Source organism: Mytilus californianus, unplaced genomic scaffold (genome assembly GCF_021869535.1).
Source record: "Mytilus californianus isolate M0D057914Y unplaced genomic scaffold, xbMytCali1.0.p SCAF_13, whole genome shotgun sequence".
NCBI lineage: Eukaryota > Metazoa > Mollusca > Bivalvia > Mytilida > Mytilidae > Mytilus > Mytilus californianus.
Genome location: NW_026262615.1, coordinates 892,150 through 1,143,454, shown reverse-complemented (window position 1 = coordinate 1,143,454; position 251,305 = coordinate 892,150). Strand labels below are relative to the sequence as shown.

General features: G+C 32.5%; 6 protein-coding genes and 2 long non-coding RNA genes across 13 annotated transcripts in view; 7 read left to right on the top strand and 1 right to left on the bottom strand.

The window, feature by feature from the left end:
• The first annotated feature begins 2,164 nt into the window (after positions 1–2,164).
• Positions 2,165–4,490, top strand: LOC127723831 (uncharacterized). Its single transcript, XM_052230555.1, has 2 exons — positions 2,165–2,195; positions 3,937–4,490. The coding sequence occupies exons 1-2, from the start codon at positions 2,165–2,167 to the stop codon at positions 4,488–4,490; spliced, it is 585 nt and encodes a 194-aa protein (XP_052086515.1).
• Positions 4,491–11,566: 7,076 nt separating this feature from the next.
• Positions 11,567–46,961, bottom strand: LOC127722984 (WD repeat-containing protein 35-like). The gene is made up of 32 exons (XM_052229386.1): positions 46,825–46,961; positions 44,979–45,096; positions 43,953–44,027; positions 43,140–43,232; positions 42,281–42,382; positions 41,746–41,825; positions 40,991–41,071; positions 40,094–40,259; positions 39,206–39,351; positions 38,660–38,785; positions 32,769–32,861; positions 31,935–32,027; positions 31,388–31,584; positions 30,908–30,980; positions 29,151–29,204; positions 28,592–28,701; positions 27,321–27,462; positions 26,934–27,002; positions 26,383–26,511; positions 26,057–26,145; positions 25,581–25,698; positions 23,404–23,489; positions 22,963–23,106; positions 21,827–21,959; positions 21,302–21,364; positions 20,274–20,486; positions 18,843–18,986; positions 18,400–18,532; positions 16,006–16,092; positions 14,889–15,018; positions 13,686–13,754; positions 11,567–12,210 (listed from the first exon to the last, which is right to left on the bottom strand). The coding sequence occupies exons 1-32, from the start codon at positions 46,846–46,848 to the stop codon at positions 12,045–12,047; spliced, it is 3,546 nt and encodes a 1,181-aa protein (XP_052085346.1). The 5' UTR covers positions 46,849–46,961; the 3' UTR covers positions 11,567–12,044.
• A 75-nt stretch (positions 46,962–47,036) lies between these two features.
• On the top strand, positions 47,037–53,058 carry LOC127722983 (60S ribosomal protein L30-like). The gene is made up of 5 exons (XM_052229385.1): positions 47,037–47,089; positions 48,546–48,600; positions 50,568–50,713; positions 52,192–52,322; positions 52,982–53,058. Exons 2-5 carry the CDS (start codon positions 48,580–48,582, stop codon positions 53,026–53,028), a joined length of 345 nt encoding a protein of 114 aa, XP_052085345.1. The 5' UTR covers positions 47,037–47,089; positions 48,546–48,579; the 3' UTR covers positions 53,029–53,058.
• A 6,832-nt stretch (positions 53,059–59,890) lies between these two features.
• Positions 59,891–65,475, top strand: LOC127722982 (uncharacterized). Its single transcript, XR_007991774.1, has 2 exons — positions 59,891–60,223; positions 64,606–65,475. It is a non-coding gene; the product is annotated as an uncharacterized LOC127722982 (long non-coding RNA).
• A 9,151-nt stretch (positions 65,476–74,626) lies between these two features.
• Positions 74,627–138,238, top strand: LOC127722981 (uncharacterized). 6 transcript variants are annotated; one of them, XM_052229381.1, is made up of 39 exons: positions 74,627–74,858; positions 85,724–86,087; positions 87,953–88,000; positions 93,267–93,376; positions 94,740–94,807; positions 95,463–95,635; positions 96,614–96,847; positions 97,782–97,856; positions 100,076–100,321; positions 101,516–101,740; positions 103,414–103,566; positions 106,989–107,219; positions 108,042–108,140; positions 108,480–108,710; positions 109,586–109,684; positions 110,034–110,264; positions 111,087–111,185; positions 111,806–111,916; positions 112,124–112,234; positions 112,825–112,951; positions 113,803–113,913; positions 114,597–114,646; positions 115,092–115,284; positions 115,979–116,259; positions 117,237–117,379; positions 117,850–118,006; positions 118,646–118,750; positions 119,634–119,774; positions 120,244–120,588; positions 121,600–121,716; positions 123,278–123,442; positions 124,190–124,323; positions 125,586–125,802; positions 126,898–127,008; positions 127,226–127,336; positions 128,248–128,415; positions 130,004–130,357; positions 130,794–130,856; positions 132,994–138,238. In XM_052229381.1, the coding sequence occupies exons 1-39, from the start codon at positions 74,832–74,834 to the stop codon at positions 133,113–133,115; spliced, it is 6,150 nt and encodes a 2,049-aa protein (XP_052085341.1). In that variant the 5' UTR covers positions 74,627–74,831; the 3' UTR covers positions 133,116–138,238. The 6 variants fall into 6 exon arrangements, with proteins under 6 accessions (XP_052085341.1, XP_052085339.1, XP_052085340.1 ...); XM_052229379.1 differs by lacking the exon at positions 74,627–74,858 and adding an exon at positions 79,232–79,513; XM_052229380.1 differs by lacking the exons at positions 74,627–74,858; positions 87,953–88,000 and adding an exon at positions 79,232–79,513.
• Positions 138,239–152,648: 14,410 nt separating this feature from the next.
• On the top strand, positions 152,649–183,742 carry LOC127722979 (radical S-adenosyl methionine domain-containing protein 2-like). Its single transcript, XM_052229378.1, has 7 exons — positions 152,649–153,348; positions 154,814–154,975; positions 174,076–174,212; positions 176,171–176,263; positions 178,458–178,607; positions 180,048–180,080; positions 182,006–183,742. Exons 1-7 carry the CDS (start codon positions 152,988–152,990, stop codon positions 182,168–182,170), a joined length of 1,101 nt encoding a protein of 366 aa, XP_052085338.1. The 5' UTR covers positions 152,649–152,987; the 3' UTR covers positions 182,171–183,742.
• Positions 176,370–178,451, top strand: LOC127722980 (uncharacterized). The gene is made up of 3 exons (XR_007991772.1): positions 176,370–176,411; positions 176,708–176,780; positions 177,297–178,451. It is a non-coding gene; the product is annotated as an uncharacterized LOC127722980 (long non-coding RNA).
• Positions 183,743–232,399: 48,657 nt separating the features above from the next.
• The window catches only part of LOC127723830 (collagen alpha-1(I) chain-like), a gene marked incomplete at its 3' end in the record, with an annotated part of 23,589 nt that continues 4,683 nt past the window's right edge, over positions 232,400–251,305 (top strand). The window contains exons 1-6 of the mRNA XM_052230554.1: positions 232,400–232,503; positions 237,059–237,090; positions 241,531–241,606; positions 242,873–242,893; positions 249,398–249,439; positions 250,071–251,273. Coding sequence (XP_052086514.1) covers positions 232,419–232,503; positions 237,059–237,090; positions 241,531–241,606; positions 242,873–242,893; positions 249,398–249,439; positions 250,071–251,273 — 1,459 coding nt within the window. The remainder of the gene's footprint in view (positions 232,504–237,058; positions 237,091–241,530; positions 241,607–242,872; positions 242,894–249,397; positions 249,440–250,070; positions 251,274–251,305) is intronic.

The following is a 251,305-nucleotide window of genomic DNA, read 5'->3' as shown; positions in this document are numbered from 1 at the left end:
AGCAAAAAAAAAATCCCTCATCTAACTGCAAGTTTAAGACACCCCATTGCACCGATTTGAGCGGAATTTTTTGCAAACTAATTTGGATAGAATTTTTTAAGATGTTACACCACCAATTTGGACCTGGAAAGCAGAACATATTTAAAATAAAATAGTATCCATAGCCTTTAGATTGGTACTCTTCCTATCTTTACATGGCCATTAAGTTGGTACTCTTCCTATCTTTACATGGCCATTAAGTTGATACTCTTCATATCTTTACATTAGCATTAGATAATTAGTAATACTCTACTCTACATAAGGAAATGCCTTTACAAGTCAGGAATATGACAGTTGTTTTCCATTCGTTAGATGTGTTTGAGCTTTTGATTTTGCCACTTTCCGTTTTGAATTTCCCTTAGTGTTCGGTATTTTTGTTATTTTACTTTTTTCTTTGACAGTGGCGGATCCAGAACTTTTTATAAGGGAGGCCCACTGACTGACCTAAGAGGGGACCCGATCCAGTCATGCTTCAGTGATTCCCTATATAATCAACCAAATTTTTCCCACAATTGGAGGGCCCGGCCTCCCCCTCCCCCTGGATCCGCCTATGCTATCTTAACATGCTCATTATACTGGTTCCCTTTGTGTCTTTACATGCGTACTGTGTTGGTACTCTTTGTCTCTGCACATGGTCATGTGCCCTAACAATTTGGTACTTATTGTGTTTTTACAAGGTCATGTGCCCTCACATTTTGGGGTTTTTGAGTCTTTACATGGTTTTGTGCCCTAACAAGTTGGTACTTTTTGTGTCTTTACATGGTCAATTTATTTTTGGTGATCGATACAGGCATCTGGGAGACTTTGTTTATCCTCGTCCTGAGTATTCATGAAATATTTGACACTGTATGTCAAGTAAATAGCAATCAAGCAATCCATTTTTGCTGCAAAATACGTGAGACATCATTATCATGCTTGTAAAATATATCGCATACAAATATACACCACTAGGTCATTCAGATTTTGTTTTTATAAAAATGTGTAATTCGTTTATTGATTGTTGCTTGTTTAACGTCCAGTGGCAGAAAATAGGTAAACTAATTGTTCATCTATAGACACTCGCTAAAATATTTTAAAATTAACCTTATTGATCCTGAGAAGGAAGAGGAAGTTTGATCAGTTCATTGTCTGAAGGAATTCAGTTAAAAATAAATTTCCTTCAAGATGTCACATACATAGGATTTTTTTCCAGATTACTGTTCTGTATCAGTTGTCATCATCTGTTACTTTTTTGTTTCTATAAAAAATATCTTCCTTTTAGAAAAATGAAATAAGGACTGTTTTCACCGCCAGTGATATTAATCAAGATGAAATTATTCACTATTTTGTCATGTTTGTTGGTTTGCTTGGGCTGTGTTAAATTCGTTAACACGGCAAGCCTCATACGCAAAACCATAATCGTAGACGAGGACACCGCAGATGCAATAGATGATATCGCAAATCCTCCACCGGACGTCCACCAACATCATAAAAGTAAGTTAATTTCAACATATCTACCTTGCAACATAATTACACAGTTTGGCACAATTTTTTAATTTTTAATTAATGTTTTCTGTGCACTTCAAATTCCCTTTGATTTCTTACCTCATAATGCCACTCCAAACTAAATAATTGATCTTCGGACTTTTATGAGCAAAAATTGGAGCGAGTGATCAAGCGAAATTTTCATTTTCATTTTTTTGTCAAAGTTAATATTTTAGAAAGTGATACCTGAATTTGGCCCGAGAAAGCGTTTTTTTTTTTCTAATTTCTTTCTACACTACTATTTTCAGGAACGAGAAATATTTTTTAACACCAAAAAATTGCGATTTTCTACGAATTGTTGGGGGAGCGATGGGATTTCAAAAATAGAATTGTTGATTTCATTTAAATGGAGCGGTACTATTTCTTTTAGGTTTCCAAAATTTTTGGAGGGAACGAATCCGAAGATTCAATTTGAATATAATTAAAAGAAAGGTTACTCACAGCCATTAGGTGCTAAAGCTTTTTAAAACTTTGTTGAAATCGCGGTGGTGGTCTATTATCAATTTAAATTACAAATTATCATGAAGTGGTAAAGTTCGGATACTTTTTTAAGTTTTCGTTGAAATCGAGTTAGTGGTCAACTATTAATTCAGCTTAAGGCATGAAGAGCTCAAGTTCGGATGAACCGCGAGGTTGGTTACTTGTAACAAATTATTATTCGGACAAAACCATCACGATATATCATATGCTTCTTTTATGTGTTTCCTTTTGATAATCTCCTCATCAAGATGTAAAAATGGAGAGGGTTGAGATCTAAAATTACCGATAAACCCGGAACATTTACATTTGCCTGTTCCCAGTCAGGAATCATGTCAGTAGTAGCCGTATGTCATATCCTAATGTTTTGTCGTTATTTAGCGAGAATTTGGCTTTAATGACAGATCTTTTAATAAGAATCTGTCACAGAGGTCTGACAAATTTTGTTCACTCACAGGGTCAAAACCTAAAAATGTTTAAATTCTATATCATATACTTTACATATTTTCATTGAATTAAAAATGCTAGTAAGCATTACGTGTTGCGCTTGAATGCTTTTTGATACACATTGCAAAATTTCCATGTCTTTATTAAAGGAGGGGGTATATGATAAGAGCCATTGCCTGGCCTCTGAAATAGCAAAATGCTAAAGTATTCAAACAGTTATGTTAATGAACCAATTGCTTTTAATCTGGGAACTTTATTACAAAAAGCTCACGTCTTCGAGCATCACTGAAGAGACACTAGTTGTAGAAATTCACATCTGGTGCAGTAAAATTGGGACTGTAAATGTAATTATTATCATTTGTCTATTGTATGTTGCTCTCTAAATGTTATTATTATCATTTGTCTATTGTATGTTGCTCTCTAAATGTTATTACTATCATTTGTCTATTGTATGTTGCTCTCTTAATGTTATTACTATCATTTGTCTATTGTATGTTGCTCTCTAAATGTTATTATTATCATTTGTCTATTGTATGTTGCTCTCTAAATGTTATTACTATCATTTGTCTATTGTATGTTGCTCTCTAAATGTTATTATTATCATTTGTCTATTGTATGTTGCTCTCTAAATGTTATTATTATCATTTGTCTATTGTATGTTGCTCTCTAAATGTTATTACTATCATTTGTCTATTGTATGTTGCTCTCTAAATGTTATTACTATCATTTATCTATTGTATGTTGCTCTCTAAATGTTATTCAATTATTTTTGTCATTGAGCTGCTGTCTCATAAACGTATAAAAAAGATATTTATCAATTTTGTACGTCCGATGTGCTTTTCGAGAATAACCTTCATCCGGAACGTTCAAACCCAAATATTTGAAAGCTAGGGATGAATAGGAGCTAAAACACACGAAGATATTTATTATCAATTATTCTCTGCTTTATTCAATCCTTTAAAACGCAAAACTTAGTATACCATAGCTACATAGACGTTAATGCAATTCAGTCCCAATCAATATTGCTGGATAAATAACGAGAACATAGAGAATCAAATCCATAAAAAAATCTATTACAATCTTAAACAGACCTTTACTGACTATAGGATGATAGTTTTGCTAATTGTTGAAGGCAATATAGTCCTCCTATATGTCTCCGTCTGTTGGTAGCCGGTGGATAGTTTGTTTCTTGGAAATCAGGCTACATCTGATTACTAGTATTTATTTCATACATCCATACAATATCGTCTCTAGTCTGCAAATCTTCATCTATACCAGACATTGATCTAAAAACTCAGATCTTGATATGGGAAGGGATTTAAAAGGCTAATACCAGGGCTGGTATGGACAATACTGTTATTTTCTATAAGGATATTCAATGTCAGTAATAATGAAAAGTTTTCCACTGCTTACTTTCAGACGGTGACTATAAATATGACTTTGCAAAAGGAAAACGCAAAGGTCATGACCAAGCAAAAGGCAACGGTCATGGCCATGCAGGAAAAGGAAAAGGTAAAGGTCATGGTTCTGGCGGAAAGAGTAAAGGTCATGGTTATAAAGGAAAAGGTAAAGGTTATGGTTATGAAGGCAATGGCAAGAGTTATGGCTATGTAGGATATGGTAAAGGTCATGGTTATGGAGGAAAGGCTGAAGGTCATGGTTATGGAGGAAATGGTAAAGGTTATGGTTATGGAGGGAAAGGTAAAGGTCATGGTTATGGAGGCAATGGCAAGAGTTATGGCTATGTAGGATATGGTAAAGGTCATGGTTATGGAGGAAAGGCTGGAGGTCATGGTTATGGAGGAAATGGTAAAGGTTATGGTTATGGAGGAAATGGCAAAGGTCATGGTTATGAAGGAAATGCTCAAGGTCACGGTTATGGCAGAAATGACAAAGGACATGGTGGCTATGGTTATAGAAATGCCAAAGCATATAGATACGGCAGCATGTATGAAACAGAAAAAGCCAAAAGAAGGACACAATCACAGACAATCCTAAATTAAAATAGACATATAGGAGTACTTAAAAAAAAACACATCAAGATGAGATACAATTAGATTGATGATTTATGTTGATATAATAAAGGAACTCAGTTATTGATGATATTAATAAAATAAAGTATTCCTTTATCTTCATGTCGAATTGTTTGTCCTATGATTCTATAGCGTCCATCTGCAAGCATTTACTGTTTGAGATTTTTGTAGAGATCATAGTTGTACCATACAATGTAAATGATGATGTAACTGGGGTATGTGTGATTTGGTTAGATGGCCTTCAGAACTGATGGGTCAAACTTTACTGTTATCTTAAGAACCTTTGAAATACTGAAAACCAAATCTGTCATGCAGACAGTTTTCTAATGATCAATTTACAGATTTTTATTACTTTTGATATATATATTTTCTATTCCTATAAATTGGAGGGGCCTCAGTGACTGAGTGGTCTAAGTAGTCCAACTACTGTATCACTAGCCAGTCAACACTGAGGTTGCGAGTTCGAATCCCTCACGGGGCAGGTGCACTCGACACCAATCTTAATTGACTAGGATTGTCAGTTGTCCTACCGAAGGTCGGTGGTTTTCTCCCGGCACTCTGGCTTCCTCCACCAATAAAAACTGACCGCCACGAAATAGCACAATAGTGTTGAAAGTGGCGTTAAAACACAAATCAATCAATCTATAAATTGGAAAGATTTTTGAGAGTCCTATTTGACAAAATAATTAATATGACTTTCTGTTTCTATTGGACAGTCAAAATGGCTGTGAAGAGGTTCAAGGGTTAGTCAAAACATTTACTAAATTTTATCATCGGTACAAGGACATCATTCGTAAATATAAATCAACATGCAGACATCTTATACGTTCAGGTATTTCACATCCAATATTTTATGGTAATATTCTTTACAAAGCACAAAAAATGTCGGCATTCACCTCAAAAGCTTACCAAACCTTTAAACAGACTTATTCGGAAAGGATATAGTTACGATACTGTTGTCCAGTCATTAAGGATTGTATATTTTGGTATTAATATTGATTCACTCATAGGGTCTTTGCATCGGAAAAAAAAACCACATTTATTCTAAAACCAGTTGTTGGCATGATACGGGTTATGTTCTTCTCATATATTTTATGATGGTATGATACTATACCCCTAACGGGAGGGATTGTACTTGATTTTCATATGATGAAGACATAATCTTTCAATCAGTTTAATTGAGGTCTGGAGCTGGCATGTCAGTAACTGCTAGTAGTCATTTGTTCATTTATGTATCATTGTCATTTTGCTTAGTTTCTTTTGTTACCTATTCTGACATCGGACTCGGACTTCTTTTAAATTGAGTTTTACTGTGCGTATTGCTGTGTTTCTGGCTAGAGGTATAGGGGGAGGGTTGAGATCTCACAAAACATGTTTATCCCCGCCGCATTTTTGCGCCTGTCCCAAGTCAGGAGCCTTTGGCCTTTATTAGTCTAGTATGTTTTTTAATTTTAGTTTATTCATATGTTTTGGAGTTTAGTGTGACGTCCATTTTCACTGAACTAGCACACAATTTTATTTAGGGGCCACTGAGGACCACCTCCGGGTGCGGGATTTTCTCGCTGCATTGAAGACCCATTGGTGGCCTTCGGCTGTTTTCGGCTCTATGGTCGGGTTGTTGTCTCTTTGACATATTCCCCATTTCCATTCTCAATTTTATTAGCTAGGGCTACACGAAGGTATTGATACAGATGGAAGAGGTTCTAGCTAGGGATACACGAAGGTATTGATACAGATGGAAGAGGTTCTAACTAGGGATACACGAAGGTATTGATACAGATGGAAGAGGTTCTAGCTAGGGATACACGAAGGTATTGATACAGATGAAAGAGGTTCTAGCTAGGGATACACGAAGGTATTGATACAGATGGAAGAGGTTCTAGCTAGGGATACACGAAGGTATTGATACAGATGAAAGAGGTTCTAGCTAGGGATACACGAAGGTATTGATACAGATGAAAGAGGTTCTAGCTAGGGATACACGAAGGTATTGATACAGATGAACACATCAAATCTATTGAAGTGCAGTGGATTATTTAATTTTTACAGTATAAACTGAAGATTTGAGAGCTTGAAAGACTTCAATTATTAAGCTTCTCAATTATCAAAATGGGTGTATGTCAAACTGCTATAATTTCAATGGAATTATTCCTGTAAATTGTGTGGTTCAAATTTCTGGAATTTTTATATAGTTTTGTCAACAAGTCAAAGTAAATATTTTGTCAAAATTTTATGAAAATTAAACGAGCATAAGTGTTAGGTACCACCTTATTAGAACTCATAGACACGTTAGCAGTGTATACATTTCATTTGATGTATAACCTACATTGACGAAGATAAAAAAACATTATCTCTTCTCTCCAAACAACAAAAATAAGCAGATCTGAGCTTTTAAGTAAACAGTGACAGTCAGTTAGAATAGGTTTTTATGTCAAATTAAGCAGCTAGAAGCTACATAATGAAGCCCGAATGCTTACATGTGGTGCAGGACATGCTTACCATTCCGGAGCACCTGCATGCACTCCCAGTTTTTGGTAGGGTTCAGGTAGCTCAGTAATTAGTAATTTAGGTAGGGTTTTTAGACTGTTGTTTGTCTTTGTATTTTGCTATGATTTTGTCATTCTTTATTCGACTTGATTAGTTTTTATTTTCCCTTTGGTAGGTTCTGACTCTTTTTTTCAAAGCTGTAGGGTAAACGTCCTGGATTTAGAATTTACCGATATATTCTGATGTAGTGTAAAATCTTGACCTAAGTTTGAATGTTTCTTGACGCTGGAAACCAAAAGCAGTGGCGGATCCAGAACTTTTCATAAGGGGGGCCCGCTGACTGACCTAAGGGGGTCTCATTGGGGGGTTCTGATCCCGGATCCCGCTTACTGTTTTGTCAGATTCCCGTATCCCGCTTACACTATGTACATAAGCAATTCTCATTTTTTTGTAATTTCCCGTATCCCGCTAGACTTCATTTCCCGTTTTCATGGCACAATAATTTGACTTTCACGTGTCACGCTTACAAAAAATCGGCAATCCCGCGTCACGCTTAATCCCCAATGAGACCCACACCTAAGGGGGGCCCGCTCCAGTCATGCTTCATTGATTCCCTATATAATCAACCAAATTTTTCCCACGAAAAGGGGGGGGGGGGGGGGGGACCCCCTGGATCCGCCTATGAAAAGCACAAGATTTTTAATGCTGTATACACTTACCTTTAGTATCACTTGACTAGAGGCTCTAAAGAGCCTGTGTCGCTCTCCTTAGTCTATATATGTGCATATTCAACAAAGGATGCTCTCCAACATTGTAGACGAGAATAGAATTCATGACAAAAATCTCTGTTTTGTTGATCTTGTATTGCTGATCATTTAGTCTGTTTAGTTTCTCTCTAACTTCTTTAGTTTTTGCTCAAAACACAAAAGAGGGTAAAAAATCCTCATTTATGGGTAATCACTCCTATAAAGCGTGAATCTACTAACTAAATCGGCAAAAATTTGACTTGTTAGTAGATCTCGACTTGCTGATCATTTTTGTGACTTGAATATTATAATTTTTTTATCATATATGGCAATACGAAAAAAATGGTGAAAATTGTCTTTAAAAGACAATAACTTCAATAAGGTGTCGATGGACGATTTCCTCATTTTATTTGTAGATCTTGTCTTGCTGAACATTTTTGCCTATTTAAGTTTCTAACTATCTATTATAATTTTTGAGATCTAAGGTAAATCACAAAAAATTGGTAAAAATCGTCATTCATCAAAGGGCAATAACTCTCATAAGGAGTCGACTGAAGATTTCTACCATGAGACTTGTTTGTAGAACTTGTCTTGCTGATCATTTTTGCTATATAAAGTTTCTCTCTATCTATTATAGTTTTCAAAATAATAGGCAAAAATGAAAAAATAAATGTGGATAGTGTCCACATGTGGACACAGATGATGCCCCCGCTTGCATATCATATAGTTATAAAGGGACATAACTGAAGAACGGTAAAAGTGACGCTACCCAAATTTGAACTTGATCTGAGTTTTGTGGTAATAAGCATTGTGTGTAAGTCTCATAACATTTGGTTGAGGCTAACGGAAGTAGAGAACAGAAACTAAAAATTCAGCAATTTTTCTATTTGAAAATACGCATAACTCTAGAACGGTTGTGTATAAGTTTTGTAACATTTGGTTGAGACAAACTAAAGTTGGAGAACGGAAACGAAAAATTCAGCAACTTTTATGTTTATAAAGGGACATAACTCAAGAATAGTAAAAGTGTCACTACCAAATTTTGTACTTAATCTGTATTATGTAGTAATAAGCATTGTGTATAAGTTTCATAACATTTGGTTGAGGCAAAGTAAAGTCAGAAAACTGAAACAAAAAATTAAACTGAGTTTTGTGGTAAAAAGCATTATATATACATTTCATTACATTAATTTAAGACTAACTCAAGTTAGAGAATGGAAACGAAAAATTCAGCAATTTTTTCATTTGTAAATGGGCATAACTCTAGAACAGTAATCAAAGTGCTTGTAAGCACTGAACGGTAAAGATTACTTTAATTTATCAGTAGGAAGTAAAATTGAATATTGCATTGTATAAAACATTGGTTGTAGTTGATTCAGCTACCATAACTCCAATTTTCAAAGAAGACTTTGAAAATATTTTTAGAAATGAAGGGTAAAAATTGCTTTAATTTATCAGTGGAAGGTAAAATTAAACACTGCATTGTATAAAGCATTGATTGTAGTTGATTCAACTATAATCATGGACAAAGAAAGATAACTCCAATTTTAAAAATACTTGATATTTAGAGAAAAAAAAAGAAAAATTCAGCAATTTTTCCATTTGAAAAGGGCCTAACTCTAGAACAGTAAAAGTGACGTCATATGTCAAGTGACAGTTTTGACGTATAAAGACAATTGGTAACACTCAACATTCTGAACATTTTGCCCTTGTCAGACTTTCTCTATTTATAACGGTTATCAAAACAATAGACAAAACTTGCATTTTACCCCAATGTTCTATTTTTACCTATGTCGGCCATCTTGGTTGGCAAGCGGGGTCAACGCTTAAACTAGATACCCCAATGATGATTGTGGCCAAGTTTGGTTAAATTTGGCTCAGTAGTTTCAGAGGAGATGATTTTTGTAAAAGTTAACAGACAATGGAAAATGTCATTAAAGGGCAATAACTCCAATAAGGAGTTGTCGGACAATTTCCTTCATTCGTCTTAATTGTAGATCTTGTCTTGCTGATCATTTTTGCTAATTTAAGTTTCTTTCTATCTATTATAATTTTTAAGATATAAGGTACAAACACAAAAAATTGGGGCAATAACTATAATAAGGAGTTGACTGACGATTTCGAACATGCAGACTTATTTGTAAAGCTTGTCTTGCTGATCATTTTTGCATTCTCTTTATCTATTATCGTTTTCAAGATAGTAAACAAAAACTCAAAAAAAAAAAGATAAAGTTTGTCATTTAAGGGCAATAACTCCTATAAGTCGTCTGACAGGTTTGACGGACATTTGGTAGAGCTCAACAGTCTGAACATTTTTGCCCCTGTCAGATCTTCTCTATTTATAACGGTTATCAAAACAATAGACAAAACTTGCATTTTACCACTATGTTCTATTTTTAGCAATGTCTGCCATCTTGGTTGGCAGGCGGGGTCATTGGACACATTTTTAAGCTAGATACTCCAATGATGATTTCGGCCAAGTTTGGTTAAATTTGGCCCAATAGTTTCAGAGGAGAAGACTTTTGTAAAAGTTTATGACGATAGACTACGGACGCCAAGTGATGAGAAAAGCTCACTTGACCCTTCGGGCCAGGTGAGCTAAAAAATAGAAATTTGTCGAAAAAAAACAAAAAGGTTTCTGGATGGTACCATAAGTTATTTTCCCTTGACTGGTTGGCATGAAAGATGGAAGATATGGAGAGTTGGAAGTAACCTTTTTGTCAGTCTCTATATCCTGTGTTTCCGATGTATTCACAATTTGTTCATTCAGTGTGTCCAGTAACTTCTTCTTCTGTTGTAAGTTTTCGTATGTGGCTAACAGCTCCTCTCTGTCGAGTTCTGAACTTTCTTTTGCTTCAACAAATTTTCGTAAAAATCTGGTAATGGCACTATGATTGCCCGTTCTAATCGATATAAGCTTCGAAAACTCCGAAATGGAGGATGTGTTAAATTTGATGTATGCCTTTTTGTGCTTCTTTGTTACATTTGTTTGTTTTTACAGTGATTAAGATGATAACACAATGTTGACTGCTGTACCCCTAATTTTGACATTTTTACCTATTGTGTCTGTTTTGTTCACACATCATTGTCAATATAATGGAATTTGATGTGACTGTCATACAAGTGAGAGGTTTAGCTAGCTATAAAACCAGGTTCAATCCACCATTTTCTACACAAGAAAATGCCTGTACTAAGTCAGGAATATGACAGTTGTTATCCATTCGTTTGATGTGTTTGAGCTTTTGATTTTGCCATTTGATTAGGGACTTTCCTTTTTGAATTTTCCTCGGAGTTCAGTATTTTTGTGATTTTACTTTTTTTCATTAGTCACGGCACCATTAATGTGGGGATGATTTCTTATAATTATCTGACTCTAAATAATAAACAACAGCTATACAGTTTGACGTTTACTTGTTACTATAACTAAAACTAAGGTGGTGTCGCCGATTTGATGTCAACCTTGGATACAAAGGTAATTCGCGACGTTGCTATTCTTCTCACCAATAGTAATGCAACTTCATACAAAATATCATTGATCTATCACAAGTAGTTCCTATCAAACTGACTTCAGCAGAAAACTTAACAATTATTGATGTCGCCAATGAAGCATGAAAAGCTACACCTATATATGTCTCGCTTCCTGTGACTTTCGTGGCAGGTGAGACAATAAAATCCGTTTTGCTGTCATTTTGACAGCCTCTTTTAATTTATTACTCCTGACTTAAAAGGCAGATAAACATTTGATGGAATACCCACCAATGCCATTTTCTTCAACAAAAATGCAAAGATTAACATTTTTAAATGTTAAGAAAAAAATGTTAAGAATTTTATTGTGTATAGTAAGACAGTATTTCACATGGACGGAAAACTCAGATATAAAAACAGATATTCAATAACTTGGACAATAAAAGTTTACAACAAATCATACAAAAATAACAATTTCTCTTTATCTACCTTGAAGAAAACCAAAGCTGTAATAAGTAATTAGAGTAAAATAAGCGTAAGATTTAAGTGTTCCTGACCAAATATTTGGCGTTACAAAAATATAAAATATTTCCTCTATATAGTAAAATGCCTCTATAGAAAAATAAGTTATTTTAAATCAGAATTAAATTATAACCTTCTCTTCACTTCATAAATGTCAGAAATCATTGAATTTGATACAAACTGGAGCTCAAAATTTTAGTTTAAACTCAAATAGTCTTTTTTTCTATTTAGAGTAGATTTGGAATGTTTCTTCTCAGAAGCAAATAAATAAATTGAATACATATATCTATCAACTTTCATAGAGTTAAACTTGTGTATGACATAGAGGACATGTTTGACGATTTGAAATTTCTGTTTCATATGCTCGATGTTTGCATGCGCTACACATCCAAAATTGGTATTCCATCAGTGGTCTTCCTGTTACAATGCATGTTGGGAATTTTGTATCACAATTTGGACAAACAGTACACCTAAAAAATAAAATAAATTGAAATTCAAAGGTAAATTCTTTAATAAAAACTCCTATATTCATTGGAATGGATGCATCAGTTCTATCTTCATGGCAAATATTTAAAGCTGGACAAGATGAAAAGCATGTACAAATAAATATAGATAAACCAGATTATGAACCCATCTTTCTGGGAAAAGAGTAGGGACATTATCAACTCTTTTTAATTTTATATCTCAAAACATGAGAATAAATCTTGTATGTCGTTATTTAAGAGTTAAGTACTTTTCCTACCAGATTTTTATTGTATATAAAAATAAGAAGATGTGGTATGATTGCCAATGAGACAACTATCCACCAAAGACCAAATGACCTAGAAGTTTACAATTATAGGTCACCGTATGGCTTTCAACAATGAGCAAAACCCATACTGCATTGTCAGCTATAAAAGGCTATGAAATGTCAAAAGTAAAACAATTCAACAAGAAAACTAATAGCCTGATTTATGTACAAAACAATGAACGAAAAGCATATGTGATATACAGCAACAAACAACAACAACGAAAAACAAATATGATATACAGCAACAAACAACAACCACTGAATTACAGGCTACTGACTTGGGACAGGCACATACAGAATGTGGCAGGGTTAAACTTGTTTGTTAGATGTTCTTTTATGTCTTTTTGTTAGTCCACTGATCAAGCATAAAAAGGAGCAGGTTTGAGTTCTGAAAAAACTACCCTATCACATATCCACATGATTGTCCTAAGACAGGTACCTTGTCATTGGTTGTTGTATGTCATGTGATTTTGTTATTTTAGTCCTAAGACAGGAATCTTGTCAGTGGTTGTAGTATGTCATGTCATTTAGTTATTTCAGTTCTAAGACGGGAACCTTGTCATAGGTTTTTGTATGTCATATGATTTTGTTATTTCAATCCTAAGACAGGAGCCTTGTCAGTGGTTGTTGTAAGTCATGTGATTTTGTTATTTCAGTCCTAAGACAGGAACAATGTCATTGATTGTTGTATGTCATGTGATTTTGTTATTTCAGTCCTAAGACAGGAACCTTGTCATTGGTTGTTGTATGTCATGTGATTTTGTTATTTCAGTCCTAAGACAGGAACCTTGTCATTGGTTGTTGTATGTCATGTGATTTTGTTATTGAAGTCCTAAACAGAAACCTTTTCATTGGTTGATGTATGTCATGTGATTTTGTTATTTAGAGAATTTGATGTTGATGAAAGATTTTTGATTGTTTCTGTTGAATTTATAACTTTTATAGACTGGAGATGATTAAGAGCTTGACATATTGTATACACAACTGTTGCAGTCTAGATGTCTTTCAGTTATTTTCGTTGTTGGGTTGCTATGTCATTAACCTATACTCCACATCTCAATTCATTCATAATGATTTAAACAGTGCAGAAACAAGATGACAAGTAAATGTTTTTTTCTTAACCCTTAATATATAGCTCCAATTGATTCTACTTACCAATCAGGTATACTTGTAGCACAGCTGGTACATTCTACCTTGTTTGCTCTGTTATCTTTAGGACTGTGTCTAAAAAGTATACAGACCACCATCAACATTCACTTAAAAGGCATTGTTTTAAAACAAGAACATTGTTTCTTCATAACAATTAATAATTTGTCTGTAGTTCAAAAGATTGTAGTCTAATTTCACATTTTTTTCTGTTTATTATTTAGAACTTTATGTCATATTCCTCATTTTATTTGATTCAATATGGATTGAAGTTTCCTCATAACAACTTTTTTCCAAGCCTTACATTTGACACTCTGTATGTAGTCAGGCAATGAAGGACAGTGTTTTTAATTAATTTTCACCAGTTATTTTGTGTCATTCATTACTACAAATTCCAGTTGCATACTTAGTACCCATCAAAATAGGTATGAGGCCACTATTTTGGCCCCTTAAAATCGAAAATCATAAAGTATTATAAATCGACCTAATAACATACTTCAGATATGTTTAAGACATTAGTCTGTCATACATCAGTATTTATATTTTTTAATTTTGTCTTAAGGGTTCCACACTTCTTACATCTAGTGCAAAACTGCACAAATTGCCAACAAAGCCTCAGTTTGAGATCTTGTAATTAGTATCTAAATATTAGCAAGACCTTTACCCAAAAAGATATTTGGCTACAAAATGTATTTTACAAATATCTTAATGTGTGTTAAATATCTTTTTGAGTAAAGCTCTTGCTCACATATACTTCCACCCAAAACTATGCATGAAATGGCCATTTTAAGTCAAATACATAAATTTTGACATGTTTATGACATCATAGTCACACCACGACCTTTCTGTACTAAAGCTTCCAGATCAAAGCAACTGTTTTATATACAATAAAATTAGCATAATTTTGAAAGGCTTGAGAAAATATTTACTATATTTACGATTTCAGGGGTCAAATAACAGCTCTCACCAAACCTCCACCTTTACATTATATCTATCAAACAGTTTTCCCTCTATCAAAAACTGTCTATGTCTGTTTATATAAATACCTAGTAAATATTTCTCCTTCTTTACTATACATCTATGAAACAGTTTTACCTTTCCCTATATCTATATCTATATATATAAATACCTAGTAAATATTTCTCCTTCTTTACTATACATCTATGAAACAGTTTTACCTTTCCCTATATCTATATCTATATATATAAATACCTAGTAAATATTTCCAGAGCTAATTCTTCATACGTATTTCTCTGTTCCTGTGTTAATGTTTCTAATGTTTCCAGTTTTATAAAAGCTTTAGAACACATTCCAAATGCTTTGTTCGCTGTAGCTGCCAAGGCTGGAATTAAAAAAATTAATGAAGAAAAAAATTAACAACTCACAATTAGTAATACATTAGTAGAATATTTCCAGATACATTATCTTTTAATTATCTATTAGAACAAAATCTCAGTGACACATTTCACAAATATATTGCAAGAAAGAATACTGTAAATTCAGAAATTATTGCATGGTATTCAATTATGCAACTAAGTGATTATCGCAATAATAAGAACTCTCATTCTGATATCTGATACATATATCTGTATCCAGATTTTCCTGAAATCAAAAGTTTTAATCTCACATTTTTGTCTATTCTTCAACAATCTCAACAATTTCTGAATTTAACGTACTTGTAAGTCAAGAACATTTCAGTATAACTTGCAATCAAATTTTTGTGAGAAGACCAGTTATACAACTTTACCCTGTACTCAGAGGCCTCGGTGGCCATGTTGTCTAAGTAGTCGAACTACTTTATCACTAGTCTGTCAACACTGAGTTTGTGAGTATGAATCCAGCATATGGCTGGTGTGTTAGACTCCAATCTTTATTAACTAGGATTGTCAGTTTTCCTACTGTTCTTTCCCAGCACTCTGGCTTCCTCAACCAATAAAATCTGACAAATAGTGCTGATGGTGGCATTAAATACCAATCAATCAATCAATCATTCAGTACTCACAATATTTATGCTTGAAACTCACAATCCTGTATTTTGATTGGTTGATTTCTGAGTCCGAGAACAATAATTGTACTCCAAATTTTTATGACTGTAACATCTGTTCTATAGGGAAATTCAAAAATGCAATTCCGTTTTTAAGTCTACCAGATCTTCGTATTCCCTAAGATACAGGCTAGTCACAACATTACAATTTTTATGTAAGGCTTTGGTTTTTGACATCTCAGTTAAAAACTGCTCCTAATGAAAACTACCTAACAATGAGTATGCGTCACATGGGTCTATATCTTCTTATTCTCTCAGAAACAAACCCCTCCTGATAAAACCTACCTAACAATGAGTATGCATCACATGGATCTATGATATCTTCATATTCTCTCAGATACAATGCAGTTTTCATAGCAGCATCCACATAACCTGAAAACAGATGAATATATTTTACAATAGTTATAAAACTACATTTTCTATGAGCTAGATCAAATATCTAAAATTAGACCAAATTTTCATGGATTTTTTAATAATTCTGCATACAAGCCTAGACAGAAATTTGTATTTCAATGAACATTTGACTTTGTAGTCTATACCCATAAAACTTTAGTTCTCTGACATTGAATAATAATGAATCCCCAGTATACAATTTAAGGTAGATCGGGTGTCTATTTTTAAGCATCCCTTCTCGGTATGTTGCAAAAATACTCTTTTGGTTTAGAAATATTGTACCAAGTATCATTCAGTATACAACAGAAATATCTATAACTTGAAATTCAAAAATTAAACTATCAAAATATTAAGTGTTGTTAACCCTTACCATGCGGTGACCGTCATATGACGGGATTACCAAAACTACCGTAATTTGGCTCCAATGGCTCTCCATACTTTTAGAGGTCAACTTTATGACATTAATTTCGAAGTTAATGCATGTTCCCTCAACCTGAGGCTATTTATTGTCATGTTTCGCATGTTTAAGGTGCATTTTCAGCTCAAATACGAATTTGGAAAATTGAAATCGAATAAGCTGGTTTTTTTCTGGAGGGGTGGGCTTCCTTTTGGTGTCAGACACATGCAGTGAGAGGTCTAAAACTTTAAAAATTAGTGTAAACCTGCGGGAATATAACTACTGTTCGTGTTTATTATTGAAATCCACTTAGTGAACAACTACTTCTGATTGCAGGTCCAGTTGAAGCCAAAAATCGGGCAAAATCGAGAAATTCCGGATTTTTGGTGCAAATGACCTTCTTTAGACTGCTGTACCAAGATCAGTTTGACTCCGACTTAGGCTTTGTTATAATAAGTGTTCACATGGGTCCACTCTACATGCAGACTACAGTAAGATACATCTATCAGCATCCCTCGGTCTTCCTGGTCAAGAAATAGGACGAAAAATCGTCAAAATTGAAGCTTTTTGCACCTGATGACCAACTTTGGGGCTAATTCCCGCCCACCCTTCCGAGCCTCCTCACCCCACCCCATGATCCCTATCTTAGATTTAAAGGAATCAATATGCACCAGCAGCAGGGTAAAGCTCATTTGCATGTAATTTGCATATTTTTGCAAATAAAGAAAATTAGACATTTTCTGAAAACAATTCAGCATGGTAAGTGTTAAGTGTATTTAAAATTTTCAGAAAAATATCCTTTTAAAATCAAGGGCAGATAATTATATTATATTTGATAGGACAAGTTGTGTTTTGGAGATTTTTCCAGAAAATAAGGCCTGTGACCTCTTATTTTTATTTGTTTTTTTCTAAAGTATTTATGAAATGCAATTCTCTCATTGAATTTTAACCAATTCTATGGTTAAATATTTCCTCAAAAAGGAAAAATTAAAAATATCCCCTATATAACCCATATAAAATAATTGTGATTTCCGTAATTTCAATGCATTTTAACGAAAAAAAAAAGGTCAGTGACCCCCCAGTTTATATATTGAAATTTTTAAAAGTACATTGAATAAGAAGTGGAATACAGATTTTTTTTTTCATATCCAATGAAATTTTAACAATAAAGTGAGAGGTTCAAGTTTTTTGAAATTTTTACATTTTTGACAAAGGGTCAAAGTAAATATTTTGTCAAAATTTTATGAAAATTAAAGGAGCCAAATTAATTTTAGTCAAGGTGTTTGGTACCACCTTAACAAAGCAAATTTCCTTTATCTATCATACTTTTATTTCATAAAATTACTAAAACAGGCCAGGAAGAAATGTGTCCATCTGATACAATTGGGTTCCATATAGCAGACCTGTCACCTATCCTTATTTATGGAGTTGATCCCATGAGATATATTGACATGACTCTTAAAATTCCACATTATATAAAAGGAAAAACTCAAAACAGGCTTTCAAAAGAGTTATAGAGGCATTTAAGTACATATATACCCATTCAAAATCATAGAAACACATTTCATATGTATAAGTGCTGCATTTTGTCCTCATGTGCTGAAAATCCTTTTGAGGAGTTGGCAGGTAGCCTTTATCTATTTTCTTTTGTCTTCAATATTTCAAAATTAAAGACTATATTATTTGACTAATAGCCGACTACATTTCCATAATTTAACAAAATATTACTGTTCATCACAATCTTTCTCCCAAGTGTGATGTTCTCTAAACCATTCTATGTTTTTTTTCTTTAATGCTGATGTTGTTTTGATGTTTTTAACTTTTTATCAAACACCAATATTTTTCAATCAAGACACAATGAGCAGTTTTTTGTTGAAATAACATCTAACCTTCATTTAACTGTCTCTGTGCCAGTAAGTAGAAGTGGTAAGCCTCTGCCCCTCTCCATGCATTATCTATAATACTTGTATCTGTAATGGCTGAAGCATCTTCCTCTAAGAACCCTGCTAAAGCAGATGCGGCCTGTAATACAAAGTCAAAGTAATAAATCATATCTGTCAAATACTTAGTAGTAAATACAACAAAATTCTATCTATAATAAAATAATTGGCAATTTTCTGAATCAGTTAACCCTGATGATATCGATATCCATCATGGATACCCAGGCTTTTGGTTGATGAGAAAAATAGACCATTCTATTGTAGTGGATTATAAACATATGATTAACATAAACTAATCTGGTGTTTTCACAAGTATACTTAAATAGATTATATTATTTATAGAGTAATAATAATTGTTTCAGACTTATCTTCAAGAATTCAAATAGACCTACCATTGCCCCTTTCTTATCCTTGACCTTTGCCCTTGAGGTCATTTTCATTTGTTCATGATAATGTTCGACCAGCAGACCTCCCAGAACATACATCTTCTTTATATGCAGAGGTTTTAATTTCTTCTTTGTCTGCTCATTGGCTAGCTGTTTAAGGCAAAAATAAAACAATACTATTTTGTTATTCTAAAAGAGAGAAGAAGTTGGTACATTTTATGGTAATGTAACAAGATTATTTATTATTGCTGACATTTCAAAAAGTGTTGCACTCGCATGTTCTTAGAATTTTCCTGTTATTTTAGATAATAGATGATATTTATATTTATAATCAGATCATGAAATTTACATGATTGGGAAAATTACGAAAAATTAAATAACTTTTGTGTGAAAATTTGAAACAAGTCAATTTAGTAATCACATTTTTTAACAATAGTTAGCAAAAAAATTCAGCATGTTGAATTAACAATTTAAGTATGATACAAACATTTGTGGACTTTATGTCAATGGGACAACAACACAAAAACAAATAGGAGATACTTTTTATATAAATAAGAAGATGTGGTATGAGTGCCAATGAGACAACTCTCCATCCTAGTCACAATGTATAAAAAGTTAACAATTATAGGTCGAAGTACAGCCTTCAACACAGAGCCTTGGCTCACACCGAACAGAAAGCTATAAAGGGCCCCAAAATGACAAGTGTAAAACAATTCAAACAGGAAAACCACCGGTCTAATCTATATAAAAAACGAGAAACAAGAAATACTTATTAACCACACCAACGAACGACAACCACTGAACAACAGGCTCCTGACTTAGGACATGTGCATACACATGCAGCGGGTTTAAACGTTTAAACAGGCCCTAACCTTCACCCTAACCTGCATGATACAGCCAGTTGTGCTGAAAGTGGAGTTAAATACCAAAAATCAATCAATCAGGGTCTTTACAAATCCCATTTTATTTTGCAATAGATATCAGAAAATTCAGCATGTTTGATTCTTCATCTAAAAATTAATAAAAGGAGAAATGGACTATATTAGGGTCTGGATGGGCTTCATTTCTAAAAAACTAAAGTTAGAGAACGGATACGAAAAATTCAGCAATTTTTCCATTTGTAAAGGGGCATAACTCCAGAACGGTAAAAGTGACGCCACCAATATTCAAACTTGATCTGTGTTTTGTGGTAATAGGCATTATGTATAAGTTTCATAATATTTGGTTGAGGCAAACTTAAATTAGAGAACAGAAACCAATTTTGGGACGTACAGAACGGACAAGGGTACAACTTAATGCCCCCTCCACTACAGAGGGGGCATATAAATATTTGTCCCTTATTTTCTAATCTGGTAACTTTATCTAGACCCTCCTATTTGTCAAAGAGACAGCAAGATGACAAAAATAAAAGACAATTTTTATGGATTTGTTACTTACTTTGAACAGTAATTTAGCAGCCTCCAGATAATGTCCAGCTTTCCTATACAACTCAATAGCATTGACTACTTTGTTTTTCTCCAGTAGATGTTGAGCATACTTGGCCAGGAGAGAGTCTATCTCCCGTACATTATGTGTCTTAGCCAATTCTATTGCCTGATTCCATTGGTTAAGGTGTACACAACAATCTATAGCTTTCTTTATATGGTTACACTGAAACATGAAAATAACACTTTACCAATGTTCTGTATTCAGACCACTTTTCTGGATTTACCTTTACCAGGAACACTCTAACCTAAATTTTTTTGTCATTCACCCAAACATCTTTCTTTCATAGTTTAAAAATGATAAAGGGGCATAACTCTAGAACGGTTAAAGTGACGCCAACAAAGTTTAAACTTGATCTGTGTTTTGTGGTAATAAGCATTGTGTATAAGTTTCATAACATTTGGTTGAGGCAAACTCAAGTTAGAGAACGGAAACCAATTTTGGGATGTACGTACGTACAGACGGACAAGGGTAAAACTTAATGCCCCCACCGCTACGACAGGGGCATAAAAAATGTTAGTCTGATGATTTTTACAACTGTTTAACATAAGATTGTCTGCTTTTTGTCTAAATTCATTACAGTTAACAGTTAAAGCTCTTAGGTGTTTTATGTTTCTAATATATTTGAGCATTTGTCTTCATATTTTCAATGAAGAAGTCAAGCAAAGTACCTTTAGTGTTTTATGAATAAATCAAATGAATTTTTAAAAAATCAGGCAAGTAAAAAGCAGTACTTACGAAGGGTAACAGAACATAGTACCAGTCTTATGGAAAGAAGCATTAATATTGAAAAATACTTACCCTGATATAAGCATTAACTGCTTGTTTACACATTCTGACACTTGCCCTAATATAATCATTTACTGCTTGTTCACACATTCTGACACTGACCCTGATATAAGCAATAACTGCTTGTTCACACATTCTGACACTTACCCTGATATAATCATAACTGCTTGTTCACACATTCTGACACTTACCCTGATATAAGCATTAACTGCTTGTTCACACATTCCAACAGTAACAAACATGGCTGCTATTTCCTACAGATAAAAACAATGAATGAGTATTACATTAAGATTTGTCATATCTGGTTACTTTAATAAAATCATTTTTTTGTGTGTACCAATAAGGTCATTTCAAACATGGCACAATAATAAAATTAAACTTGATAAATGGTGAAAGGATAATAAAGAGTTCTTGTTCAGATTTCCTTATTTATATTATTCTTCTAATTGGAACTATAATAAACAAATATAGAAATGGAGAGCTCACGAGCAATAGATAACTTCCATATCTACTATGTGCTAAAATTGGAATGTAATCTATATGAAAATAATTTCAATTGATATAGACCTTTACATAAGATGTGAATATCAATCATTTTGGCTAGTATAAAGGTAAGTTTATGGACAAGAAACAATATGACCTGACAAACGAACACAACAAATGATATATCTGATTCTCAAACTTAATTATTGCTTTCTGTTGTGTGTAAAACTTACAGGCAGTAGTTTATGATTTTCTGGTAATGCCATCACCATTTTCTCTAACCCCATATAGTCCTCTAACATGTAGTAACATTCTGACAGTCTCTCTTGGTTACGACCTTGAACATAGTAGGTCACAGCTTGTTGCCTGAAATAAGTACATACTGGTATCATTTACATGCATATGATTTTTAGGAACCGTAGACCATCATGTCTTTTTATTACATTAGCATCCTGTAAGTCTTTTCATAAAAAAATTTTTTGAGATTGATCATAAACTACAATAACTTGTTCCTGACTTTAGATAGAGGTAGTTTTATGTTAGCTTTTTTCATAACAGGTTTTTGTACAGGATTTTGATGAAATACAAATGTCTGGTGTTAAACAAAATAGAGTCAATTACCAATCTACTACTGAGTGATGCCTAATCACTCATTATAATATATTTAAATATATTTAAAAGGAGTAACATGACAGGTGTCACATGGGATCAGGATCTTCTAATCATTCCAGAGCACTTAAGATCATTCCAATTTTTGCTGGGATTTGTGTTGCTCAGTTATCTATGTAGTGTTTTGTGGACTTGTTACTTGTGTTATGCCAAGTTAATTTCTCTGTTATCATCTATGTCGTGTTTTGTATACTGTGATTTGTTTTCTGGTCGTTTTTCTATTTTTGCCATGGTACTGTCAGTTTGTCATAGACTTATGAGTTTGAATATTCCATTGGTATCTTCCACTCCCCCCCCTTTTTTTTCAAATAACTCTGAATACATTCCTCATGCTAGTCACTTCTCTTCATGATTTAAAATAAACTGTTGACACAGAGACATGTCTCACCTGTCGGCATAAAATACAGAAAAATACAATCTGATAGTCAGCAACATTGCTAATTAATGTAATTTTTTAGAAAGTATTGTTGTCTATTGTAAGTAGTTCCTATCATAGTAACTTAAGCAGAAAACTTTACATTGAAAATAGCTAATCAATTCAAAGTCACTGGACCATGACCTAGGGGGCAGGGCCTCAAAATAAAAACAAAACTTAGGTAAAAGAACATATAAACAAACAAATGGTCTTCCCTTGCTGTTAGAGAGGATACCAATGAGATGTATAGTTTATGAGATATTTCAGATAGTATGATTTTGTTACCATTTCTGTCTGTCTGCATAATAATCTCCTATAGCATTCCAAGCTTCCTCCAATTGTACATCATCTCCTCCGGAACCAGTCTTAAGTAACTGTACAACACGGAACCAGTCACCTAATTTCTTCCTTAAGCTCACTGCTAGATCTCTAAAACAAGAGAGGAAAAAGTAACAGTACAAGAGAATAATCAGAAATGAATTTCATGGCATGGTAAGAGCTGAAAATAAATAATCTTGCACAAAACAGGATGAAAATGAATATACTGCAACACAAAATGCAGGAGATAAAAGAATCTTTATCCAAATCAAAGCCATTTTTGAACTCATCTCAAATAAGTCTGTTATATTTCTTTTGGACGTTATGATCAACCAATCATATATAAACCAAGAAATAGTATGGGTTTTAATCTAAACTATCAACACATCTTATTATCATCATATATACCTCCTATCCATATCCAGGTACTTTCTCTCTGCCTCCTCAAATCTCCTAAAGTAAGCAGCTACCTCAGCCTGTTTCATATCTTCTCTCTGTAAATATGTGTCAAACATTAGATATTGTAAATTCAGAAATTATTGCGTGCATTTATTATTGCTTTTTGTCATTTTAGACTAAAATGTGATTTTATTTTTTGCGATATTTAGAAAAATCCTGTTTAATTCATATAAAAAATTTCAAAATGCGAGTTTAAATTATTGCGATTATAACCCTGTTGCATTTTTCGCAATAATAAAAACATCGCAATAATTTCTGAATTTACAGTAATTGACAAAAACCAAAGAAAGTACCAATCTTTTGCTGAATAACTTTAAATGCCATTTAATATAAACTTTTTGAGATCAGCTATTATCGAAGGTGGCATGTAACATTCTTATTTCGATAAAAATTAACTCAAACTTATACATTAATTGTCCTTGAACCTTATTTCATAAATTTCTTTTTTTACAATGACAATATCTAGCTATATTTCCACTTCATTATTATTCAAATCAACTTGATTTACTTTCTTTTTATCTCTTTTCAAAAAAGAAGGAATATAGTCCATTAATTCAGGACACAAAATCTGTACACACAAGACCAAGAAATTGTGGAATTTATTTTACACTCAAAATGAGACTGGTCTTTAAGATATCAAACAGGTTGTTTATATTTATTTGACAATTGGGAAATGCACATTAAATATGATATCTAAAGTTTTTTTTAAATATAATATAGAGCAGAAACTGCAAATGATTTACTAGATGATTTTTTTAAAATGAACTATTTAAATATTCGTATATAGATGTTAAAATGGCAAAAATCTAGAACATTATGGGTTTACAAACAGGAGATGTTTTTTTTCTTTCTGTACACAAACTTTCTCTAACCATTTGAACTTAAATATACACAGGAAGCACAATTATATGAAAAAAATATGTAAAATATCCAGTGACGGGCGTAGAGGGTGTACCTCCCACTTTTGATCGCCTAAATAAAATTGATATCATGTTTTTCACGATTTATACGATTTCTTAACATAAAATTGCCCATTTTATGGAATAAGACCCCATTCAAAAATCCTGGATTAGCCCCTGATGTCCTCACACCATGGCTTCCAAAACGGTCATATATTCCGGACATTTATAAATTGACCGGACATTGTCGGTCTGGGAAAAGCTTTCTTAAGAGACGGTCAATACATTTTAACATAATTTAAAAAGTTTATGCAATCTTTTTGACCCGACCTTTTGCCTTTAAACAGCCACATGTTTCCGATCATAAAAGTGACATGATCATTAAGTACTATCAAAACAAACCCTACTTTAATACCTTCTCATTTTAATCAAGTTTAATTAGTTGTCAGACAGCTGAAATTTACCTGTTCAGGCAACAGGTTTAACTATTTTGTACCAGACATTGATCGGTCTATTCAAAGTTATTTTCTTACATTTCAGCAATCTGCATCTAATTAATTTAATCAAAAATATTGAAATTATCAGAAATACGTTTATCAATATGATTTGATGAAAAATTTAAAAAGGTTTTAAACGAAAAATTGTCAGAACCACGTTCTTTGAACTAGTACACGTGTGCACATGTGGAGAATTTAATTGTGCATCCTAAATCTTCAAAAATGTTAAAATTATCATTGATACCTTTATCTAACATTCATTTCGAGTATTTTCTTGAAGAAATAGCGTGGAAAGAGCTACTTAAACTCAATCGTGCTTTGTAAACGTACACGGATTTTACATATCTGTCTCTGGTCCATGTTCTACCATCATTGTCAAGACAACATCCGGTATTAGGAAAATATGCTTTTTAAAAACGAAAGTAAAGTTTTTGACAACGTTATTTTGCACAAATAAAGAGTCTAAGGCAGATATTAGTACGCTGATGTTGCACACTTTGAATGATGCACTGTCAATTTAACAGTTGAAGTCAGAACATCAAATTTATATCAAAGTAAAGTTTAATATCGTTTTTTTAATGTGAATCACTGGTTATATGATGGCCAACTGATTACTATAATTGTCTTTTGTTACTAAGTCTTAAGGGATTAAAATTGGGATCAGACATAAAATGTCCGGCTGGCTCAAATATTTTTTGGAAGCCCTGCCTCACACATTTCTTTAACTCACCTGTAAATTACCAAGCCTTTTAACAAACTCTATTCCCTGATAATCTTTACATCTAACAAAAGCCTGCTCAGCTACTTTCAAATTCAGTTGTTCCAAAGCTGATTCAGCCAAAAGTCTCCTGGAAACAAGAAAGTTAAATTTTTTTTCTGAAAAATTCTTTACCATAAACATTAATGTAAAGCTTGAAAATAATAGGCAATAATTTACTGAATTTTTTACATGTTTTCCCTTTAGATTAAAAACATGAACACTGTAATATTATCTAAAGAATATAAATTATGTTTAATAATTTAATGTCAGAGAGCATGAATGTAGGTCATGGTAACCTATTTTCCCCTGAAGCAGCCTACTTCCTATGATACATACTTAAAAATACAAATGAAATTGCCAAAAACATCCACTTATAAGGACAAAGGTCATACTACAGAAAATTAAAAAAATATATTATTTTTCCATTTCTCAGAATAAATACAAACCAGAGTCTTGGGTGTGGATTATCCTCTATAAACTGTTGAGCATCAGCTATACCAACTTTTTCTAACAGATCTCGTGTGTCTCTTAATGACTGAAAAATAATAAATTTGTAAAATATAAAGTTTTATAAAATAAAAAATACCTGGGGTTTTTTTTTGGTGTAATTTCTGTTAAATTTTTTAATTTGGGTCCTATCTCAAATTAAAAAAAAAACAACTTTAGAATCAGAAACTTCATTGCTAACTATACATGCACAATTTTCAATAAGTACATCTTTAACCATCAAACAGAAATTCTCAAAGTTTCCTATTAATCTTGATTTACATACTTTAATCTCCATTTCTGCCATGCTTTCTTTGGTTGGGTTTTCTGGATCTTTCATAATCTCATCCAGAAGGACAGACTTGATCTGCAGATCGTTGAAGTTACAAATGTAACCGCTGCTTAAAATTGGTTCCTGAAATGTATGACCACTACATCATTTATTATCTGTCTAATATCAACATACTTTGGAAGCATCATTTGTACGTGAACAAAATATTGATAAAAGTTATTCCTTTATCAATATTTCCCATATAATTCTAAACAAATTTGAAAATTTTCCAAAAATAATACTTTGAAATCTTTTTCTGACTGATTTTCTTGAAATTTTTACAAGAAACTCAGGAATATTTGTTTTTTACATAAATTTTCATACTTTTGTTTAAATCTAAGTGTTCCAGTATTCATACGTTAAAAATAAACAGATGTTTTTGGATTCATAAGCTACTTTTTGTATATAGTAATATCTTGACATCAAAACTAAAGTTTGAAATCAATTCGTGACTATGATAATGAAAGTTTTCTTTTAAAACAATCTACAAACACAATGTAGCTTACCTCAGGATCCAGATTTCTAAAGATGTACATCCTAGTTTTCTCCATCATAGCAAACAACTCTGGATTATCCTGAAATTACATTTTACATGTTAAATTATATATACCACAGGGATATTCAATTGAAAAAATCAAACTCCCCCTCCAAATTATTTTATAGCATTTTTAGGAGGACACTACCTGTAAAAGTTTAGAACTGCTTCCATGGTTGGCTAACCTCTTTTCAGAGAGCCTTCTTGGGGTAGGGTTTTTGTTTAAATCTTTTCATCGTGAGTAAATGAGGACAAGACAATCAGAATTTATTTTATACACACTTGAATATTCACTTTAGATTGTACATAGCAAGCATGCATTCTGTAAAACAACAATCATATTTTAATTACAACTAACCTCTGCCCACTTCATATCCCAGACATCTTTACGTTCAAATTTCAAATGTTCTCCAACAATTTCTTTTCCGTCAGTATCCGTTATCCTTGTGTCAATGTCAAAGAAGGTCAACACACCACTGATGTCAATAATTGACAAACGACTACAAAATAATAAATATTCCTTTCAGAAATATTTTTGAATCAAATATTAATTGACACACTCTTTAAAATTAAAATAAATCTTTATCTTAAAATAAACCACTTATACATACAACTCTATCGAGCTATTCCATTATCTAAAAAATGGTTCTTGGTTGTATTGATATTTTGAAAGTCCCTTCCTACCCTCCCACATACATTTTAATGGAATAGCCCTTAGACTGTTCCATAATATATAGTTTTTTTTTTCATATTTCTGCAAGAAATGAAATAGCATGCTTATCAATAAATTTTAAATACCCAAAGCTTACTACAAATCTTTCGAGGAAAAAATGTTTACAGAATAAAATTTGATAATGGAAATGGGGAATGTGTCAAAGAGATAAAAACCCGTCCAAAGAGCAGAAAACAGCCGAAGGCCACCAAGGGTCTTCAACACAGTGAGAAAATCCCGCACCCACAGGCAGGCTTCAGCTGGCCCCTTAACAAATATGTGTACTAGTTCAATGAAAATGGACGTCACGCTAAACTCCAAAACATATAAATGAACTAAAATTAAAAAACATACAAGACTAACAAAGGCTACAGGAAGTTGTTTATCCCTTATATTAATGGTTCATCTTTCATGGTTGGAAGTTACACAGACAAAAAATGAATTGAGTGTGACATTGTTAATTTCATTCAAAGCGTAGTTACATTTAAAATTCAAGTTAATTCTATTTTCTTGGAATGTTAAATATTTTAAATTTCACAAGATTTTTTTAAAAATTCAATTCTTATCAATATTTTAAAAGTTGTTTGCTAGATTGCACTTGACAAATACAACTTCAACAAAACCAATAAAAGGACTTTTTGTTTGTGATATGCCACTGAAATAAAAAAAAATACATAAATTTCATGTTATGCTCAAATTTCCTTTAGGGATGTAATATTGCATACCGAATTCAGTCAGGTGTTGTCAGTGTTTTTTTACTCCAAAATTAAAATTGCAAGGAAGAGGTGCGAATTATAGAGTACCATAAGTAAGATATAGGGGATAAACATGATAATGCAATGTTTGTTTACATTCTGCCATTTTTGTTAATGAAATTGTAGAGGAAGCCTTTATTTCTTTTTTTGATTATCCTTTACCTGGAAGTTGAATTAAGGGATAGCTGGTGTGGTCTGCAGTTCAGGGCATATTTATGTGTAAGTGACAACATCGGCATAGAGTATCTGTTCAGTGTCCCTGATTCTCTCCCCTGAAATCAAATATCAAATTGACAATGTTAAATGGAACTTTCATTGGTAAAACAAAATTAACAGATAGTTATAATTACTACATTTCTATCTTTTTAAATATTTTTTATTTTGCATGGCAGCAGAGAAAAAAGAATAAAACTTTAATCACAGAATTTAAGACAATTTTCTCTTTCAATAAAATTATTACAATTGTTTTAATCTAACATAATTTCATTCCAACGGGAATGTCTAGAAAAACAAATGGAAATTTTATGCAAAGAATCAAAATTTATCATCGCATTATTTTCTTGATAATTATTTATGTATATGTGTTTTACATTTTTCTGGTAGAAGAAGAAAAAAGTATCAGTCATACATATCAATCTTTGAACATAAAAATTACTTAAAGCATTGAAGGATGTGTAATTGTCTGCAAATTATTACAGGAATTTGCTATATTCATACTCACCACAATCAATACTTTATCTGAGGAGCAGATACAACAAATAGGATCTTCTGTATTCTTAAATAAAAAACAGAAAAAAAAAATTAGTCATTAAGATATACATACAATTTGTATAGTGATTGACAATGTATGACATATGTAAAAAGGGCTGTTTCAAAATTGATATGGTGAGAGGCAATCAAATTAAATGATTGTGGGGGGTTGCGTTTTCCTTAGAATTTTTATAAGAATTATATGTAAAATGAATATATTTTATCATGGGTGGTTGGGGTCTAAAAAAAAGTGCCTCCCATGCCCTCCATGCATTTAATTCTGGAACAAATACTTTGCACATTTAATTTGATTTTTTGCTAGAACTATTAAGTGTAAATATTTGCAGGTTTTCATGTTAAATGTAATTCTATACTTATCATTCTAAATGTGTACTCGTTTTAAAAAGTTAACTTTCTTGCAGTAATAGAATCAATGAAAAACAATATTTAGTTAAAATGAACATACATGTACATGTTTAAAATCTCAAACACACTGACAAATTAACAATCATGAATACCAAATACTCATAAACATTTCTCTGTGCAAATACAACAACTGTATAAACCCACACGTATCTATCTATTGGGTGTTTTTGATATTACAATATGAGGTATAAAATATGAGAACAACATTAATTCTTATTATCTCCATCTGAAATACCTCACTTATATTTTTGGTCGTCACAGACATAAAGATTCAATGAAAGGAATTTACTTGGTGCAACATGAAGATTTGGGAACATAACTTTTTTTCTTATTTTACTGAAATGCATGCAGATAATAATTAGAACAGCATTAATTTCATTAAGTTGAGAACAATAATAATACAACAGAATACTGTTGATACCTGGGTCTTCTGACGGAAACTCTAGTGACAAAAAAAATTAAAATAATTATGTTTCACTGTCAAAAAAATTTAAACACATTTCTTATTGAGTTCTGCAATAAATCTTGCTGTAAAAATGCAACTATAAATTCACGGCTCTTTTCCCTGTTTAATAACTTAAAATGTTATCTGATTTCTTGCTTATGCATTATATAGAGCTGAATCTGTTATTGGGACTACACATTTCATATTAATATGTAAAATTTATTTCAAAGAATAATTTTAAAGGCTAGATGAAAAAACAATTTTGAGGAATTTATAGATTAAATTAAATTCCAAAGTGTAAATTCTGATAATACTTTATCAGAAAGTGTCAATAGGATGTGTATGCCCTTATGTCTGAAAGGATTGTTAACTTTTAGCAGCAAAATAATCTATTTGTTTATGGACCAAATGTTTCGAGAAACTCTGTGTTACATAACTGGTCATATTTAGTTTAAATTAGGAAAAAGCCATGAATAAAAAAAATTCTTACATTTTTTCTCTTGAATGGATACCATAGGTTATTTCATAATAATAAGTACCAATTTCTTGATTTACTTGATTTTGCGATTTTGATAAATTCTGCATACCAGCTTATACAATTTTTGTTTGATCAAACACTAGAACTGTGGTTCACCTGTATCCACGGAAATAAGAACCCCACAAATAACAAAAATTCTACATTTAGTTTCCCTAAGTCTTCAGTGAATACAAAAAAAGAATTGTAAGTACTTAGAATTGCCTCAGAGAACTACATTAAAATTACTAAGAATTGCTTTTATCTATGGATATTGATTGAATACTAAAAGTATATACACTATAAAGTAATCCATCCCAACATTCTAAATTCTTGACAATACCTGGAAAGCTTTTGAGAAATCTACTTCATCTTGAGCTGCACCTCCTGATGGTTGTTCATCTATATGGTGTAATCTGTAACAGAGGAGATAATCATTATTATTATCATTATTGTAATAGGGGAGGCAATCATTATTATCATTATTATTGTAACAGGGGAGACAACCATCATTATTGTAACAGAGGAGACAATCATTATCATTTGGTTTAGGAACACAGTTATCATCCTGTGATTTTTTTGTCCCTAGGCTGATGCATAGAAAAATGTCACATGATACGAAATATGAAATACTTTACGAAAGCTTTATTTGGATTCGGTTTAGTTTTAAACTAAAAATCATAAGCTCTACAGAGCTTTTAACTGAAACATGATACATCTTTTTCAACCTCCAAATTGAAACAACAACTTACTTAAATTAAAAAACAATTTTAATAGTCAGAAAAGGTAGAAATAATTTTTTTTTAGAGAAAACTGTTCTAACCTTTCTGTACCAGTCCTTCTCCTTCCTGCTACTTCAAGGGTAGATAACTTCTTTGGATTTTTAAACTGCCATGTGTAGAAGGCTTCTTTGGATCCTGTTATGATGTGGGTCTTCGTCATAGTCAGATAAACAGGATCAATCTCAACATACTTAGAGTCTAGAGGAGTTCCAATAGAATTACACAATACTAATACATACTGTAAAATAAAAACTTAACTTACAGTTATTTAGTTACAATTATAGAAAAATAAAATATAAATGTAGCATTTCGAGGAGGATGACCATATACATGTACAAGCTTCTAACTCAATTTGTAATTCATAAACATCTCAAATGATATCCTAAATTATAAAACAAAGTAAGCCTTAGCTTAACCAAAGTTTAATCCTAATTTATCAACAACATCTCAAATAGTAAGTTAACTCAATTACTCAATTACATTTCTACTTTTTCTGCATTTTACAGTAAGTACCATTCTACCAACATAGAGGTTCACATGCAATATCAAGCTATTAATTTCAAAATTCTATATTTAAAAAGACCAAACCTGGTTGGTTGAATCGTCTGCTTTGGTTGCTAAGCAACAGTAATCTCCACAGGCAGTTATAGCAATCAAATTTCTCACATACTTTACATATTTCTGAAATCAAAATAACAAAGTATATTGAAATATTGTTGTAAAGATTTTTCTTATCTTATAAAAAGTCATTATAATGTAAAGGAAGTTATCCATCAGTTTTTGTACACATTGTAATAATTGTCCTTTCATGTAAATTATAAGAACCTGAACCACATTGCTTCTAATGCATGAAATAGTTGACTCTTAATATTTGTTAAGGCCACAACACATCAACCTCAGGTAAAATAAATTCAGTAATACTAATTGTTATGTTACCTCTCCATTATTATCAACACCCACAATAAGAATCTTCAATTCCTCAAACTGTTCTTGTGATGACATGTTGGATTAAAAACAATCCACTTTTAAATAGTTTTATTTAATTTACAAAAGCAACACCAGTGAATGCACTGCTGCACTACATGTACATGTAGTTTTCAATTGTGTTGAACATTGTATGGCTGTTAACTACCACTGGTTAAACTTTTATAATGAATAACCCCAAATACTTTGGTTCTTATAATATTATAGACAAATAAATAGTTACTTCATTACTTGTTATGTAATAATCTGTTGTGTTCAAACTCTAAAATATTGGTGAGACATTATATTTTTGTATAAAGTTATGTTAAATCATTGGTACTAAATCATCTACAACTTTTTTAAGACACTAGATCCCTGCAAACTCTAAAATAGCTCAAAATGTACTGCTTCAAATTTTTTGTTCATGGGCACAGCCATTACAGGGGAGATAATCTTTACCTCTCCATTCTTGGTATCCCAAAATATAACACAATGCTCAACTCTCTCTGGTTTGGTGAAGGAATACACCACAGTGTTAGAACAATATCCCCACTGAAATACATAAAAGACATATTTCATCATTCCATTAAAATAAAAATTATATTAAAATTAAATTTGATGATACAACATTAAACAACCAATAAACAATCATCAATAGATGAAAAAGAATTTGAATATTGTCTGTGACAACATTTCCACATTTATATAATTTAATAAAATGCTCCGCTGGGGCGCAGCTTGATACGACCGCAGAGGTCGAACCCTGAACAGTTGGGGCAAGTAAGGACACAACATTCAAGCTTGATACAGCACTGAATTTGGATTGTAATGAAATATTTGACACAGCATAGGTTTCTGACACAGAATGAAAGTGGTCTAAGAACTTATAATTTTTTAATTTACCTATTCATACATGTGATGGACTGTGAAACTCAGATCAGGAGATTGGGAAATTTTGGTCAGGAGATTAGGACTCAGATCAGGAGGTTTTTAATTGACATAAATTTTGTCGTAAATGTAACCGTGTGCTGTAAAAATGGTCTTTTAAAGTGTGTTTTCTTCAACTTTCCATCCAATTTATTATGTTTATAGTACCCTTGTACTTATAAAGTTTCTCCATCTTTATATTCTACATGTTCAATCTAACATTTTTGTTTCAGTATGTTCTTTAAGTTATTTACTTCATATTCTATAAAACAATCATTGCAACCAGATCATTTGTTTTACTATCTGCAAATAGCTTTTGTTTGCATACTCAGAAAATCATTCTAACTGTGAAGAAGGGTCATAGTTATTATATAAATTTCAATTTAAGCCTTGAAAGGAAGTATAGAATCCTCAAATAATTTTCAAATTATTATTTTTTTATTTGTCCTAAGACATTTAAAATCATTTATTTACCATCCTTTTATGATTATTTGTTCAATTTATATTTTATTTATATTCTTTTAAAAATTTTCATTATTAAAAGGAAAGTAACTTAAAACAGGATAAATCAAGGGAAGTAACCCAATAAATACACAGTTTTTGTTACACAACGGCAGGGTTCATTCCCTCTATTCCCACTTTTTATAAATCTGGTAAGAAAAGTTAATATTTCATGTGGGAATAGGGGGAAAACTTGTGCAAACAAAGGATTATACTGTACAAACATTTTTAATCAACTGTTAATTGACCAGTGTTTTTTTTTTTTTATTAGGACAGGTAATAAGTTATTTTTGCATTTGTATGAATTCTGTTTTTTTTTAAACAAAATAAATATGAAAGAAATTAAAACAAATATAAGTAAATTATTTTATTTCTTTTATAACATAAATTCAACTGAAGATTCAAGCAAGTATAATATAACACAAATTTTACTACAGCACTAAATCAAATCACACATTGTAGCACATACATTAGACAATCACTGTATACAAGTCTATTAAAGTTTATCAATCTATTCCACGAGAAGAAGGTGGGAGGCTGCATCACCAATCTCTAACTCAGTCAATTAAAATTAATCAAATCTGATTGCTCATGCTTTGAAGTAAAGTTAACAGTTTTCACCCATTATTTTACATCTTTGATTATTGGTCCAAGTAATTATATTTTAAGAGTATACTTTTATTCCACATCTTAAGATTATACTTGGTTAATCTTATAATATTATTTATATCACGATTTAATTGTACAGCAGACAATTCTTTAAGGTTACAAATTCAAAAATTTAAAAATAAATCTTACTCCAATCTATTTATCATAATTATTCTTTATTTTCAAATATTTCTTCGATGAAAAAAGAAATAAACAAGGTATTATCCATAAATAGTGTACCAAATATGTTATGTTTTAAAAAAAATACAGGTAAATCTTAGGTGAAATTCTAATTAACCTCGATTGTTATAAAAACAAATTATTTATCAAAACACCTATTGTTATTTGCATGTGGGAAAGGTGTCTTCCTCGAATGCCAACATTTTATATGTTACCTATTCCTTGAACGCCAACAAAAATATTTCAATAGATGTTTATAGAATAACAAAAGGTGTTTTTATAACTATTTAAATGTTTTTATAAGTATTTAATTGCAACATGTTAACACTTTTTGATAAAAAAAAAATAGTAGATTTTGGGGTTAAAATTATTATGAATTTTAAAGAAATCAATAAATTAAAACATTTCTATTACTTTTTTATTAAAATAGAAAGATATTTTGGGAATGGAAATGTGTATTAACATAAGACATATTAAAGTAATTTTAGTTAGATACAATTATTTCAAACTAAAAAAAAGGAGATTAGATATTTTACAGTTGTCCCTCTACTTTTTACCAGTTATACACCCTACACAGCTTTGTGGATGGAGCTATGTACCCACTCGTCTTTGCGTTACTACCAGGAAAAGACCAGGCAACCTACATCCGTTTCTTCCAACTACTTAAAGATTACTGTCAACAACACCAACTGCAACTTCAACCAGAGACTATTGTACTTGACTACGAGACAGCAGCACACAATGCAGCCTCTACAGTGTTTCCTGGCATCACCAAGAAAGGTTGCTTTTTCCACTACACCAAGTGTATCTGGCGGAAAACTCAAGAGTGTGGCCTGCAAGTTCCATATTCGAACAACGAGGACATCCACAGACTGGTGAGAAGAGCAGCAGTTCTTCCAATGGTACCAACTGAGGAGGTAGAGGACGTCTGGTTTCAAGCTCTCCAAGACTTAGAGGATACAGATACAGACATCAACACCGCAAGATTTACTGACTACGTGACCGAGTACTGGGTAGAAGGCAACCGTCATCTGTGGAACCATTACAACACTGTAGGACCAAGAACAACCAACAACTTAGAGGGGTGGCACTCAAAGATCAAGAAAATCGTCCAAACTCCACACCCAAATATCTACAAGTTGATCGAGCTGTTACAACGCCAGGAAGCTGCTTCCAGATGTCAAATGCTGCAGTACGCCGCCGGTGGTAAACGAATCAACAGAAAAAGAAAATACAGAGAAATTGAGACCAGACTGGGTAACCTGAAACAGCGACATGCCAACAGAGAGATGACAACTGTACAGTTTGCAGACTCAGCATCGTATCTTTTACACTTGTAATAGACCGTTAAATGTGAAAAGTGCTTGTATAAACTATTCAACAATTGTTATCAGATCACATATGTAGTGCTTTTTGTCAATCTGCTAAATGTTTGCTTATGTCATATGTATTGTTTTCTGTGTGCACTGTGTACAAATAAATAATATATTATTCAAAATAGATTTATTTCTTCTTTTTATAATATGAAAAAAGTATGAAAATATCTTCCACAACTCTACAAAGATTCAAGAAAATCCATAAAATAGGGTAACAAGAATTCCGATGAGTTGCAAACATAACACCTAAACAATATATTATGAATCACTTACAATAAAAAAGGTGTAATATTATAACCAAGAAAAATATCCCGAACAACTGAACAAAATAAAACATAGTAATCTAACACGAGATACAAAGTTTCAAAAAATTCCATCAAGTAATATGGGAGGATATAACAGCACAAACAACTATAGAAAAACTATAGAAAAAAAAAACTATCAAAGTCCAAAGAGTCTATTGTAAAATTTGTGCAAACTGGAATTCCTGACAATATGCACATATGGACTTTGTGATGCAACACTTTTCAAAGTTTTATTTTAAGAGAATCCATATTTGTTCAAGCAGTAACAGCAAATATTGATTTTCAAGAACTTGACAAACATGAACTAGATTTAGCTACCTGTAATTTACCTATCTGTTTAATTAGTATGATTGTTTTGATAAGCATGCACTTTTGTTGTGATTACTACTTACACCTATTCCTCGAACGCCAACATAATTTTACAGGTAAATTGACGGTAGATCAAAGGATGTTGGCATTCAAGGAATAAACCGTGGGAAAATTGTTGATTACCAGTATGTTTGACACCCAAGCTGACAAGTGAAGCCATATAATTATGCATGTTAATTGATTTACAGGTAAAATATAACTTCAGGTAATGTCAGTTACACCAGATGCCTGAGATGATATGTTGGGCAGAAATTTTTCATTCATGAAAAATTTCATACACGGGATTATTTCCTCTTCAACAGGAGGTCTGGAGGAGACTCCTGAAAACGGGATTATTGTACTCCTGTCAAGAGGTTCACATGTATGCTATTCAAACCATATCATTATTATTTGCTTTTATATATAAATCAGAAATAACCATTTTAAATGGAAAATTTTAAAGAAAAAAAAGGAAAAAAAAATCCCCCCACCAAATTTTTTGAACCCCCTTATGATTCATCACCCCCACACTCAATCCCAGCTTTCCCTTTGTGGTATGATACCTTGCAGTACAATTTTAGAGAGATCCATTCACTTGAACACAAGTTATTGTCTGGAAACTAGAAAAATGCTTGTTTTTTGGTCCCTTTTTGGTCCCTAATTCCTAAACGTTTAGGGCAATTACCCCCAAACTCTAACCCAGCTTTCCCTTTGTGATATGGAACCTTGCAGTACAATTTCATAAAGATCCATACACTTACACACAAGTTATTGTCCTGAAACTAGAAAAATGCTTGTTTTTTTGCCCTTTTATAGCCCCTAATTACTAAAATTTTGAGGGAATTACCCCCAAAATTAATCCCAGCCTTCCCTTTGTGGTATGGTATCTTGCAGTACAATTTCAGAAAGATCCATACACTTGAACACAATTTATTGTCTGAAAACTAGAAAAATGCTTATTTTTTGCCCCTTTTTGGCCCCTTATTCCTAAACTTTTTGGGAAATTACCCCCAAACTCAATTCCAGCTTTCCCTTTGTGATATGGAACCTTGTAGTACAATTTCATAAAGATCCATACACTTACAAACAAGTTATTGTCATGAAACTAGAAAAATGCTTGTTTTTTGCCCCTTTTTGGCCCCTAATTCCCAAAATTTGGAAGAAATTACCCCCAAAAATCAATCCCAGTATTCCCTTAGTGATATGGAACCTTGTGATACAATGTCAGAGAGATCCATACACTTACACACAAGTTATTGTCATGAAACTAGAAAAATGCTTGTTTTTTGCCCCTTTTTGGCCCCTAATTCCTAAAATTTGGAGGCAATTACCTCCAAAATCAATCCCAGCATTCCCTTTGTGATATGGAACCTTGTGGTACAATGTCAGAGAGATCCATATACTTACACACAAGTTATGTCTGGAAGTTACAAAAATGCTTATTTTTGGCCCCTTTTTGGCCCCTAATTCCTTAACTGTTAGTACCATAACCCCCAAAATCAATCCCCACCTTCCTTTTGTGGTATTGAACCTTATGGTAAAATTTCATTGAGATCCATTCCCTTAAACTAAAGTTAGAGTGCGAAAACTAATGTGTCTTCGGACGACGACGCCAACATCATACCAATATACGACCACAAAAATTTTTTGGCGGTCGTATAAAAACAGTAAGAAATTTTTGTTGTTGTAAAATTTCATTCATAGGTTACTGGCAACCTCCATGACTATTATGTAATATCTTATGGCCCATATTTTTTAGTCTTTCTACAGCCTTCAGATATTGCTGTGGTAACACATGTAAATTCTTAACAAATCAAGCCTCAAGCCCACTTATGCCATGTTGTACTGTGATGTGACTGAGAATTGTCTATTTTGGTCATTTAATGTTGTTGGTTTGCTGTTTTGTTAATGTTTACTACCCCATGTCTCCTTTCAATCAAATAAAAAAAAAATAACACTATCACTATCACTATTCTTGAAATTAAAAGTGTAAACAAACAATAACTGTTCCATTTTTAGAACATAAATATCATAAAATCTTTTGAAGTTCTTAATTATAAAATACCTTATAATCTGGTCTAATATTAGCGAAGTAAATAAAGCTGTCGACAGCTAAAGCTATACGTAAACTTCCACCTTCCCATGAACATGAGGCTATCTGTTTACCAGGTACCTTCAGGGTCCTCAAATGCTGAAATAAAATATAATATGTTCTCAGAACACTTTAATATTACTAGGTTCTCCTACATATTGATTTTATAGGGTCCTACTTTCAGTTTTTCAGCTTTATACACTCAAATTATTTATCTTCGGTTCAAGTGGTCTAAATCAACACTTCACGTTAAAATTTGCACACAATGATACTATTTCCATCAAAGTGAAGCCATCACCTTTCACATCCTCACTTAATCTGCCATTGATTACACATTTATTTGTAGAAAACCAAATTCAAAGGGAACTTACTGTTACTCTAGACCCACTGATGTCCATTTTTTAGGCTGAATTTAAATACTGGATTTTATACTTAAAACTGACTCTAGTGCTAAGTGACATTTACTTCCTCAAGGCCTTCAGTGAGGAAACTACTGTACAAAATTCATACTGTATTTACCTCACCAAATGGAGCATAGAACTGAACCACATTGACCTCCTTATCTTGTCCCATTGCTCTCTGTGATCCAGCCACTGCCAACACAGATCCAGTATGGTTCCAGGCTATCTGTTGAACCTGCATACCAGTGTCTATCAGTACTGGATCTAAAATATAAAAGACATATTACCTCCCTTGTCATTGACCTTTTGATTGGATAAACAATAGTGAACAGGACAGTTTATGATAGTAGGATGCAAGGTACACATAGTTTAGGTGAAAATTTTTTACTGTAAATTCAGATTTTGTTTAGAGGTTTTAATTATTGTTAAAATTGCCACACGATAGGTTTCGCAAAAACTAAAAAGTTACATCATAAATTATGAAAGCATTATTTGTATGGAACATTTTCTGAAATTGTGATAATTAATCTTGAATTTTTGTACATTGTTTTAGGGCTGTTCCATTAAAACATACATGGTACCCAGGGAAGGCACTTTGAAAACGGAGTGACCACACACAGAAGCGATTTTAGAGTCCTGCATAATTTTTAAACCCGTTAAACACACTATTTCAAACCCACCCATAGTGGCAAATTTAAGTTGCCTTCCCTGGGTCCCATATATGTTTTTATGGAACCGCCCTTACAATCGCAATAATAATTGAATGCAAAAATTTTGGAATTTATGGTATGTTCCATGGACAATATGAAGCAAAATTAGTAAAATTTACCATACTATATATAAAAAAATTATTTTTTATTATCGTTTCTGATTTTTTAGATTTATGTTTGTATCAAAATATTCCCTTGAATAAACAATTATGCTGCAACCGTATGGCTACATTTTAATATTGGAATGGCAAATTGCCCGGATTAATGATTCTCAGTCCCATGTATTGTTGACTTACTTTCATCTAGTTCACTTCTCATGATCTGACATCTACCAGAATCAAAACAGATGGCCAGACTGGGACAGTTAGGTTCTACGTATCCATGTACACCATTGTACCATTGAAGTCCTGCAATGTGTAGGGCACCAGACACACCAGACAGGCAATACACCTGTACCTTAGACTGAAAAAAGAGAAATCAAGCTGTGAAAAGCACAGAAATTATTTACATAAGGACACTTATACATGAGCTGCGTCTGATAGAAATTGACCGTATGCAAGTGCACACATACCTGTACATGTATAAGACTTTGATTGATTTCGAAACATTCAAATACGAAATAAAAGATGAATTTTATTCTGTTTTGCAGGGTTCTTATAAAAATTCAATTTTCAAACGGTTACAGACTTTGCATAGAAATTCTTTTCAACCCGAACAGGATAACAGATGTATTAATATTTATTTTTCTATCTGACTCAGCTCATATTATGTTTTGCCAACAATAGCTGTTTTTGTGCAGTAATAATGGTAGAAGTTTCTTCAGCTTATAAAGTAGTCAAGATCGTCATGTCATTAGAAAACTTACAAACAATAATATACTATAAACTTAAGTCACATGTACTTGATTAGCTATGACCTTGGATAAGGAAACCATGAATTGTGTCTGAACCGAGTCAGTCATTAATATATACATGAATGAACAAGTCAGATTTTATTCCTGGTTAAACATAAAATGACTTTATATTTACTTGTCAGACTATAATGAAGAGTCATTGCAATACAGTAATTCTATCTAAATTCAATGTAAATTTGTAATTATTCAGCTCAGTTTTGGGCTTTGTGATAAGCAAAAAATATTAAGCTCTTTTATTCTGTGTCTAAAATATATAAAGTAAAACAAACCATATACTTACAATGAAATTTCCAGTGTTGTCATAAATATGTACCTCTCCATTTGTCATACCAAACAACAAAATCTTCCCATCAGCTGACCACTGAATTACAAGAATTTATTCAGAAATAGAAATAGCACATAAAACTCAACTTACCAACATTAGAGATTGTTCTATATGAATGTGGACTCGTAAGATAATTAATTTAACAGTATGGCCTGCAGACTGTTATACATTGTTTTGACTAATAGCTATTGACAATTTCCACTTCCCATTACATCAGGTTTGTCATATTTATAACTGGTCCCAAAGACTAAACCTTTTTTTCATTCACTGGATTGCTATCTCATTGTATACTCAACATCTCCTTTTATTCATAAAAGCTAATGTTGACCTATAGATTTGTATTGACATATGTCATTGCTGCCTCATTGACGTACATGTATAATCCATATCTTCTTTGATTCATAGTGAATACAATGAAAAATGGAAGTTTTTGCAGAGTTTAAATTGTATGACTTTAATGGCAAATCCTGACGGCGAGCTTTTATTTTCACAGTTTCCTTTCTCAATTTTTCTGTATTCCCAAATGATGAAACTTTTCTCAGTTTGATCTAAATCTGGAATTTGAAGCAAATAAACAACACAGGAAAAGTTCTAGTTTTTCACCATTCTAAATAAAGGAACAAAATTAAGATAGTTACATATGTATTATTAAATTTCTCTCCATATGAACTAAAATTGATCCCAACAATCATTTTAATTATGGTACTTACAGCAACATGAGCTAACTGTTGTCCTTTTAATTCTTTGCCCCATATCCTGTTACCATCTACTGATCCAACTATAACGGCACCTGCATATAAATTATAGCGGTGATACAACTGTAGAGAGTGGAGAAATATTAAATTGCACGAGATATGTTTGTAGAAAATCTGAAAAGTCAATCTCAACTTATCTGTTTATAACCGTGACAAAAAACATGTAACAAGAAAATAAATATGAACTGTATGAAATGTAATGACTTTCTAATTGTTGATCTTAAATTAAATATAACATTCCCTTCATGTTCTGAAGAATTCAAAATAACACTTTATTAATTTTGCCTGTCCTGAGTGCTTGTCTGATTTACCTTCATCAAGAATGCTCATACCCAAAATTTGAAAACCAATGATGCATAAAAATCTGCATACATGACGAGAAATTTGACCATATGAGACCAAAAACACATAGCTAAATCCATCTAAGGTCAACTTTGCCTGAAGGAGTTGAAACCTATGTTTATTAATAATTATAATAAAGTATACCAACCATCTTCATAAACAATACATATTTTCTGTCCATCGGCGTTCCATCCCATACTACGTACAACAGACTTATTCCTGTTGTTGATCATCTCCTCGTACCACATTCCTATAACAATACAACAACATTGATATGTACTTAATACAAACTGAATAGTTAACAGGTTCATAAGCACTGAAAACGTATATATTTTTCAAATTGGTACATTCATGATTGCAATGAATAAACTTTTTGTGCAGGGGTTAAGTTCGCTCGTTAAATAACAATTTGTTTAATGATATTTTAGCACATAAAACATAATCCCAAAATAAGGGAAAATAACCACTAAGCTAAAATTTTCACATTTACAGAATAAATTGCAAAATTTTATTTTTTCGTTTTAATATATCTTTGTATTCCATTAAGAGTACAGTTTTCTGGGGCAAGGATGATATCTTAGTGTAGATTGATACATTGTGCCATACCATGTAAAAAAAAATCTGTATTATCAAGGACAAAGCTAGCTTGAATGTTCTCATTCTTTATACTGTCGATAAAATTAAATGTTAAAAGATTCATCCATTCTTTTTACTAAAATGTAGAATATCAATATAACAGCATCTGTATAATTTGTAAATATATGTAAAAACAATAGGCAAATCCTATATAACAATTATAAGACTGATATCAAATCTGGTCATTTGTTTTCTCTTTTGAATTGTTTCACATTTTTTTCATGTCAGGATTTATAGCTTACTATAAGGTATGGGTTTTGCTTACTGTTAATGGTCGTACAGTGAAATTTAGTCTCGTCCTTGGTCTCTGGTGGATAGTTATCTTAATGACAATCATACCACATCTCTTTATTTTTTTTTATAATACTGACCTTTGTACAACATCCAAACAATAATAAGACCATGTTGGTCACTTGTGGTCAGTTTTTGGTATTGTTCATTCCATGTTACAACTTGAACAGCACCTTTAATATATATACAGAAATAATAATCCTATTCTCAATATTTTATCATTTCATCCTTAAAGAAGTACTTATTCAAATGTTTTTTCATATGGTATTAGAAAATACCCTTGATGTAACTCAAACAAAAGTGAGGACAATTTTTAAGTCTCTTGTTATACATTTTAAGAAGCATGCTTCAGTAAAACCTAATTTTGGTACACTACCTCAAAGTGTTCATGATTTAGATAAATGTTTTCATGATTTTTCATCTGAACATGTGAATTGTGATCAGAATTGATATCTCCCCACAACACAAGCTTTGAATACCAAACTGGGACCAGAACACACTACATGTTGGGTCCTGTAAGTGTTTCATTCATAGGAAGTTTATTGCATGTACATGTAGCAGAGTTTTGGATTATTTTGTATATAGTAAAAATCATCTATTTAATTACTATGTTTATAATAAAAGTTTAAATATTTTGAATATTGAATCTAACTTTAAAATTATTACTTGAAAACCTTAATTTTGTGTATAGTAATATGCACTTTATTTTTCTATGCATATTCATGGAGATTTACTTGAATCTGATTGGTGCATAAAAAAAAATTAGCAGTGAAATTAGTTCCAAATTTTTATATTACATGTACTCAGTTAAAAGAAAAAGTCCTCAAAGTTATCAATTCATTAAAAGGCTATATATATAGCTAACAGAAAAAAGTCTAACAATACTATCTTACCACTATGTCCTTCCAGTGTCTGGTTCATTGACAGGTTACTTGGAGCTGCAAGTCCTTTCACTTTAGCATCTTTTCCTGAAAGTAAAATTATACAAATGATATTTTTAAAGAATATAAACCAAATATAAGAATTGTCTTGTTTTTCCATAAAGGAAAATAGCTTTAAGCGATGTAAGGTTAATACATGTATATATATTTAGATGGACTGTGCAGACTTTTTATTGTGCTGTACAAGATAAGGTCTAGATAAGCAAAGGAAGGTGTCTGTGCACATGTAAAACTGACTTAACCTCACCACAATTTGTGTCTATACTAATTCAGTCGATATAGATCTGGACCATTTGCTGTTTACACATCTATTTTTTCAAAGAAGTCAGATGTTGCCTGTTGTATTGTTTAATATTTAGTGTAATACCAGTTATCTTTTTTATGTACTTTATGTATGACTATATGAGTTAAATAAACTAAATATAACACACATTTGATAAGTCAACATTTCCTTCCTCTCCATAATGATTACAATTTTAACAAATAATAATAATTACATTACATGTATGTTTCATTATAATACGCTATTTTGATTGGCTAACAGAAATCTGCATCATTCTGACCTTCATTTCAAAATGAAATGTAACATTCACGATGACACGAGCTTCCACAATAAAGTGCACAGGTAAAATAAAGAAAAAGTTGATAGAAATCATGTTTTCACGATCCTACATGTAGCAAAAAAATGTAATTTTAAGTATTGATTGCTACTTTTAGTAATTTTATAGGGTTATAAAAGCGTTGGCCGTGTGCACATTTTTAGAATTTTTAGAATGAAACGCTTCATACAAAATGTACTTTGGTCAACCCTTTTACACCCCAATAAATTTACAAAAAGAAGCATTCAATTCTTAATTTAAAGCCTGACCCCCAACATACATGAAACTGTTTCTAGATTAAAGAGGAATGTGAGAAGTCTTCAACGTACATGTACAAAATATACCTGTAGCTGAGGACTTAAAGAAGCCCCAAACATACCTGAAGCAGTTTCTAACTTGAGGACTTTAAGAAGTCCTTCTTCACCACCACATGCAATATATCCTTGATCTTTATTCCATGAAACATATTTCAACTTAGTGTTGTTAGGTATGGCAATCTAAAAAACAAAAACAAAGTCTGTTAGCCCAACAATATTTAAGCTATGGATCAATCTCAAAAAAATGTGTACTTCATGTATGTACAAAGTTCAGGACAGGGGTAAAACAAGAATATTGAAACATCATGCCCAACTTGCACTATCATATTTATACTTTCAATTAACTGACAAACTTGATCATGTTTATAGATTTAACTGGCACTGGCAGATTTAAAGTGTGCATGTTTTTTAACTCAAGTTCTCTTTGACTTCCGTAAGAATATTAATTTACTCGATTATATCTTTTAACTTTCAGAACCGTCAGTTCTTTGTCCTATGTTTCGACGTTTTTACTGACATAAAAGCCTGATTTTTCACTCTTCTGTAGTGATAAGTTCCATATCAAGTGTTTTTAATATTCAATAATCCAAATATTTATTCTACAATTCTCCCCTAACCTAAAACTCATATAATCACATATTATTACAACAGTTACAAAATATGTCAGTTATGAAAGTACCTAGTTACACATCGGCTAGGCAAGAAACAACCTTTACCCTAACAATCACTTGTATCTACTTTGACCTGATTACATGCCTCTTTTCTACTTAAAGTACCACCTTCTGAACTGCATATAAAATATTTATGAAATTGTGTTCCTGTTTGGAAATACATTTAATTAATGCAATTAGTTAACAATAATTATTTCTTGTTGACATTACTTTTTCGTGGGCAATCAAAGTCAGTATGAACATGTAAATTGTTACAACAGGTACGAAACGTCTGAGTTACAAATCGACCAGGTAACTCAATAACTTGCATTCGATTGATATCATTACACCTGTATGAGTGTACTTACGTGCAATTTCTTTCATCCGGTAAGTCCTTTCATTTAAGTGAACAAAAGACTTACCGGAGGAAGCAAGACAACTCGCCCCAGACCAAATTGCCCAACTTTTCCATCAACTCGCCCCACTTATGAAAAAGGGAAAAAATCCCTAGGAATTTAGTCATGCCAACTCGCCCCACTTATGAAAGATAGTTTAATCTACACAATCTCACCAACTGTACTGCTAAAATAACAATAAAAAAAACCAATAATAATACAAATGAAAATAAAAAATAATACATGATTCTGATTGAAAATCAATGCTCATGATGATGCTTTTTATAAGTGGGGCAAGTTGCTTAATTCAGTACAGCTTAATTCTTTTTTTCATTAGTGGGGCGAGTTGGCGGGCTTTTACTCTTTTATAAGTGGGGCGAGTTGTCAGGGCCAAATTCAACGGGATTTTACCCTTTTTCATCAAATGTTCATAAAAGGGGCGAGTTGGCAGGACTAAATTCAACATGAGTTTACCCTTTTTCATAAGTAGGGCGAGTTGGTGAAAAAGTGGGGTTAGTTGTCATGGATTCCTTACTGGACAAACTGAATTCAGAGATTTGTAAATGTCTAAAAATTATCAAATTTTATACTACAGCAGATTATACATCTTCATTTACTATTTAGCCTGTTGCCGGTGTTGGATAAGTTCAAATACAAAAAAATCTTATCTTATTTGATATCTATTTACATCACATTTAAAATTTTCTCTCTTAGTTCTGGGACTTTTATTGAAAAGATTGTTTTATCTTTAAACTATTTTAGTATTTATAAAAGCTTCATTGGCAACCAATAAGATTTTCCCTGACGAAATGTTTTCAGTTCTGGTAACAAACGTTTTTTCTAGGTCAATAAAAAGTATTCACCTTCTTGCTCAGATACACAAACATTGTGACAACTTAAAACTCTAAAGCTCTGCTAAATATTAAAGAAAACGTGAAGACACCAATTTTAGGCCTTCGCCGCCATCGCTGGAATGTAGACTGACTCTTCAGTCGTAATTATTGTCGTTTCCTGTTGTAACGCTGCACAAACCCGACAGTCAAGGGAGAAAACTTAAAATTTCTTCCGGAAATCGAAAATTTCACACGCATCACGGGAAACTATCCTTTTCAACCTCGTGGTCGCAAGGTAAAGACGTGTTCCGTTAGAACTGTTAAAATGGAAAATGTTGATATTATTGCACAACCTCAACAATATATAAAACAAGATGAATTATTTTTAGTAAAACTGGCATATGGAGTCATTTTTCCTGGGTTTAAAAAAATGATATTGAAATACTTAATTAAGTTAATAATAATATATTTCTTATTAAAGGACAAAAAAAAACCTTAATGGAATCATTCTCTTTTTGACGAGTTTATAGGTGACCCTTGGTGATCGTGCTCATTTTTTACGGCCTTTCATTTGTACTTTCTAGTCCATTTTTTTTTCTGACGGCTGTGACTTCCCCTTTTTTGTATGTGCCTTTTTTGCTATTTCTAGCAATAGTAGTAGTAGCATGGTAGTCCTAATAACTATGACGTCTTGAAAGACTATTTAAAATTTTTGTGCAGGTAGCCGTCTCAGCAAAAAGATGTAGAAAATATATCCACAATTAGACAACCACTACGGCACTAGGTTCATAAAGGTAGAGTGGGTGACGCATATTCGCCGCAAAATTCGTTCATTTCCACCTACATTCGAATATTTCAAACTTTATGTAGGTTTCAGCAAGTTTACTATATGAAAAAAAAATGTTTGATAAAAGAATTCTCTTCAAAACATTGGTTAAATGTTTTGAAAATGAACGCAAACTCGAGAGGAAATCAAGTTGTTCTTGTATCATGGGGGACACATTTTCGCCACTATGTATGATATGACCATTCCTTATTATCCTTGTATATTATAGAGGGGCCTGATGGGGGGGGGGGGTCTCATCACGATTCACAAGTTGATTTTTTTGTCAATCACGATTCACAGAAAATAAATTTCCATGATCACGGATCACGAAAATATAAAAAAAAAAAAATCTGTAGAAAAACGAATCACGATAGCGAAAATGCGCCGATCACAAAGAACGAAAATAACCCATCCGGCCCCTCATTATAAAAACAATTGTTTGCAATTACATGAATTAGCTTGAGAGATCATGCCTATACAATTTTTCTAACAAATATTTTATGACTGCACATGCGTTTCATATAAATCTTGCATAATTGCCAAAATCTTTCAAAAACACCTGCGTATTTCTTTATATGTGCGCAAAACATTGGAAATGGGGTCAGTGGCGGATCCAGGGGGGGGATCAATAGATCAATGCATTTGAATGGGGACATAGTTGGAACCCCCCCTTTATCCTGGGTTAGGGAACAACAATTTTGATATACAAATGGCCAAACAAATACAAAGTGAGTAATTCACAAAAGTATCAAACATAAATATAAAATAAGTAAAGTAACTCGTTTACAACTGCTGGAAATTTTGCTTACTTTTAAAAAAACATGAAAAATTAGCAATTATTTTTCAGTTTGACCGAGGTTCACAATAAAACTGTTTTTATGAGGCATGTTTTACTTTTGTTAGTAATAAATTTTCTTTTTTGTAGTGATTTTTGACAGACTTCATCCAAAGAAGAAAAAATGGCACCACAAAAGAAAACCGTAAGTTGAAATGATGATAGCAAAATCATGACAAAAAAATAAAATGAAAAAGACAACAATCTACAAAACAATACCCAAGATACTATTAAGATGGCGCTGAGCAACACAAAACCCACCACAAATTCTGACTGTAATCAGGTTCTACGGAAGGTCAGGCATATCCAGCTCCAGGTATGGGACCTGCCCTGTTGCTCAAGTGGAGGTTCATACTAATCATATCAGGTTCTACAGAAGGTCAGGCATATCCAGCTCCAGGTATGGGACCTACCGTAGAAAGGCTTGTATAGTTCGCAGTGGTACATAGTCCGCACCCCCTTCTCCCCACGAAATTTTAGGTAAAAAAACTTTTTGTAACTGTTAGAAAAGGTCTAATGAAACTCCGGTAATTTCAAATTCTGTGCGGTCGTTTGCGGTATTTTCTTGGAAAAACCTGTTTTCCATCATCAAACAGAAGCTGAAACTGCTTGTAAATGATTCTAGAACGCTTCATGATTGTTAAAATAAGTTTCATTCACTTAAAAAACAATTTAGAAATTTGTGTATGTTTAAACAGGAAGTTTAAAAAGCACGTGTAAAAGAAGAAATTAACCGGTGAGAGTCGAAATCCGTACATAACAGATATCACTATAATACGACTTTGAAAGTAAAACAGTTCGATCCTTTTGTAAAACAGTCTTTAATATATCTATCACATTAATGTTTGAAGGGTCTTAAGCTAATACAAACCATATTAGTCAGTATGAAACACCAAAACGGAACGAACAATAACCGATTACGTTTTGTAGTTTACAAATTCTAAGCTGGTTTACGGTTGTCTTTTTCACTATGTTTGTATCGTTTCAACCAAGCAGATACCAGTTTATTTCAACCAATGCATTGAAAAGAAACGAGAAATTTGTAATGAAAGGTTTAGTTTTTATATTTATCAGTATTAATTTGATATTGAATAGAAATAACTTATTAATATGGATGAGTTCAAATTATTAGTTTGAAAAATGATAAGAGCGCCCTCTACAATAGAAATAACAAAGATGGCGGAGCGTAAACAAACTTCGACCGCGAAATTGAAATTTTTCTCTTATTTCTTGCTTATTGTACTCTATAGTCCGCACCCCGTCTGGAAGGTCCAATTTTGGAGAATAAAACCGCGGACTATACAAGCCTTTCTACGGTACCCTGTTGCTCAAGTGAAGTTCATACTAATCATATCAGGTTCTACAGAAGGTCAGGCATATCCAGCTCCAGGTATGGGACCTGCCCTGTTGCTCAAGTGGAGGTTCATACTAATCATATCAGGTTCTACAGAAGGTCAGGCATATCCAGCTCCAGGTATGGGACCTGCCCTGTTGCTCAAGTGGAGGTTCATACTAATCATATCAGGTTCTACAGAAGGTCAGGCATATCCAGCTCCAGGTATGGGACCTGCCCTGTTGCTCAAGTGAAGTTCATACTAATCATATCAGGTTCTACAGAAGGTCAGGCATATCCAGCTCCAGGTATGGGACCTGCCCTGTTGCTCAAGTGGAGGTTCATACTAATCATATCAGGTTCTACAGAAGGTCAGGCATATCCAGCTCCAGGTATGGGACCTGCCCTGTTGCTCAAGTGAAGTTCATACTAATCATATCAGGTTCTACAGAAGGTCAGGCATATCCAGCTCCAGGTATGGGACCTGCCCTGTTGCTCAAGTGAAGTTCATACTAATCATATCAGGTTCTACAGAAGGTCAGGCATATCCTGCTCCAGGTATGGGACCTGTCCTGTTGCTCAAGTGGAGGTTCATACTAATCATACCTTTTATATTATTTCTAAAGTAAAAGATATTATATTTGCTGGTTGATGGTAGTTTCTAAATAAACATCATGAATACTGCTTGTCAAAAAATGGTTCAGAAGTGGGGTATATAATGGAGTGCTATATGTCCAAAACCAAAGTAGAAAATAAGAATGTAAATGTTTTCATTACAGAAAAAGAACATTGAGAACATCAATTCTCGACTTGGTCTTGTTATGAAGAGTGGTAAGTTTGTACTTGGTTACAAACAAACCCTCAAGACCCTCCGTCAAGGCAAAGCTAAACTGGTGATCATTGCTAACAACACCCCTCCATTAAGGTATGTAGTTAATGGATCATTGCACTCTATTATTATTTAGGTTTGAAGACATACTGTTTATTCATTATTCGTGGGATACAAATTTGGTGGATTTTGTAAGTAAAGCTAAACAAGGAATTTAAATGTTCAACTGAGTACACATTTTCTATATGCTGCAGATTTTTCCAAACGACAAAATCAAATTTCCACGAAATAAAGAATCCACAGTATATTTGTGTTAATATTATTACCTGTCTAAACATAATAAGGGAAACTCCCCTAGTCCTCTTTTCTATAGAAATTGATATGTGTAGGCATTCTTTTTATCTGAATTTTATGAATAAGGGGCCATTGAAGGCAGTTGTTGAAATGAAAATTTATTTTTTGGAACTTTTCAATTTTTAAAGGCCAAATGACATGCCTATTTAAAAGCTAAAGAATGGTTCCATTGATAATGTGGAACTCATCTGGTATATAAAGATCTAAGGTTTAAGAAACAATGTAAGTCGTCATGTATAGTTTCTCTTATGATTTCATTTAAAAGCAGGCCAAACCCTTGTAAGATTATATCACAAAGAAATGTGCATCACCTTGGCTTTCAGGTTTTTTTTTGTATTGAATATGACCAGAAAAATTAATATTTATGCCTACAAGAAAAGATTTCTGGTTGATTGTCTCCCTTGTACTCATTTAAATAGAATTGGATTTAATTTTTTTTAAATAATGGCACGACTCAGAAAGAACCGATCTTGAAAATCTAAGGGAAAGATACAAAGTTGTAAGGTTAAAACTCCAACAGATATATTTATATGAAAAAGGAAGGAAATTTTGCACAAGCTCAGTTTAAATAGACTTGTGTACTGATAGAGATTGAATCCGGAGCCATTATTTGAAATGGTGAAGATGGATTCATGATCTTTCAGATGTTTTCTTTTCTGTTCAAAGCTTGTTAATATGAAACAGCTGTATGACTCAGATGTCTTTACCTAGGACAAGCCAAGTGTGTAAACCTCATAATGGTAAGCAAATCAAAGGTTTAATTCAGAAAAAAATAACTGGCAGTTTTCAAATTTACTATACAGCCTTAGTTTATTTATACCTAGACTTATCTAACAAAATAGGTTTTAAGGTTTGGTTGGACAGATAGTTTTGAGGCCTAGTTGTAAATGATGTGATACAGGATTTACAATTAATATGTCCTTTTAAATAAAGATTGTTTGAAAAGTATGCAGGTAATTTGACCATGACCTTATTTTTATGGTTCAATGGTTAATAATTAGATATAATACTTTGGTCTGTTTCTCTATAAACAATATGTCAACTATATACATGAATATGCTGAACTAAGACTATCAACTTAAAATTTAATTACAAACAGAAAGTCTTAGTAGCTGTATACTTATAACAATGTATATATTTATATTGCAACTTAAATTTTTTAACCAAGAAATAAATATTATTTTTATCTTAAAACTAAATCTTTCTAATTGTGTTTACAGGAAAAGTGAGATAGAATACTATGCTATGTTGGCCAAAACAGGTGTCCATCATTACACAGGAAATAATATTGAATTGGGTACTGCCTGTGGTAAATACTTCAGAGTGTGTACTCTAGGAATCACAGATCCAGGTTAGTGATACCATTGTAACAATAAAACTGGGTACTTCCTGTGGTTAGTACTTTGGAGTATGTTCTATATAAATCAAATATCCAGGTTTATATATCTATGGCAACATTAAACTAAAAAAACAAGTTATAATTACTCCAAAAGTTGTGTCAAAGGAATTTCAAATTTAGATTTGTATTGCCATAGCAACGAAATAAAAAATGAAAACTTTATAGTTTTTCAACTCATTGTTTACGATCTGTTGTTCAGTCATTGGGTGCTGGAGTTGGGACTAGTTTTAATTTTACAAATTGTTTAGTTCAGTATCAACTTTCCTAATGAAGGGTTTAGGGGGGAGTTAAAAATAAAACAATATATTTTGTCTTATTGTTAGCCTGAATAGAACGAGATGTGTGGTATACACAGATCAATGAGACAGCAACCCAACAAGGAGACAAAAAGATAATATGGATGTTATCATACAGTATTCAGCAACAGACAAGTGTCCGTGCAATACGTTGAGGTCAAAATTGTCCGAGTTTAGATGCATTGTTAAATGTTCCAGATTTAACTTTGTTACCATAAATTATTGTTCAATTGTATATTAAATATATATAATCAAACTTGAATTGTTTTACAATTTACTGACCTACATTATACATCTCGTTATTTCTATTTGTAGGAGATTCAGATATCATCAGGAACATGCCAACAGAACAGCAACAGTAAACAAGACAATAAATATTATTCTCTGGTCAACATTTGTTTTGTATGCATTTATTGGTATCTTTTGAGTTTCAGTGGATACAATTTAGTATGAGCTTTTGCTATCACTTGGCATCTATCATCTGAACTTTTCCAAAAATCTCTGAAATCAATTTAAATGATATGCAATCATAGTAGATTCTTGGATATTTGAATTTTATTTTGGTTCTATGGTTTTGAATAGAGCATATGGGTTAGGTGCAAGAAATTGTCAAATATTTAGAAAACCTTTGTGATATATTCAGTTTATTGTGTAGGGACAGGAGGCATTAAAATAATTTTAAAAAATGGGTGGTCGACTGGTTGTATTTAGTACCTTAGAATTTTGTTAGATTTATTAGTAAAATAAAAATTTATATTTTATGGGTTGTTGGGTTTAAAAAATACAACCTCCCATGCATTTAATTCTGACACAGCCTTTAATATATACAGAGGGACAAAAATGACAACAAAGTGGAGCCAAATCTACTCTCCTAAATTACCAAAGGAAGTTGCCTTTGCACATATGTCATAATTTTCACCAATATATATACACACAAAAGTCGCAGAGGCCTACAAAAATACTTTTCTATAAACCATCGATGTACAACTTTCAAAACTCAAATGCAAGTGATTCGGGTCCATTGGTATTTACAACAGCAAAAAACTTTATATAGTTTTATATTGTAAAGCAAATTTCTTTGATGGCAAGTGTAATAGTTCGTGTAAAAAACGTTTCCTTCTTGATATTTGCAGTTGCTGCACAAATCATTCAGGAGAAATGTTCACTACAATGTTCACTACATTTCTAAACTTATATTTAAATGTGCTATTTGTTCTGAAATACAAAACAATGTTTTTAAATGTAATCGCAATACCTCAAAAATAAACTTAAACTGACAACAAAATCCAAGTAATATGTGCTGTTGAAAATCTTATCTCATGTACTTACCACCTGTCAAAAAACAGGATTTGAAGCTGCATGAGTAAAATATTTATCTTAGATCATTTTCAACGATCAAACATAAAGATTTGAATAAAATCTTCATAGATGCCAGGCTTTTTTTACGCCAGATGTGTGTTTTGTCTACAAGTGCTGTTGAAAACAACTTTGAGGGCCGTAAAATTCAAAAGGTTTTGCCCAAATACAGCTACCTGGGGTAGAAAATCCTGTCTCTAGAGAGTTTCAATTTTGACAAATTCTTGATAACCCAATCTCTGTTGGAAGTTAAGACATTAATTTTGTGTTCGTGAATACCTTTGTGGTTCTAGCTCTAATAAATTGGTAACTGCTGAGTTCCACTAGTTTTCTCCATGGGATATTTACACAATAAGATGACACAATGGTACGACATCTGGTTATGTATTTAAAGGATCGTAAATTGTCTTGTTTATACCATTATGACCAAGAGTAGTTTTCATTCCTTAAGTTGTGTGTAGTCCAGAGTTTGAAATTTGCGCCATCAGTTCCAACACCTAAAAACAAACATCATAATGACAAGTGGTTATATGTGATGCAGATAATTCATAAAAGACTGATGTCGCCCATAAAACTGCAGGTTGACCTCAAATTTACTAATGTCGAGGAAGTTTTAAAAGGAAATGCACATCTTGGAATAAATTATTAACTAGCAAATGGATGCTCCTTGAATATGTCTGCTGGAATATTGCTACTCAGAAATTGGGATATTCAAAATAGGAAAATTTAATTCATCTCGTTTATAAATTGTTGATTGATGGTTGTAATTCAAGATATCCAGTAGAAAAAAGCTGCATCTTTTCAGTTTCCTTTGGGTTGAATGTGATAATGTATACCACATAGAGGCAAACTTGTGTTGTGTATTGATTCATGTCTCCTAAAATATCAAATTGACCTTTAATTGCCGTTCTTAATTGAGAATCACAGTGAGGTGTTTAACACACAGCAAAAGAAGTAATTTTATGGAAAAAAAGTAAAGAAATTTGTTGCGTCCAAAGTGCATTCTTGATATATATTCATCAATAAGTCTTATATCTATAAAGGGTAACCCAAGGATGTATAAATTCCGAAACAGGATGCTATTGGGTGCAAAATATTAACCAAATCCATTAGGGTCAACTGTTGAGGGAGTTGAAAGTTCAAGACTCTCAAAGGCAATTAGAATCCTTTGCTAGATCTCGACACTCCATTTCCACATTGTAAGAAGAGCGACTGCATAAACCTACAACTTAATTTTTTCAGCAAGTGGATTTTGTCTCGCCTGCTAGTCACAGTATGCTTGACTTGGGGATTACTTTCAGGCGGCGGCGTAATCTTTGTATAAAGCTTTATATTTCAGAAGGTAAAAGACCTGGATGCCTTAGGCCTTGTATGCAGTTACCTTATGTTACGAAGTTTCCGTCTGTCATATGTCCATTGTCCTTGACCTCATTTTCATGGTTCAGCAACTGCTTAAAATAAAATTAAAGTTTTTATGTATCGTGAATTTCTCACTTGTTAAGGACAAGGATTTGTATAGTACTATACAAATCCAAATCCTTGTTATGAGTAATTGGATAACTATATTTGGTATATGGGTTCCTTGCAATGTCTACATGTCTGTCAGACAGGGTTCACCTGACCTCGACCTCTTTTCATGGACAAGTTGTAGGTCAACTATATGTTGTGTATAATGATGATTGATAGCGCTACATGTCAATCTGGCAGGTTTCATCTGACATTGACCTTATTTTCATGGTTCATTGGTCAATGTTAAGTTTTTGTGTTTTGGTGTGTTTTGCAAGTTCTATAAGCAATCGGTTTAAGTTTTTGTGTTTTGGTGTGTTTTGCAAGTTCTATAAGCAATCGGTTAACTATATTTGGTGTAGGGAATGATTATAAGGTGTACATGTCTGTCTTGCATATATCATCTGACCTTGACCTTGTTTTCATGGTTCAATGGTCAATGCTAAGACCTTTTTTCAAGTACTAGAAGTCATAGGTCAACTATATTTGGTGTATGGAATGATTGTCAGTGATGCATGTCGTCTGACCTTGACCTTAGTTTCTTGGTTCATTTGTCAGTGTTATGATATTGAGTTTTTGGTCTGTTTTTCAAGTAATATAAGTAATAGGTCAACTATATTTGGTATATGGAATGATTGTAAGGTGTACATGTCTGTCTGGCAGGTATCAGGTGTCCTTGACTTCAATTTCATGGTTCATTGATCAATATCAAGTTTTTTTTTTATTGTTTTTGGTCTTTATTTCAATGAAAGAACAGAGTTCCTATGTCCCACTCTTGTTTCAGTTATTATGAGTAGTAGGATCACTGTATTTAGTTTAAAAATCGTTGCAAGTTATACATGTTCGTCAGACAGTTTCATCTTGCTTGACCATGTTGACCTCATTCCATGTATCACTATCGATTACGCAGTAGGTCAACTATATTTGGTTTGTGGAATGATTGTAAGGTTAAAAATTCGTAAGGGTTCCGCGGAACCCAGTGTCTCGCCTACTTTTGCTGTTAATCGCAGGCTCAACAAAAATGTGATGAGGAAAAAATTTAATAAAATATTCCTCTCGATACATTTTTTTTATTGTAAGAAGCTTCTGTCCAAGTTTGGTAAAAATCCAGGAGAGTTTATGAATCTGAAGTTTTAAAAAATTTAACTGCAGTCTGTATGTAATGTTAACTGGAAGAAAAACTAAGTCCATTTATAAGTAAAATATGGATAAACGAGTACAAACATTTCCTTCTAGATACTAGCTTTTGATCATAAACAAACTTCTGTCCATGTTTGGTACAAATCCAGGATAGTTTAAGAAAGTTATTAAAATTTTAAAAACTTTTACCACAGAGTGAATGTAATGTTTCCTGGCAGAAAAACTAAGTCCATTGATAAATAAAATATGGAAAAACAGGATTTTTTTTTTTAGATTTACTTCTGGATACTATCTTATGATCATAAACAAGCTTCTGTCCAAGTTTGGTAGAAATCCAGGATAGTTTGAGAAAGTTATTAAAATTTTAAAAACTTTAACCACAGATTGAATATTTGTGGACGACGCCGACGCAATGTAGGATCGCTATGTCTCGCTTTTTCGACAAAAGTCGAAGGCTTGACAAAAACTGATTGGGTTCAGGTGACCTTGACCTCATTTTCATGATACATTGGTCAATGTTGAACTGTTGTGATTTTGTCAAAGTTTCTTAGATACTATAAGCAGTAGTTAAACTGTAGTCAATATGTGGAATGACTGTCAGGTGTACATGTCTGCACGGCAGGGTTCATTGGTCAATGTTGAGGTTGTGTCTGTTTTTCAGATGCTATAAGCAATATGTCAACTACATTTGTATGGAATTACCATAAGATATACATGTCTGTCTTGTGGGTTTTCATATAACCTTAACCTTCTTTTCGTGGATATTAATATTAATTTCATGTGATGAACGTAGTAAAACACTGATCTTTAAGACGATGATCACACAATTCAATCATGATCAGTTAAGCTGGCTAGACATTTCAGTGTGTCCACTCTTGCTTTATATTATTTGTTTTGGGTTTATATCAAGAACCTGAAACTACGGTATCAAAATTGTGTAAATGTAAACATGACCAGCTCAAAAAGAAGAATATACCATGAAAATAGGAGAAAGATCTTCCAACCCGTTTTTGAGTTATTGCTCCTGGTTATTGTAGTAGCTAGGTTAAATACAATTGCAAAATTGATCTGCACGCCAAGATCTATTTACCATGAAAAATTTGTTCCTCTATTAGGGAGCTACCATTTGATTTTTATGGGGGGATAGGACGAAAAATTTTGTCCTGCATTTTTTTAGTTGTAATCCCTGTCCTCCCTGTTTTTTTAAAAGTTTATCCCGACTTTTTTTTTTGCAAGTGTGTCATTCTGCCTTTTTTTTTACTCAAAACTCCTGTCCTGCCTATTTTTTTCAAATTTCATCCTAGCCCCCCCCTAAAAATCAAATGGTAGCTCCCTTATTGGGTTATTGTCTGTTTTACGTAGATGAGCTATACAGACTCCGGTAAGGTACTTGTTTTAAAACGAAAGCAGATAGATAGAAACTGTTACCATCACAACTGATCAGGACAACAAGTTTTATATAAGATGGGTGACGAAAGCAAACTCTCTTTAAAAAAAAACTGTTACTTATCCTTTTGATTTCACACAATTATCTACCCCCTTTTTATTCTTAATGATATATGACCATTTATATGTTTGTGTTTAATTTAATACCTTTTGATTTTCCAGATTTACGGCACGCCGGTGCATTATAGTCAGATTTTATACAAAATAATATTTTTCCATCATTAGAGTACGTAATATATAAACTTAAAAATTTGATAAAAGTTGAGATCCTTTTAAGGACAGGAATTATTACGAATGGTATGGGCTTTGTCTATCGTGCACTCATGGAGCAGCTGTATAAAAGACTGACAATAAGATCAGAAACATTTGTTAGGTGAGGGATGGATAGCTCCTTTTTATAATATTGACCGGATCTGAATCATTCCGGACTTATCAAAATGACTACTGTTTTCTAAACGTCCAATAACAAATAGTTCACCAATATGAAGCCTATGAAGGACTAGAAGAGTGAAGAAGATACCTTAACAAAATTGACACCATCAACAACCATGTCGAAGGTGACTGACGAGAAGATTTCAATATTTCAACTGAAAAGGCACGGATCTAGTGACGGCACTTATTATGCCTACCACAGAAAAGCAAGAAATGTATGAGCGAATAGACGAATGCTTTGTTAAAACAGATCTCCCGTGAATGCACTCATTGGAAGAATTTACTTTTGTTTATTTCTGGTGGACGTTTCGTCCCCTTGGGTATAGCTGGTGGACGTTTCGTCCCCTTGAGTATTGCTGTTTGACGTTTCGTCCCCTTGGGTATAGCTGGTGGACGTTTCGTCCCCTTGGGTATTGCTGTTTGACGTTTCGTCCCCTTGGGTATTACCAGCTCAGTAGTCAATCATTGTTGACATGAAATATCATTGCTATATGGTAATTTTCACTAAATTTGATGTTTATAATTAAACTTCAAAGTTTAAATTACTAGAAACACTAAGTTTATTTGACCCTCAGGCATAGATGGCCTTTGCCGTATTTTACAAAAGTTTTACGGAATTTTTGGCTTGCATTACTTTACAAGTTCGTGTTTGATATGGCCTTTCAATTTTTTATTCGATAGCCAATGACGAGTCTTATATGCTGTTGCATGTCTTTATATTTATATATTATAACTTATTATATTTAGGAGAGGACTATCTAAGTTGTGATAACTTGTGTCTGATCCTTTTTGTTATATGTAATGACAAATAAAATATGTTTAAATGAAATGAAATGAGTCTTATATATAGACGAAACACGTGTCTGGTGTAACATATAAGTTTGACATATTTGATGCGTTTATGTTTAACAAAAAAAAAAGAGATGAATTTTTCAAGTGTAGAAATGAAATATTGTTGATAATCTTGCACTACATCAAAAAGAGGTTAGATGCCACTTTCATTTTCAGAAATGCACTTACGGATTAATTCCCCATTTGGTTTGTTTATCTGACAGAGTTCTACAAAAGACAATATAACAAAGTGCTTTAAATCAACAAAACAATTGACTAGTGTATGCTATATAAACTGCGGTTTATACAACTCTTTGGTGACAGTAAACCATCAAAATACTACAATCAACAGTGCCTGTTATATTAACTGGGACTATCGATATATATATATATATATATATATGCTCTTAAATATATAGTTTCAAAGGCAGAAAAAAAGCTATTCATTGGGATAACATACAGCTTTGTGATTTTCAGAAATCAGGCATGGCCATGAGATGAAATTTATCGATCCCGTTTATTTCTTCTAACGAACAATGCCAAAGTTGAAGGCTACTTTTACAATATCGTATATTAAATCGTATTTTTGACTATCCAGTTGAGCTAACATTTAAAGTTATAAATGTACACTTTTTATTTACCACGCCTCGGATCACTTGTAAAAGATAATTACTTATTCATTCAATGTTGGCATTCTTTTCTTAAATGATTTCTTTACACTACGAGAATAGCATTGAAGTGCATATAAGTGTAAATAATTGAAGGACTTTATATATATAAGTATATAGATGAGATAATTTGAAGTGGACTTGCATTTTTTATGGGAAATTCAGAATCTGAACAGGAGTAAGTATATTTACATAGAAGTGTTATCATTTATCAGCAAAAAGTTCAGATTTTGGCAATTAAACCAGAAAAAGACAAGATAGTACAGCGATTCATGCTATGATACAAAAGCATTGATAATGTATAGATTTGATGACAGAAAAATAGACGCAATTAAGCTTTCATTCTTAAACCATAACTACAATTCAAAACATCCTCTGACAGTACCACTGCATCTGGAATATTTTAGATGATTACAAAAACTAATTTCGGCTTAGAATAAGAGAAAAGATGAAATATAATGTTTATTTATTACTTCTATGTAAATCAGATGTAATGCTCTCATATGATCGGGGGCTGACGCCCCTAAGATATAAGAGGTTTACACCTAATGCTTGTAGACTTGCCTCCGATTGTTTATAAAATGTTTCGTTATAATATACCTGCATGTATTTCTGATATGCCTACAAGCTGTATTGATTCTGGTTTGAATTAACTATATTTATCTCTATCAAAAAAAATTGATTAAAATTATTTTCTGCATGGCCTTCTTAAAACAGTATGCAAAGCTTAAATCACAATGCATCGAAAACGACGGAACGTCCTCAAACAAGTACGAAAAATGACAACTTTATCTAATGTTATTGCATGTAGAGTGAATAGATGTTGAAATGCAACCGACACAGCCTAGCTACAGCAAAAAAAAAAACAAACAAAAAAACAACCAAGTGGTTAGAATGAGCAGGAAATTTCATTGTTTTGTCTTTAAATTGATGACTTCATTAGTACTATATATATCCTGTCAATTTGAAGATGTACCATGCTGGTCGAAGTATGTTGGTTCAATGATTTTTATACGACCGCAAAACATTTTTGCGGTCGTATATTGGTATGACGTTGGCGTCGTCGTCGTCCGAAGACACATCGGTTTTTCTTTCGCACAATAACTTTAGTTTAAGAGAATGGATCTCTATGAAATTTTACCATAAGGTTCAATACCACAAAAGGAAGGTTTGGGGTTGATTTTGGGGGTTATGGTACCAACAGTTAAGCATTTTTGTAACTTCCAGACAATAACTTGTGTTTAAGTGTATGGATCTCTCTGAAATTATACCACAAGTTTTCATACCACAAAGGGATGGTTAGGATTGGCTTTGGAGGCTTACGGCTCAAACCGTTTAGGAGTTAGGGGCAAAAAAGGGGGAAAAACAAGGGTTTCCTGGTTAATGGACAATTTAAAAGCAGTGTAAGGGAGGTAATCCAAAAACAAAATTGTACAATGTTGGATTACCTCCCTTACACTGCTTTTGAATTATCTATTTAAGACTTTTATGGTGTATTTAAATTGGTAATTATGGTTGCAAACTCCATTGGAAATGTGAATTGTGATTATGACCATATCTTGATGGAAAGATTTTTTTTTAAAAGGGGGGGGGGGGGGGGGGGTAAAAAAAGAAATTGTGGGGGGCAATTTTTTTTTTTCATTTCAGATTTCAGAAATTAAAAAGAAAATTTCTTCAAATATTTTAAATTTTTTTTTGGGGGGGGGGGGGGGGGGGTCAATACGCAACAGCATAGTGTATTTCACAAAAACAAAAAAGTTGAATATAAATTCAAATCATATAACCAATTCTAAGTTCTTTGACTACAGTTAATCGGTGTCAGAAACCTATTATGTGTCAAATATTTAATTACAATCCAAATTCAGACCTGTATCAAGCGCGAATATTGTGTCCATTTTCGCCCCAACTGTTTAGGGTTAGACCTCTGCGGTCGTATCCAGCTGCGCTCAGCGAAGCATTTTATTTGTAGTTTTTTCCGACTCAAAGATTTTTTTTGGAAGTTTGACACACCTTTAAATGTGTTCCAAATCGGGAATAAACAAGAATATATAAGACGATTTATTGTTTTAATTTTGGGCCCTTGGTGGACAAATGAGATTCACATCATAGTTTACAAACATTACACTATGATTTTAAAGCACACTTTCACATTTAAATGAAATACTAAATGTTCATTATACCTTTATTTATTTCTCTCTCATATTAATCACGTTCGTTTGATATAAATCTTTATATATAATTGATGGAAAGAGATCAGAGGCTTTGTAAACAAATGTACTCTAAATTTGGTTTAAGATGAATAATTATATTATACGTTTTCCAGCATGCAATGATGATACAGATATAATTTTGAAAGAGATAAATAATATGTTTATTTAACAAAGCTTGTCTCTTATTTTGATATCATTTCGAATCAATGTTTCGGAGTCTCTCTTTTTTTCCAGTTAATCGATTTTCTCAGAATTCTCAGATAATTCAGGTATCTGAAAATTCTGAGAAAAACCGGGATTATCTGAAAATTTCTGAGATAATCCTGGTTTATCTGAGCTTAATGCAAAATAGTGAGATAATCCTAGTTTATCATCGATGGGCATGCACTGATTTTCATTTTGCGTATGCCGCTTCTCACCCGGAATATGACAGTGAATTCCATGAGAATCATTAAAAGATATTATACATTTTTTCTGATTTTTGCCAGGACATTTGAACAATGTTTTTTGTTATAATTGTGCATTTGTTATTCTCTATTCTTACACTAAATATTGAGACCAAAAGTTGTTTAATGCAATTTTCCTGTCTAGCTCGTGATTGTGTAAATCGATACATTATCATGTTCAGTTTTGGGTTAAGGAAGCTTACTTTGAAGTTGTTGTCACTTCAATCAGAAACTTAATACAAATGTTCATAATGAAATGAATATTTTCAAATATATGACTAATAAGGGATTAGACTAATAATCTGCTGTTCATTGAACATGAAAATATGATGGTGTGAAAAAAAAACTCACCAAAAGATACCAGGCTTTTAATTTTGTACGTCAGACGCGCGTTTCGTCTACAAAAAACTCATCAGTGACGCTAGAGAGCGGGCCATGATGTTCCATATATATATATATATATTTATATATACGAGGGACTGGATGGGGAGTCCTTAATTTCTGTATTGTTTAAGTTTTTAGGGCATTTTTCTGTGTCCTTAAAAATAACGCTTTTTTTTTGTAAAATTCTCATTAAATAAATGATTCTTGTATTAAATTTTCTGTAATTAGATGATATCTTTTTTCTGTACATCGTTTATATCTGTAATCAGTATTGTAATATCCAATTCTTTTATTTTCCACAGTTATACTTTATATTTTTGCACCCCATTATTCTCTATTCTTTATTATTTTGCTCATTTTTTCGCATTTTTCCTTTAATATTTTGCTCACTTTTTCGTTATTATTTTGCTCATTTTTGTCTTGCCTTGACGGAGTCAAAAAGTGAGACATAGGTATGCTGTTTCCGGCGTCGGCGGCGGCGGCGGCGTCAACAATGTATTAGTTTGTGATTAGGTCTAGTTCATGGTGAACCAATAGTGGTAGGTCAATGATATTTGGTATGCAGTTGTATTAGCATTGGCACATCTCATTACCATGGAGATTATTTGGCCCCGCCCCCTCAGTCAAGGTCTATTGACTTTGAAACTTTTCATAGTTTACATGTATTAGTTTGTGATTAGGTTAATTTATGGGGAACCACTAGTGGTAGGTCAATGAAATTTGGTATGCAGTTGTATAAGCATTTGCATATCTCATTTCCAAGGAGATTATTTGGCTCCGCCTCCTTGGTCATGGTCTATAGACTTTGAAAATTTTGCTAAGTTAATATGTATTATATAGTTTGTGATTAGGTCAGTTCAAGGAGAACCATTAGTGGTAGGCCAATGCTAATTGGTGTTCAGTTGTATAAGCATTAGCACATATCATTTCCATGGAGAATATTTGGCACCGCCTCTTCAGTCATGGTCTATTTACTTTGAAACTTAGTTAACATGTATTAGTTTGTGATTAGATCAGTTTCAGTTTAAGATGAACTACTAATGTTAAGTCAATGATATTTGGTATGCAAATTTATTGGCATTTGCAAGTATGGTTTCCAAGGAGATTATATAGCCCCACCCCTGATCATGGTTCATTGACTTTGAAACTTTTACATAGTTTACAAGTTAATGTTTGTGTTTAGGTTTGTTTAAAGGGAACGACTTATAATAAGTCAATGGTATTTGGTATGCAGTTGTATTAGCATTGGCACATCTCATTCCATGGAGATTGTTTAGCCATGTACCTTCAGTCATGGTTCATCGACTTTGAATATTTGCATAACTTACATGTTAAAGTATTGCTATTTTAATTTCAACATTTGCATTATCAAAATTACAAAAAGGCGAGACATATCTCTGTGATAACAGTTTATTTCTTTATTATTTATTTTTTGGCCATTATCCCCTATTCTGGAAACCCCATCAAGACCCTCATAAACATGCAGATATTCTTGTTATTTACCCAACTAAATTTTTCAGACGATATACTGAAGAAGAGGAAGTAAGGGAGACAAGAAAGAGACCAACAGGGAAACCGAGATCAACTCATGAGCCACTAATTGAAGAACACGAGGACCGCCGTGGTTCTCCCTCCGAAGAGCAAAGAAAACAAGGAGGGCCTGTGATTGAGGATGTAACCGGACCAACGCGTTCAGAAACAAGAAATGTTGACAAAGCATCAAATGTTTCGAAAAAACCACTTCCTCCGAATACAAGACTATTTGATGGACGACAAGCAAATGTTAATACGCAGAACGTAGGAACAAGCTCGATAAGCAGACATGGTCCAAGTGAAGATGATTATCAAACAAACAAACAATATCCTACCTCAGAAACACGTTCATGGCATTACAATTCATGGAGGGATTCAGGTCAGAAACCGGAGGAGAAAGGGGGCAATGTTAGAGAATATAGGTATCGTCCATCGTCGCATAAAATGAATTCACAAAAGACTGTTTTAACAAGACCTGATAAGAACAACAGTTCAAGGGAGAAACCAACAGAAAGACCAAGAAGATATGTATTGGTTAAAAAAAACACGGAAGACCATTTTGACAATTCTATTCCTATAAAATACAAAACGGACGAGGGATCAAAATCAGACAGTAAAAAAACGAAAACGAAACCTAATAATGAAAAGACACAATCAGTTGTAGAAACGACCAACAATAGCACCGATAGTTCTAGTGAAATGATAAAGGGAGTACAAATGTGGATGCCATGAATAGACGAAGTAAGACCTTTGTTGCACTTTCAGGTTTTTTCTTTTTATGTAAACATAGATACTTTATATATATTTTTTTCAATTTCATTATAAAAACAGCTTTATGACTGTTATGAAATCACTAAGCATTTGCTTTTTATTTGTAAAAAGGAAAGGATCACAGAGAGATCGCTTGTTTTGTCACGTGTGACAGTTTCCATGTTTATAGGCAATGTGAAGGTTCAGGAACCTGTCGTTCAGTTGCCCTTCACATACATATAACTGGCTTGAACTCTTTGCCAAATCTAAGGTTAAAATGCACTCTTTATTTTTCAACGTTTGACTCATAAGATCAACTTGTAGACTTGATAATTGGGGGCTATATTGCATTCACCTTATCTGATCAGATAAATATTTTCGTTATACTTTTCTCGGGTGCTGCTAGCCAGAATGAGCTAGGTGCTACGCTTGCGGGCCAATCTTTTTAACATTGCGAGCAATTACGTCCCTTTCCTCGAACCCCAAATCTGAACTTACTGTCCCAGGGCTCAGCAATGGTCATACCGTGAAAACGGATACCCTTGCTACCTACCATCACGGTATGATTGTAATGGCGATTTGTAAGATGTAACATTCAAGACAATGTCGGATTTAGGTATAAAAAAATATTTTCTGTGACTTCTGACGTTCAAGATTCATCTGATTCTGTCAGTCTCAACTTTGATTTTGTCGGACATTGAAAAAAGATGAAGGGAAAGAAAAGATAACAAAAAGGGTGGCAATTAAAAAACAAAAGCTAAAGTAAGACAACACCATGAACAAAAAGAAAATATACGAAAATACAAACAATAGGACCTACATGTCATTCTGAAAATTAACAAAGAGCTGCGCCATTAGCGCATGATACGCCCGTCGCCCTTTTGTTTTAGTTTTGACGATTTTTAAAAAAAATTAAGTTTCATAACTCTGCAATATCATATCAGAAATTCATAAAAAAACAAACAAAAGGGGCTTATTTTAATAGATATAAACAAGCCACCATAGTTTCATGAAACCTGCTCAAAGTGTTTTTGAGTTATTGTCTGAAAACTGGAAAATCCCCCTTTTTTATGAACATTTTAATAAAAATTTATAAAAATCGAAAGGGAGCTTACGTCAATAGATATAAACAATTCACCAAGGTTCATGAAATTGGTTCAAGCGTTTTTGAGTTATTGTCCGAAGTGTTGACAACGGACGGACAGCGGTATACTATATTACGTCCCGACGATCGTATAAAAAATGGGCAACATACGAAAACCGGTGATGAACAGTCTCAATATATGCGGTGGGATGTAGAAGGAATCTCGAAAAGGATCTTTGCGGAAATTTTAATCTAAAACAAATAAATAAGACCAAGTTAACATAAATCTACGATATTACTTAAAGGGGCACAAGCTACGAGATACATAAAAAATTTAAATTATGATTTTTTTGTTTGTTCAATCATTAATGAAAGTGAAAGAGTGAAATAATAATTCGCTATTAGCAGCCAGTATGGTTCAATTTTGTCAAAATAAGCTAAGAAACATCGATGATGAATTATTTACTTGCAAGTGAATAATTCTACCTCATTGAATCCGTATTCACGTGAACTTAAATTCAACCCCTTAGCTAGAGATGGATTATGCATGATTGATGCGTGTTAGGCTATTAAAAGAAAAGAATGTCAACATTGAAAGTGAAACAAAGGTAAATCATTTGATTGACTGATTCGATCCACAAAAAATCATTCTTATACAGGTAAAATCGAAAATTAACTTATTTTTTTAATCTTAAAATTGAAATCAAACAGACATAGAAAAATCCATTTGCACGAGGTACATATATCTATTTATATTTATGTTTATGTTTATATTGTGTTATGTGACCGTCGGTTGTTTTTGGGGTCATCTCGATAGTTAATTAGATGGCGTCTAGACTAAAATACACACAACACGAAGCTACATATTATCGAGCCCATGTCCTGTAAATTGTTTATTTTAGACTTTTTATTATTTGGATAAATGTTTTACATTGTTATAAATCTAATATGAGAATTTGAGTCAAATCGGTGAACATGAATTTGACAGCTAGTGCCCCTTTAATGCAAATAAATAGGTGAACTAACTACCTGTAAACACTTACATATCATAAAACTGATGTCACTTATCATAGGGAATCTAAACATTAAAATACACCTTTATGTCATTACAAACATATACCTATCTGTTGACGAAATCTACAACACGATGGTAAGTCAATTATAGCTTACAACTAATTTAAAATACTGCGGTAGGACATATATATAACAGATTCTTTTCATTTTCTTCCCTGAAAAGTACATATTAACATATTTAACGGCGATATAGTCGAAATGACTAGTTGGACTATTATATAGTACGTGTAATGTTGTCCTATTGTATTATACAGACGTTAAATAGTCTTCCTGTACTTAATGATGGATAAATTGTCACTTATATATATATATATATCTTTGTTAGGGTTACATTTCTCCGGATAGTACTAATAAACTATGCGAAAACGAGAAGCAATATCGTTCATGAAGTGTGATAAAACTGAAATAAAAATATCCGTGTTTCTGTTGTCTGTCTGTCTATGAGATCATTTGTTAGTCTCCTGAGTTTATTTTCTACGTCTATAGCAAATCTCGCTTATTTTTATTTTGCTGACAAGAATAAGATATTGTCACCCTTTGCTCAATTTTGTATATTATAATTGTTTATCTCTAAAGACACATTAAATTATTATACTTCATGTTTGAATGCAGATTAAATTGAGATGTGAGATTAAGAAAATAACAAAGTGGTCAATCAACAAATCAAACATTGGAGAAAGATAGATAACACCTTAGTGCCTCCCTCCCCCCCCCCCCCCCAAAAAAAAACAAACAAAAAACAAAAATTACAAAAACAAACAAAACAAACAAAACAACTTGAAGAAAAAACAAAAACGAAAAAGACAAACAACCCACAGACGCCATCAACACGAAAACCGGCGATGAACAAAGCTGTCGTATGTATTTAAAGATGAGCAAACTAAATTTCTACAAAGAAGTTAGCGAAACGTTTTTTTTCTTCTCTAGCTCGAATATGTTTTTACTTTCAGAACGGGAAATTCTACATAACATTCTTGTTATCAATTATGTTTGACTTATTGATTAACATGAACGTGGACTTCCGTTAGGCTATGAAAGTCAGCAAAATTAAATCAATATATATATATATATATATATATATATATAAACGCCTAAAAAGTGTACACAACAACACCAATAACAAAAAAAGGAACTATAAATGTAATTATTTATAAATATTTCGGATAACAGATATCCTTCATCAGTAAATATGATTGTGATGTTGAATGAATCATATATCAGTCTACTTAGATTAAACTATAACAATCTTGAAATTTATACAATAAAAAAGTCAAACCGAACATCAGGTAAGACGCTTGCACAATTCTAAATATGTGTTAAACACGACATAGGTTATATGACTAATTACAACAGAGAGTTCAAATATATGCTTTAAATAAAAATAATAATGTCCGATATGAACTAGCACAATTCTAAAGCTTTAACGGTGACGACAGTTATGATGTTACAAGAACGATTGCGTCAATAAGAATTCCAAATAAACAGCACTGAACGATCTAAATTTGTAAATATTTCAAATTTGACAACGGTAGAGTAGTTACAACAGAGTCTGCGTATTTAAACATCGCAAACAAACGGCCGTTAAAATATGATAATAAAATTTGACTAAGGTTAACTAGTTGAACGTGGCTTGGTACTTTTACATCCCTCAAAAAATTAAGCAATTTAAATTGGTATATTCAACAGATTTTAGAGATGAGTAAGGTAAAGAAATAGAAACAGAGACTGTAATAATAAGTAATATAACCCAAATGTGAAGCACTGCATGGAATAGAACTACATCTTTTCATTTATCCCATTTGGTGCCAAAGTTGTTAATTTTCTTATCCAAAATCTTTCCCGAGTGAGTCTATCCTCCCTAGACCAAGCAGAGTTGTGTTCAATGATTGTAATGGTCAGTCGATTGAGATCTGCCTTAGTGTGGCCAGGGGATCTCAAATGTCGACTGAGAGGGAGGTCTGGCTTGCATTGGTGGTCGCTACGATGACCGTTCATTCGTTTGCGAAACGGCTGTTCTGACTCGCCAACATACTGTTTACCACATGTACACTGTAGGAGATACACAACATTTGTAGTCTTGCAATTAACATTGCAAAATATGGTGTATTCTGTACCAGCGGAGTGACTGTTAAAAGTCTGGGTAACCAGTATTTGTTTGCAAGTCAGACATCGTTTGTTTCCGCAACCCTTGCAAGAGCCCACAGACGAAGAGCCTGCTTGAGAGGATAAATCAGCTCTCACCAGCTGGTCTTTAAGGCTTTTGGGCCTACGGAAAGCCAGTACAGGTAAAGACCTTGGATAGTTTAGGATGTTTTTCGATTTCTTTCCAATTTTCGCGGATTAGGTGAGATAAGTTGTCAAATTTTGGATGGTAAGTCAACACAAAAGGCACCCTCCTGTTGACCTTTTTGACTTTATATTGTAAAAGTTCATCTCGGCTGATGTTGTTAGGACGAGAAAAAACCTTTATCAATGTCTTTTCTTTTGTAGTCCCGATGTTTTAGGTGACCGCGAAGTTCTTGTAGTCGTTTTTTAACAATATCGTTGGTGGAGCAAATCCTTTTTATTCGTATGGCCTGGCTGTAGGGAATGCTCTTGGTGCAATGTTTAGGGTGACAACTCAATGGAGATAGATATTGATGTTTGTCTGTGGGCTTGCAATACAGATCTGTAAATATGTTTCCATCCCTCACGTGCGTTGTAGTGTCAAGAAATGTGATCTTAGAGTCAGAGATTTCATATGTGAATTTTATTGAGGGATGGGCATCGTTGGCATGTTGAATGAACAAATTTAGTTCTTGTTCAGTATTATCCCACTTCATGTCAATATCATCGATAAATCGGAACCAAGAGAGGGGTTGATAAAGAGAAGAATTGAGAATTCTCTGTTCTAATTTCCCCATAAAAATATTGGCATAAGACGGGGCCATCTTTGTTCCCATTGCTGTTCCATTAACTTGGAGAAAGTGTTCACCATTGAATGTGAAGTAATGGCATTGTAATACCAAAGTTAGAAGCTGGATGAGACATTTAGTCGGTGGATGTAAGGTGTTACGAGAGTTCCAGACTTCCCTACAGGCTTCAATACCATCGTCATGTGGGATGTTAGTATAGAGGGAGGTAACATCAAGCGAGACAAGGATCGTTTCAGGTGGGAGAGGGTTCAAAGATTCCATTTTCTTAAGATAATGTGTGGTGTCTTGTACATATGATGGTAAATTTTCCACATGTGGTCTCAGATGAAAATCAATAAATTCTGATATTTTCTCTGTAGGGTGGTCATTGGCGGAAACAATTGGTCTATCTGGATTATTGACTTTATGTATTTTGGGCAGAAGATAAAAACGCCCCGGCTTTGATTTTTTGCAGGCTCTTCGTCTGTGGGCTCTTGCAAGGGTTGCGGAAACAAACGATGTCTGACTTGCAAACAAATACTGGTTACCCAGACTTTTAACAGTCACTCCACTGGTACAGAATACACCATATTTTGCAATGTTAATTGCAAGACTACAAATGTTGTGTATCTCCTACAGTGTACATGTGGTAAACAGTATGTTGGCGAGTCAGAACACTGTCAGCCGTTTCACAAACGAATGAACGGTCATCGTAGCGACTACCAATGCAAGCCAGACCTCCCTCTCAGTCGACATTTGAGATCCCCTGGCCACACTAAGGCAGATTTCAATCGACTGACCATTACAATCATTGAACACAACTCTGCTTGGTCTAGGGAGGATAGACTCACTCGGGAAAGATTTTGGATAAGAAAATTAACAACTTTGGCACCAAATAGGATAAATGAAAAGATGTAGTTCTACTCCATGCAGTGCTTCTTATTTGGGTTATATTACTTATTATTACAGTCTCTGTTTCTATTTCTTTACCTTACTCATCTCTAAAATCTGTTGAATATACCAATTTAAATTGCTTAATTTTTTGAGGGATGTAAAAGTACCAAGCCACGTTCAACTAGTTAACCTTAGTCAAATTTTATTATCATATTTTAACGGCCGTTTGTTTGCGATGTTTAAATACGCAGACTCTGTTGTAACTACTCTACCGTTGTCAAATTTGAAATATTTACAAATTTAGATCGTTCAGTGCTGTTTATTTGGAATTCTTATTGACGCAATCGTTCTTGTAACATCATAACTGTCGTCACCGTTAAAGCTTTAGAATTGTGCTAGTTCATATCGGACATTATTATTTTTATTTAAAGCATATATTTGAATACTCTATTGTAATTAGTCATATAACCTATGTCGTGTTTAACACACATTTAGAATTGTGCAAGCGTCTTACCTGATGTTCGGTTTGACTTTTGTATTGTATAAATTTCAAGATTGTTATAGTTTAATCTAAGTAGACTGATATATGATTCATTCAACATCACAATCATATTTACTGATGAAGGATATCTGTTATCCGAAATATTTATAAATAATTACATTTATAGTTCCTTTTTTTTTGTTATTGGTGTTGTTGTGTACACTTTTTAGGCGTTTATATAATTTATTTATTGTGTACATGTATCGTTACTCGTAACGATCCAGCGCCATCGTGGGAAAAATCGTTGACTATTATTCAGACGTTTTATATATATATATATATATATATATATATATATATATATATATATATATAAATGAAATTTCATGTAGTTGTCTAATAAAAATTAAAAAAAAGCATGTCTCCCGTTTTATACTACACTATTGTACATTGTATGAATACAAAGTCATTTTAGAAGATACGTACTGAATCTAATTTTAGTAAAAGAGAGGCGAAATATACCAAAAGGACATTCAAACTCATAAGTCGAAAATCAACTGACAACGCCATGGCTAAAAAAGAAAAAGACCAACAGACAAACATTAGTACGCAAACACAACATAGCAAACTAAAGACTGAGCTATACGAATCCCACCAAAAACTGGGGGTGATCTCAGGTGCTCCGGAAGGGGAAGCAAATCATGCTCCACATGTGGCACCCATCGTGTTGCCCACTCTAGTACAAACCCGGTAACAAGTCAAATTCGGCAGGTCACACTAGGGGACAAAGGGGACGGGATTGTAGTTACGACACATGGAAGATATCCGCTATCATCAGTGAAACGAATATTCCATAACGGTCAACCAACCCGCGATGGCGTCCGTAAAAGTTATGAAGGGATGCTCGCAATATACCATATGAAACGGCAATTACATACCATTATGCATGATTAATAGAGTATCTACGACAACTGTTACCAGTTGTATGGTTATGTGTCTGTCCAACGAGAAGAGCCGCTTTATGAATAGTGTTTTTTTCTTATCATACGAATAAAAAGAGATGAGGTACATACGTCAAAGACAAAACCCAACAACACAAAAAAACAAAAAAACAAAAACACAAAAAACAATAAAAAACACACAGTCTTCAACAAAAGATATGTGTCTGAAAAATATTCTTTATATCTGGCGAGTCTAAAAGACATGTGTCTGTAAAATATTCTTTATATCTGGCGAGTCTAAAAGACATGTGTCTGTAAAATATTCTTTATATCTGGCGAGTCTAAAAGACATGTGTCTGTAAAATATTCTTTATATCGGGCGAGTCTAAAAGACATGTGTCTGTAAAATATTCTTTATATCGGGCGAGTCTGAAAATGTTATTAAATTTATTCGACTAAGATATCAAAGATCACTCAACAACACCAAATTGCCCTATTTAGACATATAACTGTAACATTTTACGTTAAATTTATATCTGGTTTCTTCAATTAAAAACAACCTACATTTCCTTCAGTTTCTTCGTAAAGATGCGAAGACTCCTAAACACTGCTGTCAGATATTAATCTAATGTGAAACATACAGTTGTAAAAATGGTGTTTAGATCCTAAACACAATTCTAAGCACATCTTTTGTGCACTTTTTTTTTTACACATTTTGGTCTAAACGTGTCTCAGTACAATGTGTTTAGGATTGTATTTAGAATCGTGTTTAGCTTAGAAGTAAGTGTTTTATTCTTAAACACTTTCATTCTAAAACACATTTAAAAGTGTTTAAATTCAAGACATGTTTACATTTTATGTGCTTACTTAGAAATTAAACACAATCCTAAACACGTTTAGAACTAACCATGTAATACAAGTGTTTAATTTATAAGCACGACTTTTAAAGTGTACTATGTTAATTATTAAAATTTCAGATCTTAATGTATAGTAATAACATTTTTACACATAAAAAGTACTTTACTTCCGAGTAAAGTTTTAAGGATGTTGTGGGTATTTTCTTTCAATTGTTTGCACTGTTTTGATCAGAGGTCATGCAATCATATCCATCCCCGAAAAAATATTGGTAAAAAGGCTTATTGTATTGCAGTTAAAGCTATTAAACAAAAACGTCATCGTTTAATCTTCGAATAACATATTCAGTTTCAAAGAAGTCCATCACAGAAGTTAAGGTTGCGAAATATATATATATATCGTGCATCCTTAATTCATAAAAACATGGCTAATATATAAAGATAAGAAGATGTGGTATGATTGCCAATGAGACAACTCTCCACAAGAGATCAAATGACATAGAAATTAACAACTATAGGTCACCGTACGGCCTTCAACAATGAGCAAAACCCATACCGCATAATTAGCTATACTTTAACTTCAACCCTAAATCATTTTTTATCTATCTTCATATGGCGGTCTTAAACTGTTGAAGGTCTGCAGTTGTAGTACACATTGATTGATGTTTGCTTAACGTCCAGTGGCAAATATTTCACTCATGTTTGAGAGGACGATATAGTGCAATGCATTATGCAATTATTGACAATGACTATGATGGGAAAAAAAAGATAAATAGTTTTTAACTTTTTTTAAATATCTTTAAGGCACAATCGATCCATAAAAGGGAATACAATCAGTGTACCGTAACAGAACGTTATAGTAAGTCAGGACGATCTTTTTACGTGTGGTTGTTAACCGCAATGGAATGTCAAAGAGCATTTTTAGAATTTTTTAAATTGAATACCCGATGATTTCGGAAAACAATTTTAGCATAATTTATAAAATTACGTAATAAAAACAGCACCCGTATACTGACTAGATTGATACATAAGTAGTGACATGCGGAATTTCCCTTTATTTATTTTATGATTTAAAGATTTATTGCTATTGCGGGTATAGAAAATCATTAACCGTAGAGAAGAATTTAAACCTTGTTGATATATTTCAAAAGGAGCGTTTTTGTGCATCTGATTCAGACTGTTTATATAAAATCAGAATGTTTGAGATTTAAAAGTTATTCCTCGTCCAGGATTTAAACAGCATGGATCTTAAACTGAACGGAAAGCGGGTATGTTTAATTTACATAGATAGTTAAAATAGATCAGTAGGTCATAGAGAGAAGCTAACCCGGCTTTTTTTTTATCATACCCCAAAAGGTGGAAAAGTGTTAAAAAGTGCACTGAGACAATAAAATTTCTGAAACTCATCACGTATAGCCCTAATTTTTTTTTGATCCACAAATACATATAATACTCATAGATATTTGAGATAAAGGTATATAGCTATATATATTGTTTATTTCAATACTGTTGTGCTGCGGTCTCATTCCACATCCCCTTTTTCGTAATCACTTCGATTATATAATAAAAGGGGGAGCTGGAAAAACACGTGACTGATGAACATCTGTAAAAATCATTTCCCTCCAATCAAGATTTAATGCATTAACGCAAGGGGAAAGACATTTATTTAAAGCCTTCTTAGAACTGTTTTACAAAGTATACGCTTCATAAGTTTGTCATAAGTAATTTTGACGCGCAAATACTATAGTTTTAAAGGCCCTATACAACTGTTTTATAAACGATAACCTACGCTTCATAAGTTTGTCATAAGTAATTTTGATGCACAAATAATAGCTGGGGTTTCTCTCTCGTTAGGGTTCCACACATCCCCTCGCCATATTTCACTCAATTTCATTTTCAGATCAGATTTCCAATTTTACAAAATTTATAAGTATCTCCCCTCAATACATAGATGGCAACAGTATAACAAGATTTAATCGCAAGTCACATAAAATGGATGAGTTCATCCTGATCGCAATAAACTGCGGTTGGTCATCTGTATATTGTCCTCATATCGATTATGATGTCACTAGAACGTGAAGATTTTGAGATTATTAAATATCATATACATTCAACAATTTTTCAGTTTTTCTTATCAAATAGAAATAAAGTGGATTGTATTTTCTTTTCATTACAAATACTCGATTAAGATTTAGTTAACTTTATTTTGGTAATTCACTCAGTGGAATTGATACATGGTGCCCAATTATGAATTAGGACTTCAGTTTTAAGTTCTACTATAAACATGTTCTACTATGAATAAAAAAAAGAAGTGGGTTTACAACCCAAACGACTTAATCTGACCAGGGACGATTTAGATCATAAATAATATAGTGTGTAAATACAGGTCTATTGTTGAAGACTGTACATTGTCCTCAATAGTAGATGTTGTTTTGTTGGGGTCTATTGTTGAAGACTGTACATTGTCCTCAATAGTAGATGTTGTTTTGTTGGGGTCTAGTGTTGAAGACTGTACATTGTCCTCAATAGTAGATGTTGTTTTGTTGGGGTCTAGAGTTGAAGATTGTACATTGTCCTCAATAGTAGATGTTGTTTTGTTGGGGTCTATTGTTGAAGACTGTACATTGTCCTCGATAGTAGATGTTGTTTTGTTGGGGTCTATTGTTGAAGACTGTACATTGTCCTCAATAGTAGATGTTGTTTTGTTGGGGTCTAGTGTTGAAGATTGTACATTGTCCTCAATAGTAGATGTTGTTTTGTTGGGGTCTATTGTTGAAGACTGTACATTGTCCTCGATAGTAGATGTTGTTTTGTTGGGGCCTATTGTTGAAGACTGTACATTGTCCTCGATAGTAGATGTTGTTTTGTTGGGGTCTAGTGTTGAAGATTGTACATTGTCCTCAATAGTAGATGTTGTTTTGTTGGGGTCTAGTGTTGAAGACTGTACATTGTCCTCAATAGTAGGTGTTGTTTTGTTGGGGTCTATTGTTGAAGACTGTACATTGTCCTCGATAGTAGATGTTGTTTTTTGAAACTGGTTTGCCTTGTAATTGATGGAAAGAAACCCCACGTTTCCTTTTCTTTATATTTAATACTTTTTAGGTGTTAGACCACCAATTCACTCCCTCCAATTTAGAACGTATGTAAAAGTAACCCTACTCTGACAAAAAATAGTGCTTTTTATGTCATTGTTTACTTAAACTAACCAACACATTGCAGAAATGAAACTTTTGGTGAAAGAGAAATATATTTAGACTATTTTGAGCCAAAATTTACTTGTCTGTGAGTTTGCATTACAAGTTGAGGATTAATGCACTCCATAGTATACTAATTTAAGATTTCCAGAAAACCATGGGTTATTTTTAGTAGTACTTGGCTTCCTAAAGGCAGTTCTTTCTTACAGGACTTTAACCATGGGTTGAAAATCGGCATATAGAAAGGTGGACATGTATAATTCAGCATATACCTGGTTTCTATGAAGTTAAACTTTAGGTAAAATATTAAGAAAGCTGTGAAAATTGCAAAATTTGTTTGAAAAGATAGGGATTTTGAATTGGTGGTCTGACACCTTTATAACGGTAAACACATTTCGTATAAGCATGTCACGTTTTATCGTTGAAAATGACTTTTTTCTCATGATATTCATAGACGACAGTCACCAATACTTATACAAGTGGACATGTGTGTTATTATCCAGTTTAAATACTTATTTTATTTTTACCTATATATTCTTTAATTTTCCTTGTGACACAGGTGGTTCAGTTCTTACACAGTTCTTATGTCACACTTTTTACTGAAAAGACTTTTTAATACGTCTGGGTTTTATGTAAAAATTTAAATTATTTCAATAAATCATATATGTTTGTGTGCTACCGTTACGTAATAACAGGAAAACAACAACTGAACGTCGTAAATAATAAGTCGGTTAGTCCTGATTGTACTCGAAATTGAATGTTTTTACTAGTACACGGGTATAAGTAAATGTCTGTGTGTTTTTTTTTTTTATTTATTCTTTGTTATTATTTTTCTGGGGGAAGGGTGGGCATTTTTTATTACAACCGTTTTCAAATTTTGATTTGAATAATATAGTTAAAAAGGAAACTTAACAAATTTATATCAAAGGTTTATATCAGCAATTTCTCTGGCAAACACGAAAATCAGTACCGATCAACTATTTTTAAAAGAGTAATGCCCCTTGGAAATATTAAGTATATGAAAAATTGCATAGTAAGCGCTTTCACAAGTACAATTCTTGCCAGATTTTTATCAAACTTTTAACAGATGTATACCTCAGCAATGTTTTTTACAAGATCGAAAATTAGTGCCGATCAACTATTTTCGAAAGAGTTATGCCCCTTTGAAATCTACCCCTACTTAGCTAACCTGTGCCTGGAACATCTTATTTCCATTTTTGAGGTTACTGACTTCAGTGTCCCATCCAAGCTAGCGATTGCCTCGAATATCTCATTTCCATTTACAATGAGGTTTGGTGACTTTAGTGCCCCTACCAAGCTAGCGTGTGCATAATTCCATTTACTGAGGTTGATGACTTCAGCATCCAATCTATAGCGTATGCCTAGAATATCGCATTTCCATTTACTGAAGTTTATGACTTTAGTGTCCCATCCAAGCTAGCGTATGTCTGGAACGTTAACATCTCATTTCCACTTATTGAGGTTGATGTTGATAAGCTGGATACCCCTCTCTAGTAGTTTTCCCTTAGACATCGTACTTGAATTACTTGGAGGTTAATTAAGAAGTACTTCTATATAAAACTGCTGTATAATATTAAATTGATTCAGGTTAAAAAAACTCGTGGTAATAATACATGAAAGGAATATATCGGGTATCACTGCTACTTTGTTTTGCTTCTCTTTGTATTTCATAGAGTACAACGAACACAGCGAAAATCAAGACAGTAATGAGGATCAATTCCCTTATTGTATTTACAGTTTATCGACTCAGGTCGTCATATTTTTAGTGATGGTTAACTACCCATGCTACTTTGTTTTACTTCTCTTTGTATTTCATAGAGTACAACGAACACAGCGAAAATCAAGACAGTAATGAGGATCAATTCCCTTATTGTATTTACAGTTTATCGACTCAGGTCGTCATATTTTTAGTGATGGTTAACTACCCATGATTACTAAGTGGTGTCATTTCACCACATTAACAACCGACCCTATTGGACCAAAATTAAAGCCTTAAAGCTCAATATAGTAACGAAACCACAAATGCAGGCAACTTCTAACATCAAACTATTTACAAACGTATTGAAATTAATATGACATATGTAAACCTAAGGTGAAACACTCACCTGGGATTGACACTAAATGATACACTACTAGTATATATTATTTCATTTTATAGGACAAATTACTCTCTTGTCTTTGTATTGTAAGAAATTAAACTGAGAGATTACTATCATTTCAATGCGATGTGTTTTTACTAGATTTTAACGCGACGTTTTTTTTCTTCTCGATTTTAACGGTTTTGGTGCAAAGGAACGTCACACTGTGTAATCTTTTATTTGTAATTCAACTATTTGTGAAAATAAACATGGATTATAAATGCTTTGTTGGTTTTCGTTAAAGGAAGGACACTAAAGTAGTCAAACGTCATAAGAAAAAGTTGTAAATAGTTAAACATAGGTAAAATGCAATGTAAATATGCATACGGGATATTTATGTCATGACCGAAGGTAAAAATTACAGGTGATTCATTTCATTGACAAACTTAGGTCGCATCAAAAATAGATGAAATAACTGGAATTTTATAATAAAGTTAGTGGTGATAAGTTAAAAGTTAAAATTCGAGTGAAAAGAAGAACCGTTATTTCAAAATGACTGATAAAACTGGTCAAGAATTTCGAACACCGAAAAAGTTGTCCTTCTCTGGTCAACAGGATGTCCGACAAAGGGTAAGTCTACAATAAAATTCAACATTTGCATTAATTAAGCCAAGATCTTACTTACCCATTGTTTTGAAGAAAAAAAATTACTAAAACAAAGGGGTCAACTTTTCAGAGTATTGGTGTCACGATTGACTGATTCATTGGTGTTTGCTTTACGTCCAGTGGCAAATAATTCATGCATGTTCAGGAAGAGTACAAATTAACAAACAATAGAGGTAGACCGGCAGTATGAATTCCACTGGTAAATAAGATACGGGCTGGAATTTAGCCTTGCTACATGCAGACAACCAAGGGACTCATCAAAAGTTTGTTGCAGGAGTTCTTTAACGTCCAGAACGCGTGGCACTCTCTCTACAAATGCCATTAGATTTTACATCCCCAATCTGAATTTCTGACCTGACGTGGCTTAGATCCGCGTAACCTTAATTTGTAAAAGATTTAAGACAACAAAGTCAAGACACCTTAACCATTGATTGATTGTATAATCTTTAAACCTTGAGTTGATAAAGCTTTCTATCGATGGACATAAGGGAGTACATGTAACTCCATTAAAGAGCTCCATACTGCATTACACACTCTTTTTTTAAGATAAGCATTTGTTGTGCTTATCCTCCTCCTTAACACGGACCACACACGTACATTCTCTGGTACATGATATAATACATTTATTCCAACTGCACTCGGAAAAAGTCATAGATTTGTTCGTTTGAAGATATTTGTGTCTCCCGAGGGCATCGCACCGGGAAACAAACCTTTAATAATTTGACTAAATCTTACAAGTATATCCGAATGGAAAGAAAATAAGCTTTCTACTCCAACTGTTGTAAGGTATTGTTTCACGTCATTGATATAGAAGTTTTAGCTATGCGGATTTTGAATCATGATACTGCAAAATGTTTTGACGATTTTTCACATGAACGTATCAGAAAAAGCATCACTTTTTCGAATAACTATTTATATTGTATGTGACATTGTATACTCACATGTCTCGACACAGAAACCAGTGTATAGAAAGCCACCTCAAAGAAGTAAATCTACGTACTTCGGAATTGAGCTTTCTTATACACAAGTTGTCCATTTTTTCGTGATTAGCTTTTCTATGGACAGTAGACATGGGGTTGTGCACTTAATAAAATATTGAACAGTTTTAAACCTAAATAAAGTTATGATTATAGACTTAAATATTTCTGGTAAATGTTTTTCGAATTCAAATTTGTCTTTGAAAAGTTTGTTTGATAAACGCTTGTAAAGAGGTTTTCGCTTCTGATTTGAAAGTTTACTGAACATGATTGATTAGATATTCTCAGTCTGTTAAATACTCGACTGTACTCGCCCATCTACTTCAAATACTTCCCCATATGCGTTAACTTTCATGTCGTTTACTGTATTGATGTTTAAATATAAATACATGTAGTAATTGTTTAATTTGCTTAATTCCGCTTCATTTGGACTTTGTTGACTAATTGTTTCATTGACAATCATATCAAATCTCTGTATTTTATATATGTAGCACAGTTTTGATTGTTTAACTACGTTGTATGTCCCATATGTGAATGAATCATAAAATATTCTTATTCTTAAAATTTCTAAATCACGGGGTCGTAAGACCTCCCTGTCCCTTTTGGCAAAATAAATTTACTATAAAAAAATTAAAGAGGACTCTTACTAACTTCTAGACGATTATTCTACAGAAGGTTTTTTTTCTACATAGAAAAGCCTATTTTTTAAAACTTGTCACTTTCAGAAGCCCCACACTCACACTTTTTGGCCTACGCCACTCTAATTAGGCGAGTGACATTTTTCAAAAAGACGCTTAGTTAACGACTTTAATTCACCCAGCTACCATACACGGCTATATTATATATCATTCGAAAACTTATTATCTGTACCTTTTTTTTGCCTGTACTTTCTGTTTTGCCCGGTCGTCAATAATTCGTACGATGCATTTTTTGTTAAATCAAGGTCAAAGGTCACGAATGGACATTCACAAATTTCACAAGAATTAAACAAAATGCCCTTTGCTAGTTCTTGTATGATATTTTTTTTTCTAAAACTCATATGGACATAATAGAACAGAATACCATAATTCCAAATCAAATGCACATTAAAATGTTAATTGCGCAATATTTGCAGAAAAATGTAATTCTTGAAAAATACTCCAAAAATGATAAAATTGCGCTAAGAGCAAAATATTCTTCAGGTATCAATATTTGTATGTCAAAAATAGAATAAATTGATCGTTTATAGGTGAAGGGATTTTTTTTTTCTTCATTTAAAACTGCAATCAATATCAAATTGGTCAGGAATCAGCATTCTAAGGAAGCTTTTGCAGTTGCCAAATACTACCATCTGCAAATAGGAATCATTTTGCTTCTCGTTGTTTAGATAACACATCGATTGTTGTCAATATCAGGAGAAAATAATTTTCCATAATTGAAAAATAATGTTGATAAAAGTGCTTATGGAATATACAAGGTATATGCAGTAAAAAAATATTTTTTCGATGTCCAAAATGGAAAACATATTAAGAAGTTTATTCTCGTTAAATATTAGAATGACTACTGTTTGCAACGCGCCTTACTATCACAAATCCGGCTATTTATTTTTGTTATCACATTATTACATAATATATTAGTTGTTTTGTCAGAAATGACAGAGAATTGATATTGTGGAAGATTGATTTGGTCATGGGGTTATATGCGTGCTTATGGGAAATGTTGGAATCATCATGTCCCTATGCCCATTTGTGTTTGTTCTTTCAATTCATATGTACTAAAAAACTTTGTAATGAGCAATACTCCTCCAGCTTCGGTTGGTAAATTTAAGTGAAGTTCGAAGTTTTGAAGCGCACATATGGAGATTGTACATGAAGAAATTTTATTCAGGATAAACACATTAAAATAGAATTAAATAGAAAGCAATTGGAATTCACCATAACAAGCCTGCTTTTAAGTTATATCATTTTAACGCTTGATGTTCTCACATTTAAACATGTCATTATGTATGGGTTTTATATCAACTAATAGTAGACACTTATTGCAGTTATGAGATCTTCACACCATTAGAAAACTAAACAGATTATAGCCTGCAAAGCTGTAAAAAATATTTAGAAAGTCTGATTATAACTATAATTGTTGCGAATTGCTAGAATGTTCAAATAAAAAGATAAACTTTAGACTGTAAGTTGATGTAAATAAACTCCTCATAGATACCAGGCTTAAAATGTTTTACACCAGACGCGCGTTTCGTCTACAAACGACTTACTAGTGACGCTCGAATCAAAAACTGTAAAAAGGCCAAATAAAGCACGAAGTTGAGGACAATTGAGGGCTCCAAATTCTGAAAGGTTTTGCCAAATACAGCTAACTTAAGGTTATCTATTCACGGGGTAGAAAATCTGTAGTATTTTGAAAATTGGATTGTTTTGCAAACAGTTAATTTATAATTATGACCATATCAGTCACAATTCATGTCAACGCAGAAGTGTTAACTTTTGGGCTAGTGATACCCTCTGGGAGGAAACCTCGGCTCCACCAGCAGTGGCATCGACAAAGTGGTTGTAAAACAACTCATAGATACCAGACTTAAATTGTGTACGCCAGACGCGCGTTTTGGCTTCAAAAGACGCAATAGTGACGCTCGAATAAAAAAGTTTAAAAGACCAAATTAAGTACGAAGTTGAGGAGCATTGAGGACCCTAAATTCCGAAAGGTTTTGCCAAATACAACATGCAACTGCATGTAACAGCAACCTGTCATTTTTACAAGAAAAATACGTATTTGGATAAGGTTTCCTACGTCGGACTGGCACACAGAACATTTTCATGGTCTAGAATATAATAGTTTTCACTTTTTTCGTCAATGCAAGATGTTGTTGAAGAAACCATGAAAAATAAATTCCACTTTTATAAGGGAAATATTTGATATTCATTTTTTCATTAATCTATTTACCTACTATGTAATTATCTATTTATGTATTTATATTTTTTTTTTGGGGGGGGGGGGGGTAGCTAATTATCTATATATAAAGTACTTTATTTCTTTTAATGATAATCACAAAATTACAAACAAAATAATAAAAAAGACAGAAGAGTTTTTAACAAGCTGGTAGTTAAACTACATATTGAAATATCAAAGTTAGCTCCCTAAATTTCCTTTAAAAGCATGAGTCCCGCATATAATTTTTGCATTTTTTTCTAAATGTGTTTCTTCAACCCAATATTGACTACATACAATTTTTTTTTAACGTAGAACAGCTTAAAACTTGTCTGTTTGCAGATAGCGGAATTTTCGGCAACTGTATTGGTTGTTATGATTGTCTGTGTAATTAGCCAGAAATGTGATTGCAGTAATTTGATGATGTAAACAACGTCCTTAGCACTAAATGAAATATGTTATTTAGTTTTATGGTGATTAACATGTTCAAGTTCAAGTTCCAAAAAGCTTTATTTATAGACGAAGTCAGTATATAGAAAACATGAGCTCTATTGAGCTTTTATATCGTCTTTTGAATCACTGACAACTATTTTGTTTTCCACTCATTTTTTATCATTTTCACTGGAATTTCTGGAAAAAGGCGCTATCTATGAAAAGTCATTAATATCTTATAGTGCGTTTGACAATTGACTAAGAGTCAAAGTTCTAAAAGTTTTTCATATTTCCACACATAATTTTATTATTTAGAAGACAGAATATGCAAAAATGCTGACGTCTTGTAAAATAAGAAATTGTCCGTCCTTGACCTTTCATGGTGATTTAACAGAAATTGCACCGTACGAATATTTGACGACCGGGCTAAAAAGAACTCACAGATGATATGCATTCGTATGGTATTTGATTTAGCCGTATGTTAGGTGGGTGCATTAAAAATTAAATTTTATGGTAAATGTTACTCGACTTAATTACAAAATATGTGTTTTAACATATTCTCTCAGCGTGACTGATCCCAAATTCAAATTAGTTTTAATAATTAATTTAGCCGTGTAAATCAATAAATAAACTTGAAGCTGAGCCGTACACTATAACATTGAATGGTTATACTTATATTTCTACTTCTAGGAAAAAAATTAATTCAAGTTAATCAATCCAAAAACGTATACTTTAGACCGTGTTTGTTTGGGTGCAGTGTCCTGGAGTGTGACTACAATATGACGTCCAAACTTAAAACAAACGAAAATAATATGTATTTTTAACAAAACTTGTGACCTTACTCTATAAACACGGAAATAGGAAAAAACATTACCAAAGCGGAAAATCGTACACTTTATACGGTCATTTGTACTATAATATTGATTATTTCTAGAGTACAAACAGATTTATAGGTAGGGAAACCTACTTCATGACCTGGCGGTAAATTTAGGAAACAAAAATCGACTATTTCCGTAATGTTTGTATCAAGCACAACACACCTGACAATTTGAAGCATTTGAACTTAGAGTTTCATGACACACACACATTGACTTGGTGATTTTTTTCAAATGTAGTTCCTGGAGGTTCGAATAGGATTTTACAAAATCCGATATATAGATATCGAACATTTTATATATACATGTACTTTTAAAAGACGTTTATCTACAAACATCCAAGACATGAAAATTTATCACAATTCTAATGGTAGCGATAAATTAAAGGATGATAGTGCATGTTCCAAGGTAAGAAGAAACAAACAAATTACTAAATAGGATTTAAATAATATAATAAAGAATAAAATATAGGAAGCAAAGGTTAAGCCTCAAAGTTGTACATCGTTCGTGTATCGTGAGCTAACGCGTGCCACATGTGGAGAAAAGATTTTGTATCAAGAGGGAATTGAAAAAAAATATTTTACTTCTATCGAAAGTTAGGAAAAAAATAAATACAACATTGAGTTTAAAAAAAAATCTTGTTCCTGATTGGCATTAAAAAAAAATTAAGTCGAAAAAAGTATGATTGTTTGTCCCGAGAAGCTAGATCCACCCATGCACCACACACAAGATAAATGGTCCGTGCCTCAAACTTTGTATCTTGTTTTCTTGATATATCTCTGATTACTATAACCAAAGATAATTTCAGGATATATGAAAAATAAGTTAAAACTTTACGCAATTATGAAATGACATTTTTGCCCCTTAATTGAGTGCTCGATGAATTATGATGGTGATCGGCGAGGAGATCGATGAAGGTTGTTTCATATACATTTGAATGAATACAAATCACACAGATTTTTCTCTCTTTTTAGAAATATAAAGTCAGTCATGATGCGACACCATCACCTACAGATTCTGAAAACGGAAATTATTATAGAAACTTGGCATTTTCAGCATCATCAAATGACAATGTACCTACAAATAGAACTTCTCCGTTGAAATTAAATTTTGATGAAGACAATAATGATGATGTGTTCGTCATATCACATGCTGACAGTGCAGTGTATTCCGAAAAATCCAAAGCTAAGCGAGTGGAAAGTGCACGGACTTCGTCTGACGAGAATACATCTAAATTGAAAATTAGGAAAATATGTTTAATAATAATATTTATTGTGATTATATTAGGACTTATAGCAGGCATAACTGTGATAGTAGTGTTTTATGTTTTAAATTTAGGTAAGTGAAATATTATCTGAAACAAAGATTTTAAAAGTACTATAAAAGATCCGAAAAATCTTGTCAATATAATCCGGATGTTTCTACCGTCTTTGGGTTGAATATTTTTACAAACCGGAAGTTACAGACGATGCAAACTTCCAAAGCTAAAAAAGTGGAAAAGTAACAGATAGAAAAGTAACAAAATAGACTGACTGCTCCCAATAATTCATTCTAATTAGTATACTTTAGTTCCCCGTTATAGCATAGTTAACCGCCATGGTGTACCCTGAAACGGAAGGGCGTATTTCTGTTGAGATTTGGGATCAGATTTGACATCATTTGTTTCTTCTCATTAAATGGCTAATATTATTCAGGTGTAACCTTTTTCAAAAGAGTACAAAGTCCGTTTTATTTTTGTGATACTTTTTGACAATCAGATGTATACAATTTTTTGGTGCAGTCTACTATTATATCAAATTCAACACATGCATTACATTAGAGTGGAAGATATATAATATATACATTTGTACTGCATGCATATACATGTAAGAAGCAACATCACACATGAAAACACTAATAAGTATCTACATGAGAATGCACAAATCCAAGTAGATGTGGAGTTAATGTCCTTAGCTTAGGACAGCAACTAAACTACCCATAAAAAACAAAGAACAACGAAGCTTTTTACATTATATTATTCTGTTCTTGTACCATTATCATGATTATTGTTAGGAAGAGGATTGTCATATATATACATACATTGTACAGACATCGAAACCAATAGACAACTTTCCAGTTCGATGCATTTCCGTCAAAAAACTCTGGTTTTAGTGAACATCATTCGTGCGTTTAGGGGCATCGTCACTTCCCATGCTTCCGTTCCAATGTTGAGCAAGTGGTTGGAAAACTATAATGCTATATTGCACAAATTATTCGGCAAATTAAATTCTCATAATCAGCCTAAAAGTGAAATTAAATTATAAATATAAAATCAGTCTTTTGTTTTGTCAGACACAGACATGACAGATCAGAAGAATATGCATATTTAATTGAGATCTCTGTTTCATAATAATTAAACTGGCTAATTGATAGATAGATAGGTAGATACTTTATTCTCTAAAAACTTAATGCTAGTTTACAGAGAAAGTACAATATAAATACAAATACAATAGTACAGCAGTCAGTGACCATGGTGACATGTTAAAAGATGTTAATTAGCGATGATCTATTGATTGATGTCATAACTCCAAGATTTTCAATATAATGTAAAAATAAGATAAATCACATTTTCATGGACATTTGCAAAAATATGCATAAAAAATGCTTTGTTATATAAAAACCTTCAATATTAAGCATGCCGCAAAGTACATATTTGACCTTCCTTGAAAGTTCTCCGAATGATGTGTATTTTAGTTTGTAATACTCATATTATTTCTTTTTAATTAATTATGTGTCAGTCAATCAAGTTTATGTTGTTCACATCTTTAACAATACAATGCAGTGTTTTTTTCGATTGTATTTTCACATTCAGCGCTTGCCTATTTTGTCCAAAAAAAAAAAACAACACGAAAAAATGTCTTTGTGTCCACAGGCTCTTCAAGCTAGGATTATGGATATTACTAATTATATATTTATTAATTGAGTAATTTGTCAGTTAATTGTTACCAGATCCAAATCAGTTTAAATTTACATTAATTATTCTGACAGTTCATATATACATGTATCAACATATTTTATGCTTTTAATTCCCGAGGAAAAATACTTATAAATGTATAAAGGACTGTAGAAATACCAGTACCACTACCTTCCCAACTCCTTATCAATATATTTATTAATAAAAGCTTTGCAGTATATGCTATACTAACCTATTCTGCTTGTTTCAGATCAATCTCCTGAGACAACTACACAAAGTACTGTCTCTACAACTCAAAGTAAGTTATACATGTACAAAGTTCTAGTCAAAGTACCATTAATCAATCAACCAAGTTTAACGTACAATGTATTAATTTTTAGTAAACATCTGTAGGACACAGGAATGCTTCATACACTGAAATTCTAAGATTGCTTCTATAGTTAATTGACCTATTTTTCCCTGGGCACCATATATCTGTATATCATGTATACGTGTCCTAAGTCAGGAATCTGATGTTCAGTAGTTGTCGTTTGTTGATGTGATTCATAACTATTTCTCATTTCTCGTTTTTTATGTAGATTAGACCGTTGGTTTTCCCGTTTGAATGGTTTTACACTAGTAATTTTTGGGGCCCTTTATAGCTTACTGTTCGGTGTGAGCCAAGGCTCCGTGTTGAAGACCGTACTGTGACCTATAATGGTTTACTTTTATAAATTTTGACTTGGATGGAGAGTTGTCTCATTGGCACTCATACCACATCTTCTTATATCTATGTATGTGTGAATGGTACAGCCCTATATAATCAGTGAAGTAAACACATGAAGTCAGTATTTTCTTGCAACATGTTTTACAAAACATTGTACATCACAGTTTTTGCAGTTGAAAAAATTATTCAGGACAGTTTGGACAAATCTGTCATTCCTTGCTCACTCTTGGTGTTTTCCATTAACCCTTTAGCGCCCAATCCCGCCTGTAGGCGTGATGGCGACAACCATTCTTTGATGGCCCGTATGACCCTCCATACCTTTTTTGAACTGCCCCAGCTGAACTGTCATGATAGCAGGGACTTCAACCAAGCAGTTCATGGTCCATAAACTCTTCTCAGATGTCTGTTCATGAAAATATGGCACTTTGAAGGCCGTTTAAGAGTTCAAAATCGGAAAAACGTGAAAAGTAGCCAAAATCAGGTGGGGGTGGGCATCTTTTGATGGCCACTACGTAACTGGTAGTGACTGTAGGTATAAACTATTATCATAAATGCATGCATAGGTGGTAAAGGAACACAACGAGGTATAATATGGCCAATAGGAATCTAGTCTGTAAAATCTAGGTCACCGTTTTGTCAAAAATCCGTAAAAACGGACATTTAGGCACACCTGACTTGACAATAATAATTCCCCAGCAAGACACTTAAGTCCAATATACTCCCAGTTAGCATGAATGGACTGCTGTAACTATAGGGTAATACTTGAATGACAAAGAAAAACAGTCTGGTCAATGTTCACCTCTCAAGGTCGTTTAAAAATCGGAAAATAGACGGAAAATTTACATTTTTCAGTGGGGGTGGGTTCAAACCCACGAGAAAATATTCCACCCCCCACCCCACCCCCCCACCCATGCCATCCGCCCCCAAATCTCAATACATAGTTTAATAGATGAGCATCAGTTACAGCATCAAGAGTCTGCTAATTTGCATATAATTTGCATATGATTGCAAATTTTCGAAAATGCCTGATTTTCCAGAAATCTCTTGGGGGCGAATGAGTTAAACTAAAAATATTTTTTTCCCGATTTTCAACCTCTAAAGAGTGTTTTGGTCAGTTTTACACCCCAAAACGACCCTCAAACCCAACAGAAGTCAAATTTAAAAATTTTGATCAAATCGTTTAAAAAGGGAAGACACTTACAAAATGTTAGATTATAGATAAGTAAAATTCTCAATTAGGTTAACTGATATGAGGAGCTTCAAATTTGAATTTCTGGCCAAAATTAGTATTTGTTTGTTTAGTCTGAGAGTTGTCTTTTAGCTTTTGACTGGATGTTTTATGCACAGTTTGTTATTGTTAATACCTGTGAAATGCATAGATATATATCATAGTTGTAGTCAAAGTGTGGTGACCAGGATATAAGATTTTATTCGGCATTTAAAAAAAAATTCTTGTTGATTATTTTCTCGTAACATGTCCTAAAGCAATGGTGAAAGTTTTCCTGTGACTATATTATAAATATATAAATTATCTGTCCAACCTAACAACTCGTAGCAGTAGTATTATTTTAACAAGGCATGTCACATTTATAAACAACAGATTTGATTACCAAGTAAAGACAAACTCCTATATATAATATAAAATGCTTTTCCAGGATGCCTTAAAAGGTTGGAGACTTTTATTAACAAACATTTTTCCTGAATGATTCAGAATTTCCTGTTGAAAAGTTGACTCAGATTGAATTTTTCAATTTTCCAAAAACGTAATTTTCTTTCCACTTATTGTAATTGTCATGACTGTTAGAGAGCTTAATCTGACTTACTTCCCTGGAAGTATTAATGTTGCATTTCAAAAGTGAGACACCATCAGTCAGTGTATGAACTGACAGGCATGACAGTAATGTTTTGGTAGTTCATCAGGAGTCCGTCAGTAGTCTGTCAGTAATCTGTCTGTAGTCTGTCAATAGTCAGTCAGGAGTCAGTTAGTAGCTTGTCTGTCAGTAATCTGTCTGTAGTCTGTCAATAGTCAGTCAGCAGTCTTAGTAGTATGTCAGTAGTCTGTCCATAGTCTCATTAATCTGTCAATAGTCAGTAGTCTGTCAGTAATTTGTCAGTAGTCAGTCAGTGGTTTGTCATAAGTCGGTCAGTATATCAATTGTTCATCAGAAGTCTGTCAGTTGTCTGTCAGAAGTCTGTCAATATTCCATCAGTAGTTTGTCAATAGTGTCATATAATAACATATTGTTTTGCTCTCAGCCAATAAAAAAAATAGTGAGATTTTCATTCAAAGCTGGATAAACTGAGATACATGTACCCTTAACTTGAAAAAATAGATTTCTCATGCACCTTTAAAAGGAAAAGTTTTTAAGCAGCGTTATATATCAATTATGATACAATTTCTAATTCATATGCAGGAATTATCGTTCATCCTTATTACAAAGTACAATCAAGAAAAACAAATTTAATAGTGTATTCATATTATCATGATAATTTTAAACGTTACCAAAAAGATATAAAATTAAACTTGATACATTTAGGATGAGTGTTAGTTTACAGGGATGACAATTAGCTTGTTTGAGTAGTTTACAGGGATGACAATTAATAGCTTGTTTGAGTTTTGTCTATTACATTGTTTAACATGTGTTAGAATGACATGATCTATTCTCATTACGATTGCAATGTTTATCTTGTCATGTTTCTGTGTGTTACTTGTGGTCTTAATAAACCATACATTTACATATAAAAACTATTTTCATTGAAATCAGATCAGTTAATGTAATGATTCATTTCCTATTTGTTAATTCTTTTATTCTCTTCTGATTTTGTTTTGTAAAATTTTTTTTTATGGAGTTTGAAGTCTGAATCACCATTTCTGAATCTACACCGAAATCTGAAACTGCACTAGTAAAATATAATTCTAAAACAATCCTATGAAAAGGATAATGTCCTTTGAATTACTTCATGTTTATTATTGTCATTAATTTTGGCTGGGACTTATTGATGACTTCATGTAGTAGTTCCAGATTTTGGACAAAACATGTCATAGAATAAATAAATACATACTATAAACAAGTCTAAATTGAAAACAACGTTCAAACCTATGATTGCGTTGGATAAAAACCGCATTTTTTTATACGTGTACATGCAAAACAAATTTCTTGGTAGAGGGGTCTAAATACAGCACAAACAACATTTTCCAAAAGACCAAAAAAGATGAAAAAGTATATTTTAACAAAATGCATTTGACTAGACTAAATACATATTATACTACACTTGTTGCTACATGTATATCAATTCATTGTAACCTCAAAACACGATTTGTTTTTTTGAAAATGACGATCCTTTAGTTAGCTAGTCTATCTTTTTGTTATTTTTGATGCAAGAACACGTACAGATTAACCTTTGATAAAAGAAAACCCAAATTTTTCCAATAAACTACATAGAAACAGGTCTTAGTGGTTTAATCTTTTGATTTTTGAAAAGTAGTAGTTCTTTATGGTTATTAATCAGATGTCCAGACCTGTTCCATCATAATTTTCACCTGTTTAACAAAAAAAGAAAATAGTCATAAACATGTTACTTTTATTATTCTTCCCTTAGTTTCTTTATTTTGTATTTACATTGTATCATAGGTCAAATTTATTTGTTCAGTGTATGTTCACTGGTGTTAATTATATATGTCCTTTGATTGAGTTAAGCTATTTCAGTTGATATTTTATAGTGTGTCTTTCTATGTTGTGATGTTACACTATTGTTTCAGAAAAAGGGTGAAGGTTTGGTACCATTAAAACGTTTAAACCCGCTGCATTTGTTTGCACCTGTCCTAAGTCAGGAATCTGATGTTCAGTAGTTGTCGTTTGTTGATGTGGTTCATAATTGTTTCTCGTTTCTTGTTTTTTTATATAGATTAGACCGTTGGTTTTCCTGTTTGAATGGTTTTACACTAGTAATTTTTGGGGACCTTTATAGCTTGCTGTTCGGTGTGAGCCAAGGCTCCGTGTTGAAGACCGTACTTTGACCTATAATGGTTTACTTTTATAAATTTTGACTTGGATGGAGAGTTGTCTCATTGGCACTCATACCACATCTTCTTATATCTATTAACCACAGATGTATTTGTTATAAATGGCAGTTGAGCTGATAGTTCATCTAGTTATACATTAACTACTGCTAATCAAAGAATTTGACCTGAGAAAAATAATTAACAAGTTACTAATAAACAAGTTAATTTGTGAATGTGCATGGTTCTTAAGTAATTTATCAATGTTGTTTGGCCAATAGTTGAATATTTTCTGATATTTTGATTTTTTGATAAGTTACTTTTTCAGTTCACCTTGAATATAAATAAGGTAGAAAAAGGAAAGAACTATACCTTTCCTGAGGAGTTCTTGTTTCATTGACAACACTTATTGTTGAAAAACATTTGAGGAATGGAAATACAGGGTTTTTTTCACAAATGAAAAATCACTTTAAATATAGACTCAGTAATCACAGTACTGTAAATTCAAAAATTATTATGTACATTTATTATTGCGATTATTGGAGATTGGACAAAAATGCGATATTAATTATTGCGATTTCAGCTAAATATGCATACAGATATATGTTTCAGATATCAGAATGCAGGTTCTTATTAATATATTATTGTTGTACTCACCCAGCCGCATTTTTAGCAATGATAAAAACCTCCCAATAATTTCTGAATTTACAGTATTTCATTTCAACAAATGACAACCTTTATGAAAGGGGGGGGGGATGTGGTAAGTACAATTTACACCATACAAACACTCTTGATTTAAATTGTGTCAGAGGTATATATATAATAGTCACTGAATGTTCTACTTCATTTTATTTCTAGGTAATATTGTTTTAGATAGTAGTGTGAAGCTGAAGAATGATTGGTCCAATCAATTATATAATTCTTCATCTGATTTTTATAAAACTTTGTCACAAAATTATACACAGGAGGTACGTATGTATATATATTTTTTCAGTTTTAAACATAAAGTTTTTTTAGGCAAAAAAAGTTTTAAAAGCAATCACTGCTAAATTGAGGTTTTAGTTTATATGTTCCATGGGTTATCTCCCTTTAAGTTAAATCAAAAATATGACTTCATTGACAAGAAGTAAATTTCTGTAAAGCTAATGATTTTTTACCAAAATCGAAATGTTGAGATACTGTAATTGTAATTGTAATACTATCAAGACATGGGGGAATGAAAAACTGTTTACAGTTCAATTTATTTAAGTGTTTTTTTTAAATTATTAGTTCGGCTACTCTTAACAAATATATTTTAAAAAGTCAATAGAATATTCAATTCACTTATGAATTTTAAATAAACAATGTAATAAATTGATATTTCATCACATTTACAATACTCATGGAAATATAATGTATAGGGGATGTATGCTAGACAACACTACCACAATACTAGGAAAATAACCAACATATCAAAGAAAAAGCCCTTTAATTATTGTTCTGTATCAATACAGTTTCTTGAAATCTGTAGAATAAAATGATTGGCCTAAAAACTTCTAAAAATTATGTTGATGATAGATTGCGGTTTAATGCCCAGTGGCAAATTAAATGCATATTCAGGACTATAATATGTTAATGTTATATGAATACAAACCCTGCTTTGTACTAGACTGGGAGGCTGAGCCTCTTTTTATAACGTGTTTGTTCACAAGTTAACAGTACACAGAAAGAAAAGTCACCCTACCTGGACACATTTTTCTGACTCCAGGCCGACCTGTCTTTGCACTTACTCCTAAATGCTGTGTTCTTTGTAGAGAATTAACAAAAAGTAATCTTTTTTTTGACCTGGAATGGTGTTGAAACCGAGACTTCGCCCAATCAAGACAAGCTCACTACCACAAAACCTCTGAAGGTTTTTTTTTTATGCCCCACCTATGATAGTAGAGGGGCATTATGTTTTTCAGTCTGTGCGTCTGTTCGTTAGTTTGTCCGTCTGTCCATCCATCTGTCTGTCCCACTTCAAGTTAAAGTTGTTGGTCAAGGTAGTTTTTGATGAAGTTGAAGTCTAATCAACTTGAAACTTAGTACACATGTTCCCTATGATATGATCTTTCTAATTTTAATGCCAAATTAGAGTTTTGACCCCAATTTCACGGTCCACTGAACATATAAAATGATAATGCGAGAGAGGCATCCGTGTACTATGGACACATTCTTGTTTTAAATATTTCTGATTTTCATTAAAAAAACTTTGATTGATTATTGTTTATAACATACTTAATTTTCGAAATAATATTTAACCTTTGCCATATGTAATCTTTAAAATATGGGAGCCTGTATTTGTCTTTTCAGATTGACAATCTCATGCAGAATAGTAATGTATCACAATTTTATCTTGGTGTCAGGGTACTGGATTTCAGGTGAGACAAACAATATGTTGTGATTCAGGTAACAATCATGAAAATTATTTAGGCTGTTGTTTAGACCATTTTTTTCAAATTGAATGACCTGGAATGGAGCCACATGAAATTAAAGGACCTGAAATTGAGCCACTTAAAATTGAGCCACTAAAAATTGAGCTCCATAGAATTGAGCCACATGATATTTGATAACCTGAAATTCAGCCACTTAAAATTGAGCCACTAAAAATTGAGCTCCATGGAATTGAGCCACATCAAATTTAATTACCTGAAACTGAGCCACTTAAAATAAAGCCACTAAAAATTGAGCCCCATGAAATTGAGCCACTTGAAATTAAGCCTCATGGAATTAAGTTACTTGAGATTAGACACGTAAAATTGAAACAGATGAACTTAAGATCTATAAATCATTTATTACACAAAAAAGAAATCAATTTCATTTATTTTACCATGGAAAAAGAAAGCAAAAGACACAACTGTTTGATCTGCAAACAGATCGAGAGCTTGTCACAGACATTTTAAAACTCTATTTAACTGTTAATCCAAATTCTATTTTTAGGAAACTTACCAATTTTTGGGAGCTAGATGTAGTATTGATATATGTATTGTCCACTAAGATCACAATATGTTTGACATGTTTTTTTTTAACTTTTAGCCCTGGCAGTATCTTTGTCCATTCCGAGATCTCATTTAGACCAGATGTGTTTTCTGAGACATTATTTTACGATGTTTTTGATTTATCCAATGGTATAGAGGATATTATACGATTAGAGTCTTCATTAGGGAAAACATCTCTACTCATAGATACAAGACAGATTTATGTTAGTGGTAAGTTGTGCAAACCTCAGCAGTCGCATTATCTAAATATTGTAAATTCAGAAAATAATATATTGTTATTATTATGAAGGTTAATACATTGTAACTGATGGAACTCATATTTCTATTTTTCTGTGTAATATTTAGATAAAACATGCACAGACTTCACATTAAATAAATTGGCGTAAATGTCAGTTGGAAAGATTCACATTGATGAATGCACACATTAGATTTAGGGTTTATAAATAAGAATTTATTATTTCATGTCATGCTATACAGTCATTTTAAAATGGGTAGACATTATATTTGTCAATATCTTTACATTGACTATTACAAAAATGGATTCAAAATAAAAAAAAAAATTTTGAAATACTGTATGTGTTTCAAGTTGGTTAGTTACTTAATGAAGGCACTAGGAAAGGCACATACATACATCATATGTTAAGCCCTAAATTATCTTTGGTCTAGATAGATGTGATTAAAATCAACAGAGACAAAAAAAATACTGTAATGTGAAATTTTCTTCATGAGATATTTATTTTCAATAATTTCCAGAAAATAATAAAAGCACAAAATGTATTCCTTCTCTTAAATATCAGTTTTATTAACATCATAATCAGGAGGAAAAAAGTATGAACATAAAGCCTCGCAATCAGTTAAGAACCTTGAAATCGCTAGAGTTAATCTCCATGTAAATAAGCCAATTTACAGTATTTAACAGAAACACCAAATCCTCAATAGGCAAATAACTTCAACAGAATTGTTGGACATTTACCGATAGCTCCAAATTTAATCAAGTGGCTGGGTAAAATGTGTTTCATATTTTTTAGAAGTTGATTTGTAAAGCAACAATAACAATAAGACTAAGAAAAAAAAAAGAACAAAATAGTTTGATCTGCACCATGAAATAAAAATTTAAATATAAATATTAGACATAAACTTGAAGATTGTGTTTTATAATGCATTTTTTGTGTACATTCTATTTTTCAGGTAAATGTGTGTCATTGGATTTTAATGTGTGTTCCTCATTTTATAATGCAACAAGTTTCCCGAACTTTTATAATCATAAATCTTATGAGGAAGCAGTGACCTACTTCCAGAATGATTTACAGCCTGTGATAGACAGTGGTTGTTCTAATCTTGCCTCATTATTTCTGTGTGGACTTAATTTTCCAAGTTGTCACAAAGCAAGACAATTACTGCCATGTAGAACTGTTTGTCAGCGTAAGTATAATTACAGATAGCTTCCATTAAAAACTTATGAGAGATGGAAGGACCGGACTTCCAAAATCCACACAAAAAACATAATTTCTTTGAGTGATTTGACATACAATTTAGAAATTATTGCATGGTTTTTGCGAATTATTGCGAAAAATGTGGCTGGGTGATTGTCGCAATAATAACTGATAATAAGAACTCACATTCTGATATCTGATACATATGCAGTCTTCACGACAAACTTTTGAATCCACAGGCCCAAAGATAAATTTTATTATAATTTTAATTGGATTCTGTTGGCCTGTAGAAATGATTTTTACAGGCCTGACAGCAATTTTACAAGCCTGGGCTAGTGGGCCTGTGGTTAAGCATGAAAACTGCATATATCTGCATGCCTATTTTCCTGAAATTGCAATAATTAATCTCGATATGTATGTCCATTCTTCAAAAATCACAATGATAAATGCAGGCAATAATTTCTGAATAAACAGTACACCAAATGGAACTGCAACCATGAAGAACCATTCCCATGTCTTAAATAAAACTTTCCTCTCTGATTTATTTTGAAGGAAGAGCCATAACTTTTTATTTATTATCAGACTCAGCATCTTGCAGTTCATGGGTAAAAGGAAAATAATAATTGTAAGTCAGCAGTCAGTTATTTTTAGGTTGCTTTGATATATAACAACAACCATTAAAACTAGGAAATCAAGTTTTCAATAAAAAATGAATGATCTTCAAGTAACTTTTGAATTTTGTCTTTAACTAGTCATAAATCAATAGATTGGTAAACCATTCTGGTTTTCATATTTCAGTGATGAGATAAACTTAGCATTGCTTGATTAGTTATATAAATATATTATTCAGATAATACATATTTAGGAAATCATTGAACTACCAATAGTAAACTCTACTATATCACAGACAATTTATGTTTCAGAATACAATACAGATTGTTCAGTCTCAATTGATTGTTCTCAGTTTGAAGATTCTACCGATCGTAACTTATGTCTCAGTAAGTTTGTATATTCTAACTTGTTAGATTTGTTCAGAAAGAATCATATGTTCAACTGTATTTTTAAAGGCATACTGAAAATGGCAGATACAAAAATAATATTAAACAATTTTTTTTAAAATATCTAAATATAGGAATAAACACCTCAATATGTTGTGACACAGTTGTAACAGCCAATCAAAATGTAAAAGGATTAAATCCTGAAGCCATGGTTAAAATAGGGTTTGTAGTATACTATAGAAACATTCATTTTCATTGAATCCTATAATTTTGTTTTGTCTCTCAATTTTGTTTCATGGGGATTACTTTTCATGGGGATTACATTTCATGGGGATTACTTTTCATGGGGAATACTTTTCATGGGGATTACTTTTCATGGGGAATACTTTTCATGGGGATTACTTTTCATGGTGACTACTCATACATGTGATGGACTGTGAAACTCAGATCAGGAGATAGGGAAATTTTGGTCAGGAGATTAGGACTCAGATCAGAAGGTTTTTAATCGACATAAATTTTGTCATAAATGTAACCGTGTGCTGTAGAAATTGTCTTTTAAAGTGTTTTTTCTTCCACTTTCCATCAGAATGTATTATGTTTATAGTAAGTACCCTTGTACTTATAAATTTTCTCTATCTTTATTCAACATGTTCAATCTAACATTCTTTTTTTTTAGTGTGTTCTTTAAATTCTTTATTTCATATCTTTTGTATCATTAATCTTTAGAACAATCACTGCAACCTAAACATTTGTTTAACCGTCTGCAAATAGATCTTTTTTGCATGTTAAGAGACACATTACAAAATAAAAACTAGGGTCATAGTTATTATATAAGTTTCAATGTAAGCCTTAAAGGAAGTATAGAACCCTCAAATAATTTTCAAATTATTATTTTTTTAGTATTTGTCTTAAGACATTTAAAATCATTTAATTACCATCCTTTTATGATTATTTGTTCAATTTATATTTTATTTATATTCTTTTAAAAATTTACATTATTTAAAGGAAAGTAACTTAAAACAGGATAAATCAAGGGAAGTAATTTCAATTATTTTTACATTATTTAAAGGAAAGTAACTTAAAACAGGATAAATCAAGGGAAGTAATTTCAATTATTTTTAAATACACAAAGTTTTTATTTCACAACGGCAGTTAGCCTGAGGTAATAATCGTTGATTACCAGTATGTTTGACACCCAAGCTGACAAGTGAAGCCCTATAATTATGTATGTTAATTGATTTACAGGTAAAATATAACTTCAGGTAATGTCAGTTACACCAGATATGTTGGGCTGAAATTTTTCATTCATGAAATATTTCATACACAGGATTTTTTTCTCTTCAACGGGAGGTCGGGAGGAGACCCCTGAAAACGGGATTATTGTACTCCCGTCAGGAGGTTCACATGTATGACTACTTTTCATGGGGAATACTTTTCATGGGGATTACTTTTCATGGGGAATACTTTTCACGTTGATTACTTTTCATGGGGATTACTTTTCATGGGGAATACTTTTCATAGGGATAATTTATGGTTTCCTTTATGTGAAAATAATCTTCATTGTTGGTTAAAATTTTGTTGAAGTTTTGATTTCTAAAGTAATATCTATCAACAGAATTAAAACCACCAACAAAAATTCTGCTTTTACAGCATTTAAAAGAAATTCATCAAAAATTATTTGAATTCACAATTGATATACATATTTTAAATTACAAAATAGCAGTAGTTATCCAGTAATAGGATAACTATATTTGGTATATAGGTCTTCATGGCTGTCAGACAGGGTTTACCTGACCTTGACCTCATATAATGAATCATTGATCAAGGTTAAGATTTCCTGATGAAGTCTGTATCTCAAATACCATACGCTATAGGTCTATATGTCCATCTTGCAGGGTTCATCTGACTTTGACCTCATTTTTCATAATTTTTTTTCAATGTTAAGTTCCCTGATAAGGTCAGTTTATCAGATGCTATGAGCATTATGTTAGCTATAGTTGGTGTATGGAATGATTGAAAGTTTGTAAATATCTCTTTGAAGGGTTCATCTCACCTTCACTCTTTTCATACATGTACAGTAAAGCAGGTGAAATTTCAGCATGTGCACTCTTTTAGTTAAAACTATGCAATAATTTGGATTATAAGAAATTTAATGACTCTCGTCCTTAGTTTTATAAGCAAAAATCAATAAAAAATTAAAACAATTTTATTTACTGTAGCAATGCCAACAACAACAACAGAATCAACCACTATCATGACAACTACCGAGGCTTCTACAATTATAGAAACAACAACCATGACAACAGAACCAACAACAACTACCATGACAACCGAAGCAACTACAACTACCATGACAACAGAACCTTCAACAACTACCATGACAACAGAAGCAACTACAACAACCATGACAACTACAGAACCAACGACAACAGTAACAACAGAACCGATATCAACAACACCTAAAGGTTTGCTTTCAATTATCAATTATTTGGTTGAAATAAATGTAAAATAATAGGTCACTAGACAGGGGAGGAGGTTGTGCAATTTCTCCACATCTCTTGAAGGTATGTCTATATAACATGCATATATAGTGAACACAATTAATGGAAGATTATGTCGTAAGTAGACAAGACATAGATTTGATATAGCAAAGCATAAACCAGGAGGGATGACAAGAGCTATTATTTGGCCCCTGAAATTGCAAAAATAGTTTGCATATTAAAAATGTTAATTTCATTGATAAATGAAAAAGTTGCTTTGATCTGGAAACTGTAGTGCAGGAAGGTTACTTGTGTTGTCACCATGATATCATAAACATGTCGAAATTTAAGCATTTGAACTAGATTGGCCCTTTCATAAAATTGAGAATGGAAATGGGGAATATGTCAAAGAGACAACCTGACCATAGAGCAGATAACAGCCGAAGGCCACCAATGGGTCTTCAACGCAGCGAGAAAACCCTGCACCTGGAGGTGGTCCTCAGCTGGCCCCTAAATAAAATTGTGTACTGGTTCAGTGAAAATGGACGTCACACAAACATGCATAGTTTTTGGTCAAAATATATATGAGCAAGGGCTTTCCCCTAAAAGATATTTTACACACATTTACATCTTTGTAAAATACATTTTGTAGCAAAATATCTTTAATAGTAAGGCCTTAGCTTATACCTAATAATATTTTGTATTAAATGTGAGAAGTTAAAAGACTAATGTAAGGATAATTCAAAAATATAAATACTGCTGTCCGACAGATTAAAGTCTTATAAATATCTGAAAGATGTTATTTGGTAGATTTTTAATGCTTTTTTATTTTTAGAATTCAAGGGGCCAAAAAAGTGGCCTTATCATAACTTCTCCTATACATCTTTAAAAAATAAAAAAGTCACAAGATACATCTGAGCAACCTAACCAATTACCAAATGTTTTTTTCTTATATGGATTTAACTTACCTAGCCAAATTAGCTTAAAAATTTACAAAAATATTTAATATGGTGCGATGTTAAATGACTCAAAACCCTTGCCAACTTAACAAAACCCAAAACAAAAGAACAGCAGTTTTCTTTCTGTTCTTCATCTAATTTAAAAGACAATCTCATAGAATACATCAGTGTCTGAAATTGTCTATCATAATGGTACAATATTGATAATTTTTAATTCCAGCACTTTGTGAAGATGTTCAGTCAGTTCAGTGTCAACAAGTTGGTATAAACCAGACCACATTTCCTAATCACTTTGGCCAGGATTCTCAGGATGTAGCGTTGCAGGTTTTTAACAATTACATCAACGACACATGTTCAGAGAATGCTACTTTGTTTTACTGTTCAGCATTATTCCCCAGGTGTGATAAAGGTGCATTGGAAAAACCTTGCAAGGATTTGTGTTTAGGTAATATTATATATTTGGAAATTTAATGTGCGTCTAATTTTCGTGGTAGACACTTTTACACAAATTTAACCCCACATACACATTTGACTATTCATTTAAATGCATTGTACAAGGGCATGAAATACAAGTTATGAACACAGCTGAGATTTAAAGGCCAAATCTAAGGCCAAAACCATGAACAAAACCTGACGCCAAATTAACAGATATGAAGTATTTTCAGTTTAATGTCTACTATTATAGGGTTTATGTAATATATATGAGATATATTAAGAGATATTAAGTATATAACTGGTATTTATCATGTAGGATGACTGTTATTGAAACAGGCACCCAAGAACACAAAAATGACATTTAAAAGTTAACATGGTCTTCAATAAAGTTCATATTCAATGTTATGATTTAATTACCCCTAGACAATGTCTTAACAACAACTTTTGCATGCTGTGTGACATCAAAGTGGTGAATTATCAGAAGTTATTTCACATTTATGTAAATATCAGTTTTTATTGGACTGAGAAATCATGATATTTCATTGCACACAAAATGTAACAAATACCAATAAACTTGTTTTGTAAGTACTCAACATTCACCATGAATGTGTTGTAAGACAGGCAGAAGACATCAAAGTAGGAATCTAAACTCATAAGTTGAAGAGAGACAAACAAAATGATTGCAAAAAATGAAAAAAAACAGCAAGAAGACAAGTCTCGCAAACACTATGTTCTTCTCATATATTTTATGATGGTATGATACTAAACCCCTAACGGGAGGGATTGTGCTTGATTTTCATATGATGAAGACATAATCTTTCAATCAATTTAATTGAGGTCTGGAGCTGGCATGTCAGTAACTGCTAGAAGTCCTTTGTTAATTTATGTATCATTGTCATTTTGCTTAGTTATTTTTGGTTACCTATTCTGACATCGGACTCAGGCTTCTTTTTAACTGAGTTTTACTGTGTGTATTGCTGTGTGCTTGTTTAATCTACATTGGCTAGAGGTATAGGGGGAGGGTTGAGATCTCACTAAACATGTTTAACCCCGCCGCATTTTTGCGCCTGTCCCAAGTCAGGAGCCTCTGGCCTTTGTTAGTCTTGTATGTTTTTTTAATTTTAGTTCATTTATATGTTTAGGAGTTTAGTATGACGTCCATTTTCACTGAACTAGTACACATTTTTTGTTTAGGTGCCAGCTGAAGTCCGCCTCTGGGTGCGGGATTTTCTCGCTGTGTTGAAGAGCCATTGGTGGCCTTTGGCTGTTTTTTACTCTTTGGTCGGGTTGTTGTCTCTTTGACACATTCCCAATTTCCATTCTCTATTTTACTACATGAAAACTAAACACCGAACAACACAAAACCCCACCAAAAATTGGGGTTAATCTCAGGTTCTCAAGAAGGGTAAGCAGACCATGTTCTACATATGGCACCTCTCTTGTTGCTCATATAAGTACAAATTTGTTGATAAACTTCATTTGGCAATGTCACAGTCAAGGAAAAGAGAACTGGATGGTACATTGGTAGTTATGTATTGGAACATATTCGTCTCTAATAAACACTGGTCCACTATATAATTCATTGAAAAATTCTTTTGAAATATCCAATAAGTATACATGTAAGAATAACTATTTATTGTTGAAGCTTATAAAGATTTCTTTAAAAACAATTTATTTTATCAGCTGCCATTAGAGAATGTGGTGACAATGCATTACAACTTTTCACAGAGAAAGACTGTAACTTGTTTAACGATCGATACTGTGTTCGTCCATTACCCCCACCTCTGACACCAACAGGTACATCAACACAGCCATCAGAAATTACCACTCCAACAGGTGAGGTCATGTCAGTTTGTAGATAGGTGTATTCATTAGGTTCAAAGCCAACAACAGAATCATTGATATTAACCAATACTTCTACAGGTTAGGCTATGTCAAGATAATGATGTGTAGTTAGATAGACACAGCCAACTACAACTACTATTTCTCCAGCTGTTTGCCTTTAATTATACCCCCGCTTTAAAAAAGTGGGGGTATATTGTTTTACCTCTGTCCGTCCGTCAGTCCGTCCGTCCGTCTGTCCCATGAGTATTTTTTGTCGCATCTTTTTCAAGAACTACATTACAAGGATTTCTGAAATTTGGTTTCAGGGTTTATATGAGTCAACTATACCGTGTTTTCAGATTCATCACTCAACAACTTCCTGTTTCCCTTCTACTTTTATTCTATAATGTAATAGATTCACTCTTTCAGTGAACAAAAGAATAAAGGGATATATGGGATATACATAAATAAGACAGCAACCCTGGCCAACAACAGAAATTATTAAAAAAAAGTCTTGTTTTCAGTTTAAAGTGTAAAGGAATAGAAATGTTTAATATTCTTTATAATACATTTACAGTAGATAGCAATTTTTCTATTCAGTTAACAGAAAGGCTGCTTTTCGGGCTATGCAAATAACAAGATCTTTTAACATTCGGTGAAAAGAAAATGAGTTTCTGTAAGAGAAAGTTATGAAAATAACCGAATTATGCAAATAAGGGTTATGTGATTAAGTGGAGTTGACTGTACTGGTTTATTGAAATCACCTTGTCAGTCTGTCTGTCTGTTTATCCACCAAATATTCCCCTCACTCTTCGATTGACCAGATTTACCATATATTTGATCAGCAGCTTGATATTGTTGAGTTGTGATGTGTGTGTTGACCTGGATGCTTCATACTTTGTATAAAAATGCCTTATGTTATGAAGTTTCTGTCTGCCATATGTCCATTGTCCTTGACCTCATTTTCATGGTTGAGTGACTACTTGAAGAAAAAATTAAGATTTTTTGTGATGTTAATTTTTCTCTTATTATGAGTAATAGGATAACTATATTTGGTATGTGTGTACCTTGCCATGTCCTATAATGCCTGTCAGACAGTTTAAAATAAATTATTGGTTAATAGTCACAAGTAAATATAACAAAAAAAATCATTAGCATGTATTCAATAACAGGTTTTCAAAAACTTTCCATACATTGTCAGTTATTTTTTAATTTTTTACAGCTATCATACAATGACACACTCTCTACATATCTTTCAGCTTTATTATAATTGCTTGCAATGAGAAATTCTTTTTAAAGCATCTAGAATTATACATATATTGTTTAATATAAAGAATAATCATGTTGTATGGGTTGTTGGGGAATATCTTGGATAAGTCTACAAAAAGAAAGTTTAATTTATTCATTGGGAGACTTATTCCACCAGAAAGGAACCAGTTATCAATATCCTGTAGAAAATTTTGTACAGTAATACAATTCTAAAATAGGTGTTCTATAGACTTGTTTTCTGTTTTACAAAATGTACATAAAGGATCATCAGTCAGTTTTATTTTAACTAAATACTGATTTGTTGCAATAATGCAATGGTTAATCCTGTATTGCAACCACTGTAAATTGTAATTTACTATTTTTAGTAACAGCAAAAGGCAGTCTGAAAATATTTTTCCAGTTCAGATTCTGTTCACCTAAAATTTTGACCCACTTTAGCTGTCCAGTAGAAATAACATTATTTCTTGTCAGTACAGAATACATATCTTTTGATCCTTTACAGTGTCTTAAAAATACTTGCAGACATGATGGTTTTTATAAATGACAAAATAATTTGTAAGATCCTTTAGAGAAAGATTTTGATGCCTCTTTCACTGTCGAAATGACACTGTTAAATTTTAGGAAATCCGTGTTAATGTTAGTTTTGCTTAAATTGGTCAAATGAAATATAAGATCCATTTTGGTCTATTAGATCATTTAGAGCAAATCTGACTGGGTGAAAATGTTTATCAGGTTGAGATCTGTCCGCCCTAAAATTTTAAGACGAATCAGACAACCCATTGTTGGGGTGCTGCCCCGGAATTGGTAATTTTAAGGATATGTTGCAGTTTTTGGTTATTATTTTGAATATTATTATAGATAGAAATAAACTGTAAACAGCAATGATGTTCAGCAAAGTAAGATCTACAAATAAGTCAAACATGACCAAAATTGTCAATTGACCCCTTAAGGAGTTATTGCCCTTTATAGTCAATTTTTCGTTGATTTTTTGTAATCTTTTACAAAAATCTTCTCCACTTAATCTGATGGACCAAATAGAATTAAACTTAGCCATAAATTTCAAAAGGGTATTTTGATTGAAAAATCTATCCGATGACCCTGTCATCCAACCAACATGGCTGCCATGGCTAAAAATAGAACATAGGGGTTTACTATAGAAGCCTAAGGGAAAATTGGAAAAAAAAAAATTTCAAATGGTCACAACTTGAAAACTAATTTAAATAGTGATAAGGGATCTTCAGTTACTATTGTACAACTACAAAGGGATGACCTGCTTATAATTTAACTACTGGGCCAAATTAAACCAACTTGGCCTCAATCATTATATATAGGGTATCAAATACTATTTATTTAGATTTTAACCTTATTTTACATGATTTCCAAAAACACAGTAGATACAGGTGAGCGACACAGGCTCTTGAGAGCCTCTAGTTTCAAGATCTACATCAAAACTTATACCTAGTAATTTAAAAGTAGTGTTTAACCCCAATCCAGATATTTTTGCAAACCAGTCTAATTTTAATAGTGATTCCTGCAGAGATTTTTCACTCTCATCCAAAATCAAAGAAGTGTCATCAGCAAATTGTTACAATTTATGTTAAACCCGTGTGACCTTGATACTCCTAATATCACTATTTCCCCTTATTTTCAATGCCAGAATCTCAACACATAAAATGAAAAGGTATGGAGACAGCAGGTTCCCTTGTCTACAACTTCTTCCAATCCTAAAAAAATCTGAAAGGTTTCCCCCCTGGATCACAGCAGAGTTGATATTATTATAAAAAAAACTTTAACCCTGTTAATGATAGAATCACCAAAATTCCTAAACAGTCATGCAAAATACTGGGGATTCATTAATTTTATGAATACCAATTTTCGTAGATGGAGGAAAATTTGTATTTTCGTGGATATTTGATTTTAATTACTGGTATTTTAAATTGGATCTGCAAAAGTTTGTAAACAAGCCTGTAGAAAGTGTATATGTCGTTGAAAATCTAAATTCCTAGTTTCCTTATACAATCAAATCAATGAAAATTTGTATCCAATGAAAAATAATTAATTGACAGTATGACTTAATTATTGTAATGCTAAGAAGTATATGATTTGGGCTTTTTCTATTTTACGCACTTTAAATGAAAAGAGCTTGATTTTTGTGTCTTTTGTAGAGTTGTGTGAAAGGGTTCAGTACAAAGAATGCCAACAGTTTAGTAACTCCACAATATTCCCTGGCATGTGGGGAAGTGAAAACCATGCCATGGCTGTCCAAGTTATGTCAGCATACCAATGGATTCTAGATTCGCAATGCTCAAATCATTCACTGAAGTATTTCTGTAGTGGAGCATTCCATCATTGTGATAAAGGTGTTAAAAAACTTCCTTGTAGAAGTTTGTGTGAAGGTAAGTGTACAGGTGGAGTCATTTTTATAATCATGTGTTATGTTTTTTAAAAACTTTCAGAAATAAAATTATTTTAAAACTTTTTACCATGATAACTGTAATGTAATGTTGATAAAGGGCAAATGTTCTTAAAATCAAGGCACATATAAAATAAGAAGAATTGGTTTAATTGCCAATGAGACAACTCTCCACCAAAGACCAAAAGACATAGAAGTTAACAACTCTAGGTCACTACATCCTTCAACAATGAGCAAAACCCATGCCCCTTATGTAATTAGGGCTATTTTTTAGAAATTACTCCTCATGTCACTTTTATAACCGGAAAAGTGTGTCTGTGATAGGAGAAATGTCTTGTAAAAAAACATCACATAAACCTCAATTTTTTCTCTCTCTAAATTATGTTTAAGTGGCAGCATATATTTGTTATCTGCTTCAGTTATACACCAGCTGGTCAAAAAATAATTCTAACTGGTCATGACCGAAAAATATGTAAGTTTTTGAAGCCTAGTTAACCACACTTGATATAAAATTCAGTTTGTAAAGAGTGAGGCTTAAACATCTCAGAAGCAGTATTTAAAACTTTCTATGTTTTACAATGGAACCCCTCTCATGTGTTCAACTCAGATCCAAATTGACTAGTATAGCTAGTTTCCCTGAATAAGGTCAGTGGTTCCTGGTACTCCAGGTTCCTTCAACAATAAAAACTGACCGCTATTATATTGCCAAGAGTGCTGAAAGTTATGTTAAACACCAACAATCAATCTTGTAAATTACTAGCTTTGAAAACCTTTATTTCTGACAAATTTTGTTTTATATTTTCAGTGGTTGTGAAGGAATGTCAACTCCCAGCAGATGTCTTTGATTGTACTAATTTGCCAGAATCTGATTGTATTCCCGTGGATACAGATAAACAGCCGCCAAGTAAGTACTTTAGTAGCATTATGAACAGTAGGTGATACAAGGTCTATGTCATGTCTATTTTAATGAGACAGCGACCTAAAAACAAAAGGTAAACACTAGGTCTTTAATAATAGACAGATATCTGTTTAATTTGTCAAGCTTTTTGTTGTACAATGTTAAAACGATTATGATGTTACCATCAAGACATGTTCTTCTTTGTGCAAATATAACTTAATTATTGTAAAGCAAAATAGCTGTCTTATATCTTCTTTTTAAAGGGAATAATACTCTTACATTATTTTGCTATTTTATGCACTTTCATATAAAATAACAAGGGTTTGGATTTTTTTTCTTTTGTAGAGGTGTGTGAAAAGGTGGAGTACAAAGAATGCCAACAGTTCAGTAACTCCACAATATTCCCTGGCATGTGGGGAATTGAAAACCATGGCATGGCTGTCCAAGTTATGTCAGCATACCAATGGATTTTAGATTCGCAATGCTCAAATCATTCACTGAAGTATTTCTGTAGTGGAGCATTCCATCATTGTGATAAAGGTGTTAAAAAACTTCCTTGTCAAAGTTTGTGTGAAGGTGAGTGTACAGGGGTTATTTATATACCATTCCATCACTGAAACAAAGGTGTTAAAAATCGCCCTTGTCGTAGTTTGTGTGAAGGTGAGTGTACAGGTGGCGCCATTTATATGTGGTACTATACTGGACGAGAACCAGTTACCGTCACCCGTCATTTTATTCAAAAATGGAATTGTTAAATAAAAACAACAGACTGCTGATATCTTCAGACAAATAACATATTGTAAAAATTCCTTTTTGTTTGATTTAACAAATATTGGGAAATGCCGAATTTTCTGTTACATGGCTTGGGAAGAGGTGTGTGTGGGGACATGATGTCATCGCTTAATGATGTTCTCGATTTTAGAAAACTGGAAAACTTTCTGTTTAAGACAAAGCAATATCTAACCTTGCTTTTGTATTTACAATTTCTTTCAAAAGAATTTAAAAGATTGAAAATTTTCAAAATTAAAAGTCTATACGTCTCTTCAATACAGTGTAAGTGGTTGATTTCAAGTGACAATAAAGCTCATGTTCATAGTAAGTAGGAGACCTTCCAAATTAAGGGTCAAAACGATGATTTGTTTGGTTCAATTGACATACCTTCTCTTGTTATATAAAAGCAAAATATGACATTGATTTCCCGGTTGAATGTAAATTCTATCATTTAGTGGCAAGATTCAAAAGTGATGGTAACTGGTCATCGTACCTATAAAATTTCCGGCAAAAATCAGCATACTAGTAACCCATTTTTTCATTTTTATGCCCCCAGATAGTAGAGGGGGCATTAAGTGATACCTTTTCCTGAAAGTAGTGTTAAACACTAACAATCAATCTTGTAAATTTCTTAGCTTTGAAAACCTTTATTTCTGACAAATTCTGTTTCATATTTTCAGTGGTTGTGAAGGAATGTCAACTCCCAGCAGAAGTCTTTGATTGTACTAATTTGCCAGAATCTGATTGTGTTCCTGTGGATACAGATAAACAGCCGCCAAGTAAGTACTTTAGTAGCATTATGAACAGGAGGTGATACAATGTCTATGTCATGTCTATTTTAATGAGACAGCAACCTAAAATCAAAAGACATCAAAAGGTAAACACTAGGTTTTTAATAATAGACAGATATCTGTTCAATTTGTCAAGCTTTTTGTTGTACAATGTTAATACGATTATGATGTTACCAACAAGACATGTTCTTCTTTGTGCAAATATAACTTAATTATTGTAAAGCAAAATAGCTGTCTTATATCTTCTTTTTAAAGGGAATAATACTCTTACATTATTTTGCTATTTTATGCACTTTCATATAAATTAACAAGGGTTTGGATTTTTTTTCTTTTGTAGAGGTGTGTGAAAAGGTGGAGTACAAAGAATGCCAACAGTTCAGTAACTCCACAATATTCCCTGGCATGTGGGGAAGTGAAAACCATGCCATGGCCGTCCAGGTTATGTCAGCCTACCAATGGGTTATTGATGCCCAATGCTCAAGTCATACACTGAAGTATTTCTGTAGTGGAGCATTCCATCACTGTGACAAAGGTGTTCAACAGCTTCCTTGTAGAAGTTTGTGTGAAGGTGAGTGTACAGGGGTCATTTATATAAGTATTGTACATGTACTCCAACTGACCTCATCTTGTGATGAAATTTTTCTGAAGTGGAGCAAAGATTTCTGGTAGAAGTTTGTAGGAAGATGACTGTAGAGGGGGTCAATCTTTTTTGTGGTGCATTGAAATTTATTTTGTTTATTGGTTACAAATATTCATGGATTTATAGGTTCCATGCAACCATCAAATACCACATTGATCCATAACCATTCAATGGTTCTTATTTTCATGGATTTTGTTGGTAGAGATGGACCAATAATTTAAGTATTCTACAGAATGCAATTTCCTACAGTGTTTCATAGAGATTTTGTCGAGACCAAGAAATACTATTTCCTTAATGCACAAAAATTGATATCAGGGAAAATAAAGGGATGCACAGTTCATATTTTACCATTTTTTACTATGAATTTAAAATTATTGATGTTTTCACAAACTGTGAAAATTGACACACATGAAGAAAAGAACTACCACACTAAATCAATCTTGAATTCAGTTTGTAAAGTATGAAGCATTCATCAATGAGGTTTTATCATCTCAGAAGCAGTATTTAAAACTTGCTATCTTAACCCTGTTCCTGGCAAGGTGAGTCAATATGGACTAGGATTGCTAGTTTTCCTACAGACAGTCTATCCTTGTAATCAGGCTTCCTCCAACAATAAGAATTGACTAACATGATATTGCAAAGAGTGATGAAAGTGGCATTAAACACCAGCAATCAATAAAACAATCTTATATGATTATTAGCTTTAGAAATTTGAATCTATCTCTGACTATTTTAATTTTTTATTTTCAGTGGTTGTGAAGGAGTGTAAACTCCCAGCAGACATCTTTAACTGTACTAATCTGCCAGAATCTGATTGTGTTCCCATGGATACAGATAAACAGCTGCCAAGTTAGTACTATAGTAGTATAATGAATAAAAGGAGATACAGGACTTTGTCAATTTCTTGTCTGTGAGACAGCAACCCAAAAAGTAAAGTCATCTAAAGGTAAACACTAGGTTTTCCATAATAAACAGATGTTTACAATAATTTAAGACTTAGAATGTGGTTTACAAATACCTGTATATAAAAATAGCTGCAACAATCATAATAATATTTTGTTATGCTGCAAACATTGAATGATATAATATCACCATTACACATTTTTTTAGTTGGTTTTGCCAACAAAAATAATTTGGTCTAGAACTGGGCTTATTGCTGTTGCTGGAACTATTGTTCACCAGAAATTTACACATAACTGAATAAACATTACTGACTGAGATGTCATATAGTTATAAGTTTGTGCTTGCATTTATTATTGTCATTGTCAAACAATGGACAAAAACAGGAGATTAATTATTGCAATTTTAGGAAATGCAGCACAAAATAATAGTGTCTTAGTTTAAAATGTGAATTTTCATATTTACATGACCTATCCCTTGGCAATTTTAAAAATTATAAAAGCATTGCAAAAATTGTTGACAGTATTATTTGCTGTAATAGCTATTGTATATCAAAGTTTTTATTTTAGATTGTACATTAACTGGACAAGAGACCTGTCCTGATGGTTCCTGCATTATGTCTGAGTGGTTGTGTGATGGCGAGGCTGATTGTTCAGACAACTGGGATGAACAAAATTGTTGTAAGTGCTTCTATTTTTTCCATTTTTTTTATTAAATTTTCAAATCAAAACATAATGGATAAGATCTTTCCTGATCACTGGCAAATTTTTCACATCATATTGCTGTATATAGATAAAGCAAATTTCCAAAATTATTTATATCTTTAGGTGATTGAGTTTGTTATAGGTATTTTTTTATGAGATGCTGACCTATTTTACCTTTTGTAGCTAAATGTTCTGCTGAGCAGTTTACCTGTCAAGATGGAAGTTGTGTACCTGGAACAGAAAGATGTAATGCATTGGCAGCATGTCCTGACAAATCAGATGAACGGGATTGTGGTGAGTTATCTCCCCTGACTAATCAGATAATGAGATTCTGGTGAGTTACCTCCCCAGAAAATCAGATGAATAAGATTATGGTGAATTATCTCCCCTAACAATTCAGATGAATATGATTTTGGTGAGTTATTTTCCCTAACAAATCAGGTAAATGAAATTGTGGCAATAAATCAGAAAAATAAAATTATGGTGAGTTACCTCCCCTTAGGAGATGTGGGGTAGAAGACAATGAGACAGCAACTCAAAAAAATGTTATACTGGAACATCTTTAGCCAATGAAAATGTCACAAGAAAATATGTTTTACTATACTTCAGTGAACCAAAGCCTGTTAAGTCTGCGGTTGTTAGAATATATATCTTAATTGGATACCATGGTTATGATGGGGGGGGGGGGGGGGGGGGGTAATAATCATTAAAATATAAAAACAACACATTTTTTTTTTTTAAAAGACTTGAATGTCCTCATGGACTGAGACATGTCAGTTAAAGAAAAAATATCTGTATTTTCTAAGAAAATTATTGTTATCATCATTAAAAAAAGACAAGTATCATTTGTACACCAGTTTAATTTTTGTTTATTTTATTTGTAGTACGTCTAAGTGAGATAGTACCTGGTGTATTGATGATGAATTACAAAGACTACCATATTCCGTTATGTTATGACAGCTGGTCAGATACATTTGGTTTTTATACATGTTCATATCTTCTCGGAAATCAGTAAGTATCAATTTACTTGTTTTTCTTATATATTATCTATTATAAAAATTTAAACTTTAAAGAAACAGTAATTTGATTGTGCCTTTAATTATGCATTATGTAGCATTCTGCATACTCAATGAATTGAACTTAGTGAAAATTTAAACCAGGGTTATGTAGGTATTAAGTAAAATGATGTTCAGTGTTAGACAATAAATATCCAGTACTTTTTGCTAAACATGCACTGAAGATGAAAAAAAATAAATATATACCTTGAACAAGGTATATGTAAAATGTAAAGGTGAGTGATTGGGGGTGGGGGTGGGGGGTGGGATATTTCAAATTTTGTGAAATTTAATTCATAGGTAGCAAATATTCGTTTATTGGTTCTACTAAAGTGTGACACAAATAAACTCAATTTGATAATCGTCCTTTAAATGTTTGGTAGAGGCAAACCTGTAAAAACAGAACTGTGTCAGGGAAAATATTTTGTTTGTATTACACAGGTCAAGATACTGAATTAGAATCACGTTTTAAGACAATATGTAAACAAATGTTTTCTACTGATCTGAAAATAATACTTGTATCTGTGTTTAACTTTTATCATTAGATATAATTCTTTTTTCATACCGTCAAAATAGCAAAGTCTGAGAAAGGGAAACTTGTTTTTATTATTGAAATTTCTACTATGGGAGAGCTGAGAGGAACCAAACTGTACTTTGATTATAAAAAAAAAAAAAGTTATGGAAAGTATCAATAAGAATAAAAGGAGATGAGTGGTACCAGTATATGTCACTGAGGCTGCAAAAATCGTAAAAGATTCAGAGAAGACATGTAACTAATGTTAAATTATTTAATATTTATTATTTCAGTAACTTTACAAAGTCTTCTGATGTAGTGTTTCCAGCCAGGACATATGCACATCTTGTACCTCAAGAAGAAGCAGGTGCATATCATTCACAGATTGGTTACTTAGTTGCAAAGTTAGTATATCTACATGTCTTAAGGTGGTACCCAACACCTTGACTAATATTAATTTGGCTCGTTTAATTTTCATAAAATTTTGACAAAATGTTTACTTTGACCCTTTGACAAAAATATAAAAATTTCAAAAAATTTGAACCAACCACTTTATCAGAAAAATTTCATTGGTTATATAGCAGTTTGACAAACACTAATTTTGATCATTGAGAAGCTTAATATTTCCTTTACAATACAACTTTATTAAAACGTTTAGCTGATTTTTACAGAGTTATCTCCCTGTAGTGTTAGCTACCTCCTTAAAGAAGAAATTTTAATCGAAAAGCATGACTTTTTTTACTCTGAATAAAATCTATTCAAGGTAATCTCTAATTGTTTATTTTGTAGAAAATCTTAACTTGTAAAATGACAAACAAGTGATACCAGTTTGATAGTAAAATAGAAGAAATATATATATATCAGCAATTAATTCTGTTAGAAATTCATTTTAACCAATTTTTACCTTGTTTTTTTCTATCTTTTTAAAGAAAACTAAATGGAAAATATCAAATGAAAATCATTTATTAGCTCTATATTAATAGTGGTAATAATATTAGACAGAACTAGCAAATATTTATGAAAAATATTTACAATCAGTCAATGATACTTAGACACAATATTGTATATTTGTTTTGTTTCATTACAGGTCAACTTGTAAAGACAATAAGGTTGTGTCATTACAGTGTGTGCCTAAAGGTGAGATTATTTTAGGTCTGTCTGTATGTCTGTCTGTCGGCACTAAGTTGTTTGTTCTTAAATATTTTTTTTTTAACTGTGTAGAATAATTGCTTCTGTACACAATATTTGTGTTGATATTTATTTTTTCTCAAGAATTATTGCTCTTTGAATTGAGAAATATTGGTTACATTATCCCGTTTGTCAATAACATATTTCTTACCGATAAATTATAACAATCAGAAGCTTATGGGCAATACATTTCTTTCATTAAGAATAAATATGGTTTGAAGTAGTCATATTTTGGTATATTTGAAGATCATGGTCTGAAATGGTAAATTTAGGTGCCTAGAAGTGGGAAAAATATTTCAATATTATGTTTGAAACAGAGTTAGATTAGAAGTAGCTGAATATTTGTATTTTACATAGATTGTGATAAATAAATGATTATTTTTATTTTATATAGGTTGTGGTCAGAAGCTTATAGGAGGAGGAATGGTTGGGTATATTGTCAATGGGTACACTGCAGCTCCAGGGGCATGGCCATGGCAGGCAGCACTAGAATTACAAGTAACAGGAACAACAAAATTCCGTAAACATTTGTGTGGTGGCGTGCTCATATCATCAAACTTTGTGTTAACAGCTACTCATTGCGTCAAGTATGTCTATGATAAGATTTAATAGCACAAGAATACAAATATAAAGGTTAAATATCAATTAATTTAAAATGCTTCCTAGTGTTAAGAATGTTTTCAACTTTTATGAAATATTTTGTTAACCCCTCTGACTTTTTCCTGGGATATGTTTTACAGAAAATATTTTTGCTTGACAAACCTTATATTTTTTCACTTATAATTGTTTTCTAATTTCTTATGTATTTTCTATTTTGTTTAACATTAATTTATATACTTGAATTTCAAAAGAATATCAAGAGATCCTGCCTGAAATCTCTATAAATAGAACTATAATTTTGCTGCATTTTATATTATTTATTTAGAAAAAAAAACACTTTATGAATAGTAATTTTCAATTTTAACTGCAAATTTTTTTAATCACTGATTTTTTTTACTGAACTTTTTTATTCAAATGTAAAATTTATGGTGAGTTGTAATGTACTTAAATGAAATAATTATATAGAATTCAAGAGCAATAGCTGGAATGCATTCTGATAGTCTTGAGATAATTTTCCCATAGACGTAGATGGAAACTATAAATTCAAGTAATTATAGTATAAACATGTTTTGTGAGAATAAAAACTGATTGTTCTTTTGAAAATTATTTTTTTATATTTGTTAAATAGATAATATGATGCAAACATTGTTAAAACCTGTACAAAAATATTATCTATTTCAGTGAATACTCTGATGTTAAACTCTACCGTGTTATTCTTGGCGCTTCCAACCGGAATAATCTTGGTGCATCATCAAAAACCTATGAAGTGGAACGTATTGACAGATTTGATGATAAATGGTATAGTTTCCAGTCAGGGGACATAACTCTACTACAGTTAAAACAGACAGTAGAGTATACACCATACATACAGCCGATATGCTTACCGTCTGAATCAGATGAGACACCAACAACAGCTATTTGTTATGGGACAGGCTGGGGGCAGTTGACTGGTGATAAAGATGGTATGGTATAAAAGATTTTAAAACTGTATAAAAAAAATGTAATGTAAATTATTGAAGGCTGTGCCGAGACACTGAGAGATGTCTTTTAGACTCTGGTAAATAGTTGCAACATAGGAATTCATACCACATCTTATTGTTTCAATGAAGTTTCTCAGGTTAGGAAATCAAACAGCTTTTGAAGTTCCAAAAAATCACCCCATGTAGTTAAGAATAGAGGCATTCCACTGGATGCAGTGGTCAAATATATAGATATAACTGACTAAGATCTATTATGACAGAAATCAGTTTTAATTAAGAATTTCAGGTGTAGATTCATGAATTTGATTAAATGGGTATTGTGGTTCTCAATTTTTGTATGTTTTAATACCCCCGCTTTAAAAAAGTGGGGGTATACTGTTTTACCTCTGTCTGTCCGTAGGTCAGTCAGTCCGTCCATCTGTCCCATGAATATTTTTCTTCGCATCTCTCAGGAACTACATTACAAGGATTTCTGAAATTTAGTTTCAGGGTTTATATGAGTCAGCTATACCGTGTGATGTGTTTTCAGATTCATCACTCAACAACTTCCTGTTTACCTTATACTTTTAGTGGACGGGGGTATCATTAGTGAGCAGTAGCTCACAGATTCACTTGTTTTTTTTTATTAAATCGGTTGTTGTATGAAGTTGTTTGGCAAATCTGCAACGGATGCTAATCCCATTTGAATTTACCCTCAAACATTTCTGTGTTGGTAAAAATCAATTCAGAAATATTTCATTTCAATCTTGCTTTGTTTAACCTTTTTTGCTTTCTTTTTTAAGGGGGAGGGGGGGTGTGTTATTGAGTGAGTGATTAAATCTTGCAAAAAGATATTTCCATTTTATGATTTCCTAAGCTTTAAAGTAAGAATCTTGATAATTTTCGTAATTTAGTTAATATAAAACGCTTGTTTTTATAAAATATTTACACTTTAACCAGATATTTTCTATAATTTTCAGGGGAATTTGCTGATGATCTTCAAGAACTGAAATTGAAACTTTGGAAGACAGAGAAATGTAATGGAAGCCAAGCTTGGAATGGTAAAATAGCTCATGGTTATGTATGCGGTGGATATGAATCTGGTATTAGATCTATGTGTTCAGTAAGTTATAAATTTTGTATTTATAAATTCACACGTTTCATCTCCTTAAAATGATTAAAAATGATTTAACTCATGTTAAATATTTTTGGAAAAATTATGTAATATTGATTGATTAATTATTGGTGTTTAACGCCACTTTCAGGGCTGTTGGCTATTTTGTAGCAGCCAGTTTTTATTGGTGGAGGAAGCCAGGGAGGGACCTCAACCTTTGGCAGGAAAACGGCAATCCTAGTCAATTAAGATTTGAGTTGAATGCACCTGACATGTGCAGAGTTCCAACTCAAAATCTCAGGGTTGACAGGAAAGTGATACAGTAGATGAATTATTTTGACTACTCAGCCACCTAGAACCCTATTATGTTAAAGTAATGATGAAACAGTATAGTAAGTTAACCAATATATTTATTTGCTCTCTCAAAGAGACAGCGAAGAATAATAGTATAATAACCTGTTTATATTTTGTTTTATTAGGGAGACAGTGGAGGCCCTATGGTATGTCAAGATAATCAGAATAACTGGTACCTTAAAGGAATAGCAAGCTATGTGGCAAACTTCTGTAACATGACAAATCGTCCAAATGTCTTCACAGATGTACAAACTTACCTCGGATGGATTAACAACAACACAAGTAAGGAACTATTTAACTCTTTAATGGTCACATTTTTATAATTTTTTCCTATACTGTAAGGGGCTTGGTGGCCAAGTGGTCTATGTTGTATTTACTGTATCACTAGCCTATTAACACTTAGGTTGTGAGTTTGATCCCTGTACGTGGCAGGTGCTTTCAATTCCAATATCAATTGACTAGGATTGCTGGTTTTCCTGTCGGAGGTAGTGTTTCTCTCCAGGCACTCCACATTCCTCCACCAACAAAAACTGGTTGCCATGATATGGCTAAGAGTGCTGAAAGGACACTAAACACCAACAATCAATCAATCAATCAATTAATCCCATGCTGCATGATGTTTTCAGCATTACATTGTGCAAATACAAACAAAGAGTACCAGATAAATTACAACAAACACAATTTCCTGATGTTAACCAGGTATCCTTTGAATCTATAAATACTTTTTCAATATCTTTTAAAGGTAATACTTTACCTAATGATTTAAACAATAACAACCTGTAAAAGAAGATGTAAGTTTGTATCAAAATCATTTAATGACTTGTCTCAGGATCAGGTCAGTAAAATTATTAATGGTATCCACATTGTGATTAAAAGTTTTACAGTAGGATAACATTGTATTTTAAAATATTTATTTTTCAGAGTGTATATTTAAATGTAAAAATGGGAAATGTATTTATGATAGTCAGTTGCTATGCAACAGGGAAGATAATTGTGGGGACAATTCTGATGAGATAGACCAATGTGGTGAGTAATCCAAAGAGTTATATATTCTGCTGCATAAACTTATTTTCATTGTTAATTATGAAGGGCAATGTGTGTGAAATTTCTTCTTTGATGATGTCACAACTACTTATAGATGAAAAATTCTTGATACTTAAGTTACTTGAAAACATTCTTGATACTAAAGTTACTTGAAAACATTCACGGTTTTCCTGTTTGAATGGTTTTACACTAGTAATTTTTTTGAGGCCCTTTATAGCTTGCTGTTCGGTGTGAGCCAAGGTTCCGTGTTGAAGACCGTACTTTGACCTATAATGATAAAATTGAGAATGAAAATGGGGAATGTGTCAAAGAGACAACAACCCGACCATGGAGCAGACAACAGCCGAAGGCCACCAATGGGTCTTCAATGCCGCGAGAAACTCCCGCACCCGGAGGCGTCCTTCAGCTGGCCCCTAAACAAATATGTATACTAGTTCAGTGATAATGGACGTCATACTAAACTCCAAATTATACACAAGAAACTAAAATTAGAAATGATACAAGACTAACAAAGGCCAGAGGCTCCTGACTTGGGACAGGCGCAAAAATGCGGCGGGGTTTAACATGTTTTTTGAGATCTCAACCCTCCCCCTGTACCTCTAGCCAATGTAGAAAAAACAAACATACAACAGTACGCACAGTAAAACTCAGTTTAAGAGTTACTTTTATAAATTTTGACTTGGATGGAGAGTTGTCTCATTGGCACTCACACCACATCTTCTTATATCTATGAAATGTTAAAGTTGCGGGAATTGTTAAATTATGTATTATTTTAAAGTTTTTAAATGATAAGAAATATAATTATTTTAAAAACTTTTTTTAAAGAAATTTATGACACATTAAGTTAAGTTTGTCTGATTTCCAGATGTTTCTGTGAACTGTACGTTTGACGACAAATTCATGTGCGGATATGATATTGAGGGATTTCAACAACAAAGACAAATTCTAAATTCTCAGGACCCAACAACTTTACCATCATTTGACCACACCTTTGGTCGTTATCCAGGTATGAATTTAAGAGCTTTTGATAATATGGACATGATTTATATCTCGGAAATTAAACATTTCACTATCACTTAAACACACATCCATAAAAACCGAAAAAAACTTATGAGCTGTGTCGGATAGAAACGACCTTATGCAAATTTATAAATACATCTGTTAACCTATTTTGGGTTGAACAAATATCTATACAAAAGTCTGTAACTGTTTGTAAATTAAGTTAGTATACACATGTCTGGAATATCTTCTTCATCTCAAGCCAGTTACAACATTTTTATTTTATTTTAAGCCTAATAAAAATTGTTTCTTCTACGGTTAGTGAGGGCAGATAAACACCATCAAAGTAATTTTTTTTTATGGAAAAATGAATCCACAAAAATACAGAAAACCATATTATTGTTTATAAGTTGAAAAGCTATTTTTCCCAGCCAATGAAATAGAACTAGCTTCACTTAAATCGTCATTATTTTCAGGATACTATATGGCGGGAAAAACCCCTTCATCTTCAGGAAGTGAAGCAAGACTGACCTCACCAAAGTTTACAATACAAGGTTCTGCATGTATCAGATTTTTCTATAATCTCCGTGGAGACCTGAATGCTGGCTTGAAGGTACGAATGTACACCTTCTCCACAGCAGGAGACAGGTTGCAAGGACAACAGGTATGGGCGTCAGGAGAAGGTATATTTAAAGACAAGTGGAGACTGGGATATATTGATCTGAGTATAGGGACATACGAGATAGTATTCATCGCCAACGACGGGATGCAGGTTGCTGTTGATGACGTATCATTACACAATGGAATGTGTTCTCAGTCAGGTAAAATTATATCGCAAAAGCTAAGGGGCTCTTATCACAAAAAATCTTAAGACAAAAATTTATTATATGTAATACTGAAATGTTCATGACTTCATAAGTATTTTTCTCGTAAGGTATTTTGTGAAATAATTTGCAAGCTCTCAAATTGCCCCTGAGACAAAAAATTTCAGATATTCCATATGTTTGCTAAATTTGACAAATTCTGATTTTTGTAAATGTAAATAAACATTTATGATATATATAAAAGTTTAACATCCTGATTTCATTATGAAACATAACATGACTGAAAACGAGAGTGCCAAATTTTATGCATTTTTTGCACCCTTATTTTAGAGAAATAAACATGAAGGGATTGGACGGCTCAACAATTATTGAAACCTTCTATTTATTGAATTTCTTAATAGCAAGCAAATCTATCAATGCGACAAATACCATGAAATCATATCCAAACTCACTAACAAAAAAGAGAATACCAATAGAGAGGAATTAAGTTCTCCTTTATTTATTGTTGTGGATAAACTATAGCTATACAATAGGTTTTCATTGTCAACTCTTTTGATCTGTTTTAATACTAAAAAATGAAATTCATTATACAGTCAAACCTATATGTAAAGGTCACATTTGCGACAAAAGAAAAGTGATCTTTGAATTAAGGTTCACAGTGTTCAGTTATTATTACAGTGGAACAAGAAGAGGATGACCTGATAGGACAGGTGTTCGCTTAAATCAAAATCAGAATAATTTATTACAGTGTCACTTACCAATATAAATTACAATGAATGCATAATTATATGATATGCAAAGTTAAATATTACAATTAAAACATTGGTACCCAGTCTCATTACTGACTTAGGAGGCACTTTAGAAATAACACATGTTATAAACAATTAAGACTTAAGCATTAAAGATATCATTACACACAACACCTTCTTCGATAGAACATGTTAGAGGAGACTTTTAAAGCAGGTTTCACTGTATATGAAAAATAAAGTTCACTGATCTATATTTTAGTTTGCCTTACAAATGAGTATAAATGTACATCTGAAGCTGGAAGTGATGCCTGTATTTCCTTTAATTCCCTGTGTGATGTTGTTAAAGATTGCCATTCAGATGAACTAAACTGCAATCGTAAGTATTCATTACCCATAATTCCCTGTGTGATGTTGTTAAAGATTGCCATTCAGATGAACTTAAATGCAATTGTAAGTATTCATTACCCATAATTCCCTGTGTGATGTTGTTAAAGATTGCCATTCAGATGAACTAAACTGCAATCGTAAGTATTCATTACCTATAATTCCCTGTGTGATGTTGTTAAAGATTGCCATTCAGATGAACTAAACTGCAATCGTAAGTATTCATTACCCATAATTCCCTGTGTGATGTTGTTAAAGATTGCCATTCAGATGAACTAAACTGCAATCGTAAGTATTCATTACCCATAATTCCCTGTGTGATGTTGTTAAAGATTGCCATTCAGATGAACTAAACTGCAATCGTAAGTATTCATTACCCATAATTCCCTGTGTGATGTTGTTAAAGATAGCCATTCAGATGAACTAAACTGCAATCGTAAGTATTCTTTACCCATAATTCCCTGTGTGATGTTGTTAAAGATTGCCATTCAGATGAACTAAACTGCAATCGTAAGTATTCATTACCCATAATTCCCTGTGTGATGTTGTTAAAGATTGCCATTCAGATGAACTAAACTGAAATCGTAAGTATTCATTACCCATAATTCCCTGTGTGATGTTGTTAAAGATTGCCATTCAGATGAACTAAACTGCAATCGTAAGTATTCATTACCCATAATTCCCTGTGTGATGTTGTTAAAGATTGCCATTCAGATGAACTAAACTGCAATCGTAAGTATTCATTACCTATAATTCCCTGTGTGATGTTGTTAAAGATTGCCATTCAGATGAACTAAACTGAAATCGTAAGTATTCATTACCCATAATTCCCTGTGTGATGTTGTTAAAGATTGCCATTCAGATGAACTAAACTGCAATCGTAAGTATTCATTACCCATAATTCCCTGTGTGATGTTGTTAAAGATAGCCATTCAGATGAACTAAACTGCAATCGTAAGTATTCTTTACCCATAATTCCCTGTGTGATGTTGTTAAAGATTGCCATTCAGATGAACTAAACTGCAATCGTAAGTATTCTTTACCAATAATTCCCTGTGTGATGTTGTTAAAGATAGCCATTCTGATGAACTAAACTGCAATAATAAGTATTCTTTACCAATAGGGAATAATAAAAATTTCTCCAAGACTTTAAAGGCAAACTGTTAGATCAGTAAAACAGTCATTTTTCCTAACTTGTATTAACAAAGTTTATTAAGACATTTTTTCAAATTTGTTAATTTTTTCTGTTTACTAACTTTTTTTTTTCTACAAATTTGGACCAATCATATTTAAATTGAGCAGAAATTTGTGTCTATCTCTAATTATCTTTTTGGGGCGCTGTCTCATTGACTTGTACCCACCTCTCATTTTATTTACCTCTTATATCCAATTATGAATGTATATGTACTGAATACTTTGCGTAATGGCTCATTGATAAATTTGACAAAATCTAACATTTTCCAGTCGAGTGAAATAAAGCAAAAGATAACCTTGACAATATTAAAAATTCTCCAGTCAAGATATATATTTAAAAAGTATTGTTTTTTTTTCAGATTCTGAGAGACACTATAGTTGTCAGTTTGAGAACAGTGTACTTTGTGATATCCAGCAGGAGACCTTTGACAATGGAGAATGGCTGATTATTAACCAGACATATACAAGATCATTTGTATTGTACAGTGAATCTTTCCCTGATCACACTACCGGGACAGATCAAGGTAAACAATTGTGATTTTGATGAAAGTATAAAGTTCTTACTGAAGAGTGGTAATTTCCTGATTGTTTTATTTTTTCTAATTTTGGAATTAAAATAAATATCCTGTCATCTAAATTTGGTAGTTGAGGAAGATCAGAACAAAAACAAGAAAATTGTGAAACAACTGTAAAACTTTTCGAACAGGTTGGACCTCGTAATCACCAAATTTTCACCTCTGCCAAAAAAAAAAACATATGTTACAGTTTTTTTTAGATATGAAAATAAGGAAAAGTCATTCCCTGAAAGCGTAGGATCACAAAATATCTTTAAAACAGGAAGAGGAATAGGGTGTTGTCAGATCCTTGTAAGAAAAGTGTCCACACAGGATCATTATTTCAATCAGATTGTAACTTGATTGTAGAAAGATATTAGTTTTGATATGAATATTATAACATAACAACATAATGAACCTTACAGTTGTTTTACTGTCTTGAAAAAATCCCTTGCAATTCAAGATTTTATTTGATGGTAGTTACGTCTATAAATGAATGCATTTATCCTCCAATAAAAGTTATATGCAATATATATGAATATTGAAAAACAAGGACCTTTTAAAATATTTTAACAATTGATATGAAGCTTTTATGTTCACAAGTTAACTTTATCGTAGAGACGACCAGACCAAAAGTTTACGAAGCTTTTATGTTCACAACAAGACTGGTGTTTTGGACAATATAAATGAATTGATATTATTAATTTCTCCTTTCAGGATATATGTTATTTTTAATGACTAACCTTTTGATGCGGTCAGAATTTGTTGCCATGACATTAGATGTATCACTTCAAGACAAAGATTTCTGTTTGACCTTCTGGTATAGGTCAAAAACAGAGGCAACTTTCAAGGTTGGTTTAATTACCTTAATGTAAACCAAATTTTTTTCACAGTTAATCTTTTTCAGCTGACTTTACAGCGATTTGTTTTTTGCTTTTTTTTTATTTTGAAAAAGTATTCACATCAGAGAAGATTCACGTTTTTTCTTCGAAATTTGCAAAATTAAATCGCTCTCTGAAATTAGTTGGTTTTCATTAACCATTTACACAGAAGACATTATTGTTTATCATATATCAGGATTTCCATCGTCTAGAATTGTCAGTTCTTATCAACCATATTTACATTGTTATAGATCTTTCAATGTGTGTTTTTTGATGGAGGATTTTTTCATTGTGTTATTTATGTTTCCATTGATGCAGTTATTAAGGTTAAGTTGAGTTCTCACAAACTACATGTAATTTATCCCAAATCACATAAATCTCTCCATGAAATCAAAACATATTTTCTGTCTATATACGTAAACTTTGTTTTGTCCATTTTGGACTTAAGTATTGATCTTGAGTCTTTATAAAAAGAAGATGATGTGGTATGATTGCCAATGAGACAGCTCTCCACTAGAGACCAAATGACATAGAAGTAAGCAACTATAGGTCACTGTACAGCCTTTAACTATGATCCAAACCCATACCTTAGTTGTCTTTTCAATACTTAGAACAACTTTTCTAGACAAGAGAAGATTTTGAGTTTGTTTTATGCTATGGAAGCTTGCCTATTATTTAAAAGTAAATGATTACTTTTATAGGTTTATTACGTTTGATTGAGTTACATTTTACTTTTTTTATGTTTACCTAATTCTATTTTTTGTAATATTGACATTTATACACATAGAGTAAAACAAGTATCCACCAGAGACCAAGTAAAGTGTATGTAAGCAACTATAGGTCACCATATGGCTTTCAACAATGAGCGAAACAAATACAGTATACTGTGAATTCAGAAATTATTGCATGCTTTTCTTATTGCTATTTTTTAAGAACGGAGGAAATGCAAAATTTATTATTGTGATTTCAGGAAAAAATGCATACAGATATATGTATTAGATATCAGGATGCAAGTTTTTATTATTATGATTCTCGTCAAGTCACATTTTTCGCATTAATTAAAAGTATAAAGTCGGCTATGAAAGGCCTTGACATGTCAAAAGATAAAATATACGACCTGATTTATGAAAAAATAATAATAAAAAAAAAAAAAAGAATGACAGATACTAACTAAGGACAATTACTGAATAAATTGTTATCTTTTTTAATAACTGTATACATTCAATCTGTAGATTGACATCCTTAACACTACATCTGTTATGACTCTAATGAGTTTCACAGACAGAACCACAAAAGATTGGACCAAAGCCCAGATGCAACTTCCACCAATGAATGATGCTGTTATTAAATTCACTGTTGTCAGGGAAACACCTGCTATCCATAGTTACTACAAACCACATCTGGCCCTAGATGATATACAGATATCCAATGGACTTTGTCCTGATTATGGTAGGTTGAAATGGACTTTGTCCTGATTATGGTAGGTTGAAATGGACTTTGTCCTGATTATGGTAGGTTGAAATGGACTTTGTCCTGATTATGGTAGGTTGAGACTGTTCCGGAATCTAAAGGACTATTTAACCAATCAAAAGGTTTTGTGTATGCTTTTGAAAAAATTACCCAGAATTCATTTGATTCTGAATTGTTGAATTTATGGATGTGTACTAAGGCTTTGTCAGGGAAACAGATTGTTTAAGCTAAGTATAAACATAAGGAGATGTGGTATGAATGCCAATGAGACAACTATCCACCAAAGTTAAAATGAAGTTGATTTAAGCAATTATAGGCAGCCGTACCAGATTTAATTTAATAGAAAAAAAACCAAAACAAAACAATTTTGCAATATCAAAGAAATATAATCTCTTTGCTCTGATTTTTTTATATTGATTTTTAAATAAAAACAGTGATTTTCATTATTTATAGTGATACAAAATAATTACTATTGATTAACATTCTAGATTTCTTTGTAGTAGAATTGAAATTATATTTTTTAATATTTACTGACAGCAGTCTATAATTTGCTGGGTGTAAATAACCGTTTACTGTTTTCACTGTGACTTAAAGCCAGTAAACTTTTGACATTTATGATAGTTTATATGAGTTGCTCAGTTGTTAGTTTTCTATGTTGTGTTTTGTGTTTTGGACTTTTTCTTTTTTAGCCATGGCGTTGTCAGTTTATTTGCAACTAATGAATTTGAGTGTCCCTTTGGTATCAATCGCCTCTCTTATATAAGTTGGTAGATTAGAACATCATTAAAAATTAGGGTTTCATTAGCTGAGATGTCTAAATAGTTCATCAACAGTGATCACTAACCTGTTAACACTGAGGTTGTAAATTCGTGGCAAGGTGCGTTTGACTGCTAACTTAATTAACTAGGATTGCTGCTTTTCCTGCTGAAGTTTGTTGGTTCTCTCTGACTTCCTCCATCAATAAAATCTGGCTGTTATGATATAGCCAAATGTACTGAGAGTGGTGTTAAACACTAACAATCAATCAATCAATTATCATTTAGAAATTACAGATGACAATATCTTGTTCTGTAGGTTGTCCAGAGAATTGGAGTAAATGCGGTAACGAGAACTATTGTTATTCCCCTGAAGAAAAATGTGACAGAAAACTACAATGTTCAGATGAATCTGATGAAATCAACTGTAGTAAGTTATTTTATTAAGTAAAATTTTGAAAATCTGGTCCCTTTTTATTTTAAATTTTTTTTAAAAAGGGATAAATTATTTATTATGATTATTATAATGATTACTTTTATTATTATTATTATTATTATTATTAATATATTACATATGTACAGTGTATCAAAACATTGACATGGTAGATTTATGTGTTGTATAAATTTACTTAATTATTCTTTAATAGATTGTACCGACGATGAGTTCCCTTGTGGTAGTGGAAGATGTATACCATTATCTCAGAAGTGTGATCGGATTGTTCAATGTTTGGACGGCTCAGATGAAGGAGATATATGTGGTAATTACTGTTCTCTAGTTCTTACCTTACTGTTCTCTAACTCTCACCTTACTGTTCTCTAATTCTCACCTTACTGTTCTCTAAATCTTACCTCACTGTTCTCTAATTCTTACCTTACTGTTCTCTAGTTTTCACCTTACTGTTCTCTAGATCTCACCTTACTGTTCTCTAATTCTCACCTTACTGTTCTCTAATTCTCACTTCAGTGTTCTTTAATTCTCACCTTACTGTTCTCTAATTCTCACCTTACTGTTCGTTAGATATAACCTTACTGTTCTCTAATTCTTACCTTACTGTTCTCTAATTCTCACCTCACTGTTCTCTAATTCTCACCTTACTGTTCTCTAATTCTCACCTTACTGTTCTCTAATTCTCACCTCACTGTTCTCTAATTCTCACCTCACTGTTCTCTAATTCTCACCTTACTGTTCTCTAATTATCACCTCACTGTTTTCTTATTCTAACCTCACTGTTCTCTAAATCTTACCTTACTGTTCTCTAATTCTTACCTTACTGTTCTCTAATTCTCTCCTTACTGTTCTCTAACTCTCACCTTACTGTTCAATATGAATGTCAAATTTCTTTGCTGTCCTCTGATTTGATATTGTGACATCACAAAAAAGACAACAATGCCTAATGATGTCACATAGAAAGGCGACCATGCCTTAAATGACGTCACATAGAAAGATGAAAAACTTTTGGCTTTTACAGCTTCTTTATTTGCTTTGAATATAACAAAAATTAATGCAAAAAAAAATGGATACTTGAAAGTTTTCAAGAATTTGCAAATTTCCAGATTTTGATATTTTTGTCCATAAATATTTCTTTACAAAATATTGTACTTATCTATTATCTGTTTTTTCGCACCTTCTAATTATTTTCACCCATGAATATACAATGATTTATTTCAGATCCTATGAATGCAGTGTCTTGTATCTTTGAAAGTCCTTATCTTTGTGGATATACAGTATTGTCTAACAGTTCACTGACAAATGAATACAGATGGTTGTGGACTTCTGGTGAAACCCCATCTTTTTATACTGGTCCCAAGAGCGACCACACCACAGGAACAACTCTAGGTATGTATGATACTGGGACCAGTCTGGTGTATCCCATTAGAGCTAGGATATCCCTTGTCAAAATATGTCCATTTTTTACACTCAAATTTAAGATGATAAGGCAATTAAATACAATTTTTTTCCTGAAGTGTGTTAAAAAACCTGTAAAATGAATTTAACTTTATAGGATATTAATATTTTCAGAAATATAAGGCCCTGAATACTTTAATAAGTCTTGGGGTTTATCCCTTAGGAAAAAAGGGAATATTGTTAAATGCTTCTAATCTTCTATTAGGTTATGGTTTCGCTGAAAAAAAACATGTCCTTTTTTTTTTTTGATCTACTCTTCACAAGAAACATTTTTCAACAAAGGAAACATCTGGTTATTGATTTGTGAAGTAAGGCGGGCGCATAGAGTCGGCTGCTAATAGTGTCTGTTCAATAAATTATGAATCATTCAACCAATGCTTTTCATATTTTATTATGTTGTTACTGATCACAAAGTTGAGGTCAAGTTCCATATTGATGATTTTCACTTTTACCTTCAGAAGTGTTTGTTCTTGATATAATGGAAAATAACACTTTATGTTGTTTCCATGCAATAACTTATGAACCATTCAACCAATGCTTTTCAAATTTTAATATAATGTTAGTGATTACAACATGAAGGTAAAGTTGAATATTGACAATTTTCTCCTTTATCATTTAGGGGGGCCTTGGTGGCTGAGTGGTCTAAGTAGTCACTACTGTAATCACTTGCCAGTCAACACTGAGGTTGTGAGTTCGAACCGATCTCGTGCGGGTGCACTCGATTCCAATCTTAATTGACTAGGATTGTCAGTTTTCCTATCGATGGGCGGTGGTTTTCTCCGGGCACTCCGGCTTCCTCCACCAATAAAAACTGGCCGCTACGAAATAGCCCAAAAGCGGTGCTTAAAAGTGGTGTTAAAACACCAAAAATCAAATTTATCATTCAGGAGTTATGGTCCTTGATATATTGGAAAATGACACCTTTATGTTGTTTCCATGCAATAACTAATGAATCATTCAACCAATGCTTTTCAAATTTTTGTATGTTGTTAGTGATTACAAAATGGAGGTTTTGACCATTAATGACGATTTTTACTTTTACGTTCAGCTGTTATGGTCCTTGATAGATTGAAAAATAGGCACAGAACGTGGCAGGTCAAAAAAGCCTAAAAGTGTCTTCAAAATATAAAAAACCAGATGGCTGTCAATTTGACAGCTCATTTCTAGTTTTAACATGATTTCAAATATTTTGTTACAATTATTTTGAAATGAAGAAGTGCCTTGTATAACACCAGGTAGGTAATTTGGGGGATTTTTTACTGTTTCTAATTATTTCTAATTTATTAAAGACCAGTGACTAATTTCACAAAATATCTTACGAGAAAAAATACTCATAAGTCATGAACGTTTCAGTACAACTTACAATCAATTTTTGTTGTACGATTTTTTGTGAAAGGAGATCCAGAGGCTGATAGGCAGTGTGAGATGTTAATTTTGTTTAATTTGTCAATTTCTAAACCTGAGGCTGTTAATTTGGAAATGTTTGTGTATTATTACTGATAAACATCTCCTTTTACAGGGCATTATATGTATGCAGAAGGCAATGATGGTAACCAGGGAGACCAAGCAAGAATGGCATCCATTTATTTCTTGACAAAAACCAATCAGAGTCTTACATTTTTCTTTCACATGTTTTTCAAACAATACACCAAGACAGGAGGTCTGCAGATAGTCACGAAAGAAGATGGATCAAATATTGAAAATGCCATCTGGTTCCATAATGAATCTTCAGGGGAACCATGGATATCAGGATGTGTGGATTTACCTGCCAATCAGAATCTGTCTATCATTTTCATATCCAATCGGCATTCTCTTTCTATACAGGATGCAGACATAGCTATAGATGATATATCATTAAAAGATGGCTTATGTGGTGAGTGTTGTTGTTTTCAGTGCCATTCTCATGGCATAAAATAGTGACTTTCTACTATATGAATAAAAGATGTGGGGTAGATATAAATGAGACAGCAACCCATTAACAAAAAGTAAACAAAATACAAATGAAATGTCAATGCATATTTGGTCCACCCGGAAACTTTGTTGGAATACATATTCTATACCCTTTATTCTGTCAGGAATATTTGTTCCAGTGGAAATAATATTACAGAATACTTCTCTCATTTGGTACTTATATTATAAAGGAACTTCTATTTCATGACAGAGACAGAAAGTAAACAAAATACTTCTAATTATTCATGATATATAACTCTACTCATACTGAATAACACTTGCGCAGTCAGTCTCTTTTTATTCAGCCTCTCACCATTGGTCACTAGTACATGTACTATGTTTGTATTTACTGTTTTCAGGAACACATAGTGAACCAGATGTTACTACTGCTGAAACACCAACAGAAACAACGCCATCTACAGGTATATACAGAAAATCATGGTGTTATAGATTATAACTTCTTATGTGATTCTTATATGTAGGTCATGAAGGTGGTAATAAAAGAAAGACCCCCCCCCCAGTCTTTTAAGAGGTTCTAATTATGGGAGGTCTTTATTTCTTTATTTAAATGTTACATGCAATTTTCACTATTCTTTGTTTTTTTACCATTATATTCTTTATATTTTAGCACACTATAATTTTATGTTCTTCATTTTTTTTACCTATTTTTCTCTTTTCTTAATTTTTTCCCCTATCTTATTCTTTATATTTTAGCAAGCCATTATTGTCTATTTCTTATTTTTTGCTCACCTGGCCCAAATGGCCAAGTGAGCCTTTTTTCATCACTTGGCGTCTGTTGTCATCTGTTGTCGTTAACTTTTACAAAAATCTTCTCCTCTAAAACTACTGGGTCAAATTTAACCAAACTTGGTCACAACCATCATTAGGGTATCTTGTTTAAAAAATGTGTCCGATGACCTGCCTGCCAACCAACATGGTTAAAATAAAACATAGGGATAAAATGCAAGCTTTGTCTATTATCTTGATAACCCCTATGAATAGAGAAAATCTGACATCGGCAGATATATTCAGAATGATGAGATCTACCATTTGTCCTTTGAAATTAAAACTGTCTGACAACTTTGTCCTTAATCTTCAAATTTTACCAAATTTTATCATTTTTGCCTATTATCTTGAAAACTATAATAGAAAAAGATAAGCTTAAAATTGCAAAAATGATCAGCCCTTTAATGACCCCGCCTGTCATCCAAGATGGCCGACATGGCTGAAAATAGAACATATGGATAAAATGCAAGTTTTTTCTATTATTTTGAAAACCATTATAAATAGAAAAAATCTGACATGGAAAAAATTGTTCTGAATGTTGAGGTCTACCAATTGTCTATATATGTCAAAACTGTCAGACGGCTTCTTTTATGAGTTATTGTCCCTAAATGACAAGTTTTACCATTTTTTAAAATTTTTGTCTATTATCTCTATACTACATAGAGAGAAATTTTAAATTGCAAAAATGATCAGCAAGACAAGTTCTACAATTAAGTGTCATGGTTGAAATTATCAGTTGACTACTTATTAGAGTTATTGCCCTTTGATGATGATTTTTACTAATTTTTTGTGTCTTTGCCTTATTTTTTGAAAAATATAATAGATAGATAGAAACTTAAATTAGAAGAGTGATCAGCAAGACAAGATCTACTATTATGACAATATAGAGAAAATCGTCCGATGACTCCTTATTGGAGTTATTGCCCTTTAATTACTATTTTTACCATTTTATTTGCGTTTTGCCTTATATGATAAAAATTATTAATAGATAAATAGACACTTTAAATCACAAAAATGATCAGCAAGGCAAGATCTGCTTAAACTTTGACGATATAATTAGTAGACTATCACTCTTTATAGGAGTGATTGCCCTTAAATGAGTTTTTTTTACCCTCTTTTGTGTTTTGAGCCAAAAAAAACTAAAGAAGATAGAGAGAAAATAAACTAAAACTAAAGAAGATAGAGAGAAACTAAACAGACTAAATGATCAGCAATTCAAAATCAACAAAACAAGAGATTTTTGTCATAAATTTTATTCTTGTCTACGATATTGGAGAGTGTTCTTTGTTGAATATGCACATAGATCAAGGTGAGCGACACAGGCTCTTTAGAGCCTCTAGTTTTTATAATAATGGTATTATTGCCAATGAGACAACTATTCACCAAAGTTCAAATAAAGTGGATGTAAGCAATTATAGACAACCATATGGCCTTCAACAATGAGAAAAACTCACAGTATAGTCGGCTATAAAAGGCCCTAACATGAAAAATATGAAACAATTCAATTGGGAAAACTAACAGCTTAATTTATAACAAAAGAATTTACGAAAAACAAATATGACAGACATGAACCAAAGACAACCACTGAACTACAGGCTCCTTATTACTTTGGACAGGCACATAAAGAATGTGGGGAGGTTAAACCTCCTTTACCTGGGACATTGGTGTAACAGTACAAGTCTAGTTTTGATGGTTCATTGATCATGTGTTGCAAGGGGGAAGGCCACACCTACTTAATTTATTCGCATCCTAATTGATATGTATTTATTTCAGGTTGTGCGTCAGACGAGTTTACATGTAACAATGGTATTTGTATACCAATATCAAGTCGTTGTGATACTTTTAGCGATTGTATCAGTGGGGAGGATGAGTTAAATTGCAATACTGGATCCTAATATCATGGACTATTTTCTCTGTGGAAGATGATTAACACTGCAATCTTGGACCATATTTCAATGTGGACTATATTTTGTAGCGAAGATGATTCAAATGTTATCATATGATGGTAATATTGGACCATATTCACTTTCTTTTTGAATATTGGTGACCATGGTAGTAAATTGTCTTACCTGTACACTGCAGACTAGGGTAGTAAATTGATCTACCTGTATACTAAGTACTAGGGTAGTGAATCGATCTACCTGTACACTGTGGACTAGGGTAGTAAATTGGTTTATTTGTTTTTTAGAACTATGGTCAGTTGACCCTAAACATAAAAACAGTGCAGATGTACTATAAACATATAAATCATATTTTGAAGCAGACACCCAGTTGCGAATATATAGATTCTACCACTAGTACTGCATCGAGTGTGATACGATATTTATCCACTCGAGACAGTTAAATTTTCAAATTTAAAACGCGAGGCTTGCCGAGCGTTTTAAATATTTAAAATTTAACTGTCGAGAGTGGATAAATATCGTATTACACGAGATTTGGTGGTGGAATCTGTTTCTCTAATGATTTTCAAACAATACGCAGGCAAATTTATTCCTTCTTTTCGAATGATCTGCAAAAAGATGTGTTCTTTCTATGTGACGTCATCAGGCATGGTCGCCTTTTTTCATGCCGTCACAATAGGAAATTCAGAGGAAAGCAAGAAAATTCGACGTCATAATCGAATTTTAACCAATGAATAACTGAGATCAAACGAACCACATTTTTTTATACAATGGGTGCAGAAAGGGATAAATTGACGAAGAATTAGAGAAACATATATATCCTACATCTCAGTTATTTCATATTTGAAAAAATATATTTTTATATACAATACTGTAGATTTATTTATTTTCATGGGTACTGATTTTCTTCACGATTGAGGAAAAATGGTATTTTTTGTGGTTTGGCAAATAGTTGTAATTACAAGTCTATAGTCAATTATTGCTTCGTTGAACATTAAAATTCATGGTCTCCCTGTACCCATGAATTCAAAGAAAATTGGTACCCAACAAATATCAATGAGTACACAGAATTGTTACCCTTGAACTGGTTGACCTGTGAATCCATGACCTAGTTTATGAAATGATTATATGTAAATAAAAATGTAAAAGTGTTGTGATTGTTTACTGCTAATGACATTCAAATTGTTCAGACCTAATCCAGAAAAAATGTAACAGGAAATAATACAAGGTATTTTATTCTCACCATTTGTGAAGATTTAGTGATTTAGCTTTCAAATCTTCAATCTAAACGACTAATCATGAATGCAGGTACATATATGAGGGTCTGGATCAGGTTACAGAATAGAGAAGAATAGAAAAAAATATTAAGAATAGAGAAATATGATTTGCTAAAATCAAAAGAATAGAGAATAATCAGCAAAAAATTAAAGAATTGAAAAAAATAGATGAAGAAAATTAAGGACCCCCTCATCCAGACCCTCATACATAGGCAGTGATTTTACAAAAAAAAATAGATCCCCATTTCAGATTTTTTCGAATATCAAACTCATCTGAGATGTTTATTTTATGTATCCCAATCTAACACACACTAAACAGCTCTTACTGGAATAGTCAGAAATTATTGTGATGTTTTCATTAATTGGGAAAAAGTGATGTGTAAGGATTGCAATGATAAAACTCACATTCATTATTTTAGTAGTGATATTTCTTTTTTATGCAACTGCATTAATTACTGTGGGCACATTTATTTTTGTGGGTACTGATTTCTGTGTATTGAACACTTGCATTTTTCGTGGATATTTGATCTCATGGTTTTGCCGAAGTCTGTATATGTAACCCTGTAGAAAATTTGCAATTCTTTGAAAATTTAAATTGGTTCACCTGTACCCATGAAATCCGCAAAAATTGGTTACCCACTAATCATGATGAATCCACAGTAGATCTGACATTTTCTCCAGCATTCAGTGATACGTAATAATAAATGCACTCAATAATTCTCAATTTACAATACATTGTTTTTTCATTTAATATACAGTGTTTGTACCTCAGTTTGAGATTTTTCAAACACACAATGACAGTTATTTATATTTTCACACATAGCTATGTGTCTATGATTGTGATTTGATCAATTTTCTGTGACATAATATTTGTTATTTTTGTATTTTTTTATATATATATACTTATCATCAATTATATCTATATATTTAAATATATACTCCAGACTACTTAAATGTAATATCATTAACATGATTGATGTAAAATTTATGTGATTTATTCATACATATCATTTATAAATATTTATTTTTCATATGGTTTAAAACCAGTGCTTTCATTATTTTTTGTAACATGTGAGAAGTACAGATATTTAAACATGATTTTTAAAACATTTTGTGACAGATAATATGTCCTTTCATAACACATTTTTATACATAATGTTGTAACATCAAATAACACCACTGCCCAATATTTTTTTCTCACTTACTCGACTTATGAGGGTCTGGATGGGGTTTACAGAAAAGTGAATAATGGGGAAAAGTGTAAAATAAAGGGGAAAAAATATAAAGAATAGAGAAAAAAATGAAAAAAAAAATAAGGACTAGAATCATGTTCTACTAAGAAAAAAAGGGGAAAAAATAATGGGGTGCTGAAATGTAAAGAATAGAGAATAAGGGAAAAAAGAAATAAAGAAAGAGGAAAATGGTCTAAAAAGTTAAAGAATAAAGTGATGAAGGACCCTAATCCAGATCCTCATTTAATCATTTTCTTCCTGAAAAGAAGAATTACATTTTAAATCAAGGCCAAACCAATTTAAGGTTTTATACTTTGTATTTCCTTGCATAAAGTTTGAACAGACAAAAGATTGATTGATTGATGTTTAACGCCACTTTCAACACTATTGTGCTATTTCATGGCGGTTACTTTTTATTGGTGGAAGAAGACGGAGTGCCTGGAGAGAACCACCTACCTTCTGTAGGAAAACTGACAATCCTAGTCTATTGACATTGGAGTCGAGTGCACCTGCCACTAGCGGGATATATTGGAACTCACAACCTCAGTGTTGACTGGCTAGTGATACAGTGGTTTGACTACTTAGACCACTTGGCCACCGAGGCCCCAACAGACAAAAGAACTGAAAGGCCAGTGTTCTTGCTTTTAATATATAAGCCATTTTAATTTTATAGGAAATTATTCTCTCCAGATTTTTCATACATTTAACATTGGCACCTTTTTTCTTTCAAAAACTATGAAAACATAACAAGGATTTTAATAATATTTTCTAAAATTAGTTTTTTAACTGTATGTGATTAAATTATGAAAAAAAAAGTTGGGGTTAGCATCACTTTTATTTATAGCACTACATGGATAAAACCAGAGGATTCCGAATATATGACAAAATGTCAAGATCAAGATCATTCTTAGTTTAAACAATATTTTATTCAAATAAATCAATACATAGTATACAATTCTGATACATGAAATAAATAGGATTCAGAAACAAGCAAAATTGCTTTTATTATTAAATCTGTCCCCTAGTATACAAATACATTTTTTATATGTCATTATTATGTAAATATGGCATATTCTGAAATAGTCTATTTGTTAGAAAGGAAAAAAAAATATGAGATATTAAGGTTTCATTAAAAAAAAGTACTGAATAAACGTGGTAATAGTGTAGAGTAGTAGTGAAGATCATCCTTAAGGGAGTTCACTTTGAAGTTGGGGTATTGACCTAGATTTCAGGGTTAACAAAAAATGAGAATGTGATGGGGTGAGCTGGGCATGTTGTAGTTTGGAATCATATTCTACTAAGAAAATATCTCACATCATTGTAAGAGTTTTTTCCAGAAAAGAGAAATTATGTTTCAACAATAGAAGAGCACCATTTGATTCATATTTTCAGAAAATAAAATAATTTAAATGTTCCTGCCTCACAAATATATTTAAAAAAACAAAATTAAAAACAATGACAATTGGTGTTGACTCTTAAAGTTGAATTATTGCAATTTTGCTACATACAAATATATGTATCAGATATCAGAATGCAAGTTCTTGTTCAAATTATAAATTATTCTAAATAATAAGGATGTTCTTGTCCCAGGCAGAAAACCCTGGCCGTGTTAAGCACAACTTTTTGGAAGTTTTGGTCCTCGGTGCTCTTCAGCTTTGTACTTGTTTTGGCATTCAAACTTTTTTCATCTGATCATCACTGGTTGGTCTTGTGTGGACGAGTCGCACATCTGGCGTATTGAATTTTAAGCCTAGTACCTTTTGTTAGCTATTATTCGTGTGTTTCTTTGTCCTATATGTTCTCCCATTTATTTGTATTGTGGTCCTGTCATGTGATGTTGTCGTTTTGGTGTTGTGTTTGACGTTGCCATAAAAGCAGGAGGTTTGACATGCCACAAAACCAGGTTCAACCCACCATTTTTTTCTTAAAATGTCATGTACCAAGTCAGGAAAATGGCCATTGTTATACTATAGTTCGTTTCTGTGTGTGTTACATTTTTAATGTTGTGTTTTTGTTGTGTCGTAGTTCTCCTCTTATATTTGATGCATTTCCCTCAGTTTTAGATGTAACCCGGATTTGTTTTTATCTCTATCGATTTATGAGTTTCGAACAGCGGTATACTACTGTTGCCTTTATTTATTATTGCAATTCACAAGGAGTCGCATTATTCAGATTAATAAAAAATTGCAATAATTTCTGAATTTACAGTACATTGTATGTCTGAAAATGAAAATTCATATCTGTATGTAGCATTTCCTAAAATTGCAATAATTCAACTCACATGTTTGCTCATTCTTAAAAAATCGCAATAATAAATGCACACAATAATTTCAGAATGTACAGTAATTAATTTTGACAGTGGTAGGTTTTATTCAAATTTTTAATTAGATTTATACTCAGGAAAACTGCGAAGATCATTTAACATTTACATGATTAAAACTCAGTTCAAATAAGGTCTGTGGAAAATCACATTTCCAAAATTTACCAAGAAATTTTATTGGGCTTAATCTTAATTGTTAAGGTGATTTTTATGCCATATACATATTGTAGAATATCATGTTTTTTATATATATTGTTAGAACCATAAAAATGTTGATTTTTTATAAAATATATTGTTCTAAACTCTAATGCCCTATAGACCATTGTCTTCCATGTTACAAGGTTGTAAACACAAGACTTGGGCCTGCTGTTTTCTGGTTTAAACACAAGACTTAGGCCTGCTGTTTTCTGGTGTAAACACAAGACTTGGGCCTGATGTTTTCTGGTGTAAGCACAAGACGTGGGGCTGCTGTTTTCTGGTGTAAACTCAAGACTTGGGCCTGCAGGCCTGCTGTTTTCTGGTGTAAACTCAAGACTTGGGTCTGCTGTTTTCTGGTGTAAACTCAAGACTGTGGCCTGCTGTTTTTTGGTGTAATAAACTCAAAACTTTGGGCTCCTGTTTTCTGGTGTAAACACAAGACTTGGGCCTGCTGTTTTCTGGTGTAATCACCAGACTTGGGCCTGTTGTTTTCTAGAGTAGAAACAAGACTTGAGACTGCTGTTTCCTGGTGTAAACATAAGACTTGAGACTTCTGTTTACTGGTGTAGGTGTAAGAGGTTTATACAGTTGTTAAAATTGTGATTAGGTTAGTTTAACACCGAGTCTACCATTAAACCATGAAAAACAGTTCACAAGGGGGTTATCATATATTGTTGTAACTTTATGTGCTAATACATCATTATAAGGACGTCCTTAAAAAACCATTTTCTCGGGATCTAATGCCTGTTAGTTAGGAGATGCTATACATGGCTGTAACCAGTTTCCACATGTTGAAGGTAGTATTTTATCATAAAAATGACCAATATTTGCACCCTGTAATTTATGAATGGTGCAAACAATGAGATAACGGTTGATTATGTATTGAAAATTTAGTTACACATCAGAACACAAATTTACAAGAAACACTTTGTGGATTATTCCTAGGGAGATAATCCAGTATAAATGAATTCCCAAAATACATAAAAAAATACTTTTTGATCATCCAGCTTTTCAATTGTGTGTAAGAGAAAGAGTTAATAATGCTTTTTATGCCCCATTTATGGACATTATGTTTTTCGGTCTGTGCATCCGTTTGTCCGTCTGTCCGTTCGTTCGTCTGTCCCGCTTCATGTTAAAGTTTTTGGTCAAGGTAGTTTTGATGAAGTTGAAGTTCAATCAACTTGAAACTTAGTACACATGTTCCCTATGATGTGATCTTTCTAATTTTAATGGCAAATTAGAGTTTTGACCCCAATTTCACGGTCCTCTGAACATAGAAAATGATAGTGCGAGTGGGGTATCCGTGTACTATGGACACATTCTTGTTATCTGATGAAATTTGTGAACTCTTGTTTAACTATGTTCTATAATTTCATTAAAAACACCCAAATTTACGATTTCTGTCAATAAATCAATGAATTTAGAATATCAATTTGTACATAATTTTGAAAATTTAAGTGTTATTTTTTTCGAAAGTATAACAATACTTAACAAGGTTACTCAAAATTAACAATGAACATAGTAGAACTACAATATTCGATGCCATGGATATTGATTTTCTAAGGTACAAAGGGAGATAATCCAATTAATGTCCTAGTTAGTTTTACACACGTTTTTGCCTTTTTGTTATACTTTAAGCAGCACTCGTTTATAAAGTCTTGCAGGTATAGATTGCATTTTATACCTGTTTGTTTATTCAGATCTTCGTTTGTATTTCCTATGATAATTTGATGGGTTTCATTGTATTTTTGGTAGAGCTCATATGATTGATCAATTATGTTTTGGTATTCTGATAGATGGTTTTTACTCCCTTTCATTGATGTTAAAAGTATGTTGGTGTTTGAGATTTTCTTGATTTCTATACACTGTATTCATTCTGACCATAGGTCTATTGGTTTTATCATGTGATTAAAATGGTTACTTCTCTGTATCCTCGAGGCATAATATTGGTTATAGCGAATCATTCATATTAACCCCCTTGCATATATAGTTTATATGTTCATTAAGTTCACCGAGTAGATGTATCTGTGTTTTGAACAACAAATGCTCCTGAATGAGGATTATATCATTAATTTGTAAGTTTATGTATTATTGGTCCATACCGTCCATGTGTTATTATGTTTTTACAGTTGAGACAAGGTTTAGTTGAGAAAACTCTGAATTTTTTACGCCTGTTTCTTATGTTACATACGGTTTAGGTTGAGGCTTTGTAGTACTAAAAATGCTGTTGTACTGAAGTTGAAAAAGTATTTCTATTGCCTCTAAGTTCTTGTTTATTTTGCGTTGCAGAGTATGATGCTGTATTTGGCCACAGGATGTTGATATTGATGGTGAGCAGTATGATAGTCTATATTTTACTTATTGCCTGCATATCTCGTTGTTTGCATCGGCGGTGGGATATTATAATGAATACCTTTCTGTTTTGGTAGTTACGGGTCTGCTGCCTATTTTGTAGCTCAGTGGTTGCCCAGTATGACTCTGGTTTAGGTTATTGAAACTATATTTTCGGTTTTGGTATGATTTATAGTGTTTTCAGCTTGCCTACTTCTGTCTGTCTTTGCTGATTGCCATCAAAGAGCATAAACTTGTCGAGCTGTCCATCCGTTTCGTCCAGTACGATGTTTAATAATTTTGTATGGAGATTTGCTAGGTTTTGATCAGGCTCTTCTTTCAGATTACAGTAGACGTCCTGACTATTAGTTGGAACTTCACGTTTGTTGGGTGAAGAAGCGGCTGTCAGACTCGATCTTTCTTTGAGTAGTTTAACAGTTTGTTCTTATTTGAAGTTCCTGGCTTCTAAATGTTGACATTTTAGCGATATTCCCTTAATCTAATATGCTCTTCTGCTTTTTAAACTTTGCCAGACAATACCAAGATACTTCTCTTGCTCTTAGTTCGCTAAATTTAGATAGTGTTGGATCGTCTAAGTTGTTTTGTTTTATATGGGTTTATGTATTGGCTTTGGATTAGCTGGTTGTGTTGACTCCTCATAGCAAAATCGAATTTTTTTGCTTTTCTCCCTAATATTCCTGTGGGGGTTACAATACCTAGATCTAGTTTTCTTTCAGCTTAAGTTCTTCTTGGAGTATGGTAGAGGGTATGCATATGTATGTTTCTTTTATTTCGGCCATACATTTGATGTGGCATTTATTATTACAATATTCGCATATGTCCCTGGCTGGATCTATAAGTATAGTGTCACATACTGCACAATTCTCCTCTGGTTGGCGGTTTGTTGGCGTTTCATCTTTGTTGTTACACACTTTCAATAATTCGGTTTCTTCTTCAATGAAAGTAGTTGCTGAGCATGGGTGTTACTCTGTGTGCACCCCTTCAAAGCCAGGAGGCTAGATTTTGCTTCACAACATAGTTTGCATTCATAGTACTCCTCGCCGTTCTATTAGTTTCTGGTATTTATACTCTTGTTCTATTAGTTTCTGGTATTTATACTCTTGTTCTATTAGTTTCTGGTATTTATAGTGTACCCAATGATTTTCAGTATCGTGTTTCTAGTTCTACACTTTTTGTTACATTTGGTACATGTTTCATTGTCGTTATCTGTATTTGGCTAAGATTGGTTTTGGGTGTATACAGTCTAAGTAGAACTGGTAGTTGATAAACTGTTGACATGGTTTGTTCTTTCCCCTTTTTACTTGTTTGCTTGCTGAGCAAAGGAGATTGTTCATTAAAAGAAGAGTTTAATTCCTGTATTTGTGTTTTTAAACTGACTTTGTTTCTTTAATTCTTGGTCCTGCTTGATTCGGTCTTCGGATGGTGACTTCTTGTTATGATTGTTCCATTTAGTTATAGAATAGTCAGGAATTTCGATAAAAGTTATATTAGAATTAGGATATGGCTGTAGCAGTAGTTTGAATTTCTTTAAATTTTCAAATAATTTTTTTTTAAGTATCTTGGTATTGTCTGGCTCAGGATATTGTGCGGTCTTTATTCTTGATTGTAAGGTCACAGGTTCCAAGGCAAATATAGAGATGAATGTTTCCTAATTGAATTATTATGCTTTCAACATTTTTCTCTAGTCAGTGTATGGAATTTTGTATACTGGTTCCTCTTTTGTTCCACCAGATAATTTGACGGTCTTCTACATGGTGGACATAGTCTTTTAGGTAGACCACTATTTTGTCGGAAAGTATGACGGGTCTCAAGAACCTTTTCCCTACTGTTGAAGATCTTAGGGTTTGCAAGTAGTCTCGGATTTTCTTTTCAGACATGTTCACAAGGATTGTTAATTACATTGGGGCTGGGGTTGGGGATGAAGGTAAATATGTGCTTTATAAATTTATAGATATATATTGCTGGTTGTGTTTATATTATTCTGGTTAAGAAATAGTTACTTGGATTTGCCTTTTTTCCAATATGGCGGCTGACCGCCTTGGTGGTCAATCCGTTGTAAATCGTTTCATACACTACTTAGAGGTTTGTGGGTGGGTTATTTTTGTGAATAGAACAATGACAGTGTTCTAGTGCTTTTAACAGCTACTTATTGGACAACAAAGTCCCATTTCACCACTAAAAACTTTGATTTTTGTCGAGTCTGCAACATTTATGTCACGAAAGCGAGACATAGCGATACTAGAATCCGTCGTCGACGTCAACATTTAGGTTCAGTCTGTGGTTAAAGTTTTTTTTATGCATCAATAACTTTGTCAAACATTCATGGAATTTTAGGAAATTTGGACAGAAGATTGTATATAACAAAAATACAGTATTCAGAGCAAATTTTGAAAATGTTTAGTTTCATTTTTCCGTATTTTACTGATAAATGTAGCACTAGCATCAGTTAATTATGTAAAATTACTGAAATCTTCACAATTTTAGCATTTGTGCTAATTTTTAGACGGTTTTTTAAAATGGAAGTGACCGCACTTCTGTTCAGTCTTAATATTTAAATAAATGTTGTATTTGATGGTACAATATCAAGAAACTGCAGCTTCTTTCCTAAATATACTTCTATCCGACAGTCTCTTGGCTGGTTTAACATTCCCGACGTGTTTTGTTTACTTTTCTTACATAATTTCCCCTCTTTCACATATTGATAAGTTTGTTTCTTATGTGTATTGCTTCTTTCCTCTATTTTTTATCACCTCAGCAAGTTTAAAGAGTACTTGCTTGTGTCGCTATGTACATCTTCCCAGTGTTAGAACGATATTGAATCCTGAAAGTACATGTTATAGAGTTCCTCTGTTTCCGCACAAGGGGTAATCGTGTTGCTGAAAGGTTTCACCTGGGCAGATTTTTAAGTGTTTGTAACACATCACATACTGCTCTTAGAAGGAACTGTGGTTGCAATTGAGAATATCGCTATATTTCTGACCATGAAAGGGATTGTTGTTCTAATTCCCATCTGGAGCAGGGATCTTGGCCTCCTTATTCTACTGTGTTTGCCTGTCTGATTCCTTCTTCTCTAGATTTCATCTCTCTTTTATTTAGACTTCGTCTCTTGAGTGTTAGCGTTTTTTTCCAGCAGCAGCTTTTCGATGTACCGAGGCTCTCTTCTTACAATGTTTATGCCTCAATCTATTCTCTGCCTCTGAAATTGTTTTGGAGGACGACCACTTTCGTCCTGTTTTCACTATCACACCTGATGTTCGTACTTTGTCTTCTCTAGATTTGTTCAATATATAAGACGAGTTTTAAATTCTTCCACTATAGATGTTAATGGTAGCTGTAACTTAATAGTCCTGTTGTACAGCCCTACAGATGTAAAACTTGGTGGATGGTTCTTTCAAGCTTCTCAATTGTTGTCAATGTAATTTCGTACAACATAAGTGGCCATGATATCCTTGGCAGGAGTCCGTGTTGGTATATCCATGCCTTTAATTTTCCTAGTAGACATGTCTTGTCAATGTTCCTCATTCCCACTGATACTTGTTGTTCGATTCTCCTGATATTGTTCTTGTCACTTAAAGATTCATCAAACCACTTTCCTAAGCACTTGATGTGATTGTCAATTATTGATGGAATGACTTCTCCTTGCACGTTTAGTTCAGCTTGGTGTGTGCTCTTCTCTTGCCTTATTATTAGAGCTATAGACTTCTTTGGCTTTAAAGCAATCCTTTCCCATGATACAGTTTCTTCCAAGTTCTTTAATACTCATCTAGCCTGGTCATTGGTATCTGTAGTGGTAGTTAAATCGTCCATGAACCCTCTATTGGGTGGTTGCCTAATGTTAGTGGAAGTTTTTTGGCCTCTAGTTTATCTCTCTCCAGATTTAATTATCATATGCATTCCTAAAACAAACAAGATAACTGAGATGGTACAACCAGTAACTATTCTTTTTTGTAATTTCTGCCATGTTGCTGTAAATGTACTAGTTGTAAACCGCAGCTCAATCCAACTTCTTATAACTCTCTTGAAGTGGTCTGGAATATGGTAATGGTCTAGTGACTCCTGTGTCAGCATTTGTGGAATTGTGCCATAGGCGTTGGACAAATCTAACCATACTACTGTAAGATATTTCTTGTTAACTTTGGCTTTTTGAATCAGTTGTGAAATGATACTTGTATGTTCAGTGCATCCTTAGAATCCTGGTACTCTGCCCATCTGTACTGAAGTGTCTACATATGTCATATATGATGTCATCCTTCTAGCCATGATATTGAAAAAGATCTTTCTTTCTACATTTAGGAGGGAGATTATCCGAAATTGTGTGATGTCTTCTGATTTTTTTTTGTTTTGGGATAAAACACACCTCTGCTTTCTACCAGATTAATTGTATCTTTCCTTTCCTCCATACCACTTGCAGTAGCCTCCACAGGTGTTTCAAAATCTTTGGACACTTTTATAGACCTTATACGGGATGCCATTTGGACCTGGTGCGGATACAGACCTAGCTTTCTTCACTACATCTGCCACTTCTTTCCATGATGGTTTCTTAATATTCATTGGTAGGTCTGGTTCTGGCATATTTTCTATATTTTCGCAGTTTTTTAGAAGTTCCCACTGCCTTTCGTCGCTTTGTGTCTGTGATAGATGTCCTTCCACTTCCTCTTTTGTGATGTATCGATCCCGCCTTTGTTCCGTCTAGTGTTGCTTTGGTAAACTTGTATGGGTTGGAAACAAATATTGATCTCTACTTCCCTCTTTCTCTCCTTGCTTTTCTGATTCTTTCTGCTTTTGTAGATTGTTTCTTCTCTCCGACATTATTGATCTTAGCTCAACCCTTCTCTTTCTTCCTCATTTGCCCTTCTATACTGCTTTGTGATATCATTTATTTTCGTTCTCAGTGTCTGTATTTATTGTTGACGTCGGTTATGTTTGGTGGTACGCTGAGTGCCTTTTCTCGTTTTGGTGTTACTAACACCAAATCAATCTTGTGTTACTGCGAACATGATTGTTGTTGTTCATTATCCAGATTATTGCAAAGAAAGGACAAAGAGATTTTGCCCATGGCATGTGTTAATGTTTTCGTAGATCACTATTCATATTACATTTTAAAGTAACATGGTATTCGTCTTCAATAGTTTTGCTATTGCACATAGTACATAACCTATTTTCTCTATCTTCATTATAATATATGTCTGTCTCTATATTGAGAAACGATATTTACATATATAAGTTATATATTTTTGATGAACAGGTCTATCTCAATTTGCAATATGTCTGTCAAATATATAAAGTATGAATTTAGATGAATTGTTAAAAAAATGCCTTAACATCAGAAATAAAGGTGTTTTAGCTCATGTATAAATATATCAACATTATTAAATATTTGTGTTAGCTACACAAGATGAAAACCATATTTACATAAAATATTTCTTATATCACTTAAGTCTTGGTAGTCTAGGCTGAAAAATATCTCCCAAGAAAGAATAAAAATTACACAAGACAAATATATAATTTGCATCTATTAGCTCACCTAGACCAAAGGGTCGTGTGAGGTATTTTCTAATCTTTTCACATTTAAATCATTTGCAAAATCTGTCTTGCCAACTGGAACCAAACTTGACAGGAATCTTTATATTTGAATGTACATGTACTCTCGATTACGAAATAAATATATAAAAAGATGTGGTATGATTGCTATTGAGACAACTCCCCACCAGAGACCAAATGATATAGAACATACATGCATAAATTACCGGGGAAAAGTTTGTCAAACAATGGAAGTATTATGTAGTACAATATGATACGTCCAAGATCAAACATGCTAACACTAATCTAACAAGTACTGTCACGTACTCGGTGTAGAGACTACTGGGTATCGTTCCAGAGTTTACCTCTGGATATTTGAAGATGCACTGTGTCTTAAATATCTATCATGTACTTGCCGCTAGCAATGTGTGGGACGTGTTCCTGACTTTGCACAGTCCGTATATGTCGTGCAGCAACCAGTACACTTTCTAACATGTGCGCTATCAGACCTTTGAATGCAATGCTTTACCTGTGCACTATCTGGTCTGTTTCGCCTGTACACTGCTAAACCAGTACACTCTCTGACTTATGCTCTACTAGTGCACTATAATCGCAAAGTCGCCTATGCGCTGTAACAACGTACCTATTACCCAGTGCGTTCGTTCAACCTATATACCAAATACTCCCAGCAACCTTATTCGGGTTCTCATAGTGATTCTTATTTAGAATATATTTAATCAATTAAATAATTACCTTTTTCCAGAATTTAAGTTGCTCTTTTGTGTACCTTACTTAAGTCAATGTGTGTGAACAGTGTGATAGGACAAAAAGTACAGTATCTACTGAACATACTTTCCCAAACTAAGGGATGAATCAGGTGAAGAAAAATATGAAATAATTTTAATAAGGTGAAATTGGCCCCCATATTTAGCTGAAATAGAGTTATCATTTGGAGTTTCTTTACATTGATAAGACTGTTAACTGACAACACTATGGCTAAAAAAGAAAAACACTATAAGACAAACTATAGTACACAAAACACTATTAGACAAACTATAGTACACAAAAGACAAACTATAGTACACAAAACACTATAAGACAAACTATAGTACACAAAACACTATTAGACAAACTATAGTACTCAAAACACTATAAGACAAACTATAGTACACAAAACACTATAAGACAAACTATAGTACACAAAACACTACAAGACAAACAATAGTACACAAAACACTATAAGACAAACTATAGTACACAAAACACTATAAGACAAACTATAGTACACAAAACACTATAAGACAAACTATAGTACAAAAAAGACAAACTATAGTACACAAAAGACAAACTTTAGTACACAAAACACTATAAGACAAACTATAGTACACAAAACACTATTAGACAAACTATAGTACACAAAAGACAAACTATAGTAAACAAAACACTATAAGACAAACTATAGTACACAAAACACTATTAGACAAACTATAGTACACAAAAGACAAACTATAGTACACAAAAGACAAACTATAGTACACAAAAGACAAACTATAGTACACAAAACACTATAAGACACACTATAGTACACAAAACACTATTAGACAAACTATAGTACACAAAACACTATAAGACAAACTATAGTACACAAAAGACAAACTATAGTACACAAAACACTATAAGACAAACTATAGTACACAAAACACTATAAGACAAACTATAGTACACAAAACACTATAAGACTACAAACTATAGTACACAAAACACTATAAGACAAACTATAGTACACAAAACATTATAAGACACACTATAGTACACAAAACACTATAAGACACACTATAGTACACAAAACACTATTAGACAAACTATAGTACACAAAACACTATAAGACAAACTATAGTACACAAAAGACAAACTATAGTACACAAAAGACAAACTATAGTACACAAAACACTATAAGACAAACTATAGTACACAAAACACTATAAGACAAACTATAGTACACAAAAGACAAACTATAGTACACAAAACACTATAAGACAAACTATAGTACACAAAACACTATAAGACAAACTATAGTACACAAAACACTATAAGACTACAAACTATAGTACACAAAACACTATAAGACAAACTATAGTACACAAAACATTATAAGACACACTATAGTACACAAAACACTATAAGACACACTATAGTACACAAAACACTATTAGACAAACTATAGTACACAAAACACTATAAGACAAACTATAGTACACAAACACTATTAGACAAACTATAGTACACAAAACACTATTAGACAAACTATAGTGCACAAAACACTATAAGACAAACTATAGTACACAAAACACTATTAGACAAACTATAGTACACACAACACTATAAGACAAACTATAGTACACAAAACACTATAAGACAAACTATAGTACACAAAACACTATAAAACAAACTATAGTACACAAAACACTATAAGACACACTATAGTACACAAAACACTATAAGACACACTATAGTACACAAAACACTATTAGACACACTATAGTACACAAAACACTAAAAGACAAACTATAGTACACAAACACTATTAGACAAACTATAGTACACAAAACACTATTAGACAAACTATAGTACACAAAACACTATAAGACAAACTATAGTACACAAAACACTATAAGACAAACTATAGTACACAAAACACTATTAGACAAACTATAGTACACAAAACACTATTAGACAAACTATAGTACACAAAACACTATAAGACAAACTATAGTACACAAAACACAACATAGAAAACTAAAGACTGAGCAACACGAACCCCTTCAAAAACTGGGGGGGATCTCACTAAAGGAACAAACTAAAACACCAAAGGAAACAATACAAAAAAACTTATTGATAGCAATACATTTACTTAAACACGATTAAAAATGTATTAAACACAAAACCTATAAAAAGGGTGCGAACAATTGTCTTGGACAAATAATGTGATTATCATTGTATGTCAGATAGATTAGATAGTTTATTTATTTTCTATGCAAATGCAATGAATTGTTTTGATTTTCTGACCCTGAAAAGCACAAAAAAGGTAAACTGATTATGAAAGGAGACATAATTTGACTTAATGCATACATGAGAAAGAGACAAACAGCCAACTTAGAGATATATTCTAGTACATGTATTGTCAAAAAGATTTTAGAACAATAGTTTACAGCTGCCATCTTAAGAATCTTGTTATGTTGCCTACATAATCTGGAAAATGCTTAAAGGAACGTAAGGCATGCTGTAAAATGTGGAACGGACTTTACTATCTTTTTTCATGATTTGGTATTTATATTGTTTCTTTCAGTCAGATTAACTAGAAATAGAGTTAGCAATCCAATAATTCCTCGTGTATCACCATTTATTTACTTCTGTGCTTATTTGAAACAGTATATATTTGGTTTTTGTTCACTCCTTAAGTAAAAGTGGTAAGATGAAAAAATAGAGAAAATCAGCCAGCTGGGGTAGGGGTATAATTTTTTTATTTTTTGGGGGTAAGAAATACTAGTAGTCTTTATTGTAATATATGTTTCCTATGAAGAAGTCTATGCATCATAAGTGTCATGACTGGTTTCAAGTTTGTTATGTCTTTGTTAAGGTATTACACTGTAGTATTTACATCCCGGAATTTAGGTTGCTCTTTTGTGTACCCTACTGAAGTCAATGTATCTGAACAGTATGATTGGACAAAAAATACAGTATCTACTGAAAATTCTTTCCCAAACTAAGGGATGAATCAGGTGTAGAAAAATACAAAATAATTTTACATACAGGTGAAAATGAATTTTTAAGATTTTTTTTTAATTTTGTATTCACTGCATGATAAAAGACATAAAAGCAATAATGGCCTTAGCTTTATAAAGATAGCAAAAAAGTAAACGGTTGTCATACATATTCAAATTAATTTTTGAATATTATATTGAAAGTACTTCAGTATAATTTTGGGCGGTGTTGGAAAGTGGTGAAAATTCTAAAAAGGCTATCATTATCCCCATGGGCCAGGAAATACTACCGTGCCACCATAAACAAACCAAAACCGAAATTAGACAAACGTTCAATATTCAAACTAAACGATTCCATTTAAGGTGGATGGGGGGTCTTAACTAAAATCCATAGAATTTTTTAATAATTTGTCAACATGTAGTTTGTATCATGCTTTTTTCCAAAATATAATAAAAAGTATGGGTCACCGGACTTTTTTTCACGCTACAGGTTGTGCAAAATTGTCAGATTTTGTACAGATTATGCATGGAAAATCCAATTTTGTGTTCTAAAAAGAAAACTACAACATAGAATTTGAAGACAAAATGTGAGAAGATAGCTCTTATAACATGCTTTCAGATAAGAAAAAGAAAAAATGGGGTCACCGGACTTGTTTTCTTGCTACATATTATAATAAGTAAATTCACATCACTTTCTATTATAAGAATTACTTTATCTGGGTTATCTCCCCTACTATCTGAGTTATCTCCCCTTATGTGTCAAAGTTGAAAAAAATGAATCAAACAAAAATATAGTATTTTTAGAGAATACAGCCGTAAATATGATAAAACACATAATTTTCTATATTAACATGAAAAGTCTTAGTACTCTCAAATCGTACTTTCTTGTTTATTTGACCTGTTGATACTAATTGTAATGCTTTTTTGTTATTTAAAGTTATTCAGGGTTATATCTGGTCTATATACCAGCTTTGATAAGTGTTTGGTATTACTATAAATGTTCACTTCGTACTATGAACATCAAAATTATTTGTTTTGTAAATAATTTCCTTTCTCTATTGGAACTGTACACGTATACCTAACAACAAAATTATTTTCATTTACTTGTGTTAAAAGTAATTGCAAATGGCTGATATTTTTGTTCGAGGATATTGTTTTGCTTAAATTGTTTAACATTTCATACCGATATAACATGTTACTTTTATTACTCTTCCCTTAGTTTATTTATTTGTATTTACATTGTATCATAGGTCAAATTTATTTGTTCAGTGTATGTTCACTGGTGTTAATATGTCCTTTGATTGAGTTAAGCTATTTCAGTTGATATTTTATAGTGTGTCTTTCTATTTTGTGATGTTACACTATTGTTTCAGAAAAAGGGTGAAGGTTTGGTACCATTAAAACGTTTAAACCCGCTGCATTTGTTTGCACCTGTCCTAAGTCAGGAATCTGATGTTCAGTAGTTGTCGTTTGTTGATGTGGTTCATAAGTGTTTCTCGTTTCTCGTTGTTTATATAGATTAGACCGTTGGTTTTCCCGTTTGAATGTTTTACACTAGTAATTTTTGGGGCCCTTTATAGCTTACTGTTCGGTGTGAGCCAAGGCTCCGTGTTGAAGACCGTACTTTGACCTATTATGGTTTACTTTTATAAATGTTGACTTGGATGGAGAGTTGTCTCATTGGCACTCATACCACATCTTATATCTATTTACACATGAATTACATACTACTCTCAAATTTGCACATTTCATAAAAGATCTAGACCAATTGTTAACACATTAACAATGATTGTAACTTGATAAAAGTAATGATAATTTAAACCCTAGTAATATGAAACAGGCAACTATTGTCATCACAGCACTATCCGCACTGATCTGTGTCAACACTTGTAATAATTTGTATAAAATTAGATACAGATTTTCCATAAATCTTCATGAATATTTACACTAATGAGTGTGGTAAAGGGTTATTTTCGTGCAACGTGATCGCCGTTTTTCTTTTCACGTTCAACGTGTTTTTACTTTTTTATTTGACGTTCAGTCGTGCAAGACAGGTGCCTCGTTCAACGTGTTCTGCTTATTTAATTTTACGTGCATCGTGATTTTTAAATGCTCTTTTGCGTGCTCGGTATTTTTCAAATAAAATTCAAATACTTGGCAGGAATCGTCCAGAAATGCTTTTTTAAAAGCCGTTAACCATTTACATCATAAATGTGTATACTAAATCGGGAGTAACAAGTAAAACAGAGATTTTATATATACAAGAAGACAGTGACTCAGTCACAAAAGGTTCTTTATTTTTCGTACTACGTTCATGACAGTAATTATTTCACGTTCTACGTGAAATTATGTCTTATTTCACGTTTTTTCCGTGCAAGCACCCCTCTCCCTCCTTTACCACCCTCACTAATATATTCCCCATAGCAATAAGTCGTTTCTTTGAGAACGTATTTTGATTTCCCATACATGATTGAAACATATTAAAAAAAATAAACGTTTGACTTAAACAGCAACATCATTCTGTACTATCTCAAGTACATTAATAAGCATTTTAATAAAAGGTAGCCTTTTCTTTATTGCATAACAACATAAACAAATAAAAAATTGAAATCAAATGTATGTCATATATTATTATACACGTTCTTAATAACAACTACAAATAGAATCGAATATATCAACCTATGGACCGAAGAAAATATTTTATAGATAAACGATTTGATTTTTGTACTCTTTAAATGCATTTATCAAGATCACCTTGACTGATTTGTCGAAAAAGACTCTTTAAACATGTTGAAAGTTGATATGATTTAGTAAATAAGAACTGATATCATTTTATTTTATAGATGTTTAACGTTACAAGTCGGAAGTACATTTTTCAGAAACTTGATAGCAATTGTACTTTCACTTTCAATTTGAATGTTACATTGAAGTTGAACTATATTAGTTCCAGATGTTACCGTATAATTTCCTCGTATAATATTCAAAATGTGCTTTTATATGTGTCGGTTTATGATCAAATAAGACTCGTCATTTAGATAATTAGTATTGCTACATGTAGTGGTTTACAACACTAACTAAAAATACTCATATCATATTGCTAAATTCACAATTTTTTGAAAATGGTTGAGAATTTCCAGGTCAAGACATAGTTTTAATGACATAAATATACATTGTTTCGTATGCCGTAAAACAGGTTTTTAAACAAAATGGAATTATTTCTTACAGTTATTGCTGCTTCTTGCTTATTTGTTTTAGTTTTCATATTAGTAGCAACTTTCGTGGTGCGGAGAATAGGGGCAAGAAAATATGCACCAAAAAGAAAGATATCTACAGTCAATATTTCGGTAGGAGAATCGGACCAACGCAAGGAGGAAAATGATGGAAAGACTAAATCAGCAGAGGAATGGATCCCGCTAAGTGAATCAAATGTAAAACCTTTAAGTGTGAACTATCATTTCACACGACAATGTAACTATAGTTGTGGATTTTGTTTCCACACAGCTAAGACATCGTTTGTTCTCCCACTGGAACAAGCTAAAAGAGGACTCGAATTACTGAAGAAAAAAGGTAAGAAAATTCAATAATTTTAAGGCAAAAAATGATGAAATTCTTACATCGCCCAACCACCTTTATCATGATTGATGAAGAAATAGTTGGAGTAGCTAACTCAGAAGAAAGGGGGAGGGTATGGGTTAGGGACCCGGGGAACTTAAAATCCTTTTTTTAGAATTATGTTTACAATCAAATAAAACTCGACGAGATTAAGACTGATCCCCTTTTTTATCCATGGCTAGACATAGTCTTACAATGTAAACGGAAATGTAATTTTTAAACCAACTTACCAGGAGGAATTAGGGACTTGAAAGAGCATGTGGTTCATAAGTGTTTCTCGTTTTTTATATAGATTAGACTGTTGGTTTTCCTGTTTGAATGGTTTTACACTAGCCATTTTTTTGGGCCCATTATAGCTTGCTGTTCGGTGTGAGCCAAGGCTCCGTGTTAAAGGCCGTACTTTGACCTATAATGGTTTACTTTTACAAATTGTGACTTGGATGGAGAGTTGTCTCATTGGCACTCATACCACATCTTCTTATATCTATGTATGGATAACTTCTACATTTATATATGTAATGTACCATTAATGTAGCTACCATACTTCAAAACAGATTGGTTCTTTGAGAACTTTAAGGAAGTTAAGAAAATGAATTACTGTTTGTCGAAAAAATTATGTAGTTTTGAACCAACGAATAACTCTTTTAAGTTTTATTAACGCGGTAAAAAAGGCATTTCAAGTTTTGGAATCAGAGTGTTACTAATCAAAGTTAAAACATATGAAAACATTTTTACATGTGTTAGGTTATTTTGTTGTTGGGTTGCTGTCTCATTTATACATACCCCACATTTCCTTATTTATAGTCATACTTGGAACATAACGAATACAGTTCATTCATTGTTAATTTCAAGGAACTTCATTTAAATGTAAAGGTTATCTGATAACTAGCCCTTGGAAAAAATATGAAGATAAGGCATGGACCATTTGACTTTCTGGGGGAGGCTGGGTTTTTATATCAAGCCATATTTTTTTATCATGCAAACCGAGCAAGAATTTTTTTTTTTGTCAATCCAAAGCAAGAATATTTTTTTTCAACATTTGTAAAGACAAAGGAATAGGACATGAAGCCAGAATATTTTTTTTAGCAACTGAATAGGCCAGATTATTTTTTTTGGTCAAAATAGAGGCCAAATTATTTTAAAAAAAAACAACCCCCCCCCTCCCCCCGAAAGTCAAATAGTCCATGCCTAAGGAGATGTCAGGCGCGGATCCAGAATTTGATGTAAAGGGGGCGCTCCTGAGAATAAGGAGTTAGAGGAACATATTTTGACTATAATTTTACATATAAATTACATTTTTGTCTGTTTTAGGGAGGGCGGGGAGGGGGTGGAGGAGGTGGGACCAAATGATATGTCAGTCTGGTGGCTAACTAAATTTCCAAGTTTGTATTTAGCATATACTTTTTTTTAAATCCTGCAGGTATGGAGAAAATGAACTTCTCTGGTGGAGAACCTTTTGTAGTTAAGCGTGGCGACTATGTTGGTGAACTCTGTAGATTTTGTAAGAAAGATTTGGCACTGCCGAGTGTGACTATTGTTAGTAATGGAAGTTTGGTTACAGAAAAATGGTTTAAAAAGTATGGTGAGTATGAATAACATTTTAATATACATGTGAGACTGGATGCGGGGTCCTTTATGTCTTTATTTGATAAAATTTTAGACTATTTGTCTCTATTCTTTGTCTGTTTTGCCAATTAATCTCCATTCTTCATATCTTAATTAACACCCCATATCATTCTCTATTTTTTTGCCTATTGTTCTCTATTTGTTTGCTCGTGGTACCGTGTCAGCCACGATTGCGGGAGGTCGTGGATTCGAAATCCGGCCGGGTCAAACCAAAGACTTTAAAATTGGTATTTGCTTTTTCTCCGCTTATTACCTGAATAAGTGAACTTTACAGCAAAAACTATCAAATTAAAAATTAAGAATTTTATCACTATGAAAGTAAACTTCAAACTTACACTGCTGTTATAATGATAGTCTAATGGTCTGTATAATTTAGGGGGAAATTTTGATTTTTTCTTCCAGACTTATTGACTTTTTTCATATATAAAGGGGGTGGAGGCAATTTTTTTTTATATTCCTTGGTCATCATTACTGTTTTATTAATACGTCTTTATAGTATAAAGATGTATCATTATGATATAGTAATCTGTCAGAATAACATAGTGAGGTGATAAGACAGTATGAAAAGGTGGCTCCATATTATATCAAGATGTTTTTGTAGTAGACGACTTTGTCGTCGTAAGATAGTAATATGAGAGAATAGTATAGTAAAATGACAAATCAGTATGAAAAGGCTCCTTGTTATATCAAGATGTCTTCATAGTATAAAAGAATATCTTCATGACAAAGTAACATGACAGAATAGTATGAAAAGGTAACTTCATGTTATATCAAAACGTCTATATAGTATATAAATTTATTTTAGTGATATAGAAAATTGACAGAGTAGTATATAGTCAAATGTCGTTATAGTATCGAAAATGTGCTTCATGTTATATGTCAACACTTAATGATATGATTATCGTTATCATAAGGCAGTTGTGGCGTTCCATACTGAACAATCAAAGAATAGCCCACACAGGAGGGTCATAATGGGGATACCTTCATGACGAATGACGGTAAAAAAATCTTGCCATATGACGTTAACGGTAATTCTTGGTGCATGACTATAAATTGTACACTTTCTTTAAGACGATAAAAAATTCGACTGATTTTGACGAATCACGTTAAATTTTTTTCAAAAATAACGGTAAAAATTATTAGTTGAGACCTCTGACGAATCACGATAAGGATATTTTGACGAATCACGGTAAAATTTTAACCAATTTGACGCTAACGGTAGCCGAAAATGACCATTTGACGCCTGACGGTAAAGGGCATTCATACCATATCATACAGTTCTATTTGAAGGAGTTTTACAAGTAATTGTATGTTACACAGTACACGTTTTACATTGAAGGACTAAAAATAAATTCAAAATATTGATTTTAGTTAATTAATTCAAATATAGTATTTAGTCTATCGATGCATGTGTAAGAAGTTATGATTAATACACAAATTTATCAAGCGAATATGAACAGAAAAACGAAATCAATAGTTTTGTTTGAAAATACATGTATAGTAAAAGTTAAGGAAACACAATATCCTTTGATTTGATGACTGATCGAAGGAAATAGTTAAACATCAGCATCCTTTGTTTAGATGACTGAATAGATAACATATAACGAATCGAGATGAATTTCCGCTGAATTTATTTCACAACAGTTATATAATTTTAAAAGGCTTTCATGCATCTTCATGATCTTTGGTAACAGTTATAACATAACAATTTCATACGTGCAATTTCATGCTCTAACAATATTATGGCATTTTTAATAAAAAAAAAAAAAGGCATTTACAATTTATGATCATATAACCAACTCATGAATGCCAAAGTTGGTTATAAACTGCTGTTTTTTTGGTACATTAAGAAAAGTTTTGAAAAATTATCGGATAAGATGAGAAGGATAATCTGTACTTTTTTCAAAACTCTGTTGGAAGTAAAGCTTTGTTTATTCATGTTTGTTGCGGATGCCGCATCCAAAAAAGCATTATTACTTTGCAACGGTGTATTAAATCTGTCTTCATTAATAATGTTTACCACTTTTATGGATAAATTATTGTGAAGTATTAAATGTGATGTATACTAGACTCATTAATATTCCAGTACAACTTTCAGATGTTGACTTTTCATGGAAATTGGTCATTAATCATTGTAGCACCATCCTCGCTATCCAAGGGTTACGATCCAGTCCCCCACAGGAGGGAACTGGATCGTAACTTTTGGCTAGCGAAAATGTTGTAACACAGATTCAATATACTCTTCTCGTCCTAAACATGCATGAAATATTGCCACTGGACATTAACCAAACCCCAATCAATCAAATATTTAGGCAAATGTACAATTATGTTTTTTCGACTAATAGATATCTAAGTTGACCTTGACATATACGATAGACACTTATCTGTTGGGCGACTTGGGGCTTGACAAATGGAAAAGACACTAATCTGTTGGGCGACTTAGGGCTTGACATATAGTAAAGTCACTTGTGTTTTGGACGAGTTAGAGTTTGACCGATTTAGAAATGACACTTATCTGTTGGTTGACTTAGACCTTGACATGTAGTATAGACACTTATATACTGCACTCGTTCTATTTGAGCAGTCAACATGCGTTGACTGTATATTTCTATATCATATACAGTTACTGACCCGATATCACTTTTCCTCATGAATATTTAAATAGTAGAGCCGGAACTATAATTAATTATTCATGACGACCTCTTCAACCTGTCCTTGTGTCCAATGTATACAACGAAGCGTGGAACGACTCAAACTTATTTCTTTTACAATTGTTGGAAAAAAGTGTTTCACTTGTTAATATTTTTTGTTTAAACCCTATAAATCATTATTTTTTATGGTTATTGTTGATATTTTAGTCCATACTCAAACGAATTCGTTCACCATCGATTGGTTTCAACAGGTAATGTACATTTCATTGTGTTGTATATTTCTCCGCCAGATATGAGGCCTTTTTAAAGGGGGATTTTTCCCAATATTTAAATCAAATAAATAACAATAGCACAATAAACATCAATTGAAAATGTTTTTTTTTCTAGATTGCAGTATAAAGACAATGATAGTGTATTGACTTGACATATCAACGATATAAGGATTCGGCCCGAAACGGGAAAAAAAGCTCGGCAAAGCCTCCAATTTCCCCGTTTCTAAGCCTCATCCTTATATCGTTGATATGTCAAGTCAATACACTATTATTGTCTATATTCATGACGACCGCTTCAACCTGTAGCGTGGAACGACTCAAACTTATTTCTTTTACAATTGTTGGAAAAACATATTTCGATCACTTGTTAATATCTTTTGTTTAAAACCTATAAATCATCATGTTTTATGCTTATTGTTGATATTTTAGTCCATACTCAAACGAATTCTTTCATCACCGATTGGTTTCAACAGGTAATGTACATTTCATTGTGTTGTATATTTCTCCGCCAGATGTGAGGCCTTTTTAAAGGGGGATTTTTCCCAATATTTAAATCAAATAAATAACAATAACACAATAAACAACAATTGAAAATGTTTTTTTTTCTAGATTGCAGTATAGAGACAATGATAGTGTATTGACTTGACATATCAACGATATAAGGATTCGGCCCGAAACGGGGAAAAAGCTCGGCAGAGCCTCGCATTTCCCCGTTTCTAAGCCTCATCCTTATATCGTTGATATGTCAAGTCAGTACACTATTATTGTCTATTTATTTGTTAAGTGACTTAGATCTTGACGTATATTATAGACACTTATCTGTTGGGCGACTTGGGGCTTGACATATAGTATAGACATTTATCTGTTAAGTGACTTAGATCTTGACGTATATTACAGACACTTATCTGTTGGGCGACCTAGGGATTGAGATTTAGTATAGACTCTTAAATATACATGTTGAGCGACTTTGGGCTTAGCATATAATATAGACACTTATCTTTTGGGCGAGTAAGAGCTTGATATATAGTCCAAACACGTATCTTTTGGGTAAATTAGTGCATGATATATAGTAAAGTATATCAGTTCGTTGACTTAGATCTTGACATATAGTCCAGACACTTATCTGTTAAGTGACTTAGAGCTTGACATATATTGCAGACACTTATATGTTGGGCGACTTGGGGCTTGACAAATAATAGAGACACTTATCAGTTGGTTGACTTATATCTTGATATATAGTCCAGACACTTATCTGTTGGGAGACATAGTGCTTGATATGTAGTACAGACACATACCGGTTGGGTAACGTAGCGCTTGACATACAGTAAAGACACTTTTCTGTCGAATGACTTTGACCTTGACATTTAGTGTAGACACTTATTTGTTGTTGAATTTATGGTGACCGCAGAGCTCCAGATAAGCTGCGTATGTGTGTGATCACGCAATAAAAATAATGGAAAACCCAATGCTTGCAAGTGCCCATTGCAGCGTTCTAAAACCCAATTCATGCAAAGGAAAACCCAATAATTTGTCAAAACCATGAGTTCTTAACGCTTTTAGTCGCTATCGTGTGCGCTATTTACCCTTATCTATTACATAGTCGTCGCGTAAATCTATTTTTGTAATATTGAAAATCGGAAATGTCCTTTCGTTCTAAAAATAGAGCGTTGAAAGGGTCCCTGTTGAAATTTTCCGTTGCTTAAAGGTACACGTGGTGATGAAAACATTTCGATCTTCTCTGTCTTTATCCAATTCTTCTTCTTTCCTCTATATCTTCCTCCAATAGTTGGAGTACACCAACCTTACTGAATTAAGGTTGGTTAATCCTTATAAAAAATTATTAAGTGAATACCTAACTATTTAAAAATAACATTATGTACAGTTAAATCCCTGCAAAGATACTAATAATAACTTTTATGTACATTAAAAATGGGTCACAGTTTAAAAGTTATTAATAAAATTTTTAAAAATAAAAAAGTTTTGAATATTATTTACAGGGCATGCATTATAGTAAAAAATCTTTACATTCACTAAACAATGTTACTTAAAGGTAAAAAAATAACGAGTTTTCAGCTTCCTGCCTGCTACATGCTGGAGTTACTACATCTGTCTATGAGCACTACTAGGCGATATAAAATCAATAAAATCATGCATATAAGCTTATATGTCCTAAGCGATCTAATTATGCATAGCCATTATCTATCTGTTATATATATATATATATGTGAAGCTACTGGGTATTAAAGCTAACGGTAAACATGTATATTTATTCCAACTATAGATATAGCGCGGCACAACCACACTGACCAGTTATTCTAAAATTTCATGGATTTTCTCAGCATTTAATTTTACGTAAAGGATTGATAGGTTTAGCGCGGAACACCCACACTGACCTAGTTGCTCTGCCCAAAAACCTTTATGATGACTTTAGATTAAAGATAAACGTTGTTTCAGTTGTTTCATTTTACGGAGTTAAAGAAAGCAATTGAAGGTATAGCGCGGAACAGCCATATTAACCTAAATTAAATGAAGATTTAAACATTTAGATTTTTGCAGCATTTAATTCTGTGTAAAAGATTGATGTTAGGTTTAGCGCGGAACACCCACACTGACCTAGTTGTACTGTCGAAGAAGCATAAATGATTATTCCTTAGATTGGAGAAAAAAGCCATATTTTATTTTATGAAGTTGAAGATAGTTGTTTAAGGTATAGCGCGGTACAACCACACTGACCTTATGACAACTAGACATTAAGAGAAGACACTCTTTTTAGATGGAGTCTATAACATAAGTTCCTGCTTAATTCTTCTATTGAATTAAGAAAAAGGTCATCATGAGGGAGAATATTGTTTAGAGCCAGTTGCTGACAATCCAAAATTAGTTGGGCAATACAAGTTCTCTCGTGAAAGTTGGAATTCCAGTTTCCTAGTCCAATTTTACTGATGGTAATTCTTTTGATAACACTTAGAGATTCTCTGCGTATGCCTTCCAGAACGGGACAGCGAGTGAGAAAATGGATGATACCTTCTTCTTCCAGTTGACAAATTTGGCAAGTTGCATCAAGGTTAATATTTGAGAAACGAGCTTTCTGTGATTGAAATATATATGTCCCTGTGCATAGCCTTGCTTTTATTGTTGCTTTCCTGTGTTCGCCAATATTTGGTGGTAGACTATTCCAGATAGTATGAGGTTTTCCAATGTCTAAATTAGGGATACAGAGAAATTTTAGTGTTGTTTTGCTATTGGCGTCCCTTTGAAGATTCACTTTCCAGTAGTTGTTTATTGCTTCTCTTGCCTTGCATTTCCATGATAACTTTGATGGCAATTGATCTTTCAGATAAGTCCATGGAGGAAGATTATACATGTATAAAAGATCTGCTACTCTGTTAAGGAAAGTTAGTTCATGTGTTTGCAGGACATATTGCCTCTCTAGAGCCTTTTTTAGATTCTCGTTGTTAGATGAAAAGATGGAGTGGAACAGGCTAAGAACTCTTTTGTGAATTTCTGCCTCTATGGGGAGCGCACCCAAGAGTAAGTATACTGCTGAAATTGCTGTCCGTGAGGGAAGAGCTTGTATTTGTCTCAAAAAATTCACGTGGAAATCTCTTAGCAACTTAATGTCCCCATTATTTAGTGACAGAACTTCCAGGCTGTAAAGTAGCCTTGGTAGAACGTATACTCTGTATATCATATAAGAAGTTTTAGGGTTTAATCCGTTTGTACCATGTACTCCAACGTTAATAAGAGAATAGGCTGTCCTTCTGGCTAAGCTAATTCTGTCCTGGATGTTTGTTTTATTTTGGTCTTTAATTGCTCTTATGATACCCAGATGTGTACCTTGATTAGCTGATGGCATGTTTTTATCATCGAGTTTGAATTGAACTTCACTCTTCGTTGTTTTTGAGTTACTATATTTATTAATTATAACGCTTTTGGTTGGATGGATCTTGTATCTATGTTTGTCTGAGTATCTTTTAGATGTATCTAGCATAGATTGCATTTCTTCTTCAGTTGATGACAAAAGTATAATATCATCTGCACAGGTTGGACATCCCGTAAAGTTTGTGCCGATGTACTGGCCCATACCATTCTCTTCAAGTTCTGTAAGTAGGTCGTTAATGTACAGTTTGTACAAATGGGTGGATAGAATTCCTCCTTGGCGGACTCCTTGCCGTACAGGGAAGCTGTTACTAAATCCGTTTTTCCATTTAACTTTAGAGGTGAGGTTGTTGTACATATCAAAAATGATTTCCCAAATATCTGGATCAATATTTTGGTCAAATAACTTGTCGAGAAGAATATCATGATGAACAACATCAAATGCCTTTTGTGAGTCCAGAAGTCCAAAAATTAATTTAGATTTTTGATTTTTTGATATAAGTTCCGATTCAGAGACTAGTAGTGCTGCCATTGCTGGTGAGAGGCCACTTGTGAAGCCAAATTGTAATTCTGATTGTTTATCTAATTTCAGAAGTATTCTATTAAGGATAACATGTTCAAAATTTTTTCCAATAATTGACGAGACGGTGATGCCTCTGTAGTTATCAAGTATTTTGTCATCTTTATTTTTCTTGCATACTGCATTAAGAATACCGGTTTTGAATTGGATTGGTACTTTTTTCTCAGCCAAAATTTGATTAAATAGAGAAACAAGATACGGAACAAAAACCTCTTCAGCAGATTTGAAGTGTTCAGCAGAAAGCCCATATTCATCGCATGCCTTTCCATTGTTCAGATTTGATATTGCCTCTGAAATTTCGGCGGGGTTGAATTTGTCTGAACTGAAATCAGATAAGCTACAGATTTCTTTTATAATTTCACAGCGGAATTGGCAGTTCTTTAGGAAATTTTCATCAAAGTCAGGATTGTCCTTAGGTGTTGCTAAATTTTGAAAATATTTTGCCATTGCCTCCCTTTGTTCTTCTGGATCGGTGAGTTCATGATCATCATATAGTATGGTTGTAGCAAGTTCTTTAGTGCTGTTTGTATTTCTGCATATTAATCTGTAGAAATTTTTAGAGTTGGGTTCACTTTCCAGTTTTTTATAAAATTCTTTACATTCAGCTGCTCTCTCTTGCCGTAATCTTTTTCTAACATTTCTTTTTGCTTCCTTCAGTTCCAAAAAACAAGTGTCCTCACCTCTCTTTCTTCCATGTAGGTCCCATATCCTGTGTTTCTGCTTACTAATCGTTAGCAACTTTTTTGCATGTTTTTCCCTACATTTTATTACTGAGTTTGTATTTAAAGTTGGTAGGTATGAGTTGATAATACAAACTTGTCGATCCTTGGTCTGAATAGAGATGGCAATAACTCTTTCGTTGCCTTCTGGCAATTTTCTAATTAAATCGTTCCACTTTTTAGGCCATAAGATAGCAATACCCGCTTGTCCCCTTGGTGCTTGGAAATTTACAATAGGATCGAATGTATCATGACATCTTATGTAATTATTAAAATTTGGAAATAATTCATCCAGTTTTCCTTTCTCATAGTCCCAAAGCCAATGTTCTTGAGCACACAGAATTGTATCCTGTGCTTTAAGTAGGTTTAAAATATAGTTTTGATTGGTTTTGACCCCTTCATTGAAAGTGGTTACTTTTAATCTCTCGTGGTTTGGCTGTAAGAAAGAAACGTGTATTTGTTGTCTGGTGGTTGTTTCCTTAGGCCGGGAAGTTCTAAAAAATTCTGTGATGTGCTATCGACACTACATGAGGCTCCTATATCTTTTGTTGTTTGCTCTATTTCACAGGATGGTGATTGGTGGATATTGGTTGAAGTAGTCGTAGTCACAGAATTGTCAGTCAATGCAATTATATTTCTCTTTTCCTTACCAGATTTTTTTTACACTTTGAAACTTTGGACTTTTCCCCTCATCTGTATTAGTTGCCAGTTCAATGTCCATTTGCAACTTTGGACTTTTCGCCTCATCTGTATTTGTTGCCAGTTCAGTGTCCATACTTTGTGCTAGTAGTATTGAGTTGGTGTTGTACTCAGCTCTTTCTTTTTGATTGATTTTGGAACTCATTTGATCAGATTTGTATTGAGTTTTCGCTTTGTTCAATTCTTTTTGAACAGGTTTTTCTTGATAGTGCGAATCATCTGATAGATTTTTCGGTATTTGATCGTTTTGCCTGTGGTAGGTTGGATGAGTTTTCGTTGATGAAGCTGCATAGTGACTACGATCATTTCTTTGAAAATTTGAGTTGTTAAGTATGTTAGCCTGAGGGAGCTGATGCATGGCATTGAAATGAGGAGGAAACGGCTGTCTTGTATGTTGAATAATTGGTGGAGGATGTGTAAGTTGGTAAGGTAAGCTGGAGGTTGGGGAAACAGATGGACATTTGGATGTTGTTGAAACGAGTGTGGACCTGGATTGTTAAAGTTTGGATGTTGGGTCCATGTTGGTTGAGGATTGAGAAATTGATTTTGTTGTTGAAACAAGTGTGGACCTTGATTGTTAAAGTTGGTATGTTGGGTCCATGTTGGTTGGTGGTTGGCAAATTGATTTTGTTGGTTTAGTTGCCTAATTTGATGGTTCATTGTGGCCATACTCTGTTGTATCTGTAAGGCCATTTGCGTAGTTAGCGCAGAGCAGATGGATAAATTTTGGGTTGATTGAACTTCAATTGCTCTAATTCGAGATTCTAAGGCCTGTATTTCCATATGGTGCATCCTTTCATATATGTTAAAAGGATCTATTCTATGGCAATTCTGGTTAATTTGTTGATTTTGGTTGTTGGGATCCATGCTGTTGTGGATATGCCCTTCTGCATCGTAACTGCTATTTTGTGTTTTGTTGGTCAAAGATTCTTTCTTTTGAAGAAGTTTTATTGTTTTCTCTTGGTCCTTTAGCTTTTGTTCTAATTCTGTTACGTAACCATGTAGCTCCATATCCCGGTTATTTGTACCGGTTTTTGGTCTTGAAGTGGTTTTAGGTTTTGTTGAAGTTGACAAGTTAGAAGTTTTTGCTATTTTATTTATAGTTATACTATTGTTGCTGTTCAGAGTATTATTGGTTTCCTTCATAGAAGTTACTTTAGACTGAATATTGGTGGTTTCTTCGAAAGGAATTTGGTCAATCGGAATATTGATTGTTTCTTTTGCAACAGAGTGGTCAACAGGAGTGTTGATGTACATGCAATTCTCAAGTGCAGTTTGGTCACTCTTGCTCTTGCTATACTCTTTGGTTGACATTTGGTCATTAACACTTTCAGCTTGGTTTGAGTGGTTCGACAAGATTGGATTACTTTTTCTCATAGTGGATGAATTTGGTTTGGTAACTTCGGTGGTTGATGTTTTAATTAATGAGCCTGAAGGTTGGTTTTCATGGGCTTTTGCTAGTGAAGGTAATATGCCAAGATTTAGATGCGACGTACGGTCATCATTATAAAGTTCGTTCTCATTACAACCATTGCATATGTAAGGTACGTTTGACATCTTGTTTACCTTGCCTTTTGTTAAGCCAACACAGCTAAAGTGGAACCAGTGATCACAACTTTCACATTCTATGGTGTCTTTATCTGCTTTACCATTGCATACTGGACATAAATATTCTTGTTCCTGATCTAGATCAGATTTCGATGTTATAGGGTGACACGGGGAGTCAATAAATGAAGCTCCCTTTGTGTGTGTTTGGTCACTGTCATGATCATGAGTTTGATTTCTGACAACATTGCTGTGACTTATCACTTGAGTAATTTTGTTGTTCATATCACAAATAGTGTCTTCATTTTGTGACAGAAATTTTTCAATTTGCGGGAGGATAGTTTCCATAAATAAGTCTGCCTTGGGTCCATTAACTAGTGCAGATGACTGTGAGTGGTATAAATTTATGGTATATTTCTGGTATGCCTTAGCATGATCATGCTTTTGGGCAGATACTTTAAGCCTTATCTCTATTTCATGGCCTTTTTTATCTTTTACTCTCTCTTTTAAGACTGAAAAGTGTTCTAAAAAGCCACCCCCCTCTAGTATATCAAAAAGCTTTTGTTTAAAGATTAGATATGATGATGTGTTAAGTTGAATACAAAGATTTTTCTTTTGTTTCATTTCATATCTGATCATAGAATCTGAGCAACCTGATAGTTTCTTGCTGATAGCCTTATTAACATTGAGTTGATAGTCTTTCTGAAAAGTAGGTATTTTATTATCAACATGATTTGGTGTTGGATCCGATCTCCTTAGATTTGTATTAGATCTTTGACTGCGACGCAGTGATAGAGACTGACTATTGCCCACCTCATTACTAGTGCTACTGTTTGCCATTTTATGCTAGTGCTGTTTTTAATCAAAAAAGTTTTTATAGAGGGTTTAGCGCGGAACAACCACACTTACCCAGGATAAATTGTGCGTGTTTGCTCTTTAGATAGATTTCAGCCCAAGATTTTGTTATTTTCCTTCTATGATAAGTTATAGCACAGATCAACCGCCCTTACAACAGGTGAGATTTAACAAGTTAATTTTGTTTGCTATTTAGATAATATATGAAAGAGATGCTTTGTCCACCAAGATTTTGCTACTCCACTATTTAAATGATGCGGTATAGCGCGGTACAGCCACACTTACCCACGACCAAGAAAACTGAGATATGCTTTGCAAACCCAGGTTTTGCTATAACACAACTTTGATAAGGTATAGCGCGGCACAACCACACTTACCAGGGGAAATTTGTTTGTTTGGTCTTACTTTGTGAAGAAATACTGGAGTATGCTTTGTCAGCCAAGATTTCCTTATCCTCTACTTAAATGACAAGGTATAGCGCGGTACAACCACACTTACCAGGGATCAGGAAGATAAAGTGGAAATATACTTTATTAACCAATGTGTGCAGTTATGCTACTATAGTTATGATTACTGGGTATAGCGCGGTACAACCACACTTACCAGATGATATAAAATGTAAACTTGTTAGCTCAGCATTTATTGTTTAAACGAACTACTTTTAAACATAAGTATATCTACAGACTCATACAGTTTTTGTTATAACATGGATTAATCTTGTAGGATAGTTGATGGCTGGTTATATCTGATTTGATGATGATAGGTATAGCGCGGCACAACCACACTGACCTAGTAGATAAATGTCGTATTTTCTTTTGTAGACTTACAAGTAAATAATTTAGATGCTAGGTATAGCGCGGAACAACCACACTTACCGAGAGTCTACGATTTTAGTTTAGATCCAGCAGTCTCTTATAATTCTCAGCGTGAATTTCTTTAACCAGACTTTTGCCAAAAGAGGAGTTGGGTGGATGCCGTCCCTGTATAGATTTGTGTTTAAATATTTCCTGGTTTTGTGTAGCCCTTTTTCTTTATCCGTATGTGTACTGTATCTTGAAGTCCTGTATAAATCGTACGAGAAGTCTGGCGAAAAATTGTTGAGAGTAGTATTTAAGAGTTTGATACTAGAATTTAGAGCTGAGACTTGGGTATCAAGAATTTTGTCCTGTTCCAGAAATTCAATTGGGTTCATATGAGCATGAGAATAATTCCACTTTCTTATGGAATATATTGGTATTTCAAGGAATGTTACTTTACACTGAGGATATGCGGATATGATTTGGACTATTAACTGAAAATTTGTTGTGATTTGCTCTACGATCTCAGACGTGTCTTCGGAAGTTAAGTTTATGAGGAATATAGAGCGGTCCAAAGTTGTTATGTCACAAGTACCTATCCAAATGTATAGCCAGATTCTATTGTATTTAAGTACTAAAGATTTGATGTTCTTTTCGAGCCACTTTACTGAATCACGAGATTTTGAGCCTTTGAAACACTTCCATACAATATTTTCTTGGAGTGGATGGAAAATGTTCTCTCTCAGGTATGTGCCTTTGCTGTCTGAATAGATAATTGGTGTATAGGTTTTCACACCTTAAGGTTCAATGATAGGTTTGTTACTGAACTTTTCAAGTTTTATCTCGGACATAAATGCAGGAAAATAAAGCACACAGAAATAATATAATAATGATGCTGCAGGTTATATGAATATATATAAAGCTATCTAGCAAATGTTATTGATGGTTATAATAAGCCAGCAAGCATGAAACTTTTTCGTTTGTTTACAAAAGTTTGGTGTTTTTTTTTCGTTTTTTTTTTGTACGGGATTTTCAATGGCGGGAAAAAGTGTCACAGGTGAAAATCCTTTCTTTTGTGTAAAATGTAAAAAAGTTTTCTATAGGGTCACTCATGGATAAATACAATGTTCAAAACAATATAAATCTGTAAATCTGTGAAGAGATGCAGTAAACAATAAACAAATTGGTGAATTTTTCCTCTCTTTCGAATTCTACACACATCCGTCAACATCGATCATTCGGAACATTCATCAATTAGCGTTAGTCATGTCGTCATAACTCTTTTCGTATTGCTCGGGATTTAACATTACACTTAGCAATGAATTAAAACGAAAGTAGATTTCCGGTAAAAATATTGAATAGAAGCATGCTTCTTTTTTGAGAGCTGAGGAATTCTGATGAAAACAAGACCCAGCTAGTGTTATTACAATGGCGTGTTTTCGTGCCTTAACGAGAACAGGGTTAGAACTCGTCAGAACTAAATCAGTTGGAACATGAAAGGACTTTTTTTCTCCAAGAAAAGTCTTACTAAAGTTATTTGTATCCTTTGTAAAATTTATTTAAATCAATGTAAGTTGGGTAAAGGTGTTCCATTATCTATTACATTCATTGCAACATAAAAGTTAGGACCAACCAACATCAATCAACAACGAAATCCTGAGTTAGAAAGCGGTTACCTATGTAAACAAAGAACAAAATGGCGGCAAATACGAAATAGAAATCTGACAGCTCGACAGTCAAGTGGAAGTTAAGAAAGGTGTGTAGGTGGGTTCATCTTATCACCACCTTCTTACACAGCCCAAAGATGTCACAACTAATTATATTTCTATTTTTATTGTCATTTGGATACCAACTATGTCTAGCCAAAATAACAGACCAACAAAATATTTTGACAAAATCAAAACAAGGGGAGCATATGTTTACCATTATTAACAACTACAACCCAGAGTATATAAACCATTTTACCATCATTGACAACATTAGAACTGAAATACTTAGTATGAATGAGAGAAGATTAATATATCGTAAAATGATAAACCATCTCACCTATCTTTCAATGATACTAATTCTTATATCAAACGATGTAAATCTTAACCCTGGACCTGAATGTTCAAACACCAGTGGAACTGTATATCCATGTGGCACATGCGACCAACCAGTTACATGGCAAGAACGAGGTATAGTATGCGATACATGCAACCAATGGTACCACATCAGTTGCCAGGCTATGCTTACTAAGTCCTACCTAGAACATGTGAATGACTCCGCCATTGCATGGGATTGCATTATGTGTAATTGTCCAAATTACTCCACCTTCTGCTATTCTTTGGTATTCAGCACTTCAAATCATTTCAGCATACTATCAAATATATCCATCAGCAGTCCAACATCTAGCATCATAAAACCATTACATACTTCAACACCAGAACGGAAAACACAAAAGAAAAAGGAGCAAGAAGATTCAAATCCTAAGACTATTCGAGTATTAAATGTCAACTTCCAGTCAATAAGAAACAAACAAGGCGAACTTATAAATCTTATTGAAAGCACAAAACCAGATATAATTTTTGGAACTGAAACCTGGCTTGATTCATCAATAAAAGACTCGCAATATTTTCCAGATGGGTACAATATTTACAGAAATGACAGAAACTTAAGTGGAGGGGGAGTACTCATTGCCGTCAAAGACACATACATCACTTCATCAGTACCAGAACTTCAAACTGATTGTGAAATTGCTTGGTGCAAGATGGAAATTGTCGGGCATAAAACTGTCTATCTATCTAGTTACTACAACCCCAAAACATCAAACGAAAAGGGATATAATGAATATGGAATAAGCATTGAAAGAGCCAGTAAAATACGAAATGCATTCATTATATCAGCTGGTGATTTCAACCTACCAGGCTGGGATTGGACTAACAAAGAGATCAAGATGCACACCCAATGTGCAACAAATCATGAAAAATTTGCTGATATATTGGATGATAATGGGATGGCACAGCTTGTAAATAAACCAACCAGAGGACCCAATACTCTTGATCTTGTTGTAACAAATCATCCTGAAAGCTTCATGAGAGTTGAAACCTTACCTGGGCTCTCCGACCATGAAATCGTTTTCACAGAAGTTAATCTAAACCCCCGGAAATCTATTCAAAAACCAAGGATTATACCGTTATATAGAAAAGCAAATTGGGAGATTATGAAAATAGATATGAATAATTTACACCATGATATCACCCTAATGAATGAACAAAAGGCAGGAGTAAATACATTATGGACACACTTCCAAACCAAACTTGAAGAGAGCATAGAAAAAAATGTACCGAAAAAGACCGCTAGGAAAAAGGATGGTAGTCCCTGGATCACATCTGACATCAAGCGTCTCATACGAAAAAGAGACAGATGGTTCAAAAGAATGAAAAAATCGGGTAATGGAGGAGATAGAGACAAATTTAAAGAACTTAAGCGTCGTACACAGAGAGAAATTAGGAAAGCTTACTGGAATTACATCGACAGTATAGTTTCACCACCAGACCTAATTAAACCTCAAGAAAGACCAAACTGTATGAAAAGGTTCTGGACCTTTATAAAACACAAAAGGTCAGATGGGAGTAAAATACCACCTCTAAAATCAAATGGAACTTTACATTCAGAGCCAACAGAAAAAGCAGACATACTCAATGGCCAATTTCAGAAAGCCTTTTCAGTCAAAACCACCATAACAGAAAAAGAATCTCAAGAACAGTGTAACATGTCCGGAAACTTTGAACAAATCTTGGACATCAATATAACAGAAAATGGTGTGTACAAACTACTAAATAACCTTAATCCAAATAAGGCAGCTGGGCCAGACAATATAACACCAAGAGTCTTAAAGGAACTTGCATTACATATAGCACCAATACTGACAACATTATTCCGCTGCTCATATCAGACAAGCGAAGTACCTTGTATTTGGAAATCTGCAAACGTCTGTCCAGTGTATAAGAAAGGGAAGAAATACGATCCGATAAATTATAGGCCTGTCTCTCTCACTTGCATAGCATGTAAACTAATGGAGCACATCATAACTAGCCATATCATGTCTCATGCAGATACTCACAACATCATGTATCCACTTCAACATGGGTTTCAAAGGGGATTATCATGCGAATCACAACTGATTGAATTTATTGATGATGTAACTAAAAACTTAGATCAGGGGAAACAAACAGATTGTCTCATAATGGACTTCTCCAAGGCATTTGATAAGGTTAGTCATAGCCTTCTCATCCACAAACTGAAGCATTATGGGATAACCGGTAAAACAAATGAGTGGATAAACAACTTCCTCAGTGATAGAATACAGTCAGTAGTTGTAGAGGGTGAAACATCGACCTCCATACCTGTAGAGTCCGGCGTACCACAAGGATCCGTCCTGGGACCTAGCCTATTTTTGTTTTATATAAACGATATGCCCCAGGGGATTCAATCAACTGTACGACTGTTTGCTGATGACACTATTGCTTATCTCACCATCTCATCCAATGCAGATGCCGCAAACTTACAAAAGGACCTTGACCAACTGGCTGTATGGGAAACAACATGGCTTATGAAGTTCCATCCAGACAAATGTAATGTACTCACCATCTCCAAGAAGCGAACTCCATCAAAGTACAATTACACACTACATGGCCATAACCTCGAACATGTAACATCAGCTAAATACCTGGGATGCACTATTTCATCAGATCTTAAATGGGGGAAACACATAAGCTCCATCTGCTCCAAAGCCAACAACACCATTAGCTTCTTAAAAAGGAATGTTAACATCTCAAACAAGTCAATTAAAGAAAAAGCATACATGTCCCTCGTCAGGCCTACTTTAGAATATGCTAGTGCAGTATGGGATCCATACCAACAAAACGACATCCACAGATTGGACATGGTGCAAAGACGGGCAGCAAGGTATGTTACTAACAGATATCACAACACCTCATCTGTTAGTAGCATGCTTGAACATCTTGAATGGTCTACCCTACAAGAACGAAGGAAACATAGCCGCTTAATAATGATGTATAAGCTACAAAACAACTTTGTCAAAATCGATACATCCAGTAAGCTAATACCGAATGAACGCCCTTCCAGAAATAATAACGAAAAGGCACTTAGAATACCATCGTGTAAAACAACTGTACGGAAGGAGTCGTTCTATCCCAGAACAATCAGAGAGTGGAACACCTTGCCCAACTCTACTGTCTCCGCCCTGAGTCCTGAATCCTTCAAGGCTCAGCTCCGTCATTAGATTAAATGCCATGTTTTTAATTGCACCTGTATATATATTAAATTGCACCCATTCTCTTTTTGTTTAATAAATTTCAAAAATATTTCATGCGCTCACTCCAAAATGTGGCAGAATAGTCAACCAGTTGACGGTGGCCGCTTACCGGAAGAAGAAGAAGAGGCCAAATCACTTATATGAAGTCAGCATCGGAAACCAAAAGTTCTAATAAGGGACAAGTAAACCCAGATTTATGTAAATAAAATTAAACGAAACAATTGCTTATTTTTAGTTTAAGTGTATATATAATATACATTTCATTTTAGTTGATGAGTGAACACACATATTAGTTTTAATGTAAATGTAGCTTGCCACTTTCTTTGTTTTTGGTCTATTGTTCTGTATGCCTAAGATACATGTAGTTGTCTTATTGGCAAGTGCAGTACACCATTGTCATTTATTTATTTGATGTTGCGGGATTATTTGTAAATTGAATGTGGTCTCAGCCATTAAACCACCCTATAAACCTGGTCAAGGGTCTTAAATCTGGGAGCTACTTATTTTTTTTAAGTAGGTCTGGAAAACAGGTGATAGGGACTGGCAACACTTTCTTACATCACTTAATGTTCACAAATATTACATAAAAATCTGAAAACTATTAGCCACACCTACCCTAAATAAACTGAATGGTGATCATATGTGCTCTAGAACGGTAATCTAAGGTACTGTCCTATTAGTGCCACCAGTAAATATAAGTTATGGAAAATACAAAACTCTGTGTTGAAACCGGACACAGATTAAACATACAATTGCTCGTCAGTGTATAAACCAAATAAAATAGCTATCACATTTAAAAGAAACATATTTTATTAACAAGATGGATGAACATCTCTGTTTGATAGAATGTAATTATAACATGACTAAATTCAATATTGTGTTGATGAAAAAACCCAATACGTTGATGAGCTTGGTGGTGAAAAACCCAATTTGATATTTGCTTGAGGGGTGAATTGGAATTAATAATGCAATTGAAAAACAATTTCACTCAATTAAATAAAAAATGGTGGGTAAAAACCCCAATTTGTGAACTCTTATCTGGAGCTCTGGTGACCTTTAGATATATTTTTATGTTGATGTCGTTGGGGTGCTGTCTGATTGCCATAAACTCCGAATCTCCTTGTATTTATATCAATATATTACCTTTTATTAATAGTTTTATCTTGAAAGTGCGACTAATCTAACATTGAAAAATTGTCGATCAAAGGTAGATTTGGTACTATAGAACTTTGATTTACTCACAACTTATCTTAAAGAAAGTGTCCTCGCCAGGTATGAAATACGACATTTATATTCCATCATTTAATATGTTTAGTGTTTAAATTTTAATGTTTGATATCATACCTTCTCCATCCTATCGGTCACATGATTTCTTCAATAGAAAATGTATATATAGCATTAAAAGAAGTAAATAATTGGAAAGCAGTGAAACGTTTGGAAAAGCAACGTCTATTCAAGCTAGTTTTTATTTTTTTTGTTCATCGTGAAATGAGCATTTCATCTCGAGTTTGTCCTTGTCGTGCACATACAACCCTGAACTATCCTCTAAACTGTATACAAAATATTAATAAAGTATTTCAAAGTATTTTTTTTTAAATGTTAAGAGGCATAGGTGTTGCTTTGCTAACACCTGTTCATGCATAGCCAAATAAAAAGGCGACCAAAAATGGTTACACAATATTTAAAAATATTGATAAAATCTATTAATTTGTCAAAATTTAATTATAACGTCTTTGCAGGTAAATACCTGGATATTTTAGCGGTGTCTTGTGATAGCTTTAATCCTGATGTTAATGAAACAATTGGTCGACAACAAGGAAACAAAAATCATCTGCAGTCTCTGAGACAAGTTAGAGAATGGTGTTATCAGTATAAGGTAATTTGACATTAAATCCAAAATGGCGTCAGAACGCATACAATATATATAGTGGTTTTTTCCATTTCTTAAAACACTGGGTTGATACCGCTATTGGTGAGTTGTTAGTCCCGACGGCATTATCAGCCCAGTAGTTAGTGCTTCGTTACTGACATGATTCATAACATACATCTCTCAAATTGTACTTTGATAAACTTAGAAATTATTGAGAAACTAAAATGTAGGAACTATTATTATGCAGGAACAACATATATGACATGACATGATATTGCCAATCTAGTCCCAAGTTTCGATTTGAAAAGCTCACTAGTAGAGCTTGTGTTTATGAGGTTTATTGAATATTGACTTTAAATAAAACTTTGAATTGAAAAGTTTAGTAAGTTAAGTAAGTCGGAGACAGCATCAGATAATTGAATGTTGGAAAACATTCTGTTCTTCGTGATCTTTAAATGTGTCAGTTTATTTTTAAGTCTCTCTATTTCTGGTTTCGTAAAGCACCTTTTCCACTTGTATCATACTAAAGTTGTCGACATCAGGAAAGTTTTTCTTACAGCTGATTACTCCGGTCGAGTCAAACCAAAGACTTTAAAATTGTCATTTGCTGCTTCTCTGTTAAGCACGCTGCATTAACAGAGTAACAGCAAAAACTGGTCGGCTCGGAGTCGGGATAATGTGTCCGGCTAGGGTACGTGACATGTCTTCCTGTAGACTTTTATCTTGTGAACTACATTAACATATTCTTGCCCTGAATATGCATTTAATTTGCCACTGGACATTTAACATACAGCTGAATTAGCTCAATGTCCTCAATTAGACGGATAAGACAACTATGTTCAGCTTTTACGTATTTCTTTAACTTGGAATGCATTCCTCTTAGATTGTCACAATACCACTGTCCTGTATAGTGTATTTACAAATTTTGTTTACCTTTTAACAAATACTCAGAAGCATAGTCACTCAATTTGCCTTTTGTCAATGTTTGGGGTGGTGTTTGCCATGACTTATGACTGCATGACCAAACGGTTCAGTTATAGAATTAGGCTTAGAACCTTTATTTGTCAGATTTTTAGGAGTTTGAGAGAGAAGATATTGTTTATGTCTTTTAAAAAAAACCCATTGCATTTTATCCTGCTTATTTCAAAATAAACGTTATTCTTAAGCATATCAAGAAATAAAATATAAAAATTAAAAGTTACAAGAAGATTTATTATATAAGGGATTTTCTAAGCATGAGCGGTTACATATTTTGTGATGAAAAGAAATCTCAAAATATCTACCCACTCATAGTCTATTTGAACATCCATTGCCTTTGTTTTTTAACCCATACGATTTCTTCTATTAATTTGTTTTCATTTTCATTTCAGTAAACAATGTTCATTTAAAGCTTAAAGTACATATCTTGATATACCATGTACTTGATTTATCATCTTCCGACACAGAGTTTATATCCGTTCCATACATGTTAGCGCAATACTTTACTTAATATGACATATATAGAGTGTAGTATTACGTAGTATAGAACGTAACGGATATGGTCTCTGTGCCGGAAGTTGTTCATTTATATATTTCCTCTAGAAAACTACAACATTAACGATACAACTTAATAGTTTAATCAGTTTTGTTTATAAACTTTTTAATTGAGAAACCTATTTCTCGATTTTGTAGCAATATACCATATATCTGAAAAAGAAAACACATCAAAACATAACAGAGAAGGCCACAGAATAATAAGAGAAGATAAAGCATGCACTAATAGACCCCCCTTTTCCTCCCATAATAAAAAGAATAAAAGGAAAAAAAGAAATAAAGATAAATAAAAATCCATAAAAAAAAACAAAAACAAAAACAAAAAACCCACTAAAACCTAGGAGCATAGAAACAAATGAACAGTTTATTCTGAACACGAATTCATATATTCCTGTTAACTTCTTAATAACAAAATGTAAACATTTTAACAGATTGCTTTCAAGATTAATACAGTTGTCAATACCTACAACCTAGAGGAAGATATGACAGAACCCATACAAGAGTTGAATCCTTGTCGCTGGAAGGTAAGATAGGGGAGGCAAGGGTGAAGTAAAACTTGACAGAACCCATACAAGAGTTGAATCCTTGTCGCTGGAAGGTAAGATAGGGGGGACAAGGGTGAAATAAAACATGACAGAACCCATACAAGAGTTGAATCCTTGTCGCTGGAAGGTAAGATAGGGGAGACAAGGGTGAAATAAAACATGACAGAACCCATACAAGAGTTGAATCCTTGTCGCTGGAAGGTAAGATAGGGGAGGCAAGTGTGAAGTAAAACATGACAGAACCCATACAAGAGTTGAATCCCTGTTGCTGGAAGGTTAGATAGGGGAGGCAAGGGTGAGGTAAAACATGACAGAACCCATACAAGAGTTGAATCCTTGTCGCTGGAAGGTAAGATAGGGGAGGCAAGTGTGAAGTAAAACATGACAGAACCCATACACGAGTTGAATCCTTGTCGCTGGAAGGTAAGATAGGAAAGGCATGGGTGAAATAAACATGACAGAACCCATACACGAGTTGAATCCTTGTCGCTGGAAGGTAAGACAGGAAAGGCATGGGTGAAATAAACATGACAGAACCCATACACGAGTTGAATCCTTGTTACTGGAAGGTAAGATAGGGGAGGCAAGGGTGAAGTAAAACATGACAGAACCCATACAAGAGTTGAATCCCTGTCGCTGGAAGGTAAGATAGGGGAGGCAAGGGTGAAATAAAACATGACAGAACCCAAACACGAGTTGAATCCTTGTCGCTGGAAGGTAAGATAGGAAAGGCATGGGTGAAATAAACATGACAGAACCCATACACGAGTTGAATCCTTGTTACTGGAATGTAAGATAGGGGAGGCAAGGGTGAAGTAAAACATGACAGAACCCACACAAGAGTTGAATCCTTGTTGCTGGAAGGTGAGATAGGGGAGGCAAGGGTGAAATAAAACATGACAGAACCCATACAAGAGTTGAATCCCTGTCGCTGGAAGGTAAGATAGGGGAGGCAAGGGTGAAATAAAACATGACAGAACCCAAACACGAGTTGAATCCTTGTCGCTGGAAGGTACGATAGGGAAGGCAAGGGTGAAATAAACATGACAGAACCCATACACGAGTTGAATCCTTGTCGCCGGAAGGTAAGATAGGAAATGCATGGGTGACGTAGAACATGATTGAAAAAAGTCGGCTATTATATTTTGAACAATTTGAAATATCTTGAACTTTAATAATAAAATTGAGAATGGAAATGGGGCCGGAATATGTCAAAGAGACAACAACCCGACCAAAGAGACCCGATTACAGATTCTTTACTATTAATATAAACTAAATTGAATGAACATAGTCGTTGATTTCAGTGTCATTTGGTCTCTTGTGGAGAGTTGTCTTATTTGCAATCATACCACATCTTCTTATTTCTATATAGACCCAAAACCTTTATTCAGTGCTTTAGTGTTTATAACATCATTTATTTCGATTTATGATAGCGATTCCGATTTTAATTTCAAGTGCTTCTGACGTATTCCTTAACATGTTTGATCATGTTTGCTCAATACCGAATGTTTTGAAGAGCAAATCATTCATTACTTTTGTTCCGTATCCCGTGTCCGTTTCACCGTGTCACATTTCATTTTACACACAAACGTCATGTGATTACGTCAGCAATCAATGCAGTGTTTGATCAATTCAACATCGTCTGCTTGAAAACATCAACAGATGGGTTATGTCACCTTTCGGTAGGTTTTCATCAGAGTGAGGGGTCAAACTAGAACAGCCTGGTCGACTTTTTTTTAGGTGTAAATAACATTGCTTAATTCGCTTGTGTAAAGAAAAATGTCACGTGGTACCACTTTTTCAATCTCCACATTGAAACAATAACTATCCCAACCATCATATGTCAAATTTGATAAAGTTAACATCATATTCCAGTTGTTACGATTAAATTATACGTACTATTTTGATTACGCGCCATTTTGGGAGTCTAGTGTAGAAAATATGCGCGTCCAGCTTACTAAAATTATAAGCCTTTTAAGTATCAACCTGCTTTACCGAAAATTAGATTATATTAAAATAAAAGATGTATAAAAATAAAATATAGTGAGGTAATATAACAAATGGAAAATAAATAATTGCCCATGAAATGTTTACATGTAAACGTTCATGAGATATCAACCATGATCCGTATGAGAATTTACTACGACATATTTCGTTTTAAAATTTATTTCAGGTGTTTCAGTGTCTTTTGATTGGAGGAGAGAATGCCGGAAGTGATGCCCTCAGGCATGCAGAGTCTTTTGTTGTGTCAGACGACGATTTTAGAAAATTCCTGACCAGACATAATCCCGTGTCTTGTTTAGTGCCAGAATCTAACGATTTTGTAAGTTTTTTTAGTTGGTATTCCTATGTTAAATAATTCTGTCCAACTTATCTTTGATTTGTTACATCACCTTGCGATCCGGCCGACAAAACAACACGGGAAAGATATGTTAAAAGATACAAATAATATTTAAATAAAATTTTCTCTAAGGTTTATCAGGAATTATCCCAAAAAAAAACCAATGAAATTCTTCACCTAAACTATCACACCTTTTATCAGATGATTAAAGTTTCAATATCTAACTTAGTGAATGTGTCCGCAAAATATCCTTGTAGTAAATGAATAAATAATTAATGCTTAATGAATTTGGTGCGTTCGAAACGACTTTCTGGATTTACCTTCATCCGGAATATCAAACTGTCCAACCGAAGTTTACCACAGCTATTTTTTCCATGTAATGCCTTTATTTTGTTTGGTTCAAGAAGCCGGCGTAATGGTATATATGCTAATAAACAAATCCTCCGTTTTCTTGTCATGATGCAATCTCCAAAATTGTCAACTTTCAAACATTATAAAAAGAGGAATGACAGGAGACGGTATTAATCCTTCCATCACTGTACTGGATTACCCGGATTACTTATAAGTGTCTTTATATCGCTTGATCTGCAAAAGGCACACGAAATATCTTACCATATCATAAATACCTATTTTTTTCAGGAATGAAAATCCGGCTTTAGGGTTACTTTGAAACTCCTACTCTAGGAATGGTATGAAAATTGTACATACTAAAACATGAAACGTTCCGTAAAAGTACTGGCAATGAAAGTCCCTCTCATTAGGCAATAATGCAAAAAACGATTGACTTCTCTAACCTTGACACTGTTTTTTTAAAAACATATCGCGTTCGTTCATCTATGTCTCATAAAATAGGATGCCCAATGTATATACATATATCTTGTTTTAGGAATGGACAAAACATACTTTGTAAAAATATTCTGATGCGACCCAATCAATCTGTGAATCTGACATCATCAAAATACTATATTTTTTTTATTGACAACTTATTAGTTACCTGTGGAAGACGTGGGTTTAAACTGACAGTAATGTCATTCCCACGAGAACCAACTGCACCTTTCTACTTGTCGACTTGAGAATGAAAAAAAGCTTGCATTATTCTTAAAATGTCCATTACGCTATATTGAAGATGTCCTTTCACTGAGAAATTCGAAATTTGGAGAATACACCAAATAGCGCTAGGCTGTAGTACGGTGACTTTTAGCAGCTAACTTTTTCGTAATTTGGTCTATATTGAATCTTTGTCTCATTGACAATCGTACCACATCGTCTTATTATTTTTTATATTAAATCCAAAAAAAGTCGGTCGAGAACTAAGTTTTACAACAAAAGGGATGTTTTTAATTTGCCCAATGTAAGACAGGAACTACTTAACCATTTATAAGTATATAAATGACTCTATGTATAGTGAATTTTATATTTCAGATGAGGAATTCCTACCTTATCCTGGACGAATATGTAAGTTTTCTGGTTATACAAATTAATATATGCTATATACTATATGCTAGTATTTAATAAAAGGAGTTTGAAGGATGTTCTGGGGGTTTCATTACCATTATTTATGTTAATGTATACAATGTTAAATATTTAATATTTCTGTATGGTTATTGAGGTAAGTAGTTTAGTGTGGGACAAATTATTTCATCTAGGATTCCTTGGGTACGTTTGTGGCATCATTGGCGTCATTATTTGAACCCAATTGGCAGGAAATGATAATTTTTTACACCCGTTCTTCGAATGACCATGTTTCATACCATTTTGCCATGTACTATCAAATATAATTAGTGTGTTGAACTGCATTCTTAATTGACTAGGATTGCTAGTTTTCCTGTCAGTGGTTCTGTCCGGGCTTTCATCCACCAGTAGAAACATACCGATCAGTATCAACCATTGCCTCTGGTTTTCACGTTTTACATTCAGTCTGGGCAAAACGAAACATATATTTTTCCAATATTTCTTCACATGAAATTGGCGAAATAGTTTCAGAAAAGAATTTGAAATAAAAAAGTCATCAATCGGACAGCGATATATATTTATATATGTATTACGTAATATAGATACAATGAATAAGCGTTGATTCTTGAAAAAGAAACCATGAGCTCGGAGGGCGAATGGTTTGTTTTTCATGAATCAACGCTTATCCATTGTATCTATGATTTAAACTTTTGTGTTAATGTCTTTTCAAAATTAAAGCCTTTTCTTAATTAGAAGGTATTGTAAGTGAGTTTAGATAACCATGGTATCTTGCTCAACAATGCATTACTAAATATAAGATCACAACTAATTGGTTAGAAAAATACAAATATAACACAACACGTCTGCCTTTAAATTATCAGACATCTGAGTATTATCTGTGTTTACAAAATAAGACATTTTCGAACTTATTTCTAATAAAATTGAGAATGGGAATGGGGAATGTGTCAAAGAGACAACAACTGACCAAAGAGCATATATAAAGTATATATAATAAGTATGTTACCGAAATTTCTAGCAAGAAGCCTACTTCTAGGCACATCACGATTTACTCGCATATGAATTTGCGAATAAACATTTGTAAAATTATGTAGTCTTACTATATTTATAAAACAAAAATGGACAAATTGAATGTTATCATTTTCGTTTCAAATATGTGAAATAACCAATAATAATCCAAAAATAAACGGTAAAAATCGCTATTATTACAAAAATATCCACAATTACATACAAAATAAGAAAAAAAAACCCAGAAAAAGCTAAAGAATAGGGACAACAAAGAGAGTACAGGGAATCTAACCTAAACCGACAAGTCCCTACCTTTAACTTGACTCTTTAACTCTTTGATCTTCACCATGCTAACCTCGCGGCTATTAACTTATATACTATACGATTGCCTATTATGTATATATTAAGGTACAAGCCCTGTGTGTCCGTTGTACCGATGTATATCATATGTTCATTTATATATATAAAATGCACGTGGCAGTTGTGTTAAACTCCATTCTTAATTCACTAGGATCGCCAATTTTCCTGCCGAAGGTCGGTGGTTCTGTCCGGGCACTCCGGTTTCCTCCACTAGTAAAAACTGACAGCCTCGAAATAGAAAATAGTGCCGAAAGTGGCGTTAAACCCCCAAAAATAAGTCAATCAACCTAATGGTCAAGTCAGTGAGATTTAATGCACTATTCTGTGATAATATCGTTTTTATTTACATTATTCTTCATTTACTCCGAGACTATTATAAACACATTGTCACAGATTTATACAAACAAATATCATTCGATTCTTTAAGATAAAAGAAAGTTTAAACGCATGTATATAACCATGACTTAATGTTAATTAGCAGCATCGATGCAAAGCAAAGAGTAAAGGAAAAACTATATATTCAGTTGTCTTTGTTATTGCAGATGCGTTTTCTAGACTGCACTAAAGGCAACAAAGATCCCTCTAAATCCATACTGGATGTAGGCGTGGACAATGCTTTGTTATTCAGTGGCTTTGATGAGAAAATGTTCTTTAAACGCGGAGGAAAATACGTGTGGAGTAAAGCAGACTTAAGTTTGGAATGGTGACCATTCAAATTGATGTGGCCATTTGAGATTAATATTTTAAACATTTCAGGCAGCATAGCATATTGAAAATTATTTGTACATTCATTGATATTGAACACTTTTTAAGGGTTTTAATTTAATAATATTTGCCTTCCAAACTGTTATTCTCGACGTTCTATACAAAAACATATTTCACAAATGCTTTTGTTGAATACTACATTATATATTGAAAAAGAAAGTATTTTTGCAAATGTATATATTTTTAATTTTTTTTGCATTAAACATCAGTTAAGGTTGATCTAAAATAGTTTGTGATCTAAAATGAGTTTCCGTAAATTAGATAAATTTGATGCAGAAATGGAATTTATTTGAAAATAACCGTTTTTTTTATTACCTAATCATACTGTTATATTCATTTAAAAAAAACCCAGAAAATTGTATCATTGATTAATATTTATGAAAATTTTGTAATATCAGGGGAAATATCTCAGATAATTCAGTTTTAAAGAGGAATAAACTGTAAATATACTTATTTTGATATGCAGCAAGAAAATGAGTATGGTGACCCTAATATTTCGTTTTATTTTCTGAAAGCATATCATAAGAGCTTTGTTCTTATTATTTTGTTGTTTTTGTTTTATATTCTTTCATTGAGTTTTCTTTGTATTTACACAGAAGTGTTTTTTTTCAAGTATTATCACTAGCAAACATTTTAGCACAACCTGTAGCTTAACATTATCTGGGTGACCCATTATAAACGATATAAACGAATTTTTGGCAAAGTACGAACGGATTTTATTCTATTTTAATCTAGACATTTATCTACCCTAATCAAGCAAAAAAAAAGCAACAACAGATATATATTATATACTACATGAAATATGTGTCAAATACAATTTCATGTTGTCAAATTAACATTAAATTATATCCTAATTCTATAAAGCTTAATCTAACTGCTGATAGAAATTTATACAAAAATAAACGTATTTTAAAGATAGTAGTAGTATGTCAAGGTGATTATTTGGCTTAAATTTATATGCAGACTCATATGTAAAGATATAGACCAAATCAGGTCCCTATTAGCTTTATAATTTTAGAATATTACTATTTTTAAGTTTATGACGGCCGACATTACACATTAATTAACCTTGTGAAATATATAAATGCACGAACATACACTTATAGATATAAAAGAACATCTATTTATTCTGCTTTCTATGTAAAATTCACCAATTTGTCTTCAGTTTATATAAATTGACATCAGAAACAGACAACATATGCACTTCTATTTCAATCTCATATTACCTTTTTATTATTAAAAATAAACATTCAACTAGGGTTCAACAGTAATCACAGGTCATATAGCCTTCATTTCATACCAAAATTATCAAAATATTTTACATATTATAAAAGTAACTTTATTAGTAGAAACTATTTTGTGTGAAATATGTATTACTTTCCCGAATTAGTGATTCTATACCAGAAGTATATATATATATATTATTCTGAATCATATTACCTCACTGTACATACATTAAGCGTTTATTTAAATTTGTTATTTGTTCATTTATATAAAAGAATTATCATACCTTGTTATCATCTTTTTTTGCTTCCCCCTCCAAAAAAAACCCTCAAAAACCTGTAAACACTGGATACTCCTAACCTGGATTGAAACGCAATAAGAACATCAACTTGATGAGCTGTAACATTATTGCAAAGGTGAGTCTGATCATGCGCAAATACGTGCATATCATGCATGCATTTCATAATCAAATACGTATATATCATGCTCCAATACGTGTTTATCATGCTCAAGTACGTATATATCATGCTCCAATACGTGCCCAAATACATTAATATTAGGCATAAATACGTGCATATCATGCTCAGATACGAGTATATCATGCATAAAAACGTGCTCAAATACATGTATATCATGCTCAAATACGTGTTTATCATGCTCAAATACGTGTATATCATGCTCAAATACGTGCACATCGTGCTAAAATACGTGCATACCATGATCAAATACGTGTATATCATGCTCAAATAGTGTTTATAATGCTCAAAGACTTGTATATCATGCTCAATGACGTGTATATCATGCTCAAAAACGTGTAATTCCTCATTACTTACCCATGGCCAGTGGAATATATATACGGTATGGGTTTTTATTATTATTGAAGGCCGTACGGTGACCTGTGAGCGACAGTTTCTTTAATCCTCTTCATTTGGACATAATTATGTTGCACTCTGTTGGATGGTTATCGCATTGGCAATCATACCACATCTCCTCATTTTATAGGCATTCGTGTCCGATATTTGACTTGGCTGTAAAACTTGTTTTTTCTCACCACTTTTATTCGAAAGAGCGTTCACCAAGCTAGGATTATGATTGTCGATCACCAGGGTCGTTTGAATAAACTCATCAGAGATACCAGACTTATAATGCTGTACGCCAGACTCGTGTCTACACAAGACTCATCAGTGACGCTCGAATCAAAAACGTTAAAAGGCCAAATAAAGTACGAATCCCATCTAAGGTAATCTATTTCTTGGAAAGAAAATCCTTAGTATTTAGAACAATTAAAAGTTTTGTAGGCACTTGATTTATAAATATAACAATATCAATGATATTTCATAGCAACACAGAAGTGCTGACTACTGGGCCGTTGATACCCTCGGAAATCATTGAACCGATTACCTAAAACAGTCTAGGGGACAATGATTAGAAAAATATACTTTGAATTTAGTGCCCCCAAATGCCCCCCTTCCCCCCCCCCCCCCGACTATTTCAAAGCTCGACTGTTTAAACACTTATAACAGTTACCGTGTAATATCCTCAAAATCTTGACACATGATGGAAAAGGTACGTTTCACAATCCTTTTACAAAACTAGAGTCATTTGAGTCCCGCATAAGAGATTGGTTGATGGGCCGTTTCAAACCACATCTAGGAAAAAAAGGACAAGCCCATACAATTCTGCGAATTCCAAGATGAAAATATTCCAGATATTAAGGGTCGTTATTAATTTATTCCACATTAATACACCGTATCAAAGACATTCAATGAATGCAAAAAGCAAAGTCACTTACTACAGTTAGAGGCAACAGTAGTGTACCAATGTTCAACATTCGTAAATTCGTTTTTAATATACAAATCAAGATAAAAGAAAAAAACTGAGGAAGTCGCGTAAACTCTAAATGAACTAGTCCAGGTACATCAAGAAGATAAGAGTCTCCTGCTATTAATGCATCAATCATCATGTGAATCCAAACACAGTTAATAGTATATAACATGAATAGAACTGGTTAGTACCTGATAATAATTTAAATTCCGAAATATACGTTACTTCATTATCATATATCCATCGGAGAAAGGTGAACAAGAGAAAAAAAATAATGATAAATAAAAAACAACAAAAACATATATTAAAATATAATAAATATAACATATATGTAGGACTCATATCGACGACCGGTCCATAATACACGTTATATCGGAGGTCATGATAGAGTAAGATTCCAAATCGACGTCCGGTCTAAAATCGAAGTCTTTTTCGGTTCTCACATTGATGTTCAGTTCTTGGCTGAGACCTCACGACTTATTCAATTTAATAATGTATTTGTAACAAATAAATAAAAAGGTATTACTCAACTTGAACACAAGTTTGATTACATAATTTTATCATCCAGGTAACCCAGTAATGTTGACAAACTAGTTTTATCTCTGATCATTTACCTTGACACATTGTAAGTTTAATGTTGTAATATAATCAGGGGATTTCAGTTATTTTTACTTGCTAATCTATTTCCCTGTCCCAAGTTTTGAAAATTATGAACCTAGTCAGTCCTATCTGAATATGTTTCGTTATCTGAACTTTTATTAGGTTCACCTTACTGCTTTATTTATGACTTTTGATTAAGAATTCGACATGTTGTATAAACAACTTCCATTACTGAAGACTGTAAGCTGCCGACCTTAGCTATCTTTCGATTATCTTTATTGTTGTGTTGCTGTCTCATTGATGTGTACCCGCATCTCCTTTTATCCGAATGAATATGAAAGAAATAACACAAAGTAAATCGAGATATAAATCTAAATATAAGAATATGTAGTATGATTGCCAATTAGAAAACTTTCCACCAGAGAAGTAAGCACCTATAGGGTCACCGTATGTCACCATACGGCCTTCAACAATGATCAAAACCCATACCAGATAGCAAGCTGTAAATGAACCATACATGACAAATGTAAGACAATTTAAACGAGGAACACAACATTAAACGAAAAAAAAAACCACAGATATATACATTAACAAACGACAAACACTCAATTCTCATATTTTTTCTGGTCATATTTCTTCTGTTAAGATGCTTTCTTCTAAATTTTGAATTTCTTCTGATAACATTTTTGCTCTTTATCTCTTTCCTGCCTCTTCTAAAATAAGCATATGACATAGTTTTTCCTTTTATTTCAGTAATAATACATAAAAAAAGAGTTATTAATTGATGAAAAATTCATACAAAAATAATTTATCTGAAAAAAGTTGTTAAATTTTCATTATCCTATTCAAAGAATAAAATCATTCATTCTCAAATGTAATATTAATGTGGAATGATTAGAACTATAACTATTGCAATTTCGAAATCATATACATTTTGATTAAGGTCTTAAAATCTAATCTTGCTTGTTTAATGGGAATAATCTTTTCTCTATGTAGATCGTTTTAAACCTCGCAAACTTTCGTTAAAGGGGTCTGTTAAATTATATATTTCTATTAAGTTTATAGAACTTTCTCTTTATGTTTTGGGTTATTAACATTTTGATAGTTATCTGAATAAAGACTTTGGTTTTTGACTAAAGGGAGGGATTGTGCTTGATTTTCATATGATGAAGACATAATCCTTTGATCAGTTTAATTGAGGTCCGAAGCTGGTATGTCAGTAACTGCTAGTAGTCCTTTGTTAATTTGTGTTGATCATTATAATTTTGCTTAGCTTCTTCTGTTACCTATTCTAACATTGGAGTCGGTCTTGGGCTGTTTTTCTCGTTTTGGTAGGGTTTATAAAAACTGGTTGGTTGTTTGAGATTTCTATCTATCCACTTAACTTTGTATACCAATCTGATGAATCTTTGTTTTGACCATATAATAGAATTAAGAATGGAAACGGGGAATGTGTCAAAGAAACAACAACCCTACCAAAATGTTAAAATCATATACGTTGTTAAAACAAGAGCGAATCGAACAAGTTGAGATACGTAAACACCATAAGACGGTGCCAAGGGAACGTCACCGTCTGAAAATTAATAATTAACAATAAGAAAGAAAAACTTCTCTTTGGTCGTAAATTTTAGTGTTAAGCTTCGCGTTAAAGGTATAGATATCAAGATCCAGGAAAGGGCAGTGTTTATTGTTAGTATTAGCTTTCTTTTAAATACGTTCAATAGGATAGACCTTTTTAGTGTACATACTGAAGTCGTCATTATTGAGAGCCAATATATCATTCAAATATCGAAAATAGTTACTAAATTTTTGTGTCGGATGATGTTTCGATGAGTCTTTGCTGATTTTAGTCATCGATTGTAACCCGTAACAATGCAGAAACAGGTCTAAAATAAGAGGTGCACAGTTAGTCCAAATTGGAATTCCGATAACTTGACAACATACGGAACCCCCATGGAGAACACAAATGCTATCTAGTAAAAATGCAGGTACATTCATCATATCAAAGCAAGTCAAATTAATATAGTTCTTTTGTTGGTTGTTACTTATAAAAAAACAAAACAAACTAAAAGAGTCTGAACATAATGTATTCGCATTCTAGACAGTTTAGTAATGGAACAACGGCTTGAAGACGAATTAATTATATACTTGTTTAGATGTTTTGTGCAGTTTCGGAAGATAGTACATAGTTTGAAGGTTCATTTTATTTGGTTCTGTTTCTAAAGGAGTAGCTAAAAGTTTATGGTTGTAAAAATTCCGAAAATTAGGTCAGTTGGAATGTTGGTGAATTCGTGATTTCTTTTTGCAGAGCCCCAATACAAAATTTACGTCAAACAATAACGGTGTTATTGGCAACCTTATCTACTTGGTTGTATATATAAGCTATATATAATACTATTTTTCGTTTAAAAAAGGCGAAAACATATCTCCGCTTCTCTGTTGAATTAAAACCTTTACACGGGGAAATCTCACTCACATCAAATTCACGTGAATTTAAATTCATGTGAATCTCACGTGAAATTCACTTGAATTTCACCTCAAACGAGCTTATACGTGAAACACACGTGAAATCAGTTTTTATGAGTTTCACGTGAATCTCATGTGAAAGTCACGTGAATTTGACGTGAAAATTTTCATGTGAAATTATTGTGAATTTTTCAAATAACGTAATTCAAATAACATCTAAATTTTCAAATTTAATCAAAGCCATGAAAAATACCAATTTTTGTTTTTGTAAAGTTCACGTGAAATTCATGTGAAAAATTTCACTTGAGATTCGTGAGATTCATATGAAAATTTTCACGTGAGTTTCATGTATAAGCTCGTTTGAAGTGAATCCCACGTGAAATTCATGTGAGCAAATTTTGCCTGTGTACGGTTGTGAAACATTATTTTAGTACTATAATTACTCATTTCCAAATAATATAACTGTTTATACTTGATGTACTAATTGTGCACCATGACTGGCTGATTTGTTTTGGTACTTTTATGAAGCAGAATTAATACAGAGCCTTCTCACGGACAAAAGAGAGAAAGAAAAAAAAACATCTGGCAAAGTTGTTTAATTTCCCTTTCAGATATATTGATGATGTTCTGTCACTCAATAACTCACATTTCAAAGAGTGCTTACATCTCATATATTCCAGTGAACTTAATAGTAATGATACTACCGAAAGTAGAAGGTCTTGATCTTTTCCTCGATATTGACACAGATGGACGACTTCAAACTCGAATCTTTTACAAACGTGATTATTCCAACTTTCCAATTGCCAACTTCCCATTTCTCAGCTGAAACAAACCCCCTTCTCTGTTGTAAGATAGTGACAAGTTAATACGTTTCGCTCGTGGAAGCTCTCACATCATTCACATGGATATGCACCTTGCACAAGAAAATTGCTCCAACAGATCTATTTGTTAAAACGATTGAAATAGATACTACATAAGTTTTACGGTCAAATCACAAATTATTTGAACGAAGCAATATGTCGATATCTGAAGTTGCTACCGGCATGTTTTCTCTGTCTTTGATCATTAGTTTCTAGTCTGATCTGTAATAAACCGGTTATATTCTATTCCAGATTGTGAAAATTCGACTATGTTGATTCGCATGATGGATGATGCGTGAATAGTAGAAGACGCTTACCCTATCGACAATCCGAGCATGATGGATGATGCATGAATAGTAGAAGACGCTTACCCTATCGACAATCCGAGCAAGATGGATGATGCGTGAATAGTAGGAGACGCTTACCCTATCGACAATCCGAGCATGATAGATGATGCATGAATAGTAGGAGACGTTTACTCTATCGACAATCCGAGCAAGATGGATGATTCATGAATAGTAGAAGACGTTTACCCTGTCGACAATCCGAGCATGATGGATGATGCATGCCTGAATAGTAGGAGACGCTTACCCTATCGATAATCCGAGCATGATGGATGATGCATGAAGAGTAGGAGACGCTTACCCTATCGACAATCCGAGCATGATGGATGATGCATGAAGAGTAGGAGACGCTTACCCTATCGACAATCCGAGCATGATGGATGATGCATGAATAGTAGAAGACGCTTACCCTATCGACAATCCGAGCCTGATGGATGATACGTGAAGAGTAGGAGACGCTTTCCCTATCGACAAGCCGAGCATGATGGATGATGCATGAATAGTAGGAGACGCTTACTCTATCGACAATCCGAGCATGATGGATGATGCATGAAGAGTAGGAGACGCTTACCCTATCGACAAGCCGAGCATGATGGATAATGCATGAATAGTGGGAGACGTTTACTCTATCGACAATCCGAGCCTGATGGATGATGCGTGAATAGTAGGAGACGCTTACCCTATCGACAATCCGAGCATGATGGATGATGCATGAACAGTAGGAGACGCTTACTCTATCGACAATCCGAGCCTGATAGATGATGCATGAATAGTAAGAGACGCTTATCCTATCGACAATCCGAGCATGGTGCATAAGTAGTAGGAGACGCTTACTCTATCGACAAGCCGATAGCACTCATTTAGAGTGTTCCTGTTATTCCATCAGGTTTTCTATGTTATCTTGTATTTTTTCTTCTAAATCGATTTACGAGATTTTAACATCATTAAACTGCTGTTTCCTCAAATTATTACAGAACAATACTCTGAGATTTTCGAAAATGTACCAAAAACCAATTATAGCAAGTTTTCCCTGAGATTTCTGGCCTTGCCATGTTTTTATGAAATTCTAATTGTAACCCAAAAAATAAAAAGAAAAAGAAAGATGGTGTATGATAAAAAAATACTGTGACGATAGGCAAAACAGACATATGGTATAAAAATAAGAAAAGGAAGGAAAGATGAGACTATAGTGTAAACAAAAAGGCAGAACAAACAATATCATAATTAACAAACAATGTTGTCCTAAAGACTTATATATTGAATAATTCATAGATATTCTTTTTTTTTTGTTATAGAGAAACATTGACAAATTCATCGAATGAGTTACAATGCATGATGGACTGTTTACAATTTGCCAAGAACACGTGTTTTTAATAAAATGCAACTCATTTTTACACAGATTGCAGGAAAACGATTTCATCTTACCTTTTCGTCTGATGTGATTATATTTACAGACCATCATATAAAGTATTAATTATATGGCTTTTTCAATATCACACACCGCATCAACCCTCAACCAATATAATCCCTCGAGCAGAGCTCTTTGGATTATATTGGTGTCTCGGGTTGATACAGATGTGATATTGAAAAAGCCATATCATATACACTTTATTATATACCCAAAGTGGATGTTTTTTAGACGTGACATGACGTAATATAGATTAGGGGTTTGAAAAAGCCTTTGCAACCGTGACTGATATCGATGACGTGACGTCATACAACTTAGGGGTGTGATAAAACTTTTGCAACCGTGACTGATATCGATATCATCACGGATGGCTGATAGAGCACGGTTGTCATTGATTGTATTACACATACAATTTACCTGTATTTACTACTAAGTATATAATAAAAAAAGTATTTATTATATGCTCAGATTAACGAATAATTGTTGCTATTGTTAGAAAATAGTGTTTGAAATACTCGAACTATAACCACTAATATAATGGATAAATATCATTTGAATTTAGTCAATCGTTAACGAGACAGCAAACAAAGGACCGTGACCAATCCGATAAGTAGTCGTACTTGCATTCAAATTTCAAAAACGGGAAGAACTTTTCAATTATATCGTTAACATGATAAGGAAAGCGATGGTCAAATATCCGTAAATGCACTTACAAATCTTTCTTATGGCACAGAATATATTTTGCCGGTTTTTTTCCTACTTCTGTCATTGCAAGGGTCATTGTCAATAAATACTCAAGCTAAATACTGCAGACCCACGGAGGTAGTGACAAAATATTTTTTTTAGTGTTACCACATACATTATTCATAGCACTATCATTTTTTTTAATGTAAATACGTATTGTCTCTGTAATTGTGTTAATTCGTTTATGAGAATACAATTTCATTCATTCATCCTTATTTTTTTGTTTTTCTAGTCTTACATTCACACCTTGTTAAATCAAAAGCCTTATTTTGAGACGAATAACACAAACAAAAGTGAAATTTCTTTTCTTTTCTTTCTTTTTACTGGATATTGGACAATTTTATTTTATTTCCATATTTCCACGTGAAATGAATTCACAAGAACAGTGCATAACAATAGAACAAAAGTCTAATGCTGAAACCGGAGAGCACAATTTTTAAAATCTGAGCAATCAAATTCAAGATTATGATATATTAATTACATTTATGACATTCGATGAAGAAATAAAAATATACGTGAGATTCCGTGATTCAATATGAAAAGCCCGCAATGCATTGTAGTTAATTGAGTCGATTAGTCAGTTTCTCATGGGTATGTTTATATTTTACATTTAGGATTTATGCCCGCATTTTTGCGCCTATCCCAACTCAGGAGCCTCTGGCCTTTGTTAGTCTCGTATGTTTTTTTAAATTTAGTTCATTTATATGTTTCGGAGTTTAGTGTTACGTCCATTTTCACTGAACTATATATAGTATACATTTTTGTTTAGGAGTCAGCTGAAGCCCGCCTCCAAAAGGTGTTTGGGCGTAGTTGTATAAATTTATTTGATTTTTATTAATTTCCAATCAACAACAGGTTTTTTTAAAATATTGGTGCTCAATCGTCTTCCTCTTTGATGAACCGAATGAACGTTTTCCAACAAAATCCGGCATGATCCATGTTTTCGGATACCAATTTACAGTAAATCATATGTTAAAGTTTAGTTTTCAGTAAGTTAAGATATGAATGGTTATATGCCCTTCTCCGGTCGTAAAACAATGGTCCCTTTTAAGGTCATTTTGAAAACATTTTATTATACCAAGAAAGTAAATTTCGAGAAAAATATGAATTCAATGCATGAGTCAAAACTCGAACTTCTGGAAGTCAATATATTTCGATTAATTCTTAACTTGGTCATGTTTTGCGAAAAAGTCTCGAAGTCATTCCTGAAGGTTTGTCGCTATATAATAGCGAAACATAAAACGATCAGCTAGCTTCCACAGAAAACCTTAAATCCTAGAAATAAACTATGTGGTAGTTTTCTATGTCCTGTTTGTCCTGTCACAAATTGTTGATATCCCGTGTGTCATAAATTGATTTAAAAATGAATATTCATGCTGATGCTTTTAATTATTTAAAAGTTTCCATTTAGTATTATTGTCTGTTAAAATATACATTCAGTATGTTTTATGCATGCAAGAACTAAAATAATTATCGACGAATAATTCATTAGATCTCTCATTTATGGTATAAATTTTTATTTAAATTTCAACTAATTTAATTTGTACCGATATCATAATAGTACTTTAAATGTTCTAATTATCCAAAACACTTTGTTTTGTTATAAATACACACCATTTTTGCAGTTATTGCATGCTGATAAATATTAAAGGTTGCACGCATCTCAAGTAGAAAAAAAACACAAAAACACATATAGATCATGTTATATGATAATCTGATATAGAACTATCTATTGTATAACAATAATTAAAATCAATAAATAAACTGAATGCTGATACAAAATGTGACTAAATACCTGGACTAAAAACTAGAACTGCGCTTAAGGATGTTCGCTACTCTGTTTCAAAATAACAAGCTTTTTATTAGGTTGTTATAAATTGACACTATATAAATAATGGAACAAAAAAAGCAGAAAAAAATGAAGGGTCCGTGACCTTGTTTTCGAGATATAAGACTTTGGAAAATTGGCGGGAAATGATTCTCTCTAGACTTTTCATATATTTAACATTATCAACGTTTTTCTTTCAAAAACTATGAAAAAATAACAAGGATTTTACAAGATTTTCAGATATGGCTCTTTAAACTATATGTAATCAAATTACAAAAAGAAAAGTAGAGATTAGCGGGCAAAATATTTATTGGTACTGCATGGATAAAACCAAAGGATTCCGAACATCTGACAAAAAGTCAAGAACAAGAGGAGCAAACATCCTTAATTAACACAATAGATATAATCATATCAATACACAAATTAAAATATGACAAGAAAGGTGAGATGAAAATGGCGAAAAGTTATAACTAAGCTTTCAATCAAAATAAAGATAAGCAAGTCTATAAAGATAATAAGATGTATACGTTCAGGAATAATTACATCTGGCAGACACTTAAAAAAGATGTGAGAGTACAATGTTTTTTAACAATAATGTAACTCGAATAATTACAGCGCCCCCTTATGGTCATTGTCCGTAGTGATCGTAGTGAGTGAAATATAACGACTGGATTAACAAAAATGGGACATTAGTTAGATTCTGCATATCAAAGAACCCCAGAAATGGATTTTTGTTTAATTCAAATTATTCACGTAAACGTATTCATCCAGACGTGATATATTTCTCTTTCTATTATCAAAAGCTGCAATATTTTTTTCCATCCATTTAAATTGAAAAAAGTGTGTTGAAAATACGTAAAAACAGTGCATTCTATAACTAAGTAAGGCCCAGTCCAACCAAGGCCTAGTTTGAGCTTTGCTGTTGGGGGATACCAGCGCCACACCCAATCTCCGATATCAAACTCTCGTTCTTTTAAACGATTATCGTAATTTCTCTTTTGCACTTTAGCAGCAGTTTTGAGGTTTTCACGCGTGAATTCGAATGCACAACTCATTGCTTCCTTTACCCATTCAACATATTGAATTGGACACGCAACGTTTGCTCTGTCTGGTGGGGGACCTGCCATTAAATCTATTGGACACCAGATCTCTCTGCCTAACATTAAGAGGTTTGGGGTACATTTCGTACTACTCTGTTCGGTAGCTCGGTATGCCATCAAAACATAAGGTAAGTGATCATCCCAGTCGGTCGGATTTTCATGACTAAACATTATCAATAACTGTTTTAACGTTCGGTTAAATCTCTCTATTAACCCGTCTGATTGTGGCCGGTACGGAGTAGTTCGGGATTTGTCTATACCTAATTTATAGCAGATAGCTTCAAACAATTCCGATTCGAACTCTCGTCATTGGTCGCTATGAATTTGAATGGGGCAACCGAATCGACAGAAAAATTCTGTTACTATTTTATCCGCAACTACCAATGCAGTATGATTTTGTACGGCGTAGGCTTCCTTCCACTTAGTAAAATAGTCTCCGATGACTATGATGTATTCATTCGAGTCCCGCGTGACAGGAAACGGTCCACAAATGCCTATCACTACACATTCTAATGGCATCGTTATTTCAAACTGGCGCAAAGCAGCTCTCCCAAGACCTGGTCCAGGTTTAACGCGTGCACATAAGTCACAACTGGCACACCATCGTTTAACTGCATCCGACATACCAGGCCAATAAAATCTCCGCCGTATACTCGATAATGTACGGTCCCGTCCGAAATGACCTGCGATTCTATTTTCATGTAACTCTTTAAAAATTCTGTCACGAATGACTTTTGGAGCAACCAACTGTAGGATGTTTTGACCTATCTTATTTTCTATTTGCCGATAAAGTAGTCCATCGACAATTTCTAACGACGGCCATTGGGTCCACAAAATTTTGGCGTCACCATCTAAATGTTGGATTTGCCGTTTTGGGGGTTTTTCATCAAATTCTAGTCTTAACTGTCGGATCACTTTGGTACCTATATAATGGTCTTCATACATATAATGTGAACTATGCGGAGGCATAGCATGTTTTATGAACTCTGAATTATCGTGTGTTTGTGCCATTGTATTACGATTTGTTTCATTCTTTATTGTATGTTTTGGTCTCGCACCAGCTGTCAAGCTACTTTCTAAATAATTCATAGGCTTTTGAATTGACTGTGTCTTTTTGTATTGACTCGAAGCCGGATATATGCTCTCTTTTTCTGTGATCTCACTTAATTCAGGCCTAGGAAGTTTATTCAACCTTGTTTGTCTTCCATAACGAGGTTCACATTCGGATTCAGATTCACTAGTAATGTAAGCACATGTAGGTCGAGCTTTTGAATATTCTAATTGTATTCCAGATCCACTGGACCATGCGTTTTTTCTAGCTCTACCAAATAATTCTTCCCTATATGGAGTAGATGTGTGTTTACTATCTGGGATAACTGAATGATCACTATCATATAAGTAACACTTACTTTGTGTCTCTTGCACTTGTTGTACTTTACCATCTTTTTCATCAGATCCATAGTCTTCCTGACTGAATGCACCATGCAAGGGGTTAGATCGATCCATTTTATCTGATATCAAAATTTAATTCTCAATACAAATCAAAATACTAATTTGTTGCCTTGTGTATTTGCAAAAACCTTATCCGCCTCGCGGGACCAAAATGTAATAGGAGGGGTTCGATTGGATAAGGTTTGCAAGGTTCTTATGATACGGCCTCAATGTATGATGCATTTAAGCTTGACGAATGCCCAGTGATAGCTCAACTCACTAAACTCAAACCGGTATGCTGTTGATAACTTGTATTCTATATATTTACTCTGTATTTTTAAAGGTGTTCTCTATTCAGACTTCTATTTTTATCCTGTATGTTTATTTGTACTCTATCTGGAGCTAAAAGAGACTTAATGCTGTTTCAACAATAAACTTTTATTAACAAAATACAACAAGGCAAGCAAATTCAACAAGTGTAAAGTAGTATCAAAAAATGTAGACGAAAATGTATCAACAGTAAACGGGGAGTATAATTTAGCAATGTAAACTAATATCAAAATAGAGAGGTATCAAGGAGCAATTTAGACTACTTAAATTTACTCTAAATAAACATGGATCAATCTATAAATTGAGCGTTTAGAACAGACCAGGTTAACTTACCAGCAGAGTGGAAAGCTTCACCATTTCAGATAGGAAACCCGTCTGTAGACAAATTTAAAAATAACCCGGCAATCGTAATATATATATGTGAAAGTTTATAAATTAAGGTATGATAAGAAATTTGGAAGTACAACAACTTATTAATAAATTATAACAACTTACTCCTGAATAACTAAAAGATTTCAATTATAGACAATCTTATTATAAATTAAATACCAAAGATAAAACTGAACATAGGATTAAGTAATTAGTGAAAAGTTAATTAAACATTTGTCATGGAACATAACTCCGTTTTCCTACATAGTTATAAAATGTATCAAATATACAGTGCATCCTTTATAGTTATAAAATGTATCAAATATACAGTGCATCCTATATAATTATAAAATGTATCAAAAATACAGTGCATCCTTTATAGTTATAAAATGTATCAAATATACAGTGCATCCTATATAGTTATAAAATGTATCAAATATACAGTGCATCCTACACTGTAAAAGTCGTGCTTAGAAATTAAACACTTGTATTACATGTTTAGATCTAAACGTGTTTAGGATTGTGTTTAATTTCTAAACACATTTCCCAGTAAGCACATAATATCTAAACATGTCTTGAATTTTAACACTTTTAATGTGTTTAAAAATGAAAGTGTTTAGAAATTAAACACTTTTTTCTAAGCTAAACACGATTCTAAACACAATCCTAAACACATTGTACTGAGACACGTTTAGATCTAAACATGTAAAAAAAAGTGCACAAAATATGTGCTTAGAAATGTGTTTAGGATCTAAACACCATTTTTACAGTGTATATAGTTATAAAATGTATCAAATATACAGTGCATCCTATATAGTTATAAATAAAGGCAACAGTAGTATACCGCTGTTCGAAATTCATAAATCGATTGAGAAAAAAACAAATCCGGGTTACAAACTAAAACTGAGGGAAACACATCAAATATAAGAACTACGACACAATAGAAACACAACATTAAAATGTAACACACACAGAAACGAACTATAATATAACAATGGCCATTTTCCTGACTTGGTACAGGACATTTTAAGAAAAAAAAAAATGGTGGGTTGAACCTAGTTTTGAGGCTAGCCAAACCTCCCGCTTTTATGGCAAATATGACATTAAAATGACAACATTACATGACAGGACTACAATATAAATAAATGGGAGAACATATAGGACAGAGAAACATACGAATAATAGCTAACAAAAGGTACCTGGTTTAAAACCCAACTCGCAAGACGCGCGCCTAGTCCACACAAGACTAACCAGCGACGCTCAGATAAAAAAAGTACGAAATCCAAAACAAGCACAAAGTCGAAGAGCACCGAGGACCAAAAGTTCCAAAAAGTTGTGCCAAACATGGCCAAGGTTATATGTCTGGGACAAGAAAATCCCTAGTATCCAGAATAATTCATACTTTTGCAAACAGTAAATTTATAAAAACGACTATACAATAGATATACATGACAACACCGAAGTGGTGACTAACTACAGAATAAAAACGGATACATAAAACAACATAAACCAGCACATAAAAATTCACAGCCGAGTTAGCCAAAGAGATCAACGCAAAAAAAAAAGGTGACGACGTCGCATATGAATTTCTGAAATTTCCCCAAAATAGGATAGAATTAGGATAGAATTCAAGATTTGGTTTATAATACTCATATAACATATATCAATAACAATGAATATTACAATACTAATTAATATAAAATGTGGTAGTAATAAGATAATTAATAGTATTATCTAGCTATGTCGGTGTTTCTTCTTAATCAAACTGTAAACCAAATATATCGTATAAATTTAGTTGACCCAAACTAAAATGTAATTAACGAACTGGGTGATTAATAATCTTTACCATAACACACGAATACAACAGAAAAAAATAAGATTTACAACTACAAACGATAAGACATTTGACAAAATCCGATGCGAATGACAAATATAACATCAAAACTAAATACATGAATTTTGGATAGAAAGGTACCGTGACACGTCTTATAGCAATGCGAGTTCACACCCTTCAAAACAGTCACAATCGGGAATAAGTCACGTTCGGTAATTAAAAGATCAGACGACGTAATGTCAAACCACAATCTAACACGTGGTAAAAATGTCCTTAGTTAGTTTGGACAAAGACACATCGTATGGATCGACCAATTCGTGATGGTGTCCGTAAAATTTACGGAGTGTCATTTTTAATCTGTCCTCCTCATAACTTTGTTGGAGCAGTTTCTGCGTTAGGAGCACACTCCTGTATATATATGAAGTCCGTATAGTGTGAACATGCACGAGCATAACGTATCAACTGAGATATGTAAACACCATACGAAGGGGCAGAGGGTATGTTACTGCTGAGAAATGGGAAATTGATAATTGGGAAGTTGAAATCGTCCCGTTTATCATAGATTTTCGTGTGAAGTCGTCCATCTGTGTCAATATTGAGGAAAAGATCAAGGTATGAAGCAATCCTTCTAGTATCAGTAGTATCCCTAATTTCAAGTTCACTGGGATATATGAGATGTAAGTATTGGCTGAAATATGGGTTATTCAATGATAGGACATCATCAATATATCGGAAAGTAAAATTAAAGAATTTTGCAAGGTGCTTTTTCTTTTTGTCTTTTAGAAGGTTCTGAATGAATTCTGCTTCATACGAGTACAAAAACAAATCGGCCAGTAGGGGTGCACAATTAGTACCCATTGGAATACCGACTGTCTGTTGAAATATAAATCCTCCAAACTAAACAAATATATTGTCGATCAAAAAGTCCAACATCTTGATAATATCATCTTCAGTATATTTTCTGGTAGATTCAGCGTGGTTCTTCACAAAATATGATTATTGTAACCCAAAACAAGAAAACTGTATCTACGATTCCCATTATTATTATAGAAAAAGCTCTGTTTAATGAGATATGGTGAAGTCGATCTTTCAACCGTTTGAGCATGGGGAATAGAAGTGTAAAGCGTAGAAAAATCAAAAGTCTTTATGTTGCTGCAAAATTGCAAAGATTGTGATCGAAGATTAAACATGTATCAAATATACAGTGCATCCTATATAGTTATAAAATGTATCAAATATACAGTGCATCCTATATAGTTATAAAAATGTATCAAATATACAGTGCATCCTATATAGTTATAAAAATGAATCAAATATACAGTGCATCCTATATAGTTATAAAATGTATCAAATATACAGTGCATCCTATATAGTTATAAAATGTATCAAATATACATTGCATCCTATATAGTTATAAAAATGTATCAAATATACAGTGCATCCTATATAGTTATAAAACTGTATCAAATATACAGTGCATCCTATATAGTTATAAAAATGTATCAAATATACAGTGCATCCTATATAGTTATAAAATGTATCAAATATACATTGCATCCTATATAGTTATAAAAATGTATCAAATATACAGTGCATCCTATATAGTTATAAAAATGTATCAAATATACAGTGCATCCTATATAGTTATAAAAATGTATCAAATATACAGTGCATCCTATATAGTTATAAAAATGTATCAAATATACAGTGCATCCTATATAGTTATAAAATGTATCAAATATACAGTGCATCCTATATAGTTATAAAATGTATCAAATATACAGTGCATCCTATATAGTTTTAAAAATGTATCAAATATACAGTGCATCCTATATAGTTATAAAAATGTATCAAATATACAGTGCATCCTATATAGTTATAAAAATGTATCAAATATACAGTGCATCCTATATAGTTATAAAAATGTATCAAATATACAGTGCATCCTTTATAGTTATAAAAAATGTATCAAATATACAGTGCATCCTATATAGTTATAAAAATGTATCAAATATACATTGCATCCTATATAGTTATAAAAATGTATCAAATATACAGTGCATCCTATATAGTTATAAAATGCATCCTATATAGTTATAAAAATGTATCAAATATACAGTGCATCCTATATAGTTATAAAAATGTATCAAATATACAGTGCATCCTATATAGTTATAAAATGTATCAAATATACAGTGCATCCTATATAGTTATAAAATGTATCAAATATACAGTGCATCCTATATAGTTATAAAATGTATCAAATATACAGTGCATCCTATATAGTTATAAAATGTATCAAATATACAGTGCATCCTATATAGTTATAAAAATGTATCAAATATACAGTGCATCCTATATAGTTATAAAATGTATAGTGCATCCTATATAGTTATAAAATGTATCAAATATACAGTGCATCCTATATAGTTATAAACTGTATCAAATATACAGTGCATCCTATATAGTTATAAAATGTATCACATATACAGTGCATCCTATATAGTTATAAAAATGTATCAAATATACAGTGCATCCTATATAGTTATAAAATGTATAGTGCATCCTATATAGTTATAAAATGTATCACATATACAGTGCATCCTATATAGTTATAAAATGTATCACATATACAGTGCATCCTATATAGTTATAACATGTATCAAATATACAGTGCATCCTATATAGTTATAACATGTATCAAATATACAGTGCATCCTATATAGTTATAAACTGTATCAAATATACAGTGCATCCTATATAGTTATAAAATGTATCACATATACAGTGCATCCTATATAGTTATAAAATGTATCACATATACAGTGCATCCTATATAGTTATAAAATGTATCACATATACAGTGCATCCTATATAGTTATAAAATGTATCACATATACAGTGCATCCTATATAGTTATAAAATGTATCACATATACAGTGCATCCTATATAGTTATAAAATGTATCACATATACAGTGCATCCTATATAGTTATAAAATGTATCACATATACAGTGCATCCTATATAGTTATAACATGTATCAAATATACAGTGCATCCTATATAGTTATAAAATGTATCAAATATACAGTGCATCCTATATAGTTATAAAATGTATCACATATACAGTGCATCCTATATAGTTATAAAATGTATCAAATATACAGTGCATCCTATATAGTTATAAAATGTATCAAATATACAGTGCATCCTATATAGTTATAAAATGTATAGTGCATCCTATATAGTTATAAAATGTATCACATATACAGTGCATCCTATATAGTTATAAAATGTATCACATATACAGTGCATCCTATATAGTTATAACATGTATCAAATATACAGTGCATCCTATATAGTTATAACATGTATCAAATATACAGTGCATCCTATATAGTTATAAACTGTATCAAATATACAGTGCATCCTATATAGTTATAAAATGTATCACATATACAGTGCATCCTATATAGTTATAAAATGTATCACATATACAGTGCATCCTATATAGTTATAAAATGTATCACATATACAGTGCATCCTATATAGTTATAAAATGTATCAAATATACAGTGCATCCTATATAGTTATAAAATGTATCAAATATACAGTGCATCCTATATAGTTATAAAATGTATAGTGCATCCTATATAGTTATAAAATGTATCACATATACAGTGCATCCTATATAGTTATAAAATGTATCACATATACAGTGCATCCTATATAGTTATAACATGTATCAAATATACAGTGCATCCTATATAGTTATAACATGTATCAAATATACAGTGCATCCTATATAGTTATAAACTGTATCAAATATACAGTGCATCCTATATAGTTATAAAATGTATCACATATACAGTGCATCCTATATAGTTATAAAATGTATCACATATACAGTGCATCCTATATAGTTATAAAATGTATCACATATACAGTGCATCCTATATAGTTATAAAATGTATCACATATACAGTGCATCCTATATAGTTATAAAATGTATCACATATACAGTGCATCCTATATAGTTATAAAATGTATCACATATACAGTGCATCCTATATAGTTATAAAATGTATCACATATACAGTGCATCCTATATAGTTATAAAATGTATCACATATACAGTGCATCCTATATAGTTATAAAATGTATCACATATACAGTGCATCCTATATAGTTATAAAATGTATCAAATATACAGTGCATCCTATATAGTTATAAAATATATCAAATATACAGTGCATCCTATATAGTTATAAAATGTATCAAATATACAGTGCATCCTATATAGTTATAAAATGTATCAAATATACAGTGCATCCTATATAGTTATAAAATGTATCAAATATACAGTGCATCCTATATAGTTATAAAATATATCAAATATACAGTGCATCCTATATAGTTATAAAATGTATCACATATACAGTGCATCCTATATAGTTATAAAATGTATCACATATACAGTGCATCCTATATAGTTATAAAATGTATCAAATATACAGTGCACTCTATATAGTTATAAAAATGTATCAAATATACAGTGCATCCTATATAGTTATAAAATGTATCAAATATACAGTGCACTCTATATAGTTATAAAAATGTATCAAATATACAGTGCATCCTATATAGTTATAAAATGTATCACATATACAGTGCATCCTATATAGTTATAAAATGTATCACATATACAGTGCATCCTATATAGTTATAAAATATATCAAATATACAGTGCATCCTTTATAGTTATAACATGTATCACATATACAGTGCATCCTATATAGTTATAAAATGTATCAAATATACAGTGCATCCTATATAGTTATAAAATGTATCACATATACAGTGCATCCTATATAGTTATAAAATATATCAAATATACAGTGCATCCTATATAGTTATAAAATATATCAAATATACAGTGCATCCTATATAGTTATAAAAATGTATCAAATATACAGTGCATCCTATATAGTTATAAAATGTATCAAATATACAGTGCATCCTATATAGTTATAAAAATGTATCAAATATACAGTGCATCCTATATAGTTATAAAAATGTATCAAATATACAGTGCATCCTATATAGTTATAAAAATGTATCAAATATACAGTGCATCCTATATAGTTATAAAAATGTATCAAATATACAGTGGATCCTATATAGTTATAAAATGTATCAAATATACAGTGCATCCTATATAGTTATAAAAGTATCAAATATACAGTGCATCCTATATAGTTATAAAATGTATCAAATATACAGTGCATCCTATATAGTTATAAAATGTATCAAATATACAGTGCATCCTATATAGTTATAAAATGTATCAAATATACAGTGCATCCTATATAGTTATAAAAATGTATCAAATATACAGTGCATCCTATATAGTTATAAAAATGTATCAAATGTACAGTGCATCCTATATAGTTATAAAATATATCAAATATACAGTGCATCCTATATAGTTATAAAATATATCAAATATACAGTGCATCCTATATAGTTATAAAAATGTATCAAATATACAGTGCATCCTATATAGTTATAAAATGTATCAAATATACAGTGCATCCTATATAGTTATAAAATGTATCAAATATACAGTGCATCCTATATAGTTATAAAAATGTATCAAATATACAGTGCATCCTATATAGTTATAAAAATGTATCAAATATACAGTGCATCCTATATAGTTATAAAATATATCAAATATACAGTGCATCCTATATAGTTATAAAATGTATCAAATATACAGTGCATCCTATATAGTTATAAAATATATCAAATATACAGTGCATCCTATATAGTTATAAAAATGTATCAAATATACAGTGCATCCTATATAGTTATATACAGTGCATCCTATATAGTTATAAAAATGTATCAAATATACAGTGCATCCTATATAGTTATAAAATGTATCAAATATACAGTGCATCCTATATAGTTATAAAATATATCAAATATACAGTGCATCCTATATAGTTATAAAATGTATCAAATATACAGTGCATCCTATATAGTTATAAAAATGTATCAAATATACAGTGCATCCTATATAGTTATAAAAATGTATCAAATATACAGTGCATCCTATATAGTTATAAAAATGTATCAAATATACAGTACATCCTATATAGTTATAAAATATATCAAAGATACAGTGCATCCTATATAGTTATAAAATGTATCAAATATACAGTGCATCCTATATAGTTATAAAAATGTATCAAATATACAGTGCATCCTATATAGTTATAAAAATGTATCAAATATACAGTGCATCCTATATAGTTATAAAATGTATCAAATATACAGTGCATCCTATATAGTTATAAAAATGTATCAAATATACAGTGCATCCTATATAGTTATAAAAATGTATCAAATATACAGTGCATCCTATATAGTTATAAAATGTATCAAATATACAGTGCATCCTATATAGTTATAAAATGTATCAAATATACAGTGCATCCTATATAAATATAAAAATGTATCAAATATACAGTGCATCCTATATAGTTATAAAAATGTATCAAATATACAGTGCATCCTATATAGTTATAAAAATGTATCAAATATACAGTGCATCCTATATAGTTATAAAATGTATCAAATATACAGTGCATCCTATATAGTTATAAAATGTATCAAATATACAGTGCATCCTATATAGTTATAAAATGTATCAAATATACAGTGCATCCTATATAGTTATAAAAATGTATCAAATATACAGTGCATCCTATATAGTTATAAAAATGTATCAAATATACAGTGCATCCTATATAGTTATAAAATGTATCAAATATACAGTGCATCCTATATAGTTATAAAATGTATCAAATATACAGTGCATCCTATATAGTTATAAAAATGTATCAAATATACAGTGCATCCTATATAGTTATAAAAATGTATCAAATATACAGTGCATCCTATATAGTTATAAAAATGTATCAAATATACAGTGCATCCTATATAGTTATAAAAATGTATCAAATATACAGTGCATCCTATATAGTTATAAAATGTATCAAATATACAGTGCATCCTATATAGTTATAAAATGTATCAAATATACAGTGCATCCTATATAGTTATAAAAATGTATCAAATATACAGTGCATCCTATATAGTTATAAAAATGTATCAAATATACATTGCATCCTATATAGTTATAAAAATGTATCAAATATACAGTGCATCCTATATAGTTATAAAATATATCAAATATACAGTGCATCCTATATAGTTATAAAATGTATCAAATATACAGTGCATCCTATATAGTTATAAAATGTATCAAATATACAGTGCATCCTATATAGTTATAAAAATGTATCAAATATACAGTGCATCCTATATAGTTATAAAATGTATCAAATATACAGTGCATCCTATATAGTTATAAAATATATCAAATATACAGTGCATCCTTTATAGTTATAACATGTATCACATATACAGTGCATCCTATATAGTTATAAAATGTATCAAATATACAGTGCATCCTATATAGTTATAAAATGTATCAAATATACAGTGCATCCTATATAGTTATAAAATATATCAAATATACAGTGCATCCTATATAGTTATAAAATGTATCAAATATACAGTGCATCCTATATAGTTATAACATGTATCACATATACAGTGCATCCTATATAGTTATAAAATATATCAAATATACAGTGCATCCTATATAGTTATAAAATGTATCAAATATACAGTGCATCCTATATAGTTATAAAATGTATCACATATACAGTGCATCCTATATAGTTATAAAATGTATCACATATACAGTGCATCCTATATAGTTATAAAATATATCAAATATACAGTGCATCCTTTATAGTTATAACATGTATCACATATACAGTGCATCCTATATAGTTATAAAATGTATCAAATATACAGTGCATCCTATATAGTTATAAAATGTATCACATATACAGTGCATCCTATATAGTTATAAAATATATCAAATATACAGTGCATCCTATATAGTTATAAAATATATCAAATATACAGTGCATCCTATATAGTTATAAAAATGTATCAAATATACAGTGCATCCTATATAGTTATAAAATGTATCAAATATACAGTGCATCCTATATAGTTATAAAAATGTATCAAATATACAGTGCATCCTATATAGTTATAAAAATGTATCAAATATACAGTGCATCCTATATAGTTATAAAAATGTATCAAATATACAGTGCATCCTATATAGTTATAAAAATGTATCAAATATACAGTGGATCCTATATAGTTATAAAATGTATCAAATATACAGTGGATCCTATATAGTTATAAAATGTATCAAATATACAGTGCATCCTATATAGTTATAAAATGTATCAAATATACAGTGCATCCTATATAGTTATAAAATGTATCAAATATACAGTGCATCCTATATAGTTATAAAATGTATCAAATATACAGTGCATCCTATATAGTTATAAAAATGTATCAAATATACAGTGCATCCTATATAGTTATAAAAATGTATCAAATGTACAGTGCATCCTATATAGTTATAAAATATATCAAATATACAGTGCATCCTATATAGTTATAAAATATATCAAATATACAGTGCATCCTATATAGTTATAAAAATGTATCAAATATACAGTGCATCCTATATAGTTATAAAATGTATCAAATATACAGTGCATCCTATATAGTTATAAAATGTATCAAATATACAGTGCATCCTATATAGTTATAAAAATGTATCAAATATACAGTGCATCCTATATAGTTATAAAAATGTATCAAATATACAGTGCATCCTATATAGTTATAAAATATATCAAATATACAGTGCATCCTATATAGTTATAAAATGTATCAAATATACAGTGCATCCTATATAGTTATAAAATATATCAAATATACAGTGCATCCTATATAGTTATAAAAATGTATCAAATATACAGTGCATCCTATATAGTTATATACAGTGCATCCTATATAGTTATAAAAATGTATCAAATATACAGTGCATCCTATATAGTTATAAAATGTATCAAATATACAGTGCATCCTATATAGTTATAAAATATATCAAATATACAGTGCATCCTATATAGTTATAAAATGTATCAAATATACAGTGCATCCTATATAGTTATAAAAATGTATCAAATATACAGTGCATCCTATATAGTTATAAAAATGTATCAAATATACAGTGCATCCTATATAGTTATAAAAATGTATCAAATATACAGTACATCCTATATAGTTATAAAATATATCAAAGATACAGTGCATCCTATATAGTTATAAAATGTATCAAATATACAGTGCATCCTATATAGTTATAAAAATGTATCAAATATACAGTGCATCCTATATAGTTATAAAAATGTATCAAATATACAGTGCATCCTATATAGTTATAAAATGTATCAAATATACAGTGCATCCTATATAGTTATAAAAATGTATCAAATATACAGTGCATCCTATATAGTTATAAAAATGTATCAAATATACAGTGCATCCTATATAGTTATAAAATGTATCAAATATACAGTGCATCCTATATAGTTATAAAATGTATCAAATATACAGTGCATCCTATATAAATATAAAAATGTATCAAATATACAGTGCATCCTATATAGTTATAAAAATGTATCAAATATACAGTGCATCCTATATAGTTATAAAAATGTATCAAATATACAGTGCATCCTATATAGTTATAAAATGTATCAAATATACAGTGCATCCTATATAGTTATAAAATGTATCAAATATACAGTGCATCCTATATAGTTATAAAATGTATCAAATATACAGTGCATCCTATATAGTTATAAAAATGTATCAAATATACAGTGCATCCTATATAGTTATAAAAATGTATCAAATATACAGTGCATCCTATATAGTTATAAAATGTATCAAATATACAGTGCATCCTATATAGTTATAAAATGTATCAAATATACAGTGCATCCTATATAGTTATAAAAATGTATCAAATATACAGTGCATCCTATATAGTTATAAAAATGTATCAAATATACAGTGCATCCTATATAGTTATAAAAATGTATCAAATATACAGTGCATCCTATATAGTTATAAAAATGTATCAAATATACAGTGCATCCTATATAGTTATAAAATGTATCAAATATACAGTGCATCCTATATAGTTATAAAATGTATCAAATATACAGTGCATCCTATATAGTTATAAAAATGTATCAAATATACAGTGCATCCTATATAGTTATAAAAATGTATCAAATATACATTGCATCCTATATAGTTATAAAAATGTATCAAATATACAGTGCATCCTATATAGTTATAAAATATATCAAATATACAGTGCATCCTATATAGTTATAAAATGTATCAAATATACAGTGCATCCTATATAGTTATAAAATGTATCAAATATACAGTGCATCCTATATAGTTATAAAAATATATCAAATATACAGTGCATCCTATATAGTTATAAAATGTATCAAATATACAGTGCATCCTATATAGTTATAAAATATATCAAATATACAGTGCATCCTTTATAGTTATAACATGTATCACATATACAGTGCATCCTATATAGTTATAAAATGTATCAAATATACAGTGCATCCTATATAGTTATAAAATGTATCAAATATACAGTGCATCCTATATAGTTATAAAATATATCAAATATACAGTGCATCCTATATAGTTATAAAATGTATCAAATATACAGTGCATCCTATATAGTTATAACATGTATCACATATACAGTGCATCCTATATAGTTATAAAATATATCAAATATACAGTGCATCCTATATAGTTATAAAATGTATCAAATATACAGTGCATCCTATATAGTTATAAAATGTATCAAATATACAGTGCATCCTATATAGTTATAAAATGTATCAAATATACAGTGCATCCTATATAGTTATAAAATGTATCAAATATACAGTGCATCCTATATAGTTATAAAATGTATCAAATATACAGTGCATCCTATATAGTTATAAAATGTATCAAATATACAGTGCATCCTATATAGTTATAAAAATGTATCAAATATACAGTGCATCCTATATAGTTATAAAAATGTATCAAATATACATTGCATCCTATATAGTTATAAAAATGTATCAAATATACAGTGCATCCTATATAGTTATAAAATATATCAAATATAGAGTGCATCCTATATAGTTATAAAATGTATCAAATATACAGTGCATCCTATATAGTTATAAAATGTATCAAATATACAGTGCATCCTATATAGTTATAAAAATGTATCAAATATACAGTGCATCCTATATAGTTATAAAATGTATCAAATATACAGTGCATCCTATATAGTTATAAAATATATCAAATATACAGTGCATCCTTTATAGTTATAACATGTATCACATATACAGTGCATCCTATATAGTTATAAAATGTATCAAATATACAGTGCATCCTATATAGTTATAAAATGTATCAAATATACAGTGCATCCTATATAGTTATAAAATATATCAAATATACAGTGCATCCTATATAGTTATAAAATGTATCAAATATACAGTGCATCCTATATAGTTATAACATGTATCACATATACAGTGCATCCTATATAGTTATAAAATGTATCAAATATACAGTGCATCCTATATAGTTATAAAATGTATCAAATATACAGTGCATCCTATATAGTTATAAAATATATCAAATATACAGTGCATCCTATATAGTTATAAAATGTATCAAATATACAGTGCATCCTATATAGTTATAAAATGTATCAAATATACAGTGCATCCTATATAGTTATAAAATGTATCAAATATACAGTGCATCCTATATAGTTATAAAATATATCAAATATACAGTGCATCCTATATAGTTATAAAATGTATCAAATATACAGTGCATCCTATATAGTTATAAAATGTATCAAATATACAGTGCATCCTATATAGTTATAAAATGTATCAAATATACAGTGCATCCTATATAGTTATAAAATGTATCAAATATACAGTGCATCCTATATAGTTATAAACATGTATCAAATATACAGTGCATCCTATATAGTTATAAAATGTATCAAATATACAGTGCATCCTATATAGTTATAAAAATGTATCAAATATACAGTGCATCCTATATAGTTATAAAAATGTATCAAATATACAGTGCATCCTATATAGTTATAAAAATGTATCAAATATACAGTGCATCCTATATAGTTATAAAATGTATCAAATATACAGTGCATCCTATATAGTTATAAAATGTATCAAATATACAGTGCATCCTATATAGTTATAAAATGTATCAAATATACAGTGCATCCTATATAGTTATAAAATGTATCAAATATACAGTGCATCCTATATAGTTATAAAATGTATCAAATATACAGTGCATCCTATATAGTTATAAAATGTATCAAATATACAGTGCATTCTATATAGTTATAAAATGTATCAAATATACAGTGCATCCTATATAGTTATAAAATGTATCAAATATACAGTGCATCCTATATAGTTATAAAAATGTATCAAATATACAGTGCATCCTATATAGTTATAAAATGTATCAAATATACAGTGCATCCTATATAGTTATAAAATATATCAAATATACAGTGCATCCTTTATAGTTATAACATGTATCACATATACAGTGCATCCTATATAGTTATAAAATGTATCAAATATACAGTGCATCCTATATAGTTATAAAATGTATCAAATATACAGTGCATCCTATATAGTTATAAAATATATCAAATATACAGTGCATCCTATATAGTTATAACATGTATCAAATATACAGTGCATCCTATATAGTTATAAAATGTATCAAATATACAGTGCATCCTATATAGTTATAAAATGTATCAAATATACAGTGCATCCTATATAGTTATAAAATATATCAAATATACAGTGCATCCTATATAGTTATAAAATGTATCAAATATACAGTGCATCCTATATAGTTATAAAATGTATCAAATATACAGTGCATCCTATATAGTTATAAAATGTATCAAATATACAGTGCATCCTATATAGTTATAAAATGTATCAAATATACAGTGCATCCTATATAGTTATAAAATGTATCAAATATACAGTGCATTCTATATAGTTATAAAATATATCAAATATACAGTGCATCCTATATAGTTATAAAATGTATCAAATATACAGTGCATCCTATATAGTTATAAAATGTATCAAATATACAGTGCATTCTATATAGTTATAAAATATATCAAATATACAGTGCATCCTATATAGTTATAAAATGTATCAAATATACAGTGCATTCTATATAGTTATAAAATATATCAAATATACAGTGCATCCTATATAGTTATAAAATGTATCAAATATACAGTGCATCCTATATAGTTATAAAATATATCAAATATACAGTGCATCCTATATAGTTATAAAATGTATCAAATATACAGTGCATCCTATATAGTTATAAAATGTATAGTGCATCCTATATAGTTATAAAATATATCAAATATACAGTGCATCCTATATAGTTATAAAATGTATCAAATATACAGTGCATCCTATATAGTTATAAAATGTATCAAATATACAGTGCATCCTATATAGTTATAAAATGTATCAAATATACAGTGCATCCTATATAGTTATAAAATATATCAAATATACAGTGCATCCTATATAGTTATAAAATGTATCAAATATACAGTGCATCCTATATAGTTATAAAATGTATCAAATATACAGTGCATCCTATATAGTTATAAAATGTATCAAATATACAGTGCATCCTATATAGTTATAAAATGTATCAAATATACAGTGCATCCTATATAGTTATAAACATGTATCAAATATACAGTGCATCCTATATAGTTATAAAATGTATCAAATATACAGTGCATCCTATATAGTTATAAAAATGTATCAAATATACAGTGCATCCTATATAGTTATAAAATGTATCAAATATACAGTGCATCCTATATAGTTATAAAAATGTATCAAATATACAGTGCATCCTATATAGTTATAAAATGTATCAAATATACAGTGCATCCTATATAGTTATAAAATGTATCAAATATACAGTGCATCCTATATAGTTATAAAATGTATCAAATATACAGTGCATCCTATATAGTTATAAAATGTATCAAATATACAGTGCATCCTATATAGTTATAAAATGTATCAAATATACAGTGCATCCTATATAGTTATAAAATGTATCAAATATACAGTGCATTCTATATAGTTATAAAATATATCAAATATACAGTGCATCCTATATAGTTATAAAATGTATCAAATATACAGTGCATCCTATATAGTTATAAAATGTATCAAATATACAGTGCATCCTATATAGTTATAAAATGTATCAAATATACAGTGCATCCTATATAGTTATAAAATGTATCAAATATACAGTGCATTCTATATAGTTATAAAATATATCAAATATACAGTGCATCCTATATAGTTATAAAATGTATCAAATATACAGTGCATTCTATATAGTTATAAAATATATCAAATATACAGTGCATCCTATATAGTTATAAAATGTATCAAATATACAGTGCATCCTATATAGTTATAAAATATATCAAATATACAGTGCATCCTATATAGTTATAAAATGTATCAAATATACAGTGCATCCTATATAGTTATAAAATGTATAGTGCATCCTATATAGTTATAAAATATATCAAATATACAGTGCATCCTATATAGTTATAAAATGTATCAAATATACAGTGCATCCTATATAGTTATAAAATGTATCAAATATACAGTGCATCCTATATAGTTATAAAATGTATCAAATATACAGTGCATCCTATATAGTTATAAAATGTATCAAATATACAGTGCATCCTATATAGTTATAAAATGTATCAAATATACAGTGCATTCTATATAGTTATAAAATATATCAAATATACAGTGCATCCTATATAGTTATAAAATGTATCAAATATACAGTGCATTCTATATAGTTATAAAATATATCAAATATACAGTGCATCCTATATAGTTATAAAATGTATCAAATATACAGTGCATCCTATATAGTTATAAAATATATCAAATATACAGTGCATCCTATATAGTTATAAACATGTATCAAATATACAGTGCATCCTATATAGTTATAAAATGTATCAAATATACAGTGCATCCTATATAGTTATAAAATGTATCAAATATACAGTGCATCCTATATAGTTATAAACATGTATCAAATATAGTTCGAGTTTTGAAATGTTTTCTATATGATGAAATTTGAGTCTATTTTTTTGATATTTTATAATATGGGAAAGGCTAAACTATTGAAATAAATCAGCCTTCGACGTTTGACAAAAATCATCAGGGTTGTGGCGGTCAAAAATAAAAAAGGAGTGAACAAAAAATGCCAGGTGTGACCCTTACTTTCACATAAAAAGATCTCTAATGATTCCTCCTTCAAAAAAATATACTTTCTCAAACTAATTAAAGGTTCCAAGATTCAACCAATGCCACCACAAGTCAATTAAATGCTTCCTCCTATATTTATTTTAGTTGTACATGACCATAAACGGCTGCAATAATTTTTGTCACTATGATATTTTATTATCCCGTGATATATCTGTGTATAAAACGTACACATTTATTTCTTTTTATTGAATTAATTAGCATTTTATTCTTTAATGTACAGACCCCACGGTACCTTTCGGAACCCGGAACGCACGCATCTTGACCCCGAATCCCTACTTCTAGTCTTTGAGCCCGGAGTCCAACATCATTGCCTGAAGAAGCTCGGGGCCTTAAATGTGGAGCCTGGGGCCCAACGAAAGAATTACAATATAGCCCGATTCACAAGAGTCAGCGTGATCCCACAAGAATTAAACAGAGTTTATAACTAGTTGATTATCCACTCACTTTTTTAGATTTACAACACACTATATAAGACACTCTTAAACCGTGGCCATGTGTTATGGATTATCATGTATATTTTCAAGATAAACATTGTCAATTGATTCAGATCATATAAAAATACATTAAATTTAAAGATTTAGGTGAAATATTTTCGTCAAGTCAATAGCTTCATTCAGTATAGTATTGGCCCTTTTTGCTAGTTTTAGACTTACATCTAGAAATTGACAATGAGGGTCGGTTGAAAACAAAACTTTACGACAGAAGAGATGATTTCATCTTCCCAATTGTGAACTTTCCATTTCTATGTAGCAACATTCCAGCAGCGCCTGCATACGGAGTATATATCTCCCAATTGATACGATATTCCCGGGCTTGTGTTTCCTATCATGATTTCCTTGATAGAGGATTCCTGCTCACAAGGAAGCTACTAAACCAAGAGGTCCAAATGGTGAAGTTGAAGTCATCCCTTCGTAAATTTTACGGACGCCATCACGAGTTGGTTGACCGTTATGGAATAACCGTTTCACAGATGATATCGGATATGTTCCTTATGTCGTAACTACAATACCCTTCCCTTTTCACGAATGTGACTTACCGAATTAGACTATTTACCGGATTTGTAATAACATAAGCAACACGACGGGTGCCACATGTGGAGCAGGATCTGCTTACCCTTCCGGAGCACCTGAGATCACCCCCAGTTTTTGGTGGGGTTCGTGTTGCTTAGTCTTTAGTTTTCTATGTTGTGTCATCTGTACTATTATTTGTCTGTTTGTCTTTTTATTTTTGGGCATGACGTTGTCAGTTTGTTTTCGATCTATGAGTTTGACTGTCCCTCTGGTATCTTTCGTCCCTCTTTTAGACCAATTTTCTTCTTTTTATGCTTGAATATAGATCATATATGATTTGGATGGTAGTTTGTATACTATTATTCATTATTTAGATTCACAATATTTTACTTCACAGGAGTGACCTGTTGGCTAACAACATTGATATAAAATATACGTAGCTCATCTTGTATTTGTAGGGGCCTCGGTAGCCGAGTGGTCTAAGTAGTTACTACTGTAATCACTAGCCAGTCAACACTGAGGTTGTGAGTTCGAACCTCGCTCGTGCGGGTGCACTCGACTCCAATTGACTAGGATTGTCAGTTTTCCTATCGAAGGTCGGTGGTTTTTTCCGGGCACTCCGACTCCGATAAAAACTGGCCGCCACGAAATAGCCCAAAAGCGGTGCTTAAAAGTGGCGTTAAAACACCAAAAATCAAATCAAATCAAATCTTGTATTTGTAAATTAGAATATTTCTGTTGGTTTGGGAATCGTATTGTTTTCAAATTATATTGTATTCTCAGTTAAAAAATTGGAACATCTCACCCCTTTTGAGAACCCATAAGTTTTCATATTTGTTTTTTCGTTAATTGTATTGTGTACTTTGGGCCGTTATTTTTCTCGTTTGAATCGTTTTACATTTTTCATATCGAGGCCTTTAATAGCTGACTATACGGTATGTTTTTTTTTTATTATGGTTGAAGTCCGTACGGTGACATGTAATTGATTTTATCTTCGTCATTTGAGCTGGTGGCTAGCATTCATACCACATCTTCTTGTAAATTGTATTAAGAATTAAGAGGGGAATGAATAGACACATTAGTTTTAATATTTAGAGATGTAGGAGACCAGAAATACCAAACAAAGAGGATGCTTTGGTCCTAACACTTATGTATTTTGTATTTAAGAGTTAATGTTAATCCTCCTGTATTTGATGCACTATCGAAAAAGTAATAATTGTGGGCCGGGTCATACGACAATAAGTCAGCAACCTGACGACACAAATAACAAAAAAAAACATCTATATATATATAAGTAAAGTCGGTTGTAATAGCTCTTCAGAGATTATTTTGTAGTTGTCTTGCATATACCGACTTTAAATAAAGCTGTATGTCTTATTATATCTTATATCTTATCAACAGACAGGAGAGAATTTTGAATGCCATGCATTTCAAAATATTGATTATTTCGCTATCAAAAATATTAAAATGAATCAAACATTTATTGGGACAGACATGTTCACTTTGAAAGAAGTTTATCCAAAAGTCCAGTGCAGTGCAGTTTAAATAAAATGAGATAACTATACGCCAAGGATTAAAGAAAAGTATCTGAGTAACCATAGTTCGAAAGATCAAAAATTTGTGTGCCCTCAATGGGAAATCCATAGACAAACAATCATTACCTTTGCAAACACGGACAAATGGAACCATTCAATGTTATTACGCTATCATTATGACCTTCATGTGACCATGACTTTTGACCTCAAGGTTCAAATATTTTTTTTATACATTTTTCCGTCAGAAACATAACTTTTTTTGCTCTGACGTAGGCTTATGGTATTTGGCTTATTGTTGCAGCATCTCAAGGCGATGTGTCACGCAATGTGGAAGATGACCCCTGCCTTTGACCTTCAAGATCAAATAATCTAATATAATATATCCACCCCAAACCATATATTTCTTGTTAGCCATGGCAAGGCCTTTTCCTTGCAACTAAGGGTTTGACCCAGGAAATCATGCCCTGTCCCATCATATAATAAAATGTTGAATATGACAGAAATTGTTTCGATTCTTAACCAATATAAACTTATTTGCCTTAATAAGACCTTTCTATTCCACCGTATGTTTTATTTCCCGGGAATTTATTCCGACCTTGCATATAATTATTGTTAGATTTCTTGAAAACTGTTGATATCCCTACCGTAAAACCATAGATAACCTTTGTTGAAGGCCGTACGGTGACCTATAGTTGCTATATAAAGCCATGGTAAAAAACGATAGACGGCGAAAATACAAATGAGTTCCCAAAACACTACATAGAAAAAGAAAGACTGAGCATCACGAACTTCACCAAATACCGGGGATGATCTCAGGGTATCGGAAGGGTAAGCAGATCCTGCTCCAATTGTGGCAACCGTCCTGTTACCAATGATGAGTGCAATTTCGGTGATGTCCCAACGAAAAAAAAAGTACGTAGTGTAGCAGTACAACATTAGAGCAAACTGTAAAAATAAGCCGAAAAGATTTTAGACCAATGTGATCAGTGTGTACATATTTTTGTGAATTTATGGTTATGGGGTTATTATTCGAAAACATTGTATTTTTCTGTACTTATTTCAGTCTTTATTTAGTTACAATGACCTTGCCCGCTGGCATTGTACTTTCAAAATGGAAAGGGAATTGTCCTCTTATATTTGAAAATTTGGTTTTAAACACCGTGTTATGTTCCAGAGAAATAGATCGTAACTCCTTCTTGCATTACATTCGATTTTTTTAAATTGATATGACCTCAGACGTCGTCCTCTCATTTGTGATCATATATCCAAGGAAGATTGCAATACGATATTGAAGTATTTGATTTAGTATCCGGAAACCAAGGTGACTTACTGACGTCCTAATGGACAGACAGACGGACAAATAAAGAACTATTTACCACTACTTCTTAGCTTGGTGTATAAAACAACGTAGTATTCTACTATTATTTTACGTTCATATGTACGAAAAACACGAAGCGTAAATTTGCATATATGTGCAATTACAATTTTGAACCAAGGGGTACGATCATGCACGTTAAGTCAATGCATAATTTGCATGCGTGTGTATTGCGTTCATACTCAAGTTTTACACTTGTGTATGTCTACATACATGTGTATCTAAGCATGGATGTGCAAATGTGTGCATATTCACGAACGCCTCGTACTAGCCTCGGACGTCTGACAGGAGATACAGATCAGATTCCTTCATTTTCGTAGTATATAACACAAATTTAAAAGGGAGTTGGAAAGACATGATTTAAAGAAATAAATGATTTAAATCAAAATACTGAAGTTTTTTTTCTGACATTTTGATGTGTATTCCATACCTTTGTACTTTTATTTTCCGAATATTTAATGTTTTATATCTCGAAAAGAATAAAATTTCTATATATTATTTTCTGAATGCAGATACCATATTTAACAATAGTATTTCCACCCATATTTAGTGAAGCGTCCCGCATATGATCGCATATGACTTTTTCCTGATAACCCTTTCTGCACTTGTCTGATTTATACGGCCTCCGTATATATTATATATAAAAGAAAGGAGGATATATCATTTACTTGAATCTTTGTTGGCTTTATTCATTTTCACATACTGATCCGATTTATCAAAAACAAAAGGAGATTAATTAGCAGTTATCTGTTTTCTGATAATATTTTACCCATGAGTCCATAGTTATAAAACTAGATTTAGTAGAACAACCTATGACGCTTTCCATTGATTTTGGGGACATCGTGATCGCATTACTATAAAGCACAGCTTGCACACTTCCTCTAGTAATGGGCTTCTGTTATACCTTGTATACATATACAATTAAGATTCTCGAAATGTGGCGGTCCGAAGGTCTAGTCCATCGATATTTTGCAAGGACCGGCACAATTTTGATATTTTGCAATAGAAATAATAGTTAGGACCAGCAAATTTTCTTCAAGGACCACCAGTAAAAAAAGGTTTTGAGAACTCTACGATATCTTTTATATACAAAAATAATCCAGTTTGGTTACTTTAAAAACAATTTGATAGACAAGATGTCTCTTTCGATCATATACCAGACAAACATTAACAAATTCTTGTACAGTTTAAGATTATTCCTGAAAATTGAATGGTCGGAGCTTTAAGCCGGATTTCTTTCGCTAAATTAAGTTAGGAAAGCATAAAGAAAAACACCAAGAGCACAGCTATTTCTCCCAACCAATTTTTGTTGTTTCTACACTTATTATAAAATCACAGCAATGCCAAAACAGAGAACACTATAACAGTCATGTCTACCGAATGAACTGACGTAACTAAATTTTCTAATAAAAATCATCGTAAATTTCATTTATGTCATCCAACATAAAAAATTCTGCTATATTCGACGGCAAATTGAATTTTTGTTTTATTGCTTTTTCTACAGAATATCTCCAGAAGAGGTCCTGCGACTCTTTTCACAAAAAATCTTACGATTAAAATTGATCGTAAGTTATATTGAAATGTGTATGACTTACGAGTATTTTTACTCTTAAGATTTTTTTGTGAAAAGAGCCGCTGATTTATTTTTTTTCTCTTCACAAGACGAAATTCTGGTAAGGTTCAAACACCCTTTTCCTGCGATAGGCTTGTGCATTGTCGTCGGATACAGGTTTACACTAAAAAAATTGGGTTATAAAAAAAGTGTATTTGTTATGATATTATATCCGGCATCCATCAAATACGGCGGACTGTCGGCAGATTTATATTTGCGTTTGTGTTGTTTATTTATAGGCATGTGAAGTATAGATATACACATCTTGATCTTTTAACTGTTTGTTGTACTCATTATATTGTACTGATTAGTTACCGTTTTATTTCTTTTTTGTTTTTGCTCTGATAGCCTCATTTGTTCTTTTATTTTGTCATGTCTTCACATCGTCTGGGTTTTATTTCATAAATTAGCGTGATTAGAACAACCCTGTAAGAAATAAATATCTACTCCCCTTTTATGAAATTGGTTGATTCGAAAGCTAAGCGCCCTAGCCAGGAACATCGATTCATTTACATATAAGTAAAAAATATAACACCAATGCAGGAGATAACACTCAAGATCTTTGTTTATTGTGTTATAATATCAGGGTATTCATAATTATAAACAAACAACCTAATCTGAAAAAGTTTATGTAAGTGCATGGTCGTAAAATTTTCAAATAGTTAAATTGAGAATGGAAATGGGGAATGTGTCAAAGAGACAACAACCCGACCAAAGAGCAGAAAATGGACCAAGGCCACTAATGGTCTTCAACACAGCAAGAAAATCCCGCACCCGGAGGCGGCCTTCAAAAATGTGTACTTGTTCAGTGAAAATGGACGTCACACTAAACTCCGAAACATATAAATGAACTATAATTAAAAAACATACAAGACTAACAAAGGTCAGAGGCTCCTGACTTTGGACAGGCGCAAAAAAATGCGGCGGGGTTAAACATGTTTTGTGTTTTCAACCCTCCCCCTGTACCTCTAACCAATGTAGAATAAACAAACACACAGCAATACGCACAGTTTAAAAGAAGTCCGAATCCGATGTCAGAATAGGTAACAGAAGAAACTAAGCGAAATGACAATGATAATAAATTAACAAAGGACTACTAGCAGTTACTGACATGCCAGCTCCAGACCTCAATTAAACTGATTGAAAAATTATGTCTTCATCATATGAAAATCAAGCACAATCCCTCCCGTAAGGGGTTAAGTATCATACCATCATAAAATATATGAGTAGAACATAACCCGTATCATGCCAACAACTTGTTTTAGAATAAATGTGTTTATTTCCGATGCAAAGACCCTATGAGTGAATTAATATTAATTCCAAAATATGCCATCTTTAATGACCTGACAACAGTATCGTAACTATATCCCTTTTGAATATGTCTAGATCTATTTAAAGGTTTGGTTAGCTTTTGAGGTGAATGACGACATTTTTGTGCTTTGTATAGAATATTACCATAAAAGATTGGATGCGAAATGCCTGAACGTATAAGATGTCTGCATGTTGATTTATATTTATTTTATGAATGGTGTCCTTGTACCGATTATAAAATTTAGTGAATGTTTTGACTAGTTTGTGATATCGAAAAACCCTGATGCAATAATTTTTCAGTAATACAGATATTTCTTTCGTTAAAACAAATACGTTCTTACATACACGAGCAAATCGAACAAGTTGAGATATATAAACACCATAAGATGGTGACAAGGGAACGTCACCATCTAAAAATGGATAGTTAACAATAGGAAATGAAAAATCATCTCTTTTATCGTAAATTTTGGTATTAAGCTTCCCGTTAAAGATATAGACATCAAGATCTAGGGAAGGGCAGTGTTCATTGTTAGTATTAGCTTTATTTAAAGTCAGTTCAACAGGATAAATCTCTTTAGTGTATATACTGAAGTCGTCAATATTGAGAGCCAAAATGTCATCCAAATATCAAAAAGTGTTATTAAATTTTTGTATCAGATGTTGTTTCGATGGGTCTTTGCTGATTTTAGTCATAAATTGTAACTCATAACAATACAGAAACAGGTCCGCAATAAGTGGTGCACAGTTGGTCCCCATTGGAATTCCAATAACTTGACGATAAACGGAATCTCAATAGCGAACAAAAATGTTTTCTAGTAAAAATTCAAGTGCAGTTATCGTATCAAAGCAGGTCTAATTAACATAGTTCTTTTTTTGTTGTTACTGAAAAATGACTTAAAAAAGTTTGAACATATATATTTGCATTCTGACTTTTTAAATGCCCATTTACTTAGATGTGTGAATTATTCTTAATGAGGCAAAGTGGTATATAGGGTAGAAAAATCAAAACTTTGAACAGATTCGAAATCACCAATCAAAGCATGCAATTTATCAAGTACTTCAAACGATTTTTTGACACTCCAAAAGTAATTAATTCCACTATTTTCAAAGGCCTTATTTGAACAATTTATTACTAGGTTTTTAATTGTGCCAAGTGTACTAGTAAATAGAATAGACATTTTAGTAGTGGAACAATGGCTTGAAGACGAAATAAATCTATGTTTGTATTGTGTTTTATGCAGCTTCGGAAGCCAGTACATAATTGGATTATATTGAATGTTTACGGAATATATATAAACAAATTGTCGTATATTAACAGGTAAGTTAATTATAATCTTATTCATTTTTGTAGCAAAAGCTTAAGTTTGCACTAAAAATGTCTTGCTGCTTTTTAGACTTTGAGGTATTAGAACTTCTTGTATAGTTCTGTTAAAGTATACAAAATACGCAGGTAGACATGATTATACATACATCCAAATATACAACACAAAGTTAAAAGAAAATAAAAATAAGTATATGAATATAATACCATAACTCTTTTATAAACATGTGTCTGGTGTGGAAAGGTACATATATATCTAAGTCACCTGACATGCTCGAGTCATGTGACATACTCGTTGTTTAGGTAATACATAAATCTATTTCAGTATATATTTTAAGTTAAAACTTTCATGATTGTTTTATGTAGTTGAGGGTTTTTGTACTTAATTTTCAATTTTTTCTTTTAATAACATTATAAACTTCAACAATTTTTAAAATATCTATCTTTTTCCTTTTTGATTCAGAGATATAATATGATTTGTAGATGGAAAAAAAAATACTGTTAAAAGGTAGTTAATTAAGTGGGCGTTTGTTTTTGTTGCAGTTCAGTTTTTCTGTTGTTCCGTTGTTTTCCTCTTATAATTGATGTGTTTCCCTCGGTTTTGGTTTGTGACCCGGATTTATTTTCGCTTAATCGATTTATGACTATTGAACAGCGGTATACTACTGTTGTCGTTATTATTCATGGTATGCTTCGTCATTTATTTTATATCAAACTATATTATTTTCCATATTTAGAATGCTTTTACTTAAACCTAAGAAATTAAGTAGGTCTAATATTTTTTATGTAAAATCAGTATTGTAGCTGCAAGATAGAAAAAAAGTGTCTATAGTATTTTCTTTTATACTACAATGATTACATCTATTATCTGACAGTATTTCCATTTTGCTAGTAAGTCATTGCATGGTAGAATGAAGTGAATTAATTTCCGCGTAAATATTTTCAGTTTGCTTTCAGGTAGGTAGTTAAAAATAAAGTGAAAACAATTTTCTAGTTTAAAATTTGATTTTTTGGCAAACAATTGTTCCCGAATTATAACTCCTATTGGTTTATCTGGTTTGTTGTCATTTATAATAATATTATAAATTTGTTTTGAACTTATTTTAGAATCGATTTCTTTGTTGAGCATGATTTTTAGACTATTTATAGTTTTATGAATATCAACATTGGTTTTAATTGAATTATCTTTGACTTATTGTATTACGCCAATGTTTTGGTATTGCTTTTTTGTGCAAAATATCTGCCTGGTCCAATCCTGTTTATTTTTCAGTTTAGAAAGTATAAATTTCTCTGCGATTTGACCTCTTTCTCTATGATATCATTTAGAAAAAAAACAGGTTGCTTTTTACCCATTCGTCAACGAATAGACATTTTCCATTTAGTTTGATAAAAATATTTCCCAATATAAACTGTTTTCTTATTTGCAGAAAGTCTTGTGGATATGTTGATGCTCCTCCTTTACAACTAATCAAAGTTTTAATTAAATCTTTGTAAAATTCTTGTAAACTTTTAAAATTGTTTTATCTAGATCATTTATATTTTTCAGATTCATTTTAAAAAATTATTAAATTATTTGCCATTCTATTTAATTAAAATCTTGGGATCACTGTCCAATTGTCCTTTCTATTATCAAATAGTTTTATTATCCAACCTATATGTATGGAGTTAATAAACATTTCAATGTCTATTTTTCTCAGTCCCCTTTTTTGTGTTGATCTTTTAATTTTATCTCTTTTTTCACCATTTCATATGAAATTGTATGATGGTTTTGAACCTTTGTAGAAAATCTTTTGGTATGACAGTGTTTGATACTATATATGTTAAGTTTGGTAGAATTAAAGATTTAGTTACTACTTTTCTTTATAAACTTAGTTTTCTTTTCCTCCAGTTTGCTATTATTTTTTCACATTTTAGTATTTGTTTTTCGATATTAAGTCTTTGACACTCAAATTTATTATGCCCAAGGTAAATTCCCAAACTTTTGATTGGACTATTACACCAGTTAATATTTTCAAATTTTTCTTTACAGTGTTTTAATTTGCTTAGCTATATTCGTTCAGTTTTAGTTCTGTTGAGTTTTAGACCAGAAAAGTTGCCAAATATTTCAATTAAATTTAAAGCTACTGTGATGTCTGGTTTAGAATGTAAGAACAGAGTGGAATCAACTGCTAGTTGACATATATTTAGGGTATGAGTGCTGGTATCTAGCTTTATTTCTAATCCCTTTATATCTTTATTTTCTCTAATTTTGATTGCCATTATTTCTACAGCAACAAAGAAGAGTAACGAAGATAATGGACAGCCTTGTTTTAATCCACAAAATGCTTTAAAACGAATAGAAACCCGTCCATTATTAGTTATACATCCTTAAATGTCTGAATACATAAGTTGAATCCATTTAAGGAAACTTTCCTTAAAACCAATTTTTTTTTATTGTTTCTAACATAAAATTCCACTCAAGAGAGTCAAAAGCTTTGATAAAGTCTAAAAATAAAACAGCTCCATCTATTTCAAAATTTTCTGAGTAGTCAATAACATCTTGCATCTGTCTCATATTGAAGCCAATTTACCTGTTCTTTATATATCCTTTTTGATCAGTGTGTAAAATATAAACAAGAAGATGTGGTATGAGTGCCAATTAGACAACTCTCCATCTAAGTCACAATGTATAAAAAGTTAGCAATTTAATTAAGTAAAGGTTTAAGTCTTTGTGCCAGAGCATATGCCAGTAGTTTTACATCATAATTCAAAAGTGTTATAGGACGATAGTTGTCAAGTGACAAAGGGTCATGTTTTATATAAATTAAGGATATAACACCTATTGTTTGTGTGTTTGATAATTGTCCTCTAGTGTAGCAATAATTAAATGTATACACTATCAAAGTTTTTAATTCCTACCTAAATTTTATGTAAAATTCTACATTTAGCCCATCTGATCCTGACGCACGGTTTAGTTTCATTTTGATCTCTAGTTATTTCCCCTTTTCATCATATAATTGTGTTATAGTTTTTTTGCTTTGCCTAGATTTCTCAAGTCCTAGAAAATAACTGAGTTGTTTTCACCCTCTTCCACCCGTTTTGCTCTAGATCTAAATCGGTTACCCTTTATTTTTTCGAAGTAAATCTTTCATAATTCTTCTTCTGGGTTTTTCTATTGTTTTTAATAATGTTAGTTTAGTTATATCATTATTTATAGTGTTAGCTAGGATATTCAGTCTTTGTAAGTCTTTTTCTAAAATATCTATTTTATCTCTTTTCTCTCTAGCTTTAGATTTGCAATAGTAAATTGAAAAATCTCTTACCTCGGTTTTAAAATGATCCCATTGTATGTCATGATCAAGAAAGTTTGTACTTTATAATCGGTTATCAAATTAGAAATTCTTTTCACATAGTCCTCATTTTCTAGTATACTACTGTTCAATTTCCAGTACCCTCTTCCTTTAAAACCTCTATTAATATTTATTTTTAATGAAACACAATTATGATCGGTATATTGTAGAACTATTGGCCCTATGTCACAGGAAGTACAGTTTTTGTAAACTGCGGGTCCTTTAAGAAAATAGTCCATTCTTGTTGCTTTAGATTTATCTTTTCTACACCAAGAGAGCTTCAAATATCATAATCTCTTATGCAGCAAAAATCCTGCAATTTGATTGGTTAATTACCATGATGTAAATAAACACCCCACCCTTGTTCACCCGGGGATAAATAAAATTTTGCCAAAAATTCCAAAAAATAAAAATTTTGCCAAAATCAAGAAGAAAAAAAAAAATAAAAATATTTTTTTCCCCAAATTAAAAATACACAAAAATTTCCAATTTTCCCGAAAATAAAGAAAAATAAAAAAAAAATATTTGACAATGCGCAGCAACATCCGTGTTGAAAAAATGTTGCACTGGGAATTCTTCATGAGCATTTTTCAATTTTACATCCCGGTTTAAAATGAGTAAAAGAAATAAATTCGTTATCTTGGTGTAATCAGGGGTGTACGGAATTTTACACCGGTGTGGAAAATGCATACAACCTTCAGCTGCGCCTCAGGGTGTATGAATTTTCCACACCGGTGTAAAATTCAGTACACCCCTGATTACACCAAGATAACTAAGATTATCTCTGTATCAAACTTTGAAGCAAGAAAGTTTTCGCTAATAAAATGCATATTTTTACATACTTCTGTAAAGATATTTAGCAAATATTAATATCTCTGTAATAAACTTTGATGCAAGAAAGTTTTCGTAATTAAAACGCACAACTTTACATACTTGAACTACACAGACAAAGGATTGCAAATATAACACAAATACTTGACAGCATTTACCCTGGTTATCAATGTCGTGTAAACTGCGGTCTCTCTATACTATACATACCACTGTAAATATATTTAGAAAATATTAATATCTCTGAAACACACTTGAATGCAAGAAAGTTTTCGCAAATAAAATGCTTACCTTTACATACATGAAATACATAGCCAAAGGATTGCAAATTCTACACAAATATTTATCTATATTTACTGTACCTGCAAATTTTTCATAAACCGCGGTCTCTCAAAACTGCCAACACCAGTATAAAGAAGTTTTGTAAATTTGTATCTTTGATTACCTTTTATACCCTGGATAGTAAATGCAAATATGAGGCTTATCTTTACATATCTTTAGAATATGTGAAAAGCTATGGAAAAAAAATTGCTCTATTTAACATATCTTTGAAGACCAGTTAAATAATATTAAAGGTATGATACATTTATCAGTACATATGTAAGTCCGTAAATATATCTGGCAGAAAAGTACTTAGCTTTAACAAACATTTGCATACTTGCCAAAATTGATGTAAATGCATGTTTTCATGCAGTGTATACATAAAGGTACAAGCCCTGTAGGTCCGATGTACCGATGTGTATCAAATGTTCATATAAATATATAAAAATGCGTTTTGTTAAAATATACTTTTTCACTCATCTTGGTCGTTTGGAAAATGCTGTTTGTGGTGTATTTAGACCCCTCTACCAAGAAATTTGTTTTGCATGCACACGTATAAAAATTGCGGTTTTTATCCAACGATATCATAGGTTTGAACGTTGTTTTCAGTTTAGACTTGTTTATATTTTTTCGTTTGGGCTTGTATTATATTTGCCTTCGGGTTTATATGATCCGTTCATCCAATTTTGACTCTTTCAAAATTCAAGAGTCTGTCCTAAATTGAGGTAAATTATATGGCCTTCCAAATACCGTTTCGATTCCTAACATCACTGAAGAGACATTAATTGTCGAAATCCGGATATGGTGTACAAATTTTTGCACCTCGTGTTTGCGGTATACCATCTTTTCCGCAAGTTTATTGTTTTCTGTTTGGTAATAAATAATTAAAAGATCTATTTTGTTACATCTTGTGATCCGTTCATTTGGCAATCGCCAATGGTAGTCAGCAGGGTTTAAGAACATCAGTTGTTCGACCTGCTAGTCAAATGCGTTTTGTTAAAATATACTTTTTCACTCATTTGGTCTTTTGGAAAATGTTGTTTGTGCTGTATTTATACCCCTCTACCAAGAAATTTGTTTTGCATGCACACGTATAAAAATTGCGGTTTTTATCCAACGCAATCATAGGGTTGAACGTTGTTTTCAATTTAGACTTGTAAAAATATATATATATATAGACATTTAAATTAAAACCCATTTGTAGCCGAGAGGTGTCGTCGAAGCGTTTATGCCAGTCTCACATATCAGATTTCAGGGAGGTTCAATTTCCAGTGATGGCATATACAAATTACAAAAATTAAGAGTAAGTTTTTAAATTAATTCTATTAGTGAACAGAAATCAGTAAATTAGCCAATTCAAACTTAATGAAATAAGGCACACAAAGGAAACAATTGAATATACTTTGGTGAGTCCATTTAAGTGACAGATTTAAGAAGCGTTATTTTAAGAAAAAAGAATCCACGGTAAATGAATAGGCTGACGGACGACAAAGGTTTAAATATAAAAAAAGGCGAAAAAAGCAAGAGAGAGAATCGAAATCGACAATGACGAAAAGACAAACAATAGTATACAAAACTCCAAATAACAATTGAATGATATAAATAAAAGTTAGATATAGACAAAGGTTATAACTTAACGATCATCTTTTCGTTAGATCTAGCATCAGTCTGAAGAGCAACAGCAAATGAACAAGTCCTGTGAAGCAATACCATAGACACATATCATGCATATATATCGACAACTTTCAATGTGATTGCACCTGAGGCAGGATTCTTAAAAACGATCAGTTTGAATACGCCTTGTTAGCAATAACATTATATTGAAAAGCATTTATCCTTTTGAAAAATAAGAATTCATATATTTTACACAACATGTTTGTCTTTGCTTATTCATTAAAACACATTTTCTTAACTTAATGTTCAACTTAAAATATTAAATATATTATTCAAGGCATATAAACACATTAAATTAATAACCGTGAAAAATATAACCAAGTAAACAAAAATAAGTTCAAATAAAAAAATTAGAAAATCAAGCATCAAAGTGAAAGGCAGTCTGTTTAATAGAAATGATAGGTATATTCGTTGTTGGTGTTACTTCGAATTTTTAGATTTTGTAGTGCGGAAAAAAAAAGTATTCATTTTCTCCAATATAACCATTCAAACTGAAGTTGGATCCTCAATTTATAGCTGGTCCTTCATTTATCATAAGTTGATACAGATAATTATTTATTCACTTGATTTGATTAATAGGAGAGTCTATCATTCACATTTCTACAAAACCAAAATCACATTGCCCAATATTACCTCTGAAGAGTTGAATTGTTACCCTACTCTATAATAGCGGAATAGAGGGTCATTGTTAAAATAGTATTTCGTTTACAATCCGGTTTTTTCCGCACCTTTTTTCTAAACACTAGAAAGATACAAGGCTTATAATTTGGTACACCAGACACGCATTTCGCCTAAATTAACTTAATATATATCAAAATTTTTCTTGCTTTCAGAATTATTTTCTTAAAATCTGTTTCATGATTTAAAGACAAAATACTTGCTCATAAATATATTATAAACATAAATAGAAAATGTCAAAAAATGTCATTAATTCCTCTGTACAAATGCTGTATGCTCATAGTTCTTGATCATTGTGATATGCCGATGGTGCACATGTAATCTCAATTAACATCATTGAACATAGTTGTTTCACATTGTACAAGCCGTACTTCAAGTTGTATTTCTTGACTAGATACTTTTTTTTAGTTTAAATAACCATTATTGATATCGGTCTTATTGATATCTTCAAGATAGTTTATTCTTCATAGATAATAGCTGTTGTTTTAGATATTGGACATCTGTAATGTTGCTTGATTTTTTTCTGCGGTTTTATTTCAACCATCTTATGGTCTTGGCTCTTGGGGGAGGCTTGAAGCATTTTCATATATGTAAAAAGTAAAATCACAAAAATACTGAACTCCGAAGAAAGTTAAATCGGAAAGTCCCTAATCACATGGCAAAATCAAATGACAAAACACATCAAACGAATGGACAACAACTGTCGTTTGGTACAGGCATTTTCAAATGTAGAAAATGGTGGATTGAACCTGGTTTTATAGCGCCAAACCTCTCACTTGTACGACAGTCGCATCAAATTTAATAATATTGATAATGATGCGTGAACAAACAGACACAATTGGTAAAAATGTCACAAATAAAGGTAAAACGTCTAATTCGATAGGTCACATTCGTAAAAAGGGAACGGGATTGTAGTTACCACATAAGGAACATATCCGATATCATTTATATAACAGATATTCCATAACGGTCAACCAACTCGTGATGGCGTCCGTAAAGTTTACGAATTGATGATTTCAGCTTCCCAATGCTTCACTATTGGGAAGCTGAAATCATCTCTTTTGTCGTAAAGTTTTGTTTTCAACCGACCCTCATAGTCAATTTATAGATATAAATCCTAATCAAGTGGCAAAATCAAGAGCTCAAACACATCAAACGAAGGGATAACAACTGTCGTATTCCTGACTTGGTACAGGCATTTCCTATGTAGAAAATGGTGGATTGAACCTGGTTTTATAGCGCTAAACCTCTCACTTGTACGACAGTCTCATCAAATCCCGTTATATTTACAACGATGCGTGAACAAAACAGACATAATAAATAAAATAATCAAAATATGGGTACAGCAGTCATCACTGTGTTACAATATCAAAACAAACAATCATTTACAAAAAAGCACAAAAGCATCTATCAAATTAAAAACCACATTCATTGCTTCGCGTGTCTGACGTCAGAAAATGTAAACGTCACGTAAAACATATATAGTAATCATTCATGTTCTTTACTTGTGCTACTATCTTTTTTTCTCTGTGAGCATGCATGATCTGTCGGTCGATCTGTATGACTGTGTGTCTTTCTGCCTGTGTGTATGTCGGTAACAAGATGCAGAACAGAAAAAACAAATACAACCAATCTTATTTGAAACCGAAACTATTCACCTTATAATTAATTATGCACCAAAATACCAGCAATTTTAGAGATAACTGTATTGAAATTGAAGCTTTGCGGACGTCCATCGGTAGTTTTACTGTTGCAAATTTAGTTTACCTGGCGACGCGGAGCGGAGACAGGTAAACGGAAATTTGCGACAATAAAACTACCGATGGACGTCCGCAAAGCATCAAATACAGTTATCTCTATTCTAATGCAAAAAAAAACAAATCATTCAATTTTAGTCATTATTTCAGTGCAAAATTTTCATTAAACGAAAATTCCGCGAAATGATGTTATCTTCTTTGACGTCATAGGTATGCTTCCGGCATCAAACGTAAACACTGGGCGTTTTCTGGCTTCTTGTCAGCTTCAAAATGTAATAAAATATGATAAAAAGAAGATTTCTAGGTGCAAAATGTGAGTTTTTTTTTGTTTATTATTGAAAAAATTACATGTCAATACATTCAGGAATTCAAAATGTCGGCTTCCTTAGTTACAGACAGGGTGATAGGGAATTTTACGCTTATTGTCATCCAATCAGAACCATTGATACAAAATAATTGCATTAGAATTCTTATTTCATGTAATTATAGTGCCATTTTAAGGTGATTTGTTTTTAGCAATTTGGTAAGAGATACAAATGTTGACGATGTTTTCATCACAATACAAAATGCACAATAGAATAGATAGAAATAGACCAATTTTTAATCTGCTATGGAGTTCATAATATTTTGTTAAAAAATACATTTGTACGTTAAAAAAACACTGAATCATCAACATAAAATGTTTTGCACTAAGTTGTTATATGCTTTCAAGTAAAATGTTTGTTATACATTTAGTGAATGATTTAGGCGCAATGCGCGTCTGGTGTACTACATTATACGTCTGGTATATTTTTAATTTGTTTTTTGAGAATTTGGGGAAACAACAGCTGACGGTAAACGAAATTTCATTTTAACAATCACTCTCCACTCCGCTCTTATGTGGTTTGGTAGCAATTCCTATCCTTACCGATATTATTGGATAATGTAATTTTCAGGAAATTTGAATGATGAATTCTCCGAGTAAGTGAAAAATATTAAAAGAAAAATAAATGAATACATGAATGTCTGCACCCACTAATGTAAAGTGTAGGACAAGCAATAAATCAAATATCAAACTTCAGTTTGAATACTTATATTGTAACAAATGAACCCTCTTGACCAAATCAAAAGTAACAACAATAAAGCATTTACACTTATCAGACTGCCTTCGTTTCTCTTTGATGCTTTAATTTTTAATGTTGTACCTTTTGATTTTTTTTTTGTTTACTTTGATGCTTTAATTTTTAATGTTGTACCTTTTGATTTGCTTGTTTACTTTGTTATAATGGTCGCGGCAATGCATTTTATATGTTTAAATGCTGTGTATAATTCATTTAATATTATTAAACGAAAATCAAATTGAGAAAAATGTGTTCTTATTAAATAATCAAAGAGAAACATGTTGCTTAAAATATAAAAATTCTTTTATTTGAAAAGGATAAATGTTTTACAAAAGAATCTTATTAATAAATTGCAGCATTCAAACTGATCATTTAGAAGTATTCTGCATTGAACGAAGTCACGTTGAAAGATGTTAATATATATGGGCCTATGGTATTGGCTAGTAGCGCTAGTTGTTCTTCAATCTGATGCTAGATATACGGAAAAGATACTCGGTAAGTTCTAACCTTTCTATATATATCAAACTTTCATGTCATATCATCAAATATTTAAGTCGAGTTTCTGAGATTTACTCGGTCTTTCTCAGCCTTTAGTTTTTTATGTAGTGTTAAGTAGACTATTGTTTGACTTTTTGTCGTTTGTCGCTTTTTGACATGATTTTGTCTTATGTGTTTTGATTCTACCTTTGATATTTTTCACTTCTTATATATATATATATATAAAAACAAGGCCTTTTATCTGTATCAATGAAAAAGATAGGCGAAAGATACTAAAAGGAAATTCAAACTCATCAGTCGAAAATAAATTGACATCGCCATGGGAAATAAAATAAAAACAAAACGACAAACAACAGTATACAAAACACAACATAGTAAACTAAAGACAGAGCAACTCGAACCCTACCAAAAACCAGGGGCGATCTCAGGTGTTGAGGAAGGGTAATTATATCCTATTCCACATGTAGCACCCGTTAAGCATTGTTACTCCGAGGCGGGTGAGGAGCAAGAAGGTGAACTGTGGTTTATTTTTATCTTTTGTACCGCTTAAGTCGACGCTAAGGGCTGTCTTGACCTTGTTGTAGGGTATGAATGATTCGTTCATTGTTGAAGACCCTACATCAACTGTCAAGATGAAGAACAGGAATAAAAGCCCTGTTCATTGATAATTTTCTATGTTTTCTATGTATTGTGTGCGATTTTGTCCCATGTACATTTACTCCATATCCTTTCATTTTCTATTGATTCTACAGTTTTTCTCTAGTGCTGTGTGGAGGCAGTAGAACGTTTCCCCGTGCTTGAGGTGTATGCTCTTATAATATTTACAGTTATGGTGTGCTTGTTCATGTGAGAATTTCTCAAATTAATACACCGTCAAAATTTCATGTTTGGTTAAATTTCTTCAAAATACTGGTCTGGTCATCTGTTTTGTATATTGCCCTTTCATACTATTTTAAACTGCTAGGTTTTCTTACATATATTTCGATGTGCCCGTGCTGTCTATCATTTGTTTTTTAGTTTTATATGTATTGTCTATCATTTGTTGTTTCGAAATTATTGGTCTTTTGTTGGGCAACGTATGACAAATATATGTTGAAAAACCTCGCCCGTAATTATAAATTATGTAATTCATTGACCGCACCCGAGATGTGTTACTTCAAGGCATATTTTAGCGGCGATCGATGTCTTTCACAATTACTACACTTTTCTTGTATCCCTAGAGCTTTCGACTGGAGAACCGTCGTACACAAGCATCGCACAAGTTTGCGTTCCGAGACGGGTGGGAGAAAGAAGGTGAACTGTGATTTATTTTTATCAATAGTACCGCTTAAGTCGACGCTAGGGGCCGTCTTGACCTTGTTGTAGGGTATGAATGATTCGTTCATTGTTGAAGACCCTACATCAACTGTCAAGATGAAGAACAGGAATAAAAGCCCTGTTCATTGATAATTTTCTATGTTTTCTATGTATTTTGTGCGATTTTGTCCCATGTACATTTACTCCATATCCTTTCATTTTCTATTACTTTCTATTTATTTGTATTACTAAACCCTGTCATTATAAAATTTGATGAAACATTAAACAATTTAAACATTAATGAGTTTCAATAACGACAAATCCTATATCTTTTTTTTAATTCATTAACGTACATGCAAAAGTTTTAAAACTTAATCTCAATGTTAATATAAGATTGTGAGGAAGATTCTTTTTATACAAACTAAGGAGATGTGGCATGATTGCCATTGAGACAACAATAAAATACAAACGACGTGTATTTTAGCAACAACTTTATATCACCATACGGCCTTCAACAATGACAAAAGACCATATTGTACAGTTAGCTATAAACGGCCCCGATATGACAAAATATTGTTTTTCAAATTAATTGAATGACACAAACATATGAAACAAATATTTTATTTGCTTAATATCTACTTATTTTGGGTTTATAAAAAACAAAGAACTTTGTATTTGATTTTTTAATTCACAATTCGAATGAAACATATATAAGTTTATATAAAAAAAAAAATCAAATGAATTTTTTAGTTGAATAGTTTTAAATGGTGTTACACTCAACTCAAGACAAGTTTAGATTTGAGTATGAATATTAATAGAGACAATAATAACGTTCGATTATGTAGTTAGGCAAATATCACAATCAAAAGTTTGCTGTCTAATCATAAATCAATGTTTCGAACCGGGGAAACGGCAAAAAATTGAATTTACATTCATGTCTGATAATTATTTTTTAGATTCTTTCGATGAATAATATCTTTATTGAAAATTGCATACACGCAGGTCCAAAATTAAATTATGACCATTTTTGTGACTTGTATATATATCTCTTTATTTTTACTTTTATCTTTGCAAATATGTACATGTATACATTTATCCTTTTAACGTTAACCTTTTAAACAGGAATATCGTCAATATAATGAAACCATAAACAAGTTTAATTCATTTGAATAATTTGAAAAAAGATTTGTTTCTCCAAGTTAAAACTCTCTATTCAAACTGTGAATTCAATAATGATTGAATGCTGTTATTTACAACTGTTGTACAATGGACAAACACGCGAGATAAATCATTTTAATTTTCGGAAACGCTGCATACACAAAATTTAATACAAGTATGCGAGTTTTGATTTTTGGGATGTCTTTCACGTTGAAATATTCGTGATTGTAAAGCATCGCAAACAATTATTAATTATGAATTTATCAATTTCAATATTTTCATATATTTAATATAAAGTAAATATTGTCATAAATTTATATACGTAGGGGAGACTGACGATACGCTTTATCAAATATTTCTTTTAAATTCATTCGTAGAAAAAAATCGCATTCTGTCGCACAACATATTAATTCAACTGATCACTCCGTTTTTGGTGGGGTTCGTGTTGCTTAGTCTTTTGTTTTCTATGTTGTGTCATCTGTACTATTATTTGTCTGATTGTCTTTTTATTTTTGGCCATGACGTTGTCAGTTTGTTTTCGATCTATGAGTTTGACTGTCCCTCTGGTATCTTTCGTCCCTCTTTCATTGCTTCGCGTGTCTGACGTCAGAAAATGTAAACGTCACATAAGAAGAAATTTTGTCATTCAATGATTATTCAAAACAATTTTATAATTTCACATGTGCAATGTTGGTATACAGGGTTAAAAAATCAAAAGTTATGTTAGAATTAATTTCAGAAATAGACCGAGATTTAAAATTGTCCAGAAGTTCTTTAGAATTTTTAAGAATCCACATATGGTTAATACCACTACAGGAGTAAAATAAATTTGTCGTTTGTCGTTCAAAGTATTTTCAAATTTTCAATAGAACAATAATACAATGACATATAATAGAACAATAACATAATGACGGGATCTTTTAAAGTACAGAGTCACGTTATAAGAACTACAGAAACACAAAAAGTCGCATATACAAAACACACCAGCAAAAATGAAAGATAATACAAACACATTGACGGAATGTATAAGTACCTAGCCACGTCAAATGGATATCACAGAAAACAAACCAAACAGTAAAAGTAATATTAATAATAGAACAAAGACAAATGAAAGAACAATATTACACGTTGTTAAGATGATAAACAACGTCAGTATGCAGAATCTATACTTCAAGACCATCATGTATTATTTGTGAAGTTGATACGGAATATTTATCAACAAGGTCTTGGTTCCTTCCGATGAACCTTTTTTAGAAAAAGGACGAGACGTTCTTTGACATACCCCTGGTGCATCAACTTTCTGCTCAGACGCTGGTGACGTTTTACAAAGATTATGCAATAGTTGTTCTTGAAAATTTATACATACATTTTTACAATACATACCGAGATACCATTGAGGATATTTGGAATAACAATTGTTCTGCTGTAGGTCTAACAGTCAGCGAGGGTACCTTCTGATTAAGCGATATATGTTATTGGTAAATTTCCGTTTTCATAATATTTATAAAATTGTGCTGCAACTTAAATCCAAACGTCCTCAGGTAAAGTTGACCTTAAACTGTGTTGGTTTTTCAATTTGGATCATTTCTGTAATGTTGTTTATCGTGTTAAAACATGCTAGCTCTTTTATCTTTTGGTCACTGCTTACCTGATCTCGGTTATTCCAAAAAGACGTGTAGTGTACATGCTTACAAATAATTAAGCTTTGAGCTGTTTTCTGCTCTTTGTCGAGTTGTTGTCTCTTTGACACATTCTCCGTTTCAATTTTCTATTCTATAACAAATAATAAACAGATTGACGCATCGTTGTAAATATAACGGAATTTGATAAGACTGTCGTACAAGTGAGAGGTTTAGCGCTATAAAACCAGGTTCAATCCACCATTTTCTACATTTGAAAATGCCTGTACCAAGTCAGGAATATGACAGTTGTTGTCCATTCGTTTGATGTGTTTTGTCATTTGATTTTGCCATGCGATTAGGGACTTTCCGATTGAATTTTCCTCAGAGTTCGGTATTTTTGTGATTTTACCTTTTTTTTTATATTTATTTTATATTTAGGGTTTTAATTTATATCATGTCATCTTTTATTTTTACAGGCAAACTTTCCGGACAACAAGTTGCAAATGAGGTTTGGTCTTTTCGTAGTTAATCGTGTTTTTTTCTTAAACATATACATTTGTCTTTTCTGTTGTCAAGCGATACCAACTCGTTTTGGTCCTGAACGCTTGAATACGATTTCACTCGAGAGAAACTGAATCTGATATGTAATGAAAGCAATACAATTGATACATAAATACATACATTCTGCATTTAACGGTTTTACTAAACAATCAACAAAGATACTAGGCTTATAACTTTTAACACCAGTCACACGTTTCGTCTACAAATGACTAACCAGTAACGTTCAAATAAAAAAGTTTAAAGCCTACAAAAGTACAAAGTTGAACAGCATGAATGGCATAGGATTCCGAAAGGTTTTGCCAAATACAGCTAATGTATTTTATGTCCTGAGTAGAAAATAAAAGATGCACACAAATATAAATAAAGCATGCCGATGAGAGCGGACAAGAAAGTTTTTGCAGAGAATCCTTTAACATCATTGAAAGTGTTTCGTCAAAATGGTTTCATGGATAATTGTATTATCCTTACATCGCATATTTTAAGTTTTAGATTATTATTGTTTTTTTTGAGGAAAGTTTCTGCAGATCTTTTCAGGTTCGTTTGAGACATGTGGTCAGATGGCATTAGTAGTTTCTCTGTGGGAAACTATCAGACCAATCTATTTGATGTCTGATTGATTTAGCTGTTCCCCTTATTGATCGGTAGTTTCTTTCCGAGATCCTGTATCGAAGGATTATCGGCTTTCCTCTACAAATAATACAGCTGGGCATTTAGCGGTATGGGTTTGGAATTCAAGTATGTCCTTACCGGTTTCCCGGCATTTGGGCGGCATCCGGGGTGACCATATTTCTCATTTTGTACATATTTTGCACGTTTTATATTGTGAGGATGAGAAAATCAGGCGAGTGGGTGTGTTCGTATGTTTTATTGCATTATATTTATTTATGTTTTGGGGAAGGTTAACTTTCTGGAAGTAAGTCCCGTCACGGCTAGGCTGGAGAACTGGGTAGGCCAATGCTCACATTAAATTTGTGCCGATACAGTGCGCTAAATGTCGTTCTTTACACCATAACTCATGGTGGTGCATCTAATGAAAGGTCGCTTAAACGTAGCATACATACATATACAAAAACCAATATAGTTTAACGGGTATCCTGCTTCCATAATGACAGTATGGGATTAAATTTTTACGAAGAAAAAAATATTTATCCTAGAAAATTACATACATTGTAAGAAAAGATTTTAGAAGCTTAACCCTTTTCTTAAGTTCAGTTCATTCTTATTTTCGTGATGGTTGTTAAAAATGTTTTTTCGGACGATCTCTACGAACAGAAAAAAAATTACATTCCAAGAACACTTGAAAAAAATGAGATGGAGTTTGAAAAGTTAAAATTATAAAATGGGTGATTATGATAATATCGCAGCCTTACACAATATGAAAACATCAAGTTGCTCTAACAGAAAACTTGCAAATAGCACATTGTGCATTACATCCAATTAAATAATTGAAACGTTAAAGAAGAAAAATCTCAACTTGATTATAGTAAATTGCAATGCAATATTCATTTAACAACATTATCGTTCAATTTACCGTTTTTGTTTGTAAAACTGTACATCAAAACATTTGGTAAGCTAACAACGGCATAAATAAAAGACATCTAATCAATGTAATGTAACTTTCATGCTTGGTTATGATCAATGTAATGTAACTTTCATGCTTGGTTATGATCAATGCAATGTAACTTTCATGCTTGGTTATGATCAATGTAATGTAACTTTCATGCTTGGTTATGATCAATGTAATGTAACTTTCATGCTTGGTTATGATCAATGTAATGTAACTTTCATGCTTGGTTATGATCAATGTAATGTAACTCTCATGCTTGGTTATGATCAATGTAATGTAACTTTCATGCTTGGTTATGATCAATGTAATGTAACTTTCATGCTTGGTTATGATCAATGTAATGTAACGTTCATGCTTGGTTATGATCAATGTAATGACCTACAAACCTTTAGATTCCGAAGTGGTGAATCATGATAGGCATCTGCAATCTCCGGCACAGAGTTCATATCCGTTCCGTACATGCTCCGCAATACTACACTTAATATGACGAGGTCATATTGAGTGTAGTGTTACGAAGTATTGAACGGAACGGATATGATCTCTGCGCCGGAGATTAAGGCATCTGATTATACTGTTGAAAATATTGAAGCCTGGTTTTAATTATTTTAGTACCCACATCTGATTCACACCGCCGCTAGAGTACTAGGTAGTTTCACATTAACTCTGATGCCTGGTTTTAATTATTTTAATACCCACATCTGATTCACACCGCCGCTAGAGTACTAGGTAGTTTCACATTAACTCTGATGCCTGGTTTTAATTATTTTAGTACCCACATCTGATTCACACCGCCGCTAGAGTACTAGGTAGTTTCACATTAACTCTGATGCCTGGTTTTAATTATTTTAGTACCCACATCTGATTCACACCGCCGCTAGAGTACTAGGTAGTTTCACATTAACTCTGATGCCTGGTTTTAATTATTTTAGAATCCACATCTGATTCACACCGCCGCTAGAGTACTAGGTAGTTTCACATTAACTCTGATGCCTGGTTTTAGTTATTTTAGTACCCACATCTGATTCACACCGCCGCTAGAGTACTAGGTAGTTTCACATTAACTCTGATGCCTGGTTTTAATTATTTTAGAATCCACATCTGATTCACACCGCCGCTAGAGTACTAGGTAGTTTCACATTAACTCTGATGCCTGGTTTTAATTATTTTAGTACCCACATCTGATTCACACCGCCGCTAGAGTACTAGGTAGTTTCACATTAACTCTGATGCCTGGTTTTAATTATTTTAGAATCCATATCTGATTCACACCGCCGCTAGAGTACTAGGTAGTTTCACATTAACTCTGATGCCTGGTTTTAATTATTTTAGTACCCACATCTGATTCACACCGCCGCTAGAGTACTAGGTAGTTTCACATTAACTCTGATGCCTGGTTTTAATTATTTTAGAATCCACATTTATTCATACCACCGCCTAGAGTACTAGGTAGTTTCACATTAACTCTGATGCCTGGTTTTGATTATTTTAGTACCCACATCTGATTCACACCGCCGCTAGAGTACTAGGTAGTTTCACATTAACTCTGATGCCTGGTTTTAATTATTTTAGTACCCACATCTGATTCACACCGCCGCTAGAGTACTAGGTAGTTTCACATTAACTCTGATGCCTGGTTTTGATTATTTTAGTACCCACATCTGATTCACACCGCCTCTAGAGTACTAGGTAGTTTCACATTAACTCTGATGCCTGGTTTTGATTATTTTAGTACCCACATCTGATTCACACCGCCGCTAGAGTACTAGGTAGTTTCACATTAACTCTGATGCCTGGTTTTGATTATTTTAGTACCCACATCTGATTCACACCGCCGCTAGAGTACTAGGTAGTTTCACATTAACGCTGATGCCTGGTTTTGATTATTTTAGTACCCACATCTGATTCACACCGCCGCTAGAGTACTAGGTAGTTTCACATTAACTCTGATGCCTGGTTTTGATTATTTTAGTACCCACATCTGATTCACACCGCCGCTAGAGTACTAGGTAGTTTCACATTAACTCTGATGCCTGGTTTTGATTATTTTAGTACCCACATCTGATTCACACCGCCGCTAGAGTACTAGGTAGTTTCACATTAACTCTGATGCCTGGTTTTGATTATTTTAGTACCCACATCTGATTCACACCGCCGCTAGAGTACTAGGTAGTTTCACATTAACTCTGATGCCTGGTTTTGATTATTTTAGTACCCACATCTGATTCACACCGCCGCTAGAGTACTAGGTAGTTTCACATTAACTCTGATGCCTGGTTTTGATTATTTTAGTACCCACATCTGATTCACACCGCCGCTAGAGTACTAGGTAGTTTCACATTAACTCTGATGCCTGGTTTTGATTATTTTAGTACCCACATCTGATTCACACCGCCGCTAGAGTACTAGGTAGTTTCACATAAACTCTGATGCCTGGTTTTAATTATTTTAGAATCCACATTTATTCATACCACCGCCTAGAGTACTAGGTAGTTTCACATTAACTCTGATGCCTGGTTTTAATTATTTTAGAATCCACATTTATTCATACCGCCACTAGAGTACTAAGTAGTTTCACAGTAACTCCGATACCGGGTTTTAATTATTTTAGTATCCACATTTATTCACACCACCACCTAGAGTACTGGGTAGTTTCACAGTAACTCTGACGCCTAGTTTTAATTATTTTAGTATCAATTTGCTAAACATTCTAGAATAACATTTAATTCGAAAGAACAGCTAACTAGAGGAGATCTTCAGTTTACAGAAGAAGGATTAATTGTGAATAATGCTATCTAAAATATATGTAATATTCAAATACAGATTGTAGATCGTGTAAAAAGATATAATATCGACTACACAGATTATTATGTCGACCATCAACAAGGACATAACCAAGGTAAATCAATTTGTTTCTATACAATAATCTATTTACAAATTCCCTATGTGGCCCTGTAATCTGTTCCCTATGTGGCCCTGTAATCTGAGATCCATTTTTACGAGCTGTTCCCATATTTGAGGGACATATGTTATCATTGAAAATGTAACGCTAGCTGAAAGAACACATTTTGTATTTGGCAAAACTTTTAGGAATTTTTTGTCCTCAATGCTCTTCAACTTCGTACTTTATTTGGCCTTTTTAACCTTTTTTGATTCGAGCGTCACTGATGAGTCTTTTGTAGACGAAAAGCGCGTCTGGCTCGAATACAAATTTTCAAACCTGGTATCTATGATGAGTTTATTTATCTGTGTGTGATCTTTACTTTTGTCAAAGTGTCAAGTGTTCATGCACTATTCATAACAGTAGTATATGAAATCAACCTCGAGTTTTAACTGCCGAAATTCTATGATATAACATCATAAAAATTTTAATAATTAAAAATATGTTAATACATGTATATAATTGTAAAGAATTACTGTAGAATTTTGAACGTACCACAAGGTTAAGTGTAATTGTATGAAATAATGTGTATTGCACGTGTTTTTATAACCATTTTGTGGTTTGTCGGACCATATTGAAACATTTCTGGAGTACCTAAGATCTACCCAGTTTTATGGTGGGGGTCAGCATTTTGTTTTCTATGTAATGTTTGATATTATATATATGTATATTTAGAATGCGTTGCTTTTTGCTTATATGTATTTATTTGATTGGAGTCGCTTATCATTTCCAGGCACCTGCTTTTGCGATGTTTTTGTATGCGATTTTTTTCTCTCGGTTTTGTATAATTAAATAACGAATGAATTTTCAAATGCGTATTTGTATATTGCATGCAATCAAATTCAGTGTCCAAATCACGTGTTCATATAATTTTTTCCCGATCATATTGAATTGACCGAATGAATCACGATTCTAAAATGGTGCATGCAATTGATCCTTTTAGCATAATCGATTTCTAATGGCAGTCCAAAATCCCCGCCTATCATCTTGGACGACCATTCTTTACAGAAAAAAATAAACAACAATCAACTATATATCACATATATACAAGTAGAAATACATCTGCAAATTAAGAAAACTGCAACCGCCGATGTTTGCAATTAAGGCTTATGTGATAGAATGTATAAATATTAAAATCAAACAGATATGTATAAAAAAGTAACTTGATTTCCGATGAAAAACCTGATATACAAACAGGAAGGTAAATTGTTTTTATTCTTACAGATGAACCTTATGAAGTCGTTGGTGAGTTCTTATTACACCTTTAGTTCACATACATACAATGCTAAAATAGAAATTGATTGTTGAGTTCTTATTTCACCTTTAGTTCACATACATACAATGCTAAAATAGAAATTGATTGAAGAGTTCTTATAACATCATTAGTTCATTTACATACAATGCTAAAATAGAAATTGATTGGCCGTTTCAAAATCTAATGCGTTCTTTGTATTGTTTACAGAAGCGTTCACCAAAAGGCTGTGATTGGCTAGTATATTTAATGACTCTACTATTCAAAACTGTATACCTCCCTTTTTTGATAACACAGAACCACCTATTATTTTGTTTACATACAACAATGCTCAGCAAAAGTTTATTTTAAATGATAGTCAGAAACATTAGACGTCAGTGTAGAAAATAATACTCATCTAACATGAGACTGTGAATCGTCGAATTTTGGAAATGATCCCTATGTTTATGTTACTACGGGGAACCTCAATATCGTATAAAATCGAGAGGTTAAAATTGTTTTGGAAAGGACCAAAATATCATCTTTCATCCACAATAGATTGGAAACATTGTCTTCGGGTCATAAAAAACGATATTTCATCGAACTGCAAAAATTGGTGTAAACGGAAAATATCCGATAAAAAATATCTTGATTGTTTTTCAAATATATGTACAAGTCAGGAGCCTCTGGCCTTTGTTAGTCTTGTTAGTTTTTTAATTTTAGTTCATTTATATGTTTATATGTTTAGGAGTTTAGTATGACGTCCATTTTCACTGAACTAGTACACATTTTTATTTAGGTGCCAGCTGAGGACCACCTCCGGGTGCGGGATTTTCTCGCTGCGTTGTAGACCCATTGGTGGCCTTCGGCTGTTATCTGCTCTTTTGCCGGGTTGTTGTCTCTTTAACATATTCCCCATTTCCATTCTCAATTTTATGAAAGTTGTGGATATATTACATTTTGTAAGTGACTTAGAAATAGATAAAAGAAAACACACTGCATGTATTACGCCTATTTATAGAATGCATAGAATAAAAAACAAACTTTAATTACTCGCAAAGCGATTTGTGTTTCTACCGGCTGACATTGACTAAACAGCCAACAATGTGGTTGTGGTATAACGAAAATACTACAGGGAAATTTGTAAGAACGAAATTATGAAATCGTCTGCATTCTAGTCCGTGTGCTCCAAAGAGAGTCATATAATAAACAATCTTTTCACAAGCACATCACAGCTTAAGGACTCTTCTTAACATTTGATGCGTTTTAGTTTTAATAATGTGGAGTGGTCAATGTTATCTTTGATGTGTTTTTGTTACTTATAATAGCTAATGGTCAGTGTTATATATGATGCGTTCTAGTAATAATAATAAAGAGTGGCCAATGGTATCTTTGATGTGTATTTGTACTTATAAAAGTGAGTGGTCAGTGTTATCTATGATTGATGCGTTCTAGTACTAATAATACGGAGTGGTCAATGTCATCTATGATGTGTTTTTTTTACATTTAATATTGAGTGCTCCGCGTTATCTATGATGCGTACTAGTACTAAAAATATGTAGTGGTCACTAGTTTTTTTTATTTGTTTTTGTACTTATAGTTGTGAGTGGTCTGTGCTATATATGATGCCTTATAGTACTAAAAATGTGGAGTGGTCAATGGTGATCTTTGATGTTTTTTTGTACTTATAATAGTGAGTGGTCAGTGTTATCTATGATGCGTTCTAGTACTTATACTATAGAGTGGTCAATGGTATCTTTGATGTGCTTTTGTACTTATGATTGTGAGTGGTCAGTGTTATCTATGATACGTTCTAGTACTAATATATAGAGTTGCAAATGGTATCCTTGATGTGTTTTTTTACTTTTAATAGTGAGTGGTTAGTGTTATCTATGATGCGTTCTAATACTAATAGTATGGAGTGGTCAATGGTATCTTTGATCTGTTTTTGTACGTACTTCGAATAGTGAGTGGTCAGTGCTATCTATGATGTGTTCTATTACTTATAATATGGAATGGTCAATGTTATCTTTGATGTGTTTTTGTACTTATAATAGTGTGTGGTCAGTGTTATCTATGATGTGTTCTAGGCCTTATACTATAGAGGGGCAAATGGTATCCTTGAATGGTTTTTTTACTTTTAATAGTGAGTGGTCAATGTTATCTATGATGTGTTCTAGTACAAATAATATGGAGTGGTCAATGGTATGTTTGATGTATTTTTGTAATTACAATAGTGTGTGGTCAGTGCTTTCTATGATGTGTTCTATTACTTATAATATGTAGTGGTCAGTGTTATCTATGATGTGTTCTAGTACTAATACTATAAAGTGGCAAATGGTATCCTTGGTTCGTTTTTTTTACTTTTAATAGTGATAGGTCAATGTTATATATGATGCGTTCTAGTACTAATAATATGGAGTGGTCAATGGTATCTTTGATGCGTTTTTTGTAATTACAATAGTGAGTGGTCAGTGCTATCTATGATGTGTTCTCTTACTTAGAATATGGAGTGGTCAATGGTATCTTTGATGTGTTTTTGTACTCATTACAGTGAGTGGTCAGTGTTATCTAAAATGCGTTCTAGTACTAATAATATGGAGTGGTCAATGTTATATATGATGTGTTTTTTACTTTTAATAGTGAGTGGTCAGTGTTATCTATGATGCGTTTTAGTACTTATAATATGGAGTGGTCAATGACAGCGCCAAATTTTAAGCAATGATCCTTAAAAAGATTTAAGTACGAATAATTTGGAGTGATCAATGACATTTTTGATTCGTTTTGGTAGTAATAATATTTAGTGATCAATGTATTAAGATGGTTTTTAAGTGCTTATGATTTGGAGAAGTCATTAGTAGTGCCAGGAGGATATATAGCGCAAATCGTTTCACGACCCAATGTGGGCGGGTATTGAAAGGTTTACAGAATAGAGAATCATTATTCAAATCTACAGAAAAATTAACAATAAAACATTAAGGATAAAGATGACTGCTTGCTAAAATACAAAGAAGAGAGGATAATAGTGAAACATTACCTAAACAATCGAAAAGAGAAAACTTATTTAAAAACTGAAAAAATAAACAATTCCTACCCTGACAATCATGTTGACTCACAAGTATATATGTCTCACGTCGTCTTCTTTTTTGTGAAGGATGTCATATCTATATGTATGACCGTCTCAATTGAAAACAACGTTCAAACCTATGATTGCGTTGGATAAAAACCGCAATTTTTATACGTGTACATGCAAAACAAATTTCTTGTTAGAGGGGTCTAAATACAGAACAAACAACATTTTCCAAAAGACCAAAAAAGCTAAAAAGTATATTTTAACAAAACGCATTTGACTAACAGGTAGAACAAGAAATGTTCTTAAACCCTGCTGACTGCCATTGGTGATTGCCAAATAAACGGATCAACGATGTAATAAATGGATCTTAATTATAGATTTAATACTAAACAGAAAACAATAAACTTGCGGAGAAGATGGTATACCGCAAATAAAAGGTGCAAAGATTTTTGTACACCATTTCCGGATTTCGACAATTGATGTCTCTTCAGTGATGTTAGGAATCGAAACGGTATTTGGAAAGCCATACTATTTACCTCAATTTAGGATAGACTCTTGAATTTTAAGGAGTCAAAATAGGATGAACGGATCATATAAACCCGAAGGCAAATATAATACAAGCCCAAACGAAAAAATATAACAGTCTAAATTGACAACAACGTTCAAACCTATGATTGTGTTGGATAAAAACCGCAATTTTCTATACGTGTACATGCAAAACAAATTTCTTGTTAGAGGGGTCTAAATACAGAACAAACAACATTTTCCAAAAGACCAAAAAAGTTAAAAAGTATATTTTAACAAAACGCATTTGACTTACAGGTCGAACAACAAATGGTCTTACACCCTGCTGACTGCCAATGGCGATTGCCAAATAAACGGATCACCGATGTAATAAATGGATCTTAATTATAGATTAAATACTAAACAGAAAACAATAAACTTGCGGAAAAGATGGTATACCGCAAACAAAAGGTGCAAAGGTTTTTGTACACCATATCCGGATTTCGACAATTAATGTCTCTTCAGTGATGTTAGGAATCGAAACGGTATTTGGAAAGCCATACAATTTACATTTATTTAGGATAGACTCTTGAATTTTGAGGAGTCAAAATAGATTGAACGGATCATATAAACCCGAGGGCAAATATAATACAAGCCCAAACGAAAAAATATAACAGTCTAAATTGAAAACAACGTTCAAACCTATGATTGCGTTGGATACAAACCGCAATTTTTATACGTGTGCATGCAAAACAAATTTCTTGTTAGAGGGGTCTAAATGTATGTATATATATCCTACATGTATGTATATCCTCCGTTTAATTCCAAGCAAACAATTACAAAAAAGGTTTACCAGAGCATTGTTATGTCTAAGTCTTGACAGCAGAAACACATTAAGGTCCTAAGTTAAGAAAACCCCAACCCTTCAATTGGAACCATAACTTCAAAATGATTAAAGATTCTATTGAGGACTACGCCAGAGAACGGGCTAAATGTGAAGAAATGGAACTAGAAACATTGTAAGAATGGGTTAAAGCAATTAGGTCTATGATAAAACTTCGAGTCCAAAAGTTGAAAAATTGTGTGAATGATCGACCAAAGTCCGTATTCAGAGACAAAGAAGCTGTGAAATGTCTATTATCTCTTTACGATGAATTTGTTGTTGTTCCTGCGAACAAAGCTTCACTTAATATTGATTTTGTTTGTTAATCGTACTACTACGAGTACTTTTAAAAGACTTTGAAATAAATGAGCACTCAGGTAATACCACATACAAAAACATATCATTTGACAAGGATGAGACAGCAAATCTGAGGACTTACCTTGTTTGTATTGAATACGTAAGCTTTACAATATTCCGTACAAACAACGGTACATTGTCAGCTCATCTGCATGTTGTACGAAGGAATTGTCCATTGGATTGACAAAAATTTTGTCCGCAGCGAAAGAAGGTCTTCAGAAATACTGTGAAACTGTATACTCGAGTAGTGGTATTAACCATATAAGGATATAACAAAATTCCAAAGAACCTCTGGATACTTTTGAATATCGATCTTTCTTTTAAATTAATTTTATCAAAACCCTTTGTACCTCCATTCCCCATCTGAAATTGAAAAATCTTCTAAAGGAAATAATCCACAATTCTTTTCAATTTACAAATGGTATCATACGCTATAAATTTATTGCTTTAAGATACCATATGGCATATTTTGTTAATAGTGAACAAAAAGGTAAAACATGTCAAAACGTGGAACAAGTGATCAGTATGCTGGAGTTTCTTATTGTTGAATTTGGAGGTAGAAATTTTCAACGAATTGTGTGCCTCTCCTTGCCGACAATTTCTTATCTTTATATGAGTTGGAGTTGTTTCAGACACATGTCAAAAACAAGAAGATCAAAGAAGCCAGATCATTTAATTTCACATGAAGATATATTGATGATGTTCTTTCCATCAACAATCCAAACTTTTCTGATTGGGTTCCATATTAATATATCTTCCAGAACTAGAAATTAAGGAAACAACAGAAACGGTTTCTCCAACCTCATTTAAGTCTTATACCTCAAATTTGATATAAGGGGTCATCTCAGTACCAGAGTATGACAAACAAGACGAATGAATTTTGAAATTATAAATTTTTGCCACCTTAGCAGCAATATACCAACTTTACCTGCATATGGGATATACATTTTCTTACTCATTCGGTATTCAAGAGCTTGCAGCTCTACTCAGACTTTATAAAATGTCACAAGTGTCTGAGCAGAAAGTTTATGAACCACGGTTATGTCAAAGAATGTCTCGTCCTTTTTCTAAAAAAGTTAATCGATACCAAGACCTTGTTCATGAATGTTTCGTGTGAACTTCACAAATAATACATATATTCTTGAAGTATAGATTCTAGGTACTGACGTTGTTAATCAACATTTTTTTGTCTTTGTTGACATAGTTTGTTCAGTGTTTAATATTATAACACAACAATGACTGCTGTATCCCAATTTTTGACATTTTTATCTAGTATGTCTGTTTGTCTTGCTCACTCATTGTTGTCAATATAGTGTAATTTTATGCGACTGACATACAAGTGAGAGGTTTAGCTAGCTACAAACCCAGGTTTAATCCACCATTTTTTACATAAGGAAATGCCTGTACCAAGTCAGGATTATGGCAGTTGTTTTCCATTCGTTTGATGTGTTTGTGCTATTGACTTTGCTATTGAATAAGAAACTTTCCGTTTCGAATTTTCATTGGAGATCGGTATTTTTGTTATTTTACTTTTATATCATCAATGATGAATTTTATATAAACACGGATAACATGATCATAAGAACTGGCACATACAAAAATAGCCAGGAAGGTAGAAATTTGAAAACATTATATATTACAATTTCAATTAAAGAAAGAAAAGAAAAATATAAAACTGATAGAACAATTGTCTACTTTTAGAAATAGGACTACCTGGACCACCTGGACCACCTGGACCAGAAGGTAAGACATCAATATGATAGATCTGAAATAGATTTTATGTATAACGTGATTCAAATTATATATCTCGGATTAGAATTAACTCTTAGAAATTATACTGAACATTTTTTTTAAAATCAGCCGTGTCCAACTTTTGGAAGATCATCGGAGAAAATCGTTTGCTTAATGAATATTGAGTTATACATGTAGCAAAATAACATACAATTTCGATTGATGTTTTGCACATATTTGTTATCTTCACTTTTTTCAATGATGCATGAAAGTATTCAAAGATATTTCAAGAAAGACAAAAAATATAGAAATAAAACAAACAACCGGTATTTCCTTTTATTCATAGCTAGTCAATTGTGCTCATTTCATTCATATCTTATAGGAAAAAGAGGATATACTGGACGAACAGGACCTCGCGGACCCGAGGGATATAGAGGAACTCCTGGATCTCGAGGGTTAACTGGAAGTCACGGTCCTAGAGGTTTAATGGGATTTTCTGGACCAACTGGACATTCTGGACCATCTGGACCTGTTGGATTACCTGGACCAATGGGAAATATTGGGCATCCTGGTGTACCTGGACCTCCAGGTGCAGCTGGATCTGTTGGACCAACTGGACCAAAAGGAATGAATGGACAAACAGGACCTTCTGGGCCAGCAGGACCCAAAGGACCACTTGGAAATTCTGGTCCAAAAGGCATGACTGGGGAAACAGGACCTCCTGGATCTCAAGGATTAGCTGGAAATCCCGGTCCTAGAGGTTTAATGGGATTTTCAGGACCAACTGGACATTCTGGACCATCTGGACCTATTGGATTACCTGGACCAATGGGAAATATTGGGCATCCTGGTGTACCTGGACCTCCAGGTGCAGCTGGATCTGTTGGACCAACTGGACCAAAAGGAATGAATGGACAAACAGGACCTTCTGGACCAGCAGGACCCAAAGGACCACTTGGAAATTCTGGTCCAAAAGGCATGACTGGGGAAACAGGACCTCCTGGATCTCAAGGATTAGCTGGAAATCCCGGTCCTAGAGGTTTAATGGGATTTTCAGGACCAACTGGACATTCTGGACCATCTGGACCTATTGGATTACCTGGACCAATGGGAAATATTGGGCATCCTGGTGTACCTGGACCTCCAGGTGCAGCTGGATCTGTTGGACCAACTGGACCAAAAGGAATGAATGGACAAACAGGACCTTCTGGGCCAACAGGACCTCAAGGACAACGTGGAAATTCTGGTCCCAAGGGCATGACTGGGGACACAGGACCTTCTGGGCCGCCTGGACTTGTTGGACCTGCTGGTCCTAGCGGTCCGTCAGGGCCTAAAGGAATGCGAGGTAAGCAAGGTGATACTGGATCTACTGGATCTTCTGGACTAAATGGTCCTCCTGGACCAACTGGAACATCTGGTCCGACCGGACCAAGTGGACCTTCAGGACCTTCGGGACCACCTGGGCCAACTGGGCTATCTGGACCATCTGGTCCGAGTGGACCATCTGGACTAAAAGGAGAAACGGGACCTTCTGGACCACAAGGAGAAACGGGACCTTCTGGGCCGACTGGTCCCATAGGACCACAAGGAGAAATTGGACGCCCTGGACCATCCGGACCACCTGGAAGTACTGTCCCAGCCGGACCACCTGAAAGTACGGGCCCTGGAGGACCACCTGGAAGTAATTCCCCTGGAGGACCACCTGGAAGTAGTTCCCCTGGAGGACCACCTGGAAGTAGTTCCCCTGGAGGACCACCTGGAAATACTGGCCCTGCAGGACCACCTGGAAGTACACCACCTGGAGGACCACCTGGAAATACTGGCCCTGGAGGACCACCTGGAAGTAATTCCCCTGGAGGACCACCTGGAAGTACTGGC

Coding starts and splice junctions, on each gene's coding strand:
- LOC127723831 (XM_052230555.1), top strand. CDS start 2,165: ATGAAGAGCTCAAGTTCGGATGAACCGCGAG. Junction 2,196..3,936: donor AAGTTCGGATGAACCGCGAG/GTTGGTTACTTG, acceptor ACTTTGCAAAAG/GAAAACGCAAAGGTCATGAC.
- LOC127722984 (XM_052229386.1), bottom strand. CDS start 46,848: ATGTTTGTGTATCTGAGCAAGAAG. Junction 41,072..41,745: donor AACAGTTAGCTCATGTTGCT/GTAAGTACCATA, acceptor CTTGTAATTCAG/TGGTCAGCTGATGGGAAGAT. Junction 29,205..30,907: donor ATTTCTCAAAAGCTTTCCAG/GTATTGTCAAGA, acceptor TTTTTATTTAAG/AATACAGAAGATCCTATTTG.
- LOC127722983 (XM_052229385.1), top strand. CDS start 48,580: ATGGCACCACAAAAGAAAACC. Junction 50,714..52,191: donor AACAACACCCCTCCATTAAG/GTATGTAGTTAA, acceptor TTGTGTTTACAG/GAAAAGTGAGATAGAATACT. Junction 52,323..52,981: donor TCTAGGAATCACAGATCCAG/GTTAGTGATACC, acceptor TTCTATTTGTAG/GAGATTCAGATATCATCAGG.
- LOC127722981 (XM_052229379.1), top strand. CDS start 79,436: ATGACTGATAAAACTGGTCAAGAATTTCGAACACCGAAAAAGTTGTCC. Junction 111,917..112,123: donor CTGGGATGAACAAAATTGTT/GTAAGTGCTTCT, acceptor TACCTTTTGTAG/CTAAATGTTCTGCTGAGCAG. Junction 128,416..130,003: donor CACCACAGGAACAACTCTAG/GTATGTATGATA, acceptor CTCCTTTTACAG/GGCATTATATGTATGCAGAA.
- LOC127722979 (XM_052229378.1), top strand. CDS start 152,988: ATGGAATTATTTCTTACAGTTATTGCTGCTTCTTGCTTATTTGTTTTA. Junction 178,608..180,047: donor TGCCAGAATCTAACGATTTT/GTAAGTTTTTTT, acceptor TTTATATTTCAG/ATGAGGAATTCCTACCTTAT. Junction 180,081..182,005: donor ACCTTATCCTGGACGAATAT/GTAAGTTTTCTG, acceptor TTGTTATTGCAG/ATGCGTTTTCTAGACTGCAC.